At 44.9% G+C, this 288,358-nt stretch overlaps 2 protein-coding genes and 1 pseudogene across 2 annotated transcripts; 1 reads left to right on the forward strand and 2 right to left on the reverse strand.

The window, feature by feature from the left end:
* Nucleotides 1-16,691: 16,691 nt before the first annotated feature.
* On the forward strand, nucleotides 16,692-46,126 carry Txndc5 (thioredoxin domain containing 5). The gene is made up of 10 exons (XM_059263149.1): nucleotides 16,692-16,956; nucleotides 21,298-21,447; nucleotides 27,207-27,312; nucleotides 33,825-33,921; nucleotides 36,145-36,260; nucleotides 38,702-38,788; nucleotides 39,371-39,511; nucleotides 42,385-42,467; nucleotides 43,662-43,791; nucleotides 44,678-46,126. The coding sequence occupies exons 1-10, from the start codon at nucleotides 16,730-16,732 to the stop codon at nucleotides 44,798-44,800; spliced, it is 1,260 nt and encodes a 419-aa protein (XP_059119132.1). The 5' UTR covers nucleotides 16,692-16,729; the 3' UTR covers nucleotides 44,801-46,126.
* Nucleotides 43,217-195,583, reverse strand: Bmp6 (bone morphogenetic protein 6). The gene is made up of 7 exons (XM_059263148.1): nucleotides 194,941-195,583; nucleotides 76,854-77,046; nucleotides 61,684-61,832; nucleotides 60,676-60,873; nucleotides 49,163-49,239; nucleotides 47,523-47,633; nucleotides 43,217-47,431 (listed from the first exon to the last, which is right to left on the reverse strand). Exons 1-7 carry the CDS (start codon nucleotides 195,581-195,583, stop codon nucleotides 47,282-47,284), a joined length of 1,521 nt encoding a protein of 506 aa, XP_059119131.1. The 3' UTR covers nucleotides 43,217-47,281.
* Nucleotides 195,584-196,139: 556 nt separating this feature from the next.
* On the reverse strand, nucleotides 196,140-209,303 carry LOC131910754 (nucleoside diphosphate kinase A-like; annotated as a pseudogene).
* Nucleotides 209,304-288,358: the final 79,055 nt, after the last annotated feature.

Consider the following 288,358-nt stretch of genomic DNA (forward strand, 5'->3'; position numbering starts at 1 on the left):
TAATTTTCTTTGATAAGGTCTTCATAATAAAGTGTCACAGTCTAGTAAGCATAAACATCAGGAAAATTTTTTTTTAATCAGAGATGTGGAAACTGGAAACTCAGCCAATACTGGTTCCTTCTGAAGCCTTTCTCCTTGGCTTGCAGAAGGTATCTTCTTCCTTGTCCTCTTGTGTGACCTCCGTGTGTGTGTGTGTGTGTGTGTGTGTGTGTGTGTGTGTGTGTGTGTGCATGTGTGTGTGTGTGTCTTATAGCTCCTTCATATAAGGATTATAAATGGCCTCACTTTACTTCATTGCCTCTTTCGTGGCCCTGTCTTCAAACAGTCACATTCTGAGGTCCCTGGGTTTAGGATTGCAGCTGGTGATAGACAGCTTGTGCCACAGCCCAGGGCTCTAAGCCCAGACCCACTCAGCCTGCCTAGGCAGAATTATAGTGGCGTGACTAGGAAGGACCACTTAAGACTCTTGGGGACAGTTCCATGTAGATTTGGCTTCAGAGTCCTAAGATAAAATTCTATCAGTAACCCTATTTGCATTTAAAAACCAGCTGTTAGTGTCTTACATGAGGGACAAGCCTAGAACAGTAGAAACATTTTTCCTCCCTGGGAAAAGAGTGGATTTCTTCCTTCCCTTCTGCCAACAGAAGTTTCCAGAGTGTAGGACATTAAAAAAAATCCATTTGAGGGCCTCATTAGCATGCCTATTTTACAGACAAAAACCTCTGCCAGCAAGACTTTGGCAGAGCTAGCCTGTAAGTCAGAAATTCCACTTGTGAGCCTCAGTGACACAGATGTGAGTGACCACCTCGGCCGACATTCAACTCTCTCTGCTGGGGTCTCCAGAAACTTCCTGGCTGGATGCAGCATCCAGCCTCCCTCTGGCTGCCATGACTGTCTTCCTGGTCAGGGGAAGCCAGTGGGTATCAGGGTTTGGCTGGACAACAGGAATCATGCCACCATGTTTATAAAAAGCACAGAGGCTTTTTAATCTAGTCGAAAAGTCTTCATTACATCACTGAGGTGCGTCCACCATTACATATACTTGATGTATTTTATATTATGTCTGACTTTCATGGGTGAAGCTATGGAATCTTCTATGTTTAGTTAAACACCAAACAAGAAGGTACAACTGAGTAAACACCAGACGCTCAGGACCTAGAATGCTGGCTCAAAGGTACACGATTTCACAGCTCTCCGCTTATTTGTACATCTTAGGAACTAAGGCTTTAAAGTAATTGCACTAGCTCAAGACAATCCGTTCTTACAGGGTCTGTCATGGTTAATATTGGTTGTCAACTTGGCAGGTTCTAAACTCACTTAGAAAACAAGCTTTCTGGGCATGCCTGTGAGGGATTACTTAGATTATGTTCATTGAAATGGAAGACCCACCGTAAGTAGGCAGCACCTTTTCATCGGATTCCAGAATGAATAAAAAGGAGAAGGTGAGCTGTGACAACCATAGTTCCCTGCTTCCTAACTGCGGATGCAATGTGACCTGCTGTCCCAAGCTGCTGCCGCCAGGACTTCCCTGCTGTGCTGAACTGCGCCTTGGAACAAGGAGCCAAAGCAAAGCCCTTCTTTCTTTCTTTCTTTTTCTTTTCTTTTCTTTTTTCTTTTTTTTTTTTTTGGTTTTTCGAGACAGGGTTTCTCTGTGTAGCTTTGAGCCTTTCCTGGAACTCACTTGGTAGCCCAGGCTGGCCTTGAACTCACAGAGATCCGCCTGGCTCTGCCTCCCGAGTGCTGGGATTAAAGGCGTGTGCCACCACCGCCCGGCCTAAAGCCCTTCTTTCTTAAGTTGGGTTTCTCAGGGTATTTTATCACAGCAAAGGGAAAGTAACTAATGCAGTGTACTTGGTATTCATACAAATAGATTTTTTAAAAGAAGGTAAAGAGGAAATGTGGGGCATATTCCTAAAATCTCAGCACTTGGAAGGCAGAGGCAGGAGGATTGCTGCCAGTTTGAGGTCAGCCTGAGGTATGTAACAAGTTCCAAGCCAGCTAGGGCTACATAGTGAGACAACAAACACTCAGAAGGTGAAGGAGAAGAAAATGACATGCCCAGAAGAGATTGACTGTGAACTCAGATTCTTTGTGTGTGATTGTGTGTGTGTGTGTGTGTGTGTGTGTGTGTGTGTGTGTGTGTACATGCATGTGAATGTGTACATGTGGAAGCCAGAAGTCAATGTCAAGTGTCTTTCTCAGTTGCTTCTCCATCTCCTCCCTTACCCTCCCCCGAAATCTACCTCTCTTCCTCTCCAGCACTGGGATTATAGATGTTACCACGGCACCCAGCTTTCATATGAGTGGTAGAGATCCAAACTGAGGCCCTGGTGGTGCTGACACGACATACTTACAAGTCTACAAGTGCAGCACTCCTCCTTGGCCTCTGCTTCAGGTCCTGCCTTCAGGTTCCTGCGTTGACTTCCTGCCCTGACTTCCTTTGATAATAGACTGACTGTGACCTGAGCCAGATGAGCCCTTTCCTCCCTCTAGTTGGTTTGTGGTTTCTCACAGTAACCGAGGAGCGAACTAAAGCAGTGGCCTAACAAAATGTCAGTCTTTACCGAAACAGTGGCATCTGTGTAGGAGACTGGGCTGAGGAGCAGGCATGCCACAAGCCTGGTGGCCAACAGAGGAGCTTCACTATAGCCACAGGAGACATCACAGGGACAGAGTTCCCTCATCAACATAGCTCTGGCTAGGATGCTCTCTGCTGTACTCAGGCTGATCACTCACTGGGTTAACAACAATCAGTAAGGGGGAAAAAAAAACCCTATGCTATCCATAAACAATGTTCTCTATCATGAAATCTGAGGTAGGGTTCAGAGAAAGCACATTTTTGGACTTTTTGGCAATAAATGAACTTCAGACAACATTTTAAACCTCAATAACATTCAAGGAATAGAGTCCTCATGAAATACGATGAATTGTGAGGTAAGTGCAGGGAGAGTTGATAAGTAAGCAGACTGTAAAAGGAAATCAATGGGGTATTGAAGAAATGGTTTAGAACCAGGAAGATAACATCAGTTTTTCAAGAAGCATTAGAAGTAGTAAAGAACATAATCAACCCTGCCAAGAATTATTTCAGTAATGGAGAAGAGAGCCTGGAAGTGGCACACACACACACACACACACACACCCACACACACCCACACACACACACACACACACGCACACCACACACCACACACAGGAGTGTGTGTATGTGCCACAGTGTCAGAGGACAACTTAGAGGAATCACTTCTCTTTTTTTTTTTTTTTTTTACCATGTGGGTATGAGGATCAAACACAGGTTCTCAGGCTTAATGGCAACCCACTGAGTAATCTCCCAGACTATCTGATATATTTTTTTAAACCACCAGAACAAATGGAAAAGTATTATTTTAAAACATACACTTAATCATTTGTTTATTTCTCTGTGTGTGGCCACACATGTGGTGGCCACCAGACAACTTTGCAAGAGGCTGTCTTTTTCTGCCTCATCCCAGGGATCTAGTCAGGTAGTCAGGTTTGGCAGCGTGGGCCTTTACTCTCTGAGTCATCTTCCTATCCTGGAAAGCAATTTTTTAAGAACTAAAATGTCCAGGCACCGGGGAGATGGCTCATCAGTTAACAGCACAAGCTGCAGAGAACCCAGTTCTATTCCCAACACACAATGGTAACTCATAACCAGCTGTAACTCCAGTTCCAGGGAATCCTGTGCCCTTGTCTGACATCCACGGGCACTGCACGTCATGGAGCACAGACTCAAATGCAGACAAAACACCCCTCTGAGTTCAAGGCCAGCCTGGTCTACAATGTAAGTTCCAGGACAGCCAGAGCCACACAGAGAAACCCTGTCTTGAAAAACTAAAAAAACAAAATAGAGTAAAGTATTAAATACAAAATTTCCTAGAAATATAACTCTCCCAATTGAGATAGGCCAGCATGTATTAAGCAAAATGAAGAACATGAGGGACAGAACACACCCTGGCTAAAGTTCAGAAACCTGTATAAATATAACCATATAAATAAACAGCACCATCCACACTCTGAAGGAAGTCCCACACAGGGAGAGGCAGAAGGAAAGAGGCTGCCTTTGGAGCATCAGAGGTACCCTACTTTGTACAATAGAGTGTAAAAGGCAATGGGACAACTTTGAGGGGGAAAACTGGTGACCCCAAATTCCTCACAGTCAAATTCCTCACAGTCAGGTTGCTCTTTACACATCAAGAGCAGAGAGATTCACAGAGACCGATTCAGCGAGACCTGGGTGGATGTGCATCTGTCTATTCTTGGTGGAGGGAAGAGGAGTCAGAGAGTCAATCTGGAGCCACTCCAGCTCTGCTCCACAGACCAGCAGAATCCTGTCACAGGGGCGGGGTGGGGTGGGGTGCTTCTTAGAAATCCCAGGGATCATGTCATCATGAACTTGGTTGATCAGGTGACAGGCACTGCACCCATACAAGACAGACCCTCTCACTAGTGAGTCACCAATGGGGGACAGGCTCACAAGCCCCTGCCCCCGACTGCTGAACCATTGGTCCCTGACCGACTTCGGGAAGGAGGTACCATTGTCTTCAGTTGTGTTCACATTGGTGAAATTGCCAGGCTCCAACAGACAGATCCAGTCCCAAGGCCACACAGACAACTGTGGTCAAACCCAGAGAGACACAAAGAAAACACAAACACGCGAATGTGGGGAAGAAATTAGTAGGAAAGAAGAGAAAGGGGCAGGATGGGAGGGAGGAAGACAAGAGGTGGTGGGCATGAGAGCAATTAGAATGCATTATATAAGTGTATACCACTTTCAAAGAACTAATTTAATTAATGAAAAGTAACACATACACACACACAATCCCAGGTATAATCTCAGACCCACTAAATCAGAATCTGAAATTTGTTAAGCTCTGCATGGGATTTATATGCACATTAAAATCTGAGAACTCGGGCTGAGGAGATGGTCTCAGTGGGTGGGGATGAGGACTGCAGTTCAGATCCTCAGCGTGCATATGAAAAGCTGTGACAGCGCCACGCACCTGTAACTGTGGTGTTGGGGACGTGGCAGAGACAAGAAGATTGCTGGGGCTTGCTGACCTAGAGGAAAGCTAGCAAGCTCCAGGTTCAGCGGATAGCCTTAGAGGAGGATGCTCAAAGTCCTCCTTTGGCCTTTGAGGGCAAATGGATATGTATCCAAATGTGTGAGAGCAGGGTGGGGAATGCAACAGTAAACCAAGTATTTGATCAAAATGTAAACTGAGGACTGTAACAAACATCCAAGTGGAGTATGCAGAATCAAGTCTCTCTCTCTCTGTCTCTCTGTCTCTGTCTCTGTCTCTGTCTCTCTCTCTCTCTCTCTCTCTGTGTGTGTGTGTGTGTGTGTGTGTGTGTGTGTTGAGGGGACGGGGACTGGGGGTGTGCATGCCATGGCATTTGTGTGGAAGTCAGAGGACAACTTAGGAGAACTGGTTCTCTCCTTCCACCACGTGGGGTCTAGAGACTGAACTTAGTCGGCCAGGCTCGGCAGCAGCCCTCAGTGCACCGTCTCACCAGCTCCATAGAATCAAACCTTAATAAGTGAATATTGCCGGGCGGTGGTGGCGCACGCCTTTAATCCCAGCACTAGGGAGGCAGAGCCAGGCAGATCTCTGTGAGTTCGAGGCCAGCCTGGGCTACCAAGTGAGTTCCAGGAAAGTGGCAAAGCTACACAGAGAAACCCTGTCTTGAAAAACCAAAATAAATAGATAGATAGATAGATAGATAGATAGATAGATAGATAGATAGATATGGAGGGCTGACATATATGCTTATGTAACTACAGGACACTTTTCCAGGTTACCTTGAGCTATCCCCTTCCTATACATCTTTCTTATATGCTTCAAGAATAATTGTAGAATGTACTGGAAATAGCCTTGAGAGAGGAAAAACTGCCTGAAATTGCCTGGCTCTTGGTCCTTGGTTCAAGGTAACATCTTTTTTTGGGGGGGGGGGCGGTGTTTATTTGTTTGATTTTGAGAAGGTTTTTCTGTGTAGCCCTGGCTGTCCTGGTACGCGCTCTGTAGACCAGGTTGGCCTTGAACTCACAGAGATCTGCCTGCCTCTGCCTCTGCCTCCCTAGTGCTGGGATTAAAGGCATGTGCCACCACTGCCTGGCATTCAAGGTAATATAATCTTGACTTAAGAAGGAGTTTCCTGGGATAGCCTAAGCTTTGTTCCTCTCTCCAAGAGGCATGTCCTTCAAAGCTCAACCCAACAAGTCACCTGGGCCCTGAGATATCTCATTCAGGCAGTCTGACTTCTTTTTTCTGTCCTTAGCTGTGAAGAACTATGGCAAATGCAACCTAGACTTCACCTGCTAATTTTTAGATCTTGTGAATGGTACACAATGGGTGATGGTAGGCTGGGTACTGGTACACAGTGGGTGGTAGTCTGGGTACTGGTACACAGTGGGTGGTAGGCTGGGTACTGGTACACAATGGGTGGTAGTCTGGGTACTGGTACACAGTGGGTGGTAGTCTGGGTACTGGTACACAGTGGGTGATAGTCTGGGTACTGGTACACATGGGTGATAGTCTGGGTACTGGTACACAGTGGGTGGTAGGCTGGGTACTGGTACACAGTGGATGGTAGGCTGGGTACTGGTACACAGTGGGTGGTAGGCTGGGTACTGGTACATGATGGGTGATAGTCTGGGTACTGGTACACAGTGGGTGGTAGTCTGGGTACTGGTACACAGTGGGTGATAGTCTGGGTACTGGTACACAGTGGGTGGTAGGCTGGGTACTGGTACACAGTGGGTGATAGTCTGGGTACTGGTACACAGTGGGTGGTAGGCTGGGTACTGGTACACAGTGGGTGATAGTCTGGGTACTGGTACACAGTGGGTGGTAGTCTGGGTACTGGTACACAGTGGGTGATAGTCTGGGTACTGGTACACAGTGGGTGGTAGGCTGGGTAGTGGTACACAGTGGGTGGTAGGCTGGGTATTGGTACCCAGTGGGTGGTAGTCTGCGTACTGGTACACAGTGGATGGTAGGCTAGGTACCTTGTCCCTTACTGCGTATCGGCAAGTAGTTGATCTGCTCCGTGTCACTTGTCGCCTGTGAGTGCGCTCTGTCCCCAGACACAAGCAGGTTAGTAACCAGCACACAGCTTTGCAGCAATGTAAGGCAATACCTTGAAAATAAATGCTGTCAAAAACATAAAATAGAGAGATGGAAAGAATGGGTAAGAGGGCTGGACATGGTGGTGCACGCCTTTAATCCCAGCACTCGGGAGGCAGAGGCAAGAAGAGCTCTGTGAGTTCAAGGCCAGCCTGGGCTACAGAGTGAGTTACAGGACAGCTGAGGCTACACAGAGAAACCCTGTCTCAAAAAACCAAAAAATAAAAAATAAAAATAAAAAAGAAAGAAAGAAAGAAAAAAGAATGGGTAGAGACAAAAGCAGGCTGCTATTAAGACAGTGAGAGGAGCTGTATTGATAATCATTGATTCAAAGAATATAGAAAGTATAAGAAACCAAGGGGAGTGGGCTGGGGGGAAGGCTGGGGGCGGGAGGAGGGAGGAGAGGGGAATCTATGGTTGGTATGTAAAAATGAATAGAAAATTTCTTAATAAGAAAAAAAAGAAACCAAGATCCTTCTGAGCTCCCATTATACTCAAATAGAATGTTCTAATGATCATCTTCCCAGAAAGTCGGTTTAATATTTATAAACAGGACCATGCCACACAGACGTTTTAAACCTACCCATTAAATCTGATGCCTCGTTGTATTTGTTCCTGTTATTTGTTAATTCAACTCCCCCCGCCCCACCCCATGTTATGTAGCCTAGGCTATCCTCAAACTCTCTATGTAACCAAGGCTGCCATTGAACACCTGACCCTTCTGCCTAAGCCTTCCAAGTTCTGGGATTACAGGAATGTACTATACCATGCCTAATGGTATACTTACTTAAATTCAAAATATCTAACAAAAAACAGCAGCAAGGGAATCTTTAAAATTAAAATTACAAAAGTGACATGAAGATATGCTTATTGCAGAAAATTCAAATTCAAATGTGTATGTGATGTGTTTGTGTGTACATATTCATGTGTGTGTGCACACATGTGGAGGTCAGAGGTTGATGGTGGGTATCTTCCTCTGTCACGCTCCACGTCGACGTTGTTGTTATTGTCGTCGTCATCATCATCATCATCATCATCATTATTATTACTATTATTATTATTATTGATTGGAGATAAGGTCTGTTATTGAACATGACTTCCCCAATTTGGCAAGACAAGTTGGCCAGTGAACTCCAGGGTCCCTCTAGTCTTTACTTCCCCAGTACTATGATTACTGGCCTATGCCACCATGTCCTTTATACATGGGTGCTAAGGATTGGAGCTGGGACCTCATGCCAGTGTAGTGAATACTTTAGTAACTGGGCCAATACCATTTAGTGCTGTGGGATGTTCTGTATGGCAAATGTGTTGCTGATTGGTCAATAAATAAAACACTGATTGGCCATTGGCTAGGCAGGAAGTATAGGTGGGACAAGGAGGAGAATAAAGCTGGGAAGTGCAAGGCTGAGTCAGAGAGACACTGCCAGCCGCCACAATGACAAACAGCATGTGAAGATGCCGGTAAGCCACGAGCCACGTGGCAAGGTATAGATTAATGGAAATGGATTAATTTAAGATATAAGAACAGTTAGCAAGAAGCCTGCCACGGCCATACAGTTTGTAAGCAATATAAGTCTCTGTGTTTACTTGGTCGAGTCTGAGCGTCTGTGGGACTGGCAGGTGAGAGAGATTTGTCCTGACTGTGGGCCAGGCAGGAAAACTCTAGCTACAATTTAGTTTAGGTTTTAATTGTCCCCTGGTGGTCTATGTGGTAATACCTTGGTCACCCTCCTGAAATACTGTTGGGAGCTGGACAAAACTTGAAGAAACAGAGCATCATGGGAAGTCCTTAGGTCGTTAAGGGTGTGTCCACAAAGGCGATGGCGGCCCCCCTCCCCGTTTTCTCCTTTGCTTCCCAGCCATGAGGTGAGTGGCATTGCTTTAGTGAATGTTCTTGCCATGACATCATGACGTGTGTCACCTCCGGCCCAGAGCCAGAAGCCAACAGAGAGCCAAAACAAACTCTACCTTTTATAATTAAATTATATTAAGCACTTATCATAGAAGGAAGCTGACTAATCCACATAGAATATGATGTCTCAGTAAATGAATCGACAGGTAATTCACTGAAAATTATTAACAGGTCAAAGAGTTAATGGACTCACATATTTTATGTTCATAGCTGAGTATTACAACTTCTAAGATATCACATTATTTGGCTAACTTAGAGGATATGATCCAGTATTATTATGTCTCTTCTCATACATTCACTCTGTTGCTTCTCTGCCTCCACTACTCCACTTGTCCATGATGCAAGATGACTAATCTCTCTGTACGCTCTGGGGATGAACCGTACAGTAGAACATGCCTGGCATGTCACAATGGCTGGACCCTCGAAGCCACTGGCAATAATGTTCAACTACCCTGATCCGTTCACTGCCCATTCATTTCTAGACCTCCATTTCAGACCTTCTCCGCCCTCCCAAACCTCAAATACTTCCTCTATCTTCAGTTTCCACTCCAGATATTGCTTCCCATTAAAGCAAGAAAGCAGAAGATACTGGAAGAGGACAGATGCCAGCTCCCCAAACCATCATCCACCTGTCTCTCTGGATCTATCCTTACCCATTGAGTCTGCTCACATCACAGGCAACATCCATGCCCTATGGAAAGCCTATTCACCTGGTGACATCCCTGTACACTCATTCAGCTTCAAGTCATCATTCTTGTGATGCAAAGTCAGGTGAATTGACTTTTCTTTCGTGTTAAGAAAACAAAACGGTCTTGGTCCCCTTCCTCGCTTTCTTTTACTTAACAGGGTAAGTTCTTGAAAGTGCCGTGTACCCACGTTATCCCCGGTTCCTCTTTGAGCTCTCAAAGCTGCTCCCATCAGATTTGCATTGCACCTCCTGAAACTACTGTTCTCAAGGTCACCATTGACCTGTACATTGCTTATCTATTTTCCCTACCAGAGGGTGGCTTGTCTGCTGTTTGGCTAAGTTGGGACACATTTAAGAATGACTGGAGATGCTAATAAGGATTGAACTATTCAAAGAGAACCTTCCTTAGACTGAATAAATCTAGTGGGTTTTTGTTTGTTTGTTGTTTTTCTTTTTCGTTACAAGGTTTCTTGTAGCTCAGGCTGCCATCAAACTTGATATGTACCTAAGTGTGTCCTTGAATTCCTGATCCTCTTACCTGTACCTTTCTTGTGCTGGGGTAGTGTGTGCATGCGTGCGTGCGTGCGTGAGTGCGTGCGTGCGTGCGTGTCCATACCTAGCAGGTAGAGTTTATTTAAACAATTCAAAACAAGAATGATCCACAAAGCAGGCAGCTAGCAACCCTGGCACCCCAGCTAACAATGTCATCTGACAGCATTCACAAAAAAACAGAAGTGAGGTGTAGTCTTCACTGGCTACAGCTTAGTCAACCAGTCAGTCAATGGATTATAGCTTCATTAGATAATTAGCTCCAGGGCCTCCAGCAACCAGCCAAAGCTTAGTCACTGTGGCTAACTTCTGTGTTGGTTTGGGCTGTTTGCCTGCCCTGTGTAGGAACCAGTTCAAATCAATAGTCTTCTGCAAATTGTAATCAACAAAACCAAGTCACCAGGCACGAGCTGGGACTGTTCACAGAAACGCAAGATCTGCGGGCAGATTTGAAACAGCTGCTCACTGCTTCCTTGTTAATTCTATTTGTGTCTCCATTTGGACAACAGTGATCAGGCCTTCCTCCTCCCTCCTGGTTGCTCCTTGTCAGTCTTTCCCCCACTTTTCCTCAGCTGCTGGTTTTGAAACATTAAGAGACTGGCCCCCTCGGGCTTGGCCCTTGTACCTCTCAGACTCCCACAGTGATCTCACTCCATCTCACGGCTTTAAATGCTACCTCCACCCTAATGCTTCTCAAACGACCTGGCCCACACCTCTTCCCTGGACTGGAATATCTGCGTGCCAACTCCAGGGACCTGCACACATCTCCAGTTCCTGTGTTCAGTGCTGAGTGACTCTGACATCCAAGCCTCTTCATACTTCCACTGGTGACAACTCAGTTCTCCTGGTTGCTACTGTAGTTAAACCCAACAAAGTCACCTTGACTCCTCTCTGTCCCACAGCTCTCAGCCCACATCTGCCCACTCAGCAATCCTGTTGGCAGTTACGTCAAAACAGCTATGGGATCCAACTGCTTCTCATCACCTAGTACTGCTTCCACCCTGGCCTAAGTCATAGGCATCTCCTGTGGCCCAATTGTGACAGCTCCCTCACTGGTCACCTAACATCTGCCCTAGTGATGCTGTTGACACAGAAGCCAGATCATGTCATGATTCTGCTGACAGTCCTCTAAGAACATCCCTGTCAGTCAGGGAAGCCACATTCACATTGCACACTGCCTCATCCTGTGCCCATGACCCCCTCACTACCCCTAGTAACACTTGTCCCTCAATTTATTCTACTCAAGAGTTCTCGTAGATGCTGTTCTCTGAGCTAAACTGTTCTTCCTCCAAATGCTCTTCTGTACTATTCTCCACCTTCTCTTAGAAGTCTAAACCCTGTCATCTTGAACCCCGACCCTTAATACCCCTTCCCTATTTGCCCTTTGTATTTACCACGGATAAAATGTTTCTTTTTCTCCGTTGGTCCCTCCTCTCTCTTTCTCCCCTCTTTCATTCTTTCTTCCAGGGCTGCGTTTGAACCTAGGTCAATACACCTGATAGGCAAGCACTTGACCTCTTGGCTGGTGAAATGGCACAGCCAGTAAAAGCTCTTTCACAAGCCTGACAACCTGAGCTTGATACCCAGAACCATGGTGGAAGAAGAGAATCAACTCCCCCAAACTGTCCTATGACCCCCAAATGTACACCTTGGCTCATGTGCCTACACACACACACACACACACACACACACACACACACAGAGAGAGAGAGAGAGAGAGAGAGAGAGAGAGAGAGAGAGAGAGAGAGAGAGAGACAGACAGACAGACAGAGAGGCAGAGAGACACAGAGAGACACAGAGACACAGAGACACAGAGAGACACAGAGAGAGAGAGAGAGACAGACAGACAGACAGACAGACAGACAGAGATGGAGAGAAAGAGACAGAGGGGATAAAAAATAAATTTTATATATTTTGGAGGGGTATAAACATAGTATTCACCAAACATGGTTGAGTCAGAACCTATCTTTTAAGAAAATACCTACTTCCACATGCTCCTCAGTCCAGCCATAACCTCCTCCAAGAGCACCAGAGGCAGCACCACTGAATCTCAGTGCTTCCAAGCCTTGGGAGTTGGGGCAGGGCATCCATATTGTCTTTAAGACCTAAGTGATTCCAGGCCAGCCAGAATGGAGAACTGCTGTGTTAGTCAAACCATTTTCCTGGATTCTGAGTTTGGACTAGTCTTCTGGGATTCAGGCAGTCCATTAAAGCTGTTTCCTAAGCATCATGAGAGATATGTACCTTCATGCCAAACCAGGACGTCACAGATCCACGGAGATTGCTGTCAGTGATGGCTAGCAGGGGAAGATTGGCAGGCCCCCGGGTGATGGTTGGTAAGCTTGTGCCTCTGTCTGCTGGCCCTGTGTGCAGGGGTTCTGTGGGGGGAGGACAGAGGAGCTTCTGTGGAAGCATTCGGCAGTCAAAGGGCTGAGAGATGATGGGTGGGAAGAAGACCCAGCATGAGTACAGGCTCAGGACAGTAGGGAGTGGGAGCCATGCTCCATGGACTTCACCGGACAACACAGATCTCAGTGCTCTCACCACTCATTCCACGGGGAAACTTTCTATTCCCTCCCTGCTGTCCACAATGATCTCATATGGATTTCAAAAGCTTTTCTCTTCCATTAGAGTCCTGAATCTATTATGTTATAATGTGTTTGTCTGTGCTTATTAACTATTCAGGAGGCTGTGTTGTCCAAGAGCTTATGTGGGTAATGAGTAAATATTAAGTTTCTTACACTATTTTAAAACACTGAAAATGGCACTATTTCCCTGAGTGATTCCAGGCTGAGAAATTGCATTGTTCTTTAGATTTTTTTCCCCTGGTGATCACAATAATCTTCTCTTTGACCTCCTCTCCATATCTCATATTTGAGCAATCATAAAAGTTAATTTCTAAAAAAAGATCATAATTTCTCTCTTGAGGGGCACCAAGAGTGTTGTGACAAGGTTAGAACAACCGGATGTATTTACTTTCAGTCCCTGCTTAAAAGTAGCATTTTTAGCCCAATAATAACTCAGGATACACCTGCTAAAGTAGTTCAAGTGGTGGCATTTCAGTTTCTGAGCTTTTTGTGGGGTCCTCTTTTCAGAGGGCTATTTTAGGGGTTCGTGGCACTGTGAGGAGGTGGAACCTAAAAGCTTCAGTTTCGTCTGTTTGGTAGTGATTCCTCCTGCTTCCATTTTCATGGGATGCCCTGGGACACAGCTTTGGAACCAGGGGGCTTCACCGGGCACCCCACAGACAGCTGCTGGAAGGAGCCACAACCCCACGAAGGCTTAAGATGCGCAGTCAGAAGATCTGTGCCAGGATGTCTTTGTTCAGTAATGGCCCCCATGTGCACTGCTTGTTTACTTGGGACACCTTCTCAAGGAAGTCAGCCTCTGAGAGGAAACAGCTAGGATTTTCCATTTGTTCATTTCATAAACAGGTGTCAAATCCCTGCTGGGCATCAGACATCTTCACAATTCTCACGCCATGGAGCTCCAACACTGAGCAAGGTCTGCCACACAAAGGAACGATAGCATCAGGGACCAATGTCCTGTTAACAGCCTGGAAAGGATAAAGTGTCACAGTGCAGAGTGCAGGAGCTCTTTCCTTCTGGGGTTGGACAAGTCCTTCTTGGAGCTAGGTTGTGGGGTGCTGTCTGCCAAGGAGGTGTGCACAGCTGTGGGAATGCAGGAGGTCTCCAAGAGAGTGAGTGTAGACAGCAGGCGGGTTGGAGGCCAAGCCCTGAGAGAGTAACATGGAGAGGGAGCCTGAGTAGTGCCTAGAGAAGCTGAAGGCGATGGCAGACTTGGGGGTGTGAGTGTTACCCATTCGGGGGGAGTGGGGGTCCACTGTGTCAACACTACAGAGGAGCCCAGGGAGCTGAAGAGAATGGCGTGTTCACGATCAGACTGGGGTGCCTTCGTGTTACTCTTCTTTCTGCCACTACAATGAATACCTGAGACAGAAACAGAGAACTATTTTGACTCACAGGCTTGGAGCTTTTGGGCAATGATGAATCATCTCAGTGCTTTTAGGCCTGTGGTGAGATAGCACCACATGGGGTATACACCTCCTCACCTCAGGAGCCAGGGAATGAGAGGTGGGGATCCTGAGATTGCCTGTGAAGATGCCCCTCCAATCATCTTACAACCTCCCACTCCCACCTGTTAAAGACCCAGGACCTCCCACTAACACCGCTCTGGGTCTCCAATACATGGACCCCATGCGGGACATTCATGACCCAAACCGTAGCATCTTTACTCAGATATTAGAAACAGTGAACATTCTAGATTTCTTTTGATGAGGGAGGTACACATGAAAATGTCGATGAGCTATCCACCGAGATGCCGAAGTCACCAGGAGTGAAGACAGGAAAGAGTGTAGAAATTCTGTCAGCCGGGGGGAACCACAGTCTTCAGTGAAATAAAGGGCATGTCCTGGAAGAACGGCAACACGTAGAAGGGCGGGTGGTGCCACACTCAGTAAAGTCAACGTAATGAGAGTTGAAGTTCTGTAGACAGAAGGGAGCAATTCGGAAAAGGAAGGCAAATGCCTTCCTTCTCAACTCCGAGACTCAAGCGCGAAACAACCCACAGACAACGCTTGAGAGGGTCCCAGAGTTATGCTCCATGCCAGGGGTTCTCAACCTTCTGATGCTGTGACCCTTTAATACAGTTCCTCATGTTGTGGTGGCCATAAATTATTTTTTGTTGCTACTTCATAACTAATTTTGCTACTGCTATGAATCGTAATGTGAATGTCTGATATGCAGGATATCTGATATTCGACCCCCAAAGGGTTCACGACCCACAGATTGAGAATCACTGATCTATGCAGATGAAAAAGGCATTGATATTAGAAACAGTGTGTACGGTGATCTTCTGCTGGGATTTCTCAGCAGCACAGCGAGAGGGTTTGAGAGGTATGAAGTATTGAGGAGCATAAAGTTTCAAGCTTGACAATCCCAGATCACTGGACAGAATCATTGGATTTTTAGCCACCAGTAAGTTTCACAGGACAAGAGGCATGATGGGAGTACATCACAGAAAGCCTTGACTGGCAAACCTAGGGATTTCCATTTTAGTCCATATGCCAAGGCCACTGGGCAGGAATGGTGTGTTGGTCCAAGTTTGAACAGCATAGTCAAAATCTTGTGAGCAAAGGAAGCTCATAGAATGCTCCTGTCACAGACAAGTTCGGGTCTGTTCAGGTCAGGAAAGTGGGAAGAAGCATTTGTTTGAAACCTGCTTACTTAGAATGTGAAGACACAAAGGAAGAGTAGGAGCAAGCAAGAGATGCTGCCTGTACGTTCTGAAGGAATAGGTTTTGAAAAATTTGGTGTTTGGCAAACCACGGTTAAACACTTACAGGTGACTCAACCTACAGTGAGGAGATGACGCCAGTTTCCCCTGTTGCTAACCCAAGAATAAAGTCTTTCCGTTTAGGGAGGCTGAGACTAATAAAGGATCAGGTGATTCTCAGAAATGCTGCTGAGAAGTCCCAATAAGAGATCACTTCTTACAATGTTAACTTCTTTTTCGTCTGCATAGAGCGCAGCGCTAGGAACACTCTCAAGTGTTCCTATTGGTTGTTTCACTCTCCCTAATTTAGTTTCAGGTTCTCAAGGCAGGGCTGGGAGCGTGGATTGCCACCTGCCCTAAGATTCGAGTGTTGGCGTGAGTTACACCTCAGCCCAGGCAATGGCTCTCAGGCATGCACAAGGCCGGTTCAGCCAGAGCAGCTGTTGGCATTCATTTTTGTAACCAGGGTGAGTTAGGACACATAAAGCAGCAGCCAGTGCAGGAAGGAGGGGCCGCTGTGACTTTAGCCTCTCCTTTTCGCCCTAAGTGAAGGCAGGGCTGAATAACAGAGGTGCTCCTGGGAAGTGGTTTCATCACACCCCCTGAGGCCAGGCCCTCAAATCACAGTTCAGCTCTGGCTAAGAATCTTGACTCATGAGAGTGAAACCCCACCCACTTTTGCCCATTTTCCTCCTTTCTGCTGACAGCAGCTCAGCTTGGTCCTGAAATCTCGGGGTCTTGGTGTGTGATTAGGTCAACAGAGGCTGCCACTGACCGCTGCCTTCACTGCTTGGCCTCTACGTTCCCAACAGGGAAACGAAGGAAGTAAGGCTGCTGAGGGGCTTTGGGAAGGTGGAGGAGCTCCACGAGATGGACCGGAATCGGACTGGGATAGCCCTGGAGGTGCTGCACGAAGGACCCCAGGATCTGAGAGACCTCTTCCTGGCTGCTTTTGGGAGAACGCAGCAAGTTGCCCCGGGAGGTCGGACAGGCCATGGGGCGTGCCTCTGAGAGTTGGGGCGTGGTTGGGGCGGGGCTCTGGGACGGAGGCGTGGTTATGCGGTCGTGGGAGGAGCCGGGGCGGGAGGTGGCGCCGCGGAGGGGACCCGCGGCCCCGGGCGAGAGCTCGCCAGCCCCGCCGCGATGCCCCCGCGCCCAGGACGCCTCCTCCCGCCGCTGGCCGGAATGCCGGCCCTGGCTGCGCTCCTACTGCTGCTCGGCGCGCGCAGGGGTGCCCGGGCCCAGGAGGCGGCGGCGGCGGCGGACGGCGGAGCCGAGCAGGACCCGCACGCCAAGCACCTGTACACGGCCGACATGTTCACGCACGGGATCCAGAGCGCCGCGCACTTCGTCATGTTCTTCGCGCCCTGGTAACTGCAGCTCCCGCAGACCGGCGGGGCCGGGACCGGAGACCGGGGGAGGGCGCGGGCTGTGCGGGGGGCGTGGGCCGCCGCGCTCGGGCCTCGCCGCTGACGTGGCGCTAGCCGCCGAGCCGAGCTCGAGGAAGGGCGGGCCTCGAGGGGAGTCCCGGAAAGGCCTCTCCGCCCCGCCACGCTGCTGGAGCCCAGACCCCCCCCACACACACACACATGCACACATGCACACATGCACACACACAAGTCCCCTGCCCAGCTCCCCCAAACTTCCTGTGCTGGCCGGACGCGGCGGGAGCCCGGCGACCACGTGCCCTAGCCTGGAGGGTCCTCCCTGCTGGCCCTTCAATACTGGGTTGGATTGAAAAATCTAAGGCCCTTCCAAAATGTGATTTCCCACTCTGTGTGTCGAGGGTAGGAAGAGATAACCTAGATAGAGGAGTGGGGGTACCCCGACCCCTGGGAGCCCGGAGTAGTTCCAGTTCTGGAGTCCCCGCTGCACACTGGAGTGGCTATGAGCTGTATTCTCAAGGCCTTTAACTCAAGGCTGTCTTCAGTCACCTCCTGTTCTTTGCTCTTTCGGGGGCCCGGTCAGTTGGAAGGTGTGAGGTGAGGTGGAAGTTTTTGTAAAAGTCATGCACCTTCATGCTTCCTTTCTCCATTTGGGGCTTCCTGGTGCACCTAGCTGCTTTCAATCAAGAGTACTGTACCTCAGGAATTGTTCTAGACACAGCAGTGCTTTTCTGTTGGGGCCTAGATGCTCGGAGAAGTTCTCTCTGGTCCAGAGCAGAAAGCAGTGTTTAGAGCGCAGGCCGCTTGAGATGTGGGGATGTGCTGGCTGTGTTTATTGCTGAGCAAAGTGCTCTTCCCCTAGCTCGGCAGGGACTCGTGAAGGAAAGGGGGTTAAGCGGTTAAGAAAAATATATTTGTGGAATCCAGCTTATTCAGTGGTTGTGCCTTCCAAAGTGGGAGAAACTTTCTTTTTAACCCTATAGTGGATTATTTTTGCATTTCAATTCATTTGGGGTTACATTAGCTTTTAAGGATCAGTTTGGCTCACAGCCATTATCCATTAAGAATGCACAAATGGAATACATTGTTTTACGTTTGTTCCCAAGGACAGCTGACTTGAATCTGTAGCCCTGCTAATGAAAGAGAAAATACTGGTAGCTTGCAACAGTCAGTGGGTGTTAATAGTTACTCTGCACCAGTATTCTCAGAGTAGTGACTCCAATTAAGTACACCTCAGGATTTAACTGCTGCCAGTTTCAGTGGAATCAATCTATGGGTTTTTAGTTTTATAAGGATAATTGACATGCAGATAGAGTTAGGTTCTCTGCAGTGCTGATGGAGTTTTAATTTTAGAATATTCCCAATAAATAACCAGCTAGTCTTTGCCAGTCAGGGGAATGGATATCACATAAATTCTTTTTTCATTGTATTTAGGTTGCTGCTGCTCTCCCCAAAGTAAGCCTTTAGTTGTTTGCCTCTTACTACTCCGCTAAAATATTAGAGATATGTAGGTGCCCACCATGGCCTTTGAGAGCTAGATTTTTTTGTTGTTTTGAAGGGAAGTTGAGACAGGACCTCTCTGTGTAGCCAAGTTGACCTTGAACTCACAATCTTCTTGTCTCGGGCTATGGAGTGCTAAGATTTCAAAATTAGACTTTTAAGAACAACATGAAGTTCAAGATAGAAGACACTGGGTCCTGTCCCCACTTCTTTCTCAGTTTGAGTGCCTAGAATGTTAGATGCCTACGGGTGATATTGGGGGCAAGGACACTGTGTAATGAAAACATTGACCTGTGTCTGTTTGTTCTAAGCTTGGTGGCTGCAGGACTGTCCTGCTGTTCATTTTGTGCCAGCATCAGATCACAGGGCCTGTAGTGCCAGTTTGTGGGTCACACTGAACCTGGGGACAGTAAGGTCAAGATTAAGGTTAGGTGCCTCTGCTGTCCCTTGGCCCCAGGCCACCTTCTAAATGCAGCTAGCTGTCTCAATGGTGCCGGAACCACAAGGGCTCCAAAACAGAAATGCCAGCTAGATAGAGCCAGTGGATTCATCAATGCTCCTGGGTGCGGAGGGTCGTGCCTGCTTGGTGATGGCCCCAGATGGTCAGTTTAACTTGGGGTGCAGAGAACTAAATCTTTATCCTCAGTTCTAATCTTGTATTGTCATAAGAGTCTTTTCACGGATGCAGAGGAAGTGTCCAATTCTAAAAGATGAGATTTCCTCTAACATCAGAACTGCCCTTGGAAATCCCTGTGGCAGTCACCCTTCAGTCACCCAGCAACATCTCATAACCTGGTTCTGTTCCACCATTAGAACCAATCCTGCTTTCTTTGATTAAGTACCAGATGCCACGAGGAGCAAACAGGAACATGGGCCAGCTGGGGAACAGAAAGTCCATGGGCCCCATTGTGTACACACTCAAGGAGTCCTTGGGTCTTGGCTTTTTTTTTCTTTCCCCCTTCTTTGCTATCCTTTCTCCCCAACCCACAACCTTGCTGAACTAACTTTGCCAAATTCACAGAAGTGAAGTCCTCAAATACAGTTTCACTGTGTGGGTTTTCACCTCATTCGTTCTGCTTCCGTTGCCAAGCACTTATTGCACACCGAGTGTTTGGACAGGACGGTGCTGGCTTTCTGGGCTCTTATACCAAATACATAAAGAAAATACCGATGATCTTCCAGAAAAGGGAATGATGCTGTATGTTAGGCTTTTATTTGTTTATATATTTTTATTTATGTGCATGTGTATATCTCTGTGGGTTTGTGTGCCATGTGTGTGGGTCCCCGAGGAGGCCCGAAGAGGGTATCAGAATCCATGGAAGCAGAGCTACGGGCAGTTGGGATGCCTGGTGTGGGTGCTGGGTCTTCTGAAAGAGTAACAAGTGCTCTTAACTACTGAGCTCTCTCCAGTCCTATTTCTTTTGGGCCTTTATAAAACAGGGATTTGTCTTAACATCTCAAGAAAGTGCTGCTGGGAAAACACATTAGCTTTAAGCCAATTTTTCAGGACTACCTTTAGATGGCTGTTTTGGAGGTCAGGTCTTCTGTCAAAAAAGAGGCTTGCCACAGATTTTATTGAGACATTATTGAGTCAGCACCAATTATCAGTACATTGTTTAAAAGGATCCCTTCAGAAGGCGATACGGCAAGTGGTTATGTCATAAACACAAATCACTTGTGTATTAGATAAGAAACCACAGCCCTGTGCCTAAGTACTGTGTGATCGCACTCATTCAGAACTCAAATGTAGTACAGTGTACAGATGAGAATGCAAGACGATGGTCAGCACTGCCCTTCAGGGCCCGTGACAAGAGAGATCCTGATGCCGTAGTGCAGTGCATAGAGAGGCAAGAAGCCACGGCCTTGCTGGTATTAAATGATAGATGATTTTAAAATACTTGTGTATAACTAATCACACAGTCAATACCACATATTCGATTCTACCAGACTTAGTTGTTCGGAGGACTGGGGGTGTAGCTCAGATGACACAGTGCTTATCCGGTGCACAAAGCCCTGGTGTGATCTCCAGCACCACATTAGGCTGAGGGTGGCTGGGCACACGTGCAGTCCCAGCGCTTGGAAGGTGAAGGTAAGAAAGGCAGAAGTTCACGGTTATCCTCAGCTACATAGTGAGCTAGCTCAAAGCCAGCCTCCGATACCCAAGACCTACCTGTCCACATAAACAAATAATTTAAATGTATTTAGCTTAAGGCTTCTGATGAGAGAAGGTGCAGAGTTGATTAATCTTGAGATCTCCTTGCGTCTGTGTACATTTGGATATGTAGTAGAAGAGACCTGTCCTTGTAAATCATGGAGCAGTTACAGCAGAGTGCTAAGCCGGTTGGGAGGGCAGGGGTCTGAGACTTCCAGAAGAGGGGGAAGAGAAGAGAGTGGGTGCCAAGTAGCCTGGGAGCCAAGGAAGACTTCTTGGAGGAAGTGACGCACAAATCAATCTGAAGGACAAACAGAAACATCCAGGTGGAGTTTAAGGACATTCTTGGTAGGCTGTACGTACGTATACCGTGAGCTCCAGGGGCTCAGCAAGTTTGTAATTTTCAGGAAATTGAAATACTGCCGTTGGACCCGTAGGCCAGCTGGAAGTCAAGGGGGTAGTGTCTGGACGTAGAGGTAAAAAAATAATGCTAGGACAGTAGCCTGCAAAATTTTGATTAATATGGAGAATGTTGTCATTGTGAGCTATCCATCTGCTGCATTTTGAGAAAAGCAAGGGTGGAGAGTTGATTGCTTGGTGGAGAAGGCTGAGGTAGTCATCTGGACACCCTGGGACCTGGGCCTCAGTGTGCTCTTCCTCTGGCCTCACTGTAGGTGTGGACACTGCCAGCGACTGCAGCCAACTTGGAACGACCTGGGAGACAAGTACAACAGCATGGAGGATGCCAAGGTCTACGTGGCTAAAGTGGACTGCACGGCCAACTCCGAGGTGTGCTCCGCCCAGGGGGTTCGAGGCTACCCCACGTAAGTAGGGAGAAAGAGAAGGCATGCCTCTTTGTGCTGTGCTTTCCACGTTTGTGTGTCCGTTGTCCGTGACCAAGGAACGCCCAGGCTGAACTGGTAACTTCCTTTATAGATCTGAATCCCTGAGTGTAAGCAGGCGGTCCCTGCTGTTAGGACAGATTATGTTGAACAGTGTTTATTGTAGACACCTTTTGTGCTTTGCATGAGGAAAGCCTTAATTAATCTTGGTTGGCATTTCCCATTTATGAGAAAGTGAGCATTTGCAGGGCAGTGGTGGGGTCTGGCTGCCTGAGATCCAGCCCCATGTGATGCTTCAGATACGTTTTACATAGCCTGCTAGGCCTTGGGTATCACTTCTGGTTTGAACTGTTACCACTACTGCAGTTCTTCCTTTTTTTTTTTTTTTTTTTTTATTGATTCAAGATCTTTCCTAAAGTTCCATCCTCTGTGGCTAGCAGCACGTCTCTTTCTGTTGGAAGGAGGGTGAGGGTAACAAAGCCTCACAAGCAGCTACTGACTCCCTTGACAGGCATCTGCATGGTTTGATAAACCATGACTGGCTGCTACAGTCTGGGTGAATGTCCCCGAAAAACCGGTGTGTTAGGCTGTCCAGCTGTGGTGCTGTGGGGAGCGGATAGAACCTTTAGGAGATGGGGGCTGGTGGGCGGTAGTTCTGGGCAGCTGTGGTGCTGTGGGGAGGGGATAGAACCTTTAGGAGGTGGGGGCTGGTGGGTGGTAGTTCATTGAAATCGTGTCCTTGAAGGGGAGATTGTGATTCAGCCCTCTCCTGTTGTCTTTTATGTGTTTGTTTGTTTTTTGTTTGTTTCATATCTGCTGCGAGGAGAGAGTCTGTTAGGTTTTATCTTGGTACAGACCAAAGGCAACAAATTCAAGTTCTCTCATGGCCCCAATCATCTAAAACAGAGTTAAAAGCCACTGTTTCTCTTTCTAAGCTGATGATCCCAGGTCCTTGTTAAAGCAACAGAAAGCTGACTGACAAACTGATTTCTTTAGAAAGGAGGTTGTCTTCGTTCACTTCTATTGCTATAGTTGCATTGTGGACTGGATAATTGACACAGGAGTAAAGCTGTATTCAGCCTTCAGGTCTGGAAGGTCAAGGTTGATGGGCTCCATGTGGTGAGGCTGAAACTGGAGTCACAGTGGGCTGAGAAGGACAGGTGTTCCTGAGAGGGAAGCTGTCCTAGTTCCCTGTTGCTGTGATAGAATACCCCAACTAAAGCAGATGAGAGGAGGAGAAAGTTTATTTTAGCTCTGAATGCTACATTATAGACTGTCATTGTGGGAAAATCAAGGTGGATAAAAGTTGAAGCAGCTAGTCACATTCACAATCGAGTCGAGGGAGGATCTAGTCACATCCACAGTTGAGTCAAGGGAGAATCTAGTCACATCCACAGTCGAGTCAAGGGAGAATCTAGTCACATCCACAGTCAGGTCAAGGGAGAATGCATGCAGGCTCATTGTCAACCAGGTTACTCAGTAGTTCAAGATCCCTGGCTTAGGGAATAGGGCTACCTATAGTGAGCATGTTTTACCACATCAGTGTAATCAAGACAACCCCTTCCCCCCAGGCATGCCCACTGGTCAACCTCTTCTGACAATCCCTCACCAAGACTGCCTTCCCTAATGATTCTAGATTGTGTCATGTTGACAAAACTAGCCACTGCAGAAGCTTAACAGGGTTCTACAATTGGAGGTGTTCTGTACTGCAACGTCAGGACCCCATGGATGCCACCGACAAATTTAAAAACACTCACCTTGCATTTTGCATCCTGACTCATTTAGAAATCTAGTCCTCCTGAGTAAATCAGAGTGTGTGTGTGTGTGTGTGTGTGTGTGTGTGTGTGTGTGTGTGTGTGCTTTTAAAGAAAATGGAAATAAGCCCAGACTGTAGTGAATGTGGTCCGAGAAGGACCCCATGTTGATTGGGGCTTGCAGAAGTGATCGAGGACAAACTTTTGCTTGGTCTTGGCTTTCACAGAATGCGGGAGGCAGAGTGCTGTGTGGGTGGCTGCATTGAGGCAGGTGGGTGTACCTGTGTGTGCTTTTACTTCCTTTCAGACAGTCCCATCTCAAACAGTGTTACAAAGCCTTATCAGAAGATGGCTGGAGATGCCTGAGCTCGGGCTTTGTGTCAGAATATGGGCTTTAAAAACATTTTCCTTCTGGTACGTTTAAATGGAGTACGAGATTAGAGAGGGAATCCGTTTGGACTTCATAGCCCCAAGAGATGGCTGACTATGTTCAGGAAAATATATAGAGCGTCTCTTTGAGCCAGGCAAGAATCAGTTGTTTGGGTGGAAATGCTGAGCAGGGCTGGCCTGAGTGGGGATAGCACCTGTATTGGTCTCCAGCAGCTGAAACAGCAGTTATTTCCTGACACTTCGGGGGCTGGAGTATAGTTAAGGTGCTGTCAGGCCAAGTTCCTGCCCAAACCTCCTTGGATTTTTTGTGCCACTTTCTGACTTCTCAGGTTTGCTGATGTCTCAGCTTCCTGTTACTCTTACAGAATAGTAAAGATACTCAGAGGATTAAGCTCCTGGCCAGTGGAAACCAGAGTGAAACTTTGTCTCAGTTCCCCCCCCCCCCCAAAAAGAGAAAAGGCTTATTTGCTTGACAGTTTTGTAAGTTTTAGTGCCGGGTCAGTTGGCCCTGTTGCTTTCGGGCTTGCAGCAGGGTGGCACTTGGTCACAGTGGTGTGATAGAGCACTTACTGTCAGTCAAGCCGAGAAAGGAAGGGGAGGGAAGCTCAACATAGACCTGAGTTGTCCCACTAGGCCCGCTTCTTAAAAAGTCCCATCACCTCCCAGCAGCCCCACAGTGGAGAACAGGCCTCTGATGGATGGGCCCTTGGGAGACTTTAGAGCCAAACTGTGTCCCCATCAACTCTTTACATCCTTGACCTTGTCTGCGCAGCTGTGTGTTTAAATGTCCCTTTTGTGTGAGGTCACGAGTCACATTGACCTCTGTGAAGGCCTGGGTCTGAGTGAGGCCACATCCTCAGGTTGGGTTAGGCTTTTAATAGCTCTGTTTTGGAGGTCACAATCAAACCTCTAGCACGTCAGTTACGGTATACTTCGTAATAGTCTGTGCAGAGTGACGCCCAAGTGGGGATTTTCTTCTCTGTAGCTTCGCAGGAAGAGACACAGATCACCAGGAGACACACATGTCCATGGAAAGTTTGTAATAGACAAATTGGGGGCTAAACTTGGGGCCAGTAGCCTTCACTCCATCCACTACCTCTTTACCTATGTCAACTGAGGATTAAAGTTGGGGCTGCAGACTAATGGGCGGGTCTGTAACAGCTCTCCAGACCTCCCTGGGTCCTACCAACTTACTAAGGAAGAATCTCAGACTTAAGGTTGGAAAGATTCTTTTAATCCAACAAGAGATTTTTGTTTTTCTCAGTTGTGTATCAAATTAGAACCTCCCCCGCCCCCCCCCCCACACCAAACAGGCTAGATAGATCTTAATTATATTTTAACTTTAGCAAAGAAACAACAACAAAATGAGTTTAAGCCCTGGTTCTCTCAGGTATTTTGAGAATTCATCTGTTTCCTGCTCTGAAGCACTTTGGTGTGGAGAGGCACTTACCAAGAGGGAGAGGGAGAGGGAGGTGGAGACATAGAACATGCGGCTTCTATGTCTCTGGGACCCCAGCTTTCCTTGCCAGAGCTGCAGGAGGCCCTGTAGCGGGTGCAGATGATCTTCTAATTGTGACAACGTACCTTAGCTCGCTAGACTTTGGTTTTGTTTCGGGTGGTTTTTCTTTTCAGACGGGTTCTCACTATGTTGCCAAGATGACCTGGAACTCAATTTCTAGGCCTTGTGCTTAAGAGTCACTCACCTGCCTCGGGCCCCACAGTGCTGGGATACTGAGTGTGTGCCTCTCTGCCTAGCTTTCATATGTTCTTCACTGGAGGTACAGGATAGTGGCTAGGTCTGTTAGACTAGCTTTTCCTTGTGTAGAGGTCCCATGGTAGTTTGGCTTGAGATCCTTCACCTTCATGATGGGGCAGAAGCAGCCCCATACGGCCATTCCACTCACGGCTTTCGGTGCGGTAAGTTACAGGGTCAGGTGACTTTACCCACCTGAGGCTCCTGTGTGTGCTCTGAGCGCTTGGTAGGCCTGGAGGGATGTTTGTTAAGTGGTCGTTTTCCGCTTGCTGTGGCTTTTAGTTTAGGATGTGCTTGTGAGGGGGTAAACCTGCTGTAAGCTGAGGTTCATTGTCTCGGAGTGCCTGAGGACGCCGGGCATCTGCTCATGTGTTCTTCATAAGGCCAATCTGCCCTCCTAACTGCCAGCTTGAGCCAATGTGCTGTTTTCCCCCTTCTTTGGTGCTGTTGGATGGAGCCTAGTGTCTTGTGTGTGCTAAGCAAGCCCTCTACTGCGGAGCAGCGTCATCCCTTCTTTTCAGACAGGCTTTTACTGTGTGTCCTAGGCTTGCCTCAGATTCGCTGGCCTCCTACCTCAGCCTTTGGAAAACTCCACCATAGAGTGGGGTTTCCTTGTAGAGCCATGGAACTTCATTTTAAGGCTTCTGTTTGAAAACCTTCATTTAAAGGGAGCTTACCTGTCTGCTAATGGGCTGAATGTTCAAGTCTTGGAAAAACATGCTGACGTTCTAAACCCCAATGTGTTGGTATAGGAGGTGGACGTTACTAAGGGGGCTCCAGACAGTTCTCTTGGCTTTCCTGACACGTAAGGACCCAAGGAGAGGGCGCCATCAGGGAACCAGAAAGCCACCATAGACACTGGCTAGCTTACACTGAATTTGGACTTTTGTCTCCGGAACTATAGGAAATGAATTGTTTTGCTTTATGGGATGCCAGGCCAGTCGTATTGTGTCACTGTAATCCACACTGCCTGTGACACTCCACCTACCTATCTGAGTTGTGCACATCCTAACTTAAAAATCTGTTTCTGAACATTGTGTCACCTCACAAAATCCACATCATTGCTGGGAGGTGTTAGGGGGCTCCTGGGTAGGCAGGTTTACTCTAACAAGCCCTGGCCTGCGTTTCTTTCTTTTGACAGGAGCCCCCTGTTTAATATGTAGTCTTTTCTAGGCCTGAGTGGAGTGGTCCAAGACCAGGATGTGTGAATTCATCCTCTGGTGATGTCTTTTGCTCACCATCAGAGGAACTGTTCCCCCATCTCTGAAGAATCCTCAGAGACCAGTGAATAGAAAAGATTCTTGCTCTGTGGGGTTGCAAGCGAAGATAGGGGGACTGGAGTGGATGGCTGGGGAGTGTGAGGGACTCTCGCTGGGCTGCAGCAGCTGGAGTGCCCTGATGATTGGGATCCATCAGTGACTGGGTGTCCATCTGCCACAGTGGCCTGCAAACACTCCAGCTGCAGAAGAGTGTTTTGTCTGCTGCTGCCCAAGGGAGGCCGAACAGCAGCCCAAGGCCAGGAAGGATAGATAAGGGATACGAACAAGGTGACGCCTGGGAGAAATACTGAAGGCAGGTTTAACTCACAGCCTGCATCTGTACGGAAGTTCTCACCTCGTTTGAGTAACACCAGAAGTGTGTGCAAGTTCAGGAGCATGGGGACACGCTGTCTCCTGCGACATCGGCTGTTTCCCTTTGAAGCTTTGTCTGAGTGGCAGCTGGGTCCCTGGCTGCAGCCACTGGCGGCTCCATTACTGTTTCACTGCACGGGTTTGCTCTCAGCCCAGAGCGGCTTTGAAACTTTTAAACGTCTGCTCTTCCTGATCTGTTGATGTTTTTTTCAGCCTAAAGTTTTTCAAGCCTGGCCAAGAAGCGGTGAAGTACCAGGGCCCTAGAGACTTCGAAACACTGGAAAACTGGATGCTGCAGACACTGAACGAGGAGCCGCCTGTGAGTGTCCCCACCTCCCTCCCTTTACAGCCCAGAGGCCAGAAGAGGTGAAGGCTTATGATTCTTTATGCAGTTGTAAGTGGATCCTCTCTGCCGCTGCCACTTCACGTTACTGAATGAGCACAGAGGAGCTCAGGAAACAGTGTAACACTGGAGCATGTTCTCTTAAGTACAAGATGCAAGGTACTGAGTATATGGGAATCCTCCTTCTTAAAAGAAGCAAACGGTGGAATTTCCATAGCATGTTCATTGGATACCTCAGCGGGGTGTATCCTGTTGTCAGGACAACTGTAGATTTCTCAGTCCATCATACTGATCCCTTAAAGAGCTATTCTTGGTTTCCTTGGACAAGAATGAGATATGGATTCTTCCTAACAGTCTTCAGTTCCTTATCTAAAGTCCTCAGGTGGCTCTGTTTACTTCACTGTGTTTCTCAGTGTGTAGCCTAGGCTGGCCTTGAACTCAGGTCCCCCCGACCCACTACCTCCCCAGAGCTGGGGTTATAGGTGTGTGCCACCATACTTGACCTTGTGTCTGATTGCTTGCTCCTTTTGTAGCTGAACACGTTTATTTGAGACAGTGTTTCTCTGTGTAGTTTTGGTGCCAGTCCTGGATCTCGCTCTGTAGCCCAGGCTGGCCTCGAACTCACAGAGATCTACCTGGCTCTGCCTCCCAAGTACTGGGATTAAAGGTGTGCACCACCACCGCCCAGCGAGCTCTATGAATTTTTTATGTGAATGTTAGATTTTTTAGTAAGCTATCATAGTTTTTCTACTCCATTCTGAGTTGCCTAGGTGGCAGCTGGGGCAAGACTGCTCCCGGTCCTTGGAGGCTGTTTCAGATGGCTTTGTCATGGAGGCCATCCGTAACATCTGTCTGCTTCCCTGAATTCTTTCATTGAGGCTACAGCTGTCCTTTGCCTATAGCAGACCACCATGGTTGACTGTCCTTGGCCAACGGTGGGCTTATCTCAAATTTGTGGGTTTACTTTTCAGTTTTCCTTATGCCATTCAAGACAAGGCAGGACTACCAGGCTGGAGGAGAGCCTCCCACAGTCTCCAGGTTCCATTTTTATTTAAGCACCTTTCTTAGAACTGATTGCTAATAACTTGAAAACAGTTTCTTCATGTAGAATATTCGAACATGTACAAAAGTGCAATTTTCCCTTTTTGTCAGCCTTGTCTCCCCTTCCCCTTGATCCCTCCTGCATCCGTCCCCGGGGAATGTCATTTGTCAATATTTCAGGACACAGACACACTTTTTGCTTTGTAACATAGCCACTACATCACTTTCACATGAGTGCAGTGAGCAACCATGCATTTGTACCAGTGGCTGGCTTGCACCACCTGGAGTCAGGTGAGACCAGGTCCAGAACAGAGTCTCCTGTTCAAGCCGGTGCTTTCTCCTGATTCTCCAGCTCCAGCTCCAGCTCACATAGCTCTCTTGGGCTTGCTCCCACTGGCTCTCCATAGTGTGGCTCTTCCTTTGCGTCTCGATCCTCAGCTTTCCAGGCCTGAACTGGCTTTACTAATGATATAAAGCTCTTAGTAGATGCTCATGTGTTTTCCTGCATCTCGCTATGTGAAGGTCCCATCAGAACACTGTAAGAGTGTTACTTACTAAGGATGATCTGGAAGTCTTCATTGTGTTCTAAATCACAATGATCATACACAGTTCCTTGTCCTTCTGTCTGTGGATGGTTAGATAAGGGTGGGTGGACTTGGATGGTTTGTGGCGTGGTGTTGGTGGGACTGGAAAAGTAGCCAGCGTTCCCTGGTTTCACAGCTCTGGTGATTGTCACGAGCATCAGGAATTCTGAGTACAGCTGCAGGGAGAGCAGTTCATTGAGGCTGCTTTGTTGTGTTGGAGCTGTGTGCTGACGGGAAGGCTGTCTGTGGCTGCATGGGGTCCTGACACTTGGGTTGAGCTCCACTTCTCATTGGTGCCATTTTCAAGGGTGTGTGCCCCTCTCCAGTCGTGGTCTTTACTCTGTGGATGTCCCAGCTCATCAGAAACTTGCCTCCTTCTTTCGTGCTTCCGTAGCTGACCTTTAAAACCTCCATTACTGTGTCCATAGTGTTGAGGAGTTGCCTGGAGACTGCATTCATTTTAGGTAACCGGAAGCCACAAGCTTCTGGGTGGATTTGCATCTTTTTCATGCTGGAAAGCTGCAGGGACAGGTGGGGTTTTCATATAGATTGAAACAGCATTGTTTTCTCTCTGAAAGTGTTTCTTTTTCAGAGGGTTAGGTGTGTGGTAAGGGAGAAAATTTTAAAGAGGAGATAACAGTCTCAGAAAAACTTTTAAAATAAGCTTTACACCAAAGAGGCCTACTGATGGGATGCCTTGTCCTGCACATGGTGTCAGAAGGAGAATAGATGTATGTAGAGGCCCGCCTCCCCATTGGGAAGTACAGGCTGGGAGGGCAGTGGGCTAGCCAGGCTCAGCACAGATGTCTGGAGGGTTTTTCCTCGTCAGTGTAGGAGAGAGAGGCTGCGTGGATTCTCGCCTGTGGCGTGCCAGGACCAGTCACTTAGGCTTCATGTTTAGTGTCTCTGAGCAGTAGAGATTCAGATGATCACCGGGAAGAATGACAGTGGCAGCCTGCTTTCTGGTGGAAAAGTTTAGATATGCACATTTTTGAGGCACTGTAAATTGAACCCAGGGCCTTGACTCGAGGCAGGTATTCTAACTCGAACCATACTCCCAACCCCAAATAGGTGCTCTTTCTATAGAGCATTCTTCTTTTTAAAATTACATTTATCTACTTAATTTGTGTCTGTGTGCATGTGCTGGGGGTGGGAGTGGGGGATTGTATTTTGATACATTCACATCTGTGTAATGAGATGGCTTGGGGATGAGCCCCAAGTCTAAACATGAGGTTCGTTGTTTCATAGTTTTGGTATATGTGCCTTTTATGTACGTCCCAAAGGTAACTTTTGTTCAATGTTTTTAGTGTGCCTACTTTCTGACTTCAGTCTGTGACACGAGGCCAGTGTGGATTCTCCATTGTGGTACCTGTTGTGAAATATTAGTTTAAGATGTGTTACATTTGTTTATGCTGTGGAACGTTTGTTTAATGATGCAAAGATGTGTTGCATTCTTTATGTTGCATTTGTTTAACTCTGTAAAGCTGTGTTACTTTGCCTGTCTAAAACACCTGATTGGTCTAATAAAGAGCTGAATGGCCAATAGCTAGGCAGGGGTAGCAAGCAGAGAGAATAGGAGGAGAAATCTAGGCTCAAGAAAATAAGAGGGAGGAACGAGAAGAGGAGAGGAGGATGCCAGGGGCCAGCCACCCAGCCAGCCATGGAGTAAGAAGGAAAGAAAGATATATAGAACAAAGAATGGTAAAAAGCCCAGAGGCAAAATGTAGTTGAAGAGAATTGAGATAAATTAAGTTAGAAAAGCTGGCTAGAAACAAGCCAAGCTAAGGCCGTGCATTCAAATTCATGCATTCATTGTTCATAAGAGACCTAAGAAAACAAGTGTCTGTGTATTTATTTGGGAGCTGGGTGGCAGGCTCCAAAGAGTTAAAAAACGAACTACAGGTACCTGCTCAAAAAAATTCAGATTTTGGAGTATTTGTGGTTGGAATTAAGGATGTTGACTTTGTAATGTAGACAATGTCATGGTTGTTTGTTTGTTTTTGTTAACTTGACACAAACTAAAGCTAATCTTGGAAGAGAGAATTTTAAGTGAGAAAATGCTTCCATAAGATTGGCCTGTAGGCAGGTCTGTAGGGCATTTTCTTGATGAATGATTGATGTGGGAGGGCCCAGTGCACAAAGTGGCGGTGCTACCTATAGGCAGGTGTCCTGGGTTCTGTAAGAAAGCAGGCTAAGCAAGCCATTGGGAGCAAGCCAGTAAGCAGCACCCCTCCATGGCCTCTGCTTCTGCCCTGACTTCTCTCAGTGATCCACTATGATGTGGAATTGTAAGCCAAATCCTTTCCTCTCCGAGTTAGTTTTGGGTCATGGTTTTCATTACAGCAACAGAAAACAACCAGAACATACACTTTTATTTAAATGAAAAATCAAGTTCTTAAAATCTCAGCTTGACTAGATACGAAGCAATTTAAGAACATTGAAAGATGTATTGAGAAAACCCAGGCTTTTTAAAAACAATATTTATCATTACCAAACAGTAAATATATTAAAATGCTTGTGCTGCAGAGGCAGCTCAGAGAGGCTTAGTGTGTGAGTCAAGGGGCATTGGGTTTTCAGCCCTGGTCTTCTGCTCATTTCTTTTTAAAAAAAAAAAATGTGTATTTTTATTTTTCATTATGTATATGCATATATCTGTGTGGAGACATGTGCACATGAGTATAATTGCCTTGGAGATCAAAAGACAGTTGGAGACCCAAAGCTGGAGTTACAGGTGGCTGTGAGCTGCCTGAGTGGGTGCTGGGAACGAAAACTCTGGCCCTCTGCAAAAACAATACACACTTAACTGCTGGACCGTCTCTCCAGCCCCCTTTGCTCATTTCTTATTGCTAGAATTTTATATTCGTTTATTCTTGATGGATGACTAAACCGGATGTTGGTAGAGATGGTAAGCCATCTACGTAGCCCTGTCCTGCTCTGTCCTGCTCAGCCTCAGGAGCAGATACGTTCTCAGCTGGGAGATTAGCTGCTTTTGTCTCTGTGGCGTCTTACTGTGTGTGGTTCTCTGGGCATCTGTGTTAGTAAACAAATTTGCAGGGGCGGTTATGATGAGGTGGCTGCTGACCTTGATCTCATCTCCTTAATTTCCCTTGTCTTCTCCACTGCCATCCTCTCTAGGCTGTCTTTGGTGAAGAGGGCCCCGTGGAATTGTAGTCTGTAACCCATATGTGTTCTGTGTCACTGGTCTACTTTCCTCAGCTGAACCCTGATTTTTTTGCTTGTTTGTTTTGTTTTGGTTTTTTTTTTTTCGAGACAGGGTTTTTCTGTAGTTTTGGTGCCTATCCTGGATCTTGATCTGTAGACCAGGCTGGTCTCGAACTCACAGAGATCCACCTGGCTCTGCCTTCCGAGTGCTGGGATTAAAGGCATGAGCTACCGCCGCCCGGCTGAACCCTGATTGTTACATCCCCCGTCCTTTCTTCCTACTGTTGGAATACTGTGTGTTCAGTGGATTCCACACATACAGTAAAGTGGGAAGCTTCACTTGTGGCAGGGCTAGTGCTGTGGGCTCTCCATACCTCCTCCTTCCCCCACTCTCACTATTCTGGAAATTTTATCGTCATTGTCTGGAGGACCTCTACAAGACAGATAGCATCTATAAGGTTCCAGTGCAAGGCTGCATATTTACTGCCTTGCACTGGAACTCCACCAGGGCCTGTAACATTTGCTCCCCGAATCTATTTCTCCTTCAACGACATCCAACTCAGCTTCTCCCTGTCCCCTACACTGTGAAGGTACTCCTCTGGTTCTTTATGGTAGTCTACTGTGTGTTCCTGTTGGGGAGACACATCTCTTTCTGACATTGAGCCATTCTACTGTTCTCCAAACCTCATGACTTCTGGTCCTCACTGGCATATGCCACCTGGTGGGTTGTCTGGGCCTCTGTTGCCGGTGATGCCTGGCTTGCTGTCAGTGGCTCTGGGCTTGGGCTGTGGCTCCTGGATCTCAGCCTGATGTTCACGGTTCTGAGGATGAAGTGACTTGGACTGACCGAGGCTCCTCCCAGGTGTGAAGGGAATGAGGCCAGAGCTGCTAAGGGCTCTCTCCAATTCACAAGCTTTAAATAGCTTTTTTATAGTATATTGTTGTGATTTCTATTTTATCACTAGTTATTATTAGATCTCCCATTGTGCTTCATTTACAAATTAAACTGTCACAGGCGTGCATACTCAGGAAAAGCAGCAGATGCGGGCCTTGAGTCTCTCTGTGATTTCAAGCAGGGGTTCTTGGGATGTGTCACCTGCAGTAAGGACCAGCTGCTGTGCTGGCTGTGAATTTCTGTCCCCAACCTTGTCGTGTGAGTTGCCTTCTTAAGGTTTAGCTCACCAAGCCATCCCATCCAGTCCTCTGCTTCCTGTGGCTTGTTGGGTTCTTGGTTCTTGTCACTCTGGTGGCGTCTCCCCATGTTCTCCTGCCCCTGGGACGAACCGAGGGTCAGGGGACCTGTTCCCTTGTGATTTCGCCTCCAGCTTTGCCTGTTTTTCCCTCTGTGTGTCTTGAGCGCCTACCTGTCTGGAGTCTCTCACTGGAAATTTACCTTGAATCCCATGGGGAATCTCAGACCAGGTCCAAGAAGAGGGCAGGGTTTGGGGTTGTGCAGACATCACCTTGTTTGGTTGGTTGAGTTTGGGATGGAGGCGGCTGTTCCGAAGCCTCAGCCCTATAGGGTGAGCTTGGTGCTAACGCACCCGGAGTACTTGTGGAGGTGATTTCCCGTCTGGCCTGGCTCAGCACAGGTGTGAGATAGACAGGTGAGGACTGTTCCAGACAGGGACAGGTACACCTCCCTGCATCAGTGCCATCCTCAAGGACAAACTCACAGATGATTGTTTTGCTTCTTCTTAGACGCCAGAGCCGGAAGCGGAGCCACCCAGAGCCCCTGAGCTCAAGCAGGGGTTGTATGAACTCTCAGCCAACAACTTTGAGCTGCATGTTTCTCAGGGTAAGGATGGAACTGGTGGCCGTGGGTCTGGGCCGGCTTTTCCCCTTGCTGTTTGAGGGCTCAGCATCTAGTCACAACCCCATTGTCTCTTCAGCACCAGTGGACTGTTGCCTAATGAGCGTGCTCTTACGTAGCACTTTCCTCCTCTGTCATCCTTGTAGGCCTGCCTAAAGCTCTGCTAAAGCTGTGAGCACGCTAGGCGCACACAGCACCCTCGGATAACAAAGTCTTTATTAATGGTAGTCACGTGTTTACAGGCTGGAGGCAGAAGCAAGCACATTTTTTGTTTAAACAGTGTAGTTGGACTGTTACAACTATGAATCAAATTAGGTGTTCTTTATACACACTTTTTGGAATTGGTCTCTTAAACATCTACCTACAGTCTCTACAGTGAATAAAACACAAGCCTCCCTTTGTTAACAGTGGACATGTTTCAGAAGTTGGCTCAAGCACATATAGCTAGAAAGCAAACACAGCTTCCTTGCTGGCTCCATTATCAAGTGCTGCCCTGGAGAGAAACCCCCCTGGAAGACTGGGTTGTAGACTCTGTGAAAAAGAACTTAGACCTGTAGCTGCCCGGGAAGCTTGTGCCTGGCAGGAGCCAGCCCTCCTCCACACTACCTGTATGATTCAAATACTTTCTCCTGGCGTCTTCCAGTCCTACTCGGATGAGTTATGTAGTCTGTACCAGCACTCCAGCAATGGGACCTTGGTGTTTCCCCTAGTGGGAAGTCAAACTAACTCAGTCTCTGTGTAGAATGTACACCCGAATCACCTTGACATAGACAGTCTCCCACAGTCCAGCTGAGCCCTACCCAGAGCAGGTGTCTCCTGCAGGACACACCCCACAGACCCCACATGGTGGTGTTCCAGGGCTCACTGAGGCTCTTTCCTCAAAAGGCAGCCACGGCTCCCTGCCCTCGCTGGCTTCCCATCAGAACTGCTTGGGTTCTGGGGATTCAATCTCCATCCTGCTGCCCAGGGTAAGTACTCCACATGTCTGCGAAGAGATGGTTTTAGCCATGATAAGTTGCTCATAATTTCCAATAAGTGATTCATCGTTTCCCTGAAATGCATTGTTGTCATAGCAAGAAGACCATAGCCTCAGCCATCAGTGTGGCAGGTCACCATCCCACTGCCTGACATCCACTGGGGCTTCCCTCCTGATTGGAGGTTGCTGTCAGCCTATGCAAAGAAGAACAGCCAGATAAAAATCTCCAGTGTCCAGAAAATAATGTTGTGAGGACTTGATTACTTTTGGTTTTTTGTTTGTTTTTGTTTTTTTTTTTAAACTATCCAGGGGGTTATTGTTTTTTGTTTGTTTGTTTTTTAACCTGGTTTTTGGCAAAATATAATGTAAGTGCAGAAAGCCTATTGTGCACCACCCACATCCCAGGCTGCTCTCCCATTCTCTCTCCAAAGGCACTTGCCCCATGTGTGGGCCCATGGCTTTTCTTTATGGCCTCATAGCTCAGGTGTGTGTTACTAAACACTAGACTTGAGTCATCTGACTTATCACGGCTCAATTTAATGCTTTTCTTCTTTTTTTCTTCCAAGTTTATGTTGGATTTCATGCATCTTAAATGCTTTTTTTTTTTAAACCTCACTGAAGGCTGAGAATGTCTGTGTAAGGCTCTGTTGATCTGTATGGTCTCCAGCATTTCTTCCTGTGTGGTTTACTGAGTGCTTGGTTTGTAGACCTGCACAATTCCCCACAGTCTGGACTCTGGACTCTGATCAAATAAATCTCCTGTGGATTCACACATTTCCTTGCTTTGTTTTTCCCATATATGCTTTTGGGATGCTGGAAGGCCTCGTGGCTGCTAGTGACTCCGCATGTCTGTCTCTGTGATTGTGATTGGAGCCGCACTGATGGCCACTGTCTGCTCCCTCCCTCGTCAGACTTGTTGGTGCGGACCTCATTTTTACCTGTAGCGTTAGGGTGGGAAAGAGGCAGGGTAAGTGTACAGTTCTTTACCCTTCTGCCAGTTTTCTCAGTGTGAGTTGGTTCTTTGTCACCCTTCAGACATGACAAATTTGATTTTGAGTTACTGTTTTGAACTCAAATATAAACATACACAACGGTGAGTCCCTTTTTACCAGCAGGGTTTGAGATCTGTGAGCAAGAGAACAGGGCTGTATTCTTCAGTTCAGCATCTGGTCTCTAGGATCGTAAAGCTCAACACTTCTTCCCCTTCCTCTCTACTTCGGCCTTCCCTCCAGGCGACCACTTTATCAAGTTCTTCGCTCCGTGGTGTGGTCACTGCAAAGCTCTGGCTCCAACCTGGGAGCAGCTGGCCCTGGGCCTTGAGCATTCCGAAACTGTCAAGATTGGCAAGGTAAGTGCAAACCCTTGTTAAACTGCAAACAGTCTGCTTTGGGCTGGGTTAATTAGCAGAGTAGCCCATTATTCATTCCGTGTACAAAGTCGGAAACTTGATTTATTAATTATTCCAGGTAAGGTACCACTTGACAATTCATTTCACCTTCACAGATGGCAGCCTGGTTTGGGAGTCTGCTGGCTTTTCCACAGCCTGGAGATAAATTATGGCCTTGGCCGATTTATTCTGAAGGGATGGCCAATTCTGAGTTGGCAGCCCTGAAGCTATATAAAGATATGGGGTAGAGCCTTGTAGAAAGTTCACTGGACGTCCATAGAGCTCAGCCAGTAGCTTTCTTCAAGCTTCCTTTGCACTGCCGTCCACAGTTCCTTCCAACTGTTCATACAGAAGAGCCAGAAGTAATGTGTAACAACTTCTGTGTGTTCAGGTTTTCTAGAACTATCTGGAGCAGCTCCTGGGCTACTGGGCATTTTGAATCTCATTGATTTTCTGACACTCACCAGCCACTCTTTATGGAATTCCTCAAAAGAAAATCTCCTTTTTCCACTTGGCCACAGGGCTTATTTGCATGCAGAAGTGGAGCTGTGTATCTGGGTGTGACAGTCAGAAGCAGAACCTCGGGGTTGGATAGACCTGGCAGGCTGGCCTTGGTCGAGATGTCTCCCCTCAGATCCCCCTTTGCAGAAGGGAAACGGGGTGAATTGTGTAGTCAAGACGAGGAGAACTGGCTGCTTAGCATGGCCCCTGGGGTGGGGATGCTGAGTCAGTTGGCGTTCTCATTGCGCGTTGTGTGGGTTTTCTTGGCCTGCCGTGTTTCCAGTGCCCTGTTGTATGCTGTGATTACTTCAATCATGGAGCGTTGTGGGGAAATGCACATCACCTTGCATTCTATCTTGCCCCAACCTCTGTGTCCTTACTTGGATTATTTTGTGGGGTTTTATGGGAAGTGATTTATCCAGGCTCTAAGCAGAAGCAGGCATGAGCAGCAGCAGCAGCAGCTGTGAGAGGCCTTCATTGCTGGGCACTTGGGCTGCTTTAGACAGAACCCTGGAGAGTGCTTGTGCCCCTCGCAGACGTAGCCTAAAGCTCCCTGGACTTCATTTTAACACTCTAATGGCTCTCACAGCTCTCTTACAGCTTAATGCAGTTTAAAACCTTTATTGACATACTAAAAACCAGCTTAGCTCTGCTTGGCTAATTTTCATGCTGGTAAAATTTTTAAAAATAATGCTTGTAAAAATATCAGGCAAGCAGAATCTTGATTTACATGAAGTAATCTGAGCGAGGCCTGATGTTACAGGTCTTTTAACTCCAGCTATTCTGGAGTCTGAGGCAGGAGGGTCACAAATTCAAGGCCAGCTCTGGCAATTTTTTGAGGCTCTTCTCTCTCAAAATAAACATGTTTTAACAAGGGAGGGGATGTGGCTCAGCAGTAGAGTGCTTACCTCTATGCACAGGGCCCTGGGTTCAGTTCCCACCCAAACAAACAGCTACTGTAATTGTCACTTGGACAAGTTATAGTGCCACACTTCCCAAATGTTCTTATTCAACATGACCTACTTGCTCCCACTTGTGCTGTGGGATGTCTTTCTGTACACTGTGAATATGTGTTGCTCTGATTGGTTGATAGATAAAGCTGTCTGGCCAATGGTGAGGCAGAATAAGGTTAGGCGGGACATTGGAGCTGGAGAGAGGGGAGCAGAATGGAGAATTGGGCAGATACTGAGAGCAGCCACCAGGAGAAGCAAGATGCGAAAGCATGGGGAAGCCACGAAGCCACGTGGCAAGACATAGATTAATGGAAATGGGTTAAGTTATAAAAGCTAGCTAGCAAGAAGCTTGAGCCACAGGCCATACAGTTTGTAATTAATATAAGCCTCTGAGTGATTGATTACAAGCGGCTGTGGGACCGTGGGTGAGAGAGATTCGTCCGGATCATGGGGCTGGGTGGGACACAGAGAAACTTCTATCTACACACTTGTGGGGGTATATGCACAGGAATCAAACGGCAGGGACCCACGCATGTCACTGAACTGTGTCCCCTGCCTTGATCTGAAACTGTAGAACTGAGTGACAGTAGGTTTCCATGTCACTGGGAACTGCCCGGGTGAGTGTCTTCCTCACAGCAGCCTGGCTCACACCCCCTTCCCCAGGTGTCAGGCTTCCTAGGCTTCCTAAGTCTGCCATTTTCAACTGAATTCAAATAAATCCTGGGTCTTAACTCTTGTCACTATGTGCCATTAGCGTGGGTGGGGGTGGCTTCTAGGCAAAGTCTCCCTAAAATTTGCAGAGTGCTGCCACAAATACTATGGAATCTGGAGTAAAACTGGTTTGTTTGTTCATTTGTTTTGTTTTTTCCTAAGTATAAATTGTCTGATAATGCTTTTTACAAGGCTGTGAGGAAACTTACTGGGTGCTTGATTGTACTTGGCTCACAGGTTGACTGCACACAGCACTATGGACTCTGCTCAGAAAACCAGGTTCGAGGCTATCCGACTCTGCTCTGGTTTCGAGATGGCAAGAAGGTATGTATGTCTTCAGCTCCTATGTGCTGTGTGGGGATAATCCTTCCACTAGCCATTGTGGCTGAGTTGCTGGGAAATGGCTGCTGTCCACTTTTGGAGGAATGTGTACGTGGAATGCAGTATGTGTGTTTCCCTAACTAGATAAGACGTAGTAGATAGGAAAACGGACATTTGTCAAACTGTTCTGAGGCATTTTTGGTAGCTTGGGTTTTCATTGGAATTAGACACCTACCTGTGCTCTGGTATGAACACAGACCTGCTGGGCCTCGGAACAGTAGTAATGCTTGTTCTCATTGGGGGTCTGTCCCTGCCCCTCTTCCATGCCTTGCCCGTGGTCAGCATCTCAGAATTCTCAAGAAAGTAGGGCAGATGAATGGCTAGCCCTTACTTGAGACTCTGATGATGTATAGCTTGGGGGGCAGGTAGGGGTAGGAGGTGGGTGTTGTGGAATCTAACTTCCCATCTAAGTGGGAGCAGGCAGATATCACAGGAGACACAAAGCTGGAGCTGAGACCCCTCATGGGGGGAGGCGTGTGACTTTGAGAACGCTGACAGCGTCACCGTGGCCTGTGTCTTGGACAGGTGGATCAGTACAAGGGAAAGAGGGACTTGGAGTCACTGAGAGACTATGTGGAGTCGCAACTGCGGGATCCAGAGGAGGCCCCCGAGACTGTCGAGCCCTCCGAGGCCCCCGTGCTGGCTGCTGAGCCCACGGGTGACAAGGTGGGTGTCTGTCAGATGGAGGGAGATGGTCCTGCCTCCCTACAGAGTCCTCTCACTGCATAATGATTTCTCATCTACATTACATTCTTTGCATGGTCAAGGTCAGCAGAAGTTTCCCTCAGAGAAACCTGAGGTAGATGTGAGACAATCCTGAGAGGAGAAGGCACTTGGTGTGAAAGTCCTCCAGAGTTGGTCCTTTTGCCCTGGTTCCTTGGGGACAGTGTATGTGAGGTTCACTGCAAAGCCTTTCCTGCTGCCCTGGCCCCATTCCTTTGACCCCAGAACTGGCTGCTGTCATTTTACTATGACCCTGTAGCAAAGGCTCCTGGGAGATCTGCAGCAGGATGGGCTGTACAGAGGACTGGATAGCCAGATCACAGAATATTTCACTTGTTTCTGCTGCCTCTGCCCTTATTCATTCCAGATCTTGGGTTTTAAGATTTATTCTTATTTGAATTCAGTGTATAGGTGGATGTGTGTATGTGCAGGCGCGTGCACAGGCCAGAGGCATCTGATTCCCAAGACCTGGAATCCCAGGCGTTTCTGAGCTGCTCAGTGTGGATGCTGATAACCAAACTCGGGTCCTCTGCAAGAGCAGTGTGCACACTTAACCACCGAGCCATGTCTCCAGCCCCAAGGGATCTTGGGTTTTCGACTTTTAGTATTTTTAGTTCTGCATTTATCAAGCTTCAGGCACATTCTAGGTACTCTCATAGGCTGCCAGGAAAACAAACAAACAAAAACCCTTATAACTGTTTTCCAGCCTGTGAAGGGTGCAGGGTCTCTGGAGGAAACAATGAGAAAATGTATGAGCAGGTGTCACGAGGCTGTGACAAGCGTGTGTGCAGGGTAGCCAGCCTAGAGAGAAGAGAAATGAGCGTTTGCAGAACTGACAGTCAAAAGTTGCCAGAGGGGGGCGCGGGTGAGCCAGATACAGTTGGGAGAGTGAGCTGTTGTGTTCAGAGCAGAGCCCCAGCCAGGCAGGAAGGCACTGAGAGGAACCAGTTCCAGTGGTGCAGTGGGTGCCCAAGAGGGGCAGGGATAGGAGCTGGAGGGTGGAGCCATAGCAGGTTTGAGCAGGTCATCTTCAGGAAGGTGCCCTGCAACTGCTGGGGTGAGGAGAACTGTTGCTCTGGGCCCTGAAACACGAGGCGACCCCAAAGTAGGGGTGAGGTAGTGGGGGGAGGAGAAGGGAGCCTAAGGATCCCACTCCAGTGAGGATAGTTCCTGGGGAGCAGGAAGCAAGGGAAGGAGGGGTCTGAGGTGACTCAGATTTCTGGAGTTGCTGGCAGTGGTAGCAGATACTCAACACAGGTAAGAAGGGGGTCTGGTTTCCAGGTTGTGCGTGTGTGAGGGTAGAGACAAAACCGTGGGCGGTCAGTACAGAACTCAGGACCAGAGCAGGAGGTCCACACTGAGTGACAGGTACCAGCTAAAGTGCATGGGAGGATGTGTGTATATTCTCTGTAAATTGTCCAGTCATTTCATGTGAGCAAGCCCTGAACTCTGGCATAGGGACCAACGGAGAACTGTGTAGACCTTTTTGCTTAGCTTCCACCACTGAGCTGTTTTCTTGACAGTGAGACCCTGGGGGCCATGGGCAGGGCTGGTGAGCATGCCTTGTCCCCTGGGATGAGGGCAGTGACCCACTGAACACCCACTGTGTGTAGAGAGGGTGAGACTCACTGGGGCCAACACTCAAGACCCAATACATTGAAATTGGAAAAAATCCGTGGTGTCGGTTGCTCCTGCCCCTCAGTGGGCCAGCAAGAGCCTCCCTCAAGCACAGGGACCCGTTTCTTAGCTGTGCTCTTACTGGTTGCGGACAGCCTGAAGTTTTTGGTTTAAGAAATGTGACCACATACAGATGTTAGAGGAACATGTGTGTCATGATGGCCATCCCTAACAGGGTAATTACACGCCGTGAGTGCCTTCTTCGCACACCATGGCTATTTTTAACAAAGCTTTCCATCACTAATCGGCCTCTCAGAGAGCACGGCTGCTTACTGTGGACATAAGGATGGTAGTGTTTGCAGCAGCCCACTCAGTCTGGGAGTCTCCAACAGCACACTGAGCTGTGCCATCAGTGCCCCACAGCGGCACCCTCACCGGACTGCTGAACTTTTATTAGAGAAATACCGTGAGATCCCATGAAGAACTGTCGAGATAGAATTGCTTTAAAATGCCTGTGTGAAATTCTCCAGCCTGCATTGGACACCGTACGCACACTTATTTTACACACCAGAATAATTAGCCCATTGGTATGGGTGTGATTAAAACCACCAGTCACATCTGTGCTGCTAGGTTCCTGTTGGCTAGAAGAGATAAATGCTTGAAGATAAGCAGGACAGAGAAAAACGGCATGTGAGCTCATGCAGATCCACAGGCATCTTGGGCTGCAGGCTTGGGAGCTAGAGGCTTACGCCTAGAATGGACCTGTCCACGCTGCAGAGCCCTGGAGGATAGGGCCTGTACCTGAAGCCCCTGGGCTGGTTGTGGGCAGAACAGAGGCCTGGGAGGTCTGTCTCGGCCTACTGCCCCCACCCCAGCAGCTCCGTGATATGATAGTGTGTCTGCCCAGTAAGAGCTCTGGATGCCCTGCATATAACTTGTAGATGGCTCTGGCTAGAGTCCATCTTTCTGCCCTGTTCTCTTTTTTTTTTTTTTTTTTGGTTTTTCGAGACAGGGTTTCTCTGTGTAGCTTTGCGCCTTTCCTGGAACTCACTTGGTAGCCCAGGCTGGCCTCGAACTCACAGAGATCCGCCTGGCTCTGCCTCCCGAGTGCTGGGATTAAAGGCGTGCGCCACCACCGCCCGGCTTCTGCCCTGTTCTCTTTTAATCGGTGTCTTTAAATTGACCTTCCTTCCCTGAAGGGCACTGTGCTGGCACTCACTGAAAAGAACTTTGAGGACACCATTGCACAAGGAATAACCTTCATCAAGTTCTATGCTCCATGGTAAGTGGCCGTCTTCGACATTGCGCCAGTACCCTGTCACACAGCATGTTCTCCAGCTGATGGCTGGAGTCACAGTTATACAGGCTGTCTTGCAGGGAAGAATGCCACTGTACCCTGTCAAGCAAAAGTTATTTTATAAAAAAAAAAAAAAAAAAAAAAAAAAGGCACGTTAATTTGCTTTAAGGCTCAATCTCCTTAGGCACAGATGTGAAAGTGAATTGGGATGGGCGTATAAAAAGTTCAGGAGAGCTCAGCTTTCTGTTAGAGCCATTCAGTGCGTGACCTAGTTACCTGAACCTTCCTGCCATGTGGTCTTCAGGGACCAGAATAAGAGTGGATGGAGAGCAAACTGAGACCGAGATAGCCCAGCACCGGAGGATGATAGATAGGTTCCATGAATGGCCAGAACGCTGCATGTCCTTTTGATACCCCCGAACCTCTTTTCCTTAGCTGTAAAATTGCAACAACACTTTGTCTTCATAAGTACAACAGTCACTTGAACAAGCAGAGTCTGTGGAAGAGTGTTAGGTGACTGACCCAAATACACAGAGGTCACTCAGTCACTCTGAGCAGCTCTTCACTCTGGACTCAGGAGCGTGAGGTTAATGAGGACATGATGCACAGTTTGGGCAGCTTGGTATGGTGATCCATGCCTGAAATCCTAGCACCAGGGAGGCTAAGGCAGGAGGACCGTGAGATGGTGGCCAGCTTGGATTACAAAGAAAAGAAACGTTACCACATAATGCCATTAGAATTATTTTTTATTTAGAAAACCGCTAAGGCTGTACAGACAGTGCAGAAGGAAGACCCTCCTATTGTGAGGAAGGACAGAAACAGGGACTGTCAGCACAAAAGGCAAGACTTGGGCCTAACTTCATTGTGGCCTCTTGGAAGTGGCCGGAATGTCGAGGAATCTGCACCCAGGCAGCCCAGTCCACACTGTCTGTCCCGTTCACCCCTGTTCCTCCCGTCACCATAGTGTGGAAGTGGGCACAGAATCCCCCTTTCTTTCTATACCTGTCAGGTTACCAAATGTGGTATGACTCTGAATTCCTTTTCAGGAAGGGAAGGGCCCACGTATACCCTGTGGGAGAATTTGATGGTGTGGATTCTGAGGATATTGTGACTGTCGCGTAGGTGAAACAGAATGATCTCGACCCAGATCTCAGCACAGCTGCCCCTGTTCTCTTCTAGGTGTGGTCACTGTAAAAACCTGGCTCCTACCTGGGAGGAGCTCTCTAGAAAAGAATTCCCTGGCTTGGCCGAGGTCACCATCGCAGAAGTAGACTGCACTGCTGAGCGGAATGTCTGCAGCAAGTACTCGGTGGGTACCTCTCCCAGGGAGGCGAACTGAAGATTTGGATCAGCACCCCAGGGGACGGTCACTTGGCAGCATGGAACGAGTTCACTCTGTCCATACCTCTCTAGAGAGTGGCTTGTATCTTGAGTTGTGCCACTTGAGAAATAAAGGACTCTCTGAAAGGCCGGCCTTCTCCTCTGCTGCAGAGAAGGTTCTGAGGCCTTGCTGGGTCTAGCTGTACAGTACTGAGGTGCCAGGTGTTGAGAGGTGTGCTGCTGCCATCATGGCCCTGCCTGCCCAGGAGCTGCCTGGTGCCCTGACCTAACCACCAGAGGGCTCAGCATTCAGTTATAAACAAGCATCCTGAAGGATGGGGCTAAAAGAAATCTATACATCTAACCACCCTAGGAACAGGCCATGGCTAGAGAGTCAGTCTGTTTAACTGATGCGTTTGTTCTGAGCTCATCATATGATGGACGTTATGGGCTATTATATTGGTTCTTGTGTGGTGATGATGGGCATGGAACCAGGGCCTCATACGTACCCCAATCAAACTGTACTACTGACATTAGTCACAGAATTCCCCCAGCCTTACCTCTGTGCTCATAGATGTGTGAACTCCCAAAAGGTGATGTCAGATGTCTGTCTTAGTCACTGTCCACCTTATCTTCCACTGAGCCTAGAACTGATTGTCTGGGCTGGCCAATCTCAACCCCTGGACTCCATTCCAACACTGGCACTACAGATGGGCACCCCAGGGTCTGGTTTCTATAGGGTGCTGGAGCTCCAAATTCAAGTTCTCATACTTACGTGTGTGGCACTTTACCAACTGAGCCACCTGCCCTGCCACTTCGTTTTCCAGGAACAATTTAGGTGTGATTTAAAGTACTCTCTTCTCTGTCTTTTAAAGGTCCGAGGCTATCCCACGTTGCTGCTTTTCCGCGGAGGTGAAAAAGTGGGTGAGCACAATGGAGGTAGAGACCTTGATTCTTTACACAGCTTCGTCCTTCGCCAGGCAAAGGATGAACTCTAGAAGCCCCCGTTGACGTCATGACCCCGGCTTCAGGCACCCAGTGCATAGGAGTGGCATCCGATGGGGAGCCGCTGTCCACTGTACTGAGTCATGTAGTGTCTCCACGTGTGCCTCTTCAGCCCCCGCACACTACGGATGTGATCACCTCTCTCTGATCATAGCTCATGGTCCCTGGGCAAATATTCTCAGTGGCGATTCATCCTATAACCTTCTCTTGACAAAATTAAATTGGCTTCCCTTGCTACTAAAAGACTGTGAAGGAAAACCAAATTGCTGAACTCTGTTGGCTCCTGAGGGATGTGGGGAAATGCCTCATCCCAAAGCAGGTTTTTTTGAACTGCCTGAATTCTGGAAAGGTGGCCTGTGGCATGATGATGTCCCTCTGATCTGAATTGACTTCATAATGTGGTGGTCCATAGTTTGGAGATGTTAGAACAGAACAAGAATCCACAGAGTTTTAAAGATACCTTTGTAGCCACTGTTGGGTTCCTGGTTCTGTTAGTGCTTCTCTAGTTGAGAGAGGTGAGCCATAATGAATGGTACTTCTGATGGATGTTCAAAGGATCCTCTTGTCTGCTTTGCAAAAGGTGGGAGGTGTAGATGTCTTCTGCGGAAAGTGAGGATGCGGGAAGGCCACACAGTGGGTCCTCACCTTTCTGTTTGCCTCCTGGGGCAAAAGCGCCTGATGGGCTTGCCCAGGCAGGCCCAGGGAGACTCTGCAGCCCCACTCGGGCTTCCTAGCAACAGCTCTGATTCACTCCCTAAGTCCTTTCAGCAGTTTGTTCTATGATGTCCACCTTCAAGGAAGCTGACCTTCTAATGTATGAGCAGTGGGGTTCATTTGACCTCAAGACCAAAGACCGCAGTTGGCAGGGCTGCCCCAGCCTAAGGTTGGATGTCGCACTAGCTCCTTCTAATTCTCGCCGTCCTGGATATTAGACATTGCTGCTCTCGCCCTTGCAAAGATGCAGCAAAGCTCACGCCATGCCTCTGTCTGTCTTTGCCATTGTGTGCTTGTCCTCAGAAGCACTTTGTGCCCAGCCCTTCACCCACCTTCCATGAGCAGGTGAACTCAACACCTGGCACAGAACGTATGATAAGGAGACTAGAAACAAGACATCTACTCCTGAGCAGCAAAGGCACCCCGCCAGCCCATTCTGGACATTTATTATTAATCATGTGTGGGTCACAGCTGTCCTGGAAAACCAGCTCTTGAGGCCCAGCTCACAGTGGCTTCAGCTTTGCATCATGAGTCTTGTATTAAAAGAAAACTCAAGTGGTACAATTGGTTTATACTTTCTAAATAAATTTTTTTTAAAGAAAAAAGTCTGGTCTTTGCTTAAATGTTACAGCAAAATGGATATAAAACAGACAATAAATTATAGTTTCTATTTACAAAAAAAGCTATAAGTACAGTTACAGATTGTAAATGTATTATTTAATCAGTTTAGTATGAAATTGGCTTTCCCAGTACATGATTGTGAAAAAGACATCTAAAAAATATTCTAAGATTTAATCTGAGTCTTACTTTCTACAAGAGGAAATTGTGGTTTTGGTTCACAAATGGCATGCTCATCTCAACAAACCCATTCTTAGAGGCAGGGGCCCTTCCTCTGTGGGTTCCTGCTGTAGACTAGCCCTGAGCCATGGAATGCTACTGCAGGGAAAAGGCAAAGAACAGAGTTAGGAGAGAGCTGGTGTGTTGGAGCCAGTGTTCCTGATGTTAATGTGCTTGTCAAGCCAGTCTGCCTAAGAGGTGCAGAATCACTTTCTGCTGTTACATGGTTTAGGTGGAGGCTACTGTGGATGCTCATGGCCCTACCCAAAGTATGGTCTGTCTACTTTGGGTTCTAGTAAAGAATTCAGAAACTGAGGGAGGAGGGAGGTGTAGAAATGCTGCAGTTTGGTTTGAATAAAATTAGTACATTTCACACCACCAAGAGTCAACAAAAAACATCTAACTGCATCAGCAGACAAAAGGCACCTCCACAAAGCATGTTGATGGCCAGGATGCAGGGCTTGGGTGAGCTGGCCTTGCTGGGAAGGGAATGATAGAGCTCTCTCTTCCCCTCCAGCCTGTTATCTGCACAATCTCCCACTGATGAGTGCTACTGAACCAGCTGGTCTTTCAGCCAGGGCTTATTTAATATTCCTTCAAGGTTATTCTCTACTTACACCACAAACAGCTAGGTCTAAACGCTAAAATTAGTCTGAGTGGGACTGGAGGAAGTGAGCTCAGGCATGCTTCTGCAGTTTCCAGGCCTATACTGAAAGCATTACAACTTCCGACAGACGAGCAACTGCTGGTTATGAACTGGGGAAGTCATCAGCAAGGTCTTCATAAAATCCCCCTTGGGCTAAGGCACCAGCAGGAGATGCTTGCAGAGAATCATCATCCTACTTCACTGTGCTGCTTCATGTGTTTTAAGGCAGATTTAGTTAGGAATCCAAGGCAGAGTCACCCCCGCAACCAGCTTTGACTTAATGGCATCCACAAGCTCTCACAACCATATTCCTGTATTTTTTCAAGATGACATTGGAGTTATCGTCAAAGTAAAGAACCGAGATGGCGTTCAGTTTAGTTGGTGCACAGCATGGTTTGGGGACATACTCGGGATTCATAAGGTGAACCTGTCCCAAAATAGAAATGGGAGAGGGCACTGTTAGAAAGTGACACCTGGTCTGGGTTTGATCCCACTTACAGCCAAGTCAGGGTACTCACCAAGGTCTGTACAATGGCATGGTTGGTGGCATTCATGTGCGCATTGAGTGGGAAGGAACACTCTCCATCACAGTAGTTGGCAGCATAGCCTTTGGGTGCAATGATCCAGTCCTTGAGATAAGGCAAAAGGAAGCCGTGAAAAATCACCAGGCACCCCTACATCATCTCCACTCTCAGTGGCCCCAAGAGAAGGCATTGATCATGGTGCACAGTGGGGACATGCAGGGAGGTTTGGGAATTGCCCAAGTTTACATTCAAGTGAAGCTAAGGGATGAACCTGGTTGGTCTGACCCTGGAGCCCTCAGTCTTTCTAAGCTGCTATGAACCTGCTAGGTCTGGAATTGAGCTTGTGGCTGGCTTGATGGACAAATGCTTCTTGGCTTAGGATGGGGTTACATCCCAAAAAAGTACCAGTTGAAAATGTCCATGATACACCTAAAAAACTGAGCATCGTATCTTAGCACGGTGCACCTTGGGGCTGACTGATGCTGCTGCCACACATCATGTCCAGTGATGAGGAGACTCTAGCCCAGAAAGACTCAACTTCAAAACTCAGAGCACTGTATCTGGTGAACACATACTGATCCTGCATCATCATACCGCTGGAAAACGGCCAGTTAAAACATTGTAGGTCATCAGGATCTATCATGTCTACTTAGACCCAAAGGGTCCTCTGCAGGATCCCATTATGTCCCTATCTAAGTAATGCCACCTACATACAGAGCAACTATTTTCTCCCATTTCTTATCATATTCAGCTGGACTTGGGGTGAGTCAAACATGTTTGTCCATTGGGTAAGCCAAAGTAAAGCTACTGAAGAAATTAATCATCAGCTTTTTTTTGTAATCCTGTTTCAAAGTAAGAGTTGCTTAAATGTCCAAATAAATACGTATGTCTGGCATTTTGAAAGCATGAGGAAAGAGGGAAGCTCATAAAGGGGGCAGGCCGCTGAGTACACCAGCCTGCCAGGTTTTCCTTACTCCAGCAGCCTGACCAGTTGAGAGCTTGGATTCCAGAATCAACTCATCCCGGAAGCTGATGGTGGCAGCCTTTGATGTGGTGGTATTGTGTTCCCCAAAATATTGTGCACCCTAATAAACTTATCTGGGGTCAGAGACAGAACAGCCACTAGATACAAAGGCTAGAAAATGGTGGCACTCACACCTTTAATCCTTGTACTCCAGAGGTAGAAATCCCTCTGAATCTCTGTGAGTTCAAGGCCACATTGGAAACGGCCAGGCATGGTGACACACGCCTTTAATCCCAGAAAGCTAATCCCAGAAAGTGAGCCTTTAATCCCAGGGAGTGGTGGTAGAAAGCAGAAAGGTATATAAGGCGTGAAGACCAGAAACTAGAAGCATTTGGCCTGGTTAAGCTTTCAGGCCTTCTAGCAGCAGTTCAGCTGAGACCCATTCTGGATGAGGACTCGGAGGCCTCCAGTCTGAGGAAACAAGACCAGCTGAGGATCTGGTGAGGTGAGGTAGCTGTGGCTTGTTCTGGTTCTCTGATCTTCCAGTTCACTCCAATACCTGGCTCAGGTTTGATTTTATTAATAAGAACTTTTAAGATTCATGCTACACTTTGATGAATTATGAACAAGGTACTACTCATCAAGGCCTGTCCCTATTCTGAGGACTTACCTGCCATCCCAGGTCCTGGAAGCTCACATACAGCTCATGCTTTTTGCAGGCTGTTTTTAATTCACTGCTGTTGTAGTCTGTTGGAGGAGATAGAAGGATGTATTCATTAACTCGCTTTTCCTTCACTTAAAAACTTACATGAAAACTTTCCTCTCATACATGCCAGGCACGGTGTGGTGCTCAGGACAGCTGTGAACCAGGTCTCTATTGGCACACAGCGTCCCCCAACAGTTCAGTTGAGTTCCCAGTTGTTTGCCTAAATTTAGAGCCACTGGAGAAATTAATCATTCGATTTTTTTCTAATCTCTTTTCAAAATAAAAGTGGTTTGAATGTTTAAATAACACACTCCCCCTGGGCTGTGAAAGAATGCGATAAGAGTTGGAGAAAGCTGGCACCGAGTTAGAGGAGCTTTAGAACACATCACACTTTGCCCATCCTGGGGTCTGCTTTGGGCGCCCTGTTGATTTCATGGACACCATTAAAGAGCAGATGTGCATCATGTAATCTGCTTTCTGCAGGGTCTACAGATGGATGTGCGGAGCTCTCCACTGGATTTGAGAGATGAGAGTCATTAACAGGTAACTGTGTCAGGCAGAGTCACTGTGTTTCAAATGTGGACTATGCATGTGGCTTGGGTGATAGCTTCTGGTCCCCAAATGGGGGCAAGGATGGCACTGGACGGCCACGCTCTTCTGTTCATGGGCTCCAGCCCCACTGCTGTTGTTGTACCCTTTATATGTGCCCTAAAACAATCATTCCAAAATCAGCCATTCCCTGAAACCATCTGCTGACCCCGCCTGGTCTGTGCAATTCAGAGCCTCTGGCCTGGCTTAGCAACCCTCATCAGGAGGCCTAGGAACACCTTGATTCATTTCAGCCCATCAGAGCAGCTTTTCTGTGTCATGCATGTCTTCTGCCTGGTGCCAGGGAAATAGGGAGATGGATCATGTATAGCTTTTTTCCCCCAAGTACTTGGAGACTCTTTAAAGGGGCTGTGTGAGAAATGTACTCAAGTAGCTCAAATACAACTCAGTGTACAAATGGCATGGTCAAGGGTCATGAGTCAATACTGCTGAGGCTTATAGAAGGGACAATGAGGGGTTGGAAAGGGAGAGAGCAGTTCTGTTGACTGCATTAGAGTTGGGAGATAAAGTTGGAGAAATGAATGACTCAGAATGCCAACAATGAAGTGGACTTTTTAGTGGAGGTAGGAAGTGAGTCCTGGAAGGTTTTTGAATCAGGGAGTTCAGAGCTATGGTTTTAAAAAACACATAGGTGTGTTTGTTAAGTATGAGGGGTCAGAGAAGGGAAAGGAGGAAAAGAAGTTTTGGAGGAAGATTCTTCCTCTAACATGATCAGGAAGAGAGTCTAGATCACGCACATACTACCCCTGCCCTTGTTGATCGACTATGCAAACCAATGAGTTACCTAACAGATGTCTTTGGACTGGAATTCCACACTTTAACTCTGGGAATTCCCAACCCCAGATCAGAAGTGTGCAGAATTCATAATTTTATAAAGAAACAGTATCAGCTGAAGCTAGTGACCTGGGAAGAGAGATGTGGGTCAAGTATTTACTAATGCTAAACTTACTCATTTCCACCCTCACCCCCTGCCTACCTGACCTTGCAGAAGAACCCCTCCCTCATGTAGTTTTAAGTCCACATGAGAAGGAAATTCAGAGCCACCAGAGGGGCAAGTTTCTTTATTCAGGGCATGGAGGATTCTCATTATGACCTACCACTGCACAGACCAGCCTTTCCTGCTAAAAATAACCCATCAATGAAAAAGAGATCAGGGATCGCAAGTCAGAGTAACCTCTAGATAAGGCTACAAAGGAAGCATAAATAATAGAAAGGCAGGACATACTAAAGCAAGAACATTATGGCAAAAGAACAGGGCAGATATGAAAAGATAGGTGGATGCAAAAAAAAAAGGAACAAGTGGAGCTCTATAAAAACAATAAGCATTGGAAATAGAATGGAAGACTTCAGTTAAGATAGAAGAATCAGACCATTCATTTAAAGAAACTTCTTCAAATATAACATAAAAGTAGATGGTAGGAAAATATGACTATCTATAAAGAGACTTGAAAGACAGAATAAAAAAACTGACATTCTTCTATCTGGAACTCCTGAAAACAGTGATAGGGGCAAGTGGTATTTGGAGACCTAAAGGCTCTGAGAAGTTCCTAGAACTGAAAAAGATAAACACCTTCAAATAAAAGGCATGAGGAGTCCTAAGCAGAATAAATAAATTCCTATGATGTCAAAATCTGGTGAAATGAGAGTATATTAAACAGAAAAATTCTCAAAAGTTACTCAGACTAAAGAAAAATTACTAAGTGGATTGATGGTAAAATTAACAAAAATGTTCATTCAAATATTAAATATCATTAAGAAAAATCCCACTAATCTAAAATTTTTTACCCAGCTATAGGACTTCCTCACTTTTTAGGGTCCTTGGATCTCTCTCTTTCCTGCTAGCTGGGTACATGGGCTCAGTCTCCTGGAGATTCTAAGGCCCTAGGTCCTCACAACTGTCCTGGTCAACTATATGATCCCCGACTTGGGTACTCATCTGGAATGTCCCTAATCAACCTCATTCTGGTTTGTCCTTCCTCCAAACTTCCTCAAAATATTTTGGATCAATCTTAGAATCACCGGCCACATAAAAAGTGGAGATTTCTAAATAAATTTCCTTCAGAGATCAGGCAGATAAAAGCAGTGTGGAATAATAAAAAAAATGTACATGGTCAGGCATGGATGGTAGTGCACGCCTGTAATCCCAGCATTTAGGAACCTGGGAAATTTGAGGCGGGAGCACTCACCATGAGTTCAAAGCCAGCCTGGGCTTCATAATGAGTTCTGAGTCAGCCAGGGCTACAAAGTAATACCCTGTCTCAAAAAAATATTTATTTGTCTCTATTTCCTAGCTGAGAGATAGAAAGCCCTTGGAATTTGCTGATAGGAGTGTTAACAAGACCCCACCACACACCCACATCTATATCCTTCATTGTAGGCCCCTAAAAAGCATCAAGAGGGGTGCTGGTCATCAGAAAAGCCTAGCACATGAGAAGAAGGTTGGAGCTCTGGGCCTGCCTCAATTTTGGAGATTGAGTATAATCATGTGACCAATTATTTGATGTGCACAGCAACAAAATCTCACATTCAATGGTTCATACATGGTATGTTGCTCCAAGGTTTGCATGCTGGAAACTTGGTCCTCAGAGTAAGTTATGAGGGAGAAGTAAAGTGGGCCTCATAGGAGGTAATGATGTCATGGGACACTACCTCACAAGGTGCTGCATGCCTAGTGACTAGATCAGTTACCTTGACACTAGATTCCTATGACGCAAGGCCATCCCATGTTTGCTGTCTTCACTGTGTACCATTTTCTGTCCTTGGAAATGTCCAATGGGAAACCATCTTCTGCACTCTGACACACCATGAGGTCTTAATCACATGTAGCTGCTCAAACTTTTCAGCTTCCAAACCATGAGCTGAAATAAGCTTTTTTCTCATAAAGTACTCCGTCTCAGACACTTAGTTGTAGCAATACAAACTGGACTGAGCCACACAGAAGCCCTGGACCATGAGGCTCAGCGAGATTTCCAGATGAGTGTACATTCTCATGCTGTAAGAGAACTGTGCACTTGGAGAGGGTACAGAAACTCCAAGACCCCAACTGCTACTCCACCTTGTTCTAGATCTCTGATTTGGCTATTCCTGAGTTTATAACAAAATGGTAACCATAAATACATAGCCTCCTGGAGAAAATCAGTAAATATGAAGAAGCAGGCACAGAAACTCCTCAACTTGTAGGAAAACCAGACACAAACCTGGGTGGCTTGGAGACCTCAGCTCAGGATAGTGTCTGATAGGGCATGGCATTCCAACTGGAGACCTTGCTCTTAGCTCGTGTTAGAGCAGACCTAAAGGTCCCCTGGGTGGTCAGTATTCAAAAACTGTTGTCAGAACACAGAAAGGAACAACTTCTTCACCCCTGGACTTCTAGCTTCCGCTCTGCAGCAGACCTGAGATCACATGATCCAAGAACTTTGTCCATCCCAGCTGTCTGTGAACATGCCTGGACTGACCCCCTTGGTGCTCAACACAGAGAGCTTTCTGGAAAGAGAAGCTATTTCTTTCAGAGCCAGACATTGACGTTTTTGTTATTAAGGACTGGGGCCAGAGAGAGGAAAAGCAGGAATTCAATCCTCCTGTTTCCTTTCCTACAGATATTCTCAGGCCAAGCTTGTGTTTCCTTATAGTTCCATGGTGAGGGCTGGCAAAGAGTGTATAAATATTTGTGAAGGTCACTGACCTTTGGAATACTTGTTTCTGTAGCTCAGGGGTGGGTGCCCTGCGTTCCACGTGGAATGATGCTGACCCAATTTTTTTGTGTGTTTTGTTTTTACAGGTTGACAGGCAGCTGAAAAAAAATCCTCTTACCCACACCACCATTGATATCTGTTTACAAGAGGGGTCTGAGGAAGGCCAGGTTGTTTTTTTTAAAGAGTAGGTAGCTAAAATTTAATAAGAACATATCCACTTAAATAGGAGAAAAGAAAAGGTCACAGCTGAGAAAGAAAAGGGTAGGGACAGAGTTAGAGGCAAAAACAAAAGCGTGAAAACACAGAGCCACCATAGCCCCAATGCCAGTGATAGGGCCCCGGACACGGTGTCTGGCTCATGGATGTCACCAGCAGTGCCACTGGAAGGACACTAGAGCTCCATCCAGACCCCAGGTCAGAACCACCGGGAACAAGTGCCTTGCTGTCCGGGTGGGTCTGAGCACACAAGAGCCACAGGCGCCACCTTGGAGGATCAGAGGCAGGGACAAAGTCTGTCTTTGGCCCCCAGGATGCCAGGCAGCCCAGGGACACACTGACATGAACACTGGGTACCAGCCTCGAGACACGTCTTCAAGGAGCTCTGGCTGCTATAAGCTTAACACAGCAAGCAAAGCCTGGCCTTAGCCACCCACAGAGGTTTGCTCCAGACCAGTGGGATGGCTCAGCAGGCAACGGCACTTGCTGCCAAGCCTGATGGCCTGACTTCCCAGTTCGTTCTTTCTTTCTTTCTTTCTTTCTTTCTTTCTTTCTTTCTTTCTTTCTTTCTTTCTCTTTCTTTCTCTTTCTTTCTTTTTTCTTTCTTTTCTTCCTTTCTTCCTTCCTTTCCTTTTCCTTCTTTGTCTCTTTTTTCTTTCTTCCTCTTTCTTCCTTCCTCTCTCTTCCTCTCTCTCCCCTCCCTCCCACTCTCCCTCCTTCCTTCCTTCAGCCTTTCTCCTCCTTCTAAGGGGGCATGCCTACTCTTATCCCCTCTTTCTCTTTAAATGACAAGGGCAAGAACCAAACAGTAGCTGTTCAAACGACACCTCTGTTTGCAGGGGCTTAGCTGTCCTTGCCTTATCTCTGGGCTCCTAGGCCCCGGCTTATCAAAAGAACAGTCTCTCTCTCTCCCACTCGCTCCACCTGTGGAACAACATGCCATTGAGGGGGATGCAGGAGGTGCCAGCTCTTTGTGTTGCCACAGCAGGCAAGTGCAGGGGACCCAGTGGCGTTCAGAGTTGTGGTTTCAGGAGCCTCATAGCAGACTGCAGAGTGGCTTGGCTTTCTGTCTAGATTTTGTTTATACCGGTCCGATCAGTACTAGAGGCCATGGGAAGGCCCCATCCGGTGCAGTTCTAGGATTTCAAGGTTACATTTACATATATGCCACTTAATCAATGTGGGACACTGGTCTCCTCCCAACTACATACATGCCTTAAAACAGAAGATTGCTCAGCCAGGCAGTGGTGGCGCACGCCTTTAATCCCAGCACTCGGGAGGCAGAGGCAGGCGGATCTCTGTGAGTTTGAGGCCAGCCTGGGCTACAGAGTGAGTTCCAGGAAAGGCACAAAGCTACACAGAGAAATCCTGTCTCAAAAAACCAAAAAAAAAAAAAAAATACAAACAAACAAACCCAGAAGATTGCCCTTAAACACTGAGACTTCATGAGCTGCATGCGACTTCCTTTCATTGTGTCACTTCCTAGACTGAGGTGTCTCCTGACTCCCTGGACCTTCCCATGGCTGGTAATCACTGTAACTTACTGGGCATTTTACACCTGCTTATTCTGCTTTCTTAAGGTTGAGAATCAAAACGCCTGGGACCAGAGCAGAAGGGTTTCAGATTTTGAGGTTTTTCTGATTTTTGGAATACTTGTATCACCTTCCCTAAGTCGACCTTCTTTGACACAAACCCGCCCCCAAGCATGAAACTTTGATTGTTGACAGGATGCTCAAATGGTTTTAGATGAAGTGTTTCCATTTGGGAAATTTCAGATTGGGGATGCTTGGTCTGGACTGACTTTTCTGATTGCTGAGCATCACAGGGGGAGACCTAGGGAGGAGGCAGAAGGGGACTTCCTGTCTATTGCTCCCCCATAACTATTATCCTAAAGCAATCTAATAGCAAAAAGCCAAGCATGATAAAGGAGGGTTTCGAAATGATTCCAACTTTTGAGTCACTAGCCCACACTTAGTCCTGCACATCTATTCAAGATTAAGATTTGATTTCATTTAGCACACTCCAAACAAGCACTTCTTAGCTAAGGCATCTAGAAGGCAAGGTCAGGCTTTAAAGCTTTAACGTAAGCTCAAGATGACAGAGTAAAATCCCCACTTCCTTTGGAAAATCAAAAAGTTGGCATTTTCAGACCCGGGTCCTGGCTTCTTCTGAACCATGATGCTCATGGTAGATTGACTCCCTCAGCTTCAGCATCCTGAGCCCATGGGAGCCAGAGATGAAGTACCAGGAACACTGTAAGATGTGACCCCCAATCTGTGACTCAGAGCCCCTGAACTCTACAGCGAAGATCACACGTCGTAATAAAGTAATTGAAGACATGTTTTCTAAGACATTCATTCTGGCTACTTCTCTTGTGCTAGAAGCATACCGAATGGACCCCAGTGGGAAATGTAAGGGACTGGGGATATGAACCATCAATAAGAAGGCCTACAGCACATGGAACTGTTGGAAAATCACACTTTCCTGAGAGGTCTTAGAGATGTATGTTCAGGTGGGTGGGAAAGAGAAGGAAGGAGGATTTATTCCCAGTAGCAATAGAATAGTGACAGAACCATGCCCAAAGGTGCTCGGTCCTGAGGGCTTGCTATTTCATAGGCAGAAAGAGCAGGAACAAAATTTCACATCATCTGGTAACAGTGATAGTGAAGACTGGGCTATAGCTCAGTGGTAAAGCAGTTGCCTGACACATACAAAGTCCTGCTTTCAAAGCCCAGTGCCACCAAAAGAAAACTGCCCTCCCTTGCAGAGAGGGGGAAAAAAAAGTGACAGCAGCAATTCCAATGATCATCTGATAAAACAAAGACCAGTTCAAAGTCACAGCATCGGACTCATTAGATACCTTGAAATGACATAAATGTGTCATGGAGAGTCCCGAAAACGTAGCTGCAGCAGAACCTAGAATTGCCAAAGGAAATCATCCTTCAAGGCTATCCATTCATTGACCTCACAATGGATTGGCCAAGTGGTATCGCAGTCCCCGACAAGACGAAACAGCAGAGGCCAAGAGAAATATTACAGAAGAGGAGAGAATGGCAGCCAGCAGAGACTTCAGGCTACAGTTGAAGGACCTAGGGAAGGGTCTCAGAGCACACTAGACCGGCAAGAACCAGAGCTGAAAAACAATTGCCAGATTCATAAGAATCCCTCCTGGGCTCCATAGAGCAGCTTGGCCCAGCACTGTCAAACAGGTGTAAAAACAATAAAGACACGTCCTGAGGCTGTCCAAGCCCATGAGAAAAGTGCAACTCAGCCAACGTCCACCATTCCTGTGGAGAGGACAGCTGTAGAGAAGCATGGGCACATGGACACCATGCAGGGAGACTTCCCTCCAAACCCACTGTCCGGTGCACGTGTCTGCCGAGGCCAGCTTGAAGTCAAGTACCAATGGTAGAGCAGGTTGGGGTGGGCTCCTGGCCACTTCCTTGTGGTAGGCAGGCCTGGCTGTCTCAGAAATCCACAGCTTGGTTCCTAAAATAGTTGCTTGTCATGTTTCACTCTGCTGACAGGTGATTTGATGGATGACGCTGACATCTTTACTCAGGTGCAGGATGTCCCTGGTGGGCTTCTTCTAGACAGGGCCTCTTTGGGAAGAAGTGTCAATGCCCTGGGAGTGTACTCTAGAAGAAGTGGGTAACCAAAGAATAGAAAACTCTCTCTCCAATCTCCTGAAAGGCTTACAGGGGGCAAGTGGGTGGAGTCACACTGCAGATGGCGCCTTTTCTGAAGATGAGCTAGTTCCCAAAGGCCCAGCAACCTCTGGCCCTTCGACAGCCTGGAAGGGGAGCCTAGAAAGACATATGTCCATTCTCCAAGCACAGGCCAGATTTCTGAAAAATCTTCCTTCTTTTCTTTCTTAGTTTTCCTGTGGTTTGTTGCTGTTGGGTTGGTTAGTTAGTTGGTTTTAGGGTTTTTATGTATTTACTTTGAGACAGTTTTAGACTCTACACAAGAGTTTTGGCCTCCAGCTCTCTATGTAGGCAAGGCTGACTTTGAACTGCTGATCCTCCTGCCTCCACTTCCCAAGTGCTACGATTATGGGTATGCACGACCATACCCAGTTTATACAGTACTAGGGATCAAACCCAGGGCTTTGTGCATGCTAGGCGGGTAATCTATCAACTGAGCTGCATCTCCAGCCCTAGAAATCCTTTCTTAGGTCGAAACTGGGCCCTTTGCATGTCCATTTCCATTAACCGAAGAAAGAGCCAAGTGCATAAACAGAGTTTGAGGGGCTGAATTGAGGGGCTCATCTCACTGGAGGCTCTGAGATGACAGGCCCCTTCAGCTCAGTGCTTTCTTGGGGGTTTTAAATATGTGAGATCACAGGGATTTGGCATGGATTCCTTTGCCCCAGACTACTGAAGGAACAAAGCCAACCAGAAGGGCTGGGTTGGGAAGTGGAGCAGGGAGACCGAGGGACAGCAGGGACCCTGGACCTTATTACAAATTAGGCCACTTTAATATCCATAATTAATTTTAACTCATCAGATTGAAAGAAAAAGTTGAAAGGGACTTGGACAAAAGTAATTGGATGGCTTTGCTAAAGCCCAATCAGAGACATGTTTTCTTAATTAAAAAGAACTGGTCTATGTATTAGGTGGGCAGGGCGAGTGTTGAGTCAATCATGTGAAATTATAATTTTAAAAAGCAATCAACACTGTTGGGATGCCTCCACAGTCTGAGGTCCTGGTAACCAAACTGGCCACAGTTCCCAAATGAAGTCTACGACTGGCTGACTTTATTATCAGGCCCCAGAGGAAAATGCGGGACTATTAATTCAATTCAGCAGACTGCCTCCCAGGGGAATAAAGCAAAGCAGGCATTCCTTTTTCTTTTTTCTTTTTTTAAGGCCTCAATACTGACTGTTTCTAGTGGTAAATACAGGAACACCCATGCTGTGCGGTGCTTCCAAGAAACACCATGACAAGGAGAAACAAAATGTCATATCACACCGGGTGGTGGCTACTCAAGGGTCACATCCAAATTACCAGCATAAGAGAAACCTTAGTAAGTCACAGCCTAAAATCTAGGAGACATTTCCTCCCAGAGAAAAGTGGGGTGCTTTGAGAAGCTGCATTCATTCTCCCTGGGAACCAAAAATGACAGTTGTTGTGAGCTACCTGGGAAAGGAACACACATCCTTGGGATCCCAGCACATACTCTAAGCACCTACTTCCTACAAGCGGGTGTAAGTAATCTTTGAAGGTGATTATGTGCCCTGTGACTGCATCTTACCAAGCCCTAACACTCTGCGAGGTCTCCTGCACCCTCACTGACAGAGCGGTGAACTGAAGCTCAGGCCCATTGGACAAGTTTCTCCAAAGTCACAAGGTTGCAAGAAAGAGAAAATTCTGTTAGAAAAAATCTCACTGCAGATGCTCAATGTCACACCTGTTTTCTGGGCTGTTGAATAACCCAAGGAATCCAGGACCCAGGAGCACTTGTACATGCGTGAGCAATGGTGGGGTTTGAATTCAGTACCACTTAACAGCTATGCACTTGCTTCTAGAAGCTTCCATTTTCCACTCCTCCCAGTTCTAGAGAAGACTTCTGAAAGCTGGAATTAACCTCAGACACGGGGGGCTGTTTCTTCTCTTTTACTCTTTGGATTTGTCCAGAATAGAACTGAGTATTCAATGTAGGCTTGGCCAATCAGAGCACTTCCTAGGCAGCGAGTGATCAGGGTTGGGCATATGGCATAAGCTAGTCCAGTGAGCATCAAGGCCTGGCTTCCTGATGAACCCAGCAAGGGAGAGAATTCTCGTATTTGAAGAATTCTCAAGGTCTCACCTTGAGATCCTGGGAAAACATACCATATACTAACTGACTTTCTGAAGATTCCACCAACAAGAAACAAAACTTTTTAGTATCATCAGTTCCCAAAAATCCAACCAAACTAAAGCAAGAAATAATTCTGAACTTCTCAGTTCAGGGAGCCAATAAAATCTACTTTAGAGGCTCTGAGTGGACTATTGCTCCCAGTCAAGGGTTCTGGTGAAGTCCATAGAGCATGAATGGTTTTGGGTATTGGTTTTTGTTGTTGTTGTTTTATTTTTTTTTATGTGCATTGGTGTTTTGCCATGGGTGTCAGATCCCCTGGAACTGACATTACAGACAGTTGTGAGCTGCCATGTGAGTACTGGGAATTGAACCCGGGTCCTCTGGAAGAGCAGTCAGTGCTCTTAACTGCTCTCCAGCTCCATAGAGCATGAATGTACAACACTTCTTCATGCAAGTTGAGCACCCCAAGTCTGAAAAGCATCAGTTGATGGGTGGTGGTCGAACCAAAGTTCACTAAAAATACTGTATAAAATTATAATACAGCTATATGTATGTAAAGTGAACAGAGAATATAAATTAATTTTGTCATCAGACATAGGTCTTATCCCTAAGAAATCTCATCATGTATATATGCAAGTATCCCCAAATCTGAAGAAAACAAACATTTCAAACCCTTCTGGCCTCAAGCAGAAGACCTAGGTTCAGTTCTCAGCATCCACACGGTGGCTCACAACCATCTGTAACTAGTTCCAGAGGACCTGGTACATCTGCTGACCTCCATGGGCACCAGGCATGCACGTGACACACACAAATACATACAGGCAACATATTTATGAATTAAATAAAATGAATCTAAAAGTTAAAATAATTGAGGTGTTTCCATGATTTTTGTGGGAGGGAAAAAAAAGTAGAAATCCCATCCAACAGAATGCTTGTCTGAATCAAGAGGTGGTGGGGATGCCTACAGCTCTAACCTTTGGGTAATAGTGCTCTATGCTGAGGGTCCTAGGATTCTATATAGGTATCTGTGGCCAGGACATTTCCCACAATTCGTAGGACCCCCCACTAGCCACTGTATTTGCTGAGCAGAAGCTGTCCAACATCCGGGGCCATAGGTACCTTTGTCCTGATGGGTACCAAGGCTCCATCCACACTCACCTGAAGCACTGGAGCCCCGGGACACATCCTGTGACTGGGTGGAACGGTTGCGACTCTGCTGGCGACGCCGACTGGAGGCTGACCTGGTGGTGCGCACATGGACCTCGCTCACCTTGAAGAAGGCCACCATGAAGGGCTGCTTGTCGTAAGGGCCGTCTCTGCCCACCAGGCCCGCCGCACGGGGGTTGACGTGGAGTCCTTTAATGCAAACCAAAGCCCACCCCTCTTTACTCCACAGAACCTTAGTCTCAAAGCTACACGATGAGGTGACTCTATTCTTCCACATACTATTAAAGTAGTAAAGAGTGTAAAGTATGGGCAAGGCCCCACACATTCTCCCACCCTGGTTGGTTCCCTTTAGATGGGCAGACTCCAAGTATGCCTCCTAAAAAGTATAGGATCAACCCAGGGAGTGCTCTTGTTTCTGGTCCTCTTATTCATCGGTGTTCACACTTCCTTTCTGGCTATATTTCTCCCCATCCGTGGAACAACTGTGCAGGAGTTGAACAACTGAAGCAGGCAGCCAGTCAGGAGGGGATGTCTCCTCAAGGGTCCCTTGGCAAACTCACTGGACAGTCAGATTCTAATGACTGTCCCCTTCCCGGGCTCTCCCTTTCCTTCCTCTTCCCTTCCATCTCTTCTATCTTTTGGTGCTGGGTAGAACCCAGGGATGCACACAGGCTGGACAAGTGCTCTATGGCTGAGCTGTCTGCCCCAAGCTTCCTGCCTTCCTCTGGGGATTCTCCCACCTGCCTCAGCCTGGGGAAGCTAGCCTCCCATTGTTAGTCTCGTGGAGTGGGGACAGTAGGGGGACATGGCCTGAGCCTGCTTCCAAGGCCTTGCTAGAAGAAAGGTTTTGCTTTTCGATATGGTCATGAGGAAACAGAAAAGAAGGTCATCCTGGCGCCAAGACTGGGCTGCAAACAATGGTCTCAGAGCAGCTGCTACAGAGGAAATGAATGGAAATGACTGTGGGTAGATGCTGGCAGTGTGCAAATCACGACTCACCGTCCTGAGTCACCACACTCAGCTGCAGTCCCATGTTATGCTGTGGTGTCACCACCCACAGATTGCTGGTTGCTGTGATGTCAAATTCCAGCCAGCCTTCTTCTGAGGCCCACACTACACGGGTGTCCAACAAAAATAGGTCAGAGTCTCTGAAAGAAAGAAAAATGGCGCAGCGAGTCACCTGCTGTCCCGTGGCTCATTCCTATCGTGTCTTGTCATTCAAGAATGCCCAAGTCAGATCGTGCCCATTTGTGTTGCCAGCCACGGCTCTGCCTGAATGACACCACGTAGTATACAGACACAACATAATTAGGAAAGACGCAGGACATGAGCGATCAGGGGGCTCCTTAAATTCATCACCACCTACTGCTTCCCACAACAGTTTTTTCTCGGAATTAGGGTAAATTGCAAATATTATTTCATTTGTCTCAATATTTAGTTCATCTTTTATTATGGCATTGTTTCATTTCTGATGCTATTTATTGGTTAATAGCTTAATTATGGCTAGTGAACTCTAAAAAGTAGAAGATGGGGAGCTATAGGCATAAGACAAGATTAAATCAGGATCCAACTAATACATAACGATTAGGTGTCTTGTATCAAATCTCTATAAATATCATCAGGCCGTGTGTATAAGATATATGTGAGTCAAAAATAAATTTTGCATTTAGACTTAGCAGCCATTCCCAAAATATCTCATTACATATAAAAATTCCCAGAAACACTCCTAATCCCATGCAATTTACATAGTGGATACTAATGTCTTCACTAGTTTGAAATAAGCATCAAGTTCTAATAGTGTACATTTACAGAGCAGTCTCTTTTACCTTGCTTTACCTAGCTGTCACAATAATCATGACTGTTGGAGTGTAGTATCTCCATTCTCAGCTGGGAAACGGAGTCTCAGACATGAGGCCATGGGTCAGGATTATGTAGCCAAGATGAAAGCAAACCAGTGTGGGAATTGAGTGAATGAACAAAGCAAGGAGCTGAGTACTGATTCAAAAAGGTTTTCATAACAACAGACTATCTTTTGAGATTATTTCCCAAGACATCCTGTGATACATGAACAAAGTTCACTTCTCATTCATCGGCATTTCTGGAGGCCAGCGCAACATCTGAGTTTAGAATCTGCGATTTCTTAGATGAGAAACACACTTCTCCCTTCCAGGGCAGCTTGGAGTCAGAAGGGAGTTCTAGTGTCATCGTTCCCACATGTAAACAGTAGGTAGAGTGACAGGGAGTTTACTCAGCTGCTCAGCAGTCTGCAGGGGCACACTCAAGCCTGTCCTCTTTAAAGCTCTCCCCCACCTGGATGTGTCACGTCCCCTGTGGACAGACTACCCCCCTGTGACTGGGGCAACAACTTCGAGCAGGGAGATGAGGGGTGTTCAGGGAAAACAGCAAGAGGGGACTGTGAGTCCAACGCTTTGAAGTGGAGATGCAGAAAGACATCAGGTCCACTCTGCAAGGTCATAGAAAACTCTCGTCCAGAAATAACACAGACGGGATGAAGAACTCTGTGGGAAAAACAGCCTGGTCCCAAAGAAAGCTGAGGACGTCATCATGTTAGGGACAGACTTTGACTGGCACTCCCCAGAACCAAGATCCAGAGAGAAGTTCAAGGTAGGAGGTGGAGTTTGTGCCTACATACAGAGCCCCTGACGAGGGTCAGTTGTTAGGAGCTCCAGCTGTGCAGCGGGTACCTAGTATCTAAGGAAGCAAGAGACGGATGCAGACAGGTGCAGTGTGGACATGGCAAGGCTGGCAGGCAAGGCTCGCACACACAGCTGGAATGGGCTTTATGTTTTTGTTTCTGAGGAGAGGGGTTCATAAGAAAGGATGGAGAGCTGAACATGGTGGTGCACATGTAATCCCAGTCCTGAAAATCACTGTCTAAAACGGAGATGGAAAACAGAACAGGGAGAGAGAGAGAAGGGAATGAGGGAAAGAGGAAAGCCAAACTATGGATCTAGGAGCAAGTAAAATTTGAGACAACATTGGAAAAGAGCTGGTGAGAAAGATTCATTATTACAATGTGGGGGAAATTATTTATATGGCTGTACTGGCTAGTTTTATGTCAACTTGACACAAGCTAGAGTCATCAGAGAGAAGGGAGCCTCAACTGAGAAAACATCTCCATTAGATCAGGCTGTAGGCAAGCCTGTAGAGCATTTTCTTAATGAGTGATTCATGAATAAGAGCCCAGCTCATTGTGGGTGGGACCAACCATGGGCTGGTGGTCCTGGGCTCTATAAGAAAGCAGACTGAGCAAGCCATGAAGAGCAAAACAGTAGGCAGCACCCCTCCATGGCCTCTGCATCAGCTCCTGTCCAGATTCCTGCCCTGTTTGAGTTCCTGTCCTGACTTCCTTCAGTGAAGAACAGTGATGTGGAAGTGTAAGCCAAATAAACCCTTTCTACTGCAAGTTGCTTTGGTTATGGTGTTTCATCACAGCAACAGAAACTCGAAGACAATGGTTTATGGTCATCAGTGGACATTGGGGGCTGAGTTTCTGTCGTAACTACTGCATTCTGTAGTACCCAGACTGCATAGTTGTTTCTGTGGTGCCCATTGCTCACGATAATGAAGATCATGGCAGTTCTTGATGCTTTATGAGACTGGCTGAACAAATGCAGTCCAACAGCTACTGGCTCAAGACATGGGGGGCAGGGAGCTTGACTTTAGGATGCCCAGGTCCTCTGCAAGGGACAGCAATATACCGATTTCCTTTCTCATAACTATGACAAAAATGCTTGATAGATATAACTTAAAGAAGGAAGGATTACTTTTGGCTCATGGGTTCAGAGGGTTCAATCCATAACTGCTTGGACCCGTGGGCACAAGCAGAACATCCTGACTGTGGGAGCATGCTATAGGGGAGAGCTCTTTACTTCAAGGCTGTCTCTTGAGACAGAGGGTGAAGAGGGATGTATGAAGATACACAGGGAGGGAAACAGGAGAGAGGGAGGAAGGGAGAAAGAAGAGAGGGAAAAGTAGAAACAAAAACAACATACCCTCTGGAATAAACCCCAAGCTAGCCTCTAGCTAGGCCTACCACCTCCCAAAATGCCACTCTCTCTCTCTCTCTCTGTGTGTGTGTGTGTGTGTGTGTGTGTGTGTGTGTGTGTGTGCGTGCATGACAGGGCCTCACTATATAGCTCTAGCTGGCCTGGATTTCACTATGTAGACCAGGCTGGCCTTCATCTTACAGCTATCAGCCAACCTAGTATAAGAAGCAGCAAACAAGGCACACTGTCTCGAATTAGACTGCAAGAACCGATGCCCGCAATTGCCTTCTGACCTCCACACAGATGCCCACACGCTACCAAGTACTAGGTTGCCCTCTGACCCCCCACAGATGCCCACACCCCACCAAAGCACTAGGTTGCCCTCTGATGGCCCCATAGATGCCCATACCCCACCAAAGCCCTAGGTTGCCCTCTGACCTCCACACAGATGCCCATACCACATCTCCTACCTCCCCACAGAAGAGGTTGAGACAAATGGAAGCTTTCATGAGAAGAATTCAGGTAAACTTGAAATAAAAACCATTGATTTGGAGGCTTTGTCTGCAGGGTTTGGCCATAGCTCACTGATAGAGATGGCCATATATGCAAATGTCCTCGTCAAGAAGCTTGTCTGGAATATTCCATTAGGAGGAATTTCTTGCAGTAGTTCTTGGCTTGTGCATCAGAGGCTCATTCTTTATGGCCTCCATTCCCATCTATAAAAAGCAGAGTCTAGGAATGGCCACAGTACAGCTGCAAATACCAAGCAAGGGCTCAAATAAAGTATGGAATCAAGACCCAGTGTGTTTAAAGATCAGAGTCAGCTGCATATGGAAACAGGGCAGAAACAGGGTTAGAATCATGAGCTGGCCCCCCACACTAGGATCAGGGTGCCTGAGAGGTGTATCCAGGCAGGCACACTGTGGCTAGCTGTGGTGGAACCCCTAAGACCTTCCTGACTTTTCCCTCTTCCTCCCATTCAAGAGAACAGTGCGCTCAGTGTGATGGCTTCACTGATGTCTGCTAAGGTCTGAAGGTGTCTGCACCCAAAGTCATGCATGGGTTGGGGACTTATTCTCCAATGGAGCAGCACTGAGGTGGGTCTTTGAGGTGTGATTAAGTCCCAAGGGCTCTTCTCTTGGGAATGGATGGTATCCTTGTCACCAAAGAAGGTTCCTGATAGAGGACAAGCTTCCCCCCTTTTCTCTTTCCTTTCTACTTTCCATTCTGGTGATGACATAAGAGACGGTCCTCACCAGCTGTGGCTCCCTAGTCTGGATTGCCCACCTCCCAGAACTCTGAACTAAGAAATCTCTGTTCTTTGTAAAAGAAAACATCAGTCTTTGGTATTTTGTTATACTGGGACAAAATGGACCAAGAAACACCCATTGATATAACTAACACAAGGAACTTTACAGAGGAAGAAAACTCTGAATCTCACAGCCTCTAGGAACTCTCCGGCCGCAACTACTCGTTTTCTTCAGTGACTTGTGGCCTTCTTAGTGCACTGACTCCTCTGTAAAGTGTGGCCTCCCTCGGGCACATGGAGGGCTCTAGCTCAGTGTCGGAGAACTTGCCCAGCATGTGCAAGGGTTCCAGTCCCAGCACTGGGAGAATAAGAGTCCCCCAAGCCAAACAAGATGCATCTGATTCCTCGTAATCACACTCTGGCTCTCAGGTAAGAGATCCGAGTTCAGATGGCCTCAGGTAAGAGACCCTGCCCTGCTAAATGGAGACTCCCCATCAGCCACAATCACCCCAACTGGTAATTTGGACTCCTGTTAACATGGCAGACTCTCTACTTACACAACAACTATAACAACAGGAAAAAAATTCTTAAAACCAAAGAAAGATACAATCTGTAAGGCATCTGTTGACTGTTCTGCTCTCAATCACCACTCAGATCTCATTGTGTTTGATAATCAAGGCTTCCATGTCCAGAGACAGAACAATGTTACTCTTCTCGGTGTTTCCATTCTAGTGTGTGATTATCCTCAGACTATAATCATCCTGGAAAAGTTTTTTTCTTTTTAACCAATCGACAAGGCTAACTGAAGAGATCTACAAATTAAAATTAACACGGGCATTAAAGCTGACGACTAGCATTCCACTCAAAGACCTGGAAGGTTCAGGTTGGTGGGCACAACTGTCCCCAAGTGGTCTCCCCTGTGACTCAGCTTCCAAAGTACCTTCCAGGTTAATCGTACTCCCCTGGGTAAAACACTGTGGGCCTTTCCTTCATTCATTCCAGAGAAGGGCAGGAGGTGCCCGAATATCCATTCTCCAGATTGTACCCAAGGTCACAGTGCCCTGTCAGAAACATCTGTGTTTGCCAGAACTCATTTCGTTAGAAAAAAATGTTCTTGATAAAGTAGAATTTATTCCTTCAAAATAAGCAGATTCATAATACATTCCTTTGCCGTGTATGGGTCTGGATTTACTGGAAAGTTAAGACAAAACAAAATTCAAATACTGGTAAACTCATTAAAACAAGGAGACTCTAGCTTTTGAGTAGACTGAAAGAAAAAAAAAACAATTGAAGAATATTTGACACTTGAGTTTTGCTTAATGTAAGGTATGTATTTAAATTCTTGCCACCAGAAAGGTAGACAGGGGACTATAATTTGAAGATAGAGTATTACAAACCAGGACACACACACACACACACACACACACACACACACACACACACACACGCATGGGTTTGAGAGGCAATGCTGAAGAAATACATAAATTGGTCATTTGAATTGAGTTCATAGCACACAGTTGTGCTAGGTTTTCACCTCAGTGACTATCCTATTCTAAGAAGATGCTGAAATGCCAGCAGGCACCCTTTCATCTTTACCCAGTGCAAAGCACTTTGCTGTCAGGCCACAAACACAGAAAATACTAGCCGTGTTTGCCCTGTGACTGTTCCCAGAGCTCTTGCATGTGTTAGCTCCTCATCAGCACCCTAACAGAGAAATGTGACCAGCACCAGCACAGGTTTGCCAAACGTTTAAGCAGCTTGGCCATCAGGGTCACACAGCCAGTAGCACGTGTTCCTAACCATGTTCCCTGCAGTCTCCAGTGAAGACTATGAAGACTGCGTCAGACTCTGAGCCCTCACTGCAGAGCTTCGGGCTCAGTAGGCCCAGGCGGGCCCCGAGCAGGTGTGTGTTTGACAGAATTGAGAGCGATGCAGATAATACTGGACGTGGAGAACACTCCACGAGGCAAGGCCCAAAGCATCCCACTGCTTCATTCAATACTTCAGCTCTCCCTTTGCCTGCTTGTAGACATACATTTGGAGGCCATTTGCTCTCAAGATGTCTTTCTTCCTCTCCTTCCAGAAACAATGTACATCAGATGGCGGCTGGGCCATGAGCTAATGGTTGGTTGTATTATGGACTGGTTATCGAGTTAGGCTTCTAAGCAGAGTCACAGAAAGATCAAGTCCAAGGTTGCAGTATTTGAGAAGATGGAGAAGGTGGGAAGGGAACTGATGACTGTGTACATCCAGGGCTTCTCAGCTCGTCTTCTATAGCTACTTAAAACAATGGCTCCATGTCCTATTCCAGCTTGCCCTAGTGATAAATGCAAAGGGAGTGAAGAATCCCTCTACCCTTTGAGGAAGAATACATCGTAATCTTACCTGTTTTAATTCTCTGATCCTACATTTCTACATCTTTGTTCAATGTAGGGTAATGAAACAGTTAAAAGACTGCTAATTTGGTTGGGAGAAAAAAAAAAGTTTCATAAAATAATCCTAACCACTAATGCAGCCTGTCTCTCCGCATGTATGGAGATGCATGCAATCAAAAGCAATCAGCTTCCAGCAATGAATAATGCATAGGCTCAGTGCACAGAAACATAAACCCATTTCCCTATCTCATTTAAGCTGACCGAGTAGGTAGGCAGTTCCCAAAGGTTTGCTGTCCTCTCCTACCACGCACACCCCAATTTCCCTCCAACACGAAACACCTCTGCATTCTTCTGAGTATATGCAGTATTTTAATCATTTTAGTTCTACACTGTGCTTTACAAACAGATCATGGGATCTGGAGTGAGGCTTGGGAGGTTCTCAAGCTTGAGCTTTGGTTTTGTATTTCTTTAGGTAGAGAGCATTCCAAGTAGAAGGGGCATGTACTTAGCTGGAGAAGCTAGCTAGTTACAGAACCTGAGCTGTAGATGCACTGCATTATCCCCTTTTCAAATGGAAAAGAACAAATACTAAAAGGCTTATTGTTTTCCTGAGGCCCACACTCAGTTGTGAAAGCCAGGTAGAAAAGGGAACACGGTGTAGCTGGGCACCATGACAGAAGGCTCTCCTCCCCTCCATCAGCAAAAGCAACTTCTCACCCTGATTCTCCCAAATGTGCCCTTCTTTTCAGAACAGAAATTCCCGGGTATCTGAAAGGGTTGAGTTTTATCTTAGCTGAAAACCCAATAGCATTTCATAACAGCACCATCTGTCCACAAGTAATGCTATTCTGGGCCAGCTACTGGACTCTGGTCTTCTTATAGATCTATGTTTGGTTAATAATACATTTATCAGTGTTTATGGAGGATCCATTAAGAGACTTCTGAATTAAAATGCTAGTAAGACGCTGGTCTCCTGAGATGATGTAGACTTCTGGTTTTGATGTGTCAAGCTAACCCCACCACCCCAAAGAGGAATGTGTTGACAAAAACTCAAGCCTGTTTGAAATCATCGTAGAGCAGGAAGCCAGGCAACATGAGGGGTCAAATTCAAGATCCCAGAGTAAGGCGGGGCACTGAGGCAAGGTGCTTGCTGCCTTTTCCGTTTCAGAGCACTTGTGAATTCCTATAATCAGTAGACCAAAGAGGAAAGCAGCCTCTTGGCATACTATCACCAGCTAAGGATAAAAATGAGAGTTCAAACGGTGATGGTGATGACGATGATGATGATGATGATGACGGGGCGAAGGTAGACAGGACATGAAGGAGGAAAGTCCCAAAGGAAGCAGCCTGCTAGAAGTGAACATGTAAACGTGATCTCACAGAGGTTTGGGTTCAGTTTTCTTCCTCAAGTTCTGGCTGCCATGAACACCAATATTTTCATTTGAGATATTTGCCAAATATGAAGCTGTGTATACACAGGACGGGAAGCTGAGCAAACAAGCAGAAGCAAGCTGTGTGGAAGCTCCAGAGCAGAGGAGGGTTTCTGGCAGTTTCACAATGCTAGGGAGTTTAAAAAAAAAAAAAAAAACCCGAGAGTTCAGAGCCCACCAAGGATGAGGGCCTCTTGTAAGTATCCTAGTCTCAGCTGAAACCCCTAGGGGGCTAAACTACAAGAGGAGGGGGGGGGACCAGAAACAGATGAGCCTTAGGGAACCCGAAGTCCAGCCTCATCCAAGACAAAGGGGTAAAATGATTTGCTGTGCACTGCCTCTGGCTTCCCGAAGAATGTTGAATTCCATCTGCAAGAAAGCAACGATGTCTGTAGCTGTTTTTATTAAATTATACACAAAACTGAATAAACAAAAAGTTGTCAGGCATGTCAGGAAACAAAATCAAATGGAGAAACAATCAAGGGACTAAAAAGACGTTGGCAATAGACCCGGAGGTGATCTGGACACTAGATGCAGATGCAGTTTCTGAATCCAAGTGTATATAACAGTAACAAATCACAAATTGAACTTGTTCCAGGGTCTAAAATTGCTTTAGTATTTGAAAATTTAATGTATTGACACTATAAAGGAGAAAAACCACATAATCCTATGAAATCAGAAAAACATTTATATATATATATATATAAAATATATATATATATATATATATATATAAAATCACATCAATTCCTAATCTTAAAACAAACAAACAACAACTTTTAGAAAATTTAGAGGATAATTTCTTTAGTCTACTTAGTTTGTGTCTATAGAAACATTTATAACAGTCATCTTTAATAGCATGATAGCAAATCTCTCACTTATCCCCCAAGGTTAGTGTATAAGTAGATGTCAGAATTGCATTGGACTTCCTAGCCAGGAAAATTAAAAGAAAAAAAAAGCAGCATCAAAAAAGTGAATTGAAAAGAAAGAACTAAAAGATATTTACAGATATATGATTATACTCATAGACATTTCAAAAGTCTGAACAGAAAAATGATTAGTATTAACATAAAATTTCAAGTTTCTGAATAGAAGATCAATACACAAAAATCAATTGCTGTTCTACATGGGAGCACAAACCAACTATACACACACTCACACACACACTACCCTACACTACACTATACTACCATTTATAATAGCATGTAGACATTCAACACTAGGATTGAAGAGACAACTCAGTTGTTTGCTGTGAAACCATGGGGACCAGAGTTAGGTCCATGAGAACCCCAGTACTCATGTAACAAGCTAAGAATGGTCACATACATTTCTGTAAACCCAGAGCGGTATAGCATGAAGATAGGGGGATTACTGGAGCTCGCTGGATGTTGGCTTTGCCAGAAATCGTGAGCTCTGGGTTCTGGGAGAGACCCCACCTCAAAGGAATAAGGTAGAGAATGTGAGAGAGAGGACACCTGACACCCCTCTCTGGCCTCTACTCAACCCTCTCCATCCACATACTCATATATCACACATGTATGCATTCTCCCACTCACCCACTGCCCCCCCCCATCTTAATGCTATTTGTACCAGAAAAAATGCATTTTAAGCTTGCTTATTCTTACTTTAAATGTCTTCCCAAGAAACCTGTATGATAGAACATGGTAAAGAAAGGATCAATACTCAAAGAGAATAAGCCACCACTGCCAAACAATATGACCGTCAGATAGGGAAGACGTGGAAAGCCAGAACCAGCAGAGGCAAGATGACTGACTCATGCAAGGAACAGCCACACCCCAGAAAGTAAACATTTCTGTCAGAATTCCTGACTGGCTCTCACAAGAATCTCTTGGACTTTCAGGAACGCAAAATTTACTGAATAAGATCTGTAGACAAAAAATGGCACAAAGTCCTCAAAATCGCCTAATTTACCTAAATATGCTACTATACTTTAAATGTAAAATACCTCCAAAGACTGGAGTGTGAAGAGTTGGGTCCCAGCTGATTCTGGTGTTTGGGGAGGTTGTAGAACCTTTAAGAGATGAGGCCTGGCTTGCAGAAGTAGGTCTCTGGGGGTGGGGGTGCTTATGAATTACAGCCGGCCCTGGTATTCCTCCCCCACCCACACTCACCATAGTCTCTCTCTGCTTCCTCATGTATGAAAATGTAACGGTCTGTGCCCCAACTCCTACCACAGATGAAGTCACACTATGCCTCCCTGGACATGAACCTGTAGGCTAAAATAAATCCCGTCTTCCCCAAGCTGCTCTTTCCCAGCTCAACTTGGTCACCGTGATGAGAAAAGTAACTAACGCAGATGTGATAGAAGTAAGTCCTGGTGTGTGTGGAAAAGACACGCTACCATCCTGCTACTCTGCGTGGGTATGGGAGGGCAAGAACAACTCAGGGCGGCCTGTGAGTGCACTCCAAGTGTGAAGACAGCTACTGTGCATGTCACACAGAAGATCACAATGAAGAGGTAAATGGACAGGATGATCTGTGAAAAATACAGGTGGTGGCACATCAATTTATCCTCGTCATCCTTCTCTTCCCCTCCCCTCCTCTACAAAACCTGTTGACGGGCAGTTGGTCAAGAGAAGAATGGAAAGGCTTTCGGCAGGAAGGCTGAACTTCTAACAGACATGCTTTACCACCAATGGGAACAGACTGGAGCATCCTTGTGATGCCTGCATCTGAGCTTAAAAGATGGAGGTATGGGGCCTGCTAACCTACTTCTGGGCACTTCTTGCTTATCCTAGCTTAGTGTTATCAGGGTGACTTTTAGGAAACACAACAAACCATAGTTTCAGCATGATTTAGCCTTGGCAAAATTCAAATATGCCATGCTTTATTCTCTTAAATGTGACCTCTTCCTCTCCTATTTGATGGAACAAGGGAAAATCCTAATGAGAGGATATGAAGGGAAGGGCCTTTTCCAAATTGCCAGTTCTATATAAAACGCAAATTTGTATCAGCGTTACTGTAAGGATGTATTCGTTTTCAGTACCAAATCCTGCGCTCATTTTAAATACAGAATTTTTATTAATCCTTTGAGAATTTCATACATATATGATGTGGTGATTTGAATGAGAATGGCCCTTCTAGGCTCACATATTTGAATGCTAACTCCCCAGTTTGGTGGACTCTTTGAGACAGATTAGAAGGATTAGAAGGTGTGGCGTGTTGGAGGAAGTATGTCACTGGGGGTGGTCTTTGAGGTATTCAAAAGCCCACATCAGGCTCAGTATCTTTCTGCCTGCTGCCTATGGATCAGGATGGAGCTCTTAGGCCCATGCCTGCCTCCTGCCATGCTTCCCACCATGATGGAAATGGAGTCACCCTCTGAAACTGTAATCAAGCCTCCAGTTAAATGCTTTCTTGTAGAGGAGTTGCCTTGGTCATGGTGTCTCTTCACAGCAATAGAACAGTGACACACATTGCATGTGTTTTAATCATATTCATTTCCCTGATCTCCCCCTAACTCCTCCCAGGCACACTCTTCACTCCCACCCACTCTCCCCTTTTCAGGTGCTGGGGATGGAACCCAGGTGCTAGGGATGGAACCCACACTCTGTACACACTGGGCAAGTACTCTACATTGAGCTACATTCCATTAAACTCATCTTAAAATATAAACATATACAAAACCACTGAGTAATTTTTAAATTTTATTGTCATTATTGTGTACATGTGCCCATGATGTGTCTGTGTGCATGATGCGTGTGTGTACTGTGACATGTGTGTGGTGATGAGAAGACTACTTTGTGGAGCTGCTTCTCTCTGTTTACCTTCATGTGGGTTCTGGGGCTTGAACTCGGGTCACCAGGCCTGAATGGCAAGCACCTTTATCTGCTGAACCATCTTGCCAGCCCACCACTGAGTAAATTTTAAAAGAAGTAATATACATAAGTCCAAAGAATGCCTTGGGCTTCAAAATAATCAAGTCTCTCTCACTGTAACCAAGGGTTGCTTCAGGTCTTTCCATGGCTTACATATGCTCTATCTCAAGATCCATTCTCAGGCTTTGACTCAAGTACTATGTTTCTCAAATAAGTACCCTGTACTTCGGAAGTCAATTTCTGTTATTGTTATAAACTTATCTGTTCCAGTTATTTACAGAAACACATTTCTACAGCCAGTCCTTGCCTTCTCAGAGGCTTTAACAACCTCCAATCAGCTTTGTGTGTCAAAAGACTCAAGATACCATTTCTTCTGCCTTTCACTAAAGTTCTGAGTTAGCAGTTAAAAACCCAACTTCCCAACTCGAGGAGACCAACTATTTTGTAGCACAAACATTTGTTACATTCAGTGAACACAGCAAATGCTACAAATTGCCCTTCAGTACAGATTAGATAAATAAGTTTCCTCTCTGCTCAGAAAAGCGTGTTCAGGCAAGACACCCCAAGATGGTACAGATGGTGAGGTCAAACCTGCAGAAGGAGCCCTGCAGCTAAGTCTGGAGGCCTCTGTAAGAACATTTGGAAGTAGCAGGAGGCCTGGGCTCCTGGCCCACAGATAAGAAAACCTCCCCCAGCCAACCTGGAGCCCTTCAAAAGCATGAAAGTCTCCCAGCTTCCCCAGCGTTTTCCTTCTCCTATGCGCACAAATGAAACACATCCCATTGCCAAATGCTCCCATCCTACAAGACAAATCGCCCAGAGAGCCATCCGAGGTTGGGGCCATTCTGGTTTCTGCTTTTCAAACTCACTGCTGGCCCTGAGGAAGGATGTCACCACCACCGTGAGCACATGGCAGCTGTTCCTGTTTGGCTAGAGTTCAGTAAGAAGCTCACAAAGCTCTTGCTAGCTCTCTCTTTAAAATAAAAATTCCTTTGAAAAATTCCACAGTCACTATACTTCTAGCCTAGTGTTTTTGTTATCACTCTGCAAGAGAGGGAGAAATCATGCATTTCAAACAAACTTGTGAGCCCAACAGGTACCTTTAGGCTATTCTCACCAGAGAAGAAAAATTGAATATCCAGTTGGACAGATTGAAAAGCCAATGGCTAAGACGGGTCCAAAGACCCACTGAATGCCAATTCTCTCCAGTGCGTCAAAAGATGAATATCTAGCAAGGAGAGATTCTGTTTTCCCAAACAAGCCTGCTTCTGTAGAGCTATCTGATAAATGTGTATTTATGAGAGAAAAGACCAGGAAACTTCCTTGCTCTAAAATTCTGGTCCATTGTCACCATACCCCAATGGCTATATTTTACTCATCATTTAACTGTCCCAGCTAAGACATGACCTTAGTGTAGATATTCAGCACCATGATGTGTTCCCAGTGCCTGGCATCTGCTGGTCCTTCTTCTAGTGTTAGGTCTCAAACCTGGGACAAATGGCTAACTGAGATGCCTTTAACATATCAAAGTGGATGCTGGCCATCAATTCTTCTACCATCCCTCAGTCCCTACCTGTTTCAGGGTCTTCCTTGGCTGGCATACCCTGCTTCTTACCCTGGACTCTCTGGCTTCCCTTCCCCGGCTCCTCTGGCCCCTGTATAACTCAGCCATTTTGGCTACAGCAGTCTCTTGGTCTGTGGCTCCTCTCGGGTCGTCATGTATGTTGTGCCTCCCCGGCCTCTCTCCTCACATGGTCTGGCTCAGTCTAAACATGTTCACTCTGGACTTTTCCAGATGTGTCTGCCTCTGGCTATGTTCTCCCTTTTATCTACAATAAACCTCAACCTCCACCATACCTAGGATCAGGCATAAATAAGTTCCCCTCCCAGGGACTCGATCGCTCTGAACAGGCTGCTGACCTCTCTCTCCTAAGGTATGTACAGATCATTTGCTTGTTTCTGCTGGCTTTTACCATCCACCAGATTTGACTCCAAATTCTGGTGTCCAATACTTAAGTTGCTGCCTCCCTCCACCTGCTACTCCTCATCCACTCTATTAAGTGTGTCTCACAGCTCTTAGAGCCTTCTACATCTCCCTCCTGGACACTGGTGTGCTTTCAAAGCTAAAACAACCCTCCCCCAGGGCTAGCTCCTGTTCCTTGCCATCCCCACACACAGATCCGTATATCCAGGAGAAACCAAGGTCAGAGTGGAATCTCTGGAACCTACTGGAAAGTCAATAGTCTTTCCAATTAGATTTGGTTTCTGAAGCCAAAGTAGACAGTGGGCAGTGGGCAGGCTGGAATCCCAGGACTCAGGAGGCAGAGGCTGGAAGACCGCAAGTTTGAGGCCAGCCTCGGCTACATGGCAACCTGCTTTGGAAAAAGGCCAAATCACAGTGTCTTTGGGTCTATTAAGTTTGGGGTCTCCTCCCTCGTTCATGCTTATCTTTGCCTTGGCTTTCTAATTGTTGCAGGCATGATCAGTGACTTAGGTTACTCCCTGTGTCATGTGAATCTCTGCTTCCTGTACGATGTTCTCACTGACTGATATGCTAAACAGATCCCCACCTGCTCAACAAACTGATTGGTTTCCTTTCTGTTACTACAGACTTGAATTCAGGTCTTACTGCCTAGTCCTCTGCCCTTCCAAGCTCCAGCAGTTGCTGGGGAATATTTTCTTCATTGCCAGGCAGCACCATGAATATACTTTATTGCAGATTTTCCCCCCCGATAAATCAGTCTGAACTCATTTTGGCAAAGCATAATAACACAGACATACAGAAAACAGTTATCTATCATTCCCTGCACCTAAATGGTAGTGGTTGTATATGCTTATTCAAAGTAAGCATGTATGTATACTATATACACAAATACATACCTTTCAGTCACCTGACTTGCAATCACTTGTAAGCATTGTTCTATAATTTTAATGTGTGCATTAATTTTAGCCACTCACACATCATCAAACCTGAGGACCAAACAATAACAGGAAACAGTTTATCCCAATAAATCAATTGGCTGGTCATCAAGGATGTTTACTAAGTACTGCTTACTGGCTTGCTTAGGGAAAGACCCCTATTTGAAAAAATCTACTTAACAGCAAAGCACCTTGCCAGCTAAACGCTACCCCTCAGAGCACCAGCTCTTCACGTTCAATAGCCCCTGACCTTCAGACCACCTTCCAAAGACACCTGAGGTCCTATGAGGAGAGAGGGTGAGAAGCAGGGAGTGGCCCCACCTTTGGGCTTCCCTGAGCCTTCCTACCTGTGCTGATGCTCCTGCAAGACTTGATAAATGCTGATAAGAAAAGTTTGGTTTTTAAAACTCCCCACAACACAGTCCTTGTAGACGCGGAACTCTGCAGCCGTCACCGCCTCACCCTCGGGAATCTGGGATAAGTTGAACTTGAACTCTTTGTGGTGTCGCTGGCGTGGGGAGAACTCCTTGTCGTACTCCACTATAAGATTAAACAAGAGAGAGTGACAACTATTGTTACTCGACCTGGTGCCACGGGCTCACCTCACGAACGTTCCCCCGTTTTACTTCACAGATTACCAGTTACCAGCGGCGGCGGAGCAATGAGACCAAGGGGCTAAGGGACGCTGGATGAATTGCCTTGCAGGCTGAGAGTGAAATTTTCCCTTCTGCCCGAGATGAAGCACAATCTTTGCGCTGCATTCAGTTTAAACACCGCAGTTTCAAGAGTTGGCTGAACAAATGATTTGCGCGAGATCAAGTTATTTAAAGGTGCTTGGCTCTGGGTTCCCTCATCAGCAAAAAAGAATACAACTGTGCAGAAAGGTGTGAGAAGGAATGAAATAGTGAAGAAGAACTTGCCACCCACTACACCTTCCTAAGAGTTGTTGGTCCCCTAAACAACACACGTTAACGGTCACTGTAATTGGTTGCCCATCAGAACAAGACAGTGAGGACTCGTTGGTGAATATGCCCCATTCTCTGGCTGCAGAACAGAGAATCAAGAGGGAACTGAGACAAGAGCTTCCTCCCTGCCTGTGAAGTTTCATAGTGCTGCAAGGTGCTATGGAGCCTGCTAGGGGTAAAGTCCTTAGCTGTGGACTAAAGTAAAGTCTAACTCAGCTGTGGACCTGACTGCTATACTACCAACTATACCGAGGCAAGCTGTGCCCACTGGTGCCGTAGTGGCATGGCTGTTATGAGAGTAGCCAATCACTTTCTGATTACAACCGCAGCCCGTTCCGTAGGAGGAACTCACACCTGATCCTGTAAACCTGGCCAAAGACCCATGACTGGGGAGGTCAGAGGTCCTAGTGGGAAGATACTGCTTTTTGTTTTTTCTTGTAAATACCCATGATGTGCCTGTCAAATTACCTTCTAACTATTTATGTTTATTCCCATAGGTCAGTGCTGACGTCAGCTTTGGGAAGAGAAGCTTCATTTTGTAGTGGACCTGCAGAGACTCACGTCTGCCCTGAGGTTGGTGAATAAGTGACCACTGAGGGTCCAATGTAAGTGGGACGTCTGTGTCTATCGCCACCTCCAAGACTTGGGAAGCACTGAAGAGGAATGGGCAGGATGTAAGAGCCCAAGGACGGGGTGGAACGTTATAGAACACTGTCCCTTGGGCATGACACATGGCTGCACTTGGGAACTGACAGCACTGTGATAGCCTGCCTATGACCCACAGGAGAGTTGGCCTTGTCACCCCGAGAAGGTACAGGCTGTTGACAGTGCTGGAGGAGGGGGAGACATCATCTTCTGTGGTGCAGCCACTGGGGAGGAACCTATGCTCCCACAAACAACCTGTTACTTGTGCTCCTATGTAATCAAGAAACCCTAGTGACAGTTCATTGGGTGAAAAACACACGAAGGTAGAGTGGGAGCAGCTAGAAAGAGGGAGGAGGGTAGTGGGAGCAGAAGGGAGACACAGAGACAGTGAGGGGTTAATATGATCAGAATACATGAAAGATCACCATGAAATCCATCATTATGTATAATTACTCTATGTGGATGACTTCCTGACCCTTCTAGCCTTTCCCTCCCTGCTGCTTTTCCCTCCCTGGCTTTTTTCATGTGTCACCATCTGTAGGTGACATGAAAAGGGGCACCCTGAGCTAATCTGGGAGCTGTGGCATGAGTGGAGGGCAGGCAGTGCGTCTCCCCCATCTTGACATGACAGAAGTCTCCATGTTTTGCTTGCTATTCCGTGAAAATATTTGTAGAACACTAGATTTGTTGTTTGACAACTCCATGCATGTACATAATACATTCTTCTTCTCAACACACCCTCTCATCTCCCGTCTACCTATGACATCCAAGTCCCTTTTCCCCATTCACGTCTTTGTTTTTTGATTAACCACTGAGTTTAACCAGGGCCGCCTGTTTGACCATGGGTTTGGAACTATCCACTGGAGCCTGGTGTCAGTGGATTTTTGTTGAGGACTCCAGGGTTAAAGTCTCATGGAAGATGATTTCCTCCCAATGGAAGCAATCCCTGAAGACTAAAGAGAGAAGCCCTATATGCCACAAAGCTGCTGGAGCCCTTTTTAATTCAACAGCAGATTCCAAGCAAGAGAAAAGGAATGCATGAAGAAAACAGTGTCACTTGCTATGAATGGCTGACATAAAATTAGAGAAATATGGAACACACACACACACACACACACACACACACACACACACACACAAACAATGTTACTTGGACCCAGTTTCCCTCCTGTGGATGAACGTAAAAAGGAAATGAAGTATATAAACACTTAAATGACTTTTGGCCCTCTGTGGCACACAGATGGACCTGGAAGGCACGGTGTTAAGTGATATAAGCCAGGTACAGAACAATAAAGCCGGCTGATCTCACTCACATGTAGCATCTGTGAAAATCAAACTCCTAGAAGCAGAGAGTAGAAGGGTGGCTGCCTGGGGTCAGAGGAAAGAGTGGAAAGGGATTTGGAGAAAGTCAATGAGAATGAACAAAAGTTAAATTCTGTATGATGAATATGTTCAACAGACCCGATAGACAGCGCAGTGACTAACAGATTGCATTGCCTTGATATGAGACCTGCCAAGCATATGAGACGTGGAGGGGCTTGTCAGCCACAATGGACAGAGAGGAGATCTGTGGCACTCTATCAGCACAGGTCCTTTTTATTTGTTAGTTATGTCTCAAAAAAAAATCAGAAAAGAAAATACCTGTCATTTTTTTCTGCATGAGGCAAAGGCAAAAGAAATTTGCAATTGCTAATTATTAATTTTTAGAGTCAGGTTTCAACTGTCTATATTAATTTCTGAGTAAGAGACATGGTAAAATTAAACCCCAGATGCTTAGTTCATAGTCATTTCAAAAGGACAGAGGCTCTACTTCCACCAAAGCATGGGTAGAGAGCCGCTCCTGGGGAGATGAGGCAGGCTGGTTTGGTTCATTTTACATCTTATTTTTATTTTTAATTAATATATATGTATGCACATGTATCAATATGAAGGTATATACACTTCAGTGAAGGTGCCTTCAGAGTCCAGAAGAGAACATTGGATCCTCTAGGGCTGAAGTTACAGGGTTTGTGAGCTGCCCAACATGGATGCTAGGAACCCAGCTCAGATCCTCTGGAAGAGCAGCAAGCACTCTTAAATGCTGACTGGTCTCACCAGCCTCAGTTTTCTTAATGACAATCCTAAACTTCATCTTTTATGGGGCAGCTTTTGTAGGGGGTCATGGGAAAAAACAAAAAACCTAACTATTTGCCACCTCTGACTTCCTATTTCCTTCCACATGGGTTGCTTTCTATCATTGCCAGTGAAAAGCTTTGAAGATTTGGCAAAGAAACAAAACAAAGCAACAAAAAACAACAACAAACACCAGCCTAATACCTCTCTGGAAGAATGTACGTCCTCAATGGTATCTATCCCCTGAAGCTGATGAAAATTAGGTTATTTGTGGCTGCAAGGTTTCCAATAAAGATGTTTCAAAACTACCATGTAGTTATATGAGCAATCTTCTAGATTTGAGGTACTTGTTTCCTTTTTCAGTTCAAAAACTGTTGGGGATTTGATTTTATTTTATTTTTTATGTATGAATGTTTTGCCTGCATGCATGTATGTGCACTATGGGCATGCCTGGCATCCTCAGAGAGCCGAAGAAGGTGTCAGAGTCCCTGGAATTATGGTACAGACACATAGGAGAGCAAAACAACCAGACATTTAAAAACAATCTAGGGCTAGAGAGATGGCTCAGTGGTTGGGAGCACTGGCTGCTCTTCCAGAGGACCCAGGTTCAATTCCCAGCACCCACATGGCAGCTCACAACTGTCTGTAACTCTTGTTCTAGGGGATCTGATACCCTCACACAGATATTTACATGCATATAAAACACCAATGTACATAAAATACAAATAAATTATATTTTTAAAAACCTTCTAAAATAAATAAATAAATAAAATAAAAATCATCTAAAAAGATTTAATTAAATAAAATAATCTATTGGTGGAAAGATTTGAAAATGACATTGACCGTCTATAAGAGACATCAAGGAGTTACAGATGGTTGTGAGCCACCATGTGAATGCTGGAAACTGAACCTGGATCCTCTGCAAGGGCAGCAAGTGGCCTTAACAGCTCCATGCCCCCCTTTTCAATTGCTTTAGGAAAAAGCTTGGCTTCAGTAAGAGTCAAATGAGGTCTGAGCAGAAAGCAGATGATGGTGTGTCCCCAGCACGATGGCAGGTTTGCCAGTCAGTGCCTGAGAATAAAAGCAAGACTGTTGAAAGGTTCACCCAAGGACGGCCACACAGAAGGTGGATCACCTTTCCCTAAAACTGATCCGCCTTGTAAATTTGATATGTTATCATTGTTGTCTAAAAAGGAATTAAATCTGATTTCTCAAAGAGATTTTCCTTAAAAAAAAAGTCACAATCCTTTCTATAGGACCTTTAGGATACTTAATTTTAATATAGCTAAATGAAAATGGGTTTCTTAAAGGTTCCTTAGAAAGCATGCATAAGAATTCTCCAAAGAATTCCTTCCATCTCTTACTATGAATAGAAAAAATTCTGTATATAAACTAAAATACATAAGATACTTCAGTTGCAAGAAATAGAGGGACAGACACAATTTTCAATAAATGGGAAATGTGGTAATCGGTCCTTACAGGGACCATCATTCCTAACAATCCACCCCCAGCTAAATCTGTAACCTGCTTTTGACTGTGGACTCTGGCACTTGTGAACGGGAAGCAATTCCTGTGCTTCTGTAGGTTCTGAGCTTCCTCACATGCCTACTGGGGGAAAGACAGTTACTGTGTAAGAGGTCTCATATCCTGAAACCTCCCGTTATGAGGAAGCCCAGACCATGGCAGATGTACATGGAGGTGTGGGGACAGAAGAGAGCAGAGGAAATGATGGAGAGAGAAAGAGAATAAGGACAACTGTCTAATCATGTCACATTAGGAGAGAAAGAGTGTGTGTGTATGTGAATGCATGTGCAGAATGTGCATGCAATAACAGAGGTGGCCAGAAGAGGGAATCCTATCTCCTGGAACTGAAGTTACAGGTGGTTGTGAGCCACCTAATGTGGGTGCTGGACCTGGGTCCTCTGCAAGAGCAGCAAGCGCTCTTAATTGCTGAGCCACCTCTCCAGCTAAAGCTTTTTTTGTTTTATGAAACAAGGTCTCATGCAGTTCAAGCTGATCTCAAAATCACTATGTAGACTAAGCTGGCCTTGAATTACTGGCCTCCACCAGGGCTGGGATTATAGGCATGTAAGTATGTCCAGTTGAGGGAACCATCTTGGACATCCAGTTCATTGGAGCTTTGGATAAGTCCAACTGCAGCCACCACCTGACATGAGAAACCTCGAGGGAGAACCACCTTGCTGAACCCAGTAATTTCAAAGGACTGAAAAGCCACAGTGCATTGCTGTTTCTAGACAGTACATTTTTGAAGATTTGTTTGACAGTAACAGGCAATTAATACAAGAAAAGGAAAATGGACAAAAGAAGCTAAGAGAGGAAGGAGGAAGGGAAATCTGATCGTACTAGGAAGGGGGTGACAGCATATAATTCTTAAGATTGAAGACTGTCCAACACTGGAAGCAACGTGCAGGACTAAGATCCTGACAGAGTCAGGTGATGCTCATCTGCAATCATGAGGAAGAGGATAGAGGACTCAAAATTTAAGAACAGCATGGAGAGAGATGACTCAGTTGACAAAGGGCTTGCCATGCAAGTAGGAGAACTTGAGTCTGGTCCCCAGGACCCACATATTAGGCAAGGTGGTGAGCATCTATGTAATCCTGGCATGGAGAATGGGACAGAATACAGAGACTAGAGGATTCCTGGGGCTTGCAAGCCAGCCTGTTTAGCCAAGTAAGTGACTCCGAGGGTCAGTGAGAGACCCTGCCTCAAAAAAATATGGCGAAAATCAATGGAGGCAAATACCTAAGGTTGATCTTTGGTCTCCATATATGTGCACACACATCCATATGCACCCGCTCATGCATACATATACAAACAGTGCGGGCTAAAAGCTTAGCTCAAAAAAGAAAAGGAAAAAAAGAGTAAAGAATCTGGCAAATTCTCAAAGACATAAAAAGATAAAGATCCTAGAAATGAGAAAACATTGCTTTATTACAGTGGGAATTACAACCCTTGCCTTCTAGGGACATTTTCCCTTCTAAGACAACATCGAACATTCTTTTCTTTTGTCCTCTTCAGAGGAGATTCATGGTCTCTATAACCCCGAGAGCCTCTGACTATTGCCTGCATCTTTCACCCATCCCTGACCCTCTCTCGTGCCTTAGTGGGAGCTGCCTGTCTTCCTCTCTTCCTCCTGGATGCACAGTCATCATCACTGAAGTTTGCTGACAGATCCCTATTCCTCCGCTACCGTTTTGCATATGATTGTCCTTACACAGTACGTATGCTGATGGCTCACAGGGACATAGGACATAAATACATTTAGGTTACTACCTCCATGTGCACCTGAAGACCATGTGATGGTAGAGTTTGAATGTTCAATGTCCCCTTGGGCTCATGTGTTTTAAGACACAGTCTCCAGCTGACAGCACTGTTTTGGAAGGATGTACAACCTTGAGGAGGTGGAGCCTCACTGGAGGAGGTAGGTCCCTGGGGTTGGACTTTAAGGTTTCTTAGCCTGGTCCTACTTCTTGTCTAATTTCTGCCTCCTGACTATGGATGTGATGCCACTAGCTGCTTCAGGTTCTGACAGCCACCAAGCCATCTCCTATCCCTGCCGCCAATGACTTCCCTGCCACTGTGGACTGTATGGATCCTGTCTTAATCCCTGAACCAAATTAAACCCTTTCTTAAGTTGCAGTGTGAAATCTCAGTTCCCTGCCCCCCACCTTTTTTCTTCTTATGTGATGCTGACAGTATGTTCAAGCATCAGTTGAGTGGAGATAACATTTCCTAAGATCCGATGAGACCACCTATTCAGTATAGCCACAAACATCGTGTAAATACACACAATAAATGCTGTGACAACCACAGGCAGTTATTTGAGAATCCAGCCCTATGAGTTCAGAACAGACCTTCACTGATTGCCTAGATAGTGCCAACTAATACTTTGTGTAACTTAGCTTTGTCTCTCAGAACAGACTATCCTGTCCAAAAGGGCACTTGTGAAATCACATTCTCCTCCTTTCGAGTAAAATGATGCTGCTTTCTCCTAGGCAATACTTCCTAGAATTTTTACTTCAAGGACCAGTTAAAACTTTTTTTTTTTTAACCAGTAATAACCTTGTATAAGGTCGCCTACTCATTCTGTTTGTCCTGTGTAAGGTCAGTGAAAACAAAACAATGTACTGCATTCTTTCAGCTGTCATTCCATTTCCACAACAGTACATTTGTTTTAACACTAAATAAAACAGAAAGACACTACTGAGAACCAGAATTCCATCCTTTAAATGGAACGAATTTGATTTACAGAACTTGCTTTATTTTCTCTGCCCCAGATTCTACCTGTTTAGATTTCAGACCAATCCTGGATCATCATTTCCCTAAGAACAGAAATGACATGGTTTAAGGACGATGTAGCTTGTGGAAGCAGACACTGAAGCAGGGCAAGAAGCACCAGCTTAATCCTAGAATGTGACTAGTCCCACTGTATGTCTGCCCCACAGTGCCTCATATCATGAACAGTGTATTTATCATGCCTTGCTTCTTAAAAACAAACACTTCTACTACATATGTGTGAATCACTGCAATTCATAGGGTTTCATGTTTCTCTTTTTTCTTTGAAGTTTTTTTTTTTCTCTCACAGGCAGGGTGGAAACTGAGCAGGCACTTATGAACACAGGACAGGCATGTTCACAGTGAGAATGTAGACAGCCCCTGCAGACGTCCAGCTGCTTGTCAGCTGAGAGACAGGCTGCAGCTCCACAGGTGGGCATAGCTATTCTGTGGGTGCTGTTGACTAGTCCCATCTCCCTTCTTCATCATTACTTCAGATGAACCTATTAACATGGGAGATTCCTTACAAGAGTTGGCCACAGATGTGGAGAAGGTGAACTCTAGTGTGCTACTGCTAGGAATGGAAGATGGTACAGCTGCTGTGCAGAAAGCTATGACAATTCAACATGCTCGTTGTAGACTTACCATGGGACCAGTCATTATCTCTCTGGATATGTTACAGAGAGAGTGGTGTTCATAACAGACAAAAGCCAAAAGCCAGGCAAGCATCCATCGGTGAACAAAAACACAGTGTGAAACCCCATAAAATATTCTTTAGCCTTACAAGGGAAGAATGTTCTCACAGATAATACAGTACAGATGAAATCTTAAGGCATTGTGCTAAGTGAAATAAGCTAGACACAAATGGACACATAGTGTATGGTTACATTTATAAGATAGCTTAGGTCAAACAGAGAGAAGATAGAATGCTGTTGCCAGGAGCTAAAGAAAAAGAAACTGGAAGTTAGTGGTCAGTGAGTAGAGTTTCAGTTTGGAAGACGAAAATGTTCTGAAGATGACTACAAAGCAATATGAATAGACTTGATACCATAGAACTGAACACCCAAAGGCTGTGGAATAGTCCTTTATACTGTGTAAATATATGCTGCTGTGATTGGCTTCATAGAGAGGCTGACTGGCCAATAGCTGGACAGGATAAGGTTAGGTGGGAGAACCAGACTAAAGACACTGGCAAGAAAAAGATTGGAGTGAGAGTTGTCACCAGCTAGACAGAAAGGAAGCAGCACATGCAGGAGAGGAAAAGCCACAAGCCTCAGGGCAGCACATAGATGAATAGAAATGGGTTAATTTAAGTTATAAGAGCTAGTTAGTAATAAGCCTGAGATACTGGCTGAACATTTATGATTAATATTAAGTCTCTGTGTGGTTATTTGGGAGCAACTTCTGGAACACAAAAAACTCCGCCTACAAAAGGCTTTTAAATTATGGCTTAGTCGTTAAGAGTGTTAGCTGCTCTTGCAGGGAACCTGGGTTTGGTTCCTGGCTCCCCTAAGGCAGTTCACAACTGTAATTCCAGTTCCAGGGGAACGGATGCCATCTTCCAGCTTCTGCAGATACCAAGCACACATATGCTGCATACATACACATACATGCAGGCAAACACTTAAACAGATAAAAAGTAAAAATGGACACATCTCTAAAAATGATAAATTTAGGCTATGCATATTTTTAACCACAATAAAAATAACCTACTAAAAATAGACTCTGTATCTATCACATGATCATACCCAGCTAAATTAAGACATTCTTTACTCTCTCCTAGGATAACCAATTTATCAAATTTTCTCAAACATTTCAAAAAATGATCTTTCTACATTTGGCTTAATGGAATTGGGGTCCCAATTGAGGTCTTCCTTTCCAATTCACTGTTTTGTCTCTTGAGTCAGTTTTAAAAGCTAGTTAACCAGACATATGAAGAATTCCATTAGCCGAATTTAAAAAAAGAGAGAGAGCTGATAACAAGAGAGGGAACATGAGAACCACGCCCTTTAAAATAATGGAGAAGATGATGCTCCTTTTTGGTGCTGTGCTGGAAGCTAAGTCAGGCATATGAAGAGTCACAGGGGAGTGAGCACACCCAGCTTCATTTGGAATTTCTGCAGTTGTGCTCATGAGAGGACCAGTGATACCTTCTCTCTTACAGTATCCTCTCAGATTCTGCCAGGGATGATCGCTCTCTTCCCAAGAAGTGATCTTCTTCTCAGAGGTCTGGCAGCTTATCTATAGAACACCTCATTCCAGTAATTTTTTTGAGGGAGGGTTGTGTGGGCATGCCTGATGGTGTATGTGTGTGTAGGTGCCTGTGTGTGTACATGTGAAGGCCAGAGGACAACTCTGAGTGTCATACTTCAGGAGATGACTACCTTGGGTTTTTTGTTTTGTTTGTTTTTAGTTGGGATCTTTCTATGAGACCTGGTACTCACAGATAAGTTCACTGTCTTAAAAAAAAAAAAGAATTTCATAACTATTATTCATTTTCAATTTCCCCTTCTTTATTGGTCTCATTAAATGTTATTTTTTCTCACTGTTGCTTAATTTGATTATAAAAAGATAGTTAATATGGGTATTTTCCCAAACGGCATCTATGGCTGAATCATATCTATTGAAGTTGTCGGTCTAGAGAAGGGCTGGGAAGAAATCCCAGTTGGTACAATGCTGGCTGAGCAAGAACAAGAACCTGAACTTGGTCCTCAGCTCCCACACACGTTAGGCTCAATGCTGGATAGCATCTCTCATGCCCGTGTGACTCTTCTCACAGTCTTGGCCTGGTCTCCGCTAGGCATGGTGACATGTGTCTGTAATCTCAGGGCTAGGGCAATGGGGCCAGGTGGATTTCTGGGGCTCACTGGCCATCCAACCTACCCAGTGGCAGGCCCGGTCTCATAAAACAAAGAATGACTCCCAAGACTGTCCTCTGTCCGCCACACATCTACCCAACCCCATCCCCTGCACTCTGTTGATGCTCCTCTCACCCATGTGCACCTACACATGTAAAAATTGCCTAGAGAAAAAGAAAGGTAGCACCTATTTCAACTGACGAACTCCAAGAGACAAGGAAATGAGGATGAAGGAAGAGAACAGAAAAATCTGCTTCGTGTGCAATCACACACATTACCCCCTCCCTAGCTGGACTGAGTTCCTGGGAACTGAACACAGGGCCTCACACGTGCAAGGCAAGCCCTCTACAGACTGAGCCATACACCAAGTCAAGTCATTTATCACTAAAAAAAACCCACCATTTTACAACCATTTTCACACCCAAATGTAGGTACTAATGTCATTTTAGGTCAGGAACATTCTTGGTAGCTTCAACTATTTGTGTCTCACTAGGGAAACCAGCAGATCTCAGCTCTCATCAGAGAGCACATTTGGTACTTAACAAATGTGGATCAGGAAGTCTCAGGACAAAGTCTCACTCACAAAGACTAGATAAAGCAACCAGGCCACACTTAGTAAAACTCAATATGCACAGTATGCGTTTTTTCACAAGTGATAAAAAAAAAGTCACATATTTGCTCAAAACTGAAAATCTAAGAAGAAAAGCAGACACCCCCACACCTCCCACTTCCACAGCACAGCAAGGCTGGACAGTGTGTCCTCAGGGAGGAAGGGAGGAAGCTAAGCCTAGACTCTCTGCACTACACATGCGATTTCTTTTCTCTCTCTGGAGACACCTCAGTTTCGGATCTCCCAAAGCATGCCTCGCAGTGTGCTTTTTTTAAATCTTCCTCTTTACTGTCTCCTTCAAATACAACGGCTAGATGCACAGTAGACTCTAACATTTCTCTTCTCTTGCTTGCTTTTTTTTTTTTTTTTTTTAAAAAAATCTTGTAGGTGAAGTGGTTAATTTCTTTAGGTCTATTTACAAATTCATCGATATTAACTTGTGTTGTTTAATAGAATATGTTTTTTTTTCATTTCTAATAGCTCCAGCTGTCATTATTGTTGGGTCTTTCCAGTCCTTTCCAATTGTCCTATAGTGCTGTCTGTTCTTTCCACATAGTTCTCACTGTTTCTATATAACCCGGGTCTATTCTCCAAAGTCCTCAGGACAGGTGAATGGATACTCCTTTCCAACTCCCCTGATGATCAATCCCCTTTGGTAGTGTGCCTCTTTGTGTGTTTGGGGGCTTGGGGTTTTCAAGTTTTGAGTTAGAAATTCACCATGAATGTTTACATTGATGTTTCTGTTGTTCCTTGCAAAACGTAGTTTTCTTTTAGGGACCACTTATTGCCGGGGAGTCCCAGGATGCTGTGTGAACCTCAGCAACAGCTCCCCGACTGGACTCAGGCTTTGCAGTAGTACTGACCTTTGCTCTTGTGGAAACCTGGGCTTTATGTTTATTTGCTCCTGGGAACCAAGCCTGGCTCTCATGCCACCCTGGAGCACCCCTGAGGCCCTGACCCTCATCTCTCAGGCCTATTGGATTTTCTTTATCTTAGATCTGATAGTATATCAGCAGGGAGCTCACAGATTGCCCTGAAAACTTCCATATTTTGAAGTCTTATCTTTCATGTTTGGAAAACAACATTTGGGAAGCATCCCTCTCACATCTGAAGGATATTGTAAAAACAGCTTATTGTCTGAAGTGTTTATAAAGCAGTACCACACATGTGATTATCTTCTCTGTCCTTAGAATTGTCCCTGAAGGTAGGCAGAGCAAGTACTATCCCCACTATAAAATCAATAGGAATCTAAGGCCAAAGGCCACTATTTACTATTTCAACCATTCTCTTTATGCTCACTCCTCCCCAGTGTCTCTCACCCCTCCCCAGTGTCTCTCATCCCTCTCCTGTATCTCCCTCTATCCTGCTGTCCTTACTGAAAGGGTGTGTTTTACTTTCAGGTACCTTTATTCCCCCAGACCCCTTCTGCACTAGTCCACCCCGTGAAGGCCCCATCATCTCCCAATAGTGCGAGAATCTGACAACTGAGCCCTAGCACGGTACTTTTTTTGACAACTCTTTTAGCTTTATACATATTTTTAAATTTAAACCATAGGCTGAGTGGCTTCTAGACCATAGGAATTTATTCCTCACAGTTACAGAGAGAGGCCAGAATGCCAGGGTCAAATCAACATATCCAGAGTTTGCTGAGGGTCTGGTTCCCACAGAGTATCTTCCTACACTGTCCCTGCACAGTTCTCAGGGCAAGGTGCACTCTGGGACTCCTTTTCTTCCTCTGTGGCTTTGAGGGACTGGAACGAGGACTTCTGGTATGCTAACTAATCATGTCCTTCGCTAAACTATACTCTCAGCCTCATGTAACCTTTTTTTTTAAATATTCATTTTTATTTTTAATTATGTGTGCATGCATGTGTCGGAGGGAGGGCTTGTGTGTATGCGTGAGTCCAGAAGAGGCTGTTACAGGCAGCTGTGGGCCACCTGGTGTGGGTGCCAGGAATCAAACACAGGTCCCCTGGAAAAGCAGCAATCTTACTGCTGAGCCATCTCTCCAGCCCCGTGGAACCATATACATAAATATAAATGCTAATTCCATTCATGAGGGCTCTGGCCTGATGACACAGTCACCTCTCAAAGGCCCCACCTTCTCATGCCATCACATTAGTTATTATGTCTCTACATAAGAATCCAGCAGGGAAAGGGGGCACCAGCATTCATTCTGTTAGAGCAATGCAGAGCTCTTTGAAATCTTCCTGCAAGGGGCTGCAGAGATGGTTCTGTGGTTACAAGCTTGTACTACTCCTGCGGAGAACCCAAGGTTCAGATCTCAGCACTCATGACAGACAGCTCACAACTATTCGTAATTCTAGATCCAGGGGATCTGATGCCCTCTTCTGGCCTCCTTGGGCACTGCACTCACATGTGCATAACACACACACACACACACACACACACACACACACACACACACACAAAATTAAACACAATAACAATAAATACTGAAATCTTCCTTTAAGACTGAATCCCAAGAAGCCTTCTGCTATAATTTCAATCTTAAGTGCACCCCAAAAGTCTATGTGCTAAAGACTTAGCCCCCAGCATAGTATTACAATGGAAGGCAATGGAACTGTTACAAAATAGACCAATGGGAGGTCTTAAGTCACTGAGTGTCTGGCCTTGAAGAGGGGACTAGAATCTGTATTAGTTACTTTGCTCATCCCTATGATAAAAGGGAGAAATGCATTTATTATGGCTCATCATCTCAAGGGCATCTGTCCATCATGGCAGGGAGGATGTGATGGCACATAGCAGTTCACAGCATGGTGGCCAGAGAACAGAGGATGAGAGAAAGGAAGGGACAGGGACAAGACACTCCTAATGATCAGCACCCAGTGACCTCCAGCTAGGTCCTACTTCTCAAAGTTTCCAGAACTTTCCAGACTAGGACCACCAGCTAAATGACCACGCATTCATGAGCCTTTGGGACACATTTCATATTCAGGCCATGACAGGATTCTATGTCTTTCGTCTTTTATACTCATGTGAGCAACTTTATTTTGCTCTGTGCTTCTGCTATGAAAAGCTGCCTTAGCACAAGCCTAACAACCAACAGAGCCAACTGATCATAGACTGAAGCTTCCCAAACCATAGCCAAATGGTTTCTCCTCTTTGCAGCTGCATTGCGTGTGTGTGCGTGTGTGTGCGTGTGTGTGTGTGTGTGTGTGTGTGTGTGTGTGTGTAACAGACAGCTGCCTTCCTTCAGTCAATCTACCTACCCCTAGTGGTTGTGGTACCCTCTACTCTAACTTCCCATAACATCTCATGGAAATCTGCAGTATCACATCCCTACCTTGTATCGAGAGTATTACCTACTGCACTGTAAGCTCATAGGGCAGGGACCATGCCTGTTCACCTCCAAGCCTCCAAGAGAGGGCTTAGGGCTGGGAACTCAGGAACGACAAACAAATGCCCGAGCTAGGATTGGACACTCTGTCCCGGGCCTGGAACACCCTCGGGCGGGGGGAGAATGTGGAGTGAGAATAGAAGTCAGGCTTCTGACCTCTGCTCTAGTGAGCTTTTCCTCTGAGACCCATCACCTGGCTGGAAGAGCTGCACAGTATGTCTACCCAAGGTTGCTGGCTCTAAAGAAGCAACCCTATCCACCCAAATAACTAACCCCATTGTGCTTCAGGATCCAAACTCCAGGCATGCTAAGTTTTATAAAGCAAAAGAAGGAAATTAATTCAACAAAGTTACTTCAGTTATAGTCGAGCCGAAGCACAGGTCATCATGCATAGGTGGGTGGAGTGAATTTCTACATCACAGCCTTCATTCACAGAAATAGACCCCGACTCACTCCTTACGTCTTTCTCTTCCGTTATTTTTTTTTTTTAATCATTGTGAAGTTTACATGATGTAAAACAAACCAATTTTGAGGTAAACAATTAAGTGGCAATTAGTACACTGACAACATACGCCACAACCTTTAGCTGATTCCAGAAAATTCCATCTCCCCAAATAAAACTGATTAAAGGGTAGTGTTGTGGTCTGTATGTCAAGTGTGTTGCTGATTGGCCAATAAATAAATCACTGATTGGCCAGTGGCCAGGCAGGAAGTATAGGCGGGACAAGGAGGAGAATAAAGCTGGGAAGTAGAAGGCTGAGTCAGAGACACTGCCAGCCGCCACGATGACAAACAGCATGTGAAGATGCCGGTAAGCCACGAGCCACGTGGCAAGGTATAGACTTATAGAAATGGATTAATTTAAGCTGTAAGAACAGTTAGCAAGAAGCCTGTCACGGCCATACAGTTTGTAACCAATATAAGTCTCTATGTTTACTTGGTCGGGTCTGAGCGGCTGTGGGACTGGCAGGTGAGAGAGATTTGTCCTGACTGTGGGCCAGGCAGGGAAACTTTAGCTACATGGTAGCTTCCCATTCTTTGCTTATCTCAATGTAAGGTCAACTGCACAACACAACTCAGAGGACAGGAGCTAGGGATTTGGTGCACACTGTCAATGTGCAGTAGGCTCACAGTAGGCTCACAGTGAGCATCTGCTCAGTGGGACAGAAACGAGGTTAATCTGGAGGAGTCACAGACGAGCGTAAGAGAGGGAGAACTGGATGAGTGTTGCAGACTGATAGCACATGAACACGACACCCCAGATCAATATCGTGGGAAGGATGATGAGAGAGGCAAAGACAAGAGAGGGCACATCTTGCCAGAACAGAGTCTGGCAAAGTTAAAGAGCGAGGAACCCTCATCAAATGACGTCTGTGCGCTCCTCTGAAGGTCAGTAGCCTAGTGTGCAGGTCATGTGGGGAGGCTGATGATGGGCCAGTCAAAGGCACTTCTTTTTAGCTGGGTCCAAGTGACTTAACCATTCTCAGTCTCTCGAAGTGGCCATAGAAATCTAGAAATGGAGACCGTGTTATGTTATTTTATTATGTATTGGACTATGGTATCAAAAAATCCATTTTGGTGGATTTGCCTGTGTTCACTCTCTGCTGACTAGCCTGTAGAGATGAGGTAGAGGAAGTGACAGGATTATTTTGTTGCAAAGCATCCTATAGACTCCAACTGTCCCTCCGGGCACTAGAAGATACAGCCCTTCCTTTTATTACAGGCCTTGTTTCTCAGCCTCTCCAGCACCAGGGATCATGTTCATTGTGTTAACTTCTGCTTATCTGACCTATACATCTTACTGCTTCCAGGAAAGAGTCTAGGGGAGGAAAAGCAAAAACCTCCAAAAGGGAAAATCATCTCCTGAATAACTGAGAGTTGAACTATGCTGGGTTGGGCAACTGTTTCTCAAACTGGGTGGCAGAAAGAAAAAAAAGCAAAACAACAACAAAAAAACCCAAAACACTAAATCCTAAATCCTAGCTTTCTCCACAGTGGACTTAACCATGACAATGGAGCTATTTGGTTCAACAAACCATTCAAGTTTTAAAAGTTAAAAAAAAAAGTAACCAACAGGCCCAGTCCCCTGCTTCAGTTCCCAGGGTCACCAAGGTTTATATCCCTATCAAATTACACCGCATCAGATTATTTTATTATTATAATCCATGGCACAGCACCCGGTGTGCCAAACACGGGGATGTGGGTAGAACTCTTTCTCATGATCCTTTCCAACCTCTCTCGAATTCGGTTGGCACAGGGCAGTCTAGGCTCTGAGGCTAGCCCATGTCCCTAGCCAGAACCATCTGCACACAGCCTTCCTCCTCCTTCCTCTCCATAACCCTCGGGCCGCGGCAAGTGAAAAGGAAAACACAGGTGTGTCCCAAAGGTAAGGCAGGCGAGGACACGGAATTCTCTTTTGTGTTCACCTGGCTCAAGTGCCTCCAGCAACTGCTGGCACGGAGCAGGTAGCTGCATGCATGTGTCCAATGAGGGGACAACAGCCCTGAAGCCAGCAGAACTCTACTTCAAGTACTGGCTGGCCTGGGAACAGCAAGGTCACACACTGGGAGATTTCCTAGTCAAACTAAAGGCCAAGACTTGGCACCAGATAATGAGGGTCTTAACAGGGCTGTATGTTGATGCCCCGGGGTTCTAAACCCAAGAATAAAAAGACACCACCCTGGGGGTGCAAATAGCTCCCTAGTACAGCTGGCAGTCTGCACACAAACAGAACCGGGCCTCTCCTTTCCTTTAATAGACAAAACTTGGATCCCAGGTCCCTGCAAAAACATAACAAAATGTTTCTCCCAACACTGCTCTGAGAGAATGGCTTGCCTTTTCTGGGACAACAAGGCCTCTCTATCCCTCCTAGCCACAGCTCAGCTGCTTCTGTTCAGTCCTGTTGGATTCTAAGTGTACTTGAAAAGGTAATGTTTTCTTCATTGCCAAAGTCACACAAACTCAGCAGGGCCGAGCATGGGAACATATGACTCGGAACACACAAGACAGAAAATGCCCCTAGAAAGCGGAAAACCATGTCCTGTCGCCTCCACTTTGCTGTCTAAAAGAGAACCCTAACTTCCGAGCCAAGCAGGTACCTCTCACCTGAACAACGCTATTTTTCAAGCTGTTCTATTCATAGGGCCCCAGAGATGCCAACCTACCAAGGCATTTGGGAGCACTTTTCCTCCATATGGGGCAATGCTGATGAACAGCTTAAAGCCAGGAAGACAAATTAATCTGGGAACCTTTCAAGTGTGACAGATTTGTGGCATGCATTTATTTATATTTTTCGTTTGGTTTTGATTTACTAATTAACAAGTGGGACAAGGAAAACACATTTCGGGTTGAGTTAAAGACATGTTCTCTCACAGGGCCTCGTCTCTGCTTCCTGGGGCCTTTGGTGAAATGTGACTTTTGAATCTGCTGCTTTTCAATAATTTCCATGTCTAACATGGCCTTGTCATGTCACTTCGGGATTGAGCTTAGGAAAAACCAGGCCGGAGAAGAGAATTCTTATCCAAGCATATATCTGTGGGGAGAGGAGGGGAGTAATTGGCTGGTCACTTTGTTGTTCCAAAGATTTCTCAGTGTCTCCCTCCCTCCTCTAATTCAAAACATTATACTCTCTTACTGCGGCCGCACCAGACACACATTCTTCACTCTGGTGATTCACTTAGCTTTCCTGAGAACACAATGGACAGAAGATCTCCGTGTGAAGCGAATGATTTGCCTCCGGACCAGGTCCAAGCTAAACTGTTCACTTCACATTCTATTTTCCCAGAAGCGCAGCAGGTCCTCGCAGTAGGAGAGGGTCCACAGGGTGGGTGGCTCCCTACCTCCCTCTGGCCAAGTCACAAGGTCTCAGATCACAGGCTGATGAGATCAGCAAGCAGGCATTTCCGTAGGTTTGGGGAAGAGGCGGAGGAGGAGCAGCAGCATGGTCAAGACGGGTAGAGAGCAGCAAGCATCTCTGACTTGACCTTTGACCCGGGATTTCTAGAGACCAGCATTCCAGCCTCACCAGAGCACTGAGATAATAAAGAGCCAAGGTTCACAGAGTGGAAAGAAAACAGGTGGGATTGGAATCAGGTAGCTCGGTGGCAGAGCACTTGTCTAGCATGTGGAAGGCCCTGAGTTGCATCCATAGCACCAAAAAGAAAAGAGAGAGAGGAAAGGGGTTTTGGGGGGATGTCAAAGAGCATGCACCAGGGAGGGAGGTACATTACTGAAAAAAAGGCATCGGCCACGCAGTAAAGGCATACAAGCACACAGTTAAAACCCTGTCCCCATTAGCATATGATTGCCCTAACTTCATACTTCCAAGTGATACGGTCCATGTACACTTGGTACAATGTGGTACCACATCTTGATGCCCCCACAGCCTACACTTTGCCCTGCCCTGTCTCTTCCTGTCTGGTATCAGCAATAAGCAGCCAATAGGTGGGCGGGAATAAGTCACAGGCAATTATTATGCAAACCATCTTAACCATTTGCTTTTTCCACCAAAGCAACGAAACAGCAATCAGCAATTGATGGTCTCTATTCAGAACCTTCAAAAGCCCAGAAGCCGACAAGCAGGAACCCAGGACATAACAAAGCACAAACGCCAACTTGCTGTTTGGGAGCTCAAACCTAAGCTGACAAACGGGGTTGGTAGAGCCCCTCTAGGTAGACACAGCACCCCCGAGTTCTACTGTTCCCAAGAATACAGCTGGGAAAGATCTGCCCAAGCTGGAGGAGAACACAAGAAAGCAACCATTGTGGAGCCTCCTCCAGAAAGGACCTGACTGGGATGAAGGACCTGCCTCAAGGAGTAAGGAAAGGAGCCTCACTCTTTAGAGCCCTTTTGAACCAAAGAGGAACCCACCCAAGGAGGCTTGACCATAGAGAAAGTGGTGTACGGCATGGCAACACTATGGTCCACCATCCCAGACATTGCTGAACAGAGAAGAGCATAGTCCCAATGCCTGAGCCATCTTCCTTCCCCCTCCCTCCTGTGGTGGAGACCTCATGTGATTAGGCAGGGCTAAATCAGGGAATAGGGAGCAAAAATGGACTCTGGAATGACTGGGTGATTTTCTTGTTGCTATACTATTGTTTTTATGGCCTCAAATAAGATGCCAATAACAACAAAAACTCAAAGCTGGAGAATATTTTCTCAGACAGGCTGTCATTTAATCACTGAGGAGCCTCTGCTATGTAGCTAGATAAAGCTATAAGCCCTTCAAGCAACACTATGGAAAAACACTTCGTTATCAAGTCAATCAAGTTTTAGAAGTTACCGGTCAGTGGCCAGATTTTATTGTGCCATCCAGCTAAAGGGGGCAAAATACGGATTGAGTCTTCCCTTTGTCGGGATGCCACAGGCTGGGTGTCCCAACAGGGATGACTAGAGATCTATAGGGAGGCATCACCTCCTTGGATGGTGAGTCAATGGCATAGTCTCAGTTAAGTGCCTTCCTCCTTCATCTTCTCCCTCCCAGTTTCCTTGGTAACTAATTCCACATGTGAGCCACGACTCAAACAAGAGAAAGAGCCACCCTCAGCCTGCTCCAGGACATGCCGACTCTCCACATTCAACCAGAACTCATCAAACCAACAAATATTTACTGATCACTTATTCCCTACCAGACATGTTAACCAACCAGCTTTGCAGTCTTGAATCACACTTCACGTAGCTTATGTCTTCACAGGAAAGAAACTCAAAGGCCATCACGGCTGCCATTCAATCCAACACGCAGTCAAGGCTTCCCACAAGCCCCTCCTTAATGTCCTTGAAATGAAGTCAAAAGATACTACAGCAACCCACCCTCCCCTCTACCAGCCAGAAAAAGACGATACTCACTGTCCAAAGGAAGTATGACAGAGGAAGAGGGGAACTTCCTAGAAACTTCCCAGTGGCCACAGAGGGAAATATTCTGCGGTTCACTGACCCTGAGAGTGTCCTGGAAAGACTTCTGGGAGTCCCGGATGTGTCAGCAGGTCCAGATCTACCTCCAGATTGTCAGCACTCCTTGTTTGTGTGATGCCTGTTTATACCTGAGTACGGAACTGTGCAGGGAACCTGGTTACTAGGCAATAATTTGTTGAACACTATATCATTATCTTCAGTGGGCAACAGAAGAGACCGCATCTGCTTCCTAGAGCTGCCCAATGTTTAAATGAGGTAACACAACGCACACAGGAGCGTTTGGGGAATCCTGCAAAAATGAAAGATGTAAGTGACTCGTGTCTTCTCTCTCTCTCTTAGAACACAGCAGAGGTAACACGTAATCAGCTTTACCTCCTACAGGTAAGTCCTCCAGATGTTCAGGAAAACACCTGTCAAGACTTATCCCTGGGCTGGAGGAATGCTTAGTGGTTAAGAGGGCTTGGTGCTCTTGCAGAGGACTGGAGTTCGATTCCTAGCACCCACACTGGACCACTCACAACTGCCTGTAAGTCCAGCTCCAGGAGATGGACACCGTCAAGGGCACCCACATACACGTGCATATATATACACATATAGGCAAACACACACACACACATACACATAAATAAAAATAAAGTGAATCTGAACTTTTTTTTAAAGAGACACCACAGTGGCAGCTGCAATCCCTCAACTTAGACCATTTTCTGTAGAAAAAGAAAGCCAGGGATCTGGGAGAATCTAAGAGGCAACATTCGGGGGCACAAGAGAATGCTGAACAGGCCGGCTGCTATATGTAATTTCAGACTTAGAAACCTTAAACTGGACCACTGCCAGAAGGAGCGGGGGTGGGGGGGGACAGTGCGGGGGGTGTGGGGGGGGAGTGGGGGGTGGGGGGGCACAGAGTTGCTGGAACACACACACAGTGCAGCCCTGCTGCAGGCCTGGAGTAGCCCTGTGGTTAGTGGACTGAATGAAGTGCCCGAGGGACTCGTTGCCATGGCTTAAGATTCCATCGAATCAACAAGGCCACAGAACCTGGCACCACGACTTCTGAAACTTGAACTGTTAAGAGTCACACCACACTCTGGGTCATCTGTACCGCTTTGTTTCACTTTGCTGTTCCCAGCTGAGTGCGAACAGATAGGAGGGGGATCTGTGAAGCTGTAGAGCATACTGCAGAGGGATGGATAATGGTAAGGAGTGAGGAGAACCCCAGGATGGAGCAGGCTGCAGGGAGCAGGAAGATGTTTCCATATAAGCTCCCAGGATGAAAATAAAACTCACAGAAAGAGACCAAGCCCACTGGGGCAAGATGTTGTCACATTCAGAACTAGGCTCATGCACCAGATGGGAATAGGAATGAGTTTCCAAGACCTGACCCAACCCTCAAAGTGATGTACACAAAGAGAAAGGAGGAGAATGTGACACCCATTTCCAAAGCCCAGTAGCCAGTCCCATGTCCCCAAGCAGTACTTTATGCTGAATCTCATTCCCAGCAGCTTCCTCCTGCGATAGTCCGAATCCCATTATATACACTTTTCTAATGTGACCTGTGGCAGAGACATCTTGCTTCAATAGGAATACACTGAACACTGACTATACACAGAGAGCTTGAGTGGTGTGTGTACAGTGTCCTCATGATAATCACACACGGTAGCTACAATGCTGTGCTGACTGCATGATCAGGAAGACTATTCTCAAAGAGGGGAATAGCTTACTCTAAGCCACATGGCTAATGAGGGCCTAGGACCTTACCCCTAAACCCATGTAGGAATTACTATCCTCCAGAGCCCGTGGGCAGCCACCAGTACACCTGAGAGTTCAGAGGACAGTGTCAGCTCACAACTCAGTGATCGATCTCATCACAATGCAAAAACCTGAGAGGCAAGGTTTAGCCCTCCTACTCTGATCAGAAAGCATCCTTGCAGTGGGAACAGGGAAGTTAGAACACAGGGCCCCGTACCTCATGGTTTGGGGCTCAAACTGCCACATTTAGATGGAAGTAAGGCACAGTGTGCACCCCAAAGCATGAATCCCATTCTGCTTAGGAAGGGTCAGTTAAGTCAGACATGAACTTCATGCCTGTAATCCCAGCACCTAGGAGTTAGCTTTTCTGCAAATTCAGGCCAACCTGAGCTACAGCGGAATCTCTTGTCTCAAACAAAATAGAACACAACCCAAAAGAGTCTGAGATTTCCCTGGAAGAAAGCTGTAGATGGGAGAAACAGCCTGGAGCCAGCTAGATTCCCCTCTGTGGGATGAACATTTCTGAGGAGAAGTCAAAGATGAAGAAACAATTCCAGGGCTAGAGGCACGGTTTGCAGTCCTCTCCCTAGGCTGTCTGTGCCTGCTGCCTCAGGGCACAATCCTGGTCATGTTTCAGTGGACAGGCTCCACCTGGTGCCCCATGGGACTATGCACAGAGGGGCTTAAGGTTCCCAAACCCCAAAGCAAGTAGAGAGCTAAAACAGCCAGAATCTGGAAGAGCTATCAGCAAGAGAGACAAAGAGCCAGCATGTGGCCATGAACAAGACAAGAGAAGCCTTTCCCCAAGAGCTGTGAGATGTACAACCAAATCTGTGGCCCTGTTACTCCCAATGGCTTCCCAACCCACCACAAACTCACAGGGACAGATCTATTATTATCTCCAGATGAGAGCTTCCTAATTAGCATTGGGCCTAATGCCATCAGAGATAGCAGGAAAAGGTTCACAGTAATCCCTCCCTGTCCTTGGGTGTTCTAGAACATCCCTTCAGACACCAAAATCTATGCCTATCCAAGTCTCTTACATAAAATGGTACCAGGACTAGGAATATAGCTTAGTGGTTGAGTGGTTGCCTTGTTTCCATGAAGCTCTGAATTCAATTCTCAGGACCATAATACATTAATAAATGTCTGAAATCATCTCCAGGTTAATTTAAAACTGAAGGCAACACAAATGCTATGCAGATGTCTACACTTGTTCAGTGGAGAACCAGTTTTTGTTCCCAACTTTTCTTAGTTTTTTTTTTTTTGTTGTTGTTGTTCATTTATTCATTTATGAGACAATGTCTCATGGATCCCAAACTGTGCTCAAACTCAATATGTAGCCAAGGCTAGCCTTGAACACCTGATCCTCCTGCCTCCACCTCTTGAGTGTTGGGTTGAAAGGAGTACACATCACCCACTTGTTTCCATATTTGATTGTCTCCATCAATGCAAACCCCTCAGACATTGAGGTTTACTGTATCTACAGAACTATACATAGTTTTTGTTCTACAGATCTATAGTGCAATTGTGTACACACACATTAAAACAAACACACAGAAGAATACACAATAAATTTACATTTATTAGGAGTGATAATTACTGTGGATGAGTCCTTTTGTCTTTTGTTGTTGTCTCTACTTCATAAATGATTCATGACAAATAGATTCTGTTTGTAATAAAATACATGTGTTATTGAAAAAGAAAAAGTTAGACAGGCATCGTTTAAATGGACCATCGATGGCCCTGATTTCATTGCCTCTTACTTTTCTTCCTTAATTGGTTGAGCACTCTCAGATGACCAGGGACATAGCTGTAATGCCTCTTTCCAGCTGATGGGAAGATTGCTCACTCTACAAAAACAGAACCTCAGGCTTGTGTTTCTGGTTAAAAACTCCCAGGATCACCTCGACTACAGCTGGAAGTTGGGAAACAGCATTTGGAATGGAAAGACTTCTTTCATTGGCTTGCTAAGCTCTGGGAAAAGGTTGTGATGGGGACGGGGCAACTAAACACAGAAGCAGGACACACTGCTTCCTGGCTTCCGGGAGGTGAACAGACTTTAACTCGAAGCTTCTGAGGCCACAAACTTAAACTGATGGCCATCCGCCTATCATTGGCTAGGTAAGGGATGTACTACTGACACACCCTCTATACCCCTTATCATTCATTCTTTTTGAGCAAGGTCTCATTAAGTTGGCTGAGCCTGGCCTTGAACTCACTGTCCTCTTGCCTCAGCCTCCAATCAGTTGTGATTCCAGGCAAGTGCCTGCATTCTTGCCTACTCTAGAGAAGAGTGATGGGGCAGGCTTCCAGGGTTCCATGCTGCGAATGAGGCCCTTTGGCTGGAGCCAATAGTCTGGCTGTTTGTGACTGAGCCATCAGCAGCACCTCCCTTTGGGAGCTAGTTTGTGATTAAACAGCCACTAGAAGGGAAATTTTGCAAGTTGTGTGTGTGTTGATAATGTAGAACTCCACAAAGATACCAGCCATGACCTACAGCTGCCAGCAGGTTCAGGTCGGGAGGAACTTTCCAAATCTGAATGGGAAGGGCTGAAATGTTTCACAAGTTGTGATACTAAGTTAAATACCATGATTCCATGGGGGAGTATCAAAGATAATAAAACTATTTTTATCTCAAGTCCACTTCAGCAAAGGAAGACATAATGGATGCCACAGGGAATTGGGTGTGGGAATGCAGAATTCTACTGCTCATGAGGCTGAGGCAAGAGGGCTGCTTTGAATTTAGGGATAGCCTTGGCTATACAGAGAGATCTTATCTCAATAAAACAAATATCCCATGGATATAAAACAAGCACATTATAGTGACTTTTTCATGTGTTATGTGAAAAAAGGCATGTTTTAAGAACTTTCTTTTATACTCCCAGCACAGTGAGATTAGGAGATCTGGAATGCTTTCCTGGCTCTAATTTGTACATTTTTTTGCCTTGTTTTTGATCTACTGAAATTCTTTGTAAATTATGAGAAAAATCAGCAGAACAAAACTGTCTCAGCCATGGATTTGGTCTATTTTATGCTTTTTAAATATCTTCAAGGAAGCAGTCCAAGGATACCATGTGGACATGGAGACACAATCTGAGTTTATTCACCTGTTAGACCCAAAGCACAATTGTCCCCACACAGATGGGAGTGATCAGGCTGGAGAAGGCTGGCCAGTTCACTTCCAGATCCCTGTTTCTTCACTTTGCAGTATGAAGCAGTTGAAGAAGATGGTCCCCAAAGTCCATCCCAGCATCCCATTTCTACACTGACAGGAGGTGTTTGGGGCTACTTTTACAATCTGCTTAGATGAAGGTTAAAAGAAAATGCACGCACATGCAGGACTTCTGCTCCAGACTAAAGCCAGCAGCTTGCTGACTTTATGAAGACCCCATTACTCGCTAACGACTGAGCGTTCTGAGGACCTCCGCTGAAGAAGTAAGAGGTCAGTGATGCTGAGCCCTAGAAGACCCAGAGATGAGACCATGCACCTGACTCCTCTCGGACCGTACGAGACCCAAACGAGCTCACTCACACATGTAAGAACATGTCACAGTTGTGATGTTCAAAAGCAAGGCATGGGCTACAGAGATGGCCAAGCCAGTACCAGGCTCCTGAGTTCAATACCCAGAGTCCACAGAAAACAAAAACAAACAAACAAACAAAAACAAAAAATGGGGTGTGGTGGCACACACTTGTCAACCAGTGCTGGGGCAATGAAGGCTGGTAGATCCCTGGGGCTCACTGGCCAGCTAGTCTAGCCTACTTCGAGAGTTCCAGGTCAGCAAGAAACTCCCCCCCCCCGCCCCCTTCCTCTCTCTCTCTCTCTCTCTCTCTCTCTCTCTCTCTCTCTCTCTCTCTCACACACACACACACACACACACACACACACACACACACACACGTGAGCAGCACCTCCACATGCATGAACACATATGTATTCTCCAGTACATGATCCCACGCATTCTCACTTGCATACACATGAAGGTGCACACACAAAAACACAGCCTTGTGTTTTTGATGAAATTGGAAAGTTGGTTTCTCCAAAGTCAAAATGTGATGAGGAATTGGGGCTTGTATCTGTTTGCCTCTATCTCTGACTCATCTCCCTTTTAAAGCAGTGTTTAGAATAATTGACATTCCTGGTTAACTAAAGGACTGGAGTGTTACGAATTGAAGTTTGACCTAATGAAAAACATCAAGCACCCATAGGGCCACATCAGACATAGTAGATAAGAAGTTTTGCTTATATAGCATTCTAGAGTATTTCCCCCTAATGATGCAGTGTTGTTTTCTTTGACCTATGATAGCTTTCCATCCCACTAACACAATGCCTGGAACAATCAACTTATAAAGAAAAAAGAAAAGGTTTTCTTAGCTCACTGCTTTGGAGGTTCCTGAGCATGACTGACTGGCCATGTGGCAAGGGAACACACCTCAAGAACAGGAACGGCTTACTTGATGGTAGAGATGAAAGAGAACAGAGGAGCCGAACCCTCCAGCCCTTTTGAGGGCACTGTCCACAGTGACACGATGTCTTCCCACTGATACCACCTCCTGAGGGCTCCACCTCTCTCAGCAGCGCCAGCCTGTGGACCAAGTCTACTCCATGAGCCTTGTGGAGACACTTGATACCTAAGCTGCAGGGTAGCTCCTATCCTGGTGCACGGGTGCACCTTGAGATGAACTAATTCAGTTAATCTTCAAATCGTTAATCATTAAACAATAGTCAGTATAGGCAAAAGACCACTCTGGCTAGTTCTTTAATTAAGAAGTTTTCCATTTGGGGAGAAGCTTTCTCTCAGTTCTTGTTTTGATCTTGTTTGATCCCTCGGTGACTCAATGGCTACACGGCCCGAGACTTCCTGGCTGTGGTCCTTCATTAGGTCAGAACCCAAGGTCACTCTAGTAGCTAATAGGTGGGTTTTGTGATCATATACACTTTGGTTTGAGATACTGGCTCCTCCTCGCAAACAGCATGGACAAGAAGATCACTCGATGGCTGAGCAGCCAGTGTGTTGTTAGAATCAGGGAGAAGATCATTCTAACTGTTCTTGAAAGGAGCATGAATGTGCTCAAAGTCTCCCTTGAAACTCTCCATCTGGCTAACCACTGACTTCGTCATCTAGAGGGCAGCCCTCCGCACTGATGATTGAGACAGTCTAACACAGAAGTAGAACCCATGTTCAGGCGTCAGTCAGACCCTAATTGAAACCACACCAATGCACAAGAGATTAGCAAGATGCCCCTGCCAACTATTTGGTTTCCAGTCTGAACGGGTATTTCTACAGCTCTGCTGTGTTCTATTTCCTCTTGTTCTATTTTTGGACACCCGAATTGTGTTAGGAAGTCCACCAACTGGAGACAAAGGAAAACCTTAATACCAAACACATCATCCTTGTTCAACTCACTGCAAATTATAATGGGATGGGAACCAATTAGGTAATTTCTCCCTCTATTTTTAATATTTTGGGACTGGGAGATACAACTCAATGAATGGGAAAGCACTTGCCTGAAATGCTACAATTCCCAGCAACACTACACCTACACACACACACACACACACACACACACACACCAATCCAAATTGTGATCTTCCTCATGACTCCTAGGATCATTTTAACCTTTACAATATTTTCATGGAAGCCATTTCAACCAAGACTATGCATGAGCATGGCCACCAGTGGTAGAGACAGTATGTACGATCAATAGAACACTTACTATGGACCCAGCAGAGTGATCAGCACTATACACCCGGACTCCTTTCTCACAGCTCCCACTTCATCCTAACTGGTGACAAACTTCCCCCAGTTCCCGAAGGCTATCTGTGACAGGGCCTGTACATTTGCTTTTAACTCAGAGACTTTATTCTAAAGTTCACTTTGATAACCCCCCTCCTATTCCCCACACATTCAAAACTATTTTTGTGTCCATCAGCCCATCACTGTGTTAGTGCTGAAGTCCTTGGTGGAGGTTGGAATTCATAGCTTCCAGGAGGTAATGACTCTCCCAGTTCAATGCTAGAAACCAGGACTGACTCCTTGGCTAATTAAGTCCATGAGTTCTTGTGGTGTTGTGAGAGAAGGGACCCCATCAAGGGAAGAATAATTTAGCAGGTGACTCATGAGCTTGGCATCACACAATATGATTATTTTGAAAGATATATAGATAAGCTCATTATATAACTGGCTAACAAGGGCACACATGAGTCACCATCAAGGAAATAATGATGCCAGGGAGATCCAGTGGCATACTCACTTTGGGGACTGAGCTGCATCCAGTATACGGGCCTCCTGCCTCTTGGACCCCACCCCCCTGCAATGGTCTAATAAAGGGTGAGACAGAGAGGGAAAGAGGTCAGTAGAGAGAGGATTCATGTTATTAATGAAAGATTCAGGGATAGAGTTGAAGGATAAACATAAAGAGAATCTGCACATTTCATGTAGAAGGAAAACAACCCAGAAATAAAAATAAGAACATCAGAAGCTGGTGAATGAATACATTGTGTGACCTGGATTTCATCCAGGCAGTTCTCCTTGGCAAGTGTTTCTCTAGGGCTGGCGGGTTACGGAAAGAAGATGCTGGTTTGATCTTTCATGTTGTTGGTATTCTTGCAATGAAATCTGGACTTCCTTTGTTAGTTCAAGCTAGACCCGAGAGGAAGATGTGGGAAGTCTTGCTAGGGAACAATAAATACTGAAATAGAGAAGATAATAAACACAGTCTTAAGGGTGAAGGAAAACTAATAGTTTTGTGGCTTTGGCTGTATTAGGCAAATTTCTAGAGACCCTCCCCGCAAGATTTCCTAGTTTAGGTCCTGGTATCATGCCCTGATTATGGCAGATGATGTGACAAACAGGTGCTCAAGTTATGATTAAAATTGCTAATCAGTAAATTTTGAGTGAAACACAGTGTGAGTGAGTTGTCCACTTGGGCCTAAACTCATCGAAGGCTCCCTTTAAAGGTCCAGAGTTCCATCCAGTTGTACTGTGAATTGGCCATCATTAGAGGGTGCCCCAAGGGCCCATGTCTTTCAGGCCTATTCCCCAGCCTCTCAGATGCTGGGAGGTGGCAGAACCCTTAGCAGAAGGGGTGTGGTGAAAGGAAGTTAAATCGCGTGGGGATGTGCCCCTGAAAGGCATTCTGGGACCCTGACCTTTTTTCTTTCCTTCTTAGCCACCTTAGGGGCTGTCCACTCTCTGTCCCCACACCATGACATTCTGCCTACCATGGGTACAAACGGCACAGAGCCAACTGATCACGGACTGAAATCTCCAGCTTCTCTTTGGCACTCTCGTCAGAGCCACTGAAAGCCAGTATCAAGGGGCAGTAGGGAGACTGAGAGCATGATGAGCTTTCAGTGGCTCTCACCTAGTCGGCGAGGAAGATGGGTGGTTTCTAGAACAGAAGAGCTTTGACTGACACCATTAAAGAAAGGGGACCCTAGTCCAACCACCACAACAAATTGAATCACTGCAACCTCAGATTGGAGCAGCTGCAGTTTCCCAGGGATGCCACGAGGGGGCGGCACCACTCAAGAGCAGTAGGTTTTAATCTTGAACCTCTGGTGGCTTTCTAGAGAAACTAGAGAAGAGGGAAAGGTGGGAGGAGCAAAGAAGCACCTCTTATACACGTGACCACTTCCTACTCAGAATCAGGGGAATTCCCAAGAGATCTGCAGGGGAATAATGGGGAATTTCTGTTCTTAAAATGTGGACATCGAACTTAAAATTATGTTTACTTTATGCCAATACGAAAGTGACAGGAAGTCCAGTGAACCACGCTTTCAATTGGAATGTCTATCTGCCCTGGACTGGTAGGTGATACTACCAGTCTTCTCTGGGACTGCCGAGCTGTGACATTGGATGGCACGACCACCCTCACGACACTACCCAGCTGATTGTGTGACTGGGCTAGGATGCTCCTAATTGAGGTGTATTCCATGTCCTTTCAACTTCCAGTGGGCTTACTGGGACATAACCCCATCTGAAACCCATGCCATTCTACAAAATAATGGGAATATTTTACAAAAATCCAATTATGCATCGTGATAAAAAAATTAAATGAGAAAGCTAGAATGGAGGTAAGAATATGGAACCAGGAACATTAATGACAAATGGTGTGCCATTAAGACCGTTTACCCACGCTAAGAATGGTTTTCTGCACTTTCAGCAATTGATGAAACAAAGATCCACAATCAATTATATACTTTACATAGAAAAGTCATCCAAGAACAGCTGGGACCTAAGAGTAGACCCCTATGGGGGTGGCTTACAGCTGGATAAGGTGTTGAAACTGTAAATAAAGGCTTTACTGTACTTTGATATCCAGTAATGAGACTAACAGTAGCTGAAAACACACCAGAAACATTTACATTTCCTTAGTTTTTAGTGCTTTGAATATTTTAAATATAATTAAACATATTTCTTCTACGGGCTCTTCATATAACAATAGCTTTGGGAATGGAGATGTGCTGTGGGATGGTCTGTATGTCAAGTGTGTTGCTGATTGGTCAATAAATAAATCACTAATTGGCCAGTGGCCAGGCAGGAAGTATAGGCGAGACAAGGAGGAGAATAAAGCTGGGAAGTGGAAGGCTGAGAGAGAGACACTGCCAGCCGCCACCAGGACAAGCAACATGTGAAGATGCCGGTAAGCCACAAGCCGTGTGGCAAGGTATAGATTAATAGAAATGGATTAATTTAAGCTGTAAGAACAGTTAGCAAGAAGCCTGCCACGGCCATACAGTCTGTAAGCAATATAAGTCTCTGTGTTTACTTGGTTGGGTCTGAGCAGCTGTGGGACTGGCAGGTGAGAGAGATTTGTCTTGACTGTGGGCCAGGCAGGAAAACTCTAGCTACAGAGATGGATCAATGGTTAAGAGCACTGGCTGCTCTTCCAGAGGATTCCCAGCATCCACATGGTGCCTTACAACTGTCTGTAATGCCAGTTCCACGAGATCTGATACCCTCTTCTGGCCTGTAAGGGCACTACAGAGATGTGGTACATGGCCCTACATTCAGGTAAAACATCCATACACATAAATAAAGGGAGGAGGAGGAGGAGGAGGAGGAGGAGGAGGAGGAGGAGGAGGAGGAGGAGAGTTTTTGAGGGCTTAGGAAATAGTTGACTGTAAAATATTTTCTGTGCAAGCATGAGGACCTGAGGTTGATTCCCAGAACCTGCATACAAAAGCCAAGTGTGGTAGCACATGTTTAGAATCCCAGCAGTGGGGAGGCAGGGACAGGAAGATCCTAGTCTAATTGTCAAGTTCCGGGTCCAAGGGTGAGATCATATCTCAAAAAAAAAAAAAAAAAGTGGGCAGCTGTCTTGAGGACACTGGAGACGAACTGACCTCTGGTCTCCACATGCAGCTACTCATAAATGTACACACAAATAAAAATAGCTTTGGCGCTTACTGTCTCTCACTGTTCCAACAAATATACCAAAGGGTTAATACTGCTAGTGTGTTTAATAGTGTGTTGGGGGGAGACGGGACTCAGGATTAAACCCAGGGGTTCCTGCATGCTAGGCAAATATTCTGCTTCTGAGCTACATCCCCAGCTTAATTCTTTTTCTATTGTGACGAGTGAATTTTAACTTTTCATCTATTCTAATGTATGTGTATGTTTATTTCTTATTATAGGTCTCTGATTACTTTATAGCTAGAATTCATAATCATTTTATTTTCTTCCAGTTTGTAATAGATTAATTTTGTAAATTTCTGGTGTCTAAAGGCTATTGTATTTCAAATGTCCAAAGTCTAAGGCAACATTCATATGCACCAAAATGAAGAGAGTTCCTTACGTAAACCAAGTGAAACATTTCCTAAGATTGAGAGTTTAAAATAGTTATGTGAGAGAATATTCTGTCAGTCTCAAGAGCAGATGGATTCGCTTACTCTTCCCTCCCTAAAGTCCTCCTGTTTTCTTAATCTTGTTATAACATGACCTTATCAAAGCATACAACATGGACAAGGCTTGCTCTAACCCGGCACTAACCCAAAACAACCATAGCACTGTTAAACCTGGAAACTCCACTCTGGCTTTGGCGCGCTCCACCCTGCTACCTCCATTTCAACACTTGCCCATACAGACACCAGGCTTCCGAGGGAGACATTACCCTGTGCTCTCCGAACCATCACAATCATTTTCACAGATATGTTTTCTCCTTTTGCTAAGAATTCCAGACCAGAGAGGTGGCTCAGTGGGTAAATAGGCTTGCCTCCAAGACCTGAATTCTATCCCCAGGGCTCATGTGGTAGATGGAGGGAACTGACACCCATGTCATTCTCTGCCCCACTCCATCCCACATAAATACATGTAACTTTAAAATATTTTTTATGAAAAAAAAGTCCAGTTTAAAACACACACACACACACACACACACACACACACACACACACACACACACACACGCTTTTCATCGGCAGGGGCTTTCACTACCTAAAGAGAACATTAAGTGATTCCAAGATAAGAGGTATTTGTAGGACAAATCGTCACCTCTTCAGTGTCCCTGGAAAAGCCTAACCAAGGGAAGAGAGCCCACATGAACCTAACAAAGGGGTGAGAGACAGCTGAGAGACAGTGAGGAGGCCTGGAATCAACCGGGTCAAATTATACGGTGTGCCAGTCAAGGGACACAGTGGGGGGGGCGGGGACTAGCGCTGGCTTGGACCCCATTTCAGAACAGCGCGTGTCACCACCACCACCTCCTCCATCCAGTCAGTTCAGCTAGACGGGGAGGCGGACCCGGCTAACTGCGAGCGCTTCTCCCTGGGGAGTATCCATTTGCCCTCCTAGGGGGCTTGTTCCCATGCTGACAAGTGGACAAGACCGACTCAGCACCGCGTTACCATGCCAACGGCGCAGTCCTGTACGTCAGACCACCTTCTTGAAGGCTCTTCGCCATTTCCTTCTCTGCCATCATTGACTTCTGCCCCGCGTCATTTCACCTGACGATAAGCATTTCTCCCTTCACCACCTCATGCTTTGAATCCAGCCCTCACGGACCTCGTCTGACTTTGGCTCTTAGAAGCTAACTAACTTTTGATACCAACTTCACACCTGTGGAAGGAGCTGGGCATGCCCCGCATCTAGGCAAATGCCGTCAGCTTCTAGGACCAGAAGTGAGTGTGGTGAGTAAATCTATTCTCTCAGGCATAACTTTAAAAAAACCAAGGATGGTGTAACAGCCATGTTTATTACTGACCTTTAACTCCATTCAGCATGAGCTTCGTAATTACTTATTCAACTGTTTAGGCTCTAAGTGTGAGCTGCCCTGAGGTGCTTTACATTTATGATGAGTCCTTCCACATGACATGCTCTAATGTGTAAGGGGTGGAGGGTATTGCTCAAAGGGACTCAGTGTCCAACCTGGGTGTCAGGGACAGGTGTGACAAGGACAGAGTCATCCCTGGTACTCTGACTCTACACTGTTGCTTTCCCTAGTCTTTCACATTGTAAGAATGCCTAATCTTGGGGCTGGAGAGACGGTTCAGTGGTTAAGAGCACTGGCTGCTCTTCCAGAGGACCCGGGTTCAATTCCCAGCACCCACATGACAGCTCACAATTGTCTGTAACTTCAGTTGCAGGGAACCCAACACCCTCACACAGACATACATGCAGGCAAAACACTAAGGCACATAAAATAAAAAATAAATTGTTAAAAAGACAAAAGAAAGAAAGAAAGAAAAAAAGAAAGAAAGAAAGAAAGAAAGAAAGAAAGAAAAGAAAAGAAAAGAAAAGAAAAGAAAAGAAAAGAAAAGAAAAGAAAAGATTGCCTGTTCTTAAATACTCAGTCATCAGGAACCAGCACTCACTACAGAAGCGCAGAAGCCACAGTGTGGGTGTTGCCTCTCTCACACTCTGAGATCTCCCTCCTCTTGAGAACAAATGTGTTTTAAGGGTCTGTAGACACTTGGAGCAAGATATAAAGAATGCAATTCCGTAGAATAACGAACGAAACACCCAGAAAACAACCTCAGCAACGCTAACGGATCCACTGGTTAGATTTCATACTTTGTGTTTCTAGTTTGTAACACAAAAGGAAAGGTTTAGGACGAAGAGAGAGCAACTCAGAGACAGGGACGTCACACTTGATTTACTGCTTCAGTCCTTAAATCCAGCACAGCGCCTGAGACCAAGTCAGTGTCTCAGTGTGAGTTCACGCAAGCCAGGCACAGTAGTGCACATGTGGAATCCCAGCACTCAGGAGGCTGAGACAGGGGGATTATGAGTTAAGACCAGTTAGGACACACAGTGAGACCTTATGAAACAAAGATAGAGAGAGGAAGAATGAAAGAGGGAGGTGAAGAAAAGAGGGAGAAAAGAAAAAGAAAAGAAGAATTTTGTGCATGTAGCATGCTCACCTGAGTGGCAAGGACAGGAAACGCAAAGCTCCTGGGATTAGCTACCCATCAGCCTCTGCGGCAGCAGGAGCCTTCCTGGGCTCATTGTGCCCTTGCTAAGGGTGGGATACAGAGTTGCGTGTTCTCTGACTCGATGGCCATTTAAGGTTTTCTGTGAGCCTTTTTAGCTATTACACTTTAGGCCTCACACAATATGAGGGCCACCGTTCTGCTGCTTATTGATAACAAAGGACATGTAATTCTTACTTTTTAGTAAACCAAATCAATATATTTGAGTATGATGGCATTAAAAATTTTCCCTATCAGTATAGACAATTAGCCAATGAAGAGTCAACTTCAGGGACTTAGAATATGGAAATATATTTAATTTTTTTTATATTTATATTTTATTTATATTTGAGACAGGGTTTCTCTGTGTAGCCCTGGCTGTCTTGGAACTCACTCTGTAGACCAGGTTGACCTCAAACTCACAGAGATCTGCCTGCCTCTGCCTCTGGAGTGCTGTGATTGCACCACTACCACCCATAATTATTTTAAAAACCATTTCAAAGCTTTGAGTTAATAATCTCTAGCTCTGTGTGCAGTAGGTAGTCAGACAACAACTCAGTGACAAACGCTGAAATGAAAGGTCTCTTGGTGCAAGAGATTGTGGAAAAAAATATGTTATTTCCATAATCAACTCTAGTCCCCCAGGTTCTGCTGTCTCAGAGATGCCTAGTTCCCTAGAAGGCTTCCTAAACATTCAACCCACATGGCTGCTTCCCTGTCCAGCTCAGCACAGCATGAGTTCAAACACAGCCACACACTGGGCTGTCAACCGAAATCAACAAACAGCATTTGCAGTCATAACCATGCCCATCTGCCTCAAAGAATCTGGAGATTTCTACTGAATAACAGTGGGTGGAATGTGGTCAGCCCGTCAGGAGTAGCCCCCAGACTGAATGTATTCTGACACTAATCAGGAGAGGAGCCATGAGTCTACACTTAATTTTTAAACCTCATCTCATCCTTTTCTGACCCACCATAGCCACACACAGGGGAAAAATCCTGTTGTCCACGCTACGCATTCTTTTCCCAATTCTTCTGGGCTGTTCTTCCATTTCTGTTTAGAACAGCTAATCTTCCACAAACCTGGAAGGAGTGCAAGAGGCCCATTTTGCACATCCCAATCCCACAAATGTAAATAAGGCCTGGATACCATTAACCCTTGAATGACAGCTTTTCCTGGCCACAGATCCAAGGAAGGTTTAGGAAACATATGATATCAGTTCTTCACTCATTCCAATGAGTTTATTACAGGTTTCAGAAAGCTACCAGAAATTTCCACTTATATAAACTCAAGCCAAACATTTTGAAAGGATGAAATGTTTAAGCAACCACTTAAAGTTTTTATCAACATAGACATAAAAAGGCTATACTCCTGTGACATGTACCCATCGGAATAAGAGGAACCAAAGCCCCACACTAAAAAAAAAAAAAAGTTCTCGATGTTTCTGATGGTCACAAGTTTCAAGAACCTTTAAAGCACAGGCGTGCAATAGGAAATGGATGACTTGGGGCCAGTTTGATCTTTCAAAGCAAATAAGATGATCTTGAAATCTATTTAGCACCAGCTGTCAGAAAGGACGAGAGAATGAGGTTATGAAATCCATCCAAATCCTTGTTAGGTGCCGCATGTCTGAAGAACAAATGAAAAGTTTAAAACTGACAGTTCAGAACTTGTGATCGTGGTGCTGAAATGCTAACTACAGCACTGATATTAGGGATGGTTTCCCCAAGAAGTTCTGAGCAGGTTCTGGTGAATGACATCTGCTGGGTTCACAGGCAGATTTCAAAGATCCTTTCCCATCCATCAGTAAATGTTCAATATTCCAGAAGTTTGCCTTTGACCAAAAAAAAAACCTGGAGTCAATTATAGACACTGAGGGATCACTGATCAAGCCTGCCTACCATACATAGGAGTCTTCAAGATGAATTTGAAGTAGCAGACATGTGAGGCAGAGGCAGATTTCTTTCTTGTGACTGATCTCCTCAACTCTCTACACACTAAGCATACATCAAACTGAGCATACATCTGAAGCTCCTGGAGGGCCAATGAAAAGTCAAATTGCTAGGCCCCATACCCAACACTTCTAGCTTAGCAGCGATCTGGCGTAGGCTCCAGAGCCACAATTAACAAGTCCTCAAGGGACAGTAATACTGACAAATGCAAACCACACTTTGAGAATCAATGCCTTGTGTCTATCAAAAGGCTGGAGATGGAACACAAGGTTAAGCGTCCCACAGGGTACCACTCTCTCAACTATAATTATTAGGTGACTGACTACTCTGTAGGATAACAGCCCACTGGTTTCTATTTCTTTTCTAATATAGTGCTTTCATTAATTTGTTGAGAGTTTCATACATGCATATAATGTATTTTGGTCATATCCATCCCCACTCCTGCCCCTCACTCCTCCTGGATCTACCCCCCCCCCGACTTCTAACTGTATCTTAATTTTATGCTCCCCCCCAATAACCTACTAAATCCAATTTCTACTGTCCATACAGGCACAGGTGTGGGGTCATCCACTGAAGCACAGTTGATTTACCAGAGGCAACACCCTTAATGAAAACCCAGTAGCCATCAACTGTCAATAGCTTCTCAGCTGGGCATGGGGAGGGCTCATGGGCCCTTCCCTTCCTCACGCTCTCATGTTGACTAGTTTGATCTTGTGTCTTGTACAGGTAATCACTGAAACAGTCCTGTCATGTCCAGAACATACTGTTATACTCTAATCTTCCCTGGCTTCTAGTTCTTATGGTCATTTTTATCACTTCTTCTGTGATAATCCCTAAATCTTGTAGGGAAAGGATATGCTATAAATGTCCCACTTATGGCCGAGCACTCCACAGACATTTATCCTCTACACTTTGACAGTTGTAAGTTTTGATGTTAACTGCCATTTACTGTACAAAGAAGCTTCTCTGATGAGGACAGAGAACCTCACTAACCTACGAACGGAGAGGTGTGCATTTAGATAGCAGTTTGATACTGTGTCCATTTAGGCAAATAATAGTAGTAAGTTCTCCCTGAGCTTCCCAGCCATGAATTCTTGACAAGATTTAATCTCTTGTGTGTGGAGCCTAAATCCAATCAGAAAGTGGACGGTTACTTCCATAATATTTCTGCCACTATTACACTTACTAGCATATCTTGCCATGTAGGTCATTACCGTAGCTCACAAATTCACAAAACAGTGATGATTTTCCTTCCAGCAGCCTACCTACTGCCTTCCCATCTAGGCAAACTAGCCAGCATGGAGGGAAGTCCTTGATCAACACCAGCCTGATTTTTCCAGGTTCTATGACTCAGTTGTGTGGTGTCTTCAGCAATAGGGTCTTACCATAAAGTTCTGATGGGCCACCAAGAACCACGGCCAAAGCCTGTGTTGTTTTGGGGTCTCTTTGGGACTCTCCTGACCAACAACTCAAAGGGAAGAGGTTTCCCACGCCTTGCACTGGGCTTTCTGTGCAGCAGTCTATAGTCTCCAAGTAGGGTATTAACCCATGTTAACTCCAACTGAGAGGAGAGAGGGAGAGAGAGACAGAGACAGAGACAGAGACAGAGACAGAGACTTATAAGGTAGTTGGTTTCCATATGTTTTTTTTTCAAACATCCTCTCCCAACCTCCTCCTCTGTCTTACCAGTCAATTTATTACAAAAATCTTTTTTTAGCATGTTTTGAGAAGAGCATAGTGTGTTAAGACCAGAAGGTATTTTTGAGAGTCTGTTCTTTCTTTCTACCATGCAGGTTCTGGGGATTGAACTCAGGTTGTCAGGCTGGACAGCAGACGCCTTTACCCACTGAGCCATCTGGCTTGCTCGCTCGTTTCTATTTTTAAGAGTAAGAAAGCTGGGCTGGAGAGATGGCTCAGAGGTTAAAAGCACTGACTGCTCTTAACCTCTGAGCCATCTTCCAGAGGTCCTGAGTTCAATTCCCAGCAACCACATGGTGGCTCACAACCACCTGTAATGAGATCTGGCGCCCTCTTCTGTATACGTAATAAATAAATAAATCTTAAAAAAAAAAAAAAAAAGAGAGTAAGAAAGCTGCTGGGTGGTGGTGGCGCACGCCTTTAATCCCAGCACTTGGGAGGTAGAGCCAGGCGGATCTCTGTGAGTTCGAGGCCAGCCTGGTCTACAGAGTAAGATCCAGTACAGGCACCAAAACTACACAGAGAAACCCTGTCTTGAAAAACCAAAAAAAAAAAAAAGGAGAAAAGAGTAAGAAAGCTGACAAACTGAGTCAAGAGATGTTCAGATTAGAACTGGGAGGGTTGTTAAGTGTTGAGATGGGGTAGGCAGTAAAGTCTTCTCGCCAGAAGAATAATACTGGAGAAAATTTACAATTCAGTATTATGACTCACCCTGGACAGAAAGGTTAATGAATCCACTTTCATGCCGGTGAGATGAATTGTAATATTTCTTGTCTCCTCACTATGCTACATGAACTAGCCTCTTTATAACATGGAACTTTAATTCTAAACTTTGCTTTCTTTAAAAAAAAAAAATTAGCAATCCCATTTCAGCTCATAGAAGATAAACTAATTTTAGGCTTAAGTGGAAAGCATTAATTTCACTGGGATATAAAACACTGAATATTGGCCAAGCCAAGAAGGGAAAGAACCAAGGAAAGACAACAACAGAAGTCTCTGTTGACTACTTCACTGGGCTTCGGCAGCTTAAGTCACTTGGTTTCCTAGTTGTCTAGACAAATAGGTGGAATGTGGTCCTTAGAATCACAGAAAACATCACAAGCCAAAAGAACGCAGTCTTACCACAGAAGCCTGACTTTTTTAAGTCAAAGATCCCTGTAATGGAATGAAAGAAGTCACAGTACACATACGCACAGGACAAGAATCTTAAAGGGTCACTAAGCTGTTTGCATGAAGCAATTAGCTGTCTAGAAGTCCTGGGAACAGGACATCAGAGTTTAACGTACAGCTTTCCCACTCACCCTAAGAAGTGATCACCAACAAAGAAAACAGCCTTACCACGTTGGGTTGGATTACAATACATGTCATCCTCCTTTGAGGACCTGGATCTCTGAAACAAGAGGTCCAGGTGCTAGAAACCCAAGGGCAGTACTCACCCTGGGAGGGTGTTTCCAACTGGTCACCTTAATGTGTTGAGTATGCTCTGTGGAAATGTTTGGTGCTAATCTCCTGAACCACATTGCTGACCCGTGTCTCAGAATGCAGCAATGTTTGTGTGTGAAAGGGTACATTCTTTCCAAGGGGACCCTTCACACTTGAGCAGTAATGAGACCAAATGTGACTGGAGTCCTGTGTCAGTCCAACCAGAGATAAGCAGACTCGAATGAGCCTTCTGGGCTGACCTCGCTCAGCCTCACTAGTATACTTTACACACTGTATTTTTTCAGATTTTAATGGCCTTCTGACTTCTGTGCTAGAATAATTTATGGTCTCACTGACCCTCAACTTGCTCTTCGTGGGGTTTTATTTTGCCTTACATGGTCCTACAAAGGCCCTTAGAAAACCACAAAGCTCTTGAACCAGATAGTGAGACTGTTTTCTGCCGTCATTACAAAACACACGCTCACTGATTCCTGCTCATTTCTGTTATGTGAGACCCCCTCAAAACTCTAACAACGCTAGATGTGGTTCCCTTCCTCTGCCTCCCAGGCAGCTACGCAGTTAATATTCCATCCTCCACCACTCGAACAAGAGAGCAGAGCGAGCTTGCTTCTTTTCTTCCTCCTCCTTTTCCTCTTCCTCTTCCTCTTCTTTTTCTGAGGCAGGGTTTCCCTGTGTAGTTTTGGTGCCTGGCCTGGATCTTGCTCTGTAGACCAGGCTGGCCTTGAACTCAGAGAGATCCGCCTGGCTCTGCCTCCCGAGTGCTGGGATTAAAGTCGTGCCCCGCCGCCGCCTCCGCCGCCGCCGCCGCCGCCGCCGCCACCACCACCACCTGGCACAAGCTTGCTTCTTTAGGTGAACACAAGAGGGTAACAGGAATGGCAGCTTTCCAGTGTCTCAAGTTAAAAGGATACACGTTTCAGTCTACTTTTAAAAATGTCTGTGAGCAAGACCATCATTGTGTGCATACTGGATAGACATGGATCACTTCACACACCTATATATCAGTGTGTGGCTTTGTAATACAAGATAGCATTTATGAACTCCACATTGTATAAAGCATTGACAATGAACTCAGCAGTTACTCTAGGCTCTACTAAAAGGATGGCAGATGAAAGATAAGCTTTTACATGGGAAGGATCCTACTTGAGATTGCTTATCCTTCTTGCTGCTATTTCTTGGAAGATTATAGGCAAGGGAAATTTTCACCTGCTCAAAGATAGTATATTCATAGGGTTAAACCTGGAACAGTGCTTAGAATTTAATAATAATTAGCATTCTGGGAAAGATTTTTTTTAATCACCCTGCCATAGCTTGGTAATGAGTTTACAAGCACTATATTGAAGTGGGGAAAGGTGGAGAGTTTATATTATCTGTATTAAGAAATGGAAGTTAGTACTTAGATATTTAGTTTGGTTATGGAATCAGAAAGTAAGTCAGGAAATATCACATTCATCCATACTCAGAAACAGGTCCTGTTCTTAGACTAAATGGCTTTCAAAAGACTATATGTAGAACAGAAGTTGATGGAAGGTAGGGGGCATTTCTGTCTGTATTCCTTGAACTCAAGACTATGACTAACACAGAAAACACTAGGTATGCAGGACTGTAGCCCAGAGGAAGAGAGGGTGTACCCTGGGTTCAATCCCTAGCATCACACACACACACACACACACACACACACACACACACACACACACCCCTGAAGTCATTAGATGTTCACTGAACAAATGGATTTTCTAACTGTAGAGGAGGAGGAGGCCCCTTCTAGTATTACTCATGTGTCTTTGTTCTGAACTCTTATCTCCATTAAAGTCCAGGCTTAAGATGAAATTAATCACTTAGATAAAGGACTTTGGTAACAGGTTCTGATAGTCAACAGAGATCCCTGAAAACTCTTGACAGTCACTAAACCAAACAATAAAGGGGTGGGGGAGGGAAAAAGAAAGGGAATGTTGAGGCCAGGTCATAGGAAAATACGCATTCAAAGGTAAAATGTTCTCTACAGGCTGTGTGTTTGAACACTTAGGCTCAGCTTGGTGGCTGTTTTAGGAAGTTGTGAACCTTTTGGGCAGGAGGCACGGCTGATGAGTTCGGTTCCTGGGGCCAGCCCTTTGGATGGTTATGTTAGAGCATGGCCCCATTTCCATGTGAGCTCTCTGTGTCCTGAGCTCCACCACAAACTGAGCAGTCCCCATGCCATGATGGACTGTATTCTCCAGAAACATGAGCCGCAGTAAGCCTCACCTCCTCTAAACTGCTAAATAAAAAAGTTAACCGACATGGTGACAAATAGAGGCACTTTCTCTCCCTCCCTCCCTCCCTTCTTTTATTCCTCTCTTCTTCTCTCTTTTTAAATCTAAGTGGCAAGAATGTAACGCCTCCATCAGATTGCCCCAGAGGCAAGCCTGTGGGAGCATTTTCTTTCTTCCTTCCTTCCTTTCTTTCTTTGTTTTTGTTTTATTAAGAAATTTTTTTCATTCATTTTACACACCAATCAAAAATCACTCTTCCCCCTCCTCCCACGCACCCCCAGCCTCCCCCTCCCAACCCATGCCCCACTCCCACCCACAAGAAGGGAAGGCCTCCCATGGGGAGGCACATCCAGTAGAGGCAAGTCCAAACCCTTCCTCCTGCCTCAAGGCTGCACGAGGCATCTCATCATAGGTAGTGGGCTCCAAAAAGCCCACTCATGCACCAGAAATGGATTCTGATCCTGCTGCCAGGGGGCCCCCCAAGCAGATCAAGCTACACAACTGTCTTGCCATGCAGAGGGCCTAGCCCAGTCCCATGTAGGCTCCACAGCCATTGATCCAACTTTCATGAGTTCCCTCTAGTTTGGTTTGGTCATCCCTGCGTATTTCCCCTTCATGATCCTGATGCACCTGCTCATAGAATCCCTCTTCTCTCTCTTTGACTGGACTCCTAGAGCTCTGCCTGGTGATTGGCTGTGGATCTCTGCATTTGCTTCCATCAGTCACTGGAGAAAAGCTCTGTGATGACAGTTAGGATATTCACCTGTCTCATCTCTGGGGTGAGATCAGTTCAGGCACCCTCTCCACTATTGCTAGTAGTCCAGGCTGGGGTCATCCATGGGGATTCTTGACAACTTCCCTAGCACTGGGTTTCTCTCTATCCCCATGATGTCTCTCTCTATCATGGTATCTCTTTCATGGCTTTCCCCCTCCCTCCCTGTTCCAGTTCAACCATCCCATTCCCTTATGTTCTCATCCTCTATCCCCTACCCTCCATTGGCCCTCCCCTCATGCCCAGTTTATTCATGGAGATCTCATCTATTTTCCCTTCCCAGGACAGTCCATGCATCCCTCTTTGGGTCTTCCCTGTTAATTAGCTTCTCTGGAGTTGTAGGTTGTTGCCTGATTATCCTTTGCTTTATATCTAGTATCCACTTATCAGTGGGTACATACTATGTTTGTCCTTCTGAGTCTTGGTTACCTCACTCAGGATGATATTTTCTAGTTCCATCCATTTACCTGCAAATTTCATGATGTCATTGTTTTTCTCTGCTGAGTAGTACTCCATTGTGTATATCTACCACATTTTCTTAATCCATTCTTCAGTTGAGAGGCACCTAGATTGTTTCCAGGTTCTGGCTATTATGAATAATGCTGCTATGAACATTGTTGAGCATGTGTCCTTGTAGTATGATTGAGCATTCCTGGGTATATGACCAAGAGTAGTATGGCTGAGTGTTGAGGTAGATTGATTCCCAATTTTCTGAGAAACTGCCATACTGATTTCCAAAGTGGCTGTACAAGTTTGCACTCCCACCAAAAGTGGAGGAGTATTCCCCTTGCTCCACATCCTCTCAAACATAAGCTATCTGCAGTGCTTTTGATTTTAGCCATTCTTACAGGTGTGAGATGGTATCTCAGAGTCATTTGGATTTTCATCTCCCTGATAATTAAGGATGCTGAGCAATTCCTTAAATGTGTTTTAGCCATTTGAATTCTTCCTTTGAGAATTCTCTGTTTAGTTCTATAGCCCATTTTTTAATTGGATTGTTTGGCATTTTCTTGATTAATTATTGATATGGGAGGGCCCAGCCCAGTGTAGGTGGTGACACTATGGACAAGAGGTCTTGAGTTGTATAAGAAAGCAGGCTGAGCAACCACGAGGAACAAGCCAGTGAATAACATTCTTCCATGGTCTCTCCTTCAGCTTCTGCCTCTAGCTTCATGCCCTGACTTCCTTCAGTGATAGGACTGTGACCTGGAGCTGTAAGATGAAATAAACTCTTTTTCCCTCAAGTTGCTTTTGGTCATGACGTTTATTAGCAGCGATGAAAAGCTAAGACAAAAATACAGGGACTTTATGCTCTGTTTTAATGTCCCCCACTTTTGTATCTTTGCCTCTACATACAGTCTGAGGTAATTCTAAGGAGATCAAAAGTCCTTAGCACAGCATTTGGGCCCTCCACTACCTGAATGCTCCATCCACTCTAGACATCTCCACATTTTAAAATGGATACAGAAAGGGATACCACATGGTCCCTAAGCTCATAGTTTTCAATGCAGAAAAATGCGATTACATTGATTCTTTATAGGTCGAAATTGATTGCTGTATTTTATCCAGCTTAAGATGCCACATTCAATGAAGCACAGCATTCATTTATGTAACTACGGAGAAAGGTCAAAACTTGGCAAATCAAACTTTGATTCTGTACAACTATTATGCTCCACTTGAATACTGATCTAGCTTTCAAAAAATTGGCAGCTGTGGTCCAGCAAGTTTAACACTTGGCCTTGAGTACACGCAAAAAACTGCATCCTATTACAGTCACCAGACAGTTGTTTTAACACATATGAGGAAAGACATTGAATAATCCCCTCTCCAGAGTAAATCACTCTTATTATAGCTTGTATGTCCCTCCAGAGCAAGCCTTTGCACGCGCGCGCACATACCAATATGCATGCTTATATAGCTACTCTTAATAGAAATGACAGGTTCTTTTAAACCATACATCTTGAGATTACTGGAATACAATGGTTTTCCTAACTTACAAAGGGCTAGTACTGAGAAGAAATCACACCTGGACTGAGAAGCCAATGGTAGAAAGGCCTGGTAGAAGGATTGTCATATGAATGGAGCCTTGAAGGGGAGTGGGGAGGGAAGCTTCTGTAGGTCTAGCTCATCACATGAATGGAGACTTGAGGAGGAATGTATGGAAGGAGAGCAGACTTTGACATTAGATTTGAGCTAACTTTGCATACTGGGAGGAAACAGAAGATAAGAATCAAAGGACTCCAGACACCAGATGGAAGGCAAAGAGCTCCAGATTTCAGCGCAGTATCAGCCCACAGAGCCCAGGAATCTGATAGTGTTGTTATCTAGGACTATGTCACCACTGTATTCAAACCATCAGTGAACTCTAGTTGGACCTCCCAAACTCTTCCCCAGGACCGTGAAAGCACTTGATAGTCTGTCTGGCCACCCACCCTCTCCCAACTCAGTCTACCCCTTCTCCCACTTGACCACTGACTGAAACATCTGTATCTGAGCTGGCCAAGATCTCTCAGCCTTGGGTGTTTGTGCATACGGCTCCCTTCTCCTAGGCCAGTGGTTCTTGAACTGTGGGTTGTGACCCCTTCATATGAAATCGCCCATCAGCTATCCTGCATAGCAGATATTTATATGATGATTCATAAAAGAAGCAAAATTACAGTTATGAAGTAGTAATGGAATGTTATGGATGGGGGGGGGGTCACCACAACATGAGGAACTGTACTAAAGGGTTGCAGCATTAGAAGGTTGAGAACCACTGCTCTAGGCTGTTACTCCTTTACTCCTCACACAGCAATCCCTCTTACCCTTCAGTGTACTCACCTGTGCAGGAAAGACCTACCCCAGCCATCCCCATCAGGCCTGTTAGTTCCTATCCAGCTTCTATGTTCTCTGCTAGCATCCATCACAGGCTGCATTTATTCTATTTATAAGTAAACTATGTTCATCATTATAGCAGCTGGGCCTCTCCTATCTTCTGGTTGGTCCCAGGTGCCTAGCAGTACACCTAGAGCAGTCACACTTAAGCCTTACCCTACCTCCCTGCAGCAAGAACACTCTATGCCAGAACTCCAGATGGTCCCCAGACTTCCTCGGACTTGCCATCTGGAACTAAGACATTGCCTAAGAGTGTCTCCGGGATGAAGAAATCGTGACAATCAGACACTGAACAGTCAGAAGAATAGATAATCATCAGGTGACAATCAAAGGAGTCCCAGTTCATCAAGGGCACAGCTACCACCTCCTCCATTTAGCAGTCTGCTCATGAGGGTCATAGCGACAGTGGCAGCATCCTTCTCTCAATCAAGACGAGTGCCTTGTTCCTCTGCTACCAATGAGTTACTGTATAAGCTGACAAATGGTGCTCTGACTCCCTGCCACCAACCCAGGGTCACTGGGCCTGTATACTAACTCTGAGTGGCTTCTCAAAACCCCTTAAGCCAATGTCACAACTGTGTCCAACAGATCCCGGGGGACAAATGACACTCGGGGCTACCCAGGGTCTCCAAGTGAAGTTCCATCATCCGACACTGCAGTCTGCACCTGCTGGGTCCACCACTGTGTGACCAGGGCCGACAGCAGAGAGAGGTTTGATACGGTGCCCACTTGACTCAGTAACATGACCACTCACACTTCCCTTTTACATCTGAATTTATCCGTACACAAGCGAGCTTTTTCTTTCATGACCGATGGAATGTGAAGAAGTGACTGAGGGCAGGAAATGAACTGATTCACGTCAGGGCCACACCCACACACGCCACACACCCAGCTCTGGGAAAGCCCATTAAACACTTTCACTGCCCATGTATCCAGAAACCAATGAGGAATTTACCCTCTCAGCCCCCAGCTGGGGAAGGACACACCAAGTCACCCTAACAGAAGGTCTTCTACACATTTCTACATCTGTCTCTCTAATCAATATCAAGCTGACCGACCGTATTGATCACCTTCGGTACTGAACCATTGCCAATCCCACAATACTTGCTATCCAACAAGCATACAATGGCTTCTGTCAAGAACCAGCTCAGAAGCTGACTAAGTCATGATGGGCACCCATGCCTAGGCTCTCTACAGAACTCACAGAAGCACAGAAGGCATCCTTGTCCACACTACTTCCTCCAACCCGTCCCAGTCTGGCACACATCTTCCCCACCCAGAGTCGAAAAATCTCCTCTGACACTACACTGCTCTATTATCTAGACAGACCTCTTCAGTCCCTGCACTGTGTGGGCAAGGGGCCCCAAGGTCACTGAGGACAGCAAGGCTGGCAGGGACGCATGACTTGGCAGCATGCAATTGTCCTGGGCCACGCCACTTGATCACTTCGGATCTCAGAGCTCCATGCTGACCAAAAGGCCAGGATTTCCTGTTCACCTGGGTTTGCTCTTGAGGATTTATTCAGATTGGGCCCTGTCAAGCCCACCCAAGCAATCGAGCGTCACTCCTCACAGGTGCTTCTCTATCGGGTTTCTCAGTGCGTCACTGTTCAGCGATGAAGGGCCGGGTTGAAGTCCAATGCTATCAGGCAATGCCAAAAACAAGAGGGCTGGTCTTCAAGAAAACAATAAACAGAGCCATTTGGAATTTTTGCAAGAAAGTTTTAAGAGGGTATGGTTTAAGTTAATAAATATTCTACTAAAAAGCTAATGCTGAGCAGCCGAAGGAATATCATTCATGTGCACAGGAGGAACCATCCAGTTAGAAATATTTTGCCTCATCATCTTTGACTTGATTACTACATTCCAGAAATGTGATACATTTCTTCTTCCAAAGTCAGTGGCCAGATGAGAACAGTCTCAATTCTGAAAAGCTCATAGACAGCTCCCTCCGACCTGAGGCCAATGCTTACCCTTTTCTACAGAACTGAAGTAGATCTGGGGATTAACTAGCTCAGCTGACTGCCAGGGTCAAGGACATATAGCCTTTCCTCATTTTATTTGTCTTATAGCCACCCTGGAATGACTAATCTTGCTCTCAGCTAAAGAATCATTGAAACTAGAAAATGTGGCTGAATGTGGTATGCTTATATTAAGGAATATTTATTGATCAATGTGGTCAGTGGGTTTGTAGAATAAAGCATTCTGATGAGCAGTCCCACTATGCTTCTGCACATGAAAATGAAATGGTATGATAAAAATAGAATGCAATCCCAAAAAGTAAATATACAAATCTAACTTCTAGAGCAGGGTTCTCAACCAATGAGTTGCGACCCTCTCAGCAAACACAGACATTATGGTCGTAACAGCAGCAAAATTATAATTATAAAGTAACAAAGTAATTTTCTGGTTGGAGGCCACCACACTGTGAGGAGCTGTATTAAAGGGTCAAAGCATTAGGAAGGTTGAGTACCACTGCTCTAGAGGATAAAAAACAATTCCTATAAGTATCAAGAGGAGCCAGTGAATAATAAAGACAAAATAGAGATCCTGCCACCCAACTTGGTTTAGACCTTGCTTTCAGGCCTCTGCGGGCAAGGGAGGAGAAATGTTTGAATTTTAGAGGACATATGAGCCATGGAGACAGAGGCTAATCCATAGGGAAACATGAGATCAAAGGAAACATTTTATGGACATTATTGACTATGTAGGAAATTTTCTACTGGAAATATTTAGCCCTACAAGGCAATTTTTCAAATGCACATTTAAACTTCCCTTAAAAATTCAAGAAGCATTCATGCCTTTTCTCTTTGTATTTGTTCCTTGTGAGGAAGTAGGGAAGAGAAGGATTATCCCATCTTATAGTTGAGCATCTAGGATAAAAGGTCCCAGGAAATTTGATGATGATTGAAAGTGGGAACAAAGAGGAATGAAGCTACCTGCCAAGTGGGAGCTTTGAAATAAAGCACAGAGACTTTCATACATGTGTTCTCACGTGCCCTTTCCTTTATTGCGATAATATCCATCTCTCAGTTAGAAGAAGATACAAATGATAACAAAAAAGTGATGAGCATAAAAACCTACAAAGCATTCATTGTACATGATGTGTTAGTCAACTTCTTGTTGCTACGATAAAAATAACTGAGATATTTAACTTATAAAGAGAAAAGAACTTTTGGGGCTGACAGGGGATGGGGTGGTTTCTACTGAGCCATTACTTTGAGCCTCTGACAGGATGCTGTCAGATGGTCATGACAGGAAGCATGAATAGAAGCAAGGAGGCAGAACAAGGAATAGGAGGGGTCAGGGCCCCACTATCCCAAAGGGCATACCCCTAATGACCTAAAGACCTCCCACAAGACCCTGCCTCCTAAAGTACCCACTACTCCCCAACAGCACCGGCCTGGGAGCCATACCTTTAACATACAGGCCTTTGGGGTACATTTATAGTCCAAACTATAGCACACCAGGAGTTTCATTGATTTGGGGACTGTTTATAGACATCAGACCCTTCAACATTAACCATTAATCAATAAGAAATCAGTTCCTTAAGCAAGCAGAAGATGTCTGTGTAAAAGAACAAACTTAACAAGTAACAAGGTTGAGACAAACCAAAGATCTTTCCAGTAAAAAACATTCTAAGATGACATGATTTTTAAATATAACAGATTCTTAAAAAAAAAAAACAAAACAACCAATCAACCAACCAAGCAAACAAACAAATACGAAAAAGACAGTATACCCATAACAGAAGTCAGCATAGATTTGTGGTACTTTAGTTAACTGAAGACCACAGTTGCTTGTTGATTAAGCTACACTGATCAAGATTATTTGGTCATTTCTTTATGTCACCATTGGCCTTTTAAAGTAACAGTCCTATATTTATAGGATGCCAGCATTGGAGGAAACCTTAAGATTTATCTTGGTATAGCACTAATTTACAGGGAGAGTCTGCGGCACAGAAAAGACAGGCAACTTGCACAATAATGATCACCTAGAATCAAGCAGCCCTATTTTCAGAGGAAAAAAAAGTCAACATTAATGTCTTCAATAATTTCAACAGGCCTTCTCTGTTGAATAATCCAAGTTATTAGTGGTTCTCTGAACCCTACTTTATACACAATTACTGATTTAGCATCTGACTGCATCCCCTGCTTTGGTTGGCCGAGGCAGGGGGATCATTGACAATCCGCAACATAAATAATCCCTGAAATGCATAATTGAGAAGTGAGTGTAGTAATTTTAGCAAATGAGCTTGGCTCTCGGGCCTTAAATGAGGTTATTCTGTTGAGCAAGCCACCCTCTGCTCCTGGCCTGCTTTGGAGTCCTTGCCAGATTTTGCCATCCAAAACCTTGGAATCCGCAGTAGCCCAAGTTTTCCTGAGCTGTGTTGGAAAGTTCGAGTAAGCTTGTTACTCTTCGGCTACTGACCAATTAAAATCAGTACATGATGTGGTGAGGGAGAGTGAGTGAATGAGGTCAAGAGGTAATAATTAAAAATGAGGTAATGAGATGATTCAATCCCCTCTGCCTGCCAAAAGGGCCCACTGGTGACCACGTTCCCAGTTTCCCTGTGTTTCCCAGGCATCTAGCCACAGAGGCTGTGGAATAAAGTCACCTCTAACCCTAGCACAGACTCCTCAGGTTCCTACATGGGTTACTCTAAAGGCTGAACATAAGAGAAATATGTTCATTTGTAGCATTTTCCTTATGCTACACATGGTTCAAAAATCCAAAGACTATTTTGAAGTGTTTCCCATTAACAGGTGGATGATCTGTCCTGTGATCACTCATGTGACACACAGCAGTGTCTAGTGGGTGACCGTGGGACACCTAAGAAGCACCTTCAAGATGAGTGGGAGAATGTTACTGGCTTGAGGAATAGGAAATAGAAATGGCTAGTAGCCTATAAGCATGGGTCCTAGGGTATTTTGCTCATTTATGACAATAATGTAGAATGTTTTGGGAGACAACTATTCACACTATACCAGAAACAGCACTGTGTAGAAGTGTGGCCATTCAACACAAACTAGAAGAGGCTGTGAGCTTTGCATGGACTTGATCTTGTAAGGTCTCAGTTCATCCTTTTTGGGGTAAGGAAAGTGGCCCAGGTCATCCAGGAGATTCCTGCAAGTCCAGAATCTTCTGGTCTTGTAACCAGTTCTATTCCATGACCCATAACAAGGATATGGCTACTTAACCTAGAGGTATACATGGCCTATGACCATCAAATGTTAAGACTCTACAAATGTAATGAACTCTACAGTGACATATTCTTAGGTTAAAATAGAAGATGGTTTTTGCCATTAGTAAATCCAAGTCTTGTACTTCTCCATACTTCACCCAACCAAACAAGTCAATGAGTTAAGTCTACAATTCAAGTGATAGAGAATTCCATACTCATGCTAACCTGAGGGGAAGCAAACAGCAAAGCAGAAGATCCACAACACTATTACACGCAGAAGCCATCCCACCCCACAAGAAAGATAAGCCAATGGTCACCTCCACTCAGGTGCTGGCTTCTGTATTTCTCATCACCTTGTGATGGGACTAATCCTCACAGAGAAGGCCATTTAGTTAAAAAAAAAAAAGAAAAAGAAAAGAAAAAAGAAATACATATAAAATAACACAGAATCTAAAATATCTTTTTATGTTGATGTCTCTAACATTTTGTTGCTGTATTTAATAAAGTTGAAACCTAAGAGATGAATCAAGCCATCTCCAGGCACATGGAACTTACTACTCATACAATCTGCAATCCAAGAAAGAGATTTACAGACCCATGGAGAAAAATAAATCAAAGGTACACTCGTGAATAACGTCCAATAAGAACAGTTTTGTGACGAAATGTCCCCATTTGCAGGGTGATGGTTTATGCTCCTTCTCAACACCCACTCTTGGTTCCTCATCTACAATTCAATTTCACATTGACAGAATTTATAAGTCTCAGTTTGCCAAGGTCAATTGCTAACCTTAGCTTCTTATTCAACAAATTCTTAGGTGCTTATTAAGATTAAAATACATCACCTATTAGACTATCCACTCCTTGGCATTAGATGCCAGGACAAAGTTGGAATGATTATAACACTCAGTTGCTTGGGATTTGTAATAGCCCACGTTCTGCATGGTGGATGGAAGATGGGGTGCTGCCCACACTGGATTTATTTTGGAGACTGAGAACTTAGGGACACATTAAATAGAGCATACGTTTAAAAATAAGCACCACCTGGAATTTCCAGTATGTCACCTCACAAAGAGTGTGACGATGTATATTTGTTGTAGTTACTGCAAAATTTCCTGTTGCTTTACCAAAAGCTCCTCATCTTTGGATTAGTTCTTCTACAATAAAGCGTACTGTGAAGAGGTGGGCCCTAGTAAAGAGGCTTACACTCAGAATTTTAGATCTAAGTTGACAAATAAAAAATAAACTCCAACCCACATGACAAAAAAACAAACAAACAAACTAAACCCCTGGGTTCTTTTTATGAGCCTGAAGGCTGGGCTGATACATTTAACACAGAACCAATTGTCCAGACAGATTTTTGTATCACTATTTCCCAAATTATTTCACTAATTTAAAATGTAAAGATTCTATTCTATGTGAATCCAGCAACTTTATCTTTTTTTAAAGTCTGCATTAGTTTGCTTACAGATCAAATCTTAGGATATAGAACTAAAATTGTATGTGTTGACTTTACTAGCAGCACAGGGATGGGTTACACCAGACAATAGAGAGGGGAAATCACATTATTTGCTGAGTATTGCTTTTTCTGAAAAAAATAACTTCACCACAAGGAAGTCCAGATTTCCTAAGAATCAAGACACTGGAGACCTAGTGATAACTTTTCTCTACCTAGAATGTCCATTTTGTATCTGGTAAGAATCTAGGTAGGTTTGGTTCAACCTTCCAGCAGCAAAGACTAATCTTAGCTCCAGCATTCTTATGCATAAGGAAGAGGGGGATGCCATTTAGCAGCCCTTAAAGAAACAATGTGGAGAATGGAATAGAGAAAGAATCATGTTTCCATCTGGCCCAAGAAGGACTTTCCTAAAACAGGACCAACCTTTCTCAGCCACTGTGGCTGCTTCTGGTTTCACCCTCACTAACCCTGCCAAGACATCCCTCCCCTGTGGCACTGTGGATGGATGGGTGGGTGGGTAGATCTCTCTGTCTCTATGTCTCTCTGTCTCTGTCTCTGTCTTTCTCTCACTGGAAACACAGATGGAGTTCTTCCCTGCCTTTTTTAGACCTCTTCACAGAACAGCATATTGACTCTACTGGTCTTCACTCTTGGGATTCTACACCTTTCTTTTTATTTCACCTCCTTCCCACAGTCCTCTTCACTACTTCCCTGTTTCTTAGTCTATCCCAGTAACTACCTCATTTTTAACCTCAGGTACTCTTCTGGGAAATGCTATTCATATTTATTAAATTATGCATCAATCTAGGCTATAGCCCTTCAATTCTAGTCTTCACGGTTTTTTTTTTTTAAATTCCAGTCTTGATTCCAGTTGCCTACCTGATGGCTTCCAAAGGTTCCTCTAACACAGCATATAATGAACTGCCTCTCCTACAAATCTACTGTTTCCCCTCAGTTTCTCAACCAGCAGTTCTCAACCTGTGGGTCACAACCCCTTCACAAGTGTCACATATCAGACAGCCTGCATCTCAGATATCTACATTATGATTCATAACAACAGCAAATTACAGTTATGAAGTAGCAATGAAAACAATTTTATGGTTGGGGGGTCACCACAAGATGAGGAACTGTATTAAAGGGTTGCAGCATTAGGGAGGTTGAGAACCACTGCTAAGCCATCAAGAGTTACCCATCCACTAAAAACTTTAAGATCTGTGCCTAGGTGTCATCCTTGACACCTCACCCTCTGGGATCCGGTTCAGTGCAAGTGACTGGAACTGAATTTCCCTCTTAAACTTTTCCTGGGCCTCCTGCTCTCCATCTGTGCCTTTGCTGCCTTACTCAGGCCTTTATCTCTTTGCTGTGTTACAGGATGGCTTTCCCCCTCCAGGTTCTGTTTCATCCACTCGCCTCCCATTGAGTGGGGGGCACAGGCTGACCATACTACTCCTGACCAGGTTGCTTCAGTGTTTTGTCATCAACAAGGGGGGTGCATCTAAATGGCCTCTAACTGGCCTTCTGCATCCTGGGCCTGGCCTCTTAGTCTGGCCATGTCCCTCCGTGGTAGAGATCTCTGCGCAACAGAGTTGATTTCATTATGTGGCTTCAGTTCTTCATCTGCTCAGCCTGGAGCAGCCCTTACCCCTGCCAAACATATCCTCTAGATCCGTAGTTCTCAGCCTCCTAATGCTGCGATCCTTTAATACAGTTCTTCATGTTGTGATGACCCCCCCCATCATAAAATTATTTTCACTGCTACTTCATAACTGTAGTTTTGCTACTGTTGTGAATTATAATACAAATATCTGATATGCAACCCCTGTGAAAGGGTGGTTTGACCCCTAAAGGGGTCTTAACCCACAGATTGAGAACTGCTTCTCTAGATCGTCTGCCCAAATCAACTCCTTTTATTCGTCATTGCCCCTGACTTTGATAATCCAAACCCGCCACTTCAGATAGAGCTGGGGTCCCTCCTTGGGGAACCTCTGCAGCTATGTATTGGTGAAATTATTAAGGCCACTCCACGTAGTTAAAAGGGAGGTTTATTTTGTGGGGTAACTTACAAGTGAAGGGACAGGTAACAGGGTCTGGGAAAGGTGTAGCGCAGTCCGGCGGTGTTCTCTGGAGAACTCTGCTCGGTCTACCTCCAGAGTCCAGGGTCCAGAGCTCCAAGAGAGCTCCCCCATGCGGATCTCAGGTCTTCAGGGGTCCTCTCTAGGCTCCGCCTTGTAGGCGTGACAGTTACCAAAGCCTCAAAGGGGGTGGTATTTCCAGGTCAAAGCTGGAACGGCTACCCACTACAGCTATGCTATATGCTTCTTTCAAAATCATAGCCTAGGTATAAAGTAAAACCACCCACCTCTGTGTTTCTCCTCATGAAAGGTCACAGACATAGAGAAGTTCAAGCTCACTGCACATAGTAGGTGCTTTAGCTATAGTGACTGGTAGATGGTTCAGTATGCCTTTTCCCCACCATTAAGATAGTAACTATTGTATTATTTTGCAGCTTAATAGAGTGCAAAGCCAAACAAAAAAACCATAAACAAAAGTGTTTTCAGAAGGGATCCTTATAATTTCCTAGATAGTAATGGGGATCCCCAGGTACAGAAAGCTTTCTCTGTGTGGTAGGGAAAGTCTTGCTTGAGTTAAATGCTGCAGCTGGTTCTCTTCACACCATGAACGGGTGTTCCTGGGAGAATGGCCTCTTTTCTTTTCTTTCTTTTTTTTTGTAAATGACACAGTGATATCAGGTCAGCCCATGTCCACAACCTTGCCCCACCTCTAGATTTTGGGTAAATGTGATGGCGGCTGCAGCTTTGCATCTCATTTCTCCATCTTCTCTTGGTAGTGACATATGATCTAGGACTGTTGTATCTGTGGCAGATTTACTGGAAATTATCAAATGATGCATTACTTCCCCAGGCCCCTGATAGTCTTCACTCTGTCCTGTGACTTCCTTCTATGTAGACTATGACCTATGAAGTAGGCCATTATCACGAACAAATCACCAAAACACAATAAAAGAACCACAGAGTCCAACATTTTGATTTTCAAAAGTCAGGACCCTTCCCAAGGAAGCAGTTTTGATAGAGCATGTGCTGGGATGAATGTATCTCCCTCCGCTCTCTCTCTCTGGCACCAGACAGAGCAGGACAGCGTGAGTATGGGGCCCAGAAGAAAATTGCATCCTTAGGCAGAGCTTAGACAACATGCAGCATGTTTTCAGATCCTGTTTGAGAGCCTTGGGAGATACCTACAGTGCACACAACATTCAGGAGCAGAAGAGTGGACATGGCCACTTGTAGAACTCAGAAAGTCATGGAGAATAGCACCCCCAGAGGGTAGAGGGGTTACTGACATTTAGAGCATGTGCTCAAGGATGAAATTAACTGCTAGATAGCCACGCCATCTTAAAAGGACTTGCAAGTAGCATATGTTGGCCTGGACTAGGTACCTGAAAATTCAGGCAGCTGGCTATGGTTTGGAAGTGGTTTCTCCTCCAAAGGTTAATGTGTTGGTCAATGAGTCTTCAGCATGGTACTCTAGAAAGGTGATAGAGGCAGGGTCTAGCAGGAGTGGACTTCAGAAAGGATAAGTGGTTCTTGTGGGATCTGTTAATCCTATTGAGAGGAAGTTATAACACAAGACTGCCTTTTTCCATGTTCTGAGTTCTTTCCTTACCAGGTGATCTCCTTCCTACAGGTTCCATCATGCTACCCAGCCAGGGAGGCCCTCACTAGAGGCTGAGTCAATGAAACCACCTAATCTCTGACTTTTAGCCTCTAAAACTTGAGCTAAATGAACTTCTATTATTTAGAATAGTGATTCTCAACCTTCCTAATATTGTGACCCTTTAATACGGTTCCTCATATTAACCTTTAATACGGTTCCTCAACCATTAAATTATTTTTGTTGGTATTTCATGACTGTAATTTTGCTATTGTTATGAATCACAATGTAAATATTTGTGTTTTCCAATAGTCTTAGGTGACTCCTGTGAAAGGGTCATTTGATCCCCAAAGGGTCACGATCCACAGGTTGAGAACCCAGCATCATTTAGTTACAGTGCTACAAAATGGAGTGTTATATAGATGTATAAACATATATCAAAGTGGGAAGAGATGAGAGTACAAAGTGTGACAACAATCCAGTGAATTTGCCTGGAAAAATATGACCGAGGACAGACGTATCCTCCCCACTTACTTTCTAAAGCCATACAAACTCAATAAATGAGATACAACCCTATGAAGAGGAGGAAAGATTTCTATGCTAGAGTACAAAGAGGAAAACAGGCTAGAAGGAGGCATTTAAAAAAGAAAGACCCACGCTTATTTTGGTGTCATGGGGAGGACTCTGCAGACAGTTGTATGTGAACATGAAAGCGGAAAGGATGGGTGGATTTCTGAGACAGAAAGGGGTGGAGTAGGTATTGGGCTGACATAGTGAGAGTTCTTTGATGGCAATAAAGAACAACGCAGTTGACATCACACAGGTGACAGAAGCTGGTGGCTTGTGTCTCATTCAATTTTGTTTGTCCTACTAAGGTCCCAAGAACCACAAAATGACTGCCAAATGGTAACTGCCCACTTGTACCCCTGACCCACACTGGATAAATTCTCACAAGGTGGAAGGGGTAGGAAGACAGGGACATGGGTCTTGGACACAGGATGCCACCTAGTCCCACAGCCCTGGTCCATGGCAGGTGGAGTGTGAAAAGAAGCCAGATTCTATGGACTCGTTGTGGGTTGTTCAGGCTCAAAGACCCCCCCACCCAGGAACCTTCTTTATCTTGAAAAGATAGAATTATGTAAAAGGCTAGTCAGGAGGAGTCTCCTAAGGTCTCCCATAAGATGGACAATGGAGACTGGCCCGTGTGCGTTGGTCAGATGTTTTGGAACAGGCTGCTTAGGAACAAGTGGCCCATTCCCAGAAGATCTGGGGCATCTGCCAGCCTCTCCACCTGCCTGTCTTTCAACATCATCCACAGTTTCAGTTCATGGATCCATGGGAACCACAGTCTCATAGGTTCATTCTTCCTTCCACGTTGTCTTCCTATCTCTACCTTTTCTTTTGTAAGTAGTCAGATAACATAGTTTTCTCCTTCACAACACTTTAATGAGTTTTTCTCTCCACATGCCTCATGAGAGTTATCTCCCAGCTGGGGTTCACAATTGGCTAGGTGTTTACAATGACATTCTGGAGCAGACCTGAGTGTGGGTGGTTTTTAAAAGCTGACTCAGTTCCCAGAAGTTCAGTGCCAAGATGAACTCTTTCCTGTGTTGGGCTCAAACAATAACACCCCTAAGTAAGGGCCTTAGAAGCAAAGACTCTCTAAACTCCTGCCCTCACGTTGTTCCCCTCACCTTTTTTACCCTCTTCCACCAAGTCAGCCACAAAGCCTAAACACACATTACTATAACTTTCCTGTTGCCCTTCTGTGTAACAAATGTCACAGAGAAAACTCTCTATCCACCTTGTTTGATTATAAAATTGGTGGGGAGATGTTAAACAGGATGCACAAGCCTCAGCTCTGCAAAGCGTTCAGCCACTCAAGTCTCCAGACCTACTGTCCAGTGTGGTGACAATGGTTAGTTAGTAACATGTACCACACACGTGAAACTTGCTAACAAGGTAGCTTGTAAGTGATCCCTTCTCACACAAGAAGATGAAGCTCAAGCGATGGGTGTGTTACTTGACCACGATAAGTATTTCAAGTAACATTGCATAGTAAATACATCGAATCAAGCTGGATGCTTTAAGCATATACAATCAACCATGGATCTTCAAATCCATGGGAGAGAGCTATGTGTGCTGAATACAAACAGTAATCTACGAACGTATTCCCAAGGAGGAGTCCCTGAAGACGGAGCTCGGAACATGTCTTTTAAAAGCAGATAGAGATAAGAATAAGCTATGATGAGGGTTAACAAGGGACATTATTTCTTCCAGAATACTACAATGTCCTTACTGTCTCTTCCTTTCCACATACACATATCTTGGAATTTAATTTCATACAGAATATTGTTGTTTGGGATGTACATTAATATGGTTGGGGTATATGTTAATAAGTTTAAATTAGAAGGCAAAATAACATTAACTTTTTTATGAATAAAGGCAAGCTCTGCCAGCATCCATAATTTGCAATGAACATTTTCCCAAGTAGAAAGGAGAAAAATTACTAACTTTTATGTGTTGCTGAAAATACACTGAAGCATATACACAGTGTTAGGATTCATGGGATGTCATGTGCAACTCTGAAACTATCCAAGCTGATTTTTTGATCTTTAGTTGATGCTTCAAACCATACAAAGGGTTATAGCTGTTCAACACACACACTGGGAGTAGCTAATTGTTTTCTCAGTTGTGCATCGGTGTACAGCAGCACACACTTGTGTCCCGTCTTGGACACGGGAGTTACTATCTAGAATCCAGCTGGGTAAGCTGATCCTGCTACAGTGTGCATCTTAAATGTCACCCAAAGACCCTTGTGGTCTCTGTGTGGCAGCCCTGGTTTGTGAATCCTTTAAAAGGAAGGGCCCAGTAGGAAGTCTTCAAGTCAGTGGAACATGCCTTCAAAGAGAATTAAGGGACCCCAGTCCTGTGCCCCTCTTCACTTACATGTCTAGGCTATGAAGTGAGTGGTTTGTTCCCTCACGTGGCCCCCACCATGGTGGATGGCATTGCCACAGACCCAACATAACAGGGCCAATCAATGTGGACGAAACGCTCTAAACTGCGAGGCAATGCTTTATCTTGGATGTTCGTTACAGTGAGAGAGCACTCATCTAAGCAAACCTAGTTCTCTCCACATTAGCTGCCTAGGGTGATTCTTCTTTGGTTGAGCTACGGCCCGAGTTTGTGGTCTATGGCTAGCTGCTACCAAGCCTTTAACAAGAAAGGGTGTGACCTGAGGGTGTGACACTTAACTGATTAAGCCTCTGGAAAGATACTTCATTTTACTCCAGTGATTCAAGAATAAATAAATTCCAGAGTTGTGCAAAGACTGCCCATAGAGAGGCTGAACCACCCTTGCAATTAAACATCAACCACCTGTTGGTGGGATCGCTAACAGGGCACATCTTACCGGATGTGGTCTAAAGCTACATGTTTAAAACTATGTCAGGCTGGATGCTCAAATTACATCAAAAATGTCTTGACTTTTAACTTCTTTTTTGAGACAGAGTCTCATGGTGCTGCCTAGGCTAATCTGGAACTCAGAATCCTCCTGCCTCAGCCTTCCTAGTACTGAGATTATAAGTTTATGGGCATAGGCAAATAGCACCCTACAGAGAAAAACAACTTTGTTTTTTAATCTAAAAGCAGACTGTGGTGGTGTACATCTGTACTCCTAGTTCTGAGGAGGGGTGGGAGTTAAGGCCAGCCTGGGCTCATATGGTGGGTTTCTGTCTCAAAAACAAACACAACAAAACAGTAACAAGAATCCACCAGCCAGCAAACCAGGAGATGGCTCAAATCTTGCCAGATGTAAATGTGAACTCACTTATCAGCAAAAAGGAAGGCTAGCTTTAGAAGGGAAATGTCAAGGGCAAGTCATTTTGTGGGCTTCTGAGTAAAAAAAATAAAAAACCTACTGCTATAATGAAAATAATAAGCATTCCATAGGAATTAAGAAATACAAATTCCAGAAGACTTATACCAATGTCCAAGATTTAGCAAATGGAGGGCTCATTCCAGCCTGACTCAAACATACACTAGCCCCCAATGTGGCCTAGCCCTCTCCAGACAGGGCTGCTAAGGCTGAGGAGTGGCCAAGTGGGGATGACTCAGAGCACAGGGCACCTGGGTTTGCTAGCCGGAAGGAGCCCTGCTCAGAGAGAGGAGCAGGATGGATTCCTTGCAGAGCTTTTTCACAGTCTGCAACAATTCATCTGTCAAAAAAGTGCATGAATGGGAAAAATCCAGCACCAGAGCCAAGGACTGTGTTGCAACTGTCTAAGATTTTTGAGGGCTGGCCAAACCCGCCTTTATAGATTGTTTTCACTCTCGTGGCTTCTGCAGCACTCCATCCCTGAATACTTGATATAGCTGCTCGCTCGAGAGGTGCGACTCCATCTCAGACACTGACTCACTTCGGTGCCTCTCCACGCACATGTTTGCTGTGCAGATGGTGTGCGCTTGTCCTTGTACGACTGGCAAAGGGGCACACAGACATACATCCCCCTTTCTAAGAGCTGATAGACAGTCATCCAAGGAAGGATTTCTCCACTTCGGTCCATCGCTCCCTCCCTGACTGGACTTTTTCTTCTGCCCCACCCCCAGCCCCCACCCCACCCCGAACGGAGACTGCATTTAAAAACTAGCCATTTAGCTCCATGGGGCAGCCCTGGAGAAAATGATCCTAGGCTGGCCAAGGATGTGAAAACCATTAGCAAGATTTAAGGATTATCTGTGGATCTTAATTCCTCCTCCTCTTCTTACCGCTAAAGGTCAGGGACACTGACAGCTAGCTGCTGGCAAAGGCTGGGGTGGGGGGGATGGCAAACTGGGGTACCTTTAAGAAACTGCTTCCTTGAAACCCAGCGTTAACCACCTGCTCAGCTACCTGATGCTCTGAGCTAGTCATCAATCCTGAGTGCAGTTTTCTGAAATCTCCGCTGTTTGCACTGTCTCATGAAACTGCAGGAAGGGGCTGCTCATTGTTGGGGGTCACTCTGTTCTTGGGGGGTTGAGTCTACAGTTTTGACACATGCACTGAACTCCTAGCTCTCCCAACAGCAACCTGTCAGCTCAATGGCCGATAGTAACAGGTGCTAGTGGGGATACACCATGACAGGGAAGCTGAGGGCTTCTATGAAGCACTTTGCCAAAGATGTGAGCTGAATGGTTTCCGGAAGGATTTTATTGGAAAAAAAAAAAGGAAAGAAATAAAAGAAAAACAGACTAAAGAAGGGAAAAACAGCTGTTTGGAAATAAACTATAAAACATCTGTAGCACAAGACCAGAATCTCTAAGTGTGACCATGAAGCTTTACAGGGACTTCATACTTCAGAAACAAGACCCCAGCCCACACAAGATACCTCAGGCAATAAACTGTCCCAGGTGTTCCTAGGAGGGTAGAAGAGCGATGAGTCCAGGGGTGGTCTCTGGGGACAGTACTGAGCTTTCTGGAGTGCCACTGAGTGCACTGTCCCCACCACAGCTGGCCACAGGGAGGAACAGTAAGAGGAGGCTAGTGATCTTTTCTCAGTGAACATGGGGTTTGGAGAACCAAATGCCTCCTCTGGGAATGCCTTGACTTCTGCCTTGAGCATTTTTTTTTTTTTTGAGACTATTTGGGGCACACAGTTCATCAAAGAGCAAAGACACATTGGGCAGTCTCCTTAGCTCTCTGTGCCTTACTACAGTAGAACCCAGAGCTGTTGGGGTTTTGTTTTCGTTTCCAATCAAAGTTCAAGGGTTTAAGTAGCTCAATGTATTTTTCAGTAACTAAGTTACTAGAAACTTGTAGCATGGCTGTATTTATTCTCTTTAGGAGGCTCCAAGTTGCTAAAAGGGTCCTCAGAAAAACATATTTCTTCACATTCTCTTGATCTCTGTGTGTGGAGATTTGCTTAACAGCTGTTTTATGTACAAGTGTTTTTTCAGCCATGTCCTCCTCCTCCATAAATAGACTTTTTTTTTTTTTTTGAAAAGCAAAAGACACAACCGAAGGTTAAGTTCTCCACGCAGTCCTCCCAGCAGCAGACACGGTAGGTCATGGGAAGACAGTCAAGGAAAATCATCCTGCCCCATTGCCTCCATGTAGTCCCTTAATCCCTTAAAATGGAACTGGAGTTGAAAGCAAAAGAAAGCCCTGAGTGTGAAAACAGCGCAGCCCTCCCCCAGCCCCAGTCCAGCAGAAAAAGCCAAAGGTTGTATAGCTAAGACAACTGATTTTACTAAGTGCCTGGCAATTCAAATCCCACACACTCAGAAACTCTTTTCTCATCCACCATGACTGCTAATAGCAAGGATGCCGGCTGTGGTATGGGAAGAGAAAAGCCAGCAAATGAGCCGTCACAATCAGTGAATGAATAAATTTCATTCATTTCAGCAATGATACTTGTTTACACTATCACTTCTGAAATAGACACAGTATCCTCTTTTCTTCCAAGGCATGAAGAGATACCACAAGTGCCTGTTACTATGTCATAGCTGCTGAGAGAGGACCACTCCAAAAAAAAAAAAAAAAAACCAACCTAGCTGGCACAGCACTGTGCCCGTAAACCTCAAGTGCCCCTTCGAGCTACCTAGAACAGGTGTTTGGCATGGGGGTAGGGGGTCAGTTTTCTCCAGGACTGACCTACATTTCTCATCACCATGACAACCTCTCTTGGTTTATAAGCACAGTTGAACATTCCTAGTTTGAAACACTGCAAAATCCAAAGCTGTGAGTGCTGACATGATATCACAAGCAGAAAATTCCACACTGTGAAACGTTGTCTCACACACAGAACTATTTAAAATACTGCATACATCACTAACAGGCTATGTATATTAGGTGTATACAAAACATAATTGAATTTTGTGTTTAGACTTGGGTCTCATCCCCAAGATAGCTCATTATGTCTATGTAAATACTCCAAAATTGGAAAAAATCCAAAAGTTGAAGCACATCTGGTCCCATGCATTTGGATAAGGGATATTCCATATGTGTTATACTTACTAAGAAGGCAGGGTCCTAGGGGCTCCCCTTTCCTGGAGTCAAGAGTGCACTTTAGCATGTGATTTCCACAGAACACTCTGGAGTCTCAGAAAAAAGAAAGTAATCACGTGACAGCCCCTCCACCCCAAAAGCAGGAAGTAGCCAAGCTGTCCTGGGACAGTGGCCCCCCTTCCCTTACTGCTCCTAAAACTCTGGGTTAGCATCCAACTGAGAAGTGGAATGACTTCCAGCACAGACTAAGAACAACTTACTGTATCTTCTGGACTTGCGTGTTGGATCTTCTACACTCATATCAAACCCTGCCACTTCAAGTCTGAAGGATTTTACAAGACAAAGTGGCTGTCACCAGATGCATAAGTTTTTTAAAATAAAAGACACTCAGGGGAAAAAAATACCTAAGTTTGATAAAAATTTGAAAACTTTACTAACACTTCACCTCCAGATAATATTAGCGCTCTCTCTCTCTCTCTCTCTCTCTCTCTCTCTCTCTCTCTCTCTCTCTCCTCTCTCTCTCTCTCACATACACACACACACACACACACACACACACACACACACACACACACACACTGATCAGCTGAACTCTAGAGACAGTAGATTTTTTATTTATTTATTTTATGTTATTTTTCGAGACAGGGTTTCTCTCTATAGCTTTGGAGGCTGACCTAGAACTCACTCTGTAGATCAGGCTGGCCTTGGAACTCACAGAGATCTGCCTGCCTCTGCCTCCTGAGTGCTGGGATTAAAGGCATGCACCACCACCACCCAGCAAGACAGTAGATTTTTAACAGAAATCAGCACTAAAGTAATAAAGGAGAAGGACTTAGGTTTGAAGCAGAGGAGATCCAAGAAGAGAGATCAGAAGCTTGATTTGTCTTTTTAAATGTGAACAGTCACAGAAGGGCTGGGGAAGAAGGGGGTGTTTTGAAGTTTATGTGAGACATACAGTTAGGCGACTAGAAGTCCTACCTCACACATCTGCGGAACATACAAGGCAATCTAACCAGGTTGCTGAAGAATCACACCCGCTTTATAATAAAAGCACTGAACTTCAAAGAATTAGAATGTTGAGACACACTGCTTTCTATGGAAAGAAAACAGCTGGCAAAGGGGCATCCAAAGAAATGTGAAGGCTTTTCAGACAAGTAACATGGACCTTAGAAAGGATGCAGGAAAAACCCCCATCACCACAGAAAGCAAGGAGACGTGCCTCGTGGAGCCCATTGTATTATCACAGGGTGATTTTTCCACCTTACACTCTCAGCCGGCCTCTTCCTCCTGCAGAGTCAGCTGTGCCTTCTTAACTGGACCCCTCCCGAGGACCATTTAAACATGCTTACGTTCCTTTGACAGTCACTCTACCTCTCACAATAACCAAATTACAGAATCTGCCTAAGTGTCCATCAACAGGTAAATATAAAAATGTGGTTTTCTTAGTTAGAGTTTTATTGCTGTGAAGAGACACCATGACCACGGCAACTCTTATAAAGGAAAATATTTAATTGGGGCTGGCTTATAGATCAGAGGCTTAGTCCATTATCATCATGGTGGGAGCATGGCGGCAGACATAGTGCTGGAGGGTAGCTGAGAGTTCTACATCTTGATTGACAGACAGCAGAAGAAGACTGTCACACTAGGTCCAGCTTGAGCATATAAAAACCTCAAAGCCCACCTGCACAGTGGCACACTTCCTCCAACAAGGCCACACCTCCTAATAGTGCCACTCCCTGTGGGCCAAGCATTCAAACACAGTCTGTGGGGGCCATTCCTATTCAAACCACCACAGGAGTTTATACACATAATGGGACCATCAAGGAGAACATAAATATATCGTTTGCAGGAAAATACACGAAACTGGAGATCATATTAAACAAAGCAAGACAAAATATTTCATATTTTCTCTCGTATGTGGAGGGGTGTGTGTACACACATATGGCATAGTTGGAGAGGGACAATCCAGAAGAGAGGATAAATATGATGGGAAAGGGGACAGGAAGGAGTATAGTCCAAGCACATGACATTCTTGGAAAAAAAAAGTTGCTGGGAACCACATTGCTTAGTGCAATATGTACACACGAAGGAAGTTAAAAGAAAAATAAAAGGGTAAAATTGGAAAGTGAGAGGGAAATGGAAAGAAAGGTAAAGGAGCAGCTATTTCTGTCCTAGCTCAGGGCCCCAGGGATTCTGCCCCATGACCCCTAGCACTCCACCCAGCATGAAAACATGACAGCCATCTGTAGAACATGGAGGTGAAAGAACAGATGAATGAACAAAAGCACCAAGCCCTTGAAATGCTGGAACATTCCATATTGTAAACTTAATTCTAAGTAGGCCCTTCGGCGATTCTGGTAAGAATCCATTATAGAGGGGGTTCCTGCTGTAGAGCTCATGCTCGACTCATGACAGTGACAAGGGATAAATGTGCTCTTAGGATCAGGAGGGTGCACACAGGACACACTGCACATTATTCTGTGGGGACAACACAGTGGATTTATGCCAATTTAAACACTTCTAAAGTACAGCCTGAACTTGAACTCCATAAGAACTCTTCTGTCATCAGTTGGGGGAGGGAGGAGAAATGGCATCAGAAAACCCGAATTCAGCATGCACAGCACACGCACACGCATGCACACATGCATGCACACACACGCGCACACACACACACACACACACACACACACCACGCACACCATATGCATATCACATGCACCACACACACTACACACACACCACACACACAGTTATTATGTGCAATGCAGCTGCCTTATTTACCTACCCAGGAAGAAAGCAGGCAGCCCACGCCACCAGGATAGCAGCCTCAATGGTCAGCAATACATACAAACAAGAGACATCTAAAGCCAGAAAGAACTCCAGAATGACCCACCTCATCCTCCACCATTCTACAGTGAGGATACACTGAGGCCAAGAGTTGCTAAACAACTCACTGAATTAGGCTCTCAGAGCTGGGATTCTGTGGGCAACAGTGTGAGTCCAGAATGTTTCCTAAGATACCACTTGGCCTGGGCTTTGCACAAGCCGTCAACCTGCTGCTTAAGCTTTCACACGAATGTTGTGAAACCATTTCAAGAAATTCTTGGACGCGTTATGCTTGCATTCTTTCAAGTTGTCCAGCAGAGAACAACAGCAGAGTTCTGGGCCGCCCACAAAGTCACTGATTTTTCGAGTCTTATTAGAATTACTCATCACTAACAGGACATCGGCACTACCACCGCCAAATGGTAACACTGGCAGCCACCTCCTCTCTGTCTGTAGGTAAAATTACTACTAAAACTCATTGCTGCTAAGAACAGGTTTGCTAATGGGGCTTGAAGGAAACAAAGGAACAAGAACACAAGGAACACAAGCCTGGGGCTTCTACTCTGTGCCCACGACAGCATAAGTGAAGAGTCTTCAATGTTGGACTCTATGTCTGCTCCTAACATCTGGCAGGGATTTTCTTGTGATAGGAAGTTTCAGATTTTGCTTCTGCAAAACATGAATGTGTTTTAAATTCACCCGCCCAGTCTGTTCAAACCATTTTGAACATGGGATCCCAAATCTTCTATAAGTCTGGACTTTGCTGGGCATAGTGGTATACTTGGGAGGCAATGGTAAGTGGATCTCTGAGTTCAAGGCCAGCCTGGTCTACATAGTGAGTTCCAGTATACTTGGAAGGCAATGGCAAACGGATCTCTGAGTTCAAGGCCAGCCTGGTCTACATAGTGAGTTCCAGAACAGCCAGTGTGTAGAAAGACCCTGTCTCAAATATCAATAAAATAAATAAACTTATCACTTGTAGATTTGTATGTATGTTATATGTTGTGTATATGTCGTGTGTGTGTGTAAGTGGGCATGTATGTGTGATATCATACTGGATAAAAATAAGAAGCAGAGAGATGTTTGAAACAGTCCTGTGGTAGTAAGCATTCTTCTTGTCTTGCAGTCCAAGCAGTGAGAATATCTAGGGGCCAACATATACTGACTCAACTATATCATGAAGAGTCCAGATGCAGACAATAAAACTCAACCTAGTGCGCTGGGGATATAGCTCAGTGGCAAAGTATTTTCCTAAATCAGATAAGGCCCTGGGTTCAATCCCCAACATTACAAAAACCCAACATAGCAATTTGAAGAAAGGATTTTATATACAAATAGACATGCATATAAGTTTGAGTGTATTTGTCTTGTGTACTGGTCCTTCCACATCCCCTCCCCTCAAATCCCGACTTCCTTGAGGCAAGGCTATGAACTCATCTTCATATCTCCACCTCAGACTCACACTAGTGAAGTTGGGGGCTCTCTCTCTCTCTCTCTCTCTCTCTCTCTCTCTCTCTCTCTCTCTCTCTCGCTTCCTGTTACATAATTTTAGAAACCCTGAAAGGATGCTATGGTGGAGACCGGCTGTCCCAGTGCACAATGTTGTTGAAAGCATAAATCTTAATTCCCGACCTTTCTTTAATGAGCTATGTGGACTGTCTAGAAAACTTTTTTTTATCTCAGTCTCTTAAATTGTACAGAAAGCCATAAGTAGCTGAGACACCTCAAGTCAGCTTGATGACTAGACTGCTATATCTATAAAAAATTAGTTTGGGCAACTGGGTGCATACTGAGCCACAGTAAGTACCAGAGGGACCCGCAACCATAAAGTTACTCCATTGCTACTTCATAACTGTAATGTGGCTACTGTTATGAATCCTAATGTAAATATCTGATATGCAGGATATCTGATATGTGACCCCTTAGCGGGGGGCACGACCCACAGGTTGAGAACCACTGCCTTAGAACAACACTCTGAAAGTGGCTTCCTTAAAAGAATTGCTACTACAATTGCAGATAGCCTGGAATCCAGGACCACACATTATCTTAGGCACAAGCAGGGAAACAAGAATCTGCTGGTGGACCAAATATACTGTACTGGACTTAAAAGGTCAGCACCAACCAGCAAATGCACACTCCCACACACTTGCCTTGCTCCCCTCGCCTAAGGTGATTCTAACTTGAAGTTGTCCACAAGCACAGCCAAGTGGGGAACTGAGAACCATGCCAAGAGCTGAGGCTGGTTGCAGCTGGGCCTGAATGATGCAAAGCACAGCAGGAGGGTGGAGCAAGGCTGAAGAACCAGCCCACTGTCCTTGCAGGCAGCAAGAAAGTCCAGCCTTGCACTGAATCATCCCCATTCTAAAGGACAAAATCCAGGGCAAGCCCAGGCCCTCAAGCTATTCAAATCTCCACAAAAACAAGCAAATGTACCTGCTGCCTTGCTGGAGAGTCAGCTGAGACGGATTGCTGAAATGCCCATCCATCCAATTCAATGACACTCTGTCCTAGTAGCCCTGACAAAGGTTAGGAGCCTCCCCCATACACTCCCCATCCCCACACCTTCTGGACACAGAGTCCTCCCTGACACTCCTTTAGAGACAACCTGGCTGCTCCCTCTTCAGTCTTCTTGACTAGATGAGCTGGAACTGGCACCTCTGCCGAGTGAGCAGGCAGTTCTGATGCGGTGAAAGAACCCAGGATTTCAAAGAATTGCCTGTCAATCATGATCTGCCCCTGACAGCCAAAGGAACCTACAGGAGACTTCTATTAGGTACATTTCTCATTACTGCACCAAACTGCCCAACAAGAAGCAACTTAAGGGGCTGGTAAGATGGCTCAGTGGGAGAAGGGACATCGCCCAAGCCTCCAGCGCCCATGTAAAAGCTGGACAGAGTTACACAGGTGCAGATCTGTAACCCTAGTACTGGGCAATGGAAACAGGCAAATCCCTTGAGTCCACTGGCTAGCCAGCCAGCCTAGTCAAATCAATGAGCTGTTCCAGTTTCAGTGAGAGACACTGTCTCAGGAAATAAGGTAAAGAGCAATAGAGGAAAACACAGAGGAACATTGACCTCCAGTCTACACAGACAAAAAGACAGACACAGACACAGACACACACACACACACACACACACACACACACACACACACACACACACACACACACAATTAAGGCATATTTATTTTGGCCCATAGTTTGAGAGGCTACAGTCCAGCATGGCTGGAGTAGGCATGGTAGCTGGAATAATCTTTTTGTGCACTGTTGAAGATGTGTCTTTGCCAAGGCACCTTCTAATTGATTTAATAAAATGCTGAATGGCCAATAGCTAGGCAGGAAGAGGTTAGGCTTGACTTCTGGGCAGAGAGAGAGAGGAAGAGGAGATGAAATCTAGGCACGAGAGATACGCTAGAGGACACGGAGAGGAAACAGGAGGTGCAAGATGGAAAAGAGGTAAAAAGCCACAAGACAAAACATAGACTAATATAAGTGGGTTGCTAATGAAGTTATAAGAGCTGGTGGGACAAGCCTAAGCTATAGGCTGAGTTTTCAAAATTAATAAGTCTCTATGCAATTTTTTTGTGAGCTGGTGGTACAGAGAAAGACTCTCTACCCATGGGCATAGGAATATGCAGCCTGAGACTACCCACCTCCTCATATCAGCAGAACAGAGAGTAAAGAAGGGTACAAGAGAAGGGGCAAGGCAGAGCTGGGCCTATCACCCTCAAGGCCTACCTCCAGCAGCCCACTTCCTTCAGTGAGGTCCCACCTCCTAAAGGTTCCATAGCCTCCAAGACAGCATCACTAGCTGGGGAACATTTCACATACAAACGCCTTCGACAGAAGGGGCTGTGGTTTTCTAATGGTACAGCGGCACCCAGAGGCACTAACAGACGAACTCAAGAGGTCAAGTTCCAGGTACTCCATGGCCACAAAACGGACTCAAGGATTCTCGTGTACTCCGACTGAGCTTCTTTCCATTGTGTGCCTTTCTTCTTGCAAAAGATTTAAAATGCAAGTAAATCCAATAAACTCGGGGTTGCTTCTGCATCAGCACCAACCTCATTCACTACTCGTGCCATTTCCATGTGGTGTACTGTCTGGCTTTCCTACTTCCCTATTCCAATCCTGTCTGAAGGATGCTCTCCATGGTAAGCCCCACTTTCCTATTATCCCATCGAGTCTGCTCAGCCACCTTCTCTAGGAAAATGCATTGTGGTGAGTGAACACGATTAATTCCAGATGTTCTCTGGTCTCCTGTTCCCTCCTAATTCCCTTTGGAATATGGGAACTCCTCTGGCTTTGCCTAAAACACTGCAATCAAGCATAAACCTGGTTTTCCTGGGCTGTGTCCACATGTGTGCAGAGAGGCAGGGCAGAGGGAGGACCGTGCCAGGACTTTACAATCACACTGGGGAGCACTCACACACAGAAACTCCGGAAATGGCATCAGTTGGTCAAAGTCCTATGGAAACAGAATCTACTAAGTCCTTGTATGTATTTCTCTTCAGTTATTTTCCTGACTACATCATAGGGGGCTACAGTGAGAAATCTCCTCTGAGAATCTGGAGATAAAATTGCCCTTGGAAAATTAAATTTTGGAAATCAACCCATAATGAATCCAATTAAGACAAGTTAAGCCACCATAAAGAGACAGATTAGCTCCCAGGCCTGCAAGGCATGGGAGTAATCAGATCAAGTGTTTCACAAAAGATCGGAAAAAAAGACCTGAAGAATGTGGTAATCAGCTGGGGAAGGGGGTGTTCCTGTCACCTGTCAGCCACCGGACCTTAGAAAATAGGATCCAAAGCCAGGCATGGTGGCTCATGTGGATAATCTCAGCACTTGGGAGGCTGAGGAGAGCAGATTCTGAGCTCTAGACCATCGTAGGCTATATAAAGAGAGCCTGTCTCATTAGGAAAGGAGGAACAACAGAAAGCAGGGTCCATAGATAAGGTCAGACATAGGTCCTACCCAAGCACCATCCAGAATTAGGTGAGACAACGTCAGGAAAACAGAATAAAAAAAGTCACAGTTTGAAGGACCTAACGCACTCTTGCATTCTGGTTCCTGCTTTGTACAACCACCTCCCAGTTATACTATGACTCTGTGGTGTCAGTCCTCGGGGAGAGGACATATTGGCCAAAGGACACAAGTTTGGTCCCACTGGGAGTCATCATCCCAGTGTATGCTAATAAACCAGCACTAAGTTTGGAGTGCGGCTTGCTTCAGCCCCACCTACAGGGAGAGAAAGCTCTCACATTCAACTGGAGCTGTCTGCTGCCTTCTGTCCCTGTAACTCCATCATCAGTCAGTAAGCACATGGCCAACATGTCAGGCCATGGACCTTTAAGACCATGGTCCAAGTTCCCACGTTCCCCCAGGAAAACTACCCCTGACAAATACAAGGCTACTTGAGAATGGGAAAGGTAGTGATCCTATTCCAAGTATTGAGGAGGACAGGAAATCCATCTCCATTCAGTAGAGGCCATCCTGCCGGTCTAGGACCTGGATGGGCCTGGTGTCTTAAAGTCAAAGTGGAAGTGCTCTGTTAAACAGAGGACAGAGTGTGTGGCGTTCCCACAGGTGATCTCAGCAGGTGATAAGTCAGCACACCCAGGTACACAAACCAAGTATCATGTTCCTGGATCACATGACAGCAGATGTGTAAGAAAAAGAAGCTATGGGTATTCAGTTTGAGATTGTGACTGTTTGTTCTGCTATGGCCCCCAGGTGACATCCTTTCCCACGCCAGGCCAGACTTCAGGAAAACCAAGTGCTGATAGGGCAGAGCTAGAGGACCCAGTAGACCCCAGAATGATATGCCCTCGGACAGGGTCCTGATCTACCATACACTCACCATGAGACCTCAGAAAAAAGTCCTAAAACTTCTCTGCCTCCATTTTCTCATCGAAGAAAGGCTAGAATGGCAGTGACGTTGTGGCAGTCCTATAGACGATGGAATTATCACGAAGTTCTATGGATGGATGGGATGCCTGCCTGTATATCAAAACCAACTCTATACAGAAGACAGAGCAAAGGGCAAGAGAACCCACAACTCTAACTTGGCAGGCAGCTGTCTCCAGGGCACAGAAGAACAATCCCACATAATCGGGCCCCAAGCCCAGGGAGCTGGATGGGCCTGGATGACATCTGGAATCCACCAGCAGTAATTGGTGTATATTGAGCATTTACTATGTGTTGGGTACACATCTGTTTCCCCGCAAAGGTTTAACTTGGTTGACCAGTAGGATTTTAAGCAGAATTAAATCCAAGAAAGACAATGAAGTACCATAAAAAATCAGAACAGAATGAAAGTTCAGTGTCATTCATATTTATACAAAGGCACATCATGCTCTGTTATACTCAGTCTTGATCTTCCAATGAGCCAAAGAAGCATCAGTCATCTCAAAGAATATCAGCTGGGGCCCAGGAATGCTCAAAGTCAACATTTCAAAGCTGGCAGAGAACACTGAAAATCCCGATGCCCAAGGCTTGTTTCCAGAGATGGATTCACTTAGCCGGGGAGGCCAGGACATTGGGATTTAAGCTCCCCCATGGACTCTAGACAAGAGTTAACAGCACAGCTATAATGGATTTTAAATGATTTCCACCATGACAGGGGTTTCTTAGCTCCCCTCGTAACAGGGGTCATCCGGGGTATCCGGGGTAACTTGACTACCGTGCACCCCAGCCCCCTTTCCTAGAATTTCTGAATGATCCACCCTGGAGTGGGGTCCATAGCACAGGGGGCATTATTAGGGAAGAGTGTAGGTAATATCATAAAATCAGCAGAAACTGAAAGTAACGACACAAAGCATTATGTTTCCATCCACAACCCAGAGTCTCCCCACTCCCCCTTTGGGATTTTATTGCAGCTCTAACCTATGTCCTAGACCTAGATGACAGATGAAAGAAACAAGAAAAAAAGTAATTCTGAGAATTCTCCATCCTTACTCAGGGGACCACAAGGCCCAGAGAAGAGAATCAATTGTTACATGTGGTTTCAGTTGCTCCCCATGGGATTTCCCCCCCCAATATTATTTGAACAAACAACAACCAGGACCCAGTGTTCAGCCATGATGTCAGCTGCATTCACACCACTGAATAGTACTTAGATACTGATTCAATTCAGAGCATGCTCAGCTGCTTCAAAACAGGATGTGGCTTATTTTCCTATTTTAAATAAGTTTTATGCTGTGTTGTTTAGACTAGTCCATGGCATTAAACAACAATAACGCAGAACACTTCCAAGCTCATTAAGTTGGCTCTATAAATAGATATGCAACCCCATGCCAAAACTCAAGAAACATGGGGAGGGGAATGTAAAACAAATTGTATCTGACTATATCTAAAGATACTAAGATAACAGTCTGTTAAAATGTATACAGACAACCACAAGGTTAACTGCAGGATGCAACAATGATTTGAGGTTAGAAAACCTTCCTATAAAAGTTACTGTTCTCAAGCGACTTCAATAGTGTCATTGAAGACACAAAATTGCAAATTACAGTGGCTTGGCCCTGTGACCCCAGGGCAGGCAAAAGACACCCAAGCTCTACCTGGGGACCCCACAGCCTGGGGCAGGCAGGCACCACTATGATTAACAAATATGTGATGGAGAGGTAGGAAAGAGAAAAAATGGAGGAGTGTGTACACTATGGAGAGAGGCAGAACTGGAGACAGAATGGCAGGGATGTGTGAGAGGGGGCTGGGCTTGACATGCTGTCATGTCCAAGTCAGCAGGAGGGTGCACAATGGCCTGGAGCTTATGCAGATGCAGACTCAGCCGCCCCACCCCCACCCCCGAAAAAAAAATTTCCACTGAGCCAGGGGATCCTCCTGGCTCTGAGCAACAATAGAAACCCGAGATGAAGAAAGAAAGGTTCACTTTCTGGATCAGACCTCTCGAAGGACCACTGTGGTCCCTGAAGCCATAGGAGGCCATGTTGGCGACTGTCCATGCTGCTAGAAACTTAAGATCCATGTGGATGTAAGCAGTTGGTGCCACTGTGTGATGCCTTGGTGATGTCCTCAGGCTTTGCTGCCTGGGGGGTGGGGGAATCCTGATAATGTCCGTGGGCTAGAGAGAGCTAATCTCGACCCCTCATGGGAGAGCAGGCCTTGCCCCTCACTGGCAGCCACATGGCTCTCCTCAGTTGATAGTTTCTAGTGGATGCAGGCAAAGAAAGACTCATCCTCCCAAGGAGTGGTGGGGGGCGGCTGGCCACTAGGAGTTTGACCATGTTCCAGTGAATATATGGACAACACAAAATGGACTTGCTTTCTTTTGGGGGGGGTCACAGAGGAGGGGGTGAACACTGGAAGACCAGGAGGTGAGCGAGATTGGAGTGCACAATGTGAGATTCCAAAATAATCAATTAAAAGTAAAAAAGAACTGCAAATTACAATTCACAGCTGACATCAATAACTCTTTCAAATATGTCTTTTTCCTTGACATTCTAGAACTCCTGTGGAAACCACCATACATGTTTTTCCATGCTTGTGGGAATCTACGGTCAGGCCTCACAACTTTTAAATTTAAAAACTACAAAATGCAGAAAACACTGCCCCACAAAAGGTTAGGCACTCTAATGCACCTGTGTTAAGCTTGATCCCCAGCTTAATACATCTGATGTAAAATCCAGTGGCTCCGAACGCTGCTGCACACAGAGGCTCACCTGGGAGTCTCTGCAAGAGGCCTAGCTCCTATACCCAAACACGGAAATTGAAGGGTTGCAAACTGCAGGACTCTTTTTAAAGACACCCCCCCCCCTCAAAGTGGTTCTAACATCCAACAGAATCCAGGAACTACTGACTTAAACAACTTTCAGGATGCCTATCTGATGGGCAATAAGCATGCTGGCCAGCGTGGACCCCTAGGTCCTTCCTCACTAGCTAGCTCATACCCTTTGCTCTTAGGTTCTGTCCTTAATTCGGACGTTACTTGGGACTTTTGATTAGTTTGGTCTGGATTTTGTTTTACTGCACTATTTTGTACTAACTATCACATACTTGACAACTTTTGGGTTAGGGTGTGTGGAAAGAGGCATGGGTAGGAACAGTCTGTTCCCCGCCCCCCAACTCCCCAGCACTGTTTATCTACTCCACAAAGGGAAGCTGCTGTACACTATTACTGACTGCAATATACTCGTTTGGACACTGGGGAACAGAGCAATGAGACTTCCATCTCTGTAACTTACAATATGGTAGAAAAGGACACAAATAACCACGGCATTTGACAGACCACAATGAAAGTAAAAATGAAGTGTAGAGGGAATTCAAGGGAGGGAAGAATTCTTTTCACCCCTCAAACTACTAAGTCAAGGGTACACCAGCTGAGGGAGTGAAACAACTAAGAAAGACCCCATGGGTCCCCAGAAGTGACCTGGTGAAGTGACAAGGTGATGTCAGACAGGCTGAGGTAACTCATTTCCAGAGGAACATCTACAGTCAACAAGAGCAGGACAAAATGGAATGTGGCACACACGTGTTGAGGAAGCAGAGGCCACCTCCAGGCTGGGGACCTGCCTATGCTCAGAAGCAGGCGTCAAAGTAACAGAACCCAGGGCCCCCAGGCCTGACTAGGCAAGGAGCGAAACCCAAGTGACATTGGTAATTTTAACTCTGGTTCCAAGTCCAGTGTGTGACACTCTGGTAGGCACACCATCCTAATAAGCTAGAAACTGTACAAACAAACAAACAAAAAAAATCAACCACTCTGCCCAGATTTCCCAGGGAATGGGCACGTGGGACACACTGCTGCTCACTGGGGACACCGACAGCTGGATGTGGAAGAGAACAACTTACCAGAGCAGAAGAGGCCAACAGAAAATGTCAGAGGACGCAGCATCAGGTTTGGGAAACTGGAGGATGGCTAGAGGCCCCCTGTAGACAAGTCTAGGAGATAAAAGAATTAGGGAGGCCAGCCACGGTGGTGGCACTTTTACCAGCGTTGCCTCTGGGGGCGAAGGGGTCCTCACAGCGAGTAAGAGAACAGACTTTCCTTCCGCCTCCAACCAGGTGCAGGAAAAGGAACCATTTTGACAAACACAAGTGCTGCTGTGATGTAAGGATGCCCACAGGAGCTACTCCAGCAGAGCCAATGGTTTCATCTGGGCCTCATCAACCTGGAGGAAGACAAGCATCCAATTCTAGCCCCTTTCAGCCTCCTGCCCCACCTAAAGAAGATGAGAGACCCTTGTGAGGGTCCCAGCCTCCCTAAAGACTAAAACCTACCATGGACTTCAGAATGTCTCCCCTGCCCCAACACCTGCCCACCCCGTCACCACGGCTTCTTTGAGCAGCAGAAGTCACTGACATAGATGGACAGGAATCCAGCTCGACAGAAATTACAAGGCATACTAAAAGACAAGAAACAAAGTTCCAAAGGACAGAGCAAGCATCAAGACAGACTCAGGTGGAGCCTTTAAAGAAGCCATAATGATCGCATCCGGAAATTGAAATAACTACAGCTAAGTGCCAGGGGCAAGAGATTTGCCAGCTACTTCCTGAATAAGGATTGTCTTTGGCCTGAATGAGCTGACTGTATTAGGTTTTCACCTAGCATAATAAATACAGAAAAAGACAGCTTTGTATCTGGGAGGGAAAATAGCTGGGAACTGAGTTTCCTTGGCATCCACCCCCACACCTACTGGACCCAAACCTCCAGGGTGGGGCTTAGTAATCTACACTTTGCAAAGTACCAGGTTCTCTGATGATCAAGCAGTTTGGGAAAAACTGCTCTGTGCCAAAGGAAGCTAAAAAAAAAAAAAAAAAAAACCAGAGACACACTCCCTACCTCCCTGAGCAGAACGAACAACCAACTGGAAATGTTTTTGCTATTCTCTACAATAAGTACTAGAAGCGCTGAAGTATCTTCAAAATATTATGATGTTCCAAACCTGTTGGTTCATGTACTGAAGTATTTTTTTTAATTATCTGAATGTTTCTGCCATGGCTGGAATGTCTCCTCCAAAACTCATGTTAAAATTTAATCACCAATCTAAAAGTATTAAGAAGTGGGGCCATTAAAGGAGATTAGGTCATGGGGGCTTTGCCTAAAGGAATGAGTTGGGTTGATTCCCGCACACATGCACACACACACACACACACACACACACACACACACACACACACACACCATACTCCATATGCTCATATTACAGATACATACTACCATGCCCAGCCTTCTTGGATTTTTTAAAAACCATTTATGAAATAGAGTAGTAAACTGACCTAGAAGACAGAGGTGATAGCTAAAATGTCCTTACCTATGGCCATGAAGTTATTAAATTTATTTTATCAATCAGGTAATTCTCAGTAATATCAGCCTATGATTACATACCTTCTAATTAATGATTTCAAAAACTACACTTTATGGGCCAGGCGGTGGTGGTGCATGCCTTTCATCCCAGCACTTGGGAGGCAGAGCCAGGCGGATCTCTGTGAATTTGAGGCCAGCCTGGTCTACAGAGCAAGATCCAGGGCACATACCAAAACTACACAGAGAAACCCTGTCTTGAAAAAACAAAAAACAAAAAAACAAAAAACCAAAAACAAACAAACAAACAAAAAACCATTTTATCTAACTTATCATTAAGGATTGTTTGAAAAAACTCAGAAAACCTACAGACCTAAGTTTCAAGACTCCACAGGGTTTTCCTATAATTTCTTAAAACGCAAACACAGAAAGAGACTCCCATTCAGAAGTGGCGAGAACCAGAGAAACATCAAGTCTACTATAACAGGCAGAATCATACAACCTTCCCTCCTCCAACGAAGATGCCCTCATCCTAATCCCTGGAACCTGTGAACAGGTTACCTAGAAGAACCAGAGAGAATTCACACTGGCCCCATTAAGTGAAGGACAAAGTGGAGAGCTGCCTAAATTACGTAATAAACCCAGTTAACACAAGGCTCTTCCAAAAGGAAGAAAAAAAAAAAAAAACAGAGGAGTCTGGAGGGAACTTGATGGCCACAGCAGAATGGAAAGAGACGGGGAGGTTAGAAAATGCTGATTTTCTTTTCTAGTAATGGGGGTTGAACTGTGTATGAAGTAAGTGCTCTACCCATTAGTTACAGCCCCAGTTATCAACTGCAAGGTTTGAACATAAAGAAAGCACCATGAACTATCAACCAAAGGACACAAGTGACTTCTAGAAGCTGGAAAAATAATACATGAGATGTGGATTCTTTCCCAGAGCTTCCAGAAGGGACAGAACCTGCCACAGCTTTGACCTTACAGTAAGCCTAATGAACACTCATCTACTGAAGAATACATCTGAATATCTTACCACGAAGTCTCTGGTCATTTGTTCCAACTGCTACCCACCAGTGTGTGCTAAAAGCGACTCAAGCTAAGGAGGTAACAGAGAAACTGAGAGTCAAGGTGCTTCCTTTGCAGATGCTGTAGGCACAGACATGCTAAGAAATGCTGTTGGCTGGTGTGTGATCCTCTGTGACTCTATTAGTCCAGGTAACCTAACTGAACCAAGCCAGGAGTGGCCAGGTTCTGCATCTGTGGGGACGACTATTGGTGTTAACACTGTATTGTTACATTGTTCTCCCAGCATTCCTGAGGTTTAGGAGGCCAGATGCCTGAAGCACACGCCCATACTCCTAGCCCCTCAGGAGGCTGAGGATAAACGACTACTGGACTAAGAGTCAAAGAGCAGACTGGCAACACAGCACAACCCTGACTCCATAAGGAAGGGGATGGAAGTTTTGATGAATATGCACAAGGCCCTGTTTCTGTCCCTAGTCTTACAATAGCATCGTTACCATCATCTTGAGGCAGCAGGTGATGAGAATGATCAGATTCCCTCTCTGAGAAACTTGAACTTTCTGAGAATGACCCCACAACCTTGAGCTCATTAGCATCCTTTAGGGCAGTCAACGATTTTAACCAATGGGAGGTGGAGAGGGGATAAACTAATGATTGGGACAATTTAAGCCTGCAAGTCTCAAGAGTGATGCACGCCGGAGCAATGTGCATCTTTATGGAGTACAGTGTGATGTTTCAATACATTATACAATACAAGGTATAAGGACCAACACTAAGTAGTGTTTCCATCTCCTATCACTTCTGTGGGGTTGGGGCCTTCACTGAAAATGATATCACAAGGGGAAACAGTGAGGAAGATAAGAAGGAATGAAACAAAACTCGAGTTTATCACAAGCTTTGAAATACTGAGAATAGATACCGCCATGGAGTCAGCTAACTACCTGTATTTGCTAAGTACTTCATAGACGTCTATTAAATAAAGGAAGGCACAAATGGAAGCCTCCAGCCATCAGATGCCAAGGTCACAGGCTGTCCACGCACAAAGTCAACTAGTACAGTCCTTGTATGTTATCAAGATCATGCCATTAAATTTACACATAGCATACCATGTAGTATGTTTTAGCTTCAGAGAAAGAAAGGAAGCAGGAGATACAAGACTTAGTCTCAGCAGGAATTGACATGGCACACAGGCTGCTTGGTCCATGATTTTCCCATGTTCTTACTTAAAATTACAGATTATTTTTAAATGAGAGTAAGTAAAAGAGAGAAAAGTTCTCCCATCACCACCAGGAAAGGCAGCTGCGGTCTTGTGTATGGGGGAGAAAGAAAGGTTTAAAGTGAAGGCGGCAGATGTAATTTGAGACTCCTTTTCCCCCAAAGCCTTTCTACACTCATCCTCCTTGACCCCTCCATCTGCCTCAGCTGGACACACAGAACTGGCCCTGCTCACACCCAGCTTGCTCTGGAAGACAGAGAAGACACATGGCCACAGCCTGTTGAGTCTTGCCTGTGCCTCCAAAGTCCTGGAGAACACTCTCCTGCTGCGAGCTCCCTGGCGGGGCACGGCTGTTTTTCACCATTTCTGAAGACCGGCCTTCACTCAACAGCTGTGTTTGTTTACAGGCCTAGAAATGAGCACAAGACACGTTGGCTTGATCCAGCAGAGTTTCTCTTTTGGCATTTCCCCCTCTAGACTACACAATATATTGCTCTATGTAGCCCAGTTATAACTTGCCATCAATGGGAGCCAAGCGGGTAGATAGAAGGCTGCCATGTCCAGGGATCTGGTATTATTTACTTCAAATGCTGTAGACAAACAGACTTTTTTTTTTTTCCTTTCAGCAGGGCCAAAGGCCACACCTATAGACCAGTAGTCACCATCAGCACCTGACCTTTGTTTACTATTGATGGCACAATCACTTCTCAGGGGACAGCCCAGTAGTCACTCTGTGAACTTCCCCAGAGTGAACATGGATGTCAGTGACTGCAAACCAGACTTCTATAGCCCACATATGATTACAGGAGGCAAATGGCGTTGTGCACAAAACTAACCAGGGTCTATCTTTTAAAGTGACACCAGGATGAGGCAAAAGGCAAGGACATGAAAGAAAATGGGGCTTCTTCCTGGAGTCTCTTCTATTTGGAAAAACATTTGTATTTTCTTTTGGTTTGGGTGTCTCTGATTCCCCCCACAGATGCCTTCCCCCCAGTGCTTTAAAATAAAAATAAGATGATTATTATTATTCTTTATAAAAATAAAAGGCTTAACTTTGGGTTTTTTTTGTTGTTGTTTTTTTTTTTTTAATTTTTATTTTTTTAGGAATACTAAGTCCTCTTCTTGTAAAGTAAAGGCATATCTTCTGTTTTCGAGGACTCCTTTGTGTTATCTCTCCCCATGGAGCTGACAACAAACACCAGAGAAGGAACACACACACACACTGGACAACTTTCTCCACGTACAAAACTCACTTTAGAGATGCATCCTTTGCACTGCAACACATACTCTTCCAAAAACACACCTGTGCATCCAGGGCTCACAGACTTCTCTGTGTCTCTGCCGAGCAGAGTGTGGGGATGTGCAAAGCCATCACAGTTTAGGGGTCAGGCAGAACATGGGGCGTAAACTGCACAGCCACAGTGAATAGGCTGTGTAGAAGGCTCTCAGGATGCCTTAAGTTCAAAGTGCAGCTCAGCTGCATGTACGTCTGTGTCACACCTGGCTTCTTCGCCAAGCCAACCATCAAGATCTAGCTAGCATCCTATTGACTAATCCCCTAAAAGAGAAATGTGACTACATGGATGTGCAACCCATGTGTTGACAGGGCAAATTACATGTTGATCATGCCTTATCCAAAATGTTCGGTACCAGAAATATTTCCAAGATTGGATTTTCCCCAATTTTGCTACATTTGCAGATATAGATGAAATATCCTGTGAATGTGACCTAGCTCTAAACATGAAACTCATCGATGCTTCCTGTACACTTGATGCATGTGGCTGAAGGTATAGTTACACAGTGTTTTCAGTGTGTCTTTGCTCTGACTCTGCCTTTCACAGCAGGCCAGGTACGGAATTTTCCACTTGTGTATCCATGTCAATGTTCAAAACATTTTGGATTTTGGAAGAATTTGGATTTCTGATTTTCAGATTAGGGATGCTCAACCTGTAGAGCCACTGGAAAAATACTTAAAACCTGTAGACAGACACACTAGGACAGGCACGCTGTCGCATCTCCTAACTAAACCAGATCTGAGCACAGATGCCTCCATTCCCAGAGCCAGAACGGAAGTCAGGAAGCTATGAAATAAGGCTGAGGTTTACATTTCTACAGACTATTAACTATTTTACTAGACTAGCATTCAGAACACAATGTTGTTGTTCATTTTTCTTTTGCATTTCTTATCACCCCCAATATGCTATAAAACTCCAGGAGGGCAACGTTTACTGCAGAAAAGTTCAGTTCCGCCACACTGTGTCTTAGCAATCACAGGTGTGAGATAATTCATCATTGAGGCAAAGGTCTACCCAGGGAATCCCCGGCTGGGCCTGGATGTTTCCTTGGAAAAATAGCATCGACCACATGGAGTCTCATCTTAAGAAAAGAGCAACCTTTTCCTTGTGAGACACACAAGCAAGACACAGGCCTCGCCCTCAAGAGAGTTAGACAAATGAAAAGCTAACAAGTAAGAATTGAAGGATTAAGAGGGCATCGGGGTGGGAAAAAAACGCTGAGAAGACTTGGAGAAACAGGAAAGCTGGGGTCTACTGGGAAGACATCAAGAATGAAGTAGCTCCCATTTGAGGTTGAAGGCTGGCTGGCCATGAGCCATCGTAAAAACACACCCAAGACAGTGAGAGACAGCTGCCCACGGCAGTGTGCTCGACTTACTATTCAGTGTCTCTTTGAGAACTAGTGACTCCGTGAAATAGCGAGGATGACCAGGCCTGTATCTGCGGCCCCCTAGCTATACTGCAGGATTTCTGTGCTGTGAGTTGATAACAATGAGGCTACTACAAGACATCACAAGCCCTTCTCAACCTTAAAGAGATGCACTTAGAATGCTATGCGAAGATAATAAACTGTGTTCTTTCTATCCACTGCCAATGGTATTATGGTGGAACACTTGACTGGAAACTTACTATCATGACCAGCCAAGAGCTGAAGGTCAGAATGTTTTGATTGTCAAACAGGTTGTACATGATGCAAAACCATGACTTCAGAAGTGATTTCACAAACATTTGGGTAACAGTACTCTGACTCATAAACTCCAACACAGTCTAATGAAACAGCTGTGCATATAAGTAACCCAAAGATAGTCCTGGAGACGTGTTACATAGAGAAGTACGAAATAAGAGGATACAGTTTGAGCCTTGGAGAGGATATTGTCTCATACCATAGCTTTGTGTTTGATAGAAGGCAAGGGCAAATCCACTTTTCAATCAAGATGTGCCACAGCTGTTCAGAATGGGCAGGGAGGAGGTTAATCCTGGGGAAACTAATGTATAGAGGCTTCTATTTTGCCAAGTTAACGGCCAACATTCTACCCACTGCAGCACTGGGCAAAGGAAATGCACTTGAAAGGCCCCACAAGACAGCAGTACTTATTTCAGAGAACTCATGTGTGTGTTTGTGTGTGTGTGTGTGTGTGTGTGTGTGTGTATGAGTGTGTGCACAAGTGTGTGCATGTATGTGCATGTGTGTGTGTGTTCACATGTTCGTGTATGAGTGCATGTCTTCCCTGATTGCTCCCTAACTTACTGTTTGAGAGACAGGGTCTCTCACAAACACGGAACTTATTAGTTGGCTAGAATGTTTGGCCACCAAGGCCAAGAGATCCTCCTGCCTGCCTTCCCAGCACTGTGATTCCAGGTATTCACTGCCATGCCCAGCTTCATACAATGAACACTGGAAGTCTGCACCCAGGTCTTCATATTTGTGTGAGCACTTTATTGACTGGTATCTCCCTAGCCTGTTCAGAGAACTTTTGAAACACCCAAGGCCTTGATTTTGATTTTGATTTTATCTAGCAGATCCTCCTTTTTACATGTGAAGTCACATAGTCCAGGACAGGGAAGTAACTTGCCCAAAGTCTCCCAGCACAAAAGTCAAGGTAGAAAAGTGTCTTCTTCACTCTGACAGCTCTTTCCACCCATGTGCAGACTGACAAGGGCATTCCAGAAATGGGGCAAAAGCAGTTATAATTCTGCATTTTGTTTCAATTTTGTGAATTTATCATACTAGAAATTTTAAAGGTTTTGTTTTTTAAAAAACTAATTGAAAGCTGAGAGGGGTGATGCAAATCTAAAATCCCAGTACTCCAGAAGCAGCTGAGACAGGAGGAATGCCCCAAGTCCAAGGCCAGCCTGGGCTACACAGTGAGTACCAGGCCAGCCAAGGCCACATTAAAAAAAAAAAAAAGGAATTATTTGGTCTTTAAATTTTACTTATTTCTTAAAAGCAGTCACAAAAGATATTTTATTTTACTCAGGCTTTTTACTTATTTGTTTTGCATTTTAGATTTTAGATTTTTTGAAACTGTTTTATTATGTAGCTCATGATTGCCTGAAACTTTCAGTGTCGAATAGCCTGGCCTCAAATTTGAAAGCCTCCTGCCTCAGCTCCTCTAAATGCTGGGATTACAGATATACATAGGTTATTTGTACAGGTTACATGGACCCAACATGAAAGTCTTTGAAATCTGATTGGGGGCAGGGATGGGAGCACGTGCCTACAGTGGCAGCCACTCAGGAGGCAGAAGCAAGATGTTTCCTGGATCCCAGGAAGTTAGGTCCAGCCTCGGCAACAGAGCAAGACCTTGTCTCTAAAATAAATTACAATGCGGGACTGGGGATGTAGGTCCATAGTAGAGTGCTTATCTAACAATACTGAGCCACTGGTCTCAATCCCCAGCACTACCAATAATACTAATAGTAATAATAATAATACTAAAATAGAATAAGTAATCTGTTTAGTCCTACATGTGTCCATTACTTAAAACTCAAAGTAGACACCAGGTGAGAATTCAGAGTTAGAAGGTTCTTGAAGAGTATGTGCTTGTTTCACTGACTAGGCAACTGGGATCCAGAAGTGTCACATGACTCTAAGATCACCAGTTTGTTAATGACAAAACCACGACTAACTGGCATGCTTGGGATTTCAGTATGCTATGTGGGGGGTGAGTGGGAAGACACGCGTTCCAACTGTCCACAGCATCTGGTGCACCTTTTCACTCACCTTCACAGCTCTCCTCTACAGACAGGCATTCAAGGAGGGCGCAGTTCTTCTGTCTTCCCAGGGACACTGAGCTCCTGATGTAAACTGGTGCAATCACAACTGTCAAGCACACTTACATGGAGTGTGGTCCTTATAGGACTTAAAACTGCAAGGACTACCTACTGGGCCGTTGAACTCCACGTCTTCAGACCAGCACCCAGAAAAGCACGCAAGGCAAGATTTCCTTGATTCACTTAGCCATTCAGAAGAGAATTCTGAGGGTGCAATTCCAGCACTGTGGCAGACATGACAGGTACAAACAGGAGCAAGAAGGTCCCTGGCCTTAGGAGCTCTCAGGGTGTGGGAAAGCCAGTGCAGAACATGGAGCATCCATGTTGGTCTTCCATGGGCACTTCAGTTCCACTCTGGCCACGTAGCCTCCCCTTAACCACAAATGCGTCTGTGTATGAGGTGAGCATATAAAGGAGAGGACCCTTACTCAACCCACATATGCATAAGCCCATGAAAAAAGTGTGGAGGGGGTGATGGTGTTTGTGGCCATGTCCCCAAAAGACAGGATGGCAGAGTAGCAAGGGCTAGCCTGACGATAGGCATGCTCTCTAGGTGTCATGCTTGGCTAAGAGACCCCTGTAACTGGCCTCTCTAAAGCACTGTTAAGCTTCGCCCTTCAGCCATCACAGCCACAGCTACATGAGAAAGTTAAAGTGAACACAAAAGACGCCACACCACAAGGTACTGCAGAGAAGAGAGCAGAGCAGATCCATTCTTCTTGTTTAAACAGTCTTGGTTGCAAATCCTAGCTGTCAGTATGTGATTTTCTAAAAACCTGACTTAGTAAGGTCCTGCAAGGACCTAACAGAAGCCTGGACGAATGTCTTTGGTTTTCTTGCTGTTGTTTTTTGTTTGTTTGATTGGTTGGTTCTTCAAGACAGGGTTTCGCTGTGTAACCCTGGCTGTCCTGGAACTTGCTCTGTAGACCAGGCTGGCCTTGAACTCACAGAGACACACCTGCCTCTACCTCACGAGTGCTGAGATTAAAGGTGTGCACCACCACATCTGACTGTCTTTGGTCTTTAAGAAAGTGCCTGGCGTTGAATAGTGAGCCCAAATTCACTGAATCTATTCCTGGTACTGCTATTTTAGCCTTGAGGGAGGATCTTTATTTCTTCACACAGTTCTGCCCACAGAACTGGCATGTTGCTTATCAAAGTGTGGCGGCTACTCAACCTGAACTCACAATCTCGGTGACTCCACGAAGATGCTAGACCACTGGGGCTGGGGTGTGGCTCAAGAGTGGGAGTCCTGGGCTCCATCCCAGCACCAGATAAAAAGGAAGCGGGGAGAAATAAAGGATGGGCATATTCTGGATCTTGTGCAGATGATGACAGGCTGAGCTGTAGCTCAGTAAAGAATGAAACACATCTATCTGCCTGGTTCTCTTCCCGGGTAATGGTGCCCTTCTCCACCAGCAGGAGTATAATTTGCCGTGATTCATTATTCTAAAACTTTGATCTAGAAAAGGAGTCACAGCTGGGGAGGGCGTCACAAAGAAACCCTGTGCAGATCATCTAAGGCAGGATTCTAACATATGTGAACTTCTGATATTAGCAGGAGTAAGAAGGTGACCAGCAGTTATGACTAAGGGCCATGAAGAGAAGAGAGAGGAATGCTAGATGCGATATCCACCCTGCTCTGCAGTGAAGGGATATCTAGGGGCCTACAAGAATCAGACATTCCTGCTGTGGGGAGATGAAGCTTAAGGTACATTGTGTAACACAGAAAACATCAACAGATTACTGGGCAGGTTGCAGAGACACAGGAGGAGAGAGCTGGGGATGAAGCAAGCCACATATCTGACGTTAGCCTTGATTCAGGATAAGGAATTTCCTTATCAAAGGATCAAATGAAGGCTGGGACTCACAGGCACCCTATGTCCTGGGTTGACTAGTGTCCTTCCATGATTAATGTCCTTTTCAGAACCACAGAATGTGGCATGATTTGAAAACAGGGTCTTCCTCGATATAACCAAAGTTAAGGTGAGGCCATAGTAGAATAGAGTGTGGCCCCTTAATCCAATATGATAAAAATCCTTTTATGAAAAAAGGCACAGAAATAGGCCTGGGGAAGGCAATGACAAGAGAGGTGGAGACTGAAGTGATACTCCTACAAGCCACAAATGCCAAGGAGTGACAGTCACACGGGAGGTGAGGGGACGCCATATGTTCTGCACCTCTAACTAGGATCCCTCGTAACACAGGTGCTGAGGCTCCAGAGCATACTCGTTCATACAGCCTGCTTGGTAAATACACTTCAACTAGGAACCACTATTTTTTTTTCTTACTTCCTCTTGCGTCCTATCCTTTCCAAATCTGAAAGCCCCTGGATACCCCTGTACTTCAGAGCAGAGTGGATATCACACCTAGCATTCCTCTTTTCTCTTTATGGACCTTATTCACTTTCAGAGAGATAGGAATCACCAGGGACCAATGGATCAATTAAACAGCAGGTGTCTGACTGAGGTCTGGACTAGCTTTAATAACTGTTACTTAATACTCTGAACGCTCTTTGAAATCTAAAACTACTCTGGACTCAAACCAGAAAGATTTTTAAGATCAGTAGTACTCTTACCACAGGTGATGGGAAACGGTGCAGATTCTGTGCAGCATCAATGCTGACTCTGGGTTGACCCAGTGTCTTGGTCTCTTGAGATAGATGGAGCCATTTACATACCCAGAGGATGACACTCTGGCAATCTTTTGGCCCTCCAGAAGGTGTCAATCGGTAAAGAAGAAAGTACTAAGTGGGATGGTGGAAAGAATACATGTGCTGCATTCCATGCAGTGACTCTATGTACCGCGTCTACATCCAAATCACCGCCACAGCCCTGCAAGGATGGTTGTATGCAGAACCATATCCACCCCTGCCTTTCTTCACCAGCACCTTCCTCTACTCCATAGTGCTAACTCAAACATAAGGCTCATCCATCAGTGCCACAAGCACTATCTTCAAGCTATAGATTCCTTACATTAAAAATTAAATAGCAACTCAATTATTCTCTTAAAAAAGAATAAACAAGGCTGCTGTGCTGTAGGAGGCTAGCTGGCAAGGCGACTCCATGGGTAAAGGTGCCTGATGTCAAGTCTGACAGCCTGAGATCAATCCCCAGGATCCATATGGTAGAAAGAATGAATCAGCTCCTGCAAGTTGTCCTCCAACCTCCCCATGCACTGTGACACACATGCACACAAACATAGACACATAAACACATATAATATAAATAAAAAAGTAATTAAAAAGCAAATTGAATTCCATAATGAAAACACACATATTTAGGACATCAGACAATTCTAGTTACAAATTCGTCTATTGGGATTTGCTATGGTTTGAATGTGGCTGGACCCAGTAAAACTCATACTGAGCCTCAACTGCCCACTGTAATGGCACCCAAGGTGGAGGGCCTTTAAAAGATCTTTGCAGGCCCTGAACCTCACCAGGGCAGTACAATAGAGCCAACACTGTTAGCGCAGGTGTGGGAGAGACAGCCTTAAAATTGTGACCATGGAGAGCTGTCCCCATTACCCATCTGTCTTGTGGTGACATGAGTCAAGGAGAAATACCCCCTAATGCACCCATCAACACCAGAGGCAAGTGGGAGAACTGGCCCTGTGGTCATAAGAGTGGGAGAGCCATCCTTGAAGCCCACCAGCTGCAACACTTGGGAGAGCAGGTCCTGCACCTTGCCAGGGCAGCACAATAGAGCCAACCCTGTTAGCAGAGGTGTGGGTGAGCCAGCCCTGAAATTGTGATGATGGGAGAGCTGTCCCCATTTCCCATCTGGTGGACCAACCCTACAGATGCCCAGGCCCAGACCCAGGGTTATGATTTGGCCTGCTGCAACATCCATCCCATCTGTGATCTACTGGAGCACATGAAGGGATCTGACCCGCAGACCCAAAGCTGCAGGATCTCCACAACACAGGGCAGCAGCAGGATGTCCAGGAAGAGTCCTATTGGGAGCACAGCATCAACCGTATAGTGAAGAGAACCAGACCAATGACTCTTTGCAATGAACACTTGCAAGTAGAGATGTATGGACAAAGGAGTATATGGCATGATTTGCTGGGTTGCACTGCAACTTCCATGACGAGATTTTTAATTTTTCCCCCTACTTTTGTGTTTCATTTTATTTTCTTTCTTTTTCCTCTTGAATTTTGTTTTGTTTAGGGGGCTTGCAGGAGCAGAGAGGGGATGCAAAGGGATGGGAATGAATGGGATCAAAATACATGATATGAAAGACACATAGAATAAATTTTAAAAAAAAAAGATATTTGGAGGCCCAAAGAATCCACCCCCATGAATGGACAAAGGTTCTTCTTCAGAATCAGGATTGGTACTCTTAAGATTGGGTTAGGCATACAAATCAAACATTTATTGACAACAAATCACAAAAAAAAATTATTTTAAAATAAATCTTTAGTATGCACATACCTCATCATTTACTGAAGACAAAAGCAAGTTGCACACAAATGAGATGGGTTTTATTTTCACATAAAAAACTAAGTCTTGTGCAGGGAGGTGGGGGGAGATGAAGGGAAAGAAAGTCTACCAAAACATACTTTGTTTGAAATGCCAAAACAATATCTAATACTTTGTATGCTATTTTAAAACTTTAAAAATTTAAGCAAACAAAGAACTGTTGGCTACATGTTTGATACCGCAGGACACAGAGCATTTTTGTTTGTCAAAATGTATCAATATTTTGATTTTATAATTATATTTTGATTATATATGAGAATGTCACTTGACATAAACACATAGTACAAAATGGTAGAAACATGTTTAGGGCCACTTCATAAACTGTTGGAAATCCTTCTTAATCCTTGGCCAAAATTAATTTCACTTTTTTAAAGAGTGAAACTCAAGTCAGCAACTCAGACAGCAATTTTTAAAAATCACATTCTAAGACAATATAACTAAAAAAATATACTTGATATTTACATGCTGAGGATTGATGGAAGAAAAATAGATTAAGTCTTTGTTTCATATCATTAAATCCTTATGTTTCTGTAAGACCAGAAACATATGTATGCACAACATGTATGCAACAACAGTAGTCAAGAATATGAGCTAATATGTTTCCAGCAGCTTCTCTGACGTTGACGGCCCGTGCAGTGTACCACTCGGTGTGCTGTGTGTTCAGAACCAAGGCTACAGAGAAGTCATGCAATGCCACGTGGGTAGACACTGCCAGGAGCTCAATTTCATTCTGCATTCGGTTTAAAATTAAATTTTTGGTTGCTGTACCTTCAGAAACCTTCAATCTCTGTCAAAATGTTTGCGATTCCCACGCTGAGTTACTCAACCCCACACTGGGTCACAGCCCTCCATGTCAGAAGTTGATCAAAGATTAAGAAGTTTTAGAAGGGTGAAGAGTTACTCAACCGAGCAGGAATCTACAAAATATCACACTACACAATGTTAGACTTTACGTACCTGGGAGTGTCTAAGCTGTTGTCATATAAGGCTACCACCCTAAGACCTGAGGTGAGGTCTTAGGTGAGGTGCATTGACGCACGTGTCAATCAAAGCCTCGGCTTCACTGCGCTGCTATCAGTTGCTCAGGGGTCCACATGAGCCTTCTTGAAAAGCAGTCTCGCTTAGATAACCAAGAACAACATCTTACACTGTACCTTTATAAAGGCGAAAAGAGAACTCACATCTTCCAAAGAAGAAGCCTGGGTACCTTCTGGAGGCCTGCTCGTCAGTAACTGGTCACTGAAGTTAACGCTGCTGGACAGAAGCCATGTCTAATTCTGTGACCATTAAAGCTTTCAGCATGCTACAATTGCTCCACAGAGATCTATAAACGTGATTTAATAATGCATCTATGCAATCCAGAGTGCCAGATCCTTCTAGTCTTCCCACAGATGGAGAGACAAAGAACGTATACATCAACCCATATACATACTCTGAAATATCTGCCATTCTGCTCACATCTTTTAAAACAAAAGTACTATTTTCTACAAGTAAGAGATAAGGAATGCTTAAGTTGTCAAAGGTTCTTTTCTTAAGAGGTTTTTTTTTTTTTTTTTTTTTTTGGAAGTTTCCAATTAAAATGTTCATCATGTCTACTACATTTTAGTTAGGGAGCCCCGTGAGGCTGATCTGAGCTCTGTGTCTTGGCCAGAGGAATGGACTTTGCAATTCTCAAGCCAATTTCTTCTTTGACCAATTTGGCAGTGTGATTGGCTGAGCCTGCAGGTAGTCCAGCAAGTACTCTTAGTGAAATGTTCATTTTTATGGTGTTGGCTTCCACCTAAGCATCAGCAGGAGGGAGGCAATGCCACTTGGTCAAGTCTGCCTTTCAGCTACATCAAAGGCCGGAGCTTAACGTGGCTGAGAAGAGAGTAATCCAGCGACAGTCACAGCCTTGGATCGCAGCCAGCCAGAAGTAGGTTGCAAACGTCAGCCCTCCTCCAGACGTGGGTCAGCGGCATCCCATGTGGCTCCTCCACCCTCACAGCTAAGGCAGTCAGAAGAGAAGCAAGGTGGGGGCCGCTCAATCTCGGACAGCTCAGAACTGGGGCAGAGGCAGAGCTGAGGAAGGAGGTTACCTGACACTTCCCCTCCAAGTATTTGATGACCATGGAAACCAGACTTGAAAAGAAACAGTAGCCAAGTTATTAAAAAAAAAATTTGCCATTTTTAATCTTTCAAATAAAGAATGTTCGCTTTGTATTTTTTAAATGGGGGGATGAAAAGTCAAAGAGGCTTTTGATTTAAAAAATAAAGAATTCATGTTCCAGAACCCACTGGAAAAAAAAAATCTCAAATATACCTAGTCAAGGCCACTATATTTTACAGTTCATTAAATTTTTAAAAAGGCAGGTAAAACACAAGTGAACTGTCCAAGAAAAATAAAAAAGTTATTGTTATAAAAGCTACTGTGGGAATCCCTAGCTGAATCACTGCATTGTATGACTTTAGAAACTCAAAAATGCAAAAGGCCCTCTCAGCTTTCAGTTTCAGAACCCCTCTGCTTCCTCATCCTGCCCTTATCATTTCCGAATTGATATATGTCCAAATATATTCCTGGGCTGGTACTTGCTACAGTGCAGAGGTCCTGTGCCTCAGCATAGCAGCCTCCCCCTCCTCTAAACCACATGCTTCCAGGAGAATGTGGCCTCGGGATTTTAGCATCATGGGGACCCATCCAGGTAGCTAGCACATAGTAGGTCCTCAATATTTAACTGGAACAGGGCATATTAAATATTTAAACTGGTAGTGACGGTTTGGATCTAGAATGTTCTCCAAAGGCCCATGTGTCAGAGGCTTGGGAAGAAACGAAACATATCTATACAAGGAATACTAAAGTGACTCAGCGTTGCATTTACATGTTAGGTACATGTGTGTGTATATACTTTAAATGTATATAATAATATACCTTTCAACATATATATATGTGTAACAAAAAAAGTCATGAATTTGAGAGGAGGACATGGGAGGTGTTGAGGGGGGAGAAGGAGGGTAGAAACTGTTTTTTACATGTTATACTGTACCCACATGTACAACACAGGATAATGTGTAAAAATGAGAACATGAAAGGCTAAATGTTAGGGGATGAGGAAGGACTGAGGGCAGGTAACTGGCGTGATTTATGAAAAAGACATAAAGAAGTGTGTTTCTAAGCCTAACTCTGTCATAGACTTTTCATTTTGAGTGGTGGATGAATGCATAAAAATATATTTGAAGCCGAGCTTGGTAATACATGCCTTTAATCCCAGCACATAACAGGTAAGGGTAGGAAGATCTCTGTGAGTTTGAGGCCAGCCTGGACTAGATGGTGAATTCCAGGCCAGCCAAGGAGACATTGTCTCAAAACAAATATATTTGGCAGTAAAAGTGTAAATCCAATGAGAAGCTCCACAGTTCTGCTCCAAACACTTTCTCTACCCCTGTATAGACGTCCATGGAAATGTATAGGGGTGGAATTTTTTATTTCAAATTTTTATGAAAGTTTATAAATTTAATAAAAAAAGTAACAACAACTAAAAGAAGTGAGGTCTAGTGGAAGAAAGCTACATAGATGAGGAGTGCCCTTATAATGTGTATTGGGACCTAGGCCCTTTCCTCTCTCTTTTCAACTTCCAGGCAGCCATGAGGTGAACATGCTGCCTCATTACACTCCAAAAGTTGGCAAAAGCCAACTGACTAGAACAGAAGCCCTGCAACTGTGAGCCAAGTTTATTATTATTATTATTGTTATTATTATTATTTTATTTTCATTATTGGTTTATTTTAGACAGAGTTTTTTTGTGTAGCTCTGGCTGTCCTGGAACTTGCTCTGTAGACCAACTCAAACTAGTTTTGAGACTAGTTTGTAGACTAGCTTCAAACTCAGAGATCCACCTGGCTCTGCCTCCCAAGTGCTGGGATTAAAGGTGTGTACCACCACCGCCTGGCTTTCTCTTTTTTATTTTATGAATATTGGGAGTGTTGCAAACGATTGTGTTCTGTGGGTTTTTTTCCTCTAGGAAATGCAGAAAGACTATCATAAAGTCACAGCAATGAGTAAAGAAACAAACGCAAACAGTCAGCAGATGTAGAAACAAGAACACACAGAAAAGGAGAAAATAAGAAATGGTTACGGTGGGTATGCTAATTGTAGTTATTTATTTCTGTAATCAAATGCCCACAACAGAAGCTTAAGGGAAGGATTATTAAGGCTCATTTTGAGGGGGTAGAGTTTGTCATGGCAGGTAGGAATGCATGCAGGAGCATGAGGCAGCTGGTCACCTGCATCTGCATCCAGGAAGCAGGAAAAGGGAGGGCCAGAGCCTGGCTCACTCTCCCCCTTTTCTGGTTTTACTCAGTCTGGGACCCTAGCTCATGGGGCAGTGCTACCCACATTCAGGGTTGACTCTCCTCCCCCAGGGCATTAGGGAGACATAACTCTGGAAACACTCTCACAAACAATGTAAAGTTGGGCCTCAGTAATGTCCTGAGCATGCCTTAATCTAGTTGACAAAATCAACCATCATGTAAGCAGATGCCTACCAGGTGCTAAACAGAGTTCTTTAAACCCTGAACAACTATGTCATCCAGTGAGCGTCCCAATCTTCACTAGGAAAAACAAAAGCCGGTTAGAAAAAAAAAACTCCTGACTTTTCCAAACAATGGCAGCTGAGCTTCCAGTTCCAAAAAGCCCAAGAATCCCATCACTGAGATCACCTACCTCTTCTACACAGGAATTTTTTCTGGCTTGATTTCGTGCAGGTTACCACAGCTGCTGTGAGTTCACAATGCAGGGTAGGTATGATCGTATTTCATTGTACTCATGTTCGAAAGTGTAAAAATAAAGAAAAATTCCCATATATCTCCGCTAACAAAGCAATTACCTCCTTTGTCCCCTGCATTCTAGATATGGTTGGATTATGTTTGTCATTTAATAAAAGCATTCTGGGTCCTAATATTTAAGATAAATAAGTAAATTACATCACTCCAACAGAGGCGGAGATTTAATGGGTCCTCAGTGGTTGCCTTTCATGGATAAGGCACACAGTAGACGATGAGCAGCAATAAAAGTTCTAGATCCTCACACCGAAAGGGAGTATACACACAGTGTGTCAATGTTGAGAGTACAAATCGTGGTTCAGGTTGAGTACACTTTGGAAACTCCATGTCCCCCCGACTCTGTGTGTCTGTGTCTGCGTGTGTGTGTGAGAGAGAGATGGAAGGGGGCATCGAATCCAGATCCAAAGCATGCTAGAAAGTTCTCTGCCACTGAACTACACACCAAGATGAGAAATAGGAAACCTATAAGCAGTAATGAGACTACAAGAGGGAAAGTGTATAAATCTACTCCCCACACACAATCATTTCAAATACTGCAACTGCATGTGGGGAGGCTGAGGCGGGGGGATTAGGAGCTTGAGGCCAGTCTGGCTATATACTAAGACCCTATCTTTAAAGAGAGAGAAATAAATAAAATGTTGCATAAAATCATCTTTAGTGTGTATGTATAGGTGTAATAGGAAACACTAATGAATTTTGTATTTAAATTTGGACATATCCCCAAAATTCTAAAATCCAAAGCACTTCCAGTCCCAAGTGTCTTGGACAAGGGATACTCAATAGTATTTAGAAGTTTTCCTTTGTTTGTTTGTATGTTTGTTTTTCATCTTTACTAAGATTGCTGATTGTCTAAAAGAACATTCAAGAACATAGAGATTCTCAGGACTGTTTTAAATTCCTCCTCAACTGATTCCAGGATGAAGGCATCTTCAAAACACAACTACTCTCTTACAGTCAGTCATAGAGACACTGTGAGATGCAAGAAAACCGTAAGACTGTGGAATTGTGAGAATGTGGAATTCCAAAATTCCAGGTCATTGGAATGGTTCTCAGTACTGTTGGCTACTCAGACATCAGCAGTGAACCTTGGTGGTTCCACTTGAGTTAGAGCAATAATAGCAAACATCTCCACCCCAGGCTGAAGCCCACTGTAGCTCTGACCTAACTCACAGGGTCTTCACAGTACCCATGGCTAGTGCAACCCAAAAATTCTTGTCTATTTTGCCATACACTGACAGATCCCTTGAACTTATAAGTGCCTTTCATTTCTGTTCACATTCCAAAAATTATAAAATATTAAGTGTCTTCCAGAACTTTAAAAACAAACAGGAACCACTTGAGGTTTTCTAATTTTCTGTTGGATGTTTCCCCACCCTCAGCATAAGTTTATTATGTGCTAAATAATGTAATGGGCAAGGAGCATGAAGACCTTGTTTTATGTGGCCCCTTATTACAAACAATTCTAATAATGCTTTATAATTACTGAATGCTTAAAATGTACTAAGCATTGTGATAACCTCCTTACATGTAGTTATCTTTCTCTTTCCTTTTAGGATGTGAAGGGGTTGAGGCAGAATCTCATGATGTAGCCTGGGCTAATCTTGAACTCCACATCCGTACGCCTCAGTCTTGTAAGTGCTGGGACAACAGGCATGCACCACCATTCCGGACTCCATGCAGTATTTCAACCAATCTTGACAGCCACCTTGACAACTGTACACATTGTCCATTTTGTGGTTAATAAATGGAAGCCCAAAGAGGGCAACTTGCCTTAAGCCACACCACCTTAAGAGCTAAGCTCATGCTTGCTGTTATTTCGTTTTTATTTCATAAACTTAATTTGGCCATCTAGCCAGACTTCCAAGTAAGGAATCAAAAGGCACACAGCAGGAATGAAAACAAGATGGTAAGCACCTGGGGCAGAGCAGCACTCTCCAAAGCAATGGGAGGAGGCCTGGTTATTTAAGCACAAAAGACAAAGAGGAATTGCAGAGGCCAGTGGGGGGGGGGGGGCAAAAAAATTACAAAGTAAATGGTGTATGGATTAAAATGTCACAACAAAATCATGTGTGTGCTAACTAAAAAGTTAATCTAAAAAGTGAATAAGATATACAGAAAGAAAGAGATAACATGGAAGTCAAATCATTAGCAATCTCCAGTCAGCAATCGTGACCTTGCTGATTCTCAGCATAACTGGACGCCAACACTAGATAGTAGCCACCATATTCACATTCTCCTCTACCTTTCCAAAGATCACATGCTCATCCAACCTGAGTTTTGGTGCAGATGAAAACATGGGATCTTTTGTGTTCATCTCTTCAGCATTTGCCAGGCAGAAAACATCAGGATGCATGTACTACAGAATGACATTCTCAGCATCAAATTTTATACCATTAAGTGCCATTGTGGCACATGAAGTCACCACCAGAGAGCATACACCCTGGAACATTTCTGTGAAAGCATGCACCCTGGCAACCAAATCTTATCCTAGAGTCTTCAGGACACAAAAGTTTATGGTGTCTTTGAAACTCTGGCAAACAGATCAAAGGAGAAGGTACCAAAGACCTCACAACCAATGCTGACGTTGAAAACATGGTGGCGTTGACCATGGCTGACAGTAGGCAGCCTCAGATGGCCAGCCGTTTATTCAAAGCCCAGTGAACAGGCTAACTCAAGCACCTTCACTACAACACCTGCAGCCTCTCCAGAAATGTCTACCAGCTTAAAACACTCTAATGAAGCAATGCCAAGAAAATGAACTGTACAGAAAACGCTGCTATTCATTTTTCATTGATGCCTTCACAAACTTAGCAACTTACAGCGACACAATTGTATCGACTCCCAGTTCTGTAAGAGAGCCCAACAGGTCAACTGGGCTGAAGTCAGGATACCGGGCATCTCTGCACTCCATCCTCTCTGGGATGCTGGTGGGGAGGAGGATCCGTTTCCTCACTCATTTATCCTGTAGGGGAATTAAGTCCCTGTGGCTAGAGCACAGTGACCCCCTTCTTAGATGGCTGTCAGCTCAAGGTTATTCCCAGCTTCTAGAGGTCATAGCTCCACAGCCTGAGCCCCCTTCCTCCATCTTCAGAAACCGAAGCATCGAGTCAGTCCCTTCTTGTCTCTTCTTCCAACCTGAACATCCTGTCCTTCCTCCTCACAGGGGCCCTGTGAAGAACAGTTCAGGAAAACACCTGCTTTGAGGTCAGCTGTTCCGTAATCATAATTTGCTTTGCCAGGTAAGGTAAGGGGCTGGTGACAAGGTAAAGCTTTCCGGGGCACACCAGTTCCTCCAAGTAGGCCTTACTTCCTGCTTCCCACCTCCTTCCAATGATGCAGTCATGTGATTCCACGAAGGGATAATCCATTACTGAACTCAACCCTCCTGATCCCATCACTTCCCAAAGCCTTGGCTCTGAACACTACCGCATTGGGAAACACAGATAAAATACCAGGAGTAAAAATCAAGAGGCCAAAATCCTGCTTACAGAAAACACTCACCTCCGCTGTTGTTAGGTTGGGATAAGAGCAGTCCTGCTAAGAGGCACAAGTATTGAAGGTGTGTTTCCCAGTGCGGTAGTGTTCAGAGCCAAGGCTTTGGGAAGTGAGGGGATCAGGAGGGCTGCGTTCAGTAATGGATTATCCCTCCGTGGAATCACATGACTGCATCATTGGAAGGAGGTGGGAAGCAGGAAGTAAGGCCTGCTTGGAGGAACCGGTGTGCCCCGGAAAGCTTTACCTTGTCACCAGCCCCTTCCTGTGACTCTTCCTTCTGCTTCCTTATGGCCATGAAGTGAGCAGTCTCTGCCACTTGCTTCAGCTGATGTGACATTATGCCCTACCTCAGAGCCAGAGCAGTGAGCTCAGGCAACCACTGAATGAAACCTCTAAAACTGACCATGAGCCTAAATACCCTGCCATGTTAATTTTCTCAGGTATTTGTCACAGCAATAAAATGTCTCGATTTTTCTTCACTTACATATGCGGCTGTCCTTATTTCTTTTTTTTATGCCAAAGTAATGAAGTTTTGGGAACTGCATCCTGTAAATAAAACCTTCGTGGGAGTAAGCATGGATGTGCTGAATTGGGGGTGGGGGTGGGGAAGCTTGTCAGCAGTCAATTCCCATCACCTTGCTTCGGTTGGCACTGGTGGATCCCAGCCTTGAAGACAGTACCAGCCTTTCACCATACCTAGGCAGGTGTGGGCTGGGCAAGAGAATGAGGGGAAGCCAGGGAGAAAATGAGGCTGATTTAGTTCAGCCAATTAGGCAGGTTGAGCAGCCCGTGAAAGAGTCCCAGATCACCGAAGCCTCCTTGTGGGCCAATTAGATTCACAACGAGAATAGTCTCCGCACCTTGACCACAGATGCCAATTCTAAGCAACCAGCTCCCAGATGGGTATTTTTAATAGTAAGGAGAGATGAAGGGGAGAGTTCCAGGAAGATAGGTCTATTTAAATCAGAACTCACCAGATTTTAGTTCCTGGAACAAGAATTTTTTTCCACAAGTGACAATCTCCTGGGTGTTAGTCACAAATTTATCATCACCTAATTTCACCTACTTGGTTAAAACCTTCTAAATGTAGCTACAGGAAAGTAAAAAAGCAAACTAACTTTAAATTTTCAAAAGAGGCACACACAATCAAGCGTTGCAAACAGAGTTTAAACTGGGGACAGAATCTACCTAGATAACTACAAAAAATGTCCTACCTAGTGCCCTCATTTCCTGGCCTTCCACTTCCACACAGCCATTATTCCAGTCTTCCTGAGGGGGGTCACAGTTTCTCACTGCCTACAAACTCAACTCCTGGATCCTCAGGCTTTCACCCGACTTGTCTCAGCTTGCCTTTGCAAGCGCTCTCCCACCTGTAGCATGCCGCCACCAGCAACAGTGCACCCTGGGGACCAGTCCCCTGAGACTGCTTGCCATTCCCAAATCACCATTGCCATGGTCCCTGGTACATTCCTGAGGCAGCCTTCCCCTTTCACCCTCATCAACCAGCAGAAACCCATCTTTGCTTTCCACACTCAGCCTGCATGTCTGAAGTGCCCCCCTCAACAACCACACCCTCTGGATGCTCCTGGAACATTCCAGTCTTACCTCAATAAACATCAACATGTGTCTCTGAGGTCAGAGTCGGTTTAGTTTAACTCTCTCTCTCTCTCTCTCTCTCTCTCTCTCTCTCTCTCTCTCTCTCTCTCTCTCTCTCTCTCTCTCTCTCTCTTTCTCTCACCAGTAATTTATCCCCCAGCATTTTGCACCCTCACCTTAATCCCTCTCTACTATGGCTAAGGCCAACCCAACACAGTCAGTACAGCCAGAGTAAAACTACCACATACAATACAGAAGACACTCTATGAACTTGGGAAATACTCTCTTCATGCTAGAACTGTAGTTCCATTTGTCTAGACAAACACTGTCACTACATCTTCTGGAGTTTTATGATGACAGGGTCCATATACTGTTTTCTTCATAATGCTCCTTGACATTCTTTCGTAAGTATGAGTATCACTTGACTTGGGACAGCTGATTTTTATGTCTTAATATATCTTAAGTTAAAAAATCATAAGCTGGCCGGGCGGTGGTGGCACACGCCTTTAGTCCCAGCACTCGGGAGGCAGAGGCAGGTGGATCTTTGTGAGTTTGAGGCTAGCCTGGTCTACAGAGTGAGATCCAGGAAAAGGCGCAAAGCTACACAGAGAAACCCTGTCTCAAAAAATCAAAAAAAAAAAAATCATAAGCTGAAGCTGCACTGAATCATGTCACCTCCCAACTCTTTCATCTGAGCATCACAGCACACTACGGAGCTGTAAATTGTAACCTCTTATGATCATGGAGTGGTGAGGAGCAGAGGCCCGCCATTGCCACTGGCATCACCAAATGCACACTGCCAGCTTGGGTGATAATCCAAAATCAAAATCCCAAGTATGACTTCTAAAGAATATGAACTGTTGCTGGGCAGTGGTGGCGCACGCCTTTAATCCCAGCACTCGGGAGGCAGAGCCAGGCGGATCTCTGTGAGTTCGAGGCCAGCGTGGGCTACCAAGTGAGTTCCAGGAAAGGCGCAAAGCTACACAGAGAAACCCTGTCTCGAAAAACCAAAAAAAAAAAAAAGAATATGAACTGCTTTTGCACCAGCATGAGGCAGAAGATTCAGGATCCAGCCTGAATCCTTTAAGAGCTTTTGGGCATTAGACACACAATAACCACAATAACTATAAAAGAAATTAATACCATTCATTCTGGTAATGGCCAGTAAGACCCTATTAGACTGGCCATTCCATAGATTAAAAATGACAAACTCATAAAAATTGATTTTTAAAAAAAGCTCACATCCAGCTACCTGAAGGCTCCAGAACAGGGGTTCTCAACCTTCCTAATGCTGTGACCCTTTAATACAGTTCCTCATGTTGTGGGGACCCCCCCACCATAAAATTTCATTGCTACTTCATAACTGCAATTTTGCGACTGTTATGAATCTTAATGTAAATATCTGATATGCAGGCTATCTGATATGTGACCCCCACCCCTGGCAGGGGGATCACAACTTACAGGTTGAGAACCACTGCTCTAGAGGCTGACCAAAAGCTGGTATATTCCAGGGCTTGGTACTTTGAAGTGGGATGGCTTTCCCAATTCTGTGACTTCTAGGTAAAGCCAAGCACAGTTGACCCTAGCTGGATCACCAGCAAGAGACCCACAGCCCTGCCTGAAAGAATCACGGGATAGATACAGAGCACCCCAGCAGTTAAAGGGGCCTCAGAAGGGAGAAACAGGGAGGTAAAATCCTCAATTCTGAGTGACCCCTAAACTATCCACACCCAAGACAGCAAGTGGCCTCAAGGAACTTTCTAGGCAATGCGCGCGCGCACACACACACACACACACACACACATATATATATATTTGGGTTTTTTGAGACAGGGTTTCTCTGTGTAGCTTTGCTCCTTTCCTGGAGCTCACTCTGTAACCCAGGCTGGCCTCAAACTCACAGAGATCCACCTGCCTCTGCCTTCTGAGTGCTGGGATTAAAGGCGTGCACCACCACCGACCAGCATGGCACTATATATCTTAATAGGAGTATGGTTTGCACGGATGTATGTATATATCAAAATTCATCAAATAGCAAACAAAAAAACACGCATTCCATGTAAGCACTGAATTGTAATGACACACAAGGAGAAGTTGTGAGATATTGCTATACTAGTATCTGCAAATTTATTTTAAAATTCATTTTTTTAAAAAGAGATGGGTTGACATGAATAAAAACATGACTGAACATATTTAGAGCAGGTATAGTCACAGGTAGTGGTAGACTCTACGTGACAGGCTATAAAGCATTTCTATTTTTTTGTAGGCTTGAAACTTTTCACAATAAAAATAAATGCTGGGAAAAATTAAAAGATGCATCCTGGCTTGGAATTTGGTCCCTCCACAAAAACTGTGGAAGCCCCACATTTGCTGAAGTCAATACGAAGGAAGCCAGGAATTTATTACAGAGTTGTAAACGAGAAGCACTTAGGTAAGAGTTTGGTAAAACACATTTGGCCTCCAGTAGAAAAAAGCATGTCCTAGAGGTGACCTTAGAGAATCATGGAAAGAACATCCTCATTCCCGTGAAATGTTCTGGTGACATACTTTATTTTTGTAGTGTCAACAGGGCTATCCCGGTAGTCTGTGTGGTTAGTGGCATTAGGTGGCACCTCAGGATAAACTTCAAGTCTGAGTTCAACTTTCTGTGAGCCAGATCCAAAACTCCTAAAGTGCCATGAAAATACTGGATGAGAGGAGAGGACACTTGCGTGCCTGTTGATGAACATGCATTTAAATTAGCGGGTGGAGCATGGCTTGTTCATTTCTCCGGGCCTGGGTTAAAAGGGCAAAGGGATGACCGATCCTTTTGTCCTAAAAGGGACCACCCCACGTCCTCCAACACTGAAGGGTGCCACGGTTAGATTGCATCCTACAGACACAAGATAAATGGTTCTAATAAGAGCCTGCCAGCTAGAAAAAGAAGCCACATGTATGTCAAAGGCCAAGAAAACAGTGAATGATACACCACCACCCATCAGCATTTTCAGAATGCAGACAAAAATTTAAAACAAAAAACAAAACACGAAACTACTGATTTGGAGTGGGAAGGTGTAGGGAGAACATACCATCTAGAAACCTCCCTCTGTGTGTCACACATTCTAAAAACATGAGATGCCCGAGATAGGCCTGAAGTATAGCTCAGTGGCAGAGCACATACTTGGCTTGCCCAAAGTCCTGGATTCCATGCCTGGCACCAAAATCCATCAAAATAGACAAGATTATCACTTGATAGGACTTACAAACATGAGAATAAAATTGCCTTCATATTTCCTTTCCATTTTATTTCCATTCCATTTCCATTAAATCAAACGTGGAAGGCATCTGGATTTACTACTATGTCAACTCCATCTCTCTCCCTCCCCATTCTCTCCATCTTACAGCTAGTATCTGTCCTAGAGATGAGAACATTTGCATCCTACAGGCTCTGGTGGAGAGAGTAAAAGGTTAACCGGGACAGGAAGGAAAGGAAAAGTGGTCTTCCTCCCAAGACCTTCCTATCTCATTAGAGATACTTCAGTACTGAAAAGATGTTTAATTTTAAACACTTTATAACAGCCTATAAAAAGAGAACCATCACATCTTGCATGTGCTTACTCTCATGACATTTTTTCCCAACCTATTTGGCCACACTGGCACTCACTGAATCAGTCTCTCTGGACTGGCCACTCTGAGCTCTGATTCTGCCTGATTCATTTCTCCAATGGTCTGGAAATACACTGAGGCCATAATGCACGTCTGTTTCAGGCACCCAACCAAGAGACCACCCTCCCCTCCGAACAGGGGCATCTCAACCCTGCTCCAGGCTTTGATCTGTTTTCAGTTTTTAAATGTTCCCTGCTGCCTGGTGGGGAGCTAAGTGACTCCGCTTCAATAGACATTATGTCACCCCTCAACTCCTATGTAAACAGAATGTCTAACACCTTCACCACGCAAGCCAAGCAAGGCTACAGCTGAAGCTGACAAGATAAGTATTTGGTATCAGCACCTGCAGGAACCCCGTGCCTGCCTGCATGTGAGCTTTCTGCAGGAGCCGTGCCTGCCTGCATGTGAGCGTTCTGCAAGAGCCCTGCCTGCCTGCATGTGAGCTTTCTGCAAGAGCCCTGCCTGCCTGCATGTGAGCTTTCTGCCCGGCATAGGCAGGGAATTTAAATTCACTCTTGGTGGCAACATTGAGACTTAAAGTCTCAATGATATCAGTTAGAAGGAAAATAGTATTTCTTCTTCCTAGGGACTGGTTTTTGGTTTTGTTTTGTTTTGTTTTTTTCAATCATGTAGAAAGTTCTTGAACATATACCCTGAAAAAAAGAGAACTTCTCTTTGTTATGGCAGTCGCTGTGTACAGAACCTGACAAGGACTCTCAGCCTATGGTACTTCCCAACTCAGGATTTTGCCATTCCAAAGTTTGGTCTTCTTGGTGAAAAAAGAAAAGACTGCAGCATAAGCCGCTGCATTGTTAGAGAACCTGACCTACACATTAGTATTCTTAGATATCATCTCAGTTCCCACCATGCTAGGTATGTGGGAAGACAGACATGCCAAAGATGAATAAAATATAGAGGGAAGGACTGGGGATCTAGTTCAGCAATAGAGCACTCGCCTGGTATGCCCAAGGCCCTGAGGTTGATCCCCAGCAACCACAAAACAAACAAAACTTAGAGGACTGTCATCAGACAAGTCAGTCTTCAAGAAACTGGACCAGTTCATACAACTGATGGATGGCAGAGACAAGAACTCGGGGCTGCCAGCTCCTCATCCACAAACAGGAATCTGAATCTGAATGCCGTTCAGGGTTCCATGCACTAAGAAAGTCCTCTCTCTTTTGGCCCCAAATGTTCTCCTAAAGAATCTTGGCATTCAGATATGTGAACTTCAGCAATGTCTCCAGGCTAAGGTGGCATCTGAGCTGGGTTTAAAGAACTAGGTAGAACTGAGAGTGTGAGAGCAGACACCTGTGCAATGTAAATGGGCAATGTCCTGGAGCAGAGTGAGGGAACAGGCGAGTGTTCACAAAGACAGACCAGAGACTGGAGGAGAAACAGACGGGCTTGGGGGAGCCAGCATTTTGGCTTCCTTCAGTAGACCATAAGGATCCAATGAAGGTGCTGGAGGGGGAACAGATCACATCTGTGCTACAGAGAAGCTGGACTGGCAGGGATGCAGGGGTGGATTAGCAACAGGGAGGCCAGGGCAGAAGTCAAGCCAAGGATCTTAAAGGCTTCATCTGGGGAACCTGGGAAACAATGGAAAGGGGATGGGCAGGTGGGAGTGGGAGATTTCCAAACCAGAAACAGTGAATCTGGCCGTCGGATGGATGTGGAAGTGAGAGCAGATTAAACTTAAACCTGAAAACTATGGTTCTCAACCCTTACTTGGCTCCCACCGCCAAGAGTTTGCTGTGATGCAGAATTGCACACTCCCCACCCTCCAAGTCAAGAGCAGATGTAAGAAGCGGCGTGTTACAGTATCTGTGATGACTCCTAACTCTCCATTACTGGCCTGCCATGAGATCTGAACAGAAATGGAGAGCATGTAGACAGTTCGATGGCAATCTAGCGAATAACCTTATAGGAATGGAATCTAATAATTCAGAACTAAGGCTTGATGTTGTGCACGTTTGGCTTTTGTCACTTTTCTAGTAATTCATTTCTCATGAATTTTGCAAAACTACGGGTCCACAGTTACTACTGTCTGATAAACAGAAATGACGCCGTTCTTGTACCAAGGCAGTTTGAGAATGCTGAACTATATGACTCCGGCACAGAAGTGTCTTAGGCCTTTCAGAGAAGAGATGGGTCAGTCGAGGAGGAGGGTAAGGAATGTCTTCAGTGTATGCTTATCTGCATGCCAAGGCAGAGGAGGGACACCTCTCTACAGCTAACATCAGAACACACTGGCTGCCATGGCCTCCGCAGTGGGTCACCCAAGAATTCTATGTGACCATCACAGGACCCACTGGCCACTTCTCTTCACTCCTGCACCCACATTTGACCTTCTGTACCTCCCTTCCTTCCCTGAGCCCAGTGTGTAGTTCTCCTGCCATATGTCAATCTTCTGAATCTGTTATGTTTCAGAAATGCACAAAAATACAGCAAGCTAGACAGCAGAGCAAAGGAGCACCAACATGATCAGGTCTTGTGGAGACGGGGACAAGGACTTGGGAAAACCATTAATTGCCATTGATAAAGCAATTTTAGCAAAGCAACTAAGACAGAAGCCAGGTTGCAGGGGATATGCAGCCTCCCTGAATGGCAGGCAAGTAGAAGGCTTCATTTCCAGAACCGATACATGAACCAGGCATGGAGCCTAAGGCAGAAGGATGATGAGATCAAGGCCAGCACTAACTACAGAGCAAGACTCTGCCCCATCACCACCACCAGAAAAGTGTGGGGCTGCAGAGATGCCTCAGCAAGCAAAGTGCTTGCTCCCCAGACACGAGGGCCTAGGTTCAGATCTCCAGAACCCATATAAAAGCCAAGTGTCCTCTGCAAGTGTCTTTACAAGTACAGCACCAAGAATGTGGAGAAGAGACAAGTGGATGTCCAGAGCTCACTGGCCAGCCAGCCTAACTGGAACAGCACGTTCCAGGCTCAGTGAATGACCCTTAACAAATAAGGTTGAGGCTATCCCACAACCATTAAAAAAAAATTCACTATGTCTAAAGCCATAAATTAATTTAATTCCAGAAATACTTAACTTTTGCACTCCTGTGAGCTTTTAGATTTGAATGTCTAAGAACTCCAGAACTGGGCTTTGCACTCAATTTACCATAATCTGAGGAAGGACTAGAGAAAAGTTTACCTCCAAAGAACAAACTCCCTGGCCAGATTCACTTGTGTTGGGCAAGTATAACCATAGTTGTAGACTTGGCTGAGGAGGCTTAGCAAATTACTACTGCTAACCGATTCAATACTATTTTTAATAAATTTAACAAATGATACATTTTCTAGATTATAACCTTTGTATTGGTTTTGATTGATTTTCTAAGAGTTCATATTGCCATAACTTTCTATATGTTCTGTGTAAAAACAGACCTGTTATAATTGGGGATGTAGCTTGGTGGTAGAAGCCTTGAGTGACATGTGCTGGGCCCTGGTTTGGTCCCTACTACCTCAAAATTTAAATTAAATAAAGTAAAAATTGACCTCTAAAAAAGAAGTATGGTGGAGAACAATAGAGAAGACTCAACATCAACTTCTGGTCTCTGCACTATACATTCACACCCGACACACACACACACACACACACACACACACACACACACACACCACACACACATACACCCCTACACACACACACACACACACACACACACACACACACACACACACACACACGGACTGAATGCTGTTTAGACACTTTTGTTAGCATTGCCTTAAATACCATTTTCTCCCAAGACTTCCAAATTCTTGCCTTACTCTGCGCATATGCACAGCTAATGAAGTCGAAGTTTCTGCCTTACTGAGATAATAGGATAACAAGTAGCATCAGCTATTCCATAAAGCAAAAGACCATAACAAAATACAATATTTACATTGTCTCACTAAAACCAAAAGCAGTAGTATGTGACTCAGCTTCCAGAACCCTCGGAGAAGGGGGAGCATGGGGAGAAAGTTGGAAGTTGATTGGAGACTGCTTTCTTAAAGTTTTTGGACTTATGCCCTCCCTAAATTGCCCGAATTTAAAACAGAAAGCCATAGAAGCATCTTTGTGCTGCTTTCCAGCAGGATCCAATCTTCTAAACTCGACTCTTTAGAAAGAAGATGCTGACAGGGTCACTAACAACCCCAAAGTACCCCAGATGGCAGCTCTCAACTTTTAAAAAGAAATGTGCCTACGTTTATCATGATTTTTCAAACATAAATAGGAAAAGTGAAATACCAGACTAAGGCCAACCACAGTTACAAAGAGTCAACTTGACTCCCTGTAGACCAGAGCCCATGCAGACCCGACCCCGTGGTTCTCTGATCCAAGAAAACCATTCACAAACACCTTCAATGCATTCCATGCATATGGACAGCAAACATCCTCTAGATAAGAGCAAGTGAAATGGCATGGATGAAGGATGGGCCTTTGAGCATCACTTCCTGTGTGTTAGGATTGGTCATTCCATGCCCTTTGGTGGAAAACTATTTGGAGTAGCTCAAAAGATGTTATTCTTTATGACTGTGGTGAAGATTTCACTGATACCTTCGATGTCAAAGCTGATTATATCTCAGGGGAACATATCAGGGAACAAGCCTAGAACTAGGTGGGTTCCAGGCTAGTCTAGAATTTCTGAACTGTATTCTAGGACATTAAGAGCCATCAGGGAGCTGGGGAGATGGTTCAGTGGGAAAAGCTTGCTGTGCAAGCACAGGACCTGAGTTCAAATCCCCAGATACCATATAAGACAGATATGGAAGCATATGTACGTCTGCACTTCCATCAGTCCTATGGAGTGGGACTAATGGGGTGAAATGGGGTAGAAATAGAGTCCTCTTTGAAATAAGACTAGAATCCTCTAGCCTGGCATAGCCTGAACAAGAGACCTGAGGTTATCTGCTGACCTCTACACATGTGCCATGGCATATGTAGGCCCACACTCATGTACATGAACACACACACTGCATACATATAATCACACATCACACACACACACACACACACACACACACACACACACACACACACACCCTTCTGTTGTTTATTTGTGGTATTTTGTTACAACAATGGAAACTGACCAGCACTGGGACCAACCAGGGAAAGCAAATGTTTCCATCAAGGGGATGTCATAAGGAGATGGTCCATAGGAGTGGGAAAGTTCAGAAGCCTAACAGGTAGTGGAATGGCACTGGACAGACTAGCAACAATGGTAAGCCACTTCCTACCTCCAGGAGGAGGAAAGAAAGCCCACTGGTCACCTATGCAAGATGGAACCAGGCAGCCTGCTGGGAGCTGAAGTCTCAGAAGGGTAGGGGCAGCCGAAAATGGAGCCTCTGGGGGTCCCTGTCCTCTACCATAATCACTAGGAAGGGTCAGGAATGGGCATGGCAGTGAGTAGCCCAGGGGTGACACAAAGGAACTTTCATGGAAAGGGGCTATGTTACAAAAGCAGGCTCCAAGGCTACGATGACAGCAGCTGATTTGCTCTTAGCCCAGTCACAGTTTCAGTACCCTGACAAGCACATACATCTCAGGAAGAGGAATATTAAGTACCTCCATGATCTTTCTTTCACAGACCATTTTGGAAAAGGAGTATCCCGTGAAATATTTTTTTTGGAAATGCTGATCTAGCCCAGTATTGAAAATTTATAGACAAGGAAAGAACCCTAGACATTTGGTTAAGCGGCTTGAACAAGATAGGAAAAAAGGAGACTATAAAGACTAGGGTCTAAATTCAAGCTTCCAGGTCTTAACCAAAGGGCCTTCTAATCTGTAGGGAAAAGACTGTAAGTACTTTAGCACCATCAAGAAACCAACTACTTAACCATAACAGTCAGCAATGACTCGCAAAGCTCTCTGGGAAAGTGTATTACCTGCCTTATTGGGTCAATGACAAATGCACCAAAACTATGGGGAAAGAGCATACATTAAAGAGAGAGAATAACGCAGTCAAGTTGCTGGTGCTATTAATTGGGAGGAAAAAAAAGAGGGGGGAGTTGGGCATGGTGGGACACATCTGTAATGCCAAGACTCTGGAGGCTGAGGCAGGAGGGTTGAGAGTTCAAGGTCATCCTCAGCTACACAGCAAGTTTAAGGCCAGCCTAGGTTACATGAAAAATTGTCTCAAAAAATTTTTTTAAAGAGAGGCACAAAAGAATAAAAACTAAAATCCACTAGATATCGCCTACATCCTGGCCACCATGTTACCACGTTTATTCCAATGGCACACATGTGTCTGTGTAACAATAGGATCAAATAACTTTCATTAAGCAGGCAATGTAACTAAGGGGCCAAATGTGTAAGAGGAGTCCCCAAGGCTGGTGTCAGAGGTTCCTGTCCAACACAAACCGCATAAAAATGAACGGGCCTGCTCCATGGCCCTCTGAAAGAAACAGTTCTGGGTTGTTGATTTTTTTTTCCTAGCTGGAGGTACCCACCACCTTCTTACAATTCCCCCCACAATTGTTTGCTCTGTCCCTCATATCGTTTCTCTTTTGTTCAATTAAATATCTACCCTATCTCCCAGAACACACCCTAAGTCACATGTTAGGGAAGGACAGGTAAATATCTTGAACCTAACTCTACAGCCAAGCTCTTCTCTATTTTGGGAGGTGCCTCTATGCAGGTGGTAGGTATATGGGAATAAGGGGTGGGAATCTGGCTATAATTCAATGGGAAAATGCCCCTGCCTATGATGAATATTCATAAAAGAATACTCAAACTCTTGACACATCTCAGACAAACTACTGTGAGGTCAATGCCACTCAGAGTGCCCATGATCCTTGTTCCTGGTATTCCATTTTCATGTTTATTTACCAGTAATCTGCATAGCCCTTTTTAATAGAAAACAGTTAAAAGCAAAAGAGCCTACTCTATATGTTATTTACAAAGCCTTTTGGATTTATGGAGTCTCAATTAATTTAGATTTACTGCAGCCTAAGTAGTTTCTCCTACGATAGGCTATGATCTAGCCTCTAGGTCCAGAAAAAAAAAATTTTTTGTGGGGGGAGGGTGTAAGAGAGAGAAGTTTCTCATTCCCAAATTCACACTATTTTAATATAAATTTTCAGAAAGGAAGGAAAAATATTTACCTCTTCCCCTAAGCACCCCCAATTTCAATAATTTACAAGCATAAAATTCCAATAATTCCTGCTCACTCTTCAGGACTCTTTATTTTACTTCTTCAAATCCTGCCGAGCATGGATCAAACAGAGCACAAACCAGGGAGAAATTTAATCACTCGTGTCTCTCTCTGCCTGAGGGATTGTCTAGGTACTATGGTGACAGACACCTCAGAGAAAGTATGCAGAGGGGAAAAAATAGCTCCTAGACTTTAAAAAAGGAAAGAAAGATTTCTGATAGATTCATTGCCAACACGTAAGAACACTGTAAGACCCATGTTGTCATACACAATCAAAAGTTTTTATACAACGCCAGGGTGGAACTGTGGAGACCAAGTAATACTCAGCAAAGCTATTTCATTATTCTTCCTCCAAACCCTGCATATTTTGAATTTGTATCTATCCACGGAGTTTTCTTGCCCACTAAATGGACAGCTTTTCCACACCAGGGCAATGAGCTATTCTGTGCGACACTATGATGGTGGACACTCGTCATACCTTTGTACAAACCCACAGAATGTACACCACAGGAGTGAACCCAGTAAGCTGTGGGTGCTGGGTAACAATGCTGTGTCCTCTATGACAAATGGACTACTCCTGGTGAGGAATGCTCCTGGGAAGACGTGTGCATGTGGTAGGGCAGGGTCTACAGAGGAAATTTCTGGAACTTTCTGCTCAATTTTGTTATGAAACTAAAACGTCTCTAAAATATATATATGTGTGTGTGTGTGTGTGTGTGTGTGTGTGTGTGTATACATATATATATTCTTATTATTTCTTTTTAGCATACTGCCTCTGTCGTTAACATACACTGATATGGGAAAATACAAATAAAATCTGGAAGAAAAATTAAGCCAAGTAAAAATTTGTCATTTTGCAGTTGGAAAAAGTCAGCCTTTAGACAATTTAAATGCAATTCAGACTTTTTTTTTTTTTTTTTTTTTTAAGGGAGGGAAAAATAACTGGTCTTGGAGAGTAAGCAAAGCCAATTTGTAAAAATATCCCCTGGCCTCATCCGCACAGACAGTTTGCACCAATGATACAGCTAAGCTCCTCCTCTTCCAAGACACAAGTCAGAATATTTTTTCCCAGCCCATGTTCATGAACAGGAAACCAACAAGACTGTAAACACAGGAACAACAATCAACGAGCGCAGATGTTTTGGGCTGGAAGTCGCATTCTGGACAAGGTGAAAGGGTAAGTGGTGAGCAAGTGATCTTCGGGACCGTGGCAGATAGCAAAGGTCAACTCGGAGTGGATCCTCAAGGGACACTGTCCCAGCTTGCTGTGAGTCTCCTCTCCCCCGCCCAGACCAAGCTCGCGATGATGAGAAAACAATCTGAACATAAAATCGGCACTGGGGAGCACAGACAGTTCAGGTCTAGGGCAGTCCCAAGCTATCTAGCAGGATCGGTCATCAAGGGCGTATGCCCATGAACTTAAAAGCCAGGAAGGCCCGCCCTCCCAGAACCAGGAGCCCCTCTCTCTGCAGAAATGTTTGAAGGAGATTCTTCAGCCCAGTCATCTGGGATTGTGTTTGAGAGAATAAGACTGTGGGGAGCCATCAAGGAATTACCTGATGTAATTTAGATACCATCTCCATTATGGGCCTGGTCAGGGGATAATGGAGCTGGGAAGGGCAGGAAGAGGGATCTCCTGGTGCATACCAGTGGAACAATGCAGCAAAAGACAGCATGGTTTTCAACTCAGTTTCTGGAAGAAAACAATTCTTTGTGGGGCCAACAGTCCTGCAGCATACCAAGCAAGACATATTTATAGACATACTTGGCATTTTATTTGCAGAAAGCAGGCTTCTAGGAGGAAATCTTACTGGCCACGAAAACGTCCAGAAAAATCCAGAAGCTGTGTACCTCCCTCACCTCTTAACTGGAAGAGTGCTTCAGGATGCCTTTGCCATTCCTCCATCATTTAAGCCGTCTGCCCCACAGCCCTTCTGCTCCAGTGCACTAAGAACGGCTTCTTGGGTCTAGGGATTTCCCCTTAACATTGACAGCTAGCAACAGAACCAGGGAATTGGTGCTGAGTGAATCTAACAAATGCATTACCAACAGAGGAGGCCAGGTGGCATGGGAGAACTCCCCAAGCTCTAAAGTCTTCAGTTAACAGTTACCAATAATCCCAAACTAGGTTCATCAATAAACCCAGAACCAGTTATTTGTTGCAAGGCATGTTTCCTCGGAAAAACCACAGTGTGAATGTTTTCCAAGCCGTATTATGGATCCTAACTTTATTCACAGGGTGCTGGAAGACTACAGATTTATGTTAAAAAAATATATATAGATATAGAGAGAACATCTTCAAAACACTTGTAACTAATTTAAAAAGTGATCAGCTATGCATTATTATATAGGTGTAGTGGCAAATTCTTGTAATCCCAGCAGTTAGGAAGCAGAGGCAGGAGGATTGTGAGTTTGAGGCCAGAATGGGCTGCATAGTGAGACCTTTTCGCAAACAAATAGCAATCAATCAATCAATCAATCAATCAATCAATAGCCCACAACCCATTGTTAATGTCTCATGTTAATAGTAAAAGACTGGCAGGTGGAACTTAGGCTCTGAGAATTCCTGACATGCTCAGACCCTTGAGAGTTTGACGGCACTGCTTATTTGGTAACTAAATTTTACTAAAGTGGTAGATTTCCTCCTCCTCAATACAATTGTTGCTCTTTTCTCGTACTCCAGGTGAGACGGCATCTGCTTTCTGGCTCACAGATTTCATGTGGACAAGAGATGGACCACAGATGAGTATGGACGAGAGGCTGAGGGTTTCGGGGACAGAACGGTGCGTCTGAATGAGGTTAACTCAGCTGTCTCGGTGGCAAGAGAGAAACAGGAACAACAGAACACACTGGTGCTTTGATAGGGACCCAAAAGAAAGACACCAGCCCCAGCCATTCCCCTGGTCAGCTCCTGGGTGACAGCCTGTGGCCAGGGAGGCTGGGCTGGATTGCCGGCACGTGGTTGGGCTGGAGTGCAGCCTCTGGAGGGTGGGACAGTTAATGTGTAACAGCTGTTTACATGCCTGGGCCCTTGTCAATTAACTACTAGTATCTAACTCCCACATTGATCCCCACTGCTTTAAACTAGATACTCATGAGGACTTCTAATCAGAAACAAAATTACCTCATTAAAATATTGCCTACTTTCTTTCCAATGCTGGAAGCCAACAACGGTGAAATGGATGAAACTCAGAAAGAGAGAAAGCGGAGAAAAGCAGCCCAAAATGGATATTAAAAAACAAAACCACAATAACTTTATATCAAGCTATAAAGTACACATTCCCTGGAATAGTGCAATGGGAAGCAGAGTGGGGGGCTGATTTGAGACAAAGCTGGCTGATAGGTGACTGGCCCTCCACTTTCCTAAGGCCACTTCTCCAGTAAGCCTAGGGTGAAACAATCATCCTTAGAGCTACCTCCGCTAAAATCCTCAACGGCACATCTTCACAACCTCCAGCCACATCCATGCAACATACTGCTTTGGGGCTGGGTGTAGCTCAGTGACAGAGTGTGGTCTTAGCATGCGTTGGGCCCTGGGTTCGACTCCCAGCCCTGGAAAATGAAATCCAGCATATACAGCAGCTGGACTCTGAAGACACCCAGCCAGAGCCACTGCAACCATGTCTTGTAAAGAAAATGGTGAACATCCCCTTTATGTCACTTAGCACTGAGATTCCCACAGCCCGGGAAAGCCTTTTCCCAGCTAATCAGAGGCCAGTTCTCCAGCAGAGGAACTAAGCATGATTCAGCACATTTAAAAAAGGATTTATACCCATTCTTAGAAGGACAACAGAGGAAGCGCCATCGGAGGGCTAAACAATGGTATCTACTTGCCCTTTGATCTCAGCTGAAGAACACTGTGTCCAGCTTCTTTGTTGAAATGCCACTGGATTTCACATTTAAAACCCTTCGGGAAAACATCTACAGCTTCCCTAGACCACACTCTTTCAAATTCTCCCAGCTACTTTTGCTGAGGATAGCTTACAGGCAACAAATTTATTTTCTGTTACAAAAAAAAGAAAGAACTCTTGCTAAGTACAGGCAGCCCAGATGAAAAACTGTAGTACTGATCCTGTTTATGAGAGAAAGACAGTAGAGTGTCTGGTTACAAACACAAGTAGGGAGTATTCCATTTTTCTTCTAATTTATGTTTCCCAAGAGTAATTCTGTTGAGAAGATTGCCAGTATTTTCAGTACAATAAGTTTCTTGTTCCTTGTACTAACACTTACTGATTCCCCTACCCGAGCATGATGTGAGCCTTTTATTTCATTTAATCCTAGCATCTGGAGTGCAATACCTTATTAATTCAAGATAAACCTGACGTACAGAGATTTAAAGAGGCATCAATTCTACTCTCACACATGTCGAGATATTACAAATTAATGCACATGTGGGGAGTTGGTTTTTAAAGGCCTATTAATAAAGCATTTATTACTTATGAATGCCTCAATGAATGTTCTAAATATCTCCAAGCATTTTACTAAACACCAATCAAGCTGGGCAGTGGTGGTGTACACCTTTAATCCCAGCACTGGGAGGCAGAGGCAGGTGGATCTCTGTGAGTTCGAGGCCAGCCTGGTCTACAGAGTGAGTTCCAGGACAGCCAGGGCTACCCAGAGAAACCCTGTCTTGGAAAACAACAAACAAACAAACATAAATAAAGAATATCTTTTCTAAAAAATCGGGGCTCACAGATCAGTGGGAATTTAAAATACAGATGCTGTTTATCTTTTCATTAATTCAATCTTTTGGAAACACTGTCAGAGTGCTCCACATTAGGTTAGGCTACCCCGGTGGATCCAATGTGATGTCAGCCTTTGGAGGCTGACATCCTGAAGTGAGCACACACAATGAATAAGCAATTTTAAAAACAGAGGGACAGGCAGAGAGAGAAATTCCATGTGATCAGCAGGAGGAAGGAAAGGACCGGGGTGCTGTGGTGATAAAGAAGAGGGGAAGGCATGTAGTAAGAAGGTGTTTGCAGAAGGGGGAATCTTAACCTAAGACCTAAAGGATATTTCAGGATATCTCTCCAAGGTCACCAAATTGGCAAGCTTGCTTAGTAGACTGCCAAGACATTTTGAGCAGTAGAAAACAAATAGCAAATGACATCTGTGGCCCTAATTTGCTGTAAATTCACAAACTCACCCAGGCACTCCGCTGACACATGGCATCAACAGCAGACAGCCGTCCACCTCCCAGCCTGTTTCCAAGATAGGATTTTGAACAGTGAACATCAACAACAATGAGCTGGTCGAATGACCAGCGTTCAGGCTATGAGAGATTCATCCTGTTGATTCATACTTCCTGATGTCGGGCTGGCTGACAAAGCTAGGGTGTTTCAAATGTATTTCATGAGCAAATTATTCCTCTCGTCCCAGCAAAGAGGCATGCTTACAGAGATGGGTAACTTTCCCTATGCTTTTAATGAGTAACCTTCTTAGCCCAGTGGATAACATACAAACACAGTGATGTAAGATTTATCTTTCTGTAGATTCTTTAATAGATGAGTCATGTATTACATCATTCAACATGACACTGACACCAACTAGGAAGCCTGCAGGACTCGAACATCCTTAGAGAATCCACACTGCTGAGCTTCAGGGGCCTTTCCCTCAGATTAATGCCGCCTCTTAGTTCACAGCCATGGTCATCAGATGCTATCACATTCTAGCCTCTGGTGAAATCTGTCTTTCCCACTGCTGCATGGATTAAGATGAATACAATTGTTTTTTACTGGCAGGTGGTATTGCTTGTTGCTTGAATTCTACCTGTCTAGAAGAGGTTTTCTCCTTTCCCCCTGTGGAGTCTAGAATTGGACTTACAGTAATTGTAACAGCAGGGAGCCCCATGATGGGATATAAGGGGCTCGGACAAAGAGTAGGATCTTTCTGTTCTGTGTCAGCCTATCTAGGAATTCACTTGTCCTACTGGTGTGCTCATTTGGAACTTTTAGTCTTTAAAAATGATTTATGAAAAATAAAGTCAGATATGATCACGTGTGCCAGTAATGCCAGTACTCTGGAGGTTTGGGCTGGAGGGTTTCCAGCTCCAATCCAGCTTGGGCTACACAGCGTAGGCTCTCAAAAATGAAGGATGGGATGGAAGAAAGGAAAAGAAAAGAAAAGGGGGAGAGAAATGACAGAGGGAGGGAAGGATAAAGACAGTTAAAAACATACCTAGGGAGATATGATGCTAAACTATATAGCCATAACAAAATTAGTTGCCAACCACCTTCAAACAGTGTGACTCAGAAGCTGTATGCATTTTAAACCACAAAAGGTCAGAAAAGCAAGGAAAGAGGGGAAATTGGAAGTCAACACACACACACACACACACACACAACCATACTTAACAAATTTGTCTCAAACCAGATCTTGACATTTCAATTACTTTGCCAAAAACAATGGTTTCTGAACCCCATCAAAAATAATGGTTTCTGAACCCCATCAAAAACAATGGATTCTGAACCCTTGAATCATTGGGGCAGCATTTAAAAAAAAAATAGTTTCTGAATTCTGCCCAACCCTCCACATGCCAACTGAACAGCAGAGTCACCTGGCACTCTTAAAGCCCACAGGTTACTCTAATGTGCCACAGCGTTCAGAAGCCTTGTTTCTCATGTCTCCAGAGATGATATAGGGTTTCCTTCAGACATCTTTTTTTTTTTTTTTTTTTTTTTGGTTTTTTTGAGACAGGGTTTCTCTGTGTAGCTTTGCGCCTTTCCTGGAACTCACTTGGTAGCCCAGGCTGGCCTCGAACTCACAGAGATCCGCCTGGCTCTGCCTCCCGAGTGCTGGGATTAAAGGCGTGCGCCACCACCGCCCGGCCTCCTTCAGACATCTTAACCACAGTAGCACACTCAAAAAAAAAAAAAATCTAAGGAACTTTAAAAAATAAAAGATGCCTGAGCTCACTCACAAGATTCTGCCAATCTCTGGGTCTGGGTAGGACCAGCACCCTAGCACTTTATAGGCCCCAAGTGACCCTAAGGTCAGCAGCCAAGGCTGAGGTCTATATGGTACAAACCTCTTGCTCCTACAGAACTGCAACGAGATGCTCTGAGGGGAGGCAACAGTACCAGCTTCCCTTCACTTTACCTTAGGACTCACCCCAAATGGCAATAAAACACGCTGTCTGAAGCAGTCAGGAAACTTAGAGGAAGGAGGTACTGAAGGAGAGAACAGGAATGGAAATTATGAAATCAAAGAACCAGACACGTTAGAATAAGGACAGCATTGGTGAGAATTACTGTCCAATCAGATCCCCTTGCAGTCCAAGTAGCCAGGTTGGCAGGCCCTGAGCCTCCACTCCCTATGAGATTCTGTTTCATGAAACTCCCAGAAGGATTTCAGCCCTACTTGGATGCCGGTAGTTCTGCCTCCAGACTTTCTACTCCATTTGATTGTTACTCTCGGTTCGTTTTTCTTCTACACGCACCCGCTCCACCTCGGCATAACTAAGAATCCTAGATACAGTCAGATACTTAACACTGGATCATTCCTGTAACTACTGCCTTGAAAATGATGGATGTCTCTGACAGGCCTTGCAGTCCTTCTGACAAGCTCATGCTAACCCATTCTGGGGCTTGGGTACAGGCCTGGGTCTCCTCAGGGTCAGAAAGCCCTCTAAGACCCAGGAACGGCTGCACCCACTCTGGGCGTGTCGACTTCCCCAGGTCTACCCACTGGGGACAGGCCTCCTACATTCCTGGTCTATACTAAGTTTATGAAAAAAAGTCTAGTGAGGATCGGAAGCACCGACTCGGTAGTCTGGCAGTCCTCCTTACCCCCTTTTCTGTTTACAGATGATGAGAGAAAACTTCAGGGGGGAGTGGGGGACGTGACTCTGTCCGAGTTTGCCACAGAACATTTGTGGCAGAGCCCAATTTAGCCGCCCTCGACTTTCCATTCTGTTGCCTGGCAACGGAGTTGGGTAGAGCTCAGCGGCCAACCCTGGCCCCTACCCTGCACCCCAGCAGCTTGGGCAGCATTGATTAAAGGGTCAGCCTTTTGGGACAATGGCCAAGGGCATGAGAGCGCAGGCATTGGGTGGATTACCCCAATTGAGCTGGAATCTCGCCCCACACTGACGCAAGCCCCGCCTGGCTGGGATTGGGACCCCTGTCACGGTCTTGTGGGACCTTCCTCAGCCACCAAAGCCCTCCTTCTTTAACACCTGTGAGTTTCTTATAACGCACTCACATCAGGTTCTCAAAGTTCTCGACCGCTGTCGGATTCCCTGACAGTCAAGGTGGGTAAACTAGCACCCCAAGCGTCTGGGGGCAGAGGAGGACAGTTCAGAAGGGGCAAGAGTGCAGAGGGCCTTATCTTACTAATGATGGCCACACTCGGGCCAGAACTGAGTTGAAGTAACCCGAGCTAGGAGTAGGAATACAGGGAAAGTGTCCCGAGCTCCCGCAAGAAGACACCCTCGGCGGGCACCTCGGCGCGCCCCAGCCCCTCCCACTGCGGCGGAGCGCACTCCTTCCCCTCCGCTGCGCAGGTGGCAGGAGCGCCAGCTGTCCCGCATCCCCGCCGAGCGCGCGCACTCCTCCACCGCTTCCCACCACTTGAACCCGGGAGACTGGAAAGGAGGGATCTGCTCTCGGCGTGACACTACCCCCAAATCCTTACCCAGATTCACAAAGCTCATGACCATGTCCGCGTCGTTGAGGAAAGCGCTGTCCTGCGCGCTGGTCAATGGGGACGCACCGCCGCCGCTGCTGCCGCCGAGCCCCGGACCCAGGAGGCTCTTGCGGTTCAGGGAGTGTGCAGCGCCTGGAGACAGCTGTCTGAGCTGGGACGAGCTGGCCCCTCCGTGGGGCCCGGGCTCCTGTCTGTCTCCCTCCGACACCCCATCCTCTTCGTCGTCGGCGGACAGGGCGTTGTAGAGATCCAGCATGAAGAGCGGAGCGGACTTGAGCCGCCCTGGAGGGGGCTCCTCGCGGGCGGTCTGCTGCTGCGGGAGCACGGGGGACTGAGGCTGCTGGAGGCCGTGCAGGGGGCGCGGCCTGTGCGGGAGCCCCAACACCGACAGGATCTCCTTTTGCATCTCCCGCTTCTCGTGGGTCTTGAGCCGCCGATAGAGGAAGCCCGAAGAAGAGGACTGCGGCGGCGGCTGCTCGGCACGCACCGGGCTCCCGCCGGCTCCTAGCAGCTGCCCCCCGGCGGCGGCCGCGGCTACCGGCAGAGGCGGCCGCAGTGGCGGGGGTCCACAGCTGCACAACAGCCCCCACCACCAGCACAGCCACTGCGCCCTTCGCCCCAGCCCGGGCATCGCCGCCCGGCCCGGCTACCCCGGCGGGCCACGCGAGGCGTCGAGCGGCGGAGCGAGGCCGGAGCGCGGCGGCTGTGGCCCTTGGCGTGGGCAGTCCCCGCCACCTCTCGGCTGGCTCTCTTCCCGTTCCTGGCACTCAGTCCTTATCTCTCATGGTCATCCGCGGCGCCCCCAGAAGCCCAGGCGGAGGAGAGACGAAGGGGGCGATGGCCAGGATCTCCACTCTCCCACGGGTCTCTGGAGGCGCACGGGCTGAGCCAGGTGTGTCCTAGGCAGGACTGCGCTGCAGCCGGCACCCCTGGACGGGTCACGGCGCGGTCACTCGCGGTCCGCACACGTGCGCTGCGCTGTGCCCTCGCAGGAGGCTGGCCGAGGGGGACCCGTGGCAACAGCTCAGGAGCAGGGGGCGATGCCGGGCACCATCCCTGTGCACGTCCCTCCTGGCTTGTAAGACAATCGTGCAGTTTACCCCGTCGCGGGTCCTTGGCTGTGGCGACCTCGAGTCCTGAAAAGCCAGACTTCTCCGCGTAGCTTTAACTTCCCTCGGGCCCGAAACTCAGAGCCTCTCCGCCCTCGGGCACCGTCGCTCCCCCTCGGAATCTCTCCACACGCCTCCCCAAGTGGAGGCGGCCAGGATCTCGCTTTCCGCTCCGCGGTCTCTCGGATACCCGGAGGATCCCACTCTCCGAGGCGATGGGAGAGAAGAGAACCCGGGTGCAGAGCAGCAGGCTGCGGCGTCGGCTCGGGAATTCGCAGTCTCCCGCCTCTGAGCGCTGCGCTCCCGGCAGCCGCCAACGTGGGCTTTCTGCTGCGCGTCTCGCTCAGGTACCGCACTCAAGCCCAGGAACGCCCCGCCCTTCTCCGTAACGGACAGGCTACCACCCAATGGAAAGACGGTTCTTGTGGATATTTACATAGACCCACCCCTTCTTTCACCCTCCCTTCTCCCGAGGCCTCGCCTCCACCGCGCGTAGGTTTCTAGCACAGAGAATTCTTGGAGGCACCGGGAGTTGCTTGGGCGGGTAAGAAAGGTAAAGAGGTCATTGCTAAGAAGAAAAATCTGAGCACGACCCCGATCTAAAGCTTTCTCTGCTACTACCTCGTCAAAGGTCAATTATGTTAAATATAAGTAAACACAGTTATTTAATCCATGCAGTTACGGAAGGAGAAAATAATATGACAGTTTTCTCCTTCCCTGCTTGGTTTCTCTTATTGATGGAATGTAGGCGTTTAGCGGACACGTGGCTCTCAAAGGCAGCTGCTGTAAGTTAAGACACACCCTGCGACGAAGCTGCTCACACACTCGCTGCAAAGAGGGCCAAGCACAAGCCAGATTAGAGTCCTGAAGGTTTCCAGTTGGGGATTTCAATTTATCTCTTCATTTGGGCTGCGTTTGGCTTCTTAAACTAAAACCCAAATGAAAGAGGCCTCAATCTGCTAGTGTTACCAGGAAAGCCTCCCCTGTGATCTTTCTAATCTCTCAATGCAGTTTGTCGGTTGGCATTGCATTTTAATGTACTGAAATACAATATAAGTTACACAGTGCCAGGTAAAACGTAAAGAGGGTGGTAAAGATAGTCTCGATGAGGGCAGAGGCCTGGAAAGGATGGAAAATGGCCAGGATAATAAACAGGGTCCTAACACAGGTTGCTTCGATCCTTGAACAAACTGGGACCTCTTCCAACACCACCCTCTACCAATGAAGACGCAAACTCATTTTCTTCAACACAATTCAAAAGCCCGCTCATCTGTGGATGGTATAAGTAAATCCACCTTAAACATTAGATTCTTCCACCTGGGGAGAATGTAAGGATTAGGAAACAAAAACTTCACCAACTTTCAGTTTTCATTTACACAGTCTGAAACATTTTAGGTCATCGATACTTGGTCTAGGATGCCAGGACCCTGAGAAATCAAAGGCCTGCACCATTTCTTCTGTCTAGGACATTCTACAAGTATAAAAATCACTGCTGTGTTGCCCAAGAGGCCAGGAGCTCCACTCAGAAAATCCCAAGTCTAACAAGTAACGCAGGATTCTAGCTGAGGGCCTCCTCCTCGTGTAGACTCAGCCACGCCTCCTTTGTAAGAGGTCTGGTAAGGCACACATGGAGTAAAAGAAGCTCAAGTTATAAGGACAGAGAAGACAGTATTGAAATCTGTGGAAAGAAATAGAGAAACAAATGAACAAATAGGGGGCTGGAGAGATGGCTCAGAGGTTAAGAGCACTGTCTGTTCTTGCAGAGGTCCTGAGTTCAATTCCCAGCAACCACATGGTGGCTCACAACCATCTGTAATGAGATCTGACACCCTCTTCTGGCATGCAAGCAGAACACTGTATACATAATAAATAAATCTTTAAAAAAAAATGAACAAATAAACCTTGAGGGCACTCCATAGGACAGTGCCATTTAAAACACAAAAGTGGGGTTGTGACTCATCTGGGGTATAGGATTCTATAGAGATAAGCCTCGTAGAGAACACATATGTGGAGCTACACTACCAAGCCCTCATTTAGGGGACCCACATAGTGTGAGTCTAAAATAACACTTAGTGAAGTATTTTTAATTACAACAACAGAATCCCTAATTCAGGTGTCATGGGCTCCCCACCCCTACCAAGAGGGACTCTGTTCTCATAAAATAGTGCTAGAACAAGGGAGTGTTTGGGGGGTGCCTTCAGGCAGTGAGTATGAGAGTCTGAGGAAGCCTGAAAAAAAGGGTATGATGTGAAAGGTTATAAGGACAGTGATGTCCAACTGAGGGTCACAAAAGATGTGCTCTTACATGTCTACTGTGCCAAGGCAGGCAAACACTTGGATCCATCTGGATTCGAAGTGAATAAAGAGGTATTATCCTAAGATTCCAATGACTTCAAAGTGGGACAACAGCTTCTCTATGTCAACTGGAACTCAGGGCGCAGAGAGAACCTTAGTTGGTATCCCTCTGACTCCCTGCTTTTCCTGACCACATCCCATTAGAGACTCTATGTGGTCCAGAGGTCTTAGATCAGGGGACTGGACAAGGCACATGTGTGATTCAAGTGGATGCAGAATAACGGTGAAGGGACTTGAGCAGGTCTGGCTTCTGGATTCACTGGAACCTGTGAACACTTGGAGAAATTCAGAGGTCACTTCGCCCCCTGCAGGACACCAAAATATTACTGGCCCCTTCCTCTGTAAACCCAGACAAGCTTCATTAAGTTCTCTCTGAGCATCTCTCAAGCATATGGGGGAAAAGAGGAGGAATTCCGTCAAGAAGCCAAATGTGAGAGCCAACCCATAGCAAACATCTGGCTGCTTGGCTGACATTTCATGCAGATGGCCTCAGTCTCTGGAAATAGGTTGTCTGTCCCACCCTTTCCCCCGCTTCGTGAAGAAGTGAAGATGGCTTCACCATAAAGCACAAATTTGTTCCACACGTCCAATGATACTAGGGACAGGGTGGGAATCCTCACTGGGGCACAGAATAGCCCACAGAAAGTTCTTTAAAATGAGGATTTTCAAAATTGTTTCTTATATATTATGGAGAGTTGTATGTTTACAACACACTTGGCCTTATAATTTCTGATTTGAAAAGTGACTGCCTATTAATTTACCATGCTAAATATTCTTTTTTGAAACAATGCTGCTTATTTATTTAATACATTAAATACTCTATACTTCCCTGTGGATTGCTGTAGTAACAATACACTGCAAGTAGCTGAGTGGTAGTCACCCCTTTAATCCCAGTACTCAGGAGGCAGAAGCAGGTGGCTTGAGGCCAACCTAGTCTACAGAGCGAGTCTCAGGACAGCTGGGGCTACATAGAGAAACCCTGTCTTGACAAAAAAAAAAAAAAAAAAAAAAAAAAAAAAAAAAAAACCCACAAAACAAACGAAAAATATACTCCAAGTGCAGTCTTTGATTTTGTATTACATCACCTTCCCTAAAAGCTGTAAGTTGTTGCCTTCAGAAGTCAACATAAAAGTCCTGTATGTGGCTGTGGTGGTAAAAGCCTGAGCTCTGCCCTCCTCAAGTCCCTGGGATGCTCCAGTAGAAATACTAAACTTTCCTCATTATAATTAGCACAAGGTTGGAGGAGTTTAACATTAATTCCAAAATATAATAAACCCACTCACATTTTAAAAATACCAGTTTGGGATTAAGTGAAAAGGAACTATGTTAAGTAAATGTTTGCTGAGCACGAGAAACGAACATTTGAGTGTTAAATAAATATTGCTTCTGAAAGCTACACCTGTAAGGCAAACTTCAAAATACGTGTCTCATCCAAAAGTCTGTGGTCACATGTACATTCCCTCCCACTCTCCCCTCACTGTCTATTCAAAAATGCTGGGCATTCACACTTCAAAATGTCACTCAGACCATCACATTTTCCTACTCGGAGGACATCTGCTGGCAAAGTGAAAAACTAATATATAACTCTGTTTCCAGAGATTTTTTTTTCCACACTGTAACCCAAATAGCAAATCTGTTATTTGTTGAGTTTCACTTTTCACACACTCTGAGATGTCAAGATCCTAGAACCCGAACTATCTCTATAATATGGAACAATGAAGTACTAGCAGAATCCAGGTGGTTCATTAAGTCATTTCTAGATTTTTCATTGGCCAACGGGCATGTGGAAATGAAGTCACGTTTTTTTAAAAGCTGAACCAAAGAATACCACTTTTCCCTGCCTAGCTTTACTATCCCTGAGGAGTCTTGTTCTGAGAAAGCACTGGACATGTGTTTGGTTGGGTAGAGCAGGGGGTTCCCTGACCCATCAACCTCTAGGTTTCTTGGCATTCTATATGCCCCAGTATTCCAGGCATGTCTCTGTCTCCTAGCAGGCTACATGAAAAGATGGCATGTTGTCCTATCAGTCCTCTTGACCATACTGGTGACGTGTGAGGGCCAGCAAATCACCACACTGAGTAAACTCAGGTTAGAATGAAAGTCATGTGGGGCGTGGGGCATAGCTGAAATCCCAGCACTGGGGATGCTAAGGCAGGATGGACTTGAATTCCAAACCAGCCTGGGCCACACACTGAGACCTTCTTTCAAAACAAACAAAAAGAAAAGAAAAAAAAAACTACCAACAACAAAAAAACCTAAAAACCAGTATCACTGACTTTCAGCTCTGAAGGAAGAGCAAGACCGCATACCCAGCCTCAGTCACTCAGGCATTTAACAAATGTTCAAATATCTGCCATGTGGTGGGCAGTGTCCCAAACTGGAGAGACCAGATAGTCAGAGACCTGTGCCCACCTACAGCCTCGATTGGTAAGTGGACAAAATAAGAAACTACATTGGGATCAGCAGTCTACCACACATTTGCTGGGGATTCTACTCCAGGAGCTACACCTATGCAAACTGTTTTAGAGTATGTTACAAAGAGGACTTCAGAGATAGAATTAAAGTTGTTAGATGGGTGACCTAAAGATGGGGCTGGTCCTGGATTTTCCAAGGGGCCCAGTGTAACCTCAAAAGTCCTTAAAAAGATAGAAAGGCACAGCCAGGGAGAGAGAGACTTTAAAGGTGAAGTGGCAACAGGTTAGGGGATACAAGGGGCACAGCTAACAGGTATTAAGTAAACAACAACCCCGGCCTTAATTCCTAATTGTGTCAACAACCCAGAGGAACCTTCACTCAGATTCCAGGTCAGGGCCTACAGATACGAGCCCAGGGCAGTGTGGGACCTTTGCACAAAGAAAGGATCCACATGAATCAGGCTTCACATCTTCAGAACTGTGACCAGGAAGTGAGGTTGTTTTAAACCACTAAATGTGTGCTCTTTCAGCAATAAGACGGAAAAAAAAAAAAAAAAAAAAAGAAACCAAACATGTATTTACTTGGATGATAAGTCGTATGGAGAATGTGTAGACAGGGAAAGGGCTAGAAGTATATTGATACTCAGGAAAGGCTTTGCAAATAAGGCAGCTTTATGTGAAGCTCTGGTAGAGTAAATGAAACCAGCCAGGAGGCCATATAAAAATATATGTATATATTGGTTTTTCAAGACAGGGTACAGGGTTTCTCTGTGTAACAGTTCTGGCTGTCCTGGAACTCAGTTTGTAGACCAGGCTGGCCAATCAGTAGGATATCTTGAAAAGGGCTTTTAGGTCGTTGTAAGAATAATCCTTTTTTACACTGTGAAGATGTGTCATTCTGATTGGTTTAATAAAAGTCTGAACAGCCAATGGCTAGGCAGGATTTTCAGGCTGGGAAGAAGGAGAAGGGTGTCTCTAGCCAGACAGAGAAGAAGCAGCATGGGCAGTACAGAGTAAAGGTAATAAAGCCATGAGACAAAACGTAGATTGATTAAAATGAGTTAATTTAAGTTATAAGAGCTAGTTAGTAGCAAGCCTAAGCTATTGGCCGAGCTTCCATAATTAATAAGAAGTCTCAGTGTGGTTATTTGGAAGCTGGCAGGCAGGACAGAAAAATCCAACTATAGGTTGTGGAATCAGTGTCTGCAAAAGCCCTGTGGCGGGGATGTGCCTAATAAGTTTGAAAAAGAAAGAGGAAGAATGAGGTTATAGCAGGAGACATTAGAAGGAACAGCAACAGGAAATTCTGTTGGAAAGTTGATATGGGAACCCTGGTAAGGATATCAGCTTTCAAACACAAACAAACAAGCAAATAAATAAATAAATAAATAAATAGAAATAAATAACAAAAAAAATTAGATGGTTCAACATAGATGCAGCTTGCCAACATACAGATGAGAAGCAACCCATCCTGCCATTGCATTTATGTAAAATTCAAAGACAGGCTGACTGAATCTAGAAGTCAGTTGAGTAGCTCCCTTTCAAAAAAAAATCCTGAGAGGAAGAATGACATGGAACCCAACAGGAACTTCCCAGCCATTGGTCCACTTTCTCACCTGGGTGGAAGCCATACAGATGAGGTCAATTTTCTTGATTCAGGGAATATTTTGCACATGGTTTACACACTTTTCTGTATAAAGTCAGTACAATTTTGGTTTAAAATAAAGCAATAGCATCAAATAAATGTGAGCTGCAAAGGTCGTCGGTGGCTTTGAGCAAAGGAGAGATTAGAACTGACTTACGTGTTAACAGAATCTCTTGGGCCACTGGGCTAAGAATAGCATTGTGATGTTCTCAGGGCAGAACCAGGGAGACCAGCAATGAACTTTTTGCTTATAATAAGAAGGAAGAGGACAGTAGCTCGCAGCAACTCTCTGAGGGAAGCAGAAGATGCAGGGAAAAGGAGATGGGTCTGGACAAGTTGTGAAGACAGAGCCCAGTAAGGAGATGTGCTAACTGCACACACAAGTCATTCCAACCTCCACTCCTTGCACAAAGCCTGGAGTGGTAGATAAATTTGCTGAGGACCAAAGTCAAGGACCCTAAAGGTTATTGTCATGCTAAGGAGCTGTGGAGAGAGTGTAACCATGCTCTCCTTTTCCCCCCTAGTACAAAATATGCCCCCAAATAAACAGAAGCTCACCATGAAGGCACAACTTCGAGACAAGGCCCCCAATAGCCTTCCAGTGAACTCTCTACTACCATCCCTCCACCTCTGAATCTCTCCCAAGACACGAGAAGGCCAATAGGAAGAAACTTTACAAAAAACTCCTGTAAGCTATGCATGATGGTATCCCACAGTAGTTCCAGCACTTGGGAGCCTGTGGTGGGAAGGGTCAGCCTGAGCAACATAACAAGACCTCATCTCCAAGTTAAATAACAAATGAAAAACCTCCAGTGGTATCCTGGATAGTACAGCAGGAAAAAGAGAGACATTAAGAGAAAGCTGATAGAATTAAAGGATATAGTTGATAATATTGTATCCATGGTGGTTCATGGAAGATGATAAAGGTGTTTTAATAATGTAAGACGGTACATTACAATCACAGGAGACACCAGGCATGATTATAGTGGGAATTCACTCTGCCCATGACCTTGGCCTATGTTGGGCACCACTTGTAATGAGAACCTCACTGGTCTATATATCAATTTATTAAGGGGTTCTATGGGAAACACAGACTCATTGATACAAAATGAAGCACCATTGCCTCTTCATCTCCCAGGAAAAGATGGGGGAAACTCCAGACTAGGTCTCAGAACCATGTTCCAGGAGGCTTTCCACATCCAAGAGAGAGCTAGTGACCCCCTCCCCTTCCCTTTTAAGAGGTCATGTAGGCAGACAAGAAGCACCACCTCTATTAGGCCAGATAGCCCAGGTCATGGGCAGAGCAAATTCCCACTACACATGATCTATACAGGAATTCACCACTACATGTGAAAACTTTCTTGAAGGTCAAAACTAGAATAGGAGCTGTAGAGTGAGTTCAGCCATTAGGAGCAGTTGATGCTCTTCCAGAGGACCTGAGTTCTGTTCCCAGCACCCATGTCAGGTGACTTACAGTATTCTGTAACTCCAGCTCCAGGTGATCTGATGACTCAGGCTTCTGAGGGCACCTTCACATAACTACATGCAGAGATACATATCTACACATAATTAAAAGAAATAAAAATAAACTTTTAGAAAATTATTTCAGAATAGAAGTATTTTTAAAAATGTTGAGTTCATTTTTGCTTTGTTTTGGTTTAAGGAATTTGTTTTTTTGTTTCTTTTGTTTTATTTTGTTTTGTTTTGTTTTTCTGAGACAAGATCACACTCTGTAGCCCAGGTTGGATTAATACTGACTTAGGTAGTCAGGTTGGCCTCAATCTCACAGCACTCCTTCCGCCTCAGACTCTGGGTGCTGGGATTAACTACGAGATAAGAGCTATTTTAAAAATTAAGTGTTCCTGTGGCCTTACTGTGAGGACGTGAGGATGTAGCTATTTCCTTCACTGCAGGAAAGAATATGGCCCTTTATTCCAATTTGGTTAGTCACAGGGTGACTGTGTCACTAAGATTTTACTTCACGTACTCCACACTTACTAAGGTTATTTCACTTTTACCTGTGCATGAGGCACAAGACCCATACTTCCATCTACCAGTGGTTCTCAAACTTCCTGATGCTGTGACCCTCGTCCGCATGCTATGGTGACCCCCAACCATAAAATTATTTTCATTGCGACTTCATAACTGTAATTCTGCTACTGTTATGAATTGCAATGTAAATATCTGGTACACGGTCCCCAAAGGGGTCATGACCCATGGGTTGAGAACCATTAGATTCTAACCCCTTTCTTTACCTTCCTGTTTTTAAGTTTGATTATTTCATTTTCCTATAAGTAATAATACAAATGTGACAAAAGTATAATTTTTGTGGTCATCATCAAACAGAATTTCTAAAACTCAGGAGGAAAATGACAGTCTCTGGTTCATGAACATCCTGCTCTCTGATGTCTGAGAATCTTTTATTATTATTATCTTCCTCCAGTCATTCTTTAAGGACAGGTCTGCTCACAATAAGTTGTGGGTTTTCCTTTTGGAATTACTGTTGGCTCTCCTGGCTCCCCTATCTGCAGGCTTTCCATCTCAGCCCACCACAGGCCAAAAATATTCAAAGCAATATCTTATCTGCACTCGACATATACAGATTTTTCTTGCCATTATCTCCTACTAAACAATGTATGTAACTCACACAGCATCTACATTGTACCATATATTAATCCACAGGTAATTTAAAGCATGCATGAGGGTATGCATAGGTGATATACAAACAACATTCCATGTCCCCTCTATGATGGACCATATCCCCTCTGACCCACAAACCAAAAGAAAGCCTTTCTCCTTTAAGTTGCTTCCCATGAGGAACTAAGACAAACTATGAACACCTGAGGCTTTGGGGATGTGAGAGATCCCGAAACCACTCCCATTCAGAGGCAACCATGCTTTGTTTTCCCGTCACTCCTTATGACCCTGATATCTGTTCTGTTGCTATGTTAAAACAGCCTACAAAAAGCAGCTCAGGGAAGAAAGGATTCATTTGGTTTGTAATTCTAGGTTACACCCCCATCATTTCAGAGAGGTCAGGCAGAAACTCCAACAGCTAGTAAATCCCTTCCATTCAAGAGCAGAGAGAAACAAAAGTGTCCATGTTGTCTGCTTGCCCCTTTTGCTAGGCTAGCTTTCTTCACTCTTGCCCCGCCCAGGGCCTAGGGAATGAAGCCACCCACAGTGGGCTGTGTCCTCCTACATAATTAACAATCAAGGCAATTCCTCACAGACATGCCCACAGACCAGTCTGATCTAGGCAACCCCTCCACGGAGACGCCTCACATGATTCTAGGTTGTGTCAAGTTGATACTGAAAAATTAACCGGCACATTGATGGACAGTTTCCCTGGAGGTAAACTGACAGCAGTAGGCAGCTCTTTTCTCTCAGCCTTTGAAGCATGCTGTGTCTCTTCCATCATGGTTTCAGATGAATATCTGTTGTCCCAGTTGTTTTTCCCTGTCTTCATCCAAGACTTTCCCTCTGTTTTTAGTTTTCAGTAGTTTAATTATGTCTTTGAGTGAATTTCATTTGGTTTATTTTGTTTGAGATTTTCCTCAGCTTCCTAAATATGTAGATATGTGTTAAAATGTGTGGAGGGAAGTTTGGTATGGTGGCATATACCTATAATCCTAGCCGAAATAGAAGGATCACAAATAAAGGTCCCTTAGTTATATTGCCAGATTTGTGGGGGTGCAGACAACGTAGAACCTGGAGTTTGTAACTCAGTAAGTAGAACGCTATCCAAGAACCACATAAACTCCATGATGGTGCAGGCCTATGATCCCAGCACCAGGAGGTAGAGGCAAGAATATCAGTTCAAGGTCATTCTTATTTACATAGAGAGTTCAAGGCCAGTCTGGGATAATTGACATCCTGTCAGAAGGAAGGAGGGAAAATCAGCTTTTTCTTCTTTTGGGGACTAGACAATGAAATGGCTCAGTCTTTTGTGATTGTTCCACAGGCCCCCAGGTTCTGTTGATTCGCATCCCTGATTTTCTCCATGTGATCAGAATGAATGGATTCCGCTGGGTTCTGCTGATTCGCATCCCTGATTTTCTCCACGTGATCAGAATGAATGGATTCTACTGGTGCCTCTAACAATCCGGTCCTCTGAACTGCATCCTCTGTCATCTATGCTGCTCAGCCTAATTAGCAAGTTTTCTTTTTTTTTTTCTGCAGTATATCAGTATAAAATATAAAACTGCTGTTTTGTTGCCAAGATTTGCAGCTCTCCATTTGCTTTAGAATGTATAACTGACAATGCAAGTGCATTGTCTATGACAACAAGTTAAAACTCTTCGATTTGGATGATGTGGGATAATTTCTACATCTGCTTGATTTCTGTGCTCTTGTCAATTTGTCTAAAAAAAAAAAAAAAACCCACAACTCTTTAGGGTGTTTTTAGGTTTACACCAAAACTGAAAGATACGAAAGTTTCCCAGTGTCCTCCATACTTCCCCTTTGGACCCTCCACCAGAGTGATACATTTGTTACAACTGATAAACCTCCTTGACACATTATCCGGGAAAATCTACAGTCCTCACTTGGTGATGTACCTCCAGATGCAGCGGGACACATCCCCCCTACCATAATCTCACAGGGAACAGGTTCACTCCCCTAAAAACGCCTGTGCTCCGCTCATCCCTCACCTGCATCCCCAGAAGTGTGGGGGTTTTGTTGTTTCGTTTTGTTTTTACTGTCTGCATGGTTTGGCCTTCTTCAGAACCATACAGAGTTGGGATGACAAACTTTCCAGGTTTCCAGACTCGGTTCCTTTACTCAGGATGATGTACGTCAGTTTGCTCCGTGCCTCGTGTTTGCTGTTGATTTGCATTTGTTTTTGTTCTTAGCACTGAATGATAAATTTTTCACTGTTTGGCTGATCCACACACTTTGTCTATGCCAGTGCTTCTCAGTCTGTCCCAGCAGTTCTCAACTTGTGGGTTATGACCCCTTTTGGGGCCAAGTGATCCCTTCACAGGGGTCCCCTCAGACCATTGGAAAACACAGATGTTTACATTATGATTCATAATAGTAGCAAAATTACAGTTATGAAGTAGCAATGAAAATAATTTTTATGGTTGGGGGGTCACCACAACATTAGGAACTGTATTAAAGGGTCACAGCATTAGGAAGGTTGAGAACCACTGGTCTATCCATTCTCCTCCTGAAGCAGGTGTTGTTGGTTCATGCTGGGTTTTAACAATTACAAGGAGAGCTGCCGTCAACACCCAGGCCAGTTTTCTGTGTCGATGCAAGTTTTCAACTCCTTTGGGTAACTCATTCTCAGGCAAAGGTCCACTCAGGGGATCTGTCGTAGGGGGACCTGCCTTTAAAGAACAGGCAAAGGAAGTCCCTTCAACAGAAGGAAAATGGTAGAAATCATCTTGGAGGATCAGAAAGAAAGAACAAAAGGGTGAGAAACTTGGGGAGAGACCACAGACTATCCTTTTCCTCCTGAGGTTCGGACACCAGATTTGATGACAGTGACACACATGGAATGCTTAAAGCCTTGTGATGATGAAGCTTACAGCTGGGGAGGCACAGAAGGCTAGGTGGAAGTGGGGTTTCCATGCCCACTTGACGAGGGCTTGTGTCGGGTCTTCAGAAAAAAAGAGGCTTCCCAGAGCCAGCTTCCCCACACCCAGACGCTTGACTGTCTGCAGTGACTTGCTTTGTTCTCGTGGTTCTTTGGATAAGCATCTGAGTGTTGACATCCTTTCCTCCAACTGACGAGCACATGCTAATTTCCCCCCTTTTAACTTGAATACATATATTAAACATGCTGGAGCTTCTCCAGTGAGAGTCAGATGGTGTAGTCCATCACGGAATGGAAGCCACTGTTGAAGTGTATCGTTTGGATCTGATGGCAATGCATAACGACAGGCAGGGAGCACTCACAGCTCCGAGTTTCTTGCCAGGTGTGGTGGTTTGAATGGCCTCCAGAGGCTCATATATTTGTATACTCAGTTCCCGGTTGGTGGACTGTTTAGGAAGGATCAAGAGATGTGGGTTTGTTGGAGAACGGATGTCTCTGGGGTAGGCTTTTCAAAATCTCATGCCAGATGTAAGCTCTCAGCTACCACTCCAGCTCCATGCCTGCCTACCTGCCTGCCTGTGGATAAGATGTAAGCTCTCAGCTACCTCTCCAGCACCATGCCTGCCTACCTGCCTGCCTGCCTAACTACTTCCACACTCCCTGCTATGATGATCATGGACTAACCCTCAGAAGCTATAAGCAAGCAAGACCCCAATTAAATGTTTTATTCTCTAACGTGCCTTGGTCATGATGTCTCTACACATCAGAAGAACAGCAACTAAGACACTGGGTTATCAGGGAGTTCTAGAAATAATTAAATTTGCTACAGTCTGCTGCCCTGCCTGTGAGAATGGAGAGGGAGGTTGGCAACCTGCCAGTTCCTCAGACTGAAACCACAGGATGATCTCCTTCTCTATGCACTCCAAGGATGGCTGCCATGAATGATGTTCCTGCAGACTTGGATGCAAGTCTCCGGGGATGGTCTCAGGTTTGGAATCCTCAGGGTTGGTCTCCCCAGGCATCACCCAGCCCGTCTGTACAACAATTAGCCCCTTCCAGACCATAATAACCACTGGCCCTGGGTGTGTGTATTTCACCAGGCAGGTAGAGACAGAAGGTCCTTTGGGCTGACGCACTGCTCCTTGAGATGGTCTCCCTAAGCTTGCATAAATTTCAGCTCTCCGAGGTGGAATCCCTTCTGTCTAAAATGCTTGATGATCTCTCCCACAAGCCCACTGAACCCCATGTGGCTTGGTAGCAATAAAGGAATGCTCATTGCTGGCCATGGTCCCCAACAGCTACTTGAGCTTTAACCTGTTTGGCTTTTATGTGGCATTATTTGCCCAATCTTTATATGGAGGCTTCTAAAATCGATTCTGCTGACATGTAAACTGAGATAGACAGGACAGGTAGCAGCAGCCACCTCCTCAGTCACTCCCAATATCCCACCTGATCCTTACAGATAAGAAACCCATTTTTCTCCACTTTCACCTACCAGCAAGTCAGGCTCTAGGCTCTTTTGTTTCCCAGGACTTAGCACAGTGTCTGGCACACAGTAAAGTGCTCAATAAATATTTGTTCAATGATGGAATTTTCTTGGGTAAGTCCTTGGGTGGGGAAAGAAAACATATAGGATACCTCCTTCATCGTCCTCTATGCTCTATGCGAAGATTACAACATAGACAAGCAAGCATGTTTGTAACGTTTAAAATAAGCTACAGCCTGTGATGACAAATATTATTTGTTAAACACAACAAGAACGTTACAACTTTAATCACATTACCCTCTTTTTATGTGGACATTAGAACAGGATGATAGAAGCTAATTTTAACAGTCACTTCTACTACCTAAATGTGTACAAATCACACTTCTAAAAATGAGACTTTCCTACAGAAATAAAACTAAAATTTGCCAATACACCTCAGAGTAAAATGTTATTTAAGGATTAGTAAAACATTTATTTTCCTAGCCTGTGAATAGGACACTTGTTCTCATAATTTTCCTTCATGTCCCTCACCAGAACTGAATCTCCTGGCATGAGAAGCAGATTCCTTCACACGCCCTCTGGATGCACACTCACACCTGCCTCCAATCCCACCTCCCCAGCACGGGCAGGAGAAAGAACCTCCGGGAAATGCCAGCAGTACATGGCTGCTGTCACCAGGCATGCTCTGCTAAATGAAGAATGGGACCTGCCCATGCCCTTAGCGGGGAACTGAGGGCAAAGAAGAAGCTGTTTGTATTCAGCTAATAAAATGAAGATGGTATCTCTCGTGTGTGTGTGTGTGTGTGTGTGTGTGTGTGTGTGTGTGTCTGTCTGTCTGTCTGTGTGTGTGTGTACTGGCCCGGGATTAAACGTGTTACTGTAACTACCCTTGTCCTGTGTCATTTTCTCTTATCTCTGAGCAGAGGGACTCAGTAAACAGCCTTTGCAAGACCTTTGTGCTGTCCTTCCTACAGCAAGCATGTTTCCCTTAGCAAAATCCCAAGGCCTGGAAGGGGCACTTCCCAGACAGGCTCCCAAGCCCTTCAGGTTACTACAGGTCCCAGGGGAGGAGGCTGGCAGAGTGGCCAGGGAACCAGGTTTTGTGCCTGAGCCAGGAAAATCGCTGCCATCTTCCCTCTTACCCCAGAGCTGGGGCAGGGTGGTAGACACACACAGTCTCAGATCATCACCTGGCACACATGTGTCCCTATCAAACACCATAAAGAAGGCTTGGGTTTGGGCTGATGGAAAGACAATAAACATGTTCCACAAGTGTATGTATGGTCTACTGTAGAGGGAGTGCAGAGTGGTCCATACGTCACAGCTGCTGCTACAGGGAATGTGGGGAGGGGAAGAAATGTCTAGGTGAGCCCGAAGGAATCTGGGAAGATTTCACTGGTGTCGTTGATGTATTGTGCACCTTAATAAACTTATCCGGGTGTCAGAGAACAGAACAGCCACTATGTTAAACATAGAGGTTAGGCAGTGGTAGCACATGCATTTAATCCTAGCATTCTGGAGGCAGAGATCCATCAGGATCTCTGTGAGTTCAAAGCCACACTGGAAACAGCCAGGCATGGTGACACATGCCTTTAATACCAGGAAGTGATGGCAGGAAGCAGAAAGGTATATAAGGCGTGAGGACCAGGAACTAGAAGCTTTTAAAGCTTTTAGGCTTTTGAGCAGCAGTTCAGCTGAGATCCATTCGGGTGAGGACACAGAAGCTTCCAGTTTGAGGAAACAGGATCAGCTGAGGCATTGGCGAGGTGAGGTTGGCTGTGGCTTGTTTTGTTTCTCTGATCTTTCAGCGTTCACCCCAATATCTGGCTCCCGGGTTTGTTTTTATTTAATAAGACCTTCTAACAATTCGTCTACACACTGGCTGAGAGAAGAAGATTTAAGGTAAGACTTAGAGCATGGCTGCAGGCTGTTTCTTCTGAGAAGAACCACGTTAAGTGACTGGTGCTCCACTTACTCCTGAGAACTCAGCAGGTTTGGTCTCCTTCCTTAAGCAGCTTTCAGTCTAATGTGATGATAGGCCATAACTGAACAAGATGAATAAATGTGCAACTAAATAATTTTGCAATAAATGCATGAGCTAGCCACTGCAAGAAACAGATGGAAAAGAACTTCCAACTGAAGGAACAGAAATGTGCAGAGGCCCAGGAAGAACTGCCGTGGAGAACCTGGCATTCTTCAGAGCTGCTAGAGCTGACAGCTGACACATGGTAAGTGCAGGTGGGTGGAATGATCTGAGCTTGGAAGGACCATCAGGAGACACATGGCACATGAATTAGGCCACTGAAGTCTCCAGAGAACAAAGGGGAAAAGGAACACAGTCTAACACAGAATTTTGAGCTGTTTAATTAGGCTGTCGTGCACAGTCTGAAAGCCAAATGCAATGAACCAGGTGGCAAGGGTGAAGTGTGAAGATGGTAGGGAAGTGGACAGGAAAGTGAAAGGCACTATGGAGGTCAGGGATTGTACACGGAAACAAGCTAGGGTGAAAGGCAAAAGTTTTATTATAGGCATTCAGTTGGAGGTCTCTCTGAGATATCCAAAGAAGATCTTCAAGTGAACGGAAGAACCATTCCATAAATTAGAGGTATCTACCAGATAAAATAATGTCCTGAGTCCTGGTGAAGGAGGCCCACCATCCCAGCTGAGGCAGAAGAATTACAAGTCTAAAATCCCATCTAAAACCAAAAACAGGCCAATGAGAAGGTTCAGTGGGTAAAGACACTTGCCACACAAACCTAGCAACCTGAGTTTGATCCCTAGAACTTACCTACTGATAGAAGGAGGAAACCAAACTTTACAGAGTTATCTACTGACCTCCACATGTGCTATGTGACATGCACATCCACACAGACACACACACACACACACACACACACACACACACACAATTTAAAAAGAAAAGAAAAATCAATCTCATTTTTAAGAACAAAATTCGTGTACAGAAAAGTGGTGCCATTATCCCCTTTATCTGACATTTCTCTGTCACTTCAGTTACCTGTCATCAACCACAGTTTAACAGTATTAAACTGAAAACTTCCTAATTAGAGAATTTCTAAGATTTAAACTGGGTGTCATTCTTCAGAGTGTGATGAATCACCATCCTATCCTGTCTGCCCAGCACAAGAACTGCAAGAAGATAAAAAGAGAAAGTGATCTGCTTTCTTAAAGAGTTTGAAGCCATGTTACTAGGTGAGCTGGGAACTATAGAGGAACAGTGAGGTGTGAGGTTAAACATCCAGAAAGATGGCTGCTGATGATACCCATACTTCCTGTTAGTCATCTCAAATGTAAAGAAGGGAATTCCTTCTGTGACTTGGTTACGAAAAACACAAAAACAAAAATAAAACGTGACTTCCCTCATCCTACCCTTTTGCTCTGAGGACAACCAGCTGCCATGTTAGGGATTGTCCTGTGGAGAAGCCTAGCAGCAGGGGGGACAGAGGAAGGTCTCTGGCCAACCAGCCTCAGTCCCACAGCCCAAGAACTAAAGCCCGCCAACAACCACACAGGGGAGCTAGGAAAGGATCCTACTCCAGTGTGTCTTCAGGTGACTCTGTAGTGGAACTGGTGGCTTGACAGCAAACCCAGGAGTCCAGGACCCCCGGCTGGGCTCCTCACAGGTTCTTGACACTCAGAAACTGTGACAGGGAGAGCCTATGTGTGCTAAGCTTCTAGTCTTGGGGTGAGTTGTTACACAGCAATAGAAGCAAATGACAAATTCAAACAGGAAAAAAAATCAAGTTAATTATGCCACTCTGGTCTCAGTTCCATGTAATCAAATTGTAAAACCCTACACATTTTTCTCAGATCTATGCATTCAACTGTTTGCTTTCAAACCCCTATCTTTCATCTCTTAGCAGAGATGGTAAAGGTTTAATGATTTAAGATTCCATTCAGTGTAACCCTCCAATGTCTTCATCAAATGCCTAATACTTTGAAGCAGGACCCCAAGCCCATTGTTCAGTCCCCAGCTTGAATGAAAAGTAGTTAAAATCTTCTAATAACGTTCCGCAAAGCCAGTCTCACAGACCATCACTGCTTCTCAGCAAGATCTTCTCAATTCTACCCCAATAAAGTCTGGGATTCCAACACCAGGAGAAAGCAGCAGCTATAATTGTAAGAAAAACAGATCCCTGTCATGATGAAACTATGTTTCTCTTGATTCTTGATCACCTGCCTTTAAAACATGATATTCAGAGGGAAGAAAAAAAAAAGCTTGTGTGGTGATTTGAAAGAAAATGGCCCCCAAAGGAAGTGGCAATATTAGGAGGTGTGGCCCTGTTGGAGTAGGTGTGATCCTGTTGGGGGAAGTGTGTCACTGTGGAGGCGGGCTTTGAGGTCTCATATATGCTCAAGATACCACCCAGTGTATGAGACCACTTCCTGTTGCCTGCACAAGATGTAGGCAACATATTAATATTCTTTTCCTCTGAAACTGCTTCTCCAGAACCATGTCTGCCTGAATGCCACCCTGATGGTAATGGACTAAACCTCTAAAACTGTAAGCCACCCAACTGAATGTTTTCCTTTATAAGAATGTTTTCCTTTATAAGAGTTGCCGTGGTCATGGTGTCTCTTTACATTAATAGAAACCCTAAGATAGAAATTGGTACTAGGGACTTGGGGTTTTGTAAGGATTCTGTCCTTAATTACATTATCAGCCTACGACAGTGTCCCAGCCTAAAAAGCGGGTGGGCCCTCTGTGCGTCCTCTCTCTTTCCTTTTTGCTCCTTCCTTCCATCTGTCCTCTCTCTCCCTCTATCCCTCTCTCTCCCAATAAAGCTCTAAAAAGGTAACCATGGCTGTGATTCTCCCAATCAGCACTCTCCTCTGCCGGCATGGCCGCTAACCAACAGTTTTGTTGTGATAGGCCTGACCATGCTTTTGTTTTAAGGAATATGAAGCTTGAGACTGGATTAGAAAAGCAGTTGAATGCTTTAAGTACTGCCTAATGGGCCATACTAGTAGGAGCATGGAAGACAGTGGTGCTAAGAGTGATTTGATGAACTGTCAGGGCCTGGCTCAAGAGGTTTCAGAGGAAAAGAATATTAATACGTTGCCTAGAGATTGTTCTTGTGATATTTTAGTGAAGGAAGTGGCTGCCTTTGCCCTTGTCCAAAGAGTCTGCCTGAGGCTAAAGTGAAGAGTTTGGGGTTAATTCTGTTGGCAGATGAAATCTCAAAACAGCCTAGTATAGACTCTGCCGTGTGGTTTTTATTGGAAACTCTAATGAAGATTTCTAATGAAAAGGAGCAAGCTAAGCAGAGTAAATTACAAAATGTAAAATTTAAGGAGAAAAGGAGCACCAGGAAGTGGAATGCAGCTAAGTCCTGTGTTCAAGGAGATAAACAGATTAAGAAATGGAATAAAGGGGGTGGTGACCTCAAGGCAAGATCCCACCCAGCTAAGTTTTCAACTTGTGGGAACAAATTAAAGAGAAACTTAGAGCTGGGTGTGGTGGCACACACCTTTAATCCTAGCACTAAGAAGAGAAAGGATCTCTGAGTTTGAGGCCAGCCTGGTCTATAGAGCAAATTCCACAACAGCCAAGCTTAGGCAGTGAAGGAAACCAAAAACAAAAAGCTGGTGAAGATATAATTGAATGAGGGGGCCATGTTTCACCCCAGCAACTAGCAGAACTTGACTGTTGGGGAATATTATTTTAAGGTGTGTTACTTTTGTTTATGTTGTATTTGTTTAACTCTGTGAAGCTGTATTACTGTGCCTGTCTAAAACATCTGATGGTCTAATAAAGAGCTGAGCAGCCAATAGCGAGGCAGGAGAAAAGATAGGTGGGGCTGGCAGGCAGAGAGAATAGCTAGAAGGAGAGAAATCTGGGAAAGGAGAGATCTAGGAGTGGAGGAGGCCAGCCACCCAGCTACACAGCCAAACAGAGTAAGAAGGAAAGAAAGGTATAGAAAAATAGAGGAAGTTAAAAATCCAGAGACAAAAGACAAGTGGGTTAATTTAAAGTTAAGAAAACCTGGCAAAAAACAAGCCAAGCTAAGGCCGGGCATTCATAATAATAAGCCTCTGTGTGTGGTATATTTGGGAACTGAGTGGCAGGACCCCCAAAAGAGCAAAATAAACAACACTTGGCAGCTTTGGCCACATGGTTCTGGCTTTAGAGCTAAGGACAGAAAAAAGAGACTATGGAATTTGCCTTTGAGACTAAGGAAAGTCACTGAGGCCAGGCATGTGTCAGGGGTGTCTCTGAATGGAGGCCTAGAGAGGCCATTTCGTGAAATTGTGAAGTTGAAGCCTGTATTGCCTTGGAGACCCCAAGCTGTTGGAGATGCCAGAGCCATGGGATACCTGCCCAGGAGAGCTGCTAACAGGGAGTGGAACCAGCCCAAGAGAAAGAACTGTGTTGCAGTCAACAAAGCTGAACAGAGGTAGAGAACTGAAAAGTTCTTTGACATCAGACATGGAGATGCAGAGTTTGGAGTTTGCCCAGCTGGTTTTTGGTCTTGCTTTGGTCCAGTATTTCCTCACTATGCTCCCTTCCCTACATTTGAGAATGTAAGCCACTCTATTAAAACTCTTTATAAGAGTTGCCACAGTCATGGTGTCTCTTTACAGGAATAGAAACCCTAACTAAGACAGCTTGGGGATCTATTAGCATGATTACCTTGCATGTAAACATGTGGCAGTTGGGGTGCCTACTGATGTATGTCTTGATATGATAATCATTTATTTATGAACCTTTTTTAAAATCTCTACTTTTTATACTTTGTTCTTCATCTTTTAAGAGCTCTAACATTTAAATGGATATTATGTTTGGGATGGTTTAATGGAAGAACTGATTCATCGGTGACGCAATATTTTATTACCTTGGTCCAGGTTTGCAAAAGATTACACATACTCTGTGTGTTGTTTGGTTGTGTAGTTTAGGTATGTTCTACACCTGAAAAATCCAGGGGTGGGCTCACCTACAGGAACTTTAAGTGCTCAAATTGTTTGTCTTTTTCTTCCAAATACATTTCCTTGACCACTCTGATTCTGCATGTGTTGAATACATATATACTTGTGTTTTGTGTTGTTTGTGTGTATATGTGCATGTGTCGTGTTGGATATGTATACTTATATTTGGGGTATATATTCAATGTGTGTGTGTGTGCTTGTATGTTCATATTTTATTTTTGTGTGTGTTGGGTAGATGTGCTTGTGTGTGCATGAGCTTGTGGGTGTACATTTGTATGTATTTATATGCATGTATTTATGTATACATGTGCGTATATGTTTATTAGTATGTAGGTAGGTATACATGCAACTTATAGCTCTATTTCTGCCTACCATCCTTCCATACCCGTACCTGGAACTGGATATGGGTATGGTCACTGAGGGACCCTTTTCCCTTCCCTCTCCTGAGTCTATCTTCTACAGGGATGAGGCATGGCAGGAACAACGTGGAACATCAGGTAAGGTGTTAATGGTAGTCATCTTTAGTTTCATCTGGTCCTATCTGGTACTCTTGCCCTCTGTGACAGAGTGTTTTCGGCACACATAGGACCTAAGGCCTACACATGAGGCCTATAGGTTGGGTTGGGGTTTGCTTCTCCTCCTGCATCACTGAAGATGCTTCAGAAAGGGGGCACTGCCATGGGGGCCCATGACCTCTGTCTCCTAAGCTGAACCTCCTTCTGGTGGCCCCAAAGTCCATCTCGTTCACTCTCCCTTCTCTCCTTGTCTAGCTCCTGTGCTCCATCATGTCGAGCCATGGGCATCCTTTCCCACGGTCTCTGAAGGCCAGGGAAACTGCAACAAGACCCCTCAGTGCCCTTCCTCTTCATACAAAGCCCATTACAGCATGGCCTTTCAGCACAGCTGCCACCAAAGGTTACTGAGAAAGGCCCTCCTTGAGAAATTTCCAGCAGAGGAGGTTCCCATTTCTCCATGTACATGGGCCCCCTAAACTCCAGAGAACATGTGGCAGGCCTCCCCAGGACTCTGTTCCCTAGCTTCTCTTTATTCGCCTGTAGCATGAGAGCCGACCATCAGGTTTCCAGTCTCACAGGCACAAAGTGAAGGCATGAGGCCCAACGTTCCCTTTGTAGAATGTTCTTGTTCCCACAGTGAGTCCTGTGGATGCTCCACGTATACCTAGCTTTGTGCAGAAACAGCCCTTCCAAGGCAAGGGAGTGAGTAAAAAAGCCATGCTTCTCCTGATCTTGATCCAATGAGTCCCTCTCTTCCCTCCTTGGCAATGTGAGGAGAAGGTAGGAATCAATACCTTGTGGGGTATCCAACACTGTGGTAGAGTTCAGTAGCCAGAAACTGAATTTCCAATGTTGGCATTCTATTTCTTTGTCTAAATCTCTACTTCTGGTTCCAATGAAAGGACCAGAGAAGCCAGACTCACTGAGCCACCGAAGCTCTGAGGCCCCACAAACTCAGTCAGTTCTTGCCACATCACATTTGCAACCTGTATTGTGATGGAACTCCTAGATGTCTCCCAAAACGCAGCCGAAGTATAATCTAACCAACGAACAACTTCCCTGCTATTCTCTGCAACCTAGACAACCTCCAAAACAGCACAGCTACACATACAGGGGACAGAAAGGGCCCAGGGTGTGGTCTAGAGTCACCATGGTCCTTACTGGTCTCTTGGGGACACTGCACTCCGAGAGCTCTCCAACTCCAAACAAAGGCAGTGTTGAACGTCCTCACTTGGCTGCAGCTGACTTCTTGTCATTTACTATGACTTTGAGTCAGGCCAGAAAGAGAAAGACAAGCAACCTCTTGGGAAGAAATGTCTCCATCCTCCTACACCAAGACTATAGACACATCTGCTCCCTGTCCTGTATGACAGTAATGGGGTGGCTCTCCTATCTCAGGGGCAGAGTAAACCCACAGGCTTCCATGTGTGCTATGACCACATCTTGTGACTACCCAGGTCTTTTTATGGGGGCGGGGGATGTCTGGTTTTTGGTTTTGTTGCCATTTTGGTTTTGATGAGCCCAAAGTGTGTGCCTGTGTGACATTTTCTCACACATATGCCACCATCATCACTGATCTCTCCATCCGTGACACATGACATTCATCCTCTGCCAAGTGCCTTAGTTTGGGATTGTTTACCTGTTGAGGCCTACCCTTTAATCCCTTGATAAATGCATACTCTGTGTCAGGGCTGCTCCAGCTGCTCTAACAACAGAACTCAACTCTCACAGTTCTGGAGGCTGAGAAATCCCAGATCAAGGGACCTGTGTACTCTGTGTCCAGTAAGGGATTTCTGGTACATGGATGTTCTTGCTGTGTCCTCACATGGTAGAAAGGGTGGCCAAGCTTCTTCTATAAGGGCACTAACACTATTCATGAGAGCAGCATCCTTGAGACCTAATCATTTCCCAAGTTGCATCATCTCTTAACATGTAACCTTGGGGGTTAGGATTCCAACACTTGATGGGGACACAAACATTCAGAGCACAGCACCCTCCCACAAGCTTCCCCTCCATCTTTTCCTTTTCCCACGAAGAGTGGTCTGTACATGCTGTCTCCTCTTCAGCCTATTCAAGCTGGCTTCCCCCTTTCCCCTTGCAGGCCACCATTAGCCTTACTTAGCCCATCAAAGCCAAGAGCTTTGCAAACTTCTCACAGCAACAGGTACACACGACCTCATCCCTGTTCTTAAAACACTGCTGCCTCAGGACTTGAATGAAGTCCTCTTTTGGCTGTATCCTATCCCTTCTTCTGGTCCTTTGCCTCTGCTCATTCTGGAGCATCCATTCTTCTAACAGCAGCCACAACAGACATGAAATCTAAATCGTATGCCTCGTCAAAATCTTCCAACAGTCTCCGAAAATCCTACCAACCTTCACAGCCTCAAAACCATGCTCTGCCCTTGTCATTTGCTATGTGGCGTTGCTAGCCTTAAGCTCCTCCCACCTCCTTAAGGTCTCAGTCTCCAGCCTCAGGGACTTTGCTGTAGACTGAAATTCCTCAGTCTTGCCCAGTTCCACTCAGGCAGCAGCTGTTTTTATAAAATAATCACTCAGAGGCTTAATATTAATTACAAACTGTTTGGTCTCTGGCTTAGGCTTCTTGCTAGCTAGCTATTACATCTTAAATTAACTCATTTCTATTCATCAATATTTTGCCACGAGGCTCTGGTGTTACTGGTCTGCTGGCATCTTCCTCCTTGGGCGGTGGGCTGTCATCTCCCTGACTCGGCCTTTCTTCTCCCTGTATCTTTGCTTGGATTTCCCGCCTGGCTATAACATGTCTTGCCATAGGTCAAGGCAGCTTCTTTAATAACCAATGGTAGCAACATATATTCACAGCATACAGAAAGACCATCCCACAGCACTTCCCCTTTTCTGTCTAATCAAAAAGGAAGGTTTTCATTTTAACATAGTAAAATTACATATAACAAAATGGTTAACAAGCAAGAATTACAGTTACAATATCTAGTCTATTTGTATTTGAGAAAATATTCTATTATCTATCCTATATTTGTGAGTCAAAAGTTTTATGTCTAATTTACCTTTTATCATAACTAAGAAAAACTGTAATTATAATGTGGTGATACATAGTTTAGTATAAATGGGTTAATTTACGATGTAAGAGCGAGCTAGCAATAAGCCTGAGCCATAGGCCAAACAGTTTGTAATTAATATTAATATTAATATTAAACCTCTGAGTTTTTATAAAAACAGCTGCTGCCAGGGTGGGACCAGGTGGGACTAAGAAATTTCAGTCTATACTTTGCTTTAACTCTCTTCCAGAATAATCCTCCTCACCAAAATTCTTTACCTCCCCAAGCCCTGCCTTGATACTCTATATCACTTCCTCTAAAAAGTCTTCACTGTAAGTATCTCTCCAGTGACAACTGCTCACAGCGCCCCCTACAGGTATCGTGGTAGTATTGAGCACAGTTTAGTTAAACTGTTGATTCCCTGTGTTTATCAGTCCTCCAACTATGGACTCAACCACCTGCAAATCAAAAATATTCAGGGAAAAAAACCTGCATCTGTACTGAACATGCACAGACATTTTTCTTATCATTATTCCCTAGGCAATACAATATAGGTTGTATTAGTTATTGTAAGTCATGAGAGAGAGTTTCAATACACAAGAAAGTATATGTAGGTTTCAAAACACTATGCCATTTTACAGAAGGGTTTTGTACTTGGAGGGATTCTGCTATCCAAAGGAGGTCCTGATAACAACTCCCTGTGGATACCAGTGGACCACTGCATTTATCATTTGTGTGTGACTGAAATGTTCTCTGTCTTGGCAAACAACTTCATAATTGTCCAGAAGTTAAGGACCATGTGTATTCTCCCCAGAACCCAGCATCCTTTGTGACTCCCAGGAGATGCTGAAAAGATATCTGTCAAATAAAAAGTTGATAGAGGCAGTGTATCTCAGTGGGCAGAGTATTTGCCTAATTGGCTAAGACCTTGGAGTCTATCCCCAGTACCACGAGGGAGGGGGGTGAGGAGGGATGAATATTTTAAAATAAAATTTATTTGCTGAATATAGTGAATTATTATTTTGGAAAACAGGTTGTAGTTGTACATTTGAAAACCATTTTCTCAACATATTCTAGCATATTTTTTGCAAACTTATTTTTTCAAAGAATATGTTAGGAAAAAAATTTCTCCTTTAGGGAGAGAACAATTATACTTAAATAATACTAGCAGAATTACTGTGAGAATTGACTAGAAAGAGGAGAAATAGTACAGAGACTGTACACTGTAACATGATAAATAAATCTAGTTATGAATACCATATCGTACCTGGTTTAATTCATTTGTATTTCTTTAAGCAGACTAACTGACTGTTCATTGCAAAAACACAGAATGGATACTTTCATTTGGGCACACACATTCCACTAAGAGCAGATCTTGAAGGAGTCTGCTTTGGAAAGGGGCTGTTTATTTATGCACTGATTGGATTCTCTTGTTAAGACCCTCCCATTGGAATGTGGATCCACCTACATCTTAACTTTTGTTGATACATGCAAGACACAGGGCCATCAAACGCTGAATGAACACATCTCCCAGAGGAAAGGATTCCTTTGTTATGGCTACACTAAAAAGATAGCTGGCTCCAAGCTCACGACTGTTTGTGACTCCAGTTCCAGGGGATCTGACACCCTCACCAGTGCACAAAAAAAGAAAAAAGAAAAAAGAAAAAAAAAAAAAAAAGCTAGCTCCAAAGTGTAGTGCATTTGCCAAAAGAGCCAGAGAGTCTGCTTCTTAAAAATACACTGGCCTCTTCTTGAGAAGAGATGAGGTAGGAAACCGATAAAATTCTATACAAAAGAGGTTTTCACCTCGGCGTCTGATAGCCCAAGTATCATTTGATTATCTATTTCCCTCTAAAAAGGATGCTGATGGACCCTGACAGACACATATTAATATACCTAAAGCTAGATATTCCTTCTAAACAAGTACTCACTTGGATGTGATTTTTCCAAAACTAGTCTGTTAATTTAGAAAGATAATCCTTCAGCGTTTTGTATTTAGTGAATCACACTTAAAGTGTTTCCATAAAGTTGGCAACACAGGTCAACTGACTGACACCATGGTTTATTTTCTGCCAAGACATTTTCCGTTTACAGACCCTGCATGCACAGGCTCTCCAGCATCACCATGCATCATCCTGATGTCTAACATATGCTTTGTAACTGTCAAAAATGTGATAAACCTGTCAGAGTCTACAGAGGGAGCTGTGAAAGCGACGAGGCATTCCAAGGTCTATCTAGCCAGAGACAGCATGAGAGTTGCAAATGCTTAGCATTGTAGAAAGTAAAAACCCCACCTTGATATCATTCTGTAAATGTATGCTATAGGAATTTCTCCCAAGAAGTAAATATCTGTTAATCCTTTCTGGTTGTATGAAATTTCGTGTGTGTGTGTGTGTGTGTGTGTGTGTGTGTGTGTGTGTGTGTGTGTAACTTAATAGAGTTTCACAAGCTGAACACTCATAAATATGCAGCACCCGAGTCAAGAAAAACATGGGGAGTCCATCAAGTTCCCTTCCAGAAACTCCTAACAACTAGAAACCTATCCCATGAATGACTAGTATCTTGACTTGCAACAGTCTACATTAACTCTGCCTGTTTTTGAACTTCATACAAAAGTAGTCAAGCCAGCAATGGTAGCTCATGCCTATAAGCTCAGCCCGGCATTCAGGAGGCTAAAATAGGAGGATTGGCATGAGTTCAAGACCAGCCTGGGCTACAGAGTGAATGAGTCTCAGTTCAGTCTGGACTAGAGTCAGATTTTGTCTCAAAAAAAAAAAAAAAAAGAAAGAAAAAGAAAAGAAAGATAAGGCTGGAAAGATGTCTCAGCAGTTGAGAACACTGGCTGCTCTTCCAGAGAACCCGGGTTCAATTTCCAGCACCCACATGGCAGCTCACAATTGTCTGTAATTCTAGTTCCAGGGGATCTGACACCTTCACACCAATGCACATAAAGTTAAATAAATAAAAAAAAAGATAGATAGATAGATAGATAGATAGATAGATAGATAGATAGATAGATAGTCATCAGTCAGTCACTTATATAGTATGCTAATTTGTGTCTTGGCTATTTTTCTCAACTCCATGTTTTAAACATCTTATTAATGTGTCTACAGTCAAATACACTGCAATTTTTATTCAATAATTCAACAAATATTTACTGAGCTCATATGTACCAGGAACAAATGAATCCTTTTCACAGATAACATTCTAGTGTCCATTTGTTTACATAAACTCAACAAATAAAATTTCAGTTTATTAACATGTCTTTCAAAGTTAATTGCTTTTCCAAACTAAACATCAACAATTTAAAAGATAATCTAAAAATCATTGTACACATAGGACAGAAGAAGAATTTTTTATTAAATAAACACAATTTCCATTTACCCCCAAATCCCCATTTGTTTGCTTGATAGTCTCAGTGTTAATGCTCCTGACATTTAGTGATTGAAATAATATTCTTAGGATTTAAGGATCCAAACTCTTTGGAGCAGTTATTTTTTTGAACCAATTTGTTCTCAGTAGCAGGGTGGTTCAAAGGAAATACTGATTCTGGATGTGAAGCCCAGTTTTGCCGTGAATCCACCATGTGACCTTAGACAAGTTCCTTGACCTTTCTGTATTACTTTCTTCTACTACAAATAAGATAATGAACCTACAAGTTTCCTGAAGTCTCTCCCTCAAAAACTGCAGGGGCTGGAGAGATGGCTCAGTGGTTAGAAGTGCTCGAAACTCTTTAGCTCCCAAAACCTATACCTGGCGGTTCACAACTGCCTGTAACTCCAGCTCCCAGGGGATCTGGTGATCCCTTCTGGCCTCCATGGGTACCCAAATTGCATGTACACACAAATAAAAATAAATCTTTTGGTGTTTTTTCATTGTAGTTCAGTTTTTTTCAGGTAAGAATGTGTTAAAATAAGAGGACAACACACAAGGAAGCATGCCTCTCCTCAGTTAGAATTTAGGATGTATAGCTGCTACCCTGGGCTGAAAACCAATTCCTAGACCAGTTCACAAGGAGACATTCCCCTCTCCCTTTTGCTCAATATCTCAAGGGGGTTTCTGAGGGTTTCACCCATGTGCCTTAGAGATATAGCTCTCTACCACACCCAAAGGGTACAACACAAATATGTTTTCCTTTAGGACAAAACTCTTTGCATTTGGAGGAGTGCCAGTCAGGAAACATCACTGTGACAAGATACCTAAGAAAATCAACAGATGAGTGTGGACGGTTGCCTTTGGCCTGTGGTTTCAGAAACTGCAGTCCACAGTTGTCTCACCCTGCTGCTCTAAGCCTGTGGGAACACAGCTTATCACACAGGAGCACACGGAGGAGGAGGCTGCTCTCCTGATGGAGGCCAGGAAGCAAGAGACAATGGCACTTGAATCTCACTATCCCTTGCAAGAGTGCACCCCCAATGACCTAATTTCCTCCCACCAGGTTCTGCCTCTTTAAGGTGCCACCACTCAGTAGTGCCACGGCCTGGAAACCAAGCTTCTGGGGGTGGTGTTTAAAAGCTAAATTACAGCAGAAGGGTCCAAAATTGGTTCCGTATTTTAACTTATCCTGGAGTCAGGATGGAAGAGCCGTGTCTGGTCTCAGTGGCCACACTAAAACAATGAGCAAAACCAGAGGCTGCAAATGCCAGCTGTTTCCCAGACAAGTCAGCTAGCCGGAAGTGTTGCCCTGGAAACTATTTGGTGAACTAACGGGTCTCCCCACCCCTTCTCTCTTTCTTTCTGAAATGGGGTCTCCTGTAGCCCAAGCTGGCCTTAAACTCACTAGGTAGCCAAGGATGGCCTTGAATTCCTGTGCTTCCAGCCTATATTTCCCAAGTGCTAGGATTATAGGCATGCAGTGCCACTTACAAGTTTTAATTTTAATCATTAAGCTTAAAAAAAACCTATCCTTAGGGGGTTGGAGAGATGGTTCTGTGATTAAGAGCATTTACTGTTCTGTCAGAGGACTCTGGTTCAATTCCCAGCACCCACATGACAGCTCACAACTGACTCCATTGTCAGGGGATCTGATGCCCTCTTCTGATATCCAGAGGTACTGCATGCATATGTTGCCCTGACATACATACATGCAGGCAAAACACCCATACACATTAAAACAAAACAAAACAAAGCCAAACTTAATACACCTAAACAGTTTTTCTCTGTATCCTCCTCCCATGTGCCCCTGAATGGGAAAACTAAAGTATTTCTCAAATTTAAGCAATTAAAAAAATGAGAGAGAGGCAAAGACACAGCTCAGTGGTAGAGTGCTTGTCTAGCATGCCAAAGGCCTGGGTTCTACCCCCGTCCCCAGCATTTTAATACATAAGTAAATAACAGAAAATGAAGGTAAAGATCCAAAGGATGTTTATAATGTTGATAGACACAAGAGAAGATTCCCTGCTTTCCATTTGGTGAGGTCTAAACTCATGGACTCATTTTAGGAACATCAACTGGGGAGAACCAAAACAGACATAGACTCAGTGGACAGGGCTACTGTCATTCACATGGGGAAGGGGCAAACATTTGAATCAACCCCTATCCTATTTTGAATTTATTTGAGTGAGAAATATATCAACACAGATTTTTTTTTTTTAAGTCTGAAAAGGCAGTCACTACTTACGTAAAGCAAACATCCAAGAAGGAAAGCTCCCCAGCCTGAGCCTGCAGTGGGAGCTGAGGAAGGTGTTGACGCAACTCTGAGATTTCATCTTCCAAAGGACAGCCCAACTCGTGTGTATACAGGGAAGACCCGGAAAGGTAAGCAACAAGACACATTGCGTAATGACCCACAAGGGGGGAAAAAGTGCTTTCTGGGGTTGAGGTCTTTCAACTCCAAATTCTTGCTTCAGTGGTTCTGTTGAGTCACAGCTGTGCTCCGCGTTGGCACGAACCAAAAATAACATGACTAACTGCAAAAGGTGACAGGGTTTTGGCCAGCTTTTTATGGCCACACAGCAGTACCTTTCTGTCGAGTGGAAATGTAAATTTAGCTTGTAAGAGAAATCTTTCTCAGGCAGGTTCAGATTCAAAGTCGTCTGAGGTTTGCCCAGAGTGTCCTTTGGGCTCCACTGCAAGCCAGGGGGGGCAAATAACTGAGGTACATAGAGAGTCAGAATGCAAAGAGTATTTGCATCTTAGAGGGGCTCTGGACATCCTAGGCTGGACAAAGCCTCTGATGGAGAGAAGGAAGCCCTCTAGCAGAGCGATGTAAATGAGCCCCACATCTGATTTCCATTAGAAAACATAAACCCTTTCCAGAATCTTTGCCTTGTCTGCCCCCTCCTTCCCCCCAAATGGCACTACGGAGCACTTCACTTTTTCCAATCATACAGTGATATTTGGAAAGTTCCATTTGCTTCCATTAAGAAAAATACAGAGAAGGGAAAAAATACATAATAGGCATCTATCATTTTGTACGTGAGGCTTGCTTGGTTATGGGATTTTCCCTCTCTCCCCCACAAAAACAAAAAACAAAAAATATCCTGTCTGTTATATGAGTAATTTGGGTATCGTACTGGTCAGCCTGCTTTTCCCTAAACAAGTGGTTCTATATTCCATGACAGATGCTTCCCTTTGGCTCAACAAGGGTTTATTCTTGCCTTTGTCTTTCTTTTATCCACTATTATCATTTATTCACTTTACCTCATAGCTAACAAGTATTGGTTAACTTTTTATTATCCTGTAAGGGAGAGACGAAAGCAAACAGCATCAGACATTGTTCCTGCCCCAGTAGAAAATCTAGGAAGATTAGCCACAGGAATCAAAGAATCACAAAGTAAGTCTGACAATTATTTTAGCTTCTGTAATATGAGGGAAGCACACGCGCTTATTTCCTCCTCCAGCCTTGTTTCACTTAACAGCATGCCCTCCAGTTCTACCCATGTTGCAATAAATGACAGGATTTCATTTTTTTTTTCATTTTCTTTCTTTGTTTTTTGTTTGTTTTTAATTTTTGAGGGGTTGGCAAACTGGTTCTCATCACATAGCCTAGGCTGTCCTCAGATTCTTGAATGCTGGGGTTATAGCATTTACCACCATTGCTGTGGGAAATCCTCTCGACCATTGTAAAGATTTGTCATTCAAATTGGTTTAATAAAACGCTGATTGGCCAGTAGCTGGGCAGGAAGTTAGATGGGAAAGCTAAACTGAGAATGATGGGAAGAAGGAAGGTGGAGTCAGAGAGTCCACAGCCAGATGCAGAGGAAGCAAGATGAGAATACTGTACTGAGAAAAGGTACCAAGCCACATGGCTAAACACAGATAAGAATCGTGGGTTAATTTAAGTATAAGATCTAGTTAGTAATAAACCTGAGCTATCAGCCAAGCATTTATAAGTAATATTAAGCCTCCAAGTCAATAATTTGGGAAGTGGCTGCCAGGTATTTGGGAACAGGGTAGGACAGAGAAAAGCCTCCGTTTATACACTATGCCAAGTTTTATTTCATTCTTTAAAAAAAAAATGAATATGAATGTTTTGCCAACATGTATGTCTGTGCACTGTGTGTGTGCCTGGCACCTTTAGAGGCCAGATGAGGGTGTCAGATCCCCTGGCACTGGAGTTACAGATAGTTGTGAGCTATCATGTGGGTGCTGGGAATCATACTTGGGTTCTCTGGAAGAGCAGCCAGTGCTCTTAACTGCTGAACCATCTGTCCAGCTCCTTTTATTCTTTTAATGGATAAATAATATTATAATATATGTAAACATTTTAATCTATTATCTGTCAAGGAATATCTTAATTGGCCAATTAGGCTGTCAGAAAGAAATTCTGCACTGGATGTGCATGACTGGAATCCCGGTAAGTAGGAAGCTGAGGCAGGAGGATTAAAACAATGAGGCTAAACAAAAGGAAAACAAAATTATTTATTCTGATCTAATCATAATCCATTGTATATGTGAGACAATACAATAATATAGCATACATATAAGCATCATTTTTTTAAATTTCTAACCAAACAATTGGCATTAGTACTCCAAAAGGAACCTCAAAACTTTCTAAAGAACACTGCTTAGACAGGATTGGACCTAATGAAGGTCAGAAACACCATCTTTAAGTTAAGTAGTATTCAATCAAATACCTAAAGGGAAAGGCAGAGCTAACTGACAGGGAGGAACACTGCTCTGTCTGAAGTCTGCAGGAGAATATGTTGACTATTGGAAGTCCAAGGTCTAGGCTGTGCAAGAGCAAAGCAGAGACCAGAAGGTAGAGAGAAGACTGGAGAACCGGAAAAGCCAGAGACCACACCAGGCCTAAATCAGTCATTAAATTAGTCATTCTTCAAGAGAATCAAGAAGCCATTAAAGGTGTTGTAAGTAGTGGGTAACTATCACAATTTGGTCATACATCTGTCATATGAACTAATGATTGAGTAAAAATAAATGAATAGCGAACACACTCAGAGGTACCCTCCAAATGAGTTATTGCCCAAGTTACTGATTACTGCATGAAAATATGTATTGAGAATAAATTTGGCCCATGCCAGATTATCAGCAAAGACAGACAATGATTCTTGTCTTCATGGCTACAGAAAGCTGACCAAACGCGGGTAATGTTCTTTATTAGTCATGTTGATTTGAGCCAATTCTGACCCATCTGTTTTTAAAACACTGGGGAGGTGCTCTAAACTGGACCAAGGCCCTCAATGAGCCAAGGAGCCCAAGGAACTCTGGGTGTCTGTAGATGGAACCTCTGCAGGAAAATGCAAAGGCAAGAGGCAAATCCCCAAGCCATTCACAATATGCTAGTTGGACACAGTCTCTCTGAAGGTCAGGTGCGTTCTACTTGGACAGAAGGGTTTCAGCTCTTCCAGAGTTACAGGGTATGTCATTCTCAAATGGAGTTCTTCGAGAACCTCCACTATCAACCCTTTGGAGGTCCCATCATCCATATCACTGCCCACACCCTGAAATTTTGGCTCCTGGTATCTCTTGTCCAATTCTTTCTAGCTAAAGCCTCCTGAGTCTTACCCACAAATATATCCTGCCATTGGAGGATGTAAATACAATTCTTTGAAGGGCAAAGTTCTTTTAAAGAGTTTCACTTTTTTTCCCCCAAGCGCCAGTGAGATTGCTTTGCAGGTACAGGTACTTGCTCCCAAGCCTGACAACCTGAGATGAAATCTTGGAACCCGCAAAGAAGAACTGAGAACCAATACAAGTTGTCCTCTGACCTCTACACAGGCACCATGGCGTGTGACTCTGCCCTGCCGCACACACAATAAATAAATAAGTAAATGATAGATAAATAAATTAGATAAATAAATGTGAAAACATTTTTAAGAATGAAAAGGACAATGGTAGGCAAGGCCCTCCTTCCTAAGTCCAAACACAAAAAGAGTCCTACAGAATTGCCCAGTTCAGCTGTGAACATTCATAAAAATCCATCAAACCAAACACGTGCTCAAGAAATATCAAAGAGAACACTCTTGGCACAGCATTGGGAGCCACGATCATGCTTACAACTGCTGCTATTAAACTAAGTGCCCAGGGTTGGTGAGAGGCTCAACAGAAACAGGGGTCTGCCTCCAAGCTTGATGACCCAAGTTCTAGCCCCAGGATCCACATGGTGGAAGGAGAGATTCGACTTCTTCAAATTGTCCTCTGGTCTCTACTTGCCTGCCATGGTGCATATGTCCATAAACATACATACACACACAAAGTAAATAAAACATGACTTAAAAACAAAAAACCTTTCTCAACACAGCTCTCTACCTTCCCTGATTGACTTAGAAGTTAGTTCACGTACCACATCACCGGGCCCACGGGAGAACCAGGCCCAAGACTCAGCCAGGATCTTTGCCTTATAATACATTACTACAATCAGAGACATATTAAGACACTTGTGGGAACTAGGCATTGCTGATCTACTGCGCCTTCCTATGTAAAAAGAGAAAACACACACACATGATATTTGTAAAACATATGTTTACTGAGTCCATATAGAGGGCTGGTCACCAGATGGGTGAGAATGAAAACATTCCTCAAAGATACTGTTGCTCTGAGATCTTGCAGGGTACCATGGCAGTGTGGTTCTGTTCATACCAAGTCCATGACAAAAGTGTATGAATTACATGCGCACACACATGTGTATATCTATACATCCTTCAGTTGGCACAGAGGATGATCAAGTCTTTTTTAGTCACGGTTCTATTGCTGTGAAGAGACACCATAACCAAGGAAACTCTTAAAAGAATATTTAATTGAGGGGTTGCTTATAGTTTCAGAGGTTTGGTCCATCATCATCAGGGCAGGGAGCACGGATGTACACAGGCAGAATGGTGCTGGAGAAGTAGCTGAAATTTCTACACTCTGATCTGCAGGCAGCAGGGATAGAGACTCTCGCCTAGGCATAGATTTTTGAAACCTTGAAGACTACCCCCAATGACATACTTCCTGCAACAAGGCCACACCTCCTAATCCTTTTAGTCTTTTCAAACAGTTCCACTCCCTGGTGACTAAGCATTCAAATATGTGAACCTATATACCAATCTGATTCAAACCACCACAAAAATCCCTTACCGAAAATCGCATAGTATCATGTAACACCTGTACACATCTTCCTGTATGCTTTCTTTTAAAAAACTATTATTTATTCATCCAGTTATCTGTCTGTTTGTCTGTCTGGTGTGTGTGTGTGTGTGTGTGTGTGTGTGTGTCTGTCTGTCTGTCTGTCTGTCTGTCTCCAGCACACCATTGACTGCATGTGGAGGTCAGAGGACATACATCAGGAGTCAGTCTTCACTTTCCACCTCATTTTGAGGCATGGTCTCTCTTGTTGCTTCTGTAGCTGTGCTTTGTACTGGCCTGAGAGCGTCTGGTCGATTATCATGCCTCTGCCTCTGATCTTGCTACACAGGTGCTGAGGTTGTAGATGCCCATCACTGCATCTGACTTCTTATGTAGGGCCTGGTGACAGAACTCAGATTGTCAGGCTTGCACGGCAAGTACTTTTATCTACTTACTGAGCTCTCTCCGGCCCCTCCTGTATTCAATCAGCTATGGATGGTTTTCCTAATAGAAGCTGCACACTCCATAATTGGTTGTCATACTGTATTTTATAGAAAATAATGACAAGAAAAAAGTCTGTATATGTTAGGAAAGATGCAATTTTTCTCCAATATTTTGCATCCTTAAAAAAAATTGAATCTGTGATGTAGAATCTGCAGGTATGTTTTGGGGGCAGGGAGTGCTGATTGTATCTGTAAATTACATGTTACAACTGCATCAGTGCAAGATAAATATTATATACATAAAGACAAATCTTTTGGCCCTAAAATTCATCTTTTTCTTCAGATTTTAAAAGAAATGAAAAAATTTCTGTAGAACCCAAAGAAATAAAGGCCTTCTGTGATAGCACTTGGATGATGCTTGGTTGTGTGAATATCACTGTTACACCTCCCCATCACCCTGTGAGTTCCCAGAGAAAAGGCATCTTTGGTGCAAGTTTTCCTCCTCACCCTTAGCAAAGGGCTGAGCACTCAAGAGGGTCTCGGTGAATGCTGTGAAAAGTGAATTCCATAAGGTAAGTTGGGTCAGCTGAGGTAAGCCTGTCTGGGCTCCATGCTCAGAACCATCTCATGTGGATGTAACTAGGCAGACTACTGAAGAACAACAGGACCAGATCTGAACTCTCTCTGTGATGCTGCACAGTTATACAGATAACAGAGAGGCTCCTAGCCTTCCAAGTTTTGGGTTCCCCACCACAAAATGAAGGGTGGTAGAACTGTGGTAAAAGCCAAAGAAGACAACACAGAGAACTCAGGCCAGAGTCTGGTACATAACCAATCTGTACTTAATGTATTTATCATGTCTCTCCTCGTCTGCATAATAAAAAACAAGCAAGTTTGTACTGTCATTGTGAGAACGGAGTGAGATGATAATGGCTGGTGTGCTTTATTGAGACACAGCAAGAGAACGTAAGACAGTATAATGCAACAGAGGACCCAAGTCTGTATCCCAGCTCCCAAACTCACTAGACGGATGCTATGGTTTGGAACTTGGGATGCCTCCAAAAGGGCCATGCGTTGAAGGCTTGCCCCCCAATAGTAGAAGCACTGGGAAGTGGTAAAACCTCTAAGATATGGAGCCTATTGTCCACAAGATGGAACCCATACCCAGGACTGTTGTCAGGGCCAAGAACCTGTGTCTGGACAGACTATAGGCCCTAGGGAAGAGCTAATACTATTACTGTGCTAAATGGGTATACCATTAAAGTAATTCCCCATGCTATATTGTTATACTTATAGATCAGAGCATCTCTCAGTCCTCATCTAAGAAGCTTCTTCTTACAATAGATGGCAATTAGCACAGAGACCCACTGTCACCACACAGAGAATAAAAGATTCCAGCGTTCAGCCTTAAATGGGCATATCTATACCATACCTCTCCCCTCTGAGGCTCAGGATCTTTGAGGAAAAGGGAGAAGGATTGATCCAGAGATGGTGGATGACTTCGAGGAAACAGTACTTTCTAGCTAGGACAGGAAAGTTGCACATATGAACAGAGATTGTGACAGCACACCCAGGACCTGTGCAAACTCAAGCCAGGCAGAATCCCAGCGGGGAGGTGGAAACAAAAGAAACAGAGGCGGGGCCTAGAGGGAGGAAGTTAGCTTATTGGCTGTGTGCCATGTCATCAAAGGAGACTGAGACTCTTTCCGGTCTCTCATTTTGCCGCGTGGCTGACAAGAGGTGAAAATACCTGGCCTGCCACGTGCCCTCCTTATGATATATGGAGATCCCGCAGGCCCGGAGCAACAGGGCTTGTTAACCATAGACTGAAACCTCAGAAGCTGAGAGTCAAAATAAACCTTTCGTCCTAAAACATTGATTGTTTCAGGCTGTTTGCTTTGTTTTTTCCCTCAGGTCTTAGAAAGCTGACTCACACAATGGGACACTTTTTAAAATATTCACTGCATCCAGCCTCACTTTATTCATTCAGAATGGGATGAGGGCTACCCTCTAGAACACGTCTTTGCGATGCAGCAACATCCTGAGTGTGAGTAAGGAGCTTTGTCAGATCCAAGGTGCTTTAAAGAAAATGACTGTTCAGCTTTGGCTCCTGATGACAAGGACCCAAACCAATCGATTTGCAGTGTCGGCCTGACAGCACCCATCATTGGTCTCGTCCCTCTTCCCAGTTCTTCTGGCCTCCCTCCCCATCTGTCTTCTAATTCTATTAAGTAGCTCTGGGTTCTGGCGTTGTTCCTTTAATGAGGTGGACCTTGGGTTTTGCTAACCTGGGCCCCTTACTGTATATACCCTTTGCTAGCCCTATACTGTTTGCTAGTCCAGGATGTCTCAAAAAAATGGCCTTGTTTTGTGAGAAATTTAACATCACTTGGCAGTAGAGACTGTTCTTAATGTTTCTCACCTTTCAAACTGACCACTGCAGAACACACGCACACACACAGCCTACTCATAAGATCATCATTCTAGGTGTCGGTGAGAGTTACAATAAAACAGAAAAGGCTGTGGTGGGTTTATTGTCAATGGCAAGGCAGCGATGATGACTGCTCTCACTACAGAGGACAGCTTCTAGCCCCCTAACAGTCACCTCTGACTTGTCTCTTGGCTCAGACACTGGCGATCCAGGGCAGTGACTCACCCTCCCAGAGGAAAGGGTGAGGCTGCTGAATGTAAACAGAAAGCCTGCAGCACCTGAGTCTGAGAACTTTGGGAGTGTGCTGTCTCAGGGAGGAGCTCTGGGCTCCCGAAAGGTGGTGCGGAGGCAGGGTCTGAAAGAGATCATTGTGGGCTGCCTCTCAGGACCTCATCGGCTGCAGCGTCAAACACTGTAAAAGCTGTCCTGTGGCTCAGGAGATAGCGCCTTCCAGTTTTATGGCTCTACAGGATGATTTCCTCTCATTTCCATGGCAGCCGCGTACAAGCAAGATTTCTCTTCTAGCCCATGCCATCTGCTTCCTCCCCTCCCAGCATACCTTTCTCCACACCCCAGACCTGCAAACTGGGAAGGGGAACAATGGGTGAACTAGCAGATGTCTCTCTCACCATTAACCACATTCCAGTTCCAGGAACAATGTGAAGGACAGCCACTATGAAAAGCTTAGCTTTGGTCCTCTAAGAACCAGGGCAGTAAGCCCATCCCCCACCCCCACCACTCCCCTACACAACCCAACAATGGATCTGGTAGCCTTATCTCTCCTTGATGCTCTGCTCATCACAGCGTGAGCACTAGTCCAAGATAAGATAACTAAACAGATTCCCTGGGATGAAGACTTGGAAGTCAGAGATGGCCAGTTAGTGGGGAAAGGAAGAAACGGAGAAAGACCAGAGGCAGGGGGAAGAAGGGTGGGTGACAGGGACTGAAAGGGAGAGAGAAGGGAAGGAGGGAGGGAGGAAAGGAGGGAGAAAGGAGAAAGGAAGGATGGGGAAATGTCAGTATGAAAAAGGAAAAAAGTGAGCGGAGGGGAGAGCATGAAAGGGAAGAAGGGAGACGATCTTGGCTAAGGCTCTCTGGTTCATGGTTGCCATACTTCCTCTTTGCCCCATAGCTTCTTCTGATTCCACAAGATGGACCTATACCTCTGAATGAATTCTCACTCTTCATTTAAACAAGTTCCGGTTAATATCTGATGGTGTACCTATTGTAGTTTTGGCTCATGCCTTTCTATGTATTTCCCCTTTCTTGGCAACTGTCCTTCCAACTACACTTCCCCTTAAAGGAATGCGATTCTAGAACAGAACCTACGACACAGACACAGGCGTAATCGGTGTAACCCAACCAACAGCTGAAGGTTTGTGATGGGCCATTCAGCCATCAAAACCTATGTAATACAAGGAGAGGTTTGAAGAGATCTTCTGGAACTTTCCAGAACAATGCCCTCCCTTACTTCTTGAGTCTTAAGGAGGCAGCATATTGACAGCAGTATTAAAAACAGAAATCGGTAACACCACCAAAGGGCAACTGGGAAGTTGGAAATGAAACTTATCATGGAAAGTATCATTAAACCACCAGAGCAAAGTGTTGCTGGAGCCTGCCTTCCTCAGCTTGTTCAACTGGTCCCTGGAAGAAACGTTTAACCATGTTCTTGAGATGCTCTTCTAACACGCATGCTCTCAACTCCCGCAGTATCAGTGTGTTCTGAGAGAATGAAAATAGAAGAGTCTTTGACTGGAAAATGGGGCTTCCCAGATACTAGTCTTCTTTGCCACTAATTGTCTACGAAACCTCAGGCAAATGATACGCCTTCAAGCCCAGTCACTCACCGACAGAAGGACTCCAGTCCAGCATAGCATTCTATGACTTTTTCTGTAGGCCCTGAGTGCCAACACTTATCAAATCCCATGAGGGTAGTTTATAATTATATGTATGAATTATGCCAGCTTCTCACTTAGAAATGAAACAACAGCGAAAATAAAAGCATTTAATTTCCATTGAAACTCTTACCATGAGGTAAGGAACTCAGAATTGTAGTGATGAAAGGCAGAGAGGGGAAATGCGAGAATCTTCCAGCTTAGCCCTGTTTATAAAAGCCAGTTTACAAAAACATCATTCCTGAGTTATAATAACCAAGAAATCCATGGCTTGCCCGTCCTCCCACACCCCCACACCCCCCACGTCCCCACCCTTACCCCCCCCACCCTCACCCCACGCCTGCCCGCTGACCACACCCAGCTGCGGAATATCCTTCCCTTGAGCTGTGGTGTGGCTGGCTATAACAATGGAAGGAGTGGCTGGCCCAGTGCTCTGTGAAGGCATCTCAGGGTGTGATACTGAATTCAAACTCTGAGTTAGCCGGAGGATGTGCTATTGATATTGTTTTTCAAGGCATTGTTTTAATTGTTAGGGATTGTGTTATTTCTGTTGTGGCTTGGTTACTGCTTAGAAAATAAGACCTGCCCCAGCCCTGAAACCCAGAGCTGAGACTCCAGGTTCTCTCAATGGAAAGAATAACAAAAACCAAACCAGTATAATTGGCTTGTACCACAAAGAGCATAGAGAAGATTGTGTGTGTGTGTGTGTGTGTGTGTATGTGTGTATGTGTGTCTGTGTGTCTGTGTGTGTGTATAGGTGTATGTGTGTATCTGTGTGTGTATATATGTGTGTGTTTGTATGTGTGTATATATGTGTGCGTGTGTCTGCATGTATATCTGTGTGTGTATATATGTGGATGTGTTTGTGTGTGTGTGTGTATGTGTGTATCTGTGTGTGTATATATGTGTGTATCTGTGTGTGTGTGTGTGTGTGTGTGTGTGTGTGTGTGTGTGTGTATCTTGGACCCCACCACACAGGACTCAAGCTAGGACCAGACCAGGCACATAGATTTCCTTCCAAATATTCAAATGTAGAGAAGGTTTAAGTACACGATCTTCTAGGATCCTCTCCCAGCTTTAATACCACCAAGCAGAAGGTCAAATACGAGCTCAAAAGAACAAAGCAGGAAAAGTTCCCAGATGTATCATCTGGCAGGATCGGTGTATCAGCCCAAGTTTAAGACCAATGTCTAACCATGCTTGGGAAGATAATACTGGAGAAAAATATAATAGATGCAGTATGGTGTACATATCCTAAATGCCTTTAGATTTTTTTAAAGATAATTTTATTGAACAAAAATATTTGCAATTCTCTTAACTTTCAGGTTCAAATTTAAGACCTAGAAGAAGCAGGAGCATTAGCCAGTCTGATAATCCTTGTTGCTCTTGCCATATCTATACAGTTAAGAAAAACAGTAATTTGAAATATAACTAAATGTCCCACTAAGGGTGCAGGATTCACTGCTACATGGTTCTATTCACACACAAGTTCAGAACCAAGTATAAGAACATAGATTCTTGTGTTGGCTAGATGTTAACTTGTCACAAGCTAAAGTCATCTGAGAGGAGGAAGTCTCAATTGAAAAAACGCCTCTATAAGATTGGGCTGTAGGCAAGTTGTAGGGTATTTTCTTAGTGATTGATGGAGGAGGGCCCAGCCTGTTATGGGTAGTGCTACCCCTGGGCTGGTGGTCCTGGGTTCTATAAGAAAACAGGCTGAGCAAGCCAGTAAGCAGCACCCCTCCATGGCCCCTGCCTCTGCTCCTGCCTCCAGGTTCCTGTCCTGTTTGAGTTTCTGTCCTGACTTCCTTCAATGATGAACAGTGATATGGAAGTGTAAGCCAAATAAACCCTCTCTCCCTTGTATTGGCTGGTTTTGTGTCAATTTGACACAAGCTAGAGTCATCAGAGAGGAAGAGGCCTCATCTGAGGAAATGCCTCTATAACATCGAACTGTTAGGCATTTTCTCAATTAGTGATCAGCAGGGTAGGGCCTAGCCCATGATGGGTGGTGCCATTTCTGGTCTGGTGGTCCTAGCTTCTATAAGAAAGCAGGCTGAGCCTGGTGGTGGTGGCACACGCCTTTAATCCCAGTACTCGGGAGACAGAGGCAGGCGGATCTCTGTGAGTTCGAGGTTAGCCTGGTCTACAAAGCGAGTTCCAGGAGAGACGCAAAGCTACACAGAGAAACCCTGTCTCAAAAAACAAAACAAAACAAAACAAAGCAGGCTGAGCAAGCCAGAGGAAGCAAGCCAGTAAGCAGCTCCTCTCCATGGCTTCTACATCAGTTCCTGCCTCCAGGATCCTGCCCTGTTTGAGTTCCTATCCTGACTTCCTTCAGCAATGAACAGCAATATGGAAGTGTAAGCCAAATAAATCTTTTTCTCCCCAACTTGCTTTTTAGTCATAGTGTTTCACCCTAGCAATAGGAACCCTAACTGAGATTCTACTCAACTTGCTTTGGTTGAGTGTAGCTGGGCTTTCTTGGACTGCCAGCTCCCAAATAATGACATGGAGACTTCTTATTAAGTATGAAAACTTGGCCTTAGCTTAGGCTTGTTCCCAGTTAGCTCTTATAACTTAATTAACCCTGGTCTCTCCTGCTGGCTATTGGCCGTTCAGCTCTTTATTAAACCAATCAGAAGAAGGTGCCTTAGTTGAGATTCATCTTCACAGTGTACAAAGTCCCACAGCAGTCATGGATTCATCACAGCAATAGTAACAGTTCTGAAGGAGAAAGAAGCTGGTGAGGGATTTCCGGCAGGTTCTACCTCACCTCCTGAGTGTGCATAGTGAAGCTCACAACGGCTGTGGCAGTTCACAAGCTTCGTCTGTGTGCTTCTTCACAGTTTACACTCTTATATGTCAAAATTATCCCGAGTTTATTTTGGGGGAAAAAAAAGAAGTATAGGTCATCAAATCCAAAGTCCTTATTTGTTTATTTTTTTAAGAGGTCAGAGGGTGGTACACCAACTGCATGTACCTACAGTCCCAGCTCTTTGGTAGTGGGGGCAGGAAAATCAGGAGTCCAAGGACTTGAGTTCGATCCTCCAGGATCCAAGTTAAAACAACAAAGCTCCCAACAGTGCAGCTATGGGTACCTGTAACTGCAGCCCTGGGGAGGCAGAAACAGGGGGACCCTCGAGCTTGCCAGCCAGGCAGTCTAGATGAATTAGTGAGCTCCAGGTGCAATAGAGACCCTGTCTCAAAAAGTAAGATGGAGGGGCAGGCAAAATGGCCTAGAGGGTAAGGTCACTTGCTGCCACACCTAAGGACCCGAGTTCAATCCTCAGAACCCACATTGTGGAAGGAGAAAACTGACTCCTTCCTGCAAGTTGTCCTCCGATCTCCACATGCATACTGAGGCAGCCGTGCACCCACAAAAGCACAAAAGGAAAGAAGTACAGAGTTCATTTGAGAACGACACTCAACACTGACCTCCAGTCTCCTCTACACATGCACTCATACATATACACACAAACCCCCCCCACACACACACACACTAAATAAGACATCCTTGATTTTCAATCTAATATTTATAAAGAGATCAGGTTTTTTATTCCTATTTAATCAGTATACAAGAATTTGACTTTGGGGCTAATGAGACGGCAGGTAGGGCTCTTGCCACCAAACCTAACAACCTGAGTTCAATCCTTGTAACCCACAAGGTAGAAGAAAAGTCCTGACTTCTTCAAGTTGTCCTATGACCTCCATATGCATGCCATGGCATTTCTGACTGATGGGTTTTAAGGAAGAGATGGTGCTACCAACATAATTCTGCAAGTCAGTAAATTATCATACTTCCTTAAAAATAAAGCACTTTGTGCCCCATGGCATGCATGTGGGCACCAGAAGACAATTTGCAGGAATCTGTTCTCTTCAACCATACGGGTCCAAGGGCTCGAACTCATCAGAATATGAGCCATGTAACTGAACTCTGGTGGCGTTCCTTTCTGAATGAATTATCTTTTTTGAAACTGTCTATTTTTCTATTAGAATTTTAAGAATTTACTCCACGGAGCTCTTGGCAGTTGATTGGCATTCTGTTGTAAATAAATTTGTTTGGCTTTTACTTTGTAAAAGTATTTTTAAATCTAGAGTAAAAATTATAGGTTTTAAATGAAATTGTCTTAGGATTATGATTAGAAAGCCCCTTCCTACCCAAAAATTATAAAACAAGTTCTCACCGTAAGATGCCATGTCCAATTACCTCATGATGCTTTATTGGATGTCAACCCTGGTTTGTCTGGAAGTGCTTAAGATAAAAAATAAGAACCTCAATTTACTGAGGCTAAAATGAAAAAAAAAAAAGTTGAAATTGGCATGGGAAAATTCTAAACATGAATGGACCGAGTTTTACATTTACTTATTTATTGCATGTGTGTGGGTGCCCATGTGCCACACATTCTTGAGGTCAGAAGACAACTTTCTGAGAATTGGCTCCCCCCACCACGTGAGTTCCTAAGACAGGCCAGCAGATTTGGCAGCAAGAGTCCTCACACACTGCACCATCTCGCTAGCCCCATTTAATAAACTTTTTTCAAGTTGTTTTATTCAATTATTTTTGTTAATTGTTCAAACAGGGTCTTGCTATATATTACTGGCTGATCTGGAACCCACCATGTAGTCCCCGCTGGCCACAAACTTGTAGCAGTTCTTCTGCCCCATCTCAGATCACAGGTGTGAGCCACCAGGCCTGGCTAACAGCTGTTATTTTTAATTTAGACTTCTTTTGTTTAATTGATTGATGGGTTGGTTTTTGCAGTGCTGGGCATTGAACCAGGGTCTTTCATGTGCTAGGCAAGCACACTACCACTCAGTTACATCCACAGCCCAAATTTAGGTATCTTCAGTCATTTTATTTTTTACTATATTCTAGCTTTATAATCTTTTGAGAGTTTACTTTTTTCAGCTTTAATTTAAACATAATGTAAAAAAAGACTTGTTAGGATCTTAGGAATATGGTTCAGTGATAGAGGCCTACCTAGAAAATGTGAAGGCCTAAATTCAATTCCCAGCCCTGGGGATAGGGGGTGAGGTGGTTGCTTCTCAGTAAAATTTGGGTGTGCTTTCCTAATCTAGATATTTAGAATGTAAATTCAAACAGCATGGCTTGAGTTTGGACTATTAAACTGGACCCTGATATCACATACGCAATGAGGTGGCAGAAATAACAAGAGAGATTCTGCCTCAAAATCATGGGAGGAGAGAATCTATTTTTTTAAAGTTGTTGTCTGACCTCTACATGTACATTGCATGCACACCCATGCCACAGTCACACCTACACTCCCATCCATAACTACATACATATACACAATAAATAAAGTAAAAAAAAAAATTTAATTGAGTTCAAGATCCACCTGTGCTACACAGTGAGACCTTGTCATAGATAAAATAAAATGTCACAAATTTTGTATACATAAACTCTACAGAAGTGGTTCTCAACCTTCCTAATGCTGTGACACTTTAATACAGTTCCTCATGTTGTGGTGACCTCCCAACCATAAAATTATGTTTGCTGCTACTTCATAACTGTAACTTTGCTACTGTTATGAATCATAATGTAAATATCTGTCTTAGGCGACCCCTGTGAAAGGGTTGTTCCACCTCCAAATGGGGAAAGAAGTCAAAGATGATGAGAAAAAAAGAAATATACTAGGAACTGGTGATACATAATTGGACACTAAATTTTGTTCCAATTTTATTTAACCAAGGCTAAAATCAAAATGCTCAATTAGTCATGTAGGTCTCCTTAGAGGGAAGGAGGCCCATACTTTCATTTGGCAAGACATGCTGTTTTCTGGCAATAATATTTGACAATAAAATATTATGGAACACTTACACAGATTGAACTTCCCTAATTCCCAAATCCAAACATCCCAACCCACTATTAAGGTCTATGCAAATACTCTAAAATCTGAAAGACATTGAAATCTAAACATTTCTGGTCCCAAGCATTTCTGATAAAGGACACGTAACCCGTGGGTGGCTGGACCATCAAGGTAGCCTCAGGCTTCAGCTCTTCCCAAGCAACCATTGAAGCTGGCAATATCAAAATGTTAGCAAGCATCACTAGCAAGTGATGAAGATGTTGCTGGTGGTTTTGTGAGATGAAGTGGATAATATGATCACAGACCTTGTAGGGCAGTGGTTCTCAAACTGTGGGTCATGATCCCTTTGAGGTTGAACAATCCTTTCACAGAGGTTACCCAAGACTATTGGGGAACACAAATATTTACAATTCATAACCATAGCTAATTTACAGTTACAAAGTAGCATCAAAAAAAAAATGTATGGCTGGGGGTGACCCCATGTGAGGAACTGTATTAAAGGGTGTCAGTGTTAGGAAGGTTGCGAACCACTGACACAGGGCCAAGCCCCACCCAACTTCATGTTGGAGATCTGTCATCCACCAGGAAGCCTTTTCACTGGTTTCCTTCCTAGGTTTCCCTTCTTCTCTCTCACAGGAAGCTCTACTCTTTACATAACCTCTGAAAACTCTCCAAGCAGCTCAACTCCCGCTTTCTTGCTCACCTCACTCAGTGAAGCCAAAGTTCAGTGAAGAGTCACCTGGCCCCACCAACAACACCTCTGTCAACATTATAGGACTTTCAGGGTAACTAGCCACATGGGAAATACTGAGCTGACATCTTGAATCATTGAAGATAGTCGTCCCCCCCCCCACCCAGACAGGGTTTCTCTGTGTAGCTTTGCGCCTTTCCTGGAACTCACTTGGTAGCCCAGGATGGCCTTGAACTCACACAGATCCACCTGGCTTTGCCTCCCGAGTGCTGGGATTAAAGGCGTGCGCCACCACCGATAGTCATTTTTTAAGACAACAATGCTGAAGAAAAAAAATCATTAAGTTATAATTTAGTCAAAGCGGTCTTATGCTAGCTTGGTCCAGACATTTTGCTTTCTGTAGTTGAGGGGGAAAAAAAACCCAAACAAGTAGATATGTTACTTTTCTCATTACTGTAACAATGAGAACCTGACAAGAAGCAACTTAAAGGAGGAAGGCTTCGTCTTGGCTCACAGTTTGAGGGGATACAGTCCCGCACAGTGGAGAAGGCATGGCCGCACTGCATGAGGTGCCTGGTCACATTCCAAAATCAGAAAGCAGGAAATGGAGCCGGACAGTAAAACCTCAGGGTCCAGCACTACTGATCTATTTCTTCCAGTGAGGCTCCAACCCCTAAAGATGTCACAGTGTTCCAAAGCAACTCCACCAGCTGAGGACCAAGCATTCCAACACAAGAGCCTACCAGATTGGGGTTAGGGGGACACATTTCATGCTCCAACCACAGTGTGTGATGATATGGTTCTCCTCTGGCAAGGGGAAGCTTCCAAGTTCTTGCGGGAGGACATTCTATTCCCAGCTCTACAGCTGCTGACAGCTGGGGCCCAGGGAAAAGGATGCTCCCACTCACAGACATCACTAACAGATTCATGACTCCAGCATGACTCTGTCTGAGCCATTCCATTAGCCACCCCCCCCCATCCCTCCTGACCACAGGCATAGGAGAAAGGGACAGAAAGGAAAGGTCATCTCAGTAGCTCCAAACCTGGTCCCTTTTTCTTGATTGCAATTGGGCCAGTATCAGTCATCAGATGAATTTCTATAGAGCAGTGGTTCTCAAATTTCCTAATGCTGCCACTCTTTATTACATTTCCTCATGTGGTAGTGACCCCAACCGTAAAACTATTTTCACTGCCACTCCATAACTGTAATTTTATTGCTGTTATGATTCATAATGTAAACACTTGTGTTTTCTAATGGTCTTAGGTGACCCCTGTGAAAGGGTCATTTAGCCCCCAAAGGGGTTGCAACAGACAGGTTGAGAACCACTGCTAGAGAGTGACAGCACTCTATATATTTTAGAGAAAGGAGCAGAGAAGAGACAGCCTTCAGACTCCCTAACCCTGGCAGAAGGGAGGAAGTTAGCTTATTTGGATACCAAAATCACAGAATCACAGAACTAGGGAAAGACTCTAGCATCTAGCACAGGTCACTGCTCTTCATAATAGATGGGTCACTGTGGTCCAAAGAAGTTAAGTCATTTTTCTGACATCACCAGCAGGTTCAGGGCAAAGTCAGAAACCCAAAGTTACCTGCAGCAATAATTATTTAAACCAGAGGCCACCAAACTACTGGTATGTTCTTTTTTGAAACTTTTTAAATTGTTTGCTAAAAAAATCTTAAAATTATAACATTTTACTGTCATAAACCTATATGTCTGACTTCTTTTCAAGGGAAGATGACTTCTCACAATATATCACTGTGCCCATAGGTCAGTGTTTGCTGAACCCTCATCAGCAAGCTGCTTCTTGTGGTAGATGGGAATTAATACAGATGTGGAATAACCCTTTTGTACACTGTGAAGATTTGTCACTGTGATTGGTTTAATAAAGAAGCTGACTGGCCAATAGCTGAACAGGATGAAGTTAGGTGGGAAAGCCAAATTGAGAATGCTGGGAAGGAAGAGGATGGAGTCAGAGGAGTCGCCAGCCAGATGCAGAGGGAGGAGGAGATGAACATGCCATGCTTATAAAGATACCACCAAGTGGCAGAGGGTAAATAAGGAATATGGGTTAACTTAAAATGTAAGAGCTAGTTAGTAATACGCCTGAGCTATTGGCCGAGCATTTACAATTAATATAAGCCTTTGTGTGGTAATTTGTAAGCAGGTCCTGGGATGGGAAAACTACACACAGAGACCCATGACTGGACAATGTGAAGAAAGTGAGACTCTGGAGCACTCAGTCCTAAATGGATGTGTGTATCACACCCCTACCCCTCAAGGCTCAGGGATCTAAATGGAAGAAGAAGCTGAAAGACTGTGAGGGCCAGAGGTGAAGGATGACTCTAAGGAAATAGTGTTTCTCAGACACACATGATGCACACACGAACTCACAGAGACTGTGACAGCATGCACAAGATCTCACAAATTTAAGGCAGACAAAATACCAGCAGAATTACAGAGAAGGGAATCCCACCCCCTAACCAAGAAGCTATTTACAGCTGACAGAGGCTAGGAGAAGGAAAATCAGCTTTGTGCTCCAGGGTAATACTGGGTATATCATCCACACTACGGGTAGGTTGCATGCTTGTAAGAAGTAGCAGGCCAACACAAAGGAGACTCTATGTTTTGCTTTTTTTTTTCTTGTAGGTATATATGTTTTTTTTCCCCTTTTGGTGCTTTTTTGTTTGTTTGCTTACGTTTTTAAGAGGCAGAAAGATTATGAAGTTGGAGGAATATATGGAAGGAGTTGGGGGAGGAGAAAGAATATGACCAAGATACATTGTATGAAAAAATTTTAAATTAATAAAGAAAAACATTTGGGGCTGGAGAAACAGTTCAGGAGTTGAGAGCACTTTCTGCTTTTCTAGACAGCCTGAGTTCAGTTCCAAGCACCCATGATAGGTGGCTCACAACTGCCTATAAATCCAGGTCCAGGGGATCCAGTTCCCTCTCTTCTGGCCTCCAAGGACACCAGCACACAAGTGGCACACACACACACACACACACACACACACACACACACACACACACAATCTTTACAAAAATAGATTTACCAGTTGCATCCTTTGGGTGGACTCTGAGCTCCCCATTTCCCCACGGTTATCCGACATGTCCAGCACATCACGCCTGTTGGCTTCACCCTTCCCATAGCCCTACAGCTCCAGGAGCTTTCAAGGTGGCTTGAGATAGCGAGTATAAAACACCCACTCCAATTAGAGTGAGCTTCCTTTGCTGGAGACACGGCTAACTGGTTTGTTTGTTTGTTTGTTTGCTTGCTTGTGTGTTTCTAACTCTAACAACTCACAGCATCTGCTATTTGATTGGCACTTAAGGCGTCCTGATTTTTAAATGAGTGTTAAACGGATTGTTGTCATAGTCTGTTTTATGTTGCTATAACAGAATACCACATAGGTATGCTGCAGCTGATATTCTGGAACGCTGAGAAGTCCAATATCAAGGCACCAGCTCCTAGTGAGGGCCTGCCTCCTTGCTCACTCACTTGTATACAACCCATGACCAGAGAGTGCAACAACATGTCAGCCTCGAGTCTTCCTTTTCTCATAAAGCCACCAATGTCACCATGGGGCTCCACCCTCATGACCTCATCTAACCTTAACTGCCCCCCAAAGGTGCTACTTCCAAAAGCCATCAACATACTAAGAGGAGAATTCATTTCCAAAGCTGAAACTTTTGGAGGAGGCACATCACAAAAACCACAGCAATGAAACACTGAGTTTCCATTACAGAAGCCAATGAGAAGAGACACAATCTTTCTTTGGCTCAGTTTTGGTCTCTATTCTGAGTTGCAAGCCTGCTCTGTGTCACTAGCAGTTTCCATATAGACAACCTAGAAGTCTGCCTGTGGCTTGTTTGAGTAAGAATGGCCCCATAGAGTCATGTATCTGAATGCTTAGTCACCAGGGAGTGGCACTGTTTGAAAGGATTAGAAGGATCAGGAGGTGTGGCCTTGTTGGGGTAGGAGTAGAGTGTGGACTTATTGGAGGAAGTGTGTCACTGGAGGTGGGCTTCATATCAGGACCAGGCTCTCTCCACACGTTCTCTCTCTCTCTCTCTCTCTCTCTCTCTCTCTCTCTCTCTCTCTCTCTCTCTTTCTCTCTCTCTCTCTCACACACACACCTATAGATCAGGATGTAGCTCTCAGCTACTACTCCAGTGCCATGTGTGCTGCCATGCTCCCTGCCATGAGGATAATGGGCTAAACCTCTGAAACTGTAAGCCAGCCCCCAATTAAATGTTTTCCTTTATAAGAGTTGCCTCAGTCCTGGTGTCTCTTCACAGCAATAGAACAGGGACTAAGACATTGCCCATCTCATTGACCCCCGAGCATCTTAGCTCAGCAAACTTCCACCTCAGTCACCACTCATTCTGCCATGCTCATGGCTATGCCAGAACCTTACAGTTCCTCTAAAGCACCAAACAGCAACATCTCTCTCTAATAAGAGTCCCCACCCCTTGCTTCTGATCCAGGCAAGCATACAGAATTGCTTAGCAAGCTAGGACTCCATTTGGCTTGGGATATATATATATATATATATATATATATATATATATATATATATATATATATATCCTTTTCCTGTCAATTCTAGCAATTGAAGACCCTCCTTCCTTGACCAAGCTGCCATATACTACACCCTGAACAATGGAATAAGTTTCTCTTCCCTTACAACCATCAATAGTTTTTATGCAAACGTATTCTAGAACATATCCAGACACAGAAATGAGGGGAGCAATCTAGCCTAGACTGGTTTTGGATGCATACACAATATAGCAAACTATGTCCTCTGAGTGAACTTTCAGGGAAAATCCTCTGTATACCATCTTATGCATATCATAATTTTAATCAGATGCATTATGACAAAGGACATGTACAATAGAGAAAAACTTACGTAATCCAAGCCTGTCAATCAAAACAGAGAACAATCCACACCACACCCCTAGCAACCAAAGTCCTCCTCCTCATACAATAATCATGTGGAACCCTTGGGCACTCTGAACTCAAGGGGTCTGCTCTCTCGTCAGCAGTGAATCTGACCTGTACTCTTGCTTCTCTCATCAATAAAATTTCCTTGCTACTTTGCGATCTGTGTATACTTTGAATAAGAAGTCAAGAACCTAGAAACACCTGATCCAGACCATGACCACCAGCAATGTTTGCATTGTGCCAGTCTTTAAGCTAGCAGGGGATATGCCCTCAGTGTTCTGTCCCACTCTCATCTCCTGCTTGACGGTACTTCCCTTAACCGGAATCTTTCCTTGTTTCTCAAACTTAAAAACTATACTGTGTTTGATGACTTCACAGCTCTTTCCACAGACATTTTAGAATCCGAAATGTGTAATTTGGCAACCTGTGGCAAGTACCCTAGTGTGGTTTTTACTTTTCCTTTGATTGTGTGTGATATGATCTGTGTACCACCACATAAAGTTATATGTCAATGTTACTAACAACTTCAAATATGTCACTTCTGAGCATATTTGCAGCTGTGGAGAAGAGCAATACTACCAGAACATGAGCTTTCCCGCCTGCTGCTCCAGCTTCCCATCTAAGCCCACTGAAAACACCAGTCGGTTCTAGGGGTAAGGAGACCATCCACAGTTCTACAGTGAACCAAACACTGGTCCTAAAGTGAAATGCCCCTGACGGGAAATCTGAGGGAGGAAAAACAAACAAACAAACAAACAAACAAAACACAGACTCAAAATCCTATGAAAATAGCTGCAAACAAGCTGAAGCAACTTTGGAAGTTGGACTTACGTGGACATTTGCGCTTACATGCGTGCAAACATGCCCAAATCCCCAGAACTGCAGTGTGAACAGTGTGGGGCTTAACCTGCAAAAGGGGAGGCTCATTGGAATTACAGTACAGAACGGAGAAGCAGGGCTGGCTAAAACGCAAATGTGGAGTCCTTACCAAAGACATTAAAGTGTGAAAAAAAAATCAGCAAAATGGGGTCAACTGCCTTAAGACAAAAACAGAAAGAGAAGTGATCACTTAAATGGATGGAGCTGGCAGCTGCCCTGAGCTCAGGTGAACAAGAATTAATGTACCACACTAACCTCCCTTAATCTCCTCCTAGGGTCTGTCCCTAAAATATCCACTGTGTTACCATGCAGGTCCCTTGAGTCCTCAATCCAGGACTCTTGTCCTTATGCCCGGCTGGACAAAAATTCTGAAGCTATGACTTAAAGAAGGCATGCAAAATGCTAGAGGTTGGAAAAAAAATAAAAAGAGGGGGGTACTTACAAAGAAGTCAAGAAAACCCTCCTGTCTAACAACAATGGCCATGTAAACACTGGCCTTAGAATGCATTGTGAAGAATGTATACAGCAATCCCATTTACAAAAAGAAAGAAAAAAAAAATCAACAATGAGAGCCAGAAGACATCCTGGCTTTCTCATTTCCACCCCTGCCTTGTGTCCTGGTAGGAAGTAAAGAAAGGACCATTGAGAGCCACACCCTTCAGAGCTGTAGCACCCAGACATGTACCAAGCTGCCACTAGACAGCCAAAGGGGAAAAAAAAAAAAAGAGCATTAGGAGATGGACGGGAGGAAAGCCAAACTTCCCCACCGTGGGCTGCGTCAACGACACACTTGGAAAACAAAACTATTTCCGGGAGATACCCCAGCAAAACAAGCAGACACCTTCAGAGGCACGTAGTCAATACCAGTGACAATGACATCCCTCTACCACATTCATTTACCATATGCCATTTTTATAGCATGAGCCACTGGCTGAACCAGGTCACGAGTGAGGAAGCTGCCCTATCCCTGCTGTCCCCGAAGTCTGTCTTACTCAGTGGGTGTGCCTCTGGTCCTCTCTCCCTGTCTAGTTTCTGACTGATCTATTACAGAATGTCCTCTGGTGCCCTTCCTCAGAAATGTTTAGTCAGTTAAGCACAGGCCCTGTGCTCTGCATCCAAGGCCCTCTGCAAACTGCCCACATTCACCACTTCCATCCTGTCTTCTCTCTCCTATACGTACTCTGAAATCCTTCTTATCTTACTCCATTCTGCTGAACTGCTGTGGTGAAGGAGCCGAGACTGGCTACTTTGTACAGAAAAGAGGTGTATTTTGTCTCAGCATTCTGGAACCAAAGACCAGGCTACCACATCTCGCTGGGGGTGGGTGTCATTCTACATTGTAACAAAGCAAAAAGTATCATGAACATGTCCCAGTAGAGGTCCCAGGCATTAAACCATCCTGCTCTTACACCCACCAACTTAGTTCCTCAAAACCTAGCCCACTCCCAAGGAATAGGTATGAGTGCTTCTCTGAGAGCAGAGCCGCCATGGTCCCTGCCCTTTACCTGCACCTCTGAGAGGCTCTGTCATGTCAATACTGCCATGCCCACCTTCTATCACATGAACCTTTGGGAGACAAACTGAATCCAACCACAGCATGCCTCCAGAGGGATGCTAGTCCTTCCCAAATATTTCTTGAGTCTCCTTCCTTGACGGAGCTCTCTTTGGCTCTGGTACCGTGTGAGTCCTGTGCTCTGGGGCTCTGCTACACTTTCCTTCTTTTTAGGGAAGAGACCCTACCTCAGGTCTAGGAACACCACCCTCCCAACGGGAAGAACAAGGCGCTTCCCTCCATGAGTTCTGGGCGTTCTGTCTGCTTACTTCATGCCTGTCTTCCAGCCCTCCTGATGAAGCTGTCATATGCTTCACACATCAGGCAAACAAGTGTGCTCTTGCACACCCTAGGTAGTCTATAAATGTTTCCTTGACTATTTGTGATGGAATTGGGCTTAACTTTAAGGTAAGGTTTATGTGCTTGAAGCTTTGGGACCCCTCAACCTAGTTTCACAGAATCACAGAATATTTACATGAGAGAGAGTTAGAGAAAAAAACTTCCTCGGCTCTTCACCGTGTAGAAAGAAGCCTGGACAAATTATTAACTTACCCAAAGACACAAAATTAGAAACAACAACAAAAGCTGAGAACAAGCCTCATATTGTGCAATGTACAGGCCATATGTTAAAATGCTGATTTTAGAATATCTCCTGAGAAAATGGTCAGATTTCTTAGCAAAATATGATGAGTGAAAAGGTCCTAGGCTCAGTATTCAGAGGTGGAGACTGCCTAGAACCCCTACATAGCCCCTGCATGGCACTTGTGTAAATCCAAAGCTATCATTGTCCTTGGAAAGCAGGAAATAGTCCATGAAGATCCCATATAGCAAGGCTGCCTAGGCCCAGGAAGGGCATCCTCTCTCTAATGTAACATCCCTCTGTGCTTTCCGCTAATCATATTCCCGTGTGTGTGTGTGTGTGTGTGTGTGTGTGTGTGTGTGTGTGTGTGTGTGTTTGATTTTATTGTTGTTTTATTAGCTGGTTTTGGTTTTTTGGAGACAGGGTCTTGCTGCATAGTCCAGGCTGGTCTCCTGCCTCAGCCTCCATAGTGATGAATTACAGACGAGCCCTACCACACCTGACTCCAATTTTCATCTCTCCTCTGTTCCCCTCTGCTCCTACTGAAGTAAAAGTCTTAGTTTTTAACTTTAATTTACTTATTTACTTATTTTACATTTTGTTTTGTGTTTGAGACAGGCTCTTACTATGTAGCCTTGGCTGGCCTGGAATTCAGTATGTAGATTAGGCTGGTCTTGAACTCATAGAGATCCCCCTGCCTCTGCTTCCTGAGCTTTGTTTTCATTTTGTTTTTTGTTTCTCCTTGCTTGCTTGCTGGGATGAAACTCACTATGGAAACCAGGCTGGCCTTGAACTCACGATGATCCCTCCTTCCTGGCCTCTGCAGAGCAGAGGGATTACAGAGGCACACCATCAGGCCCCGCAGAAGGCTTAGTTCTAGATCACTACCTCTCTTCAGTTGGCTACAGCAGCCCCGGCCACAGCCGCCTCTGCTGTAGTTTTTCCTTTCGTGGGATGACTGATGGCACCCGCATTGCTAAGATTATGAGGTTTATGACAGGGATTTCAATCTAGAAGAAATACACTCCTACCCGAGCTTCCAAAGAAGGCAAAAAGGGGAGTATACAAAGGGGGGGGGGATTTTAACTCCTAACCTTCCATTTCTCCCCTGCCCTACCTTTCCTTTTTAATCTTTCCAAATTTACTGTCTGGTAACGTAATAAGAACAAGTTGCCTCTCACAATGTCTCCTAGGTTGGATGTCATCCTCTGTACCATTCCTCACTGCTTCTCCCTTCTGCTTCATTTGAGCATCTTAGAACCGTGCGTCCCATCTCTGACAGCAGGAGGCTGCTGCTAGGCAGCTCACCACTTTCCGTGGCAGACTGGGGCTCTTCTGTTCACGGTATTTAGGAAGTAATCCTCACAGAGCACAAATCACCTCCATAAAGCTGACACTTTCTTCTTTGTGCAGCCGACCAGCTCCAACGCTCAGCCATCCTCCTTGCAGTACGTCCCCCTGAGCGTCAGAACTCCAGCCAAGCCCGAGTGGAGAGGGGCAGGCTGCAGACAGCCTCCATCATATTTTATGTTTTCATTTCTTCCATTGGCTTGTGCCCAAGTGCTATTTAATTCTGGTTAGCACCAATTCCTTTTGTTTCTGGGACTGTATCTAACACGTACTAACATTAGTTTACTTCTTTATCAGAGGCGGAATAAGAGTTCAGAGTAAGAACAGCTCTGTCCATGGAATGAAGAGCAGATAGTCCTGGGTTTATTTGCCTGAACTCAAGTGGGATTCGGCTGATTTGCCATCAAGCAGAAGTGAGGAGAAATCACAAAGGATTATAGAAGATGTGGAAAGCAGAAGATGGCCTAAGGGATATGGACACGTGTCACAGTTTGCTTTCTATTGCTGGGATAAAAACCACAAAGCAACTTAGGAGACAAAAGGCTAATTTTAGTTTATACTTCCAAGTCACAGTCCATCACTGGGGGATGTCAGAAGCAGAGGCAGGAACCAAGGGAGAAGGCTACTTACCATCTAGCTTTCTCGCATACCCCACACTCCCTGATTGGTCCTGCCCACAGTGGACTGGGTCACATCAATCAACAATCAAGAAAATGGCCCCACAGACATGCCTACGGGCTGATCTGATTAAGACAGTCCTCTAATTGAGACTCCCTCAGGTAACTGGGCTGTATCAAGTGGCAGCTCAAGCTAACCAGAAGAATAGGAAACTTCAGATGCCTAAATGGATTCTTGTTTCTCAAAGAACATTTTGTAGGTGTGAAATTCTAAGTGGCTTTGATGCAAATTAATGGATATTGTCCATTTGCTTTTTCTTTAATTTTCTTTTCCTTTTTCTTTCTTTCTTTCTTTCTTTCTTTCTTTCTTTCTTTCTTTCTTTCCTTCCTTCCTTCTTTCTTTCTTTCTTTCTTTCTTTCTTTCTTTCTTTCTTTCTTTCTTTCTTTCTTTCTTTCTTTCTTTCTTTCTTTCTTTCTTTCTTTCTCTGTGTAGCCCAGGCTGTCCTGGAACTTGCTTTGTAGACCAGGCTAGACTTAAACTCAGAGATTCACCTGCCTCTGCCTCCCAAGTGCAGGGATTAAAGGCGTGCACCACCATCACCTGGCTAAAGACAGAGTTTTGTTTGTTTGTTTGTTTGTTGTTTTTCTGTTTTCAAGAGTTAAGTCTCTCTATGCAGCCCCAGCTACCCTGGAACTCTCTCTGTAGACCACTATCTGTTTTTTTTTGCTCAGAAAAACAAAGATGTTCCTATGAGTCAGGATTGTCCAGAGAAACAAAAGCATTAAGTTGGAGCTAGAACAGGGAGTGCCTCTCAAGTATGTAATCCCAGCACTCAGGAGCCTGAGGCAGGAGGATCACCATGAGTTTAAAGCTGCTTGGGCTACATAGTGAGTTCTAGGGCAGTTCGGGCTACAGTCAGATCTTATCTCCAAAATAATGGCTGCAGATAGATAAACCGATTGATCGATTCTAAGGAAGCCAAGTGATTTAAGATTTTATGAAGGGTCATCCACTCTACTCAGTCTAATGGTTTAAATTATTAGCTCATCTAAAAAAAATACCTTCATGGCAAGACCTAGAGCAACATTTCATCAAATATCTCAGTATCTTATTCTGGCCAGGTTGACATATAAAATTACCCACTGCAATATCATGTTTTCCACTCCCAAAGTTCTCTACAAGAAAAGTAAAGCGTTACTGTATTTTGTGTGATCTTATTGTTTCAAGCATGGTTTCCACTCTGAGACATTACAAGAAAATTTACTGTTTACACTACTTGGACACTGGAAGGAAAGTCATTATTTCCAAAGCTTTGGCCCCTTGCCTTGCCTTCATGACACAACATGTGTGACAGCTGATATAACAAACAATTTGATTTCTCCTACTTGGTCCATCCTGGGCTGGAAAAAGTGCAGGACTGATGGTTTTCTCTGGCCCACATCTTACCATTATTTGCAACACTGTGTCTATGGAGAAACACACCCTAAACCTCAAAACAGCTGTTAGGGAGAGGGAGGGGGTGGAGAAGTTGACCATTGTACACTAGTTTACAGTTAGATAGGGGTTCAGAAGCCCTGGTGGTGTCGCACAGCTCATGGTCCATAGATGACAGTCACCTAGTGTACGTCTCCAAAAGGAAGAGTAATAAATGTTTTTACCAGGAGGAAAGGATAAATAATTGAGGGAACGTGTTTAACACATTGCATATGTATACAAAGATATACGTATGGAGACACTGTACAGGTTCTTCATTAGTGTATATAATCCTTACGTTTCTGTGTAACAGTTTGAGAAAGTAAATAAAGAAACAGGGTAACTCCTGTGGTATTTTGCCTGTGGTAGCCTCTCCATTGGTTGGTGGGACTGTGAAGAATCAAAAAGACCAGAACTTGGGAGCACCCATGCCCTTGAACACCAGAACCATTGTGTTTCTATTCACATAATCATAGAAAGTAACTTCTCTAACCTGGTGTGGACCTGGTATGGAGGTGCCCCCCTTTAATCCAGCACTTGGGATGCAGAGGCAGGTGGATTTCTGAGTTCAAGGCCATCCTTGTCTATGTGGTGAATTTAAGGGCAGCAGAGGCTACATAGGGAGACCATGTCTCAACATAAACAAACAAACAGAAAGTAACCACTCTGCATTTTTATGAGCTGACATCAACCTAAACCATTTAGCACTTGGGTGTTAATCCTGGAGAGTGAACTCACTCACCTGCTCCCCTATTGGGAGTGTTTATGAACAGCAGACTGGCTGGTTTAAGTAAATGTAGAGGACTATGGATGCCAGCTTTAGATGATTCAAAGGGAAACTTTTTTCAACTTTACGAAGGCGTGAAATGGATATACATTCATTAGAACCTAAACTTGGAATTTAAGTCTTTTCTGTGCAGGCTGTGCTTGCCCCTCTTCCTCCCTGGGGCTGAGGGGCAAACAGAGCCTTGAGAGCATATGAGGAAACAGTCAATTCTGCACAGTGTGCTGTGTGAGTGCTGTGCTCTCTGTTCAGATGATGCGATGGACTGACTGCCTCGCCAGCTCGGGATGTTTTATTTCCAGTGGGGTGAGCATCTGTAATACAAAGCATTCTCCACATCCCGCCTTGCAGGAACACAGCTGCTCTGTCACTGCAAGTGAGCTGTAAATAATAGCTTCTAAGCTGACAGTAGTGGCAGATACAATACCATGTGTGCATCAAATCTCACTTTCTTTTCCAGACCCACGTTTGTCCAGCCAGCTAGCAGTTAGGGAAGCATGCCTGGGTACCATGAATGTGGAGCTGGTAGACGTCATATAAGTCACTTCAATGGCCCATCCCCTCCTGACCAGCAGGATGGTCTACCATGGTGTCCCCTCTCTTAGCAATCTCTTAGATCACGTACTGTGTCAGTATCAGAGACAGACAAGGCTTAGGGGAGGTGTAGCTCAGGGGCAGTGTACCTGCATACACAAATCCCTGGGTTCAGTCTCCAGCGTGCGCACGCGTGCACGTACACACACACACACACACACACACACACACACACACACACACACTGAGCTAAGCATAGTGGAGCATCATGGTCCCAGTACTCAGAAGACTAAGGCAAGAGCATCAGGGCTTACAGGCCAGCCTCAGTTTCCTTGCAAGACCCTGTGTCATAAAAAGAATCGGTGGAGTCCAGAGACAGCAAACAGTGCTACTCCGACCAGCAAAATATGAAAAATTCTTTGTGGCATAAAGCTACTGAAATACACAGTTTGCTCATTACTCTTAGCATATCTGTTCCAATCAGTCACATGCCTCATAATGACATTTTAGTCAATGACAGGCTCAGAAAATGATGGCCATGAAGGTAATAATGGAGCTAAAATATTTCCACCATCTAGAGTCATTGCAGTCATTACTACATAGCACAGCATTCATCACATGTCTGTATTGACACTCTGTGTTAAAGTAAAACACATACAGGTGAGCAGGGTACATGGAAGCCACAAGTGACTACATTACTGTTGTGTATATTTGCTTTATACTTTTATCATTCTTTTAGCTCACACCCCTACTTTTAAAATGCTGACTGTAAAGTCACCAGCCATGTGATGTTGATAGCAGCCTTGTCCATATTGCTGTTACTGTTTCTTGGCTGCATCAAAAGGCCACAAGAAGCCATGCTTATTCCATGCAGGTTTGTGTAAGTGGTCTAAGATGCTCACACAGTGACAAATACTACCCCCAACCCCAACCAAAAAATCCCTTTCTTAGAATGTTTCCTCATCATCGAGCAATGCAAGACCATACATGTCCTAATCCTTGTCACACGCCCATAGGAAACAGCATTGCTCAAAGAGAGCACTGTGTTCGAGGGATGCATCATGTGGAGCATTATTCAGAGAACAACAAACAGCATAGCGGATCTCACCAGCTAGTCACAGCATCCTTCGCAAATGTGTAGAAGCTTCTTTCATTCAGGTGTCCTTGTGCTGGCTAAGTATTTTCCCCACACCACCTGCCACTCTCTCCCTCCACACCCTCATCTTCCTTCCCCAACTATTCCTTTATTTCTAGGGATACGAAGCCTTCACACAGCCCCCACCATCTCGTGAATGTGCTATTCCATTCCCTCTTCCTGGTTTATTTTGTCGCAGCTATCTTTAGCTGGCCTAGCCATCAAAGGGCTGTTCAGTGTGAAGATACCAAGCAAGGGGTTTATCCCACACAATGGTAGGAGATGCATAACCAGTTAATGTGGCCATTTTTGCATCTGGGGCTATGAATGCAGTCAGCAGGCTGACAGTTAGGAAGGGGAAAGGGAGGTGAAGCCAGGGAGAGCAAACCAAGTAGATGCCACCTGCATACCTTGGAAGCTGGGAGGAGGAAATGGGAACTGAAGCGGTCACTCAGACCTCTCGGGTCAGCATGCTGCAGGGGAAACTCGCAGCTTGCATCACCGATCTAAACAGATGGCCAGATGTCAGAAACCCAAGGAGCGAGTCCAAGCCCGAGCTGAGGCAGCTGCAAACTGGGCCTCCAAGGGGAGTTCAAAGCACTACAGCAGCAAGCATCAGTTTAGAAACAGCGAAACAACAAGTCTGATTACCAGTATAACTGCCCTCCACTGCTCGTGGGTGCTATATGTTATTCTAAATACAGCTCGCATCGTGATTCCCACATGAATTGTTAGCCCAGACCCTACTCTAACAAGTTCCCTTACACTTTAACTTCTCCTCATTGCTGAATCCACGGGGCAAAGGGGATTATGGGAAATGTAAGTCCCAGCTTGTTAAGCAAGCAAGCTTAAGGTCACCACTTTGCTGGCCTTTTAGACTCATCTTGACTATCTTCCTTTGGAAATTACATGTGATTCCACACTGGACCCACCGCCCATTCTCTGTATTCTTCCTGCCTTCCTAACTTAGCTTCTTTCTGTTATTGAGCCTGTCTATGATATGTTTGCCACAGTGGTCATCCAATAGCTCCTGAGTGTAGTAGAGGTCAGAGAGGTGTGGAGTTGGATCCCTCCTTCCACCTTAATGTAGATTCCAGGGACCGGCTCTGATTACCAGACTTGAGTAAGTAAGTGACTTCACACTGAAGCCATGTCATTGGCCCCAATGTTTCCTGGGGTGTGCGTGCGTGCGTGTGTGTGCGTGTGTGTGTGTGTGTGTGTGTGTGTGTGTGTGTGTGTGTATTTCTATTGTTGTTGACAGAAGCCAAGGCCATAAATTGGCTAGGCAAGCATTCTACCAATGAACTACCAGGAACTCTTCCCTTGGCTTTCTCAAGCCTCCCTGCTTGCCAATGAGGCAGTATTTAGTAAGTGATACATAATTTGTTTATTTGTGTGTCTATCTCCTCAGTGGAATCTAAGGGCCCAGAAATGAAGGGTTTGTATTTTATTTAACTTTTCATCCTAAGCACGGTGTCTGGACACGTAGTAGGGCTACAGTAAAAGCGAAGCAGAGACATTGGCAGGCATGCTTTCGAAGACTTGCTATCACCACGCCTTACGAGGATCGTATTTAGAAATATGAGCAGAAAAGGGTAACAACAGTCCCTTTATTTTTTCAGAACTCAGAAACTAACAGTATCCGAGTCTTTCTTAGGTGTCAGGCATTATTTCTAAACACTGCACAGGGCTGGACAAGAATTGCATAAGATGGGTATCATAACCCTCTCCCCCCCACCCCCAGGAGGATGCAGAGCTCCTAAGCAATCTGCCCACAGCTGGTCCACATCACAGCTGGATTCTCAACCCTCTGTTCCCGGGCTGTGCTGCATTTTCTGCAGCAGATTGGGGGCTGCAGGTGGCTAGAAGGGCCCTGTGACTCAGAGGGGATTTCAAGTAGAAGAGAAGGAGGTGGCGCCATCCGCTGGTGCTTTAAAAAGGCCTGAGGTGCTTGTAAACAATCCTGCCTTGGGGCCGCACCCTCCTCCCACGCGACCATAGGCCATCACCGCGGCTAGCCTCCCAGATCCCTTCCAGAGCTGCTTCTCCCTGGGGCTGCCAATCAGAACGGCATCCTTGCCTCCTCCACACAGCTTCGTCCTTCCTCCAAGGACCCCTAGGTTGACTCTGGACTGCCCCACGCACGTGCTTCAGTGTTGCTGCGCCCCTCCCCCAGCCCCCAGTGAAGTGAGGCAGGGAGGGGTCCTGAACTGTGACTGAGACAGGACTCCAGGGACCCCTCAGCCTGGCCAGATTTCCCGCCTGCGCTCTCCCGTTGTGATCTTCGGTATCTGGTGGGGACGGGGTCATGAACTTGTGACCATGAGGGAGGGATTCTCTGGACTCAGTGAAGCTTGGGTGTGAGCCCTTTTTACTGTACTTACTACAGGAGAGTGTGAGCTGTTTAACCCCTCTGGGCCAAGTGCCCCTCACCCCTGAGAGGAAGGCAGCATGCGCTCCTCGGTTGGTAAATTAAATGGAGACAAAGTGAACAGTACTTGGGAAAACTCTTAACATGCTTACAGCTTTCAGCTCCCCAGCCAGCATGGCAGGACCACTGCACTTCACCCCCAGGACCCAGAACAATGAAGTTAACTGCAGACGGCTTCATTCCAAGATCACATGTAACTTACGTGAGAGCATCATGCCTGCTCCCCTGGAGATGAGGCAGTTTTTACCATTCCCAGCTTCTAGGTTTCCCAAAGATTTTCGAAAGAGGCATTTGTGGGCAGGTCTCTATAGACATTGGAGACCCACTTCCTAACTTGAAGGAACTCCCACTGTCTTTCTTAAAACGCGGGTGTTCCGGTGGTGTCGATAAGGGGTTAAGGGCAGCCTTTCACCGCTGTGATGCAGTAGCTGCTTCAGGCAGTAAATTCTCCTCTGACCTATAACTGACCCCAGCACACAATCATGTTATTCATATTCTTATAAACAGAGGGGACGGTATGTATAATTTCCTAGATTTCTGGGAGATGGATCATAACTAAACTCCCAACTTTTCCTTTGGAGAAATGGTCCCATTTGTTTCTGGTTAGCTTCAAAGCAAAAACTCATTTTTTCCTTGTATGTGTCAGTAACTTGAGTGAAATTTGTCACTTGTTTTTTATGAAATATTCTTTGCCATTGCCTTCATTGCTTGAAAAAGAAGAAGAAAACCACCCATAACAACTCAGTCCCTACACAGTTCATGAAGTGCAGTGACAGAATGGTGGTGTCATTTCCGGTCATGGAAACTAACAGGAGTCCCCCAGAATGGCCTACAATTCACCCATCTGACGATCTATTTTCAAGAGCGCACTATGGGAGCAAGACCACGAGTGACATCTTGTTCCAATTTAAGCAAGGTTGAACTGTGGGCCAGCTTCTTCAAATCATAACCAGCACAGAAATTACCTCCTACCAAAAAACCACAAGGTTTAGAGTCTGTAAGAATGAGGCCCACTAAAGCTGGAACTCCAGAGGCCAAGCATTTTTCTGAAGCCATCCCGTCATGAACAGCGATTTCATTTTCTTTAAATGGGGGGGTGACTTGTTTGTCCTGGGATGAAGTTGAAGGGTGGCTGGAGAGGATGAAGAACTACTTTATTTTGCCTTGAAAAGAACTAATAACTCCCTTACCATTTCACCTTGAGCCAGGGTTATTTAGAAATCGTTCCACCTATTTTTACCTTTCTATATACGTACTTAACAGAGAGCGTTTCATGAGCAAGTTACCAAAAGATGTTAGCTGACACACTGTCACAAGTGACTCACGGTAAACAGGATGTCTCTCTCGAAGACTGAGGGCTTCCCAGGAGACCTCCCCGCCCCTGCCTCCCCCCCAGGGTGCAATTCCTAACTGGGGCATGCCTTAGTTCACCTAAGACTAGCAATATTGTGGCGCTTTAGGTAAATGCCTGAGTTTGAAACCCAGACCTTATGATTGACACAGTCACTTTGAACTCTGTTTGATCTTAGGTTCAAGTGATTAGTAAGCAAGGAGTGGTCCTGAGATGATTCCAATATGGCAGGTACGCCCAGGATGACCAAGGAGTAGTCACATCCCAAGGAGGAATGTGTGTGTCACTGTGGGGGGTGACATAAGGGCAGAGGAAGGAGGGTGCTGTGGTCAATGGTGGCCATATTGGCTAGAGTTACCTGCTGTGACCTTTGCAATGGAGGTGGGAGGTGTTGGTGGTAGGGACCTCTGGCCCTACCACCTGTCTGAGATGGTCACTAATGTCACAGGTCGACTTGTGTTCCCTCTCTTCATATGTGGAAGTCTTGACCTCAAAATGTGACATATTCTTGATACTGTCTCAAAGAGGCAATCACATTAAAGCGGGGCCATTAGAGTTGACCTTAATCCAGTTGTAAGAAGAGGAGGTTAGGACACAGACACACCCAGAAGGATGTCCATAAGAGGACACAAGGAGAAGACACCATCTGTGTACCACAGAGAGAGGCCTCCTGAGAAATGAGCCATGCCACACCTTGGCTGCAGACTTCTAACACACACAACTCACTGTGAGGCAGTAAACGACCATGTTTTACATCCCAGCCTGTGGTCCTAGCAAACAAATCGACTAACTGCCAAGGTTTGAAAACTGGGAAAAGTAATAACCTTTGAGACTCATCACTAATTATTTCTGATGTTTTTCCCCTCTCCTTGTCCAATGCTGGACCTCTTCGGCCTTGACTTCATCTCTCCCTTGGTCCTTTAAACCCCCAGTCACATGACCTCACCTTCCCAGCACGCCCTGAACATGCCTACAGGTCACTGACAGTGTGTCAGAGCCACTTGCAAAGAAATGTCTTCCCAATTCACCTTCTCTCTCTGTGGCATTTGACAGTCCCAAATAGCTTGACCTCCCCACACCTGACACATGCACACACACACACACACACACACACACACACACACACACACACACACACTATTTTTTTGTTCTGTTTTGTTTTAAGCAAAAGAAATACTTGCTCTCTGTAGAGTTTTTACACTACAAAAGCATATGGAGATAAGAATAAGACCTACTTAAGCCAGCAAGATGAAAAGCAGGTCAAAGTGCCCCAGGACCCCACATGGTGAAGGGAAAGAATGGACTCCCACAAATTGTCCTCTAACTTCCACACCTGTGCTGTGGCATACCCACCAACACAAATGATTACACACACACATGTATTTGTTAATGCAATTATATTTTTTAAAAGGGAACTACCTTAGCCTCTTTAAAATAGTGACGGACTCAAAACCAGTAGCGATTTGGTCCTCCTCCTTGTCCTCAGAATATTTGGTACTGTGTGGAGCATTATGGGTTGCAATGTCTAGGGGGTCAGGCGGCACATGCTCCTGGAACCTGGTATGTAGAGGCACAAAAGCTGCTAAGCACCCTAGAGAGCAGCCCTCCCAACAAAGCTGTACCAGTCCTGGGTGTCAGTCATTAAAAACAAACAAACAACAACAACAAAAAAAAAAAAAACCCACCCCAGAGTAGGGTAAAAGTGTGCCCTCCTAGAGACAAGGCCTTGGACAGGGCACACTTATGCAAGCATGAGGACCGGAGTTGAGATATCAGCACCTATATAAAAAGCCTGGTGTGGCCACCCTGTAACCCCAGAGCTGCTGGGAGGAAACAGAGGACAATCCCTGGGGTTTCCTGAAAAACAGTGAGCTCCAGGTTCAGGAGGAGATCCTGTCTCAAGGGGATAAGGTGGAGAGAGGTACAACAAGACACTCCATATCTTCCTCTGGCCTCCACAGGCATGTGCACACATGCCCCTGCCCGTACCTCCCCTCCCCCCCGAAACACACACACACACGTCCTAGTCTTTCTTTTATGATTTGAGTGTGAAATGTCTTTGGTGCCCCCAGCTGATCTCATCCCTTTCTCCTCTTCTGAACATCCCCACCTACACCTTTATTTGTGATGAATGCCTATTTCCCTTCATTTGGCCTCAGCCTTTCTTTCTTAGCCTTTAGAGCACTTCTAGCTTCTGTCTGTCTGTCTGTCTGTTGGAAACACCCACCACCACCACCACTCTCTTGTGGAAGGCATTATCCTAAAACATGGCACCTGCAGTTAGAAGCATATGTTGAAGTAAACCCTGCAGAGGTGATGGCTGAAATCTTCTCATAGAAAATACTTAGGAGTCATGTGTGGTAACACAGCTTCAAGATGAAGCTACTAAGATGTGGCCAGTGCTGACACGGCCTCTCTGCACTGCCTTGTTGACCATTGCTGTGGGTTAAGGGTGTATCCCAACATCTCACCTCCTGAAAGTCTGATGGCCACAGTGCTGGAGTAGGGGGGTCATGGAACCTTTACAAGGTAGAGCCTATTAGGTGGCAATTCCATCATGGGTACCACCTCATGGATGAACCAATGTTGACTGTGGTGATATTCGACGACTACCAGCAAATCGGGGTGGTCTAAAATGAATTTGCTCTCTCTTCCTGTCTCACCACGTGACCTCTCCTTCCTGCATGTGTCCCCATCACGATGCTATCTACCATGATGTGACGCAAACAGAAGGCCTTCGTTAGGGCTGCCCAAATGACAGCACCATGCTCTTAGACCTAACTGTGAGAAACTTCTTTATAAAATACTCAGCCTTGGGGATTTTATTACAGCAACAAAGAAATGGACTAAGACAACCATCACGGTGTGTGATGCTAACATGACTGACAGGGCTTCCTGGCTGTCCCTGATGTGCATGTGGCCCATTTGATCTCTACTCGGAAAGGAAACAAATGCATGTTTGTCTGTTGTTGTTGTTTATTCCTTCAGCAGTTGACAGTGTTACATATGAAGCGCGTTCGGTAAGTAAGATAAACCTTTTCAAGAAGAGTTGTGTACATGCCTACCACCTGTTCTCTATATGAACCGCTATCTAGCCACAGCTGGGACTAGTACCCTCCTTAACTTGATGCAGTCACAGAGACCCTGGAAATGTGATCCGTCCTCTGCATTTTATAAGAGACGAAGAACTACCATTTTCTCCAAAACTAACCTCAACTGGAATTTTCTTCTACCCATGAGAGTGTTATGTTTATAAATATGCAGTTCCAAGGCCCATGAAAACAACATTCTAAAGCAATACTTTGCTTTGATTATCACATATAATAAGCATTTGGTCCCTTAAGTTTTTATTAGTTTTGGAAAGTTTTTATCCTATTAAAGCCAAGATCCCTTCCCTCTCCCATGTAACACAACTCATATGGTTGATGGAAGCTTCATATTACAGTGCCTACAGAGAAATAAAAAGATATGTCATGAGTGATAACACTCCACCCCTTGAAACTCGTCCAGGCTAGAAAATATCAAGACTTTTAATATAAGTTTTACACAAATCGGAACTGGTCCTGAGAAAGCACTCGGTAAACTCACATATCTACTTCAAGCCCCTCTACAAGAGACCTCTGTTCCCCGCTGCTCTCTATTTCAAAGCATAGGATAAAACCTAGAGACACCCTCAAACTTTGAAAACAATAGGCACATGTAGTCCCTTTCTGGAGAAGTTTCTGGAGTCTTTCTGGGTCTGAATCAAGCGTTTGACCAATCTGAAGCCCAGATCCCATTTTGCTGGGTTAGCTGCTTTGTGTAGAAAGTGGACATGTTTCTTCTGTCTGTCCCAGGCATTCTCCACAAAGGAACTGTTAAGTTTGCTTTCAACTCCACGCTCTCTTGAATGTAAGTCCTCATTCTTTTTGCTTATGGGAGGGGTGAGGTATTAGAGATATGGGAGGAACTTTGGTTGTTGACTTAACTGCCAGGTTAAGCAGGTACCTGAGATAGGCCCAGAGATGTTCTGTGTCTTCTGTGTGTGGGATGAGCCCTCCCAGCAAAGCACCATGTTGACAAAATATTGGTGGCCCTTCCTCAAGATCACAGGGTGTGATCCTAAGCCCAATAATTAAATCAATTAATTGCCAAGTTGAAAATGAAGACTTCTGTTCTCGTGTAGGCAGGTTACTATCACCTACGTACCATATCCTACACAGAAATCCATCCATTTGGGGGTTATGTAGTCATGAAGACTTGTCTGTAGCTGATGTCATAAGTGAGTTCTTTCTTTTTGGGTTTTTTTTTTTTTTTTTTTTTTTGGTTTTTCAAGACAGGGTTTCTCTGTGTAGTTTTCTCTGTGTAGTTCCTGGAACTCACTCTGTAGCCCAGGCTGGCCTCGAACTCACGGAGATCCACCTGGCTCTGCCTCCCGAGTGCACCACCACTGCCTGGGGATAGGTGAGCTCTTAAAGACAGTTGGGAAGCATAGCCATCACTTCACTTCCAGCCCATGCTCTGAATGTAAAGCTCACAATAGGAGAATCTAGAACCAGCTTCAGCAAAGCCATGTCAGGAAAAAAAAATGAAAATACAAAACAAGTCTAACACAGGACAAATGGAGACAGTCTGGGAAATTATCAGATGAATAAAATAACTGCAAAAATTGGCCATCCGTGCAAAGGATGTTTATTGTGATGAAGAATCCTGGTCTAATGTCTCTTGTCAACAATTATTCAATTGCTGTGCTCATAAAGCAGATGAGCTTTGTCCTATTTTGTATCTGACTTTGTATTTCTTATTTCCAAAATTAAAACTGAATGCTTATACAGTCAAATATAATTGTTTTCTAGAAAATATAAGGCAAGAAGCTGTGAGATGCAGAGCTTTTGAGGGCCCCTCCAGTAGCCTTGGGCAGAAGGGATGAGGAAGGAGGAAGGGATGGGCAATACAATCCAGCATGCCACATAAATTCTATTCTAAGCAGTGCTCCAAGTTTAAAGAGGTGAGATTCATTTCATGCACTAGATGTCCAAGAATGTTATCAATGTGTATGAAAAATATGTAAATAGGCCCAGGAAATGGCTCAGTCTGTAAAGTGCTTGAAGCACAAGACCCGAATTTGATCTCCAAACCAACATAAAAAGGCTGGGGATGGCTGTGCACATGCCTGAAATCTCAGTAGTGGGAAGTAGAGATGAGTGGACCCTGGGAGCTCACTGGCCAGCCAGTTCAGTCTATTCATCAAGATCCAGGCTAAAAAAGAGATCTAGTTGGCTATTTAGTTATCTGGTAAAGCAGCTGCTTACAGTTACCCTGTTTTGTAAAAAGAAACATGTTCTAACCCCTCTACCAAAAAAGAAAAAGAAAAGAAAAGAAAAAGAAAACACTGAGGACAACTGCCATTGTTCCCAAAAGTGCCTCCCCACAGAGGCAGAATTAGGGTGCAACATCTCCAACACATCTTCCCAAACATGGAATAGAGCAGGTATACTTGAAATGGAGATTTCCCTAGGTTTCCATTGAAAGAAAATCTATTTCCCCCCCCCCAAAAAAAAGAAGAGATCTGGTCTCAAAAACAACATAGATTACACTTGAGAAACAACACCCAAGGTTGACCTCTGACCTCTGCATGCACATATATGCACACTCAGCTGTATACACATATACAAAGGCACACACACATACATTAAAAAAAGATATGTTAGTAAGTATGCCTGTTTATTGACTAATTATTTGTTGAGTCCTACCACATGCATATGCCCTGGTGCCAAGAGAAGCAGAAATCTTTCCCAGCAGGTGTTCTGGTCCCATCCCTAACAAATCTCTTCATCCCATCTCCCTAGCAGGAGAGCAGGGCAAACAAAATGCAGTGGCTGGAACTGGCTGCTCCATGATCACGCCTTTGGAAATAGCCTTCCAGCTATTAGCAAAGACCGGCGACATGGGTTCGTCAGTGGGAAATCCAGCACCAGCTCCCACTTAAATGCTCAGTCCTGTTTCCTGAAACCTTGTGCTTTGGAGAGCTTTTGGTGGTGCTCCTAACCCAATCGTGTGCTGTAGCTCCTCTTGGTAAGCATGCATGATTCCCTGCTGCTGAAAGATTGGCTTCGTATCTGTTGCTAAACAGTTGTTGACATGGCAGAATTGGGACAGTACTTTTCAAAACCTGGGATATAAACCGCAGACCATAAGAGAATGCCTAGGGTGCACTATGAAGCCAAAGCTTGTATTTATTGGCAGATGACTAGCATCTTGGAAGATGGTATGACATCCTAAAATACTTTTGTAAATCTAGAAAGTAACTTGAAGTCCGTGTGAATGTCTCCAGTAGAGTTCAGAGCTCAGGAACGAAACTAGCTCTGAGTCTGCCGTTGTCCTAGATGAAACTGTCAGAGTTACTGTAACAAAGGGCATCATCTCAAATGCATACCTTCCAGAAAGTTCTGCAAGCCATGATCAATATTTTTCAAGGTAGGACCAGAGCACAAAAGCAAGCCTGAAGTTTGGCTCTTCCCTCCTGGGATATATTAACTGTTTATTTTGACAGAACCGTGAACAAGATTATCATTGGGACTTAGAACAGTGAGATGGATGTCTACATTGGAGTGTACAGGGCAAAGGTTTCAAGCAATGTCTTGGACTGAAGAGACCTCTGCTCCCTCCCACTCTCTAAGAGTGGTGGTGGCGCATGCCTTTAATCCCAGCACTTAGGAAGCAAAGGAAGGCAGATCTCTGAATTCAAGGCCAACCTGGTCTACATAGCCAGTTCCAGGCCAGCCAGGGCTACACTGGAAACAGAGAAACTCTGTCTCAAAAAGCCATAAATAAAAAATAAAAGGGAGTTATTTAATTCCATAGGAGAGTCCAAGGGATGCTTAGCACCTAGCCCAGGTTAGCCTAGAACTTGCAGCCCTCTTACATCAGTCTCCTGAATGCTGGGATTACAGGTATGCACTGGCATGCACAAATGACAAGGGTTAGTTTGTCTGTTTGTTTTTCTTAAGAGTAAACTGAGGTGCGATCCTGATTAGTCTTATCAATAAAAACCCGGAGTCAGATATGGAAGGTGAAAGCTGAAAAATCAGAGAAGCAAAGGAGCAGCCGAAAGAAGTCACTTCTTACCTCTATGAATGCTCAGACTGAAGGGGCTGATCCTGTCTCTACGAATCCTCAGACTGAAGGGGCTGAGGTCCTCTCTCCAACCGCCTTACATTCTTGTCTCCACCTCCCTAGTGCTGGGATTAAAGGTGTGAGCCACCACTGCCCAGCTCTGTTTCTCTTTTAGACTGGATCAATCTTGTGTAGCCAAGGGTGGCCTTGAACTCCTGATCTTCCTGCTTCCTCCTCTCAAGTGCTGGGATCAAAGGCTTGAGCCTGCCAGGTGCTGGGATAAAAGGTGTGAGCCACCACTGCCCAGCCTATATGGTTAACTAGTGGCTAGCTCTGCCCTTTGATCTCCAGGCAAGCTTTATTTGTCAGAACACAAACAAAATAACACACAACAGTAAACTTTCATGGCAAATGTCATTACTTTTCGCTTTTACTGGCATCATTTTTTTGTAAAGCCTTCAGATAATTAAGAACAGGGAAGAAAGAAGACACAGCTGCCCTCACCTGAATGTCTGCCCCGGCAAGGTCTAATCCCCCTCCCTGCCTGCCCCACCTCCTCCCACATCTTGCAACATACCTATATATACTTAGAATACACTCAACCGCTTTTCCAAAAGACCCACATCTAATTAGCAACTGCTGATACACTTGGTGTCCAGAGGTGGAAGCAAACAGGATCCTCACCATAAAGCTATCAGCAGAGAAAGGCAATAATAGGAAAGAGCTCGTGGTGCTCACCGATATGAAGCGCATCGTGATGTGCTCAGTGAGGACGACAGGACCTACTTCCTGGCTGGCCGTATGGATGACTGTGGCAGCCTCTCTGCTGTCAGTTTTCTTTCATGGCCCATGGAAGCAATCCCTGCTTGCACAGGACATCTAATTGGAAACGATTTCATTCCACAGAACAAAACTCCACTCATCTAGGAAATGAGAAAGGAAGGAGGCAGAGGAAGATGGAGAGAGAGGGGAAGAGGGAGAGAGAAGGGAAGAGGGAGAGAGGGAGGGAGATTAACTAAGACAAATGAAAAGCTCAGGGTGGTATTAGTTTTGAATACAGTTTGTAGGAAACACTCATCAATGTCACCAGGACAGTTTCTGTTCCTCACATAGCCTATTAGCCACAACCTAGTCTGTTTTGGCTTTATTTTCAAAGCTTCTTCCTGGGGCAAAAATCTATGCAGAAGGGTTAGTTAGTGTATGATCTAGGCTGTAAGCTGAGCAGGGTTTCATTTTATTTGCTGTAATTACATGGCAGTTAGTCCCTGATCAGGGAACAAGAACACCCTGGCTGCCTAGACCTGAGCCATATGCCTCATACCTCAAAGGACTGAAAGCCACCTGAAGGAGAAGGATGAATGTACATTAGCGTTGGGTCTCAGAGGGGTACTGGGTGCGGTTATCAGAGCCGAGCGAACGGACACTAGGCAGAAAAACATCCACCCCATCCAGAGGCTTAGGGATGTCCTGACTCATGTACACACCCAAAGTAGCCTCTCCACCCCCTGCTTTGTAGAGTTGCAGGCAAAGCTGACCAGGATGGTGGTGCTGCACTCAGCCGGGTGACTCAATGACGTTCATGAGGCCAGCAAGTACATGACGTGAATGTCCCCAGTCAGGGAGTTGTCAAAAGAAGGCATGCGTGTTGTATAGGCCAAAGGTTGCTATGATGAACTTGGACTGTTGAGCTTGTCTGGAAAGTTCTTTTCCATTCATAACACTCTATAGTCTAGAGGAGGCTGTATGTTCCAGATATTCAAGTTTATAAAGCCTGAGTTCTCAAAGTTGCTCCTGGAGACTGGAGACTGGGGGAAGGGTAGTGAAGACTGTAATTCCATGTGACTGTGCTCTCAAACCCATTGCCAAGAATTACTCAAAACTACAAAAAAATTGGAAAATAAGATAAATATGATGTATCTTTTCCGAAAATCTATTTTTCCTCAATATAAAGTAATCTAAAACATTGCTTATATAGTAAACAGATATAACTGAGTAGAATGAAAAGTTGACGTTAATTTAAGATAAACCATTATCTTCAAAGAATTGTCAAACTCACCATGGATGCCCAAACTAAAATAACCCACATAATGGAGAGGAGGAAGAAACCCAAAACGTTTTCCCCAGTCAGAGATGAGGAAGCATGGTTCTCATTTATGAACTTGGTCCTATAGCCAGAAAACTCTGTATTGGCAAGCCATTTTTAGAATCCAAGGGACCAGTCATCAAGTATGGCTGAGTAATGGATCTGTGTGCTAATCCCTACAGACCCATGGGGAAATAATTTGAAATCCAAGGTGAACAGCCTTCTGTTTTAAGTAGGACTTGGGACTGTGGAATTAGGAGAAGACTGTCAATCTTTCTTTCTGCGAGACATTCAGCAGCAAAGCTATGCAGTGCTACAAGTCATATCAGTAGGCAGGGTAGAATAATGTTTTGGCAAGTCGACCAGGAGTGTGTCATAACAAGCTCTGAAACTGGACATGTGAAGGCAGAGGTACCAAAACCTGTACTGGGAGTACTCTGGAGAGCTTGGGTAGCAAAGGCCACTTACACCTGCTCATCCTTGAGCCCTGGGATGCTTCTTCTACCCTGGCTCACTGAGATGTGTATGAAGGTGGGTAGAGAGTTGAGGTGGGTCTACCCATACAGCTGTGTGAGGTCGGCTGCAAGGAGAAGCTCTCCTACTGGACTAGAAGCTAGAAGGGGAATGACAAGGCTGCCCAGCCAGCAGGGCGAGGTGGGGGTGTGTCTCTGCCCTCTCTGCCTCTTGTGGTAAACTGCCTCACTCCAACAGGTGGTCTATGTGTGAGCTGAGTGGCGTCCCTAACAAAGTTCTTACCATAGCTAGGCTCATCATATGGCCCAGCAGGTAAGGCAAGCCGATCAGAACAATTGCCCTATTTTGTTCAGCCAAGAAACTAGAATTCCTTTCCTTTCTGGTCCTGTGGAGGATAATTGGAGAGAAGGGAAGAGGGAGGGGAGGGCAGGAAGAGGAGGGGAGGGGGAGGAGTAGAGGGAGCATTCCCTCTTAGTTCTGGGCATCCCTGTTTTTCTACTTGCAAGAGAATGGGTCTCTAGATGGTTCAGCCTTGCCCATATCTCCCTCACTTGTGTATAGTTCTCAGAACAACTGAAATGTACAAAGAATGCAGCTGTTGGGCATGGAGGGGACTGTCTGGGACAGCCCAGACTACACCCCTGCCTGCCTTTCCTAGCACCAAGAGTCCTTCAGTACTTGTTCTCAAAGGTCCTCATTTCAACTGATGCATAAAACCCAGAATGAGCAGTTTGGGTGTCATTTAGCCACAGGGCAGCGTAGGGGAGACTCTATCCACCCTGGAAGCTTTCTGGAGCCTTGAGGGGCTGGCTTGCCCTCTTCTAGCATCTGCTTATCTTTGCTGTCTCCTTGGGAGGGATAAATTGATTTTGCTTAATCATATGATTGCTCAGCCTCACCGGACCCGAGAGGATGCTTGCTTAGGAGAGTGTATTAGTTACTTTTCTCATTACTGTGATTTAAAAATAACAAAAAAAAAAAAAAAAACCCTGGAACTGGGGTAGGCAGGCAACGTAAGGCAAGGCATGGTAGTGTGTCTTTAACTCTACCAGAGGCAGACCAGCCAGAGCTAAAGAGATCCTGTCTCAAGAAACAAACAAAAGCAGACTTGCTGGCATATATCTGTATCCCCAGCACTAATGAGGTAGAGGCAGGAGGATTAGTAGTTCAAGGCTACTCTTACATAGCAAGACCTGAGGCCAACCTGGGCTACATGAGACTTTATTTCAGAAAACTAGGCAGGAACACATTATGGGAGAAGGGGATCATTTTTGTTCCATGATGTGAATATAGAGACCATCACTGTAGGGAAGTCATGGCGTCAGGCAGCTCAGGGGCAGAAGCATACAGCCTGGAAATCCACACTTCTTCACATCTTGGTAGATCAGTAAACAAAGTGGACAGGTAGTGAGGACAAGATATAAAACCTCAAAGCCTGAGGCGCTGGAGTGATGGCCAAGAGGTTAAAAGCACCAGCTAGCTACTCTTGTAGAGGACCCGGGTTCGATTGCCAGAACCCATACTGTGGCTCACAGCCACTTGTTCCAGGGCATCTGGTGCCCTCTTCTCACCTCCACAGGGACCAGGCACACATGTGGTGAATAGACACACATGCAAGCAAGACAGTCATATAATAAATAAAGATTTAAGATTATATATATTAAAAAATGCAAGGCCTACCCCCTAATGACCCACTTCCTCCAGGGAAGTGCTACTTCCTGAAGTTCCCACAACTTCCCACAGTGTAGCACCAGCTTTGAAGCAAGTGTTCAAATACATAAGCCTGTGGGGGACTTTTACATTCAAATCGTAACAGTCTACCCCTGGCCCCCATATTCTTAACTGTTTCCATGCTGTTCAGAATGCCAAAGTCTACCCTAAGACTTAACTGTGACAAATCGAAATACAAATTTCCTATTTCTAATATACAATGGCATGAAGAAAACATTCCCATTCTAAAGGAGAGTAACAGGGGGACAGAAAAGGAAGATCAGACTAAAGCCAGACCAACACCCAGCAGGGCAAACAAGTCTTACGGGTCCTTGTCTAATATCTGGGGCTTGTGGTAGCATCATCTGGGCTCCATTCAGCCTGGGTAGTCACACTTTTCCATTCTGTTACCTGCTGAGCATATGGCCATTCTTTTGGGCTCTACTTGGTGCCTGCAAAATTCCTTGGCAAAACACTCCCTGGTTCTGGCATCTCCAGTATCCTGGGGTCTCCACCAGAACCTAGACTTCACCTACTCAGGAGCTCCATGCAGGTGGTTTCATCTTTCTACCCATGGCCTGGTCCTTAGCAGTTTTCTGAAACCTAGATGCTAGCTTCCATGGCCCATACCCTTGCATCCTGCAGACCAACAGCACTACACAAACCACAATGCCCAGTTCTGCTGCCAGCTTGAGATGTAGACTGGATTATAGCCGCAGAGGCTGCTTGCTGTCCTGTCCAAACCTTAGAAAGTACATGCCTGGAAGCCATTTCCTAGAAGGGCACTCCGAAGGCTCTATCTTTTTAGCCACTCCCATTTTCAATGAATCTGCATTGCTGTGCCCTGGAGCTTCAGATGGGTAGAGTCTTACCTCCCAGGCACCTTCCCTACTGTCCCAGTGTAAATACACATGTTTCTCCTTAATGGCACCAATTTCTTTGACAATTATAGCTGCCCAAACTCATCTCTTTCAAGATCCTTGTGGCCCTCTTCTCACTGTAAGTCTAAACACAGGAAGCAAAAAGTACACCACAGCCTAGACATTATGCTATCATGAAAGTTCCTTGACCAAAAAAAATTGAGTCCATTGCTTTCTAAATTCAGCCTTATTCAAGTTTTTTGTTTGTTTTTTGTTTGTTTGTTTCTGTTTTTTGTTTTTTGTTTTTTTTTTTTTGGTTTTTCGAGACAGGGTATCTCTGTGTAGCTTTGCGCCTTTCCTGGGACTCACTTGGTAGTCCAGATCCGCCTGGCTCTGCCTCCCGAGTGCTGGGACTAAAGGCGTGCGCCACCACCGCCCGGCTTTATTCAAGTTTTTAGGACATTGGAAAAACACAGTCAGAGTCTTTGCCAACATATAAAATGCGTGGCCTCTAGCCCAATTTCCAGTAGAGTCCTTGTCCCCATCTGAAATCTCATGAGCATAGTCTTTACTGTCTGTATTTCTTAGCCATTGGGCCATCGATTCAGCACCCTACTGTTTGTACTGTTCTGTTGGCATCCTGGTCTTCTGAGCTCGCACCAGAATGGCTCATCAGCTCCATACACGTCATTCTAGAGCTTCCATGGCCCACAGCTCCAGACTCTTCCACATTCCTCCTGCAAACCAGATCCAAAAACCTAAGAACCACATAGTCAGGCCTCTCACTGCAGTGACTCCACTTCTTCTTCTTCTTCTTCTTTTTTTTTTTTTTTTTTTTTGTTTTCGAGACAGAGTTTGTCTGTGTAGTTTTGGTGCCTGTCCTAGATCTCACTCTGTAGACCAGGCTGGCCTTGAACTCACAGAGATCCACCTGGCTCTGCCTCCCAAGTGCTGGGATTAAAGGCATGTGCCGCCACCACCCAGCCAGTGACTCCACTTCTTGGTGCCAACTTACTGTATAATTCCTTTCTCATCACTATGATAAAATACCAGAAAGAAGCCATTTAAGGGAGCAAAAGTTTCTTTTGGACCACAATTTGAGAGTGCAGTCCATGCTGGTGGGAAAGGCATGGCAGCTCCATGGCAGTGGGAGTGGACAGCTGGGACTCTTCGCTTCTTTACATCTCCATGGAATAAGAAGCAGAGACCAGATGGTAAGGAGGCCCAGACTATAAACCTCAAGACCTGCCTCCAGTGACCCACTTACTCTATACCAAGACTCTACCTCCTAAAGGGTCCACAACTATCAAATCAGTGGACACCAGCTGGACACCAAAGTGTTAAAATGCATGAGTCTATGGAATACGTTTTACATTCAAATCATAACAGCAAATCAATACATCCCTCCTTTTCCTAAGTCAGTTGGTGTTAGATAGTGAATCTTTCAATCAACATCTTTTCACACACATGAACTTAGTCATTCATATACACAGAGAGAACAAGAGCGATGTTCCAGACTGAGACCAGATGTGGAGGAAGTGGGACTCCAAGTGAAAGCAGTGGAAACTTACTATGAGAACACTAATCAGAACAGATGGAGTGGGCCTTTCCTCCCTCCCAACTCTACAAAGGTATCTTGGTCACTGTTCTGTTACAGTGAAAAGACACTATGACCAAAGCAATTCATAAAAAAGCATTTAACTGGAGGCTTGCTTACAGTTTCAGAGGCTTAGTCCATTTTCATCATGGCGGCAGGCATGGCAGGCATGGTTAGTAACTGAGAGCTACATCATGATCCACAGGAAGAGAGAGAGGCAGGGGGACACATGTTTGGCCTGGTGTGGGCTTTCAAAACCTCAAATCCAACCCCCAGTGATACACTCCAACAAGGCCACACCTCCTAATCCTTCTCAAGGAAGGAAAGAAGGGACTTCTTAAATGTGGAAAGACTGACAGTTTTGATGTACAAGCTCCAGATCCAGAATCTACATCCTGAGCTCCCAGACTACTAAACACCCAGGCATCTAGACTAGACTCTGAGCCATCTAGATTAGAGGTCATTCTACACCAAGTAGACCCCACGAGTTAAAAGGAATTTTGAATGCTAATAAGAATGTGTGCTTATAGTAATGACATATCAATAAAAATGATAACAGAAAGTGGGAGCAGTGATGTACAGCTGTAATCTCAGTATTTGGGAGGCAGAGGTTGACAGGATCCTGGTTTCCAGACTAATCTTTGCTACACAGCAGGATCCTATTTCCAAAAACATGATAATCACTAGCAGTCACTTTATACCTCAGGGTAACTTTTACATCTAAGGGATCAAGCAGATTTAATCTTTTATGACATGCAATTATTATCTAGATAAATATTGACATTCTCAAGAAATCACTGATAAGAATCACTTTAGATATTTAAGCCAAGATTCTAACAAGCAGCAATTTTCCTGAAAGTGTTCCAGAAATATCAAAGCTTGGATTTTCTTCCACAGTAGAGGTATCTAAGAAAAGCTGTTCTGGACTGAAGTATACTAAAGGGTGTCTCCTCAAAACTCAGATGCAGAAGTCTTAATCCCCAGTGTGGTGTTTCAAGGTGGGGCCTTTGAGAAGTAATTGGGGTTAAATGAGGTCATGAGGGTGGATCCCCAGGATGGGACTAGGGCCCTAAGAAGAAAGGGATTCAAGATCTCTCTCCAAGTGCACATATGGAGGAGAGGCCATGTGAGGTCATAGCAAGAAGATGGTTGTGACCCAGAGAGAGCTCTCAGCAGCATGCAATCACCTGCCCCTTCTGATCTTTTGACTGCAGACTGTCACCCTCCAGACTGTGGGAAATAAATCCCCTGGTATAAGGCCCACTCCAACCCTGTCTACGGTGCTTTGTTGTGGCAGCCCGTGGTGACAAATAAAGAAGCAGGGTCACAGTAACTGCCATGAGATGTCCTAGATTTTTCTGGGTTAGATTCCAGTACTAACATATTGTCAAGTAAGGCCCAATCACACTCCACGACATTTGAAAGAGACATAGGATCAGCCCTGGGTCTGCATGCGGTGATTTGTGAAGTCATGGTATTTTGTCACAGCAACAGAAATGAAATTAAGCCACTGGGTATAGAAGAACTGTCAAAAGTCTGTCCTTCCTCCCTCCCTCCCTTCTCCTCTCCTTCCCTTCTTCCTTCCCTTTTCTTCTTTGTTTCTCTCTGTAATAGGGATTTAACCATGGCTTTCTGACTGCCAGGAAAGCACCTCCACTGAGCTATATTCCCAGACAGTTTTGCTTTTTTTGGGGTGTGTGTGTGTGTGTGTGTGTGTGTGTACATGTGTGTGTTTGTACATATGTATGTGTGTTTGTACATGTGTGTGTACGTGTGTGTGTGTGTGTGTGTATGTGTGTGTAGAACAGAGGCTGACACCAGTCATCCTCATTAATTGTTCTCCAACTTACTTTGTGTGTGTATGCGTTCACGTACATGTGGACGTGCATGTACATGGCAGGGGTGTGAAGAGGTTGATGTTGTGTGGCTTCCACCTTGTCGTTGAGCCCTGGTCTCTCACTGAGCCTGAAGCTCACCAGTGGTTAGATGACCAGCAAGCCCCAAGGATCCCGCTCTCACCGCCTCTTTTGCACGGATTACAGGGGCAAACCATGGTGTCCAACTTTATGTAGGTAGCAAAGATCAGAACCCAGCTCCCCAAGCTTGAGCAGGAAGCACTTTACTGACCATGCATCTTTCCAGTCCCTAATTCATACTTTTTAATTTGAGACAGGGTCTCACTAAGCTGCCCAGGCAACTTGAACTCACTGTGTAGACCAGGTAGATCTTGTACTTGAGATCGTCCTCCCTCAGCCTCCCAGGTTGCTAGAGCTACAGGCCTAGCAAAAGCCTTCTTAATATTCCAAAGTATAGCTGTTTTTCTGCTACGGAGAGGAAGGACGTTCATTAAACATGAACTACTAAAAAACCCCAAAGAAATCAAGTCAGTTGAAAATGTCTATTTTTAAGATCTGAAATAACTTTAAGGGTCCTGATATTCTCTTACAAGCTGCTGTCTTCAGGTTAGTCTCCTGACCTTGTGTGCTCCTATTAAAGCACCAAAGCTATTCTGAAAATTAGTTGTAAAGACAAACAGTGAAGGAGTAACCAACCGTGAAAGAAACTCACTAAAGCGCCCCCGCTTGCTTCCATGGTTTTTTATGGTAAAATGCATCTAGAAAGCCACTCACATCGAAGGCTCAGACATACTACCAGTTAATTCTGAAAAAATTACAACCACATAAAATTTTCATAAGCAGCTGGCATTGGTGTGTGCCCCACCTCCAGCCATAAGAGCTAGTTTGCTAAGAGCCCAAGAGTACAGTTTAAATTTAAGAAACTCTACGGCAAAAATAAGGTGGAAAATGAGAAAGTATAAGAAACCATGCACACCATTATAACACTTTATGAAATATAAGCATAAAAATAACACATGGGCCAAATAGGTCATCGATGAGAGTTACTGTGTCCAAAACCACATAGCATAAGATTTTTGCTTGCTTGTCCTTTTTCTTGAGGTAGAGTCCTGCTATGTAGCCCAGGATGACTCCAAACTCAGTATGAAGCCCAGGCTGGTCTCAACCACATGATCCTCCTGCCTCCCCCTCTCAGGCGCTGTGATTGCAGGTGTGTGCCACCACAGATGGCTCCTGAGATCTCTAACATTTGTGATACAGCTCTGCTAAATGCGTGTGTGATGTACAGCAGATGTCCAGAACCTTTTCCTGACTGAAACTCAGTATTCACTGAATGACACTTCTCCGTTTCCTTCCCTTTTCCAAATCCCCAGGATCAGTCTACTTTTTGTCTGAGTCTGACTACTTTGAATACCCCGTGAAAAAGAAATCATGTGCATTTGTCCTTCTGTGACTAGCTTCCTCCCAACTTCTCCCAGGTATCATGTGTATGTTATAGCATTTGACAGGTTTATCTTCATTCTAAGGCTGAATAGCATTCCCTTGAATGTCTACATAATGTTTTCTTTATCCAGGCATTTACTGATGGGCACTTCAGCTATTTCTACCTCTTGGCTATTGTGTTAATACTTTGATGAACATATGAATGCAGATAATGTCTTTGCTTCTTTTGAATCAATACCTAGAAGTGATATTTCTGGATCACATGACAGTTCCACTCACAACTTACCAGTGATATTTGATGCATATTAAATTCACAGTAATGGTTTTCGGGGTGTTTGGGGTTTTGAGAGAGAGAGAGAGAGAGAGAGAGAGAGAGAGAGAGAGAGAGAGAGTTTTATCCCAGGCTGGCCTCCAACTCACTATGTAGGTAAAGATGACCTTGGTCATCTGCCTACACTTTGCACAGGTTGGAATTGTGGGCCCCAGCACACCAGCACACACCAGCACACACCAGCACTCCTAGGTTTATGTGGTTCTGGGGATTAAACCCAGGGCTTAGTGCAAGCGGGGCCAGAACTCAACCCCCGAGCGTCACGTCCAGTCTCACGTAATGATGTTCCACTACTAAGCTATTATATTTTTATCCGCTAATAACTAGGAACCTGTCCCGCCTTCTGGTTCTACTGAAATGGTTTGGTTTTGTGATACTGGGGTTTGAATATAGAACACGCCAGGCAACCACTCCACCACGCAGCTACATCCCCACCTCTGCTGCATTTTGTTTGTTTGTTTGTTTGTTTGAGATGGTATCTTACTGAGTTTCCCCGACTGGCCTTAAACGCCCTCTGAAGCCCAGGCAGGCTTGAGACTCTCAGTCCTTGTGCTTCTGCCTCTCGGTAGCTGGGTTACAGGCATGCGCCATCAGACCCGGTTGTTATCTTTATTACAGTTAATGAATGTGTGGAAATTCTTTCATTTTCTGTTACAACATGGAAGCTTTCATTCTGGAGTGAGTCTAAGGACAGTGGGAAAGTGTGATATTTGTGACTCTCCAAGTAAGTCCTTCTGTGGACAGGTGAGCAGGCATTCCAAATACTCAGAGTGGCTTACCCCTTCCCCATCATTCCAAGGTAAATCAAGACCTGCCAGCTTCTCTGATTGCTGTCTGTGTTCCCTCCCCTCCTCCTAGAGACAGAAAAGTATGTTTTTAAATACCAAATTAAATTTGCAATATCTTCCCTCATTCTAAGTTTTGTTGGAGAAAACAAAAACAAAAACCACCTTTGTTCCTTCTGTTTTCTCACTTCTCCTCCCCATCCATTGCCAAGTTGCAATGTCCACCTTCCTAACTCATGAGCTTAGGAGACAGAGTATTGAAAAGAGGGTCTGCAGAAGATGCACGACACAACTCAGGTGGGGAAGGAATCACAACTTCCCGTGTGTGTGTGTGTGTGTGTCACTCTCTCTCTTAACACTTATTTATTTAGGGGATGGGTACACACATGTGGAGGTCGGAGGACGGAAGCCGATTCTCTCCTTCCACCCTTACCCATTGAGCCAACTCATTGGCCCTGAGACCCTATCGTAAAGGTAGACAGCAACAGAGAAAGACTCAAGATGGCCTCCTCTGGCTTGCATAGGTGTGTGTACTGCACACCCATGTAGCAGGAATCTTAAAAGTTCTTACTAATAAAATCAAACCTGAGCCAGGTATTGGGGTGAATGCTGGTAGATCAGATGCCAGAATAAGCCACAGCTACCTCACCTCGCCGGATCCTCAGCTGGTCTTGCTTCCTCAGGCTGGAGGCCTCTGAGTCCTCCCTCATGCAGAATGGGTCTCAGCTGAGCTGTGCTGCTCAAAACCTAAAAGCTTAACCAGTCAAATGCTTAACCAGGCCAATGCTTAACCAGCCAAATGCCTCTAGTTTCTGGTCCTCACGCCCTATAAACCTTTATGCTTTCTACCACCACTCCCTGGGATTAAAGGCTCGCTTTCTGATTAAAGGTGTGTGTCACCATGCCTGGCTGTTTCCAATGTGGCCTTGAACTCACAGAGATCCAGAGGGATTTCTGTCTCTGGAATGCTAGGATTAAAGATTTGTGTGCCACCATTTTCTGGCCTCTATGTCTATCTAGTGGCTGTTCTGTTTCTGACCCCAGATAAGTTTATTAGGGTGCACAATATTTTGGGGAACACAATACCACCACACACCCACATGCATACACCACACATACATACAAACACACATACACCACAAACCCCAAAATAATTAACTTTTCAAAAGGATTGAGAGAAAACTCAGTTTCATACCACTTTTTTTTAAACAGTGGAGAAAAGATTAATAAAAAATCCTTAAATAAGGTTCACTATACTAATCAATGTTTGCTTTTGCTCTTAGGGGCTTTGGGGTTCGGTTTGGGATTTTGTAGACAGTCTTGTAACCCAGGTTGACCTTGAACTTTTGAACCTCCTCCTGCCTCAGCCTCCCCAGTACTGGCATCACCAGCATGTGCCACCATTCCCAGGCTATACTCATCAATTTAGCACCAATTTTCTATGAGGGTTTGTTGCCTCCTAAAAGAAATGACTTAGGACGTTTTCCATTTTCATTGCATAAGCTTTTATCCTTAGAGGGCAAACTGTGAGCATAATAAACCTATTAGGAGCTAAAACCTAATTTCTGTGATTGCAATTCCAGAGGCAGGGTCACACCGATGATTAAATACTGCTGATGCTGTTTATATTGTTGTCTGTGTGGTGCCTTCCAAGCTAGAGCAGCTGGTACACTTTTCTCACATGTTAAAAATATTTTGTATCCTTATCTACAAAGCCACATTGCACTGTGTTCTTTCCTTTTCCGCAAACTGGAATCATCCTTGTCTTGAGACCACAGTATGCACCTCACTTGCGCTGTGACATAGATAAGGCTTGGGCTTGACAGGGGAGCAACGTCACCCACTGCTTCTCTGTCAACAAGAAAATGGGGGAGCCATTTGATCCATAGTAATAGAGAAGGGGCAGCTGACAAGTCAGGGCTGTTGGCCTTGGAGACAGGAGAGACACTTGTTTGACAATAGGTCCCAGTGTAAGTTATATGCACCAGCGAGACTTTCCTACATATTTGGGCAGCTCGAACCTAACCATTCAACATCTATTTGCAGGTGTCTGAGGTTTGGCAAGAAGCTCAGGGACTTAGGCAGACATGTGTGACCAGGGCACTAACAAGGTTGGATCTGAGCATCTGTGAGCTTTTCTGAAGAAAGGTGAAATATTGAAAAGACTGTCCCTTCTGGGTTTATTTCTTTATGATAAATCACCACGAATGTGCCCCAAGGAAGTATCAACACCTTGCATACTTCCTAGATGGCACCATGCTTCCTCCAATTATTTGTTGCTGCATAAAGTTAACCGTCCAAAATACAGTGGCCTAGAACAATGACTGTCCTCAGTTTCATGGGCTGGGGTCTTGAGCTGAACTCAACCAGTGATTCTTCCATTTGTGCGGTTAACAGATCACTAGGTGGTGTTCATCTGGAGCCTGGTTCACTCACAGGTCTGGTGCCCCCAAAGACTGTCTGAAGACTGGCTAGGTAAGACCCTTCTCCCTTTTGACACAGTCTCAGGACCTTTTCATGTGGAGTCTTCAAAGGGGTAGGTGAATACTTACGGAGAAGCCCAGTCCTCTAATAGCCCAGGATGGACACTACAATTGTCTCAGTGCCTGGGTCCAGAACTGCCCAAACATCTCTCTCTCTTCCGCTAGCCTGTTGTGAGAGCCATCACAGACCTTCCCCGGGCTCTAGAAGAGGAAGTAAACTCACCACTTTCTTGGTAGGAAAAGAGACAGTGATGAGGCCATGACAGTGGCAGCCATCACCAAGTCCTCTTACAACTGGATCAGCCCAGACCAGATCCCAACGGACGGCTCAGCACAGAGAATCTGCACCCGGAGCTCACAAGCGGACTTCAACATGGGCTGAGCCTAGAAAGGATTGTCTACCCACTGTGTAAATCAAAGGCCATTCGAGAAGACATGTGCTCTACGTTCCTCTCAGCAAGGTGTCCTTGGTCGTCAGCCAGCCCACCGTGTGCTCATTCTTCATTCTCCCCTCACTGATGCAGATCTTTCCCAGGTTAAACAAATTAAGAACGCTGAATCCACTCCCTCAAAGGAGGCTTGACCCATCAAACAGGCCTTGTCTGTCTTCTAAGAAAGACTGACCACAGTTCAAATAAGTAATGAGAGGCAGAGGAGAGGAGGAGGAAGAAGAGGGGACAGAAAAGGAGGACAAAGAAAAAGGAGAGAAAGAAAAAGGGAGAAATTGAGTGTTTTAGGAAGTACAAATACTTGGTCAGCTTCCGCACACAGCTTCAAAGGAAGAATGTTCCACTGAGCCATGGCGCACACATGAAAGCTGAGGAGATACAGATAACACGATAATGCTCTCTGAGCAAGCCCATCTTCCCCACACAGATGCAGACAGGCAGAGAAGCAGGGCCTTCTTTTGGAACTGGATTGTAAACACTGGGCCCTACCGACATGCTAATTTACAGATTATTTTATTACTGTGTACTTTTGAAGGCTAAATTGGGAACATCTGTCTTGATGAGAACTCGCTGAGGAGAAGGCTAGATGTGAGCATGCAAGACGACAACGTCCATGTCCACTGTCCCATGCATGGCCCCCAGGTATCTGCAACATCTTCTGTGGACATTTCATAAACTGTAATTAAGCATGTAAGTATGTGACTCCCTCTTTACAAACAAGTGAATTATTTAGGTTATTGTTCCTTTTTTGTTGGAAAAGTCCTGAAAACCCAGGACTCATTGTACTTGTGCTGAAATGACTCCAGTTCCATGACCTCTGTCATGAGGAGCTCAGTTTGCACTGGAATCACGGTCTTGAGTCCCAGATGGCCTGTCTTTTCCCAGGAGGGCTCCGCAAGACTGTGCACGTAGGGTGCTATCCCCTAGGCTTTCTCAATATCTTTTCTTTATTTTTCTTTTCTAGACAGGGTCGCATAGAGCCTTGAACTCACTACGGAGTTAAGGACGACCCCCAACTTCAAATCTTCCTCCCTCTGCCTCGAAAATCCCATGTGCTGGGGTTGCAGGTGGGTAACCCCAAACCTGCCTCATGTGGCACTGAGAAGAAAATGAGAGTTTCATTCAAGCTAGGTAAGCATTCTACCCACTGAGCCTTACTGTTAGGCTCTCTTTTTTTTTTTTATTTGTTCTGCGTGTCTTTCACATAATGCATCTTGATCCCATCCATTTCCTTGTCCCTTTGCATATGCCCCCTACCCCTGCACCCCTTTGTTCATATGTCTTTACTTGCAAGTGTTCGTTGCAAAGAGTCATTGGTCTGGTTCGAGGCCTCTGGCTTCTGCTACACTATCAATGCTGGGCCCTCAGTGGGATTCTTCTTGGATATCCTGTTGTTGCCCTGGGTTATGGAGATCCTGCAGCTTTGGGTCTGCTCGACCCGCCCCTTCACATGCTCCAACAGATTATAGATGGGGTAGATGTTGGTGGAACTGGCCCTGATGGTGTAGGTGTGGGAAAGCCAACCCTGAGGGCCTGAAGGCAGGTGAACTGGCCCCACCCCACTCCCACTCATTGCTGCAAGGGGTGAATTAGCTGGGCAGGGCTGTTAGGTTTTCTAACAGCCCCAAAGAGTGTCTCCACAGTCAAGATGCTACCCACAGCTCTGCAGACTCTCTGTTCAGGTCAGTTGGTTAGTTTGCTCTACCTGCCCTCCAGTTGTCTCTCCTGCTCTGGCTACCACCAACCTGAGAGACCCCTCACCTTCTAATGCCACAAGCCTTTCATTCCTCCAGTCTCTGAGGATCTCCTCATTTGACCTATAGAAAACATTTCCTTAGCTGGGGATGGAGAGCTGGCTCAGTGGTTAAAAATGACTTGCTGTTCTTGCAGAGGACAAGAGTTCAGTTCCCATCACCCACATCAAGTGACTCACAACTGACTGTAATGCCAACTCCACATGGTCTGACTTCCTCTTCTCGCCTTTTCAGGCACACACACACACACACACACACACACACACACACACACACACAAATAATTTAAAAAATAAATCGTTTAAAAATGCTTCCTCAGCCTCAAGACTAGCTTTTCCAGACTGTGCACTCTACCCCTGGCTAGTTGAGTTCCTTGATTGGGTATGATGGTCTTCCTTGCACAAGCACAGAATTCAGACATAGGAGAGGGCTAGTGGACAAGGAGCCAGCTGCTGAGGATAACCACACACAGACAATTCCTTACCCACAATAATTATACCTTGGTCACCCACTCTGGATTCATTGGCCTGAAGGCTCTCCCAGGTTTTTTGTTTGTCTGTTTTTGCTTGCTTGTTATTTTTAACAGCATCTAAGATGTTTTTTCCTTTAAACATGGTCTTTAAGGAACTACTCTCAGTCAAGAATAACCACCAGACTCAGTTCAAGGTCCAGTGTTTTCAAGGGCCCTTTCTCACTTTCCGTACAGGTTCTATCTCATAGCAGAAAGATCCCAGAGAACCATGGACATGCTCTCTCTTCCATGGTGCAGGTACCCAGGATCTTAGAATCCCCACTCACATAACCCCGTGTCTTCTAGTGCCTGCACCCCCTCTTATCTGGGGTCACTCCTCAAAACAGTGACTGTATTTCTAGTACATGTAGCCTAGACCTGGGATGGGGCCAAGAGGCCACTCTCTGCAGGATGCTGTGGCCTGAGCTTGGGTGTAGGGTCACTGCCTGTGTATCTGAATCCTCCTAGTGACAGATGGAGCCAGGTTTACCACCATCAAGAACTCTGGAGGAGAACAATGCTACCTCATACTGCCTCCCAGCCCCTAGCTCTGGCCCATCAGAGGTCCCTTGGCCCCTTCCCAGGATCTTGTTACTCACAATTTTAGTTACCTGAAGTCAACCAGGGTATACTGGATAGATTTACGTCAACTTGAAATGAGCTAAAATCATGTGAAAAGAGGGAACCTCAATTAAGAAAATGCCTCCATAAGATCAGGCTGTGGGCCAGCCTATAGAGCATTTTCTTAATTAGTGATTGATGGGGAAGGGTCCACTCCATTGTGGATGCTGGTGGTCCTGGGTTCTATAAGAAAGCTGGCTGAGCAAGCCATGGGGAGCAAGCCCGTAAGGAGCACACCTCCATGGTCTCTGCATCAGCTCCTGCCTCCAGGTTCCTGGCCTGTGTGAGTTCCTGCCCTCACCGCTTTTGGATGATGAGCTGTTATATGGAACACTAAGTGAAATGAACCCTTTCCTCTCCAGGTTTCCTTTGGTCATGGTGTTTCATCACAGCAATAGTAACCCTAACTAAGACATAGAGTGAGAAAATGTTAAACTGAAAAATTCAGAAGTAGAGAATTTGTAAGTTTCAACTTACACATTATTACCTGAACATAAGCACAGTGAGACCCTGGTGGCAGATCTGATAACCAAGCCAGCTACTGCGTGACTAATGGCAGGTGTCTGGTATAGGGCATATATGCTAGGCAAAATGGTGACTCACATCCTGGGTGGGACAGAGTAAGACACGCCAGATTTCATCATGCTCCTCAGCAGCTTCCCAGGAATCAGTGGAAAATGTCAATAACAGCCTCACATGACATCACGATGCTCACGGCACTCACAGCACTGACCTCCCTTCATCCCATCGTGGAGGCGCTCTAAAGTACAAGGGTGAAGATGGCCTCATTAGATGTTCTGAAAGAGGGACCACAGCCACGTAACTTCTACTTTGGCCTATTATCATCAAGGCTTTGTTTCAGTATAAGATGTCATCAATCGCCTACAGTGCCTAAAAATTAAACTTTACATAGATATATATGCATGGGAAAAACAGGATGGATGGATGGTTAGATAGATAGATAGATAGATAGATAGATAGATAGATAGACAGACAGATAGCAAGCATCCACTGGGTATCTTAAACACATTTTAGACAAATAAAGGGAAATTACTGTTTTTAAGAAAAACTTTTTTTAAAATAGGAACAACCATTCTCCAGCTCCTCCTCAACTTTTCTCCCCTCAGCAGGTAAAGTTTCTACCTATTTTTGAGGTAGTTTTACAAGTTCTGTGGGAGAGGAACCCCTTGTCTAAAGCCAGACCAAGCCACCTTCTCAGCCTTATCAAAGGCACACCCCAGTAGCCCTTTCCTTGCCTGGAGGAGACAGGCCCAATCTCTTCCAACAGATCTGCAAGGACCTGCAGTATAGGTAGCACAAAGGGGTCCCAAGAGGGAGGGATTTTCTGACTAGTGACTCATTCACCATGCCACCAAACTCTGTGGTCCCAGGGAGCTGGGTTCCCCAGGGCCCCTGTCCTCAGTGCTTCTGACTAGTTCATCTGGAAGAAGTAACAGGAGTCCCTTCCCCCACATCGCACGAATTGGGCTATGGCATGGGTTCAGGTTCCAGGGACTGTATCAGGCCTTTGTAATTGAACCACCCTTTGCCCCTCTGAAAACTGACACTAGAAAACAAAACAAAACAAAACAAAACAAAACAAAAAAAAAAAAAACAACGATGCCACAAGTGCTGGACCACTGGCTTCACTGTACTCCTGCAGGAGCAAGGAGTCAGGTGATCCCTCTCACGGAAGATGCTTGGCTGGGCGGCTCCTCGACAGACAAGGTTCAGTCTTCAGTTGAGGATCTCACTTAGTCCTCTCAGCAGCCATGTTGTTAGTCAGGGTTCACAGGGAGACAGAACCAGCAGGACATCTACACAGCCACCCTTTGACAGCTGCAGAGGCTTAGGTCCCTGGAGAGGGTTAGATCTCTTGAAGACACCCAGATCCAAAATCTTTGGATGCTCAAGATCCTTTATCAGGCTATGTGATGTTTACACGGAACCTACACTCATCCTCCCACACACTTGAAATCATTTCTATTTTTTATACTGTCTCATGTAGCTGTCTACTGTAATTTTATTTGCATTATTTTAATTGTTACCTTATTTGCCTATTTTCCATTTAAAGGATTTAAGGCATAGATGCAGAACCCAAAATCCGTAAATAGAGAAGGACATATACAGACAAGTGGGAGAGCCAGAGGACTGTAATCTCTCACAGGATAATCAAGTAGGCCCATCTACAAGAGGGGACCTAGGAGAGGCTCAGAGAGAGACAAAGGACTCGGTGCCTGGGCCATGTGTACACATGGAGAAACCTCAGGGTTGTCATTGGTGAAGGGACAGCAGTGAGGCTAACATACAAGACCCACTCTGCTGCCCAAACCACCGAACTCATCATCCTCCCCCTGGCCAACCATACACCCCCAACATCAGCAGTCCCAGAGCCACAAGCACCACCTGTACCAGTTAGAAGAAGAACAGCCCCCAGAGGAACAACTATTGCCTGCACCAATTGGAAGAAGAGCAGTCTCCCCATGAACAGCCCTCTCCAGCAACATCAGCAGATCCTATAGACACAAGTGCCACCCACACCAGTTGGAAGAACAGACTGCCACAGGCACAAGTAAAGTCCACATCAGTCAGAAGAACTGGACAATGTGCTTGATCTAGGCACCCAAACCCCCATAAATCTTACTGAGACAACCCTACTCAACCTGATAACCAGCCAATCACCAGAACTCTTGGCCATTTAGGCCAAAAGACAATAAAGGAAACAGACAATAAAGGAACAAAAGACCAATTCAACTAAGACATCACAAGAATCAACACCTGTACCTGTAATTATCCCAACCCCAGATGGGTAAACGGCAGTGTAAGAATACATTCAACAACATAAAGAGCAATATGATACCACCAGAACCTAATGGTTCTACAACAGCAAGACCTGAACATCCAACACAGATGAAGCAGAAGAAAATGACCTTAAAAATAACTTTATGAAGATGATAGAGGCCCTTAAAGAGTAAATGAAAAATTCCCTTAAAGAAAACGAGGAAAAGACAAACAAAAAATTGGAAGAAATCAATAAATCCCTTAAAGAAGGCCAAGAAAAAAACAATCAAACAGGGGAAGGAAACAGTTCAAGACTTGAAATTTTAAATAGAAGTAATAAAGAAAACACAAACCGAGGGAATTCTGGAAATGGAAAATCTGGGTAAATGAACAGGAACTACAGATGCAAACATAACCACCAGAATACAAGAAATGGATGAGAGAATGTCAGGCATTGAAGATACAATAGAAAAAATAGATTCATTGGTCAAAAAATGTTATATTCAACAAATTCTTAACACAAAACATCCAGGAAATCTGGGACACCATGAAAAGAACAAACCCAAGGATAACAGGAATAGAAGTAGAAGAATTCCAGCTCAAAGGTACAGAAAATATATCCAACAAAATAATAGAAGAAAAATTTCCCAACCTAAAGAAGGACATGCCTATGAAGATATAAGAAGCTTAAAGAACACCAAATAGAATGGACAAAATAAAAAGTCCCCTCACCACATAATAAGCAAAACACTAAACATACAAAATAAAGAATATTAAGAGCTGCAAAGGAAAAGGGCCAAGTAACATATAAAGGCAGACCTATCAGAATTATACCCAACTTCTCAACGGGGACTCTGAAAGCCAGATAGTCCTGGACAGACATCTTGCAGACACTAAGAGATCACAGATGCCAGCCCAGACTACCATACCCAGCAAGACTTTCAATCACTATAGATTGAGAAAACAAGAAACTCCATGACAAAATGAGACTTAAACAATAAGTGTCAACAAATTAAGTCCTACAGAAAGTACTAAAAGGAAAATTCCAACCCAAGGAAGTTAGCTTCACCCACAAAAACACAGGCAATAAATAATCTCACACCAGCAGATCCCAAAGAAGGGAAACACACACACACACTACTAACAACAACAAAACCAAAAAATAACAGGAATTAACAATCACTGGTCATTAATATCTCTTAATACCAATGGGCTTAATTTGCCTATAAAAAGACACAGGCTAACAGAATGGATATGAAAACAGGATCCATCCCTCTGCATACAAGAAACACACCTCAACTTCAAAGACAGACATTACCTTAGAGTAAAGGGTTGGGAAAAGATTTTCCAATCAAATGGACCTAAGAAGCAAGCTGGTGTAGCTATCCTAATATCTAACAAAATAGCCTTCAAACTAAAATTAATCAAAAGAGATAGAGAAGGATATTTCATATTCATCACAGGAAAAAAAAAACCATCAAGATGAAGTCTCAATTCTGAACATTTATGCCCCAAATACAAGGGCACCCACATTTGTAAAAGAAACATTACTAAAGCTTAAATCACACATAAAACCCCACACAGTAATAGTGGGAGACTTCAACACCCCACTCTTACCAATGGAAAGGTCTGCCAGACAGAAACTTAACAGAGAAATAAGGGAATTAACAGGTGTTATAACTCAGATGGACTTAACAGACATCTATAGAACATTTTACCCAAACACAAAAGAATATACCTTTTTCTCAGCACCTCATAGAATCTTCTCTAAAACTGATCACAGACTCAGTCACAAAAGCAAATCTCAACAGATACAAAAAAGTGGAATAACCCCCTGTGTCTTATTGGATCATCATGGCTTAAAGTTAGAATTCAACAGCACAAAATGCAGAAAGCTTACAAAAACATGGAAACTGAACAATGCTCAGTTGAATCATCACTGGGTCAAGGAAGAACTAAAGAAAGAAATTAAAGACTTCCTAGAATTCAATGAAAATGAATGTACAACATACCCAAACTTATGGGACACTATAAAAGCAGTGCTAAGAGAAAAGTTCATAGCACTAAGTGCCTATATAAAGAATTTGGGCTTGGCA

This window comes from Peromyscus eremicus, chromosome 5 (genome assembly GCF_949786415.1).
Source record: "Peromyscus eremicus chromosome 5, PerEre_H2_v1, whole genome shotgun sequence".
Lineage (NCBI taxonomy): Eukaryota > Metazoa > Chordata > Mammalia > Rodentia > Cricetidae > Peromyscus > Peromyscus eremicus.

Excerpts from the sequence above, each read along its gene's own strand:
- Txndc5 (XM_059263149.1), top strand. The coding sequence starts at position 16,730 with ATGCCCCCGCGCCCAGGACGCCTCCTCCCGCCGCTGGCCGGAATGCCG. Across the intron at positions 36,261-38,701 it reads AAACTGTCAAGATTGGCAAG|GTTGACTGCACACAGCACTA; the intron begins GTAAGTGCAAAC and ends CTTGGCTCACAG. Across the intron at positions 39,512-42,384 it reads CTGAGCCCACGGGTGACAAG|GGCACTGTGCTGGCACTCAC; the intron begins GTGGGTGTCTGT and ends CCTTCCCTGAAG.
- Bmp6 (XM_059263148.1), bottom strand. The coding sequence starts at position 195,583 with ATGCCCGGGCTGGGGCGAAGGGCGCAGTGGCTGTGCTGGTGGTGGGGG. Across the intron at positions 60,874-61,683 it reads GAGTGTGGTGACTCAGGACG|GACTCCACGTCAACCCCCGT; the intron begins GTGAGTCGTGAT and ends TTTGCATTAAAG. Across the intron at positions 47,432-47,522 it reads ATGCCATTGTACAGACCTTG|GTTCACCTTATGAATCCCGA; the intron begins GTGAGTACCCTG and ends ATTTTGGGACAG.